Below are 242,944 nucleotides of genomic sequence, written 5' to 3'. Positions count from 1 at the left end.
AAGGCAATGGCACCCCACTCCAGTACTCTTGCCTGGAAAAATCCCATGGATGGAGGAGCCTGGTATGGCAACCCACTCCAGTGTTCTTGCCTGGAGAATCCCAGGGATGGGGGAGCCTGGTGGGCTGCCGTCTATGGGGTCGCACAGAGTCGGACACGACTGAAGCGACTTAGCAGCAGCAGCAGCAGCAGCAGCAGCAGCAGCAGCATATCTTTAAGGTTTCAGGTTACCAAAAAGATTTGGGGAAACTATTTTAAAATTTCACCTAGAAACTTTTTGTCTCACTGACAACCATTTAGTTCATCTGTTTAGATTATCTATGTAAATATTGTCATACCAAGTTATTTTTCTTGCTGACAAATTTTGTTAGAGAAACATGAACTTTTTTGATTAATAAACCCAGTTGGAATAAAAGTTGTATGTCTACGTGATACATGTTGATCATTGTTGATCACTCTACAGACATGCTTGTTTTAATTTAACCAAAAACCATAAACTAGCTTTTGTTTATTCAAGATTAATCCCAGATCGTGTAAACTTGAAAGTCATTTGGGCAAGTTTCCGTTAAATTTAAACTCATTTTAGTGCTTGTTTGTTTTTAAGCCAGTTAAATAGAGCTCTTTTACAAATTAATTTTAGTAATACCAACTGCAGGCGAAAAATAGCACATATCTACAACACATATACATAGATACTTATGAATACACAGACATGCAAAAAGAGACCTTGCAGTTTCAGTTTAATATTTTAGTCATGAAACAGGCATAAGAATATAAAGTGTACTAGTTATAAAAGAAGTTAGATCTAAGTCATTTTTCTATCAGATAGAGTAAGTTAAGATTACCAGCTCAGATAGCTAAAGCCTTTCACTAGTATCTGTGGAGAAACACTTAAAAGATTTTTTTTTATTGCCTCTCTTTCATTCTGTTCTCTTTCTGATAAGAAGTTTCTCCCCAGTTTTCATTTCAAAGAATTGGCTATCTGGTCCTAGAGAAAATGGGGCCAAAAATTTATATTACAAAGGCATAGAAAAAACGTCCAAGTTTTCTTCAAGAAATTTTGGGATTTATTTCCCTGTTGTCAAAGTCCTAGAGTAATCATTATTTAAACTTTCCTTCTTTTCTTAGTGTAGGACACATTCTGTCTCCAGTGTCCCAATCTTTTACAGTATTTGTAAGCATTTAAAGATGACAGACTTCTCTGATGGTCCAGTGATTAAGACTCCACACTTCCACTGCAGGGGGTGCACGTTCAGTCCCTGGCCCGGGAATTAAAATCCCATGGACCACTCAGTACTGCTAAAAGGTTTAAAAAGTTTTAAATAAATAAATAAAAATGAAAAAGAAGACTTTGAGGGATGGTAAAGTTTTCTAGAGTTGTATTCACAGTTTTATAAAGATGTGTAAGATAAAGACAACTTCTTTCACCTTATCAAGGATTTAGCTCAGGCGGTAAAGAGTCTGCCTGCAATGCAGGAGACCAGGGTTCGATGCCTGGGTTGGGAAGATCCCTTGGAGAAGGAAATGGTAACCCACTCCAGTATTCTTGGCTGGAGAATTCCATGCACAGAGGAGCCTGGTGGGCTACAGTCCATGGGGTCGCAAAGAGTCAGATACGACTGAGTGACAAACACTTAACTTCACTTAAATGACATATCATAGCTTGATAAGCCCACCCAACTTGCTCTACTCCCTCTGGGTATATAGCTGTATTTTAGTTTAGGGGAGAAAGCCTAAAAAAAATTCCTATGAGCCTCTGAATATCAGCTTCCAATCTCCGGCAATTTTAAAAACATATTACTTTTAATTTTAGTTCCCACTTGGCTGTTTTAGAGAATAATGTAGCAGTTTACCAGAAAATCTCTCAGGGTCTCATCAACTCTGGATGGGAGCCTTCCTTCAACACCACTAGCTTGGTGGATTTTTGTTTACAGCCTTGTAGTCTCTTCAGAATGGAAAGACAATTCAGATAGAGGATTAGAATGAGATAACAAATTAAAGGAGGAAAGGGACTCCCCTGGATGGTCCAGTGCTTAAGACGCCATGCTTCCACTGCAGGGGGCATGGGTTAGATCACTGGTCAGGGAACTAAGATCCCACATGCCACTTGGCCAAAAAAAAATTAAAAAATTAAAGGAGGGGAAAGGGGAGCAGTAGGATCCATCTCATCATCTTTTAAGTACATCTCATTTCTTCAATATTTTATTAGTTTCTCGCAATGAAACTTTCAAGGAAGCTATTTGAGGATTTCAAAGTATTCTGGGAGCATCTGTATACCAATTAAAATAGGTATTATATTCTGTTTGATTTAAGAACTATTACTTTTTTTTAAACACAATTTTTAAAGGTTGCACTCCATTTACAGCTATTACAAAATATTTACTCTATTCCCTGCTGTTGTAAAATACACTTTTGCAGCCTTATAGCTAGTAGTTTATCCCTCCCACTCTGCCACCCTTGTGTTGCCACGTCCCCCAAACTGGTAACCATTAGTTTGTTCTCTGTATCTGGAGTTTTACCTTCATTTTCAGCTAGTCTTGCTTGAGCAGAAGGCTAATGTGGTCGGCTGACTTGTGTGGTCAGTTGCTCAGTCATGTCTGATTCTTTGCAATCCCATGGACTGTAGCCCACCAGGCTCCTCTGTCCATGGGATTGTCCAGGCAAGAATACAGGAGTGCTGTTGCTGTTTTCTCCTTCAGGGGATCTTTCCCACCCAGGGATCGAACTCACGTCTCTTGAGTCCCCTGCATTGGCAGGCAGATTCTTTACCACTGAGCCACCATCTCATTACATAGACATGATGGATTAAATCATTAGCCATTGGTGATTGAACTCAATCTCCAGCTCTTATCCCCTCTTGAAGCTGAGGGATGGGGCTGGAAGTTCCAAACCCATAATCACGTGGTTGGGCCAGTGACTACCAGCCCCCATATTTAGTTGCTTTCCAAAAGTTGCCTCATTAACATAACTATCTTTATCTCTCACTATCTTGGCACCCACAATATCAGGCTTGGCAGAAAGTACTTCCATGGCAACGTGTGGGTGGCAACTCAAACAAATATTTGAGTATCTTTTTGCCAGTTGCCCTAATTGTTGTTTAAAAATGAGTGAAAAATAAGACTTCTGCTGATACAAGTGAGAATACAGTTGAAGCAAAATTGGAAATTTTACAGTTGCTGGAACAGTCAATTAACCTCAAGCCTTGCTCGTGAAGACAAGTCTGAAATTAAAGGTGACATTTAAAATGTGATACATTCAAGAGTGTTTCTAAAACATGAGGTGTGGTGAAGATGGAGGAAATGAAGAGAACTTTAGATTTTTGGATTGAGGAGAATTGTCAAAAAATCATCTTTGGATTTCCTTGGTGGTGCAGTGGTTAGGAATCTGCCTGCCCATGCAGAGGACGCAGGTTCGATCCTTGGTTCCAGAAGACTTCACATGCTGCGCAGGGCAACTAAACTACAGCGCCTGCACATGCTCTGCAGCAAGAAAAGTCACTGTAATGAAAAGCCTGCCCATGGCAACTAGAGAAACCCTCGAGCAGCAATGAAGACTCAGCACAGGCAAAAGTAAATAAATAAATTCATGTGAAAAAGTTAAAAAAAATTAAATTATTTCTGTGGTTCCAAACACAGAGAGAAGTTCCCAGGTCCACAGAAGTGATGACGGGGAGCTGTTTGTTACTGACCCCTCAGCACAAGAGGGAGAAAGCTATTGCTCAACTTGGCTTTGACCATCTTTGTAGGAAGTAAGTAAGTCAAGCCTCAAAGTCAGCACTCATGATCTTCAGCCCCATTCCCTACAAGGGCATCACCAATGCCCTTCTCAGCATCTAATTAATTTCTTCTGACTGTTAAATGTCAGCTCAAGTAAATAAAGCTAATATTTTTGTTTTGAAAACTATTTGATATTGTCTCTACAGGATTCCTCATATCCCTGGGGGTTCTGTTCCAAGAACCCCATGGTTGCCTGCAAACTTGTAGAGTTCTGAGCTCCCTGTATGGTATGTTTTTCCTACACTTACATACTTGTTGGGCTTCCCTGGTAGTTCAGATGGTAAAGAATCCGCCTGCAATGTGGGAGACCTGGGTTCTGTCCCTGGGTTGGGAAGATTCCCTGGAGAAGGGAATGACTACCCACTCCAGTATTCTTGCCTGGAGAATCCAATGGACAGAGGAGCCTGGCAGACTACAGTCCATGGGGTCGCAAAGAGTCAGACACTGAGAGACTTTCGCTTTCACTTTACATACCTGTGATAGAGTTTAATTTATAAATTAGGCCCAGTAAGAGATTAACAATATTTCCCCCACTATATGGACAGGACCTCATCAATCTTGTGCCCCAGTGTTCATGGGGGTCTGTCCAAACATCAGATTTTTAATCTTTGATAGTATGATATTACAAAGAAATTGCTTTTCTTCTGTTATTGTTCGGCTCAGGCATCTTCACACATGCTTAAACCTCACTAGTCATTTGTGTTATTTCATTTTCTTCTGTTTTTTTTTTTTTTAATTTTTCTTGGAATAGCAATGTCTTTGTTACTGGTTTCTAAGAACTCATTTATTTATTTATTTTTAGGGTTTTTTTTTTAATTAATTTTGCCGCCGCCGGTCGCCGCCGGTGAATGGGGACAGGTGAGGCCGCCAAACCCCTGGTAGCTCCGGCCCCGCCCTATTTTTAGGGTCTTTTTTTATGTGGATCATTTTTTAAGTCTTTAGTGAATTTGTTACAATATTATTTCTGTTTCATACTTTGATTTTTTGGCAGCGAGGCATGTGGGATCTTAGCTCCCTGACTAGGGATCGAACCCTCACCCCCTTCATTGGCAGGCAGAGTCTTAACCGCTGGACCGCCAGAGAAGTCCCATAAGTACCATCTATGACTGAGGATGTTAATCATTTGTCATGCGATGCAAATGAAATACTATATTTAATTGCCATCCAAACAGAGATTAACAACAGTAACTAATAATAAAAAAGAACAATTTTAACAGTTATAATAAAAGCTATGTGAATATGGTCTCCCTCGATCTCTCAAAATACCTTATTATCAAGATTTAATGCCTTATATCCCCTGTGATAATGTTTACTGCAATGTCATTTATCCTGCAAAAGTGAGTGTAATTTCTTTATTGTGGCTTATACTTTTCATCTTCATGCTTACTTTTGTCCCATGTTAATGCTTTGTCTTAGAACTTCCCTGCAGCTCACAAGACAAAGAATCTGCTTGCAATGCAGGAGACCTGGGTTCGATCTCTGGGTCAGGAAGATCCTCTGGAGAAGGGAATGGCAACCCACTCCAGTATTCTTGCCTGGAGAATGCCATGGACAGAGAAGCCTGTTGGGCTACAGTCCACGGGCTCAAAAAGAGTTGGACACGACTGAGGGACTAAGCACACGATGCTTTCTCTTAGGGTAACAGAACTTATATTTTTGTTTGTTTGCACTTTCCAATTTCTTTCCTATAAGTCTTTTGGAGTCATTTTATTTGAAACATAGCTTTTATAAAGAAAACACAATGGTAAAGCAATTTTTAAAATTATTTTTACTTATTTAATTAATTTATTTGGCTGCACCAGGTCTTTAGTTGTAGCATGTGGGATCTAGTTCTCTGACCAGGGATTAAACCCGGGCCACCTGCATTGGGAGCATTGGAGTCTTAGCCACCAGACCACCAGGGAAGTCCCTAATTGCAGAGATTTTCCAAAAGCCTTTTCCATCCTAACTAGGGACTTACCATGCACCATGGGCGTAATTTTTGCAGCTGGAGGTGCGACAGCAAAACTAGCACAAATATTTTTTTCGTTTTTCACAATTTCACAGGTAGAAGAGGTGTACTTGTTGTAGGTTTTAGCAGCCTCAGCATATGATTTTTTTTCTTCCTTTACTTCGTCAAGAATGTTCACCTTTTCACTTAAAAAAGAACTTTACAGCTTCTCTTCGGCACATCTGAATCGCCAGTATCACTCCTCTTGCACAATGGGGCCATTTTTAGTAAAAAAGGTCACGTGAACCCAAGCACTGGGATACCTCATCAATCTGATAACCAAGGTGGCTACTATTAATAAGTGACTAATGGGCTAGATACGCTGGACCACTGATGATTCACGTCCTTTGCGGGTTGCAGTAGATGGTAGGAGATCCCGTCACATAACTCAGAAAAGGGTGCAATTTCAAACATATGAATTATTTCTGAAATTTCTTATTTCATATTTTCTTGGAAATCGAACCAAGGGTGAGGGGTGAACTACTGTACTCAACATTTAGTCTACATTTTAAGTGCTTCAAATGACTGTCACATATATACATGAGATAGTATACCCCAGTTAGGGATTTTTGTCACATATTTTAACCTTCTAGGTCTCCTCCTGGGCTTTTATACATTGTACCTTTTGAGAGATATTCATTTATTGTGGAATATTAAAGACACACACAGGGAGTTCCCTGGTGACCGAGTGGTTAGGATTTGGTGCTTTCACTGCAGAGGCATGAGTTCAGTTCCCGGAGAACACAGCCTGGCCAAAATACAAACACACACACGCAGATTTGGTTACCAAAGGGGAAAGGAGGGGAAGCAATAAAATTAAGACTTCAGGATTAACATAAACACCCTACTATATATAAAATAGATAACCAGCCAACAAGGACCTACTGTATAGCACTATAGGGAACTATAGTCAATATTTCATAATAACTTATAAGGGAAAAGAACCTGAAAAAAAATTGATGTCTATGTATGTATAACTGAATCATTTTGCTATACCTGAAAGTAACACAGCATTGTAGATCAACTATACTTCAATGAAAACACACCAGAGAGAGAGAGAAACCTACAGAGAAAGTAACAACCACCCATGTATTTACCCCTCCCCAGTGTAACAGATGTTAAAATATTGTGTGTTGAATGTTAAATTTAACACGTTAGACATCCCCACCCCTTGAGAGGTCATCACTCTTCTGATTTCCAGCTTCCTAGATTAATTTCACCTGTTCCTACAAAAGGATTCATATTATACAGTTCTGGTGTCTGTCTTCTTCTGCTTATGACAAAGTTGAAATCCATCCATGTTGTTACCCATATCTTTGGTCTGCTCTCTTTTATTGCTGACTAGTAAGTGCTCTGTAGGAATTTACCAGTTTGGTTGTCCATTCTCCTCTTGCTGGGCTCTTCTTCTTTATTCTTTAAAAAAAAAATTTTTTTTTTAAATATTTTTTAGCCGTGCCGCCTAGCATGTGGGATCTTGGTTCATCAACCAGGGATCGAATCCTCATTCCCTGCATTTGAAGTGTGAAGTCTTAACCACTGGACCACAGGGAACTCCCTGGGCTCTGATTCTTTAAACAACACCCTCAGCCATGCTCCAGCCCCAACAAGTACCCAGGCAGTGGTCTGCTCTTCTCCAGGCTCATGTCCATGCAGAGGGTCTTCTGCAGCCCTCTGTCCTGCCTCTTCCACTCATGCAGCCTGATTCCTGAGGCCCCAGAGAGTTCCCAGGACCCTGGGCATCAAGCGGGTCTCAAGGGCAGGGGAGGGTGGTCTGGGACAGCCAAGGAAGCCAACTCCCTGGATATAAAATGGGAAGGAATATGGGGGCTTTTCCCCAAGGTGTCTTTGGCCCCCGCCTTCCTATAAGTAACCAAGTACTTCCTCACTGAGCCTTCCTCCTGCCACGTCAAGCCCTGACTCGTTATTTTAACTCCCCCGGAGACACTGAGCACCCTCCAGTGCTCTGCTGCCGGCCCTCCCTCCTCTTTTTCTCTGATGAGCTGCTTGGGGATGGCCTTTGCAGTTGTGCTGTTCCTGACTGGTGAGTGGGGCTCCTCGGGGCTGTGAGAAGCTTTCTTGTGGGTTGGGCGAGCAGTGGTCTCTGCCTGGTAGGCCAGGTAGGAGGAGCTGAAGTAAAAGGAGAGGACTCCTGTCCAGTCTGGTGTGGTGGGAGGAATGGCCTGGAATCTGGGGAGGGGCAGGAGCTGGGCAAAGCTGAGGGAAGTGGGCTCATGGGTTATGCTTGGGTGGAAGGTGAGCTGCTCTCCAGGTTGCCCATGGCTTCTCTCTCCCTTCCTCTCCTGGGGGCCCTGGAGTGGGTGCTGGGAGTGAGGGGCATCTGCCCCAGGGCCCCTGGGAGGGGAGGCCACACCATCCACAAGAGACGGGAAGACTTTAGTTTAGACAGTACCTCCTCGGTCCTGCACATCTCCTGAGTCTTTCTAGCTTCTCTTGAGAAATGGGAAGGTCTGGCTGCTCTGGGTACCAGAGTCTAGGAATGGATGCCCCCTTTATCCCCTGGGGCTCAGACCCGCCCACTTCATTCTTTACTGTCACCTGCCTGGCTCCTGAGGCATCTGGGTCTGAGTCTCTTGGTATCCTCTACCTGTCAGATCACAGGGGCTGCTTCCAGACTAGAAATAGAATCACCCTTTGTGAGGAAGATGTCAGACGTGAGGCTCCCTTGCGTGTGGCCCCAGTAAGGACCAGCACCCTAAACATCTGGCCTCTGCCCAGAGCCCCAGGGTTCAGGTGTCTGGACCCTCCTTGTCACTGCCTGGCCTGATGCCTGGTCTCCTTAAAGCTTCCCTACTCTTGGGGTTGGAGTCAGCTCCTCCATCCAGAGAACCAGGCTTCTAGGACGAATGGAGAGGAAAGGTGATTGATTGGGAGAGAAGGGGTTGGGAAGAGCTCTTGAAATGTAAAGTGTCTTCCCCTGGGGCTTTCTAGCTTAGCCACTGGGATGAGTCAAGAATCCCAAGGCAGAGCGAGTTGGAATCCTGGCTGTGCCAGTGACATGCTGTGTGGTTCAGAGTCAGTCAGTAAATGCTAAAGTCACCTGCTTAGGGCTGGGCACTGTTCCAGGCACCAAGACAAGGCAGGTGGGGCTGTCCTTGTCCTCCTAGAGCCTGGCACCAGGAACGAGGACATGGAGAATACAAAATGACAAATAATAAATCACAGAATTCTAAGTCTGTTCCCCAAGCCTAATGGGAAGATGGAGCAGGACGGTTTTTAAGTGGAATGACCATACGCCCTAGTTTGCCTGGAGGCAGTACCAATGTCCCTGGTGTAATTATTAAAGGTGCCCCCTCCCCTCTTGGGAGGTCCCAGTTTAGACAATAAATTGTACTGTTCGCTTTATATTTAAGGGATATTCCTGCTCTGTCTAACCTACCAGGAGGTGACTGGCCTAATTTCAGACTGTGGGTGAGGGGCATTTCTCTAGATGGTTGCCCTCTGTATTGTGATTAGACTATTTTTAAGGGAGGAGGAGACATGGGAACCACATGGGTGGCAATGATAAGAATGCCTTTCTCCCGGGCAGATGGGGAATCAGGGCTGAGCGTGGTGGGTGTCAAGACCCCGAGAAGTCAGGGATCCAAAGGAGAAGGAGCTTCTCTGACTGTTCTCCCCACCCCCACCTCCACGTATTCCTCAGGCCTGGCTTCTTATCATGGATTCAACTTGGATGTGGAGGAGCCCCTGGTCTTCCGAGAGGACGGAGCCGGCTTTGGCCAGAGCGTGGTCCAGTTTGACAGATCTAGGTAGGCTCCGCCCACTTTCCCCAACTCCGCCCCCTTGGCCTGCAGGCTGGCATTCTGATTCCTACCACCTGGAGGAAGGGCAGCGTGGGCTACAAACCTGTCTACAACACCTGCATGAGGCGGGCAAGGTTAGGGTCTGCTGTACCTGGCTTGCCCAGCCTCTAAGGATCTGTGCTGTATTCCTGGTGTATGAAGGAGTGTGACACTAAATAGCAAATAGGAAACACCAGGACAGCAGAGAGGGCCTGTAGAAGAAAGGGAGATAAAATCTTTTTTTCCAAGAACAGGAGGGAGGCCTCATCATTTTATTTTGCATTGGGATCAGCAAATTATGTACCCATGCTGCCTCCAGAAGGGCACATTCTTGGGTCCCAGAGACAGGGACCCAAGGAATTGCAGTCACAATGTGATGCAAGCATAACCAAAGTCTGGGAGCCACAGGAAGGGAGATATCAAACCCAGGAGGGAACTCCAGGAGGACTTCACAGAGGTGGTGGCACTGGCAATGACCCTGAGAGCACAGGAAGTTTCAGTTAGCCAAGAAGGTCAAGAAGCACACAGAGGTCACTGAGTCCTAAATGTACATCCCTCCTCCTTCTCCCTCGACTGGCAGGCTGAGGACACGGAAGCAGATGTCAGGCCCTAGAGTTTTATTTTCTTTGTTTTGAAATATAACACAGAGATTGATATGCACGAATCTAGAAGGTCCAACTCAATAAATTTTTCACATATGTGTATCCAGGTAACAACCACTTAGAACAAGATGTAGAATCTCTCCAGCACTTCCCCCCACTGGCTTCCCTTGAGCCCCACATGACCACACAACACCCAACAAATCCAGACAGCTTCTGTCCCACTTACCATCAATTTGTGTTCAGGCCCTATTTTTTTCAAAAATGAAACTCTTGATTGTCTGCCATTTACCAGTACTTTAATCCATGGGGTCGCAAAGAGTCGGACAAAACTGAGTGACTTTCCAACCAAGTATATAATATATATTGGATGACATTCTGATTGCTACAAAGCTACTGTTTTTCCTGGTTTCTGCTGAGTGATAATGAAAAGGTTGAGCTGACATGTAAGGAATGGGTTGGGGTAAAAAAACAACCCTGTAGGTCAATAGTTTAAGACTAAAAGTTTATTTACCCGATTGTGCCAGAAGAAACCAAATGGCTACATCTCCAACCACCTGATTCAGTGTAATCCTCAAGTCTTAGACAAACAAAGATTTCAGGTTTCCATAAGGGAATGGTCCTCTAGAATGAATCTTTAAATGCCAATTCAACAAGTCTTGCATGGCTAATCAGTTAGAATATATTAGTATTTGTCTAGTTCCCTCATCTGAATAGTGAGCTTCTTGGTAATGAGAACATTTTTCCAAATTAAAAAATTCTCTCCTCTCAAGGTGTTTTGCAAATAAACAGTTGCATTTATAAATGAATATAAACGATATGAAGCAGTTTCTGATACAGCTGCTTTAAATTAAATTGTTTATCATATTTAAATTATCCAGTTTGGGAATTTCCTTGTGGTCCAGTGGCTAAGACTTCCATGCTCCCAATGCAGGGGACCCAGGTTCAATCCCTGATCAAGGAACTAGATCCCACATTGCTGCAACTAAGACCCGGAGCAGCCAAATAAATAAACAAAATTGTAAATAAATAAATAGTCCAATTAATTACAGAATCATCTATTGGCTTCAGAACATTTTTCCATTTAACTTGAGGTGACCTATTTCTTGGAATAATGGCTCTCTCAGAATGATGGCTCCTAGGAGACAAACTGCACTGACTTGTGGTTGGGAAATGCTATTTTTTGTTCTGAATAGTTTTATTCTGGGCGAATGTCAAAACACATACATACAAACTCCAGAACTATTTGCATACACAAATACACGTATATTTATATACATGCACATGTACCCAAACAGGCAAACAGAAAGCCCAACATGGCCTTTCGGCCTCTGTGGGTTAGTCTCAGGTCCTGATTTTGAGTAGCCTCACACAGTCCCAGGCCAAGAGCTCCCCTCGGGGAATCTCACTTCCCCATGATACTTCTTCACCCAAAGCGCCTCATGCCCCCACCCCTCCTGCGACTGTCTGTCCTGGTTGTACCTCCAGACTCGTGGTGGGAGCCCCCTTGGAGGTGGTCACAGTCAACAAAACAGGACGTTTGTACGACTGCACGCCTGCCACCCGTCGGTGTCGGCCCATCTCGCTGAACAGTGAGTGACTCACCCCAGGGATTGGGTCCTTCAACCCTCCTACACAGGACTGCCCCCTCCTCAGCCTCCAGCCCGGACTGTCCCCCCAAGCGAGGGTGTACCCATGGGTGTGACCCTGTGTGTCTGCCCTCTCAGCCCCTTCAGAGGCTGTGGACATGTCCCTGGGCCTGTCCCTGGCGGCCTCCACCCATCTCTCCCAGCTGTTGGTGAGTGTTTCTGGGTCCCTGGAGGGTCTTGAGGGAGAAATAGGTTGACAGGGGGTGGGGGGTGGAGAGGAGGCTGGGGCTGAGGGAAAAGGCGGGGGAGTGTTCTGGGGGCCCCCTCACCCACACAGGCCTCTGCCCCCAGGCCTGCGGCCCGACCGTGCACAAAGCCTGTGGGGAGAACATGTACCTAAAAGGCACTTGCCTCCTGCTGAGCTCCCACCTGCAGATCATCCGGACGGTCCCTGCCACCCTGCCAGGTAGGTCCCCCAGAGATGCCAGTTCTGGGTGGAGCATGTACTGGAACCACTCATGCGACCAGAGCATGAAACTTGGGTCTCCACCTTCTAGGTCTTTGTTTTCCTGGGCCTCTTGTGCCCCGGGCGCCCTCCCAGGGGGCTCGGCAAGCTCAACAGGGGCTGGGGGCACAGTCTGGCCCAACAGGAAGTGTAGTCACAGTGGGACCCCCTAAGCTGGGTGAGCCATGATGACTCAGACGGGGCAGGAAGGAGCCTCAGGGTGCTGCTGCAGGAGGCATGAAGGTCCCACAGCAGGTGCTGGGGTACCTCCTGGTTTCCAGAGGAAGGGTTTTGGGTGGTGAAAACGTGAGGTGAGGACCATAGATCCAAGAATCCAAGAGGGAGGCAGTCTGGGGCATTCTGCTAGTTTGCCAAGACACTCCCAGACTCACTCTTCCCCTTACAAGGGCAGAAAAGGACCTGATCACAGGGAGTGTGAGGCAGTTTTGCCAGCACTGATGTCTCCCACAGAGAATGGTGCCTAGGCCAGCCCTGCAGCAGTCTCTCTCTCTGAGAGTCAGTCTTTTTTTTTTTTTCCTTTCTTTCTTTCCTTTTTAAAAAAATTATGGCTGTGCTGAGTCTTCATTGCTGCACACAGACTTTCTGTAGTTGTGGTGAGCAGGGGCTACTCTCTAGCTGCAGTGAGAGGGCTTCTCATTGTGCTGGCTTCTCTTGTTTCAGAGCACATGCTCTAGAGCACATACAGGTCTCCGTAGTTACAGCACAGGGGCTCAGTAGTTGCAACTCCCAGGCTCTAGAGCATATGGGCTTCAGTAGTTGTGGTGTATGGGCTTAGTTGCTCCGAGGCATGTGGAATCTTCCCAGACCAGGGGTGAAACCCAAGTATCCTATATTTCAAGGCAGATTCATAACCATTGGGCCAACAGTGAAGTCCTCTGAAGGTCAGTCCTTACAAGTTCATCTTCTGTGTCCTTGGGCAAGTGGCTTCATTCCCTGGGCCTCAGTTTCCTCACTGGTAAAATGGAGCTTAATAATTGAGGTGGTTATTAGGATTTAAAGATTTAATATACATGTCTAAGTGCTTAGACTCCAGCCTGGCATGTGTATGTGATTGCCTTTATGACTGATTTTCTAACTGAAGACCATCTGTTTGGACCAGGAGGAAGGCACAGATAAACAACCCCGTGCGTGGCATCAAAGGAAACAATGGGCCCCCAGTGAGAGCCAGGGACCGCACAAGGCACATGTTTTGTTACTGTTGTTTACTTATCTATTTATGGCTGCACTGGGTCTTCATTGCTACGCAAGCCTTCTCTAGCTGCAGTGAGTAAGGGTCACTCTCTAGTTGTGGTGTGTGGGCTTCTCCCTGCAGTGACTTCTCTTTCTGTGGGGCACGGGCCGTAGAGCTTGGGCTCAGGAGCTGTGGCACACAGGCTTAGTTGCCCCACAGCATGTGGGTCTTACCACCCCGACCAGGGATCAAACCCATGTTCCCTGCATTGGCAGGCAGATTCTTAACCATTGGACCACCAGGAGAGTCCCAAGGCATATGTTTTGGCCCAGAGAAAACACAAACCCAGACTTCGTGGGCGTTTAGCCAAAAGTGAAGCAGCAGCAGAAATAGCCCCCAGACAAAGTTGTGAGAGCAGAGTCTACAGAGGGGACAGAGAGAGTGGCAAAGACTCTTATGGGTCCCAGGCCCCACTGGGGATGTCTGTGCAGCAGGGCAGGAGAAGCGGATTTGAACACTAAGTGGTAAATGTCTTCTCTTAGTTGTTTCTGGGGCTTATGAGATGTGATGTCTGATGAAAATGGGACATACCTGTGTAAAACTGGTGCAGAGAAGGCAGGTTTGAATAGATGTGGAAGGACTGTGCGCCAGGCAGTGCTGGATACTGGGTGCTGGGTGTGCATCCCCTTCTAGGTCCTCATAAGATCCTCGTGGAGGCCAGGATGATCCCCATTTTATAGATGAGAAGACTGAGGCTCAGAGAGATGAGTTTCCACTTTAGGAAGTGGCAGAGCCCAGAGCTTGAACCAACCTTGCCTGACTGGCTTGGTTCTTTTTCCAGAAGGCAATCAGCTACAGCCAGGTGCCTGCTGTGGGATACAATAAAAAGAGCAAGAAACAGAAGTGACATTGCAAGGGCACTGGCCACAGGCCTTGTCTGAGAGAGCATGTGGAGGGGGAGGGGGATTTTGTCATGCAGCTAAAAAAAGTGGGTATGAGTACAAGATATGGTTACAGAGAACACCAGCTACCCAGCTTGGGAGCACCTGAGCACACACTCAGCCTGCCCTGTGGGTGGCTGGATTTCCTAGTCTCCAAGGAAGCAGGGAGGAAAGTGACCTTCCATTCTTCCACTTCTTCTCAGCACTGGTGATACTGGTTGAGCAGGCAGGGTGGGGGAGGAGTGAGGAGCTAGGAGAAGGCATTTTTGCTTCAGTGACCTGAGGCCGGCTGCCACAGCTCTGCCTCACACCTCAAGGTTGTGGTGGCCTGATCTCTTAGCACCCCGAGACCAACACAGGATGTGGGGTGCTGGTAGAGGCATCAGCTGGGTTTTGCACGGAGACCACCACCCCCTACGTAAGTCTGGGGACAGCCTGAAACGTCTTATTTCTTCATGTACATATGCTGTGTCTCTCTACTACTGTGTGGACTCCACAAGGGCAGGAACGAGATTTTTTATAAAACTCTGGCCTTCAATCAGATTTCCCTAGAGACGGACTCTGAGGCTCCGTTGAGAATATTGTCAGGAGCAACCCCCATGAGAGTATGAGGGAAGCAGGACTGAGTAGTAGATGGAGAGGGTAGACTGTGAGAGGCCTCAGTTGCCCCACCGGGAGCTTGGAGCATGGCTGGGTACTGGTTGCCCCCTGGAGCACAAAGTGTAACCTTGGGCAAGACACCTCCCTTTTGAGTAGGGTGACACTAGGGAGGAACTCCATCGGGAGCCATTGACAGCCAACTCCCTACAGCTGGGAATGAGCACGTCCATCCTGATGGGGGACAGGTCTCGGGAGCACACCTTAGCATGTGTTCCAGGTGTGTCCTTGGGCACAGAAAAATGCCTGGTATATGGTGATGATGGTGATAACACCTACCCCGTATGGGGCGCCAAGCCCTGTCCTAAGTACTTCAGGTACATATTCATTCCTTTTTAAAATTGGAGCAGGACTCCTTTACATTGTTGTGTTAGTTTCTGCTGTACCACAAAGTGAGTCAGCTGTATGTAATCATATATCCCCTCCCTCCTGAGCCTCCCTCCCGCTCCCCCATCCCACCCCTCTAGGAGCTCCCTGTGCTGTATAGGACACAGCACGGGAAGGAGAGGGTGGGACGAATGGAGAGAGCAGCGCTGACATATCTATTCTTTTTATCTTTTCAATAATCCTGTGTGGGTGCCCAGGTGGCTACATGGTAAAGAATCCGTCTGCCAAGCAGGAGACAGGGGTTCAATCCTTGAGTCAGGAATGTCGCCTGGAGGAGGAAATGGCAATGTTTAAGTATCTTGCCTGGGAAATACCATGGACAGAGGAGCCTGGTGGGCTAAATTCAGTCCATAAGATTGCAAAGAGTTGGACACAACTGAAGCGACTTAGCACACGTGTGTGCCCCCCCACCACACACACACACGCACGCATGCCACAGTATCTCTGACATGTGTAATCAATAAATATTTATTGACTAACAGAATGAGGAGCCCACCCTGCCCCCATGCTCTACTTCTTTCTCCCCTTTTGTAAGCCTTGTGGGAGGAGGGGAGAAACAGGGACTCTGCTAAAGGGAGAAGGGGCTGAGACAATAAATTTGGACCTCCTCCGTGGATAGTGTGGGGATTGGTCCCTGTGCCAAGAATGGCTCCTTGACTCTGTGGAGCAGAAAGGGTTTCTGGGCCCCAGGAAGTGGCTAGGACCCACACATGAGTTTCTTGTTTTTTAGTTTATTTATTTACTTTTGACTGAGCTGGGTCTTTGTTGCTGCGTGCAGGCTCTCTCTAGTTGCAGCAAGCAGGGGCTACTCTCCAGTTGTGGTGTGCAGCCTTCTCACTGCAGTGGCTTTTTTTGTTGCAGAGCACAGGCCCTAGAGTGCATGGGCTTAGTAGCTGTGGTGCACAGCTTAGTTGCCCCGAGGCATATGGAATCTCCCCGGATCGGGGATCAAACTCATGTCCCCTGCATTGGCAGGCAGGATTCTTAACCACCGGACCACCAAGGAAGTGCCCTCAAACATGCGTTTCTGATTCCTCTCTCCCTCTCTGCAGAGTGTACAAATCAAGAGATTGACATCGCCTTCTTGATTGATGGCTCTGGCAGCATTGACCAAACCGACTTTACACGGATGAAGAACTTTGTCAGAGCTGTGATGGACCGTTCCAAGGGCACCAACACGCAGGTGAAGACTAGGCCCTCTGAGGCCTGGGGAGTAGGATGGGGGAGGGTCTGCCTCTGGGAAGGTCAACCTGGGAGGCTGCCTGGCGTCCCTGGGGGCAGGATCGATAGGCCTGTGCCTTGAGGAAGCTACGGTCCAAGGTCAAGGCATGGTCCCCATGCAGGGCCAGTTGGAGACCTGACCTGAGACGAGGTTCCCCCATCACATTTACTATGTCCCCATGTGCCACAGGAAATAGGTTTTTGCTATTTAAATACATTGAAAGGAATATCAAATAATTTTGCTGTGAAATTTGACTGAAGGTAACTTGGCCAAATAATTGATGATTTCTTTATCATGTTTTCCATATAACTCATGATTTATCTTATTATTTTATTTCCCAGTAACCAGTGTGTGTGTGTATATGTATGTGTGTGTGTGTGTGTGTGTAAATTCTTGTTGCCCCTCTGTCCATGGGATTTCCCAGGCAAGAATACTGGAGTGGGTTACCATTTCCTTCTCCAGGGGATCTTCCCGACCTAGGGATCAAACCAGCGTCTCCTGAGTCTCCTGCATTGGCAGGTGGATTCTTTACCATTGAGCCACCTAGGAAGTCCATTAATTCTTGAGAAACAAGGAAATATAGACTTCAAATTGATTTTGCATATTATAAAAATTTTTTTAATCTAAATTTAACAAATACAGTAGTCGGCAAGGTTATTCTTTGTAAACCATGAAAGAAGCAATATTTAGCTTTGATTTTCCAGTTTTCTTTTTCTGGGTTTCAGTATATACTTGTCAGGCCTCAAAATCATGTGGAACATGGTTTGTAAGTGCAAAATTATTCCAAAATTTAAAATTTACTAAAAAAAACACACACACAAAAAAACAACTCCTGAGCTCCAGGGCCCTTTTCTTCGCCTTCACAGTTCTCACTGATGCAATATTCAAACCTTATGAAGACCCATTTCACCTTCAATCAATTTTGGACCAGCCGGAGCTCTCAGAGCCTGGTGGATCCCATTGCCCAGCTGAATGGTCTGACGTTCACAGCCACCGGTATCCGGAGAGTGGTGTAAGCTCCGACCCCCACTACCTGCGGATAAAATGCTTCCCCCGCCGCTGTCTGGCGCTTTCTAGTGTTTGAAGGAGGATCTGGAGAAAGGGCTCACAGGGAAGCGCAGGCAGAGTCTCCCTGGAGTGTTTCTGGTCCCCTCGCTGGTTGCAATCCCCTGAGCCAGGGCGAAGGCCCAACTTCTTTGCGGTGTGTTTCCCCTTTGCCTGGCTTTGGATTGGCTGGACTCTGAGCCCACTTGGGTTTGCTTCTCGGTTCCCATGCTTGCTACCTGGGTCACCGTTGGAGTAATAGGCTTTTTCTAAGTCTTGGAAAATGGTCAAATGAGGATAAATTCACAACTTGGTTGGAAGGATTAAATGAGATAACACGAGCGCAGTGCTTCTGCCCAAGAAGTCCGAGATAAACGGCTGTGGATTTTATTTAAAAAAAAAAAATGCAGCTGCTCTTTACCTCCCTGGACTCAGGAATTATTGCCAAGTGTCTTCTTTGGGCCTTTCTCCCCACTCAGCTCCTTTCTCTTCCTCATCCCTCATCCATTCTTGCTCTCTACGTACTACCACGTGCCTGCCCAATACTGGGGGTCAGGTGGCCCAGAAAGAAAATGGCTTAGATGCTGGGGCCAGTAATTTTTGTCAGTATCGATGACTTAACATGCCTGAGTCTCAGGGTACCAGGCCTCCGCGGTCTCTCCAGAGGAGCTTCTGGTGCTGCAAATGATTGCTTCCCAGAATCTCAGTAGAGTTACCCCCGCTTTCTTCCTTGACAGGAGAGAACTATTTCACAGTAAGAATGGGGCCCGTAAGAGTGCCAGGAAAATCATCATTGTCATCACAGATGGGGAGAAATATAAAGACCCCCTGGAATACAAAGACGTCATCCCCGAGGCAGAGAAAGCCAACATCATCCGTTACGCTATTGGGGTGCGCACCTTCCTCCTGGCTCCCCCAGACTCAGCCTTCACCTCCCCCAGGTAGAAGGGCTGGCGGGCCCCTCCTCCTCATGTGCCTCTCTGCCACAGGTGGGAGATGCTTTCCAGGCACACGCTGCCAGGGAGGAGTTGAAAATCATTGGCTCCATGCCTTCAAAGGACCACGTGTTCAAGGTGGACAGCTTTGCAGCACTCAGCAGCATCCAAAAGCAGCTTCAGGAGAAGATCTTTGCAGTTGAGGGTAAATGGGGAGTGAGTTTGGGTGTTGGAACCGAAAGAGCCGAGATCCAGTTGTCCCCCACAGTCCGGAGGATCTGTCCCTACCCGTGTTGTTGTTGTTCAGTGGCTCCCTCATGTCTGACTCTTTGCGACCCCGTGGACTGCAGCACTCCAGGCTTGCCTGTCCTTCACTATCTCCTGGAGCTTGCTCAAACTCATGTCCAGTGAGTCAGTGATGCCATGCAACCATCTCATCCTCTGTTGCCCCCTTCTCCACCCGCCCTCAATTTTTCCCAGCATCAAGGTCTTTTCCAATGAGTCAGCTCTTCACATAGGTGGACAAAGTATTGGAGCTTCAGCATCAGTCCTTCCAGTGCACATTCAGGGCTGATTTCCTTTAGGATTGACTGGTTCGACCTCCTTGCAGTCCAAGAGTCCTCTTTCTGGATCCCTACTCTAGCTCGCCCCAAATCGTTACCCAGAACCCAAGCCCCAAACCGCATTCTCCTCTCTCTGCTCTGAATTCTCACCGTCTCTAGGTCTCTGGGAGCCTGAGTGACCCATTTCCCCCACAGGAACACAGTCGGGGACAAGTAGCTCCTTCCAGCATGAGATGTCTCAAGAAGGCTTCAGTTCCATCCTCACAATGGTGGGTGGAGCGTGTGCTTGATTAAGAGTCTCAGGCACCAGCCTGGGGCTGGGAGCCGGGACTCAGAATAAACAAGAAAGTGGACTCAATCCTCAAGCTCACTGTCTAGTCTGGGAGAGACACACAGGCGGTGTATATAGGTGCTAGAAGCACAGCAGAGAATGGGATAGCTGAGGTCCCTGCTTTCCTGGAATGCATAACTAGTGGGAGGAGATGATAAAAAAACAAAGAAATGAGACTTTCAGATGGTGCTAAGCACTGCAATAGAAGAAGAGAGGTGATCAGAGGAGGGCTAAGGAATAACCACTGAGGCTGAATGATGAGAAAGGGTGAGGCCTGGAAATATCTAGGGAGAAATTGCTCCAGGTAGAGGAAACAGCAGGTGCAAAGGTCCTGAGGCAGGAATGGGGTTACTACACTAGAATGAGAGAAGGGCCAGCGCAGCCGGAGCAGAGGGAGCTAGGGGCAGCATGGAGAGAGGGCTGAAAAGTTGAGAAAGACCAGACCACGAAGACCAGAGAAGTGACGATCAGTTCAGTTCAAAATAATGATAGAGACAGACAGTTGTCTGAAAGGAGGTATGTGTTCAAAATATCCAGAAGGATATTATCCAGAAGAATGTTTATTGGTGTATTTATTCGGCTGCACCAGGTTGTAGTTGTGGCATGTAGGATCTAGTTCCCTGACCAGGGAATGAACCCTGGCTCCCTGCGTTTGGAGTGCAGAGTCTTAGCTCCTGGACCACCAGGGAAGCCCCTTACCCAGAATAATTCTGAGGGCAATTGAGGGGGCAGAGAAATGGAACAAGGTTTGTCATGAGTTAATCAGTGATGCTAGGTCATGGGTACTAATGGGTTCATTACACGTTCCTTTTGACTTTTGTATATGTCCTAAATTAGCCATAATCAAGAGTTTGAAAAGGCAATAAACAAAGTATTCAGAAGAGGAAATGCCTAGCACTTTCTGAGGGAGCCAGGAACATCTCACAGATGTAACTTTGTTACATCTCCTCCAGAGAGAGGAGCTGAGTCCCAGAAAAAGGAGAGAGGAGTGTCCAGGTCAGAGGGTTGGTGTGTTCTGGAACACAGGGTAACTCCATAGACTTGATTGCAAAGGATGCTAAATGCCACCCCCGGGGGTTTGATGACAGGGAATCACTTTGGTTTGCCAGCAGGGTAGTGGCTGCACATTTGGGTTTAAAAAGCCCAACTCTGGGACAGTAGATGAAGCAGAGGAGAACAAGCGAGGAGGCAGAAAGGACAGTGGGTGAGAGGCGCTGGGGTGACGCTGACAGTGGCAGTGGGGATGCCTGAGAGATGTAGGAGTCAGGGACACGAGGCTGCTGATGAGAGCAAGAAATGACAAGAGAGAATTCCAGATGAGTGGGCGGAGTCAGCGGCAGGCATTTCTTCAGAATAGGCTGTCTTCTTCCCACCTGCTCACCCTGGAATCCTTTCTTTTCTCCCAGGATGGACCAGTTCTGGGGGCTGTGGGGAGCTTCAGCTGGTCTGGAGGTGCCTTCCTGTACCCCCCAAATAAGAACCCCACCTTCATTAACATGTCCCAGGAGCACGTGGACATGAGGGACTCGTATCTGGGTGAGACAAGGCTGCGGTTGGGGGCTGGGCAGGAGATGGGCTGCCTGGGAAGGACAGGGGCCCAGGGGTGGGGGAAGAGGGGACGGGGGTGGTGACGCCTCTGTACTGATCCTGGCCCCTTCAGGTTACTCCACAGAGCTGGCCCTTTGGAGGGGGGCACAGAGCCTGATCCTGGGGGCGCCCCGCCATCAGCACACCGGGAAGGTGGTCCTCTTCACCCAGGTGTCCAGGCAATGGAGGCCGCAGGCTGAAGTCACAGGGACCCAGGTTGAGTGTGGAGGGGGTCTTCAGGGGCAGAGAAGGAGGAGAGGAAGCGGGTGCAGGGCCTCTGGGGGAGGTGTTGGTGTCTGGGGAGAGGTGGGACTTGGCCCAGGGCGTGCCCCTGGCAGAGGGCAGACAGGATGACTCCCAACTCTGCCTTCCAGATCGGCTCCTACTTCGGGGCCTCCCTCTGCTCCGTGGATGTGAATGGAGATAGTAGCTCTGACCTGGTCCTCATCGGGGCCCCTCATTTCTACGAGCAGACCCAGGGGGGCCAGGTGTCCGTGTGCCCCTTTCCCCGGGGGGTGAGTAGTGATGAGACCCGGGCTGGGTGGGGTCTGGGTGTGGGTGAGCCCTGACACCATTTTCGTTCTGCAGGGGACTAAGTGGCAGTGTGATGCTGTTCTGCGAGGGGAGCCTGGCCACCCCTGGAGCCGCTTTGGGGCAGCCCTGACAGTGCTGGGAGATGTGAATGGGGACAGGCTGGCGGATGTGGCCATTGGGGCCCCCGGAGAGCAGGAGAACCAGGGTGCTGTCTACCTGTTTCACGGAACCTCGGAACTGGGCATTGGCCCCACACACAGCCAGGTGAGGCCCCCCAGCCTTCAACCTCTTCTGTTCACCTCCTCTCCCGTGTCTTAGGTTCACCTGATGCCACTTCCTGTCCCAGTCTTGGCAGTGACCATTCCCCTGCTCCTTTTAGTGGTTTATTTCCCTGAATTGCCCCTGGCCCAGCTAAGCACAAAGGCTCTTTCTTCTCTCCTTTGACTTCAAACAGACTTCAAACTGTGTGGGCAGCTCAGTGGTTAAGAGATCGCAGGCCCCAGGTCAAATGCCTGACCAGCCCTGTGGGCTGTGTGGCTTTAGGCAAGTGACTGACTTAACCTCTGTGAACCTTGATTTCCTTCTGTGAAACGTAAAAGGATCAGCAAATTCCATTGACTTCTTGTAAGGATAACTCGAGGACAGCACTAAGCTGTCCATTCCTCCAGTATTTATGAATGAACGTACAGAGGACAAGTAAAAGAATCTGTTATGCTGTCTTCATTATGCTTTAATTTTGTCATTAACTTGCATCCTCAAGGTCCTCATTGGACCAAAAGTGCTCTGATCTCTGTCTGGGGACCCTGGGGACCTCATTTTGTTTGCTCTGCACTCCTCTCCTCCATTTTTTTTAATTTTATTTTTTATTATTTTATTTTTGGGCTGTGCCCTGTGACATGTGGGATCTTAGTTCCCCACCCAAAGATCAAACCTGTGCACCCTTCACTGGAAGCTTGGAATCTTAACCACTGGACCACCAGGGATGTCCCTTCCCCTCTCTTCAACTACTCTATTCAGTGTCCTTTCCAAATTTTCCTTCTCAAACCTTTCCCATCCCCTTCCCCTGACTTGCACTTCTTTTTTCTCTCTCCGGCCAGCGGATCGCAGGCTCCCAGCTCTCCCTGGGGCTCCAGTATTTCGGGCGTTCGCTGAGCGGGGGTCAGGACCTCACGCAGGATGGGCTGGTGGACCTTGCTGTGGGGGCCCAGGGACATGCACTACTGCTCAGGTGACAACTCCCCCCTCCCCACTCGCCTGCCGCTTGCGTCTGATTCACCAAGCTGCCCCCTCCCTCGTTTTCCCCGACGGAGGCCAGAGGCCGGTCCTCAGCCCCTCATGCACCCTCAGGAGCCTGCCGGTGCTGAAGGTGAACGTGACTATGAAATTCACACCCCCGGAGGTGACAAAGGCTGTGTATCAGTGCTGGGATGAGCTGACCACCACCATGGAAGCTGGGCAAGCCACAGTCTGTCTCACCATCCACAAAAGCTCACAGGATCGCCTAGGTGAGCTTCCTCCTGGTAGACCAGACCCTTACCTCCCAGAGGCGCCCCTACCCAGCCCTATCCTCAGGGCAGAATGGAGCCAGGAACCCTGATCTCACCTCCACATCCACCCAACTGCTCTTCTCCCTCCCTCTTCCCACACCCAGGCCTTTAGGTTCCTTCTCCAGGATACATCAGAGGTCTGCCCTCTTTTCCACCTTGCCAGAGGACAAGGCTTCTCCATCCAGCCCACTCTGAGCTGTGTCCACGGCTATTCTTGCTGCACCCCCCCCCACCCACTCTGCCCTGGGTGTAGTTACCTTGATTGGTCCTGAACACAGTTCACCACTCCTCACCTGCTCCCATGTTGCATTTATAAAGACTAAAATTCTTGCCCACTGTGACCCCGCTGATTTGGCCCCTCTGCCTCTCCAGCCTCCCTTACTCCAAGCACTCCCCCCACCTTTTTTTCTGGCCACACCAAGGGTCTTGCTAGATCTTAGTTCTCTGATCAGGGGTCAAACTCCTGGCCCCTAGCAGTGAAAGCATGGAGTCCTAGCCACTGGTCTGCAGGGGAATTCCATCCATACACTTAAAATTTTTTTATTTATATTTGGCTGTGCTGGGTCTTCCTTGCTGCATGGACTTTTCTCTAGTTGCAGTGCAGAGGCTTCTCTTGGTGTGGAGCACAGGCTTTAGGGCGCTAGGGCTTCCGAAGTTGTGGCGAATGAGCTCAGTTGCTCCACAGCATGTGGGATCTTCCAAGATCAGGGATCAAACCTGTGTGTCCTGCATTGACAGGCAGATTCTTCACCACTAAACTACCCAGGAAGCCCTCCTCAGTATAATTTTTAATTAATGTACCAGCCTCCCTCTCCCTTCTGGTCTTAGCCACTGTTCCCCAAATATGGCATTTTCCCCTCCCCACTTTTCACCTGACCCCTGCTCATCCTCTAGGTTAGAGCTCAGACAAGGTCCATCCAGGAAGGCATCTCTGATCGCCAGATCTGAGTTAGCAAGCCCTCTCTGGTGCCACTGATAATCTGGCCCTTGCAGGGATCACGCTGTGATGTTACATCCTTCGTGCTGATCTCCATTTCTAGGCTGCGAGCTCAGGAGGGCAGGGACCATATTTCTTCATCTTCTCCACCTGTATCCCAGCACCTGGTACAGTTCATGGCCCACAGAAACTGCTCAGCGAATCTCCATTGCATGAAAAAATGAAAACAGAACCTTTGCGTTTCTCTCACTTTTCGTCTTCCGTCCCTTCTGCTTCAGGTGACATCCGAAGTTCTGTCACATACGATCTGGCGTTGGATCCAGGTCGGCTGATTTCTCGTGCTGTTTTTGGTGAGACCAGGAACTGGACTTTGACTCGAAGAAAAACCCTGGAGCTGGGAGAGCACTGTGACTCCATGAAGCTGCTTATACCAGTGAGGACTGTGGGTTCTGGGAGAGGGAGGAAGGAGCCCAGGGCCAGCCTCTGACACCTCCACTCCCTCTTGAATGAGGCAGGAAAGGCGGGGAGCCTGGGGCGGGAGAGGAGAAAGTTGGGGCTAGGGAACCGGGTTTCCACGGCGTGGATGTGGTGGAGGACAGACCTCACCGGGGTAGCCAGTAAGGAGGAGGAAAGCAGGTTCTTTAAAGCCCCTTCTTCTCCAGGACTGTGTGGAGGACATGGTGAACCCCATTATCCTGCGACTCAACTTCTCCCTGGTTGGGGAGCCCATTGCCTCATCTCAGAACCTCCGCCCCGTGCTGGCTGTGGGCTCCCAGGACCTCTTCACGGCCTCTGTGAGTCTTCCTAGGAAGTCCCAGGGACGTGCTGACTCTTGCTGTGTCTCTGTGTGCTGAAGAACCTAGGGTGGCTCCCAGGTGCCCACGAAACCACATCACATCAAACATGCTTCCTCCCTGTTCCCACAGCCCGGCCCAGCGTGTAGCCTTACCCACATCTAGGCTGATTATCCACTTTGACCCAACATAAACTCTCTGATTCTCATTTTGCAGACCCTTCGAACTTTTTCTTTTATTTTTTTAAACCCAAATTTTAATTTATTTATCAATTTTTTTTTTTATTTTGACTGTGTCACTTGGCCCATGGGATCTTGGTTCCCTGACCAGGGATCAAACCTGCACCCCCTGCAGTAGAGTATGGAATCTTTTTTTTTTTTTTTTTTTTAGAGGTATAGTTGAATTGGGCTTCCCAAGTGGCTCTAGTGGTAAAGAACCTGCCTGCCAGTGCAGGAGATGTAGAAGACGAGGGTTAGATCCCTGGGTTGAGAAGATCCCTTGGAGGAGGGCAAGGCAACCCACTCCAATATTCTTGCCTGGAGAATCCCTTGGACAGAGGAGCCTGGAGGCCCACAGTCCGTGGGGTCACAAAGGGTAGGACATGACTGAAGTGACTTAGCACACACACACACACACACACACACAGTAGAATTACAATGTTGTGTTAATTTCTGCTGTACAGCAAAGCGACTCAGTTATACATACATATACATGTTTTTCATATTCTTTTCCATTATGGTTTATCACGGGATATTGAGTATAGTTCCCTGTGCTCTACAGTAGGACTTTGGTGTTTATCCATTCTGTATATACCAATTTGCATCTGTTAATCCCAAACTCCCAATGCAACCCTCTCCATTCAATCCCCCTTGGCAACTACCAGTCTGTTCTCTATATTCTTGATTCTGTTTCTGTCTCGTAGATTTCTGTTTCTGTCACTTGGGTCATATTTCAAACTCCACATATAAGTGATATCAGGTGGTGTCTGTCTTTTTCTGAGTGACTTCACGATCATCTCTGCTGCTGCTGCTGCTAAGTTGCTTCAGTCGTGTCTGACTCTGTGCGACCCCATAGACAGCAGCCCACCAGGCTCCTCTGTCCCTGGGATTCTCCAGGCAAGAATACTGGAGTGGGTTGCCATTTCCTTCTCCAATGCATGAGAGTGAAAAGTGAAAGTGAAGTCGCTTAGTCATGCCCGACTCAGCCACCCCATGGACTGCAGCCTACCAGGCTCCTCCATCCATGGGATTTTCCAGGCAAGAGTACTGGAGTGGGGTGCCATCGCCTTCTCCGCACGATCATCTCTAGTCAGATGCAATTTTTTAAATTGGAGGATAATTGCTTTCCAGTGTTGTGTTGATTTCTGCTGTACAACATGAATCAGCTATAAATATACATAGATCCCCTCTCTCTTGAGCCTTCCTCCAGCCCTCCCATCCCACCCCTCTAGGTCATCACAGAGCACCAAGCTGAGCCCCCTGTGTCATATAACAGGAGGCATGGAGTCTTGACCATTAGACTGCTGGGGAAGTCCCCCAACTTTTCTCCTTTCTGCCTCTCTGTCTTTGTCCATGTTGTCTGTCTTTCTTTTTCATGTTACAGTTCCTTTCTGTTTTCAAGAGGAGGCCCTGTCAAGTGACTACAGGTACCTGTAATTGCTTATAGTGTTCCTATAAGAGCATAATAAACAGATGAAGACATGGTTTGGCAATTGATTTCTATGTCCTTCATGCATGTCATATTTCTTATTTGGAAAAACATCTTCTCTGTACCTCAAAGATCTCGTCATCCCCAGAGCCCCAGTCTTATCTGCTTCTCTTTTGAAAACCACTGCTCAGCACATCACTTCTTCTCTGGCCTCCTACTGTGTCATGGTGATACCAGGCCAAATACCATGTGACTGGACTGATAGCCATCTGCCTCTACTTCTGTGAATCCCTCGGGATTGTAGGTTCCTTGAATGTAAGAACCACCATGTCTAATTCACCTGCAGTTGCCACCTTTCCGAGTGCAGAACCTGTCTCATTATCGACTGTTAATAATGTTTGCTGAACGCTTGTTCCAGTTGAATTTGACTCCTCAACTAAACGTTACGTTCTCTGAAGCCAAGGACCTTGTCTTCTCTTTCTCTTATATCCTAACTGCCCCTCTCACATTGTCTGCCCCACCTCCTTGCCAGAGTCTAGGACAGTGAGTGCCAGGACAGAGTCTAGCACAGGGTGGGCACTCAGTAATGCTCAGTGTTGACGGGTGTTCCTAGTGAGACTGGGGATGGATTGAGACACGGATGGGAAGAGAATGTACTGTTTTGCTGCAGCTCCCCTTTGAGAAGAACTGTGGGCAAGATCACCTTTGTGAAGGGGACCTCAGTGTCAACCTGAGCTTCTTAGGGTGAGTGAGCTCTGTCTCCTTTCATAGCCATACACTAAAGCTTTGGGGGCTCCCATCCTCATAGGATGGGAAGTCCCTGTGTTTCCCTTTGCCTCTCCTTCTAACAAAGAAGTGCTTTTGACTGGAAGGTCATCAGCAAGTAGCTCATGCGTTCCCACAGCCCTGCCCCCACTCCTGATTCAATTCCAACCTGTTTCCTCGGAGTCTCTCTTTCAATCTTGTCCTTCCTTGTTCAGGCTGGAGACCCTGGTGGTGGGGAGCTCCCTGGAGCTCAATGTTGCAGTGATGGTGTCCAATGAGGGCGAGGATTCCTATGGAACTGTGATCAGCTTCTACTATCCAGCAGGGCTGTCCTATCGACGCACGTTAGCAATCCAGGTAAACAGCTCCCTTGGGCTTCAGTGGCTGGGACCTCTCTCCTGCTCTGAGTTATAATAGGTTCCTTTAATTTTTTCTATGATGAAATATACAACACACACAAAGAGAGAAGTGCACAGGGCATATGTATAGTTTAATAACTAAACATTAAGCAAAAATCTATGCAATTAACATCTAGATGAAGAAATAAAGCACTCCAAAGGATTTTTTAAAACAATAATACATTTAAAAGATGGGGAGGATTTTCCTGGTGGTCCAGTGGTTAAGACTCTGTGCTGCCAATGCAGCGGGCAGGGGATCAATCCCCGGTTGGGGAACTAAGATCCTACATGCTGCGTGGCAAAGTCCAAAGATTAATAAAAAGAAAAAGAAAGAAAAGAAATAAAGCACTTCTAGCACCTCCAGAAGCCCTTTATATAACTTTCCTCATCCTAACCTCATACTCTCTGCAGAGGTAATCACTATTCTGCCTTGTAATACTCAATTCCTTGTATTTCTTTACCACCCATAAATATATCCCTAGATTATACTGTTGAGTTTTGTCAATATTTGAACTTTATATAAATGGAAACGTGTTCAGTTCAGTTCAGTTCAGTCACTCAGTCGTATCCGACTCTTTGCAACCCCATGGACTGCAGCACACCAGGCTTCCCTGTCTATTACCAACTCCTAGAGCTTGCTCAAACTCATGTCCATTGAGTCGGCAATGCCATCCAACCATCTCATCCTCTGTCATCCCCTTCTCCTGCCTTCAGTCTTTCCCAGCATCAGGGTTTTTCCAATGAGTCAGTTCTTCACATCAGATGGCTAAAGTACTGGAGCTTCAGCATCAGTCCTTCCAATGAATATTCAGGACTGATTTCCTTTAAGATTAACTGGTTTGATCTCCTCGCAGTACAAGGGACTCTCAAGAGTCTTCTCTAACACCACAGTTTAAAAGCATCAATACTTCGGCACTCAGCTTTCTTTTTGGTCCAACTCTTAACATCCATACATGACTACTGGAAAAAGAATAGCTTTGACTATATGGACCTTTGTCAGAAAAATAATGTCTCTGCTTTTTAATGTGCTGTGTAGGTTGGTCATAGCTTTTCTTCCAAGGAACAAGTGTCTTTTAATTTCATGGCTGCATCACCATCTGCACTGATTTTGGAGCCCAAGAAAATAAAGTCTGTCACTGTTTCCATTGTTTCCCCTTCTATTTGCCATGAAGTAATGGGACCAAATGCCATGATCTTTGTTTTTTGAATGTTGAGTTTTAAGCCAGCCTTTTCATTCTCCTCTTTCATTTTCATCAAGAGCCTCCTCGCTTTCTGCCATGCTGCTGCTGCTACTGCTGCTAAGTCGCTTCAGTCGTGTCCGACTCTGTGCGACCCCATAGATGGCAGCCCACCAGGCTCCTCCTCCAGGCAAGAACACTGGAGTGGGTTGCCATTTCCTTCTCCAGTGCATAAAAGTGAGAAGTGAAAGTGAAGTCGCTCAGTCGTGTCCGACTCTTAGCGACCCCATGGACTGCAGCCTACGAGGCTCCACCGTCCATGGGATTTTCCAGGCAAGAGTACTGGAGTGGGATGCCATCGATAAGGAAACATATTGTATGTTCCTTTTTTCTGAAACTTTTAAAGTACTGTTGATTTACAATCTTATATTAATTTCTGGTGTACAAGATAACAATTCAGTATTTTATAGATTACATTCAATTTAAAATTATTATAAAACACTGGTTATATTCCCTGTGCTGCATAATATATCCTTGCATCTTATTTATTTTATAAACGGTAGTCTGCACCTCTGACACCTGATCTGTATGCTCCTCCCTCCATTCTTCTCCCTACTGGGGACCATGTTTGTTCTCTAGATCTCAGTCACTACAGCGTGTCTGACTCTGCAACCCCATGGACTGCAGCACACCAGGCTTCTCTGTCCTCCACTATCTCTGGGAGTTTGCTCAGATTCTGTCTGTTGAGTTGGTGATGCTATCTAACCATCTCATCCTCTTCTACCCCCTTCTGCTTTCCCAGCATCAGGGTCTTTCCCAAATGAGTCAGCTTGTCATATCAGGTGCCCCAAGTATTGGAGCTTCAGCATCAGTCCTTCCGATGAATATTCAGGGTTGATTTCCTCTAGGATTAACTGGCTTTCCTTCCCTAGATGGTCTTAATTTGATTGTGGTTGATTTTTATCAAACTTTTCCTTTGTATTTAGTATTTTATGTGTGTATCATGTTTAAGAAGTACTTCCCTACTCTATGGTTATAAAGACCTTCCCCTCTATTATCTTCTAAGAGATTTATGATTTTGCCTTTTACATTTAAGTCTTTAATTCAGTTTGGATTTATTCTAATGTATGGAGTGAGGTAGGGATCCAGTGTTTATTCGTTCATTTGTTTGCTTGTTTTGTATGGGCCAATTTTCCCAGAACCGTTTACTGAGAGCTTCCCCTATGGCTTTGCAATGCCACCACTGTTTTGCATTCAGCCTGTATATGCATGTGGCTAAGTTTTTAAAAATTCCTTCTCCTCTGAAGCAACCTGGTCAGCGTCCCCTGCGCCTGGCATGTGAGGCAGTTCCCACCGGAAACGAGGGCCTGAAGAGCAGCGGCTGTAGCATTAACCACCCCATCTTCCGTGAGGGCATTAAGGTCAGAGCTTCCTCCAACTCTCATTGCTCTTCTCCCTCTTCCTGACCCCATTTCCTTCCCTCTCTCCACCATGGCCTTCCCCATCCTCAACCCTTCTTTCTTTTCCCTCAGGGCACCTTCATAATCACATTTGATGTCTCCTACAAGGCCACCTTAGGAGATAAGTTTCATCTCAGTGCCAACATAAGCAGGTGAGCTCAGGCCAGGTAGGGTGTGTCCCTCTCTCTCCTGTTCCATGCTCCAGCCAGAGACTCTTCCTGGATTCCTTCCCAACCAGGCACCCTTCTCTCCCTCCAGTGAAAATAATAAACCTACATCCAACAAGACCACCTCCCAGCTGGAGCTCCCAGTGAAATATGCTGTCTACACAGTGATCAGCAGGTACTTAATCCCTGTCCTCCCCTTGGACCTTCTTCCAAACCTAGTACCTCCTCCTGCAGGGCAGCCTGCTCTTTTGAGGATGAGTAACTAAGCTAGCCCCTCTGATTTCTCACATGAGAATTCTTGTTGATCAGCCATACACTTACAGCATAGCACCATAGCTTCCCTGGTGGGTCAGATGGTAAAGAATCTACCTGCAATGCACGAGACCTGGATTTGATCCCTGCGTTGGGAAGATCCCCTGGAGAAGGGAACAGCTACCCATTCCAGTATTCTGGCCTGGAGAATCTCATGGACAGAGGAGCCTGGTGGGATACAGTCCACAGGGTCGAAAAGAGTCCAACACAGCTGAGCAATTAAGCACACCATGTCCCATAATTCTTTTTTTTTTTTTTTACTGCTATATTTATTTGCTATTTGTTTATTTATTTTTGGCTGCACTTGGTCTTCACTGCTGCCTGTAGGCTTTCTCTAGTTTTGGACATCAGGGGTTACACTCTAGTTGCTGTGGCTTCTCTTGTTGCAGAGCATAGGCTCCAGACAAATGGGCTTTAGTAGCTGACACACAGGGGCTCACAGGCCCTAGAGCATGCAGGCTTCAGTCATTGTGCCTCACAAGCTCGAGAGGGCATGCCCAGTAATTGTGGTGCTCCGGCTTAGTTGCCCCAAAGCATGTGGGATCATCCCAGACCAGAGATGGAACCTGTGTCCCCTGCGTGGGAGGCAGATTCTTATCCACTGCACCACCATATCCCATAATTCTTGGTTCTCCTCTGATGAATTGATCTGCTGGTGGGACACACACACACCTTGCCACCCCTATGCATCCTCTCTTCCCTCTCCAAGGTACAGACCTCCTTTAACATGAAGCCAACTCTAGCCTTTGTGCCAAACACAAATATGCTGAACTGGATCTACTAGATTAAGAACTGAGGCTTTTCTGAATACTCTGAAGTGGGGAGCTTGTCTCTAACAGGATATGGTCTGTGACCACACAGAGCAAAGAAAGGTCAGGGTTTCACAAAACTCAGGGGAGAACAGAGATGTGCGAAACTATAGGGATGGTTTGTAAGAGCACAAGCCTCAGCAGGCCACAGGAAAGGCAGGTGAAGGGCTGCTGCTCTGGGCTCTGAAAGTGGCGGAGGGAGCAGGGACAGGCCAGGCCAGAAGCAAGACAGCCTCACCTACCTGGCTAAACTCCAGAGACTTTAGAGTTGGTCATAAGCTTATAATATTGCCATGGGACAGAGTTTGCTGCTGATGCACCAATTTTTAGGGGAACTAGAGAAGGGGGGTCAAGCAGTGTCATTGCCCTTCCAAACTCTATGTGTGGATTTCCCCTTCTATCCATGGGAAAACACTAAAACTCACAATAACTTACATTTATTAAGCTTACATTTATATACTTTATTATTATTTATTAAGCTTACATTTATATACTTATGACGTGCCAGGCCTTGTTTTAAGTACTTTACCTGTATTTACATAACTTAACCCTTCTATTAGTAGCAGTGTTAGTCCCTCAGTTATGTCCAACTCTTTGTGACCCCCAAGGACTGTAGCCCACCAGGCTCCTCTGTCCATGGAATTCTCCAGGCAAAAATACTGGAGTGGGTAGCCATTCCCTTCTCCAGGGGATCTGCCCAACCCAGGGGTCGAACCTGAGTCTTCTGCATTGCTGGCAGGTTCTTTACCATCTGAGCTACCAGGGAAGCCCAATCCTCCTATTAGGTCTATGATATGGTTAATGTTATACCCCCTCTTTAAATATTTATTTATTTGCTGCACAGGGTCTTAGTTGTGGCATGCAGGATCTTTCAGTTGCACGTGTGAGATCTAGCTCCCTGACCGAGGCTAAAGTTGAAGCTGCACAGGCACGTGGGGGCCATCACCGATCCCCTGGGTCACCTGCTGGGCCCCTTCCCCAGCAGGTGCAACCAAGGATGGTCCCCAGGCTGTTTTTCACCCATAAGCCCTCTCTCTCTCCAGGCAAGAAGAATCCACCAAGTACTTCAATTTTTCAGCTTCTGACCAGAAGAGCAGAAGAGAAGCTGAGCATCGATATCGTGTGAGAGGCCAGGGAGTATCCACCTCTGTCCCTACCGTGGGGATGTGGGGAGCTGGTGCGGGAAGGATGGGGAAGAGCTGGAAGCTGGAGCCAGGAAAGGGGAGGGACTTGGGATGCTCCAGGGACCACAGTCATGTTTTGTCTCTGTTTTCTGCAGGTGAATAACCTGAGTCAGCGTGAACTGGCCATCAGCGTGCATTTCTGGGTCCCCATCCTGCTGAACGGTGTGGTCGTGTGGGATGTGGCATTGGTGGCCCCTTCACAGGTGCCCACCTGCCTTCCGTCACTCCCTAGAGTCTAATCCCACAATGCCCATACCCTCCAACCAGCGGATCATCCTGTAGCTATTTCTCTCTTTCCCTAGAGTCTCCCCTGTGTGTCAGAGAGGGAACCTCCCCAGCAGCCGGACTTCCAGACCCAGATGCCAAGCAGTCTTGTGCTGGTGAGAAAGGTCCCACTGCAGGACTACTGAAGGCTCCCGGGAAATGGACTGCTAAGCTTCAAAGCCATGTTTATGTCCTCTGATGGTTTATCTATTCCCCATCCCCAAATCAGCTAGATTTCATTCTCTCTTGTGGTTCCTGCTTAAGTGAAGATCCTCTTCAACTTCACTCTTCTCCTGTTCCCAGGACTGCTCCATCGCTGACTGCCTGAGGTTCCGCTGTGACATCCCCTCCTTCGGCGTCCAAGAGGAACTTGACTTCATCCTGAAGGGCAACCTCAGCTTCGGCTGGGCCAGCCAGGTACATCCTTCCTCGACTCAGATGGGGCTTGAAGTGTCTGTGCCCCCTTAGGCCAGGGTGTTTCTCTATCCCTGAGCTGCCTTCATGCTCCCCTGCCCCCTATAGAGCTAGTTCCCAGCTCTCTCCTTCTCTTTTGCAGTTGCTGCAGAAGAAGACATTGGTCGTGAGTATGGCTGAAGTCACATTCAACAGATCTGTGTACACCCAGATTTCAGGACAGGAGGCATTTTTGAGAGCCCAGGTAATGACCATGTGGTAGGCAGTGGCTGGGCTGGTCAGGGGGCTCCTGATGCTAAATCTGTGATGCTGAGTGGTTGGGGGGCGGGGCAGGGCTTGCAAGTTTGGAGAGAGGAAGAAGGGATGGAGGCCCCTGGATGGGACAATCGTCCCTAAGCCCATGAGGGCTTCTGTATGTCACCTCTTGAGGCAGAGCCTGATGAAGGAAGGAAGGGAGTTAAGGACTGGGAAACTGAGGGACTTCCCTGGTGGTCCAGTGGTTAAAACTCCACACGTCCAATGCAAGGATGCAGCGGGAGAGGGTTCAATCCCTGGTCGGGGAGCTAAGATCCCACATGCTGTGTGATGCAGTCCAAAAAAAAAAAAAAAGGGAATGTGGGAGGCCTGATACTTTCTGATCCCCAAATCAGGTAGAGATGGTGCTAGAAGAGTATGAGGTCTACAGCCCCATGTCCCTCCTTGTGAGCAGCTCCATGGGAGGACTGCTGCTCCTGGCCCTCATCACAGCCTTACTGTACAAGGTGAGTGTTTTCATCCCACTCCTGAGACCGCCAGCGTCTGGCCCTGCCCTCCCACAGACAGGATCGTATAGAGGGAAGAACTCAGGCAATGGAGTCAGGCTGGTCTAGGTACACATTTTGGCTCTTACTCATTTAATGTCAGGCAAGTTGCCTAACCTCTCTGAGCCTGTTTCCTCATTTTTGAAATGATAACAATGCCTATATCACAGAATGGCTGAAACAAGACAGGACAAGAGGCCAGCGTATGCAGAATCTATGAATGATGTGTACAGATCAGAGCTCGGCACACAGCAAACACTCAGTCAGTGGTAGCTGTTGTTCACATAAGTATCCTAACACACAAGTACAAGGCCACTTAGTTCCCTTCTGTCTCAGCTTCCTCCTACTCCCAACTTCCCATTCTGCCCTCTTATCCAGATTTTCTGATTTATTTCCCTTCATAGTGTGGCTTCTTCAAACGTCAATACAAAGAAATGATGGATAACAAGCCTGAAAACACTGCACTCAACGGGGAAGATATCCACCATGAGACCCCAGATCTACCTTTGTCCGAATAATCCACTTTCTCATTTATGTCTATTCCCATTGGCTGACCTTGGCTTCACCTACCAATCCACTTCCCGGGAAATAACTTCTGTGGGGACAGGCCCGAGCAACTTACCAGGTGCCAAGTCATCTTCCCAAGGGGTCAAAAGATTTTTATATTTTCCCATACCCACCAGACTTCTTCAGTGATGACCCACTTTTCACAGAAGCGGGCATGATGCCAACGTGAATTCTCTTATGTATAAGAACTGTCACATTAAATGAGGATGCTTATAAGATAACTATGCTGTAAGGAAGAGCGCAAGTCCAGGAACCTCAGCGCTGTTCTAGGAGGGTGGGGCTGCTCGTGGGTAGAGATGTTTCTTACTCTCTCAGTTGACTGGGACCTGTGAGCATAAGTGCACTGTAAGCAGTGTTAGGAGAGGAGGCCAAAAGTAGTTCTGTGTGTGTGTGTGTGTTGGTCATGGGTTTCCGCTCAGGCTCCCTGGTAATGACAAGTGAGCTGACTGTCCTAGAAGGTGAATGAAATATCCAGAGCTTGAACTCTTGAACGGGGTCCCCGGAAGCTAGGAGAATCAGACTTCCAGAAAAGAAGCATCTCACTTCCCCCAAATAATACAGAAGACCCGTGAACGATGGTGTAGAGCATGACTGAAATATTCCAAATCCAGAATTAGCTCAAGAAGCCTCTCACATGGGTCTGTAGATCTGTTTGAAATCACTGTTGTCTCCACACAGCCGGAACTCAGAGAGGCCCTCAGGGCGTGTCAGGCAACGCGTGGTACTTCAGGGCCTGCAGCCCTGAGTTCCCACCGGGCCTCTGTGAGCTCCCTGAATTTCAGTCATTTAATCTCTGAGCATCTCAAATTCCTCCTCTGGAGAAAAGAGAACCGAAATTATACCTTGCTCTCAGGGTTATCATGAGAAATTAGTGTATGTGAAAGCCTTTTACAACCTAGAGCCTTAATCATGAATAGGTGAACGGGGAGGGGCTATCTCCTACCTGTCCATCAAGGATGCTCCCTGGAGTCCCTGGGGAGTCAGGATCTCCGGAAGAGCACGTGGAGCACCCACTGCACTGTGCGCATGCGCCCAGCTCGAACCAGCCCCTCCCCGTGGTCCCCAAGGAGCCTCGGACACACAGCTTCCACAATTTTATTGTGTCTGGGGGCATCAGCCAAGCCTCAAGGCTTTTCGTAGCCCGTGGGCAGAGGGTTGACCCGGGGATTGTGGAAAAAAGTGTGGTTGCCGTCTCCCCATGAGAAGGGCTGTGGAGAGAGAGGGAAGGGGAGCGAGATGTCAGTATGGGGGGTCCCCCATCCCCTGGCTCACCCGCCTGCTCGCGTCCGCAAGAGGTCGGTGTACCTTGGTGCGGATCCGGAGGTGATGGTAAGGGATGAACGCCGGGCGCTCGCGGTGGCCCGAGTGGAGCCAGGAGTTGAGGGTGCAGAGGGCCACGCTCGGGAGCGCCAGCCCGAAAGTCAGGAAGCGCCAGGTGCGGGCTGCAGCAGAGGGTGGGGGAGGAAGCCAGAGGTGAGAGAGAGATAGGAGGGTCGCCAGGACGCTGGAAGGCCCCAGGGGCAGGGGGTGAGGGGGAACCGAGGGACAAGGTCAGGAAGCCACAGGGTCAGGCCCCAGCTGCACTCACCTCCTGTCCCACCATGGTCTCCCTTGGCCGCACTGGCCAAGCCCCGACTCAAGGACTTCAGAGGCAAAGCCATGTCGATGGCAGAAGCTGGGGACAAGGGCACTGTCCTTTCCTTCTCCTTCAGTGAGGCCTCGGTTCCCCTCCCCTCTGTTCCTGCCAATCACCTGTTGAGTCCCTTGAATGGGTGGCTATTTTTAGGGGGTTTCTATATTTGAAATGAGGCCTGACTGGCAAGAGGTCTTTCTCTCCAGGCAGCTTGCTTTACTGTGCCTCTTATTTTGGTAAGGGGACATTTAAAGTACAATACGCCTTTCTTTTTATAGTTGGAGGGAATTATTTTGCTCAATACTCTAGACCCAGTGATTGGCACAGAGTAGGCCTTTAATAAATATTTGTAGAATGAATAAAGTGTCCTTTTGAATCTCAGGTTTTTTTCAGGTGTATACTGTATAATAATTTGTACCTTAAATGATCTCAGTGAAGTTTAAGTAAAGTAACAGAGGAAGTTTTAGTAACTTGTTGAACAGTTAAATGTTATATATAGTATTGCTAAATTATTCTGGGGCCCTCACTGAACTATAATGGAATTCTTCCTACAGTCGCTTTTTCCCAGTTGGACTTTGGAATTGCTCCTGAGAAGACGGGGACCCTGTTACAGTTACTTGATTTCTTTGTCCACACTCAGTCCAACTCTTAAACCCCCTCCCTACTCAAGATTATGGCTCTTGGTAAAAACAAAAATGAAGAGTATTTTTACCCGAAAAGGTCCTAGGTGCCTCTCTCTCCCCTCAGAGTTTTGCTGGTCATCACCAAACAATTCCCTGGGGATTCCCATCCCTTAGTCTCACCCTGGAAGATCCCACTAAGAGCTTTTCTGTCTGGTGCTGGGCCAATGGCCCAAGGGCTGCTAGCATCCTCTGCTGTTGTCGCCCTCTTGTGGCGCACATGCTCAAGTACACCTATTGCAGAAACTGATGAGACCATCCTGGCAATTTGTGATAATCTCATTACTACAGATGCTGGGCTTCCTGGATGGCCCAATGAGTAAAGAACTTGCCTGCAGTGCAGAAGACACAGGAGACGTGGGTTTGATCCCTGGGTTGGGAATATCTCCTGGAGGAGAAAATGGCAATCCACTCCAGTATTCTTGCCTGAAAAATTCCATGGACAGTGGAGCCTGGTGGGCAACAGTCCAAAGCGTCACTAAGAGTCAGATACGACTGAGCAACTAAACACAGATGTGTGGGGAAAAGGCACTGGGCCCAAATAAGAGGCACTTTTTAGTTGCTTTTCTATGTTATTGCTATAGAAATAACCACGATCTCATTGACTGGCAGGCAAAGTGACTGGGAAGATTTAATTAGTTGTGGTCACTTCCTTGGTCACTTTGGTTAACTTTCCAAGTGTGTCCACATTGGAAAGAAAACAAGGATAGAAGAATCTGAGTTTGGGGACTTCCCTGGTGGTCCAGTGGCTAAGATTGTGAGCTCTCAATGCAGAGGGCTTGAGTTTGAGCCCCGATTGGGGAGCTAGATTCCACATGCCACAGCTGAGAATTCATATGCCACAGCTAAACAGATCCTGCCTGCCGCAACTAAGACCCAGTGCAGCCAATTAAAAAGAAAGAACCTGAGTCCTGGCATAAGTGATTCCTTGATTCAGTTAATATTTATTGAGCGCCTACGGTGCCACACACTAGGCCAGAGACTCTGGGGAAGTCAGACAAGTGACCTGATGTCGTGATGATTCCTAATGCCGCTGAAGCAGACACCACATTGAGTGTGATAGGAGAGTTTGGGAAAACTTTCAGTGGAGCTGGGGCTCATATAATTAGGACTTTAGGTGACAGAAAAGGGGGAAGGGCATTCTGGGAAGTCAGAAATAAAATAAGTACAAAAGCATGGAGGTGTGAAAGGCCAGTAAAGCTGCAGAGGTGGGGCAAAGCTAGGGTGAGGATCTATGATGTCCGTGCTGGAGCATCTGACTCTTGTGCAGGCCCACGCTGGGGGTGGGGCTTAGGCACAGATGCTTTGAAGCAGGGGAGTGACATCAGATTTGATGTTGGAGCCTGGGGTTTAAGGGAGCGCTGTCATTGGTGGATTATACAGATGATGAACCAGAACACAGGACTAGATGCAGGGAAGGCTGATGAGGAGTCTTTTGCAATAATCCAGGCAGGTGATGACAGCAATAGGCATGTAAGGTAGTAGTACTGGCAACAGCAAGGAAAGGATGGACTTGAGAAATCTTCCCTGAGTAGAACAAAAAGGATGGGGACTTCCCTGGTGGTCCAGTGGTCAAGAATCTGCCTTCCAATGCAGGGGACATGGGTTCGATCCCTGGTTGGAGAACTAAGATCCCACATGCTGTGGGGCAACTAAGCCTGCACCTCACAACTAGAGAAGCCCCTGAGCACTGCAACTAGGGAAAGCCCGAGCACTGCTCTGAAGACCCAGCACAGCCAAAAAAATAAATCAATAAAATAAAAAGGATGTGGTGCCTGAAGGCACTTGAGTTGGAGCTGCAGAGCTATGGGAGAAAGAAGAATCAAGGACTCGGGTAGTAAGCCTGGAAATGCGATGGGCAATGCTGTGAGGCATCTCTGTGCAGTCTGAATTCTCACTAGCTAACTGGACTTTTTTTTATGCTAACAACACATTGTTAGGAAAACCAACAAATAATTTTTATAAAACACAAGGGAAGTCATTTATCACTGATGTTGAGACATCATTTAATATTATGCTTGTCCATACCAAGAAGATATGGTTTTCAGTAACTTACTTTTGCCTACCGCCTCTCTAAATCCTTTTGTAAACTGTGAAGTCTGAGGGACCAGAGAGAAGTTGTTCCTTTTCAATCTCAAAGTGGTCCAATGGCTAAGACTTCACGTTTCCCCATGCAGGGGGCAGGGGCTCGATGCAGAGTGAGAGATCTAGATCCCACATGCCACAATTAAGAGTTCGCGTGCTGCAAATAAGGATTACACATGCCACAGCTAAAAAAATAAAATATACCACACATACCACAAGTGCAACAAAGATCAAAGATCCCACGTCCTGCAACTAAGACTCGGCTCAGCCAAATAAATATGTATTTTTTTAAATAATAAAATAGTTAGCACTTACAGAGTACTTACTATGGACCAGGGGCTGTTCTGACAATTAACCGAGAGAGAGGCTTACCCACTTTACAGATGACTAAACTGAGGCACTGAAAGGTCTTAACCTTGCTCGTGGATCATTCATATGATAAATGGCAGAACCAGGACCCAAAGGTTCTGGCTCAAAGAGAGTTTCCTCCTAATTCCTCTGCTACAAATGCCTGTCTCATTAGGACAATTTTGAAATAGAAACTCCCTTTTGTCCATAATTCCACCAATTCTAACACTAATACCTTCACATTTTCTTCAGCACGTTTAGCACTAATTCCTTCAGCATGTTTATTCAGGCTTTGCCAACACACCTTCATATTTAGACTCTACAATCAGTTTAGCTACTGAACAAGAGAAAACTACCCCAAGCAAAAGATGAGTCTAAGTTTGCTTTCCAAAAAGAATATGTGCACTCCTTTTAATTTTAATTCTGTTGTACCAGGTCTTAGTAGCGGCCCCAGGAATCTTTAATCTTCCTTGCTGCATGCGGGATCTTTAGCTGTGGCCTGTGGGATCTAGTTTTCTGACCAGGGATCACACCTGAGTCCTCTGTATTGGGAGCACAAAATCTTCCCCACCAGGGAAGTCCTTGTGCACTCTTTTTTTTAACTCATGAACATTTTCTGGCTCATTCATATTCTTTTATCATGATATTTTAATGACTATATACAATTCTTTCATTTAAAAGACCACATTTTATTCATCCCTTTTATTATTGGAATATGTCACTACTATAGAAAATGCTGGAATGAGCATCTTCACACCATGCACAGAGCTTATTTTTTTAATCTCACATAGGAATCATCATCAGGAGCATAGCTGATGCCCCATGTAGGCAAGGGCCTTTGATCTTCATAAGGGAGAAGTTCTTATAAAAACATGAACGGCTGCAGTTCAATTTGCTCATGTCTGAGCCTGAGCCAAGCTTGATGACTCTAGCCTGTTCATGGTCTTGGGAGCCCTAGGTAAAGCTCAGCAGCGCTGGGAATGCTCCTGAGTCAGCAGGGACATAGCCAGTGTAGTCAGCTCTTCTGACAATTAAAAGTGTCACAGGTTTGCAAGAACTTTGATCTAGTTAGCCACCTTAATCCATTACTCTGTGACTATCACAGCTGTCTCCTCCTATTGGGTTGGCCAAAAGATCATCAGGATTTTTCCGTACCATCTTACAGAAAAACCTGATCGAACTTTTTGACAAACTCATTACATTCCCCATCTAGCCCAGGCTTTCCTTCCCCCTTGCTGGGATTAGTTTGTTTCCTACTTGGCCTTTCTCCCAATTGCCTTACATAAGGCTGTCAAATATATTTCTTATTACAGGGCAGAGCTTCCTTTTCGCACAGCCTGGGACACATACAAAATGTGAACAGTGATTTGTGAACCACATTGGGATAAAGGGTGGAGGCTGCTCCCAGCTGGAGGTGCCTGGCCCAGTGCTTCTGGCCATCCCAGGCCCCACCCATCTGCCCTAGGAGATAAAGCAGTGATCTCAACCCTGGCTGCACAATAGAATTACCCAGAAGTTTTGCAAAATTCTTTTGCGTACATTGCACCCGGGGATTACAATGACATACAGGTGGCTCAGACTGTAAAGAATCTGCCCACAGTGCAGGAGACCCATGTTCGATCCCTGGGTCAGGAAGATCCCATGGAGAAGGAAATGGTAACCCACTCCAGTATTATTGCCTGGGAAATCCCATGGACAGAGGAGGCTGACGGGAGACCATGGGGTCGCAAAGAACTGGACACAACTGAGCAACTAACACACACATAAGGTTGAGAACCTTTGAACTAAAGGAGTATCTGTTGGTCCTCACTGCAGTGCTTCCCTTCTGAGCCACGGGTCCAGGGTATTAAGAAACTAAGATCATGGTCCTGAACTCGGGTGCGCACAGCTCTCAGTAGCTGGATTCAATGCCACATGATGATAAAATTTAACTTCACCAAACCATCTAAGTCTAAATAGCTGTCTCCCGGCTGGGGGTACCCAGTGGCCTTGTGGAAAGTTGAGAGAGAGAGGGTCCTGACGGAAGGCGGGTGTTTAGGTCGGTGTGAGGGGTGTGGTGGGTGAAGGCAGTACTCGGCTGGAGACCTTAGGAACAGTAGCTCAGTTCAGTTCAGTTCAGTTGCTCAGTGGTGGCAGACTCTGTGACCCCATGAACACCAGCACTCCAGGCCTCCCTGTCCATCACCAACTCCTGGAGTCCACCCAAACCCATGTCCATCGAGTCGATGATGCCATCCAACCATCTCATCCTCTGTCGTCCCCTTTTCCTCCTGCCCTCAATCTTTCCCAGCATTAGGGTGTTTTCCAATGAGTCAACTCTTTGCATGAGGTGGCCAAATTATTGGAGTTTCAGCCTCAACATCAGTCTTTCCAATGAACACCCAGGACTGATCTCCTTTAGGATGGACTGGTTGGATTTCCTTGCAGTCCAAGGGACTCTCAAGAGTCTTCTCCAACACCACACTTCAAAAGCATCAATTCTTCGGTGCTCAGCTTTCTTTATAGTCCAACTCTCACATGCATACATGACTACTGGAAAAACCATAGCCTTGACTAGACGGACCTTTGCTAGCAAAGTAACGTCTCTGCTTTTTAATATGCTATCTAGGTTGGTCATAACTTTCCTTCCAAGGAGTAAGCGTCTTTTAATTTCATGGCTGCAATCACCATCTGCAGTGATTTTGGAGCCCAAAAAAATAAAGTCAGCCACTGTTTCCCCATCTATCTGTCATGAAGTGATGGGACCAGATGCCATGATCTTCGTTTTCTGAATGTTGAGCTTTAACCCAACTTTTTCACTCTCCTCTTTCACTTTCATCAAGAGGCTCTTTAGTTCTTCTTCACTTTCTGCCATAAGGGTGGTGTCATCTGCATATCTGAGGTTATTGATATTTCTCCCGGCACTCTTGACTCCAGCTTGTGCTTCCTCCAGCCCAGCGTTTCTCATGATGTATTCTGCATATGAGTTAAATAAGCAGGGTGACAATATACAGCCTTGACGTACTCCTTTTCCTAGTTGGAACCAGTCTGTTGTTCCATGTCCAGTTCTAACTGTTGCTTCCTGACCGAGGCAGGTCAGGTGGTCTGGTATTCCCATCTCTTTCAGAATTTTCCACAGTTTATTGTGATCCACACAGTCAAAGGTTTTGGCATAGTCAATAAAGCAGAAATAGATGTTTTTCTGGAACCCTCTTGCTTTTTCGATGATCCATGGGATGTTGGCAACTCGATCTCTGGTTCCTCTGCCTTTTCTAAAACCAGCTTGAACATCTGGAACGGTAGAAAGATGCCCGGATTATAAAGTGGGTGGAGCTGGAGTTGCTTAAGGGACTACTGGGAGATGAGCTAATGGAATAACTAGACTCCCGGAAGAGAATGGAGGGTGGGAAGCTGAAAAGGGCCATGGAGGTGCTCATCCCGCCCCTGATAATACCCATGTGCTGTCGGCTCAAGGCGCGCCTCATCAATGGGGCTCGGCGGAGGCGAGTGTTCAGAATCGCCCCCCTGCTCCGGGAAAAGGCGGCTGCCCGGGCGGCTGATCGTCGCCAGCTCTTATCTACGGAGACCCCGCACCCACGTGTCTCTTGCATGACACCCGAGGGTGCAATAAGCTAAGGTTGTTCGTCCCCAGCTCAAGGAAAGCCACCCGCTGCGTGGCAAGGGGCCCTACTCCACATGGGAGAACCCAGAGGGAACCGCCGCCAACTCTCCAGGGCCGGCAGCCTCCGCCGGGCCTGCTGGGAAATGTAGTCCGCAAGGTGACCTGGGAAAAGGAGGTGCGTTGACCCCCTCGCCCCAAAGACCCCGAGACCCGGATGCGGAAGGTCCCGGGCATCCTTACTCAGTCTCCGGCAGGGGGCGCTGCAGCCACGGCCGCCCTGCTTGCTTAGCACCTCCCCACAAATCGCCCACCTGTCCCACAACCTTCCCAAGATGGGCTGAAACGGTCAGAGCAATGAACGCACCACAGAGAACCGCGGAGAAACGGCATCCCAGTCCCTAATTAGAATGTGAGAGGAAACGGCTAGGAGCGGTCTTCCCTCAAGCGAGAGATTTTTAGATGTCACCGCACCACGTTAAGCCATATCACCTTGGCCGGGGCTCGCTCCCCTGGGCGTCCCAGTCACACGCTTTTGTTTCATTTGCTATACAGTCTATTACTGGGGTCACTGGTGTAATAAGGTCCGTTCATTAGATGATAGTACTAGAGCATCGATAATTTCCTGACTTTGATAATGTCCTTGTTTTTAGAAAACACACATTATTTAGGAATACAGAGCGATGTTAGCATTTTGAACTGGGAGGAAATAAGAGAAAGGGCCAGGGTATCCTGAATCCTACGGAAGAGAATCGGCAAATCACCCGGGCAGTGATCAGCCCTTCCTAAAGTTGATCTGCCCCTGTCTCATGTGGGATGCAGGGACTCAGCAGACATAGAGTTTCTGTTCTCCCGCAATGTGACTAGCGAAGGGAGGGAGGGAGGAGTTGTGGCTTGGGGCTGCGGTGCTGTTCCCATCCCCAGTGCACATCCAAAGCACTTGCCAGCCACTGTTGAGCTTCTAGGTGGGCGGGACTCCAGCTGCCAGCCTATGGCACACCCAATACACAGCACCAGCCTCTGTATCGCCCACCAGGCTCAGACGTGGAACCTGGATCCCAGGAGTGGATGAGATCAGAGACAGAACTGGATGGAGTCCGAGCTCATGTCCAGAACTAAGCAGAAGCAGAGCCAGTCCAGGGGAAATGGTATTACTGACTCCCCCTCCCTCTGAGCCCACTGGGTGTCTCCACACTTTCTTGCTTCCCAAAAGAGCCCTTCCAGGGATGTCTGCCAGGGGTGATTTCCCCCACGAGGCTCACAGGGTCCCATACTCACCCTCTGACCAAGGCACATGGGTTTGCCTTGCCTTGCTGAATCTGTAAGCTCTGTCCCTATTCCCTCGCAGATATGGAAAGGAGTTTCAATATTGGAGGGTGATATCTCAGATACGGAGACAGAGGATTCAGGGGAGAAGGGAAGAGGAGAAAAAATGATTGGGGGAGGGGGCAGGAACGGGTGACGAAAAAGAGAAACTGCCTCCACTGCATGAAGAGTCTTGGTCACCCATGAAAGTGTAAGGTGGGGATGGTCACCCCCAAACGCCTTTCTGTAGCAGTTAGGCAAGTAATACAAATGAAACACACTGATTCAGGGATACAGCATGGAGCAGTGTGGACTGTCCATGTCCCAGGCAGACATTACTCGGCCCTGTCAAGAGCTGTTGCTGGAGAGAACCAGTGTTGCTGAATTTTCTGATCCTCTCCCCTTTCCCCAAACCCCAATCCAGAAATTTAAATCGGGAGATTTCACATCACAATCTAGAAATGTTGGCTCATGGGGATTCCCTGGAGGTCCAATGATTAGGACTTCCTCCTTTCCCTGCTGAGGGCATGGGTTCGATCCCTGGTCAGGGAACTAAGATCCCTCAAGCTGCACAAGTGCACACATGTGTGTACACACACACACACACACACACACACACACACACAAAGCTGGCTCAATAGTTTACACACACACACACCGTGAAGGCCAAAACTAACGTGTTTACCGTCTCTGCCCTGAACACTGGTCACCTGCCTGGGCAGTGACACTGCCTCCCTCCCAGCTCAGGGCACAGTAAAGGCTGAATAAACCCCAGTTCCTGTTTCCAAGGTCCGGTCTGCCTCCCTGCTCCAGGAAGAACCTGTTTCTACAACTGAGAGGATGGAACGCAGGGCTACTTACATTAAGGTGAGAACCAGCTTCAGTTGATGGAAAGAGATTTTGCGAACAGATCCCCCTCCCATGCCCATCTCCACCATGAACCTCACGACCATCTGCACCTACAATTTTGCAGAGAACAGAATCCAGCTTTGAGGAAGCTGAGGCCCCAAGGCCACGAGTAAGAGTATAAACAGGAGCTGATCATAACATCCATTTATTGAGTGCTTACTACGGATGTGCCCAGCTCAGGCCTCCCGCTCAAACCCTGGTTTGTGCTCTTTGAAATGGTGTCAACAACGGGGAACATTCCAGAACCCTTCCCTTCATCACAGACCCAGATTGAGGAGACAAGTGGCATCCATTAGATGCACCTTCACGAAGCCTCTTAAGACTCGCTGCAAGTGATGCCCTTTCTCCAGCGCCGGAACTGGGTTCGGGTCCATCTCCTTCATGACACCATGCTACCCCAGGACTGGGGCTATCTCACTCATTTCTGTAACCTTCAGGAGGAGGCAAAAAGTGCACTGGTGCGATGCCTGCAGACTGACACCCCCAGTGACAGGGTTGGCAAGCAGAGTTGGCAGACGAGTTTTGCTGAGTTACTTCCTCCACCCAGGTGTTTCAAGTCAGTGATCCCATGGGAGCTTACTACCATCCTGGGAGGCAACATCACCCTCAGTTTTACAGATGAAGAAACTGAAGCTCAGAAGAGGCAGACCTGTCCAAGGTCATGCAGTTAGGAAGAGATACTCTGTGCTAGAAGCTCACATCCCTTCCCTTCGGCCCTTATTCTCTGCGGTGCAGTTCTAGATGCACCGAGCTGCTAAGAGGCAAGCTTTTGGGACAAGGCACCAGAGGTGTGGGTCTCATGATTCCTTGGGGCAGGCACCAGGCCTCCCCCAACCTCAAAAGGGCTACGTTCCGTGCCCCTCCCAGGAACAGAGCCGGCTACAGGGAGGACAGCAGAGCCTCACAGCTTAGCCTCTGCTCTGGGCGAACATTGTGCTGTGCTTCGAGAAGCCTCCCTCTGGCTCCCATAGACTGTTTTACCAACAGAAACACGTTTGTTTACATAGGCAGCCCACCCCAATGGTCAAACTACAGTGCTATGTCCAGTCCCCAGTGTCTGGGCACACTAGATTGTCACCATTTTCTCCTCTTTGAGGGATCAGAGAAAAAACCTGGGAAACCTTCGAGGAAAGAGGCTAAAGGAAAGGAAGGGGCAGATGACCAACGTCTGGTCTTTTGCCCCTGCCTAGAAATGCCACCAGGCTTCCTGGTCTGTTGCTTTGGTCCTGGGCCCCACCAGTTTCACTTTGTAGACAGTTGTCTTTCAAAGAGATCATACACCCCTGAGCTCACCTAATGGTCCCCAAGTTCAACCTCTCTGAGCCCTGTGCTAGGACACACCCTTCCTTATGGTCCCCTCTGGAGGTGAGGCCCTCCCCGACCTCCTTCTTCTCCACTGTCTTCCTCATGGGGGTTTGCCTGGCATCTGGCCCCATTCTTCTGGGCGGAGGGGGCCACAGCTCCTGCGTAATTTGCCCCCTCACTCCGTGGACCTGTGAAGGGATCTGATCAGCAGCTGCCAAAGGTGCTTTGCATCTTAAAGCAACCTGGCCAGTTCAGTCCATCCCCAAACTCTCCCTCCAGCCGGAGTCCCATCTCCAGGGCCTCAGAGAACATGCCCAACTTTTCTGTCCCAATTCCTCCAGCCTGGGCTTCCCTGATTCAGCCCACAAATCAGCAGCCCCGGAGGAGCAGAAGAGGCCTGCTGAGAAATTCTAGTCCCCTCAGTCTCCTGAAGGACTGCATCAAAGTCAGAGCTGCAGTTTGGGCTGCAACTTAAGCCAGGGGTGTTGGCAGGGGCTGCCACCCTGGTGCGTCCGCTGGTGCTGGCCCAGATAGGGAGCTGGGAGCAAAGGCCTTGTCACTCTGCCGGCAGACGGAGGGCTTCTCTCCGCGGTGCGCCACCCGGTGGATGAGCAGGGGAGAGCTCTGGCAGAAGCTTCTGTCATACTGGCTCAAAGCCTAAGGTTTCTGGCCCGCGGGAGTGTTGGTGCGGCAGCAGATTTGAACTGTCTACAAAACTCTTGCTGCAGCTGAGTTTGGTGCACTTATTTCTTGCCTGTGTGTGAGCACTGTGTTTAAAAAGCTTGGAGCTGTGGAAGAAGGTTTTGCCACATTCTGGGCCGGCGTGGGGTCGTTCGCCCATGTGGACTTGCTGGTGCTTGGTGAACTGGGTGAGCTCCTTAAAGCCACGGCCACACTCAGGACACCTGAAGGGTCACTCTCCACTGTGGGTGAGTTGGTGCCTTAGGCAGCCGGAGCTGTGGGTGAAGTTCTTGCTCCTCCTCCGCGTGCGATCGCTGGTGCTTGAGCAGATAAGAGCTGCACCCAAAACGGTCACCACACCAGATACAGAGGTAGGGCTTCTCACCGGTGTGGCAGCGCTGGTGCTGCGCCAGGTTGGAGCTGAGGCTGAAGCGCTTGCCGCAGTCCCCCGCAGCTGTATGGCTTCACCCCCGTGCGCGTGCGCTGGTGCTGGATCAGGTTGAAGCTAACACAGAAGTCTTGCCACATTCGGCACAAGTATCAGGCTTCTCGCCCATGTGCCCCCGCCGGTGTCCGAGCTGCGGCCAATAATAGGCTCCTCGCACTCTAGACACTTATGAGGCCGGAGGCCTGAGTGAGAGCGACGGTGTCGCATGAGGTTAGAGCTCAGGCTGAAGCAACGGTCACACTGGGGACAGAGGGACGGTTTCTCGCCGGTGTGTACCCCGTGCTGCTTAGCCAGATGTGAGCACCGTCGGAAGCTTTTGCTACACTGGGGACAGCAGTAGGGTTTATCACCGCCGCTGCTTTGGTGATGATTGAGATCGGGGAGGTAGGCTGCAGTCAGTCCACACTGCTGGCACTCGAAGGCTCCAGGGACCGCAGGAGAGTTGGTCTTGGCAGGAGTTTCTCTCTCCCCAGGGCCAGAGACTGACCTACGTAGGTACCGCAGGCCCAGCATCATTTCCCAGGCGGCCGGCTGCCCCGGCGACACCAAGGGCCGCTTGTGTGAAACAACTCCGCAAACAAAGGAGGACCTTGGGATTTCCTGGGATCCAGACAACCGGTTCCCCCGCTGCTCGGCGCCGTCGGAGTCCTCCCTTGCAGTTTCTGGAGCCCGCGACTCCATAGCCGGAAGAGCGTCCCGTTTCCTAGATACCAACCACTCAACTCACAAGCACAACCAGAGCTGAAGACTCTCGGGACCCAGGAATCCAGCACCGGAAACGGAAATGTCCACTAGCTCGTGCCATTCTAGGAAGTGGCAGCGAACGGTCTCTGTGGGTTTAACCCTCTCGTTCACCTGGCGGAGCAAGTGCTCCCATCTGCAGCCGCTATCAGGAACTTGACACTTTACTCTTGGCTGGAGGTTCTGAGCCCATCGGCGCAAACTTCAGTGCCCCGGCCACCGCTGGGGGGCGGCAAAACGAGCTGTCGTTGCCAAGGACACGCTGGGGGCGGAGTAGACACGTCACCTGGAGTAGCACCTTACTGAGACGCCAAGGTCGGAGGTACTGGTCCACCTCAGGCCCTTTAGAGTTTCCCATCCATCCTAAGCTAGGCGTGTTAAACTCGGCGCAGACTACATATCCCAGCATGCACCGCAGGCGCCTCTAGGGCACTCACAACGATCAGATAGGTAACCACTACTCTCAACATTTTTTCTGCGACTGTGCAAGTCAGAGCACCAGGATCGAGAACTACAACTTCCGACCTGCAGAACAGCTGCGGCGCTATTTAAAAAGCGTCAGAGAGGCGGTGCCTGGCCACGCCCCTCTTTTCCAGTTCCGCTCCCTTGGACGAGCTGCGAGGAGAGGGGCGGAGCCTTAGGCCTGAGCCAAGATGGCGGCTGCGAAGTCAACCCCCACGGACTCGCTCTCGTTCTGCCTCGCGCAGCTCACGGCGGCGGCCGGGGAGGGTCTAGGTGGGCGAAAGGACACAGCTACCAGCGAGACACCCTTGGGCCGTGCGCTCTTAGCCCTCCGTACGCGCCACGTCAAGGCAGCCGGGGGAATAGAGCGCTTCCGGGCACGCGGCGGGCTCCGCCCCCTTCTCGCGCTGCTACGGCGAGCGGCTGCAGCGGGTCCCGCCCCTTCCCAGGCTGGCGCAGGCTCCGCCCCCTCGTCGGTCGAGTCAGCGGCTTCTTCTGGCCCCGCCCCTTCGCCGGGCTCCGCCCCCTCTGCTGCGTCACCAGCGACACCCTCGCCACCAGCGCGCCTGCGCAAGACGCTGGACTTGGCGCTCAGCATCCTGGCCAACTGCTGTACTGAAGGGGCGTGCCGGGCTGAAGTGCGCAGACTCGGAGGCATTCTCCCATTGGGTAAGTGCCCCGCCCTCACTTCCTAAAAGGTTTCCACCCATACCTCTGTCTGGGCCTGGGCGGAGTCTCGAGTTCTTTGTGCTGCAACCTGGAGGGTTGTGTTTTAGGAAGGCGCAGCGCCCTCTGTTTTCTTGTCGTCGAGATACGTGACGTCACTTCTCTTTCTAGAAATTATATGCTAGCCCTGCTAGATCCGATAATTAAAGCTAATTACCTGGGTATTGATTAAGGATCACCTCTGTCGCATCTGGGCTAATGGAGGCCAAAAGGTTATTTGGTGACTTTGAAATGATTCTTAGTCTTCATTTATGTTCATAGTAGGCACTCAGTGCCTGCTATGTCTAGCCTTGTGCAGAGCTCTGAAATCCCATTTGATGAGCTAGACTTCAGGTGTAGTGCTTCAGAAAGTGGGCTCTGCAGTCAGCTAGACCCATCAGAGACTAGGATTGTAAAGTGGGGTAATAATAACTACCTGAAAAAATTGGAATAGGGAGAAAATAAAATACAAAGATGGAGCACAGATACTCAAAGTATCTGTGACTGGGTACTCCCAGTTATTGAAAACTAGCACGTTAAGAACAAATCCTGGAAATCCCTGGTGGTCTAATGGTTAGGACTTGGTGCTTTCACTGCTGGGATCCAGGTTCCATACCTGGTCAGGGAACCGCAAGCCTCCAGGCACAGCCAAAAAAACTAGAACAAATCCTAAGCCAGTGTTATAACTATAAATGGAATGTAACCTTGAAAATTTGGGATGAAAGTGAAAGTGGAGAGTGGAAAAGTTGGCTTAAAGCTCAACATTCAGAAAATGAAGATCATGGCATCTGGTCCCATCACTTCATGGGAAATAGATGGGGAAACAGTGGAAACAGTGTCAGACTTTATTTTTCTGGGCTCCAAAATCACTGCAGATGGTGACTGCAGCCATGAAATTAAAAGACGCTTACTCCTTGGAAGGAAAGTTATGACCAACCTAGATAGCATATTGAAAAACAGAGACATTACTTTGCCAACAAAGGTCCGTCTAGTCAAGGCTATGGTTTTTCCTGTGGTCATGTATGGATGTGAGAGTTGGACTGTGAAGAAGGCTGAGCGCCGAAGAATTGATGCTTTTGAACTGGGGTGTTGGAGAAGACTCTTTGAGAGTCCCTTGGACTGCAAGGAGATCCAACCAGTCCATTCTGAAGGAGATCAGCCCTGGGATTTCTTTGGAAGGAATGATGCTAAAGCTGAGACTCCAGTACTTTGGCCACCTCATGCGAAGAGTTGACTCATTGGAAAAGACTGTGATGCTGGGAGGGATTGGGGGCAGGAGGAGAAGGGGACGACAGAGGATGAGATGGTATCACTGACTCGATGGACATGAGTCTGGGTGAACTCCGGGAGTTGGTGATGGACAGGGAGGCCTGGCGGGCTGCAATTCATGGGGTTGCAAAGAGTCGGACACGACTGGGCGACTGATCTGATCTGATACTGAACTGAACTGATATTGTACATGTGTAATTTATATAGTGTACATTTTTAACTTATACAATAGTGCTTCTTAGGTGGCTCAGTGGTAAAGAATCTGCCTGCCAATGGAGGAGATGTGTGTTCAATCCCTAGGCCCAGAAGATCCCCTGGAGGAGGAAATAGCAACCCACTCCAGTATTCTTGCCTGGAAAATCCCATGCACAGAGGAGCCTGGCAGGCTGCAGTCCCTGGGGTCACAAGGAGTCAGACATGACTGAGCAACAGAGCACGCAACTTATATAATATTGTGCATTATCTACATTTTAGTTTTTCAAATGAGAACAAACCCAGAAGATAGCAAGCTTTTCTGTTTACCAGCTAACTTGGCGCCTTCTAGTGGCAACATTGTGAACACAGCGTTCTTCTTCATTGCCTGCCAGCTATAAACTTAGGCCTATTTTTATGAAATCTTTATTGTTTTGATAAAATAAAACATTATTTTCAGTTTTCATAAAATGTATCTGGACCATAATGTATTTGACAAGAGGCCTGGCACATTAAGTCCTCAATAAATATAAGTTTTGTTGTTAGTGTATAACCCCCATCATTCATTCACTGTTCTGTACTTTAAATATCTCCTGAATCCATCCCACTGCTTTGCCTTCTTCCATCACGTGCCCAGAGACTGTGCTGGGCTGTGCTGGTATCTGGGTCAACCCATCTTCTGCTCACTCTGCCTTACTGTTTTCCCCTGTAATCCATTCTCCTCATGACTGCCGGTTTAGATCATGGCCTGTCCATTCTTAGAACCCTGTATGGCTCCCGGTGCCCTCACATTCAAGTCCTCATCTCTTGACCTGATAAGGCCCTTTGTGAAGTCATAACATAGACACTAGATCTCACTTTGGGGCCTTTGCAAAGGGTGCTACCAAACCCAAAATGTCCCTTAACACTCCCATCCACCGTCCACCTAGCAAACACCTACCTATCGAACTTTCCAGATCCCGCAAGTTTTAGGCCTATTCTGGAGGCCTTCCCTGACTCTCTGAGGCCACATTCTTTTTTTTTTAATTTATTTATTTATTTTAATTGGAGGCTAATTACAATATTGTAGTGGTTTTTGCCATACATTGACATGAATCAGCCATGGATGTACATGTGTCCCCCATCCTGAACCCCCCCTCCTGCCTCCCTCCCCATCCCATCCCTCAGGGTCATCCCAGTGCACCGGCCCTGAGCGCCCTGTCCTGAGGCCACGTTCTTGAGGTGATTAACGAGAGAGACAAGAAGGACTAGAACCCTCAAGAAGCCAAACTCTCTTGCAGTGACTATTCTTCAGTGTGTGAAGACAGACAGCATCCAGAACCGAACCGCCCGTGCTCTGGGGAACTTAGCCATGGAACCTGAGAGCTGTGGGGACATCCACTGTGCTGGTGAGCGGGCTTTGAGGGTGGAGCCAGCTAGGGCTTGGGAATTAAAGAAGGGATGGGTGGGCGGGGGTCTGTCCTCACTCGCCCTCCATCTCCTCCCCCACCCCCAGGTGCTGTTCCCCTGCTCGTGGAGAGCCTGACAGCCTGCCAGGACTCCCAGTGCCGCCAGAGTGTGGTCCGCGCCCTCCGCAACCTGGCGGACTCACCCCAGCACCGCCTGGCCCTGGCCCAGCAGGGAGCGGTGCGCCCACTGGCTGAACTTCTGGCTGCAGCACCAGATCCCGCGCTGACCTTGGCCTTGGTCCGTGCCCTCCTAGAGCTGAGTCGAGGCTGCTCCCGGGCCTGTGCTGAGCAGCTCAGTCTGGGTGGGGGACTCGGCCCACTGGTCGGCCTGGCCTCCCATCCCAAAAGAGCCGTGCGTGAGGCCACCATCTTGATCCTCGCCAACCTGTGCGCCCAGGGCCTGGTGCGGCCTGCCCTGGGCAATGCTGGGGGCGTGGAGGTGCTGTTGGGTGAACTCCGTCGGCGCCGGGGCCTCAACGGGGCAAGCCCAGCCTCCCAGCAGCCCCTGGTGCGGGCCGTGTGTCTGCTGTGCCGGGAGGCTATCAACCGGGCCCGGCTGCGAGATGCCGGGGGCTTGGAGCTGTTGATGGGCTTGCTGCGGGATCCCCGTGCCAGCGCCTGGCACCCTCGTGTGGTGGCTGCCCTCGTGGGCTTCCTATATGATACAGGGGCCCTGGGCCGGCTTCAGGCTCTGGGATTGGTACCTCTCCTGGCTGGGCAGCTGTGTGGTGAGGCTGGCGATGAGGAAGAAGAAGGAAGAGAAGCTGCCTCCTGGGACTTCCCTGAGGAGAGGACCCCAGAGCGGGCGGAGGCGGGAAGCTTCCGAAGCCTCCAGTGAGTTCCCACCTGATGCTGTGGGGTGGGGCCTCTTTACTACCCTCACTCACCCCGCCCCCACCCATTCTGTATTTGTAAGACTTTGATTCTGACCCCTAATACCTTGTTCTCACTGAACATGACTGCCTTCCAGACCCCAAATATACCTCTTCTCTCTTGGAGCCACCTTTTGTTTGACCTTGGCTTTCCGCAGGTGGCACAGTGGTAAACAATCCACCTGCCAATGCAAGAGATGCAAGAGACCTGGGTTCAATCCCTGGGTCAGGAAGATCCCCTGGAGGAGGGTATGGCCACCCACTCCACTATTCTCACCTGTAGAATCCCATGGACAGAGGAACCTGGCAGGCTATGGCCCATAGTGTCCCAAAGAGTCAGACACGACTGAAGGGACTTAGCATGCATGCGTGCATGCATGCGTGCATGCACGAGTGCTGGGCCTCTTTGTTTACTGTTCCCTGTGCCCAGGGCACTCCTCCTCTGAGATGCCGTGATTAGAACTTAGGTTCATGGGGACTTGATTTAAAACGTCAGCTCTTTCCTTACCACCCCCCTACCCTGTGTTTCTGTTCCCTTTTATTTTTTCTCCACACATATCACTTCACACCACGCTGAACAGAAACTCTAGAGGGTCATGATCTTTTTTTGCTTTTGCTTCTCTGTAGTACCTGAAACGCACTTAGCATACACTAGGCAATAGGCAGTCAGGAATTGCTGAACGGGGTTGCGGGGGGGGGGTGGGGGGGGGGTGGTGTTGGGATTCCCTTTTTCCCCTGTCCTCCTCAGGCTGCCTTCTCTTCTGGCCTCAGTCACCTCTTGGAGGACCGCTCTTTTGACCTGCTCCCTCCCCTCGGCCCCGGGTTCCAAATCCTTTGTCCCCCCTGCAGGTCCTGGCTGATCTCCGAGGGTTATGCTGCAGGCCCGGGAGACATCTCTCCCGACTGGTCCCCAGAGTGCTGTCCGCCTCCGCCAGAACCGGCCGATCTGACCAGCCCCACCTCGCTGCGGACGCCCCGCGCCCTGCGCCCGCCCGGCCGCAGCCCCACCGCCTCTGCCACCGAGGAGCCCTGGGGCCGCGAGGGGCCGGCACTGCTGTTGCTGTCGCGCTTCTCCCAGGCTCCCGACCCCAGCGGGGCGCTGGTGACCGGCCCGGCCCTGTGCGGCCTGCTGGCCTACGTGACGGGCGCGCCGGGCCCGCCGAGCCCCCGCGCTCTGCGCATCCTGGCGCGGCTCACCTGCAACCCCGCCTGCCTCGAGGCCTTCGTGCGCAGCTACGGGGCGGCGCTACTGCGCGCCTGGCTGGTGCTCGGCGTTGCCCCCGACGACTGGCCGGCGCTGCGCACCCGGCAGGCCCGCCGCAGCCAGCACCAGCACCGGGAGTTGGGTGGGTCCTGCGCGCTTCTCACCCTTCCCCTCCCATTGCGCCTCAGCTGCTCTCTCACCGCCATCCCTGGGAACAACAGCCACCAAATGGTGGCCGGGAAGGACTCCCTTCTCCATTGCCCCCACACATAGTTCTTCAACCTCTGACTATCTTGGGGCCCAGGGACCCCAGCACCAGGCTTGGCCTGAACAGCTTAGAATCTGCCTCTCCTTCCCCAGTCTCTATTCATTTCCCCGTATGCCTAACTTCTGCACTCTCCTTGACTCCACTGGGCACACTGATGTGAACTGCGGCTCAGGCACCACGTCTTCCCAGGCTCATGTCCTCCGAAAGTCCCCTTCCAACCCTGCCAGGGACTGCCCAGTCTTCTGTGCCCTGTTTTGGCCCTCGAGGGCCCAGAGTCATTCCCTGACCATCCCGGGGTGGGGCTGTTCTGGCCCTTAACCTTCCAGTTCCTAGGGTTGGGTTGCCATCCCTCCAGGGCCTGCGGTCATCACCCTCTGCCTTGCCCTGAGGTCACCCCCTCCTTCCTCTCGGGGACCCAGGGGCCTCTCTTGCCCACCCCTACCCCCACCCCAGCTGCCAACCTGACCTGCTCCGCCCGCCCCTGCAGGTGAGATGCTGCTGCAGAACCTGACTGTGCAAGCCGAGTCGCCCTTCGGAGTGGGGGCCCTCACCCACCTGCTGCTCTCTGGGAGCCCGGAGGACCGTGTGGCCTGCGCCCTGACCCTGCCCTTCATCTGTCGGTGAGGGAGACATGGGTACCTCGCGGGGGCAGGGGGCGCAAGATTGCTGTTCTCCAGCGCTGCCCTTTTCCAGCTTCTGAAAGATTCTCTTTTCCCCTCAAAGGAAGCCCTCTCTGTGGCGCCGGCTACTTCTGGACCAGGGCGGCCTCCGGCTCCTCCTCTCGGCGCTTACCCGGCCCGCTCCGCACCCGCTCTTTCTCTTTTTCGCCGCAGATTCCCTTTCCTGCCTCCAAGGCCTGGTGTCTCCCACGGGGAGCCCAGCCATCCTACCTGCAATCCCCTTGGACCTAGACCCACCCTCCCCTTGCCTCTATGAACCTCTGCTGGGCCCAGCCCCCATGCCAGCCCCCGACCTCCACTTCCTGCTGGACTCAGGCCTCCGGCTCCCTGCCCAGCGAGCCGCCTCAGCCACTGCCTCCCCTTTCTTCCGGGCCCTGCTGGCTGGCAGCTTTGCCGAAGCCCAAATGGACCTAGTGCCCCTCCGAGGCCTGTCACCCAGCGCGGCCTGGCCCATCCTGCATCACCTGCATGGCTGCCGGGGCTGTGGGGCCGCCCTGGGGCCTGTCCCTCCGCCAGGCCAGCCCCTGCTGGGCTCCGAAGCTGAGGAGGCTCTGGAGGCCGCTGGCCGTTTCCTGCTGCCAGGGCTGGAGGAGGAGCTGGAAGAAGCTGTGGGCCGCATCCACCTGGGACCCCAGGGTGGCCCAGAGTCAGTGGGGGAGGTGTTCCGCCTGGGCCGGCCGCGGCTGGCTGCCCACTGCGCACGCTGGACCCTTGGGCCGGGGCAGTGCCCCCGGAAGCGGGCCCTGGCTCTGGTGGGGCTTGTGGAAGCGGCCGGCGAGGAGGCTGGGCCCCTGACCGAGGCCTTACTGGCTGTGGTGATGGGGGTGGAGTCAGGGGGCAAGGGTCCCAGCCTAGACTGTTGATGTACCCTGGGGGGAGACCCAGGGATGAGTTAGCTAGGAGGAGGTCTCTCTCAATGGGAGGAGGCTGAGCAGAAGGAGTCACCGTTGATGGCCCATGAGAGGATGGACCTGGACCCCGGGGTGTCTGAAGACTCAGGAGTGAGAAGCCAAGGCCAGGGTCTGGGCATGGGGCCCTCGAGGTGGAGAACAGCCCAGGGCCCCAGGCACCTGGCCTGGCCCAGCTTTATGGATTTGGAATTAAAAGCTTTGGAGTCGGCTCCCCCTGTTGTGTGGCGTCTCTGTTTCCTTTCCTGTGGGAGTACCTGTACACCTTAACCCATCCAGCAGCGTTGTGTCCAGGTGTCTGTGTCTCAGTGGGCCTCCCTGGTGGCTCAGCGGTAAAGAACCTGCCTACTCATGCAGGAGACGCAGGTTCATTCCTGGGGTCTGGAAGATCCCCTGGAGAAGGAAATGAGAACCCACTCCAGTATTCTTGCCTGGGAAATCCCATGGACGGAGGATCCTGATGGGGCTCATAGAGAGTCGGACATGACTTAGCAGTTCAACAACTGTGTCTCAGTACAGGCCACCCTTGGCGTGCAGGAGTTTAATAAGTAACAATGTGCAGGTTCCTGGAGCCCCGGGATATGCTGCAGTTGCCAGGCTGCTCCTGAGGATGTGGTTTTGGGCCCCAGGGGAAGCCTGCTTCCTGTTCAGGCTACTTCATTGTTTAGCCACCCACCCAGCTGGACACAGACCTGGATTGAGGCTGAGGGGATGTGTGGGTGGGGATGGATGTCCAAGACCTTGGCACTATGGTTTCATCACCCATCACGCATTGTGGACCTTCTGTCTCTGGGTCCATTTTCATCTTTTGGTCAAGTGTCCTGCTGTTTTTCTGAGGGAAGACCTATTGTGTTCTTCAAGTCCCTAAGGCCACTATTCATGCCCAGAGGGAGCTGGAGCCCTAGGCTGGCATTGCTTTGTTTGCCCAGGCAGGGTGTCCAAAAACCTGGCTCCCAGATCATTGACGACTTAGGTGGCAGCCTGACTTTGAGGACAGGGCCTGGACTGGGGCTGTCCACTAACTTCTGGGAAGCCAAGGGGGCCCCTTGCTGCCTCTGAGAGTATCCAGGTCTTTGTTCTCATGATGTCCTTTACAACCACCCAGAGAGCTTTTTTTTTTAAATGGAATATATAAATATTTATGTAAGGACTTACTCATTTCTCTCTCCAGCTTTTTTTTTCTTTCTTTTTGGCTGCATGGACGGCTCATGGGATCTCAGTTCCCTGACGAGGGGTCCAATCTGTGCCCCCTGCAGCCGAAGCTTGGAGTCCTAACCACTAGACCACCAGGGAATTCCCCAGAAAACTTTTTTAACAGTGCTGATGCCCTGCCCTTTCTAACTGAATTGGACTGAGGGGAGAGTGCCTTGGGCATCAGTATTTTTTAAATTTACTTTTAATTAGTGGATAATTGCTTTACAATGCTGTGTTGGTTTCTGCCATACAACAGTGCGTATATGTATGTCCTCTCCTTCCCAGCGGAGCCCCCTCCCCCCGCATCAGTATTTTTTAAAAAGCCCCCGAGTTGCCATTCCAGTGCTCAGTTCTCGACCTGTGTCTGAGTTGAGACCCACGGTCTGTCTGCAGCACTGCTGTATCCGTCCACACCTATCTCTAGTTTCTCATTTCCAACTTGATTTCTCAGTCCAGGGGAAGCCTCTTGTTCCTTTGTGGCCGGAGTCTGTGTCTTGCTTGCTTCTCTGTATTCATCAGTATCTTGGGAAAGGGCTCTTGGGGGACAGGTCTGGGTCATCTCGATGCAGGGGACAGTTGGCTGAGGTCTGGCTGCCTGGCAGCATTTCTCCTGAGTCTGCGTGGGACTTGGGCCTCCGGTTCTGTTTACCTGTGTCTGTATGTCTGTTTCCAACTCTATGGCTTAGAGTCTGTGGATGGGTTCATCATCTCTGTCTCTTGGAGATTTCTTTGTATCCAGTTTGTATGCCTTTTGGGATCTCTGTTATATCATTGTCACAGTCTCTTAGGGAAGATCTCTGAACCTGGGACCTGATAGATCCTTAGAACATCACCACCGCCTCCAACTCCAAAATTCTGTCTAGAGCAATCTTCTGGGAATAGGGGGGTGGGAGAGGAGCTCTGTCTAGGACTCAAGGTACTAACTTTGGGTATGGGGGGAGGTGGGCTTGGGGGCCTCAGTCTGTGTCTAAGAGTCTCACTGAGCAAAGGATCCCGGGCTTTTTCTGGAGGAGCCACTTCTCTTACTCCGACTCTGGCCGCCTGGGGCTCCCTGCAGCTGAGGCCAAGGCTGGGGTGTGGCCGTCTGCGCAGCAGGCAGGCGGGCTGGGCCTGGGTGGGCCGGGGCCCTCCCTCCCTTACAGGCCCCCACCCCGGGTTCTCCTGTTCTCCCCCCCACTCCTCCCCCCTCCGTCCCCCCTCCAGCCTTATCCCAGCGGGTCCCGGCTTCCTTACATGGTCAAGGCTGGGCCTCCAGCTCCCGGACGTCCCCCGCCCCCCGCCCCCACCGGACACGGCCCCCGCCCTGCTCGCCCCGCGCGGTCTGCCCGCGCCCCGTCATGGAGGACCTGGGTGAGTGGGGTCCGGGTCCCCTTGTCCCCAAGCCCCTCACCACTGCCTGGACCCGCTTCCCCATCCTGGGGCCCCCTCGCACTCCCGGCATCTCTCCATCCCTGCCTCCCGGTCTTCTCGCTTCTGGTCTCTGCCGGCGCCTCCTTTCCGACTCCACGTCCCCCTTCCTGCCGCTCCCTTCCTGCCTTTGCCAGACTGGTCGCTCCCTCCCTTCTTCCTTCACTTCGCTTCCCCGTCGCGGGCTGCATACGGATGGGCAGGGAGGTGCAGAGCCTGCGGGCGCCTGGGCTCGGGAGCTCTGGGAAGGGAGGAGTTAAAAGGACCCTGGGTCCAGGGACTGGGAAAGTAGTCGGGAAAGGAGATTATGACAGTAAGTTTTGGAGAAGAAAATGGGCTTGCCCTAGGGTTTGGGAAACGAAAGAGTTAAGGGCCCTTAAGTATGGTAGGGTCAGGTCCTTGGGGCAGAAAGTAAATATAATAGATGAGTGCCGAGATGCCAGGGAGAGGTTAAGGGTTCCATCAAGGCGCTCAGAGATGCAGAGTAAAGGGGCAGGGACTTCTAAATTCTGAAAGGTAAAGAGTTCAGATTCTGGATCTGGGGATGGAGACGGGGAGAGTTGGGTTGTGTGTGTTGAGGGAGGGGGGTGTGCTGTCTGTCCCTCCGACTTGGGGCAGAAAGGAGGACCCACGCATCTCATCCTCCCTGTCGTTTGGAACCGGGGCAGGAAGGCTGTGCGCTCCGTGGAGAGAAGGAGTTCCAGCACCCTGAGGTAGGGGGTGCTGCTCAGAATGAGTAACGAGCACTGGTACTGAAGAAAAAACCAATCAGAAAGCAGGTCCCAGCAGACTCACCAATTAGTTGCATAGGGTGGAGCCCAGTGGCATCTGGAGGTGGGCCAGGGCTGGGAGGGGCCTGTTTAGGTGTAGGGGGTGTGTCAGAAAGAGCATCCAATCAGAAAGCAGGTGTCAGGCATACAGCCAATTGAGCAATTTGGGGTGGAGCCATATTTGCCTCCAGTAAAGAGCCAATTTTGACTGTATTACCGAAGATTCAGAGAATTAGAGTCAGGTAGATGAGTTAGTAAATGACTCTCAGGATAAGCCACGTGGGATATTGTGACCGTAAATAGTCCTTGCTGCCCTTCCACATCTCTGCCATGGTCTGCCTTGTATTTCTTCTGATTCTTGACCTCTACTCTTAATACTCGCTTCTGTCCTCCTCAAATACTGCCCACTTAGAACACTTATTCTCTGATCTCTTAAGGCCCTGTCTCTGCCTTAGCCTTGACCTCTCAACCTCTCACCTTGACGGCCTCTCCCTGCAGATGCCCTTCTCTCTGACCTGGAGACCACAACCTCACACATGCCAAGGTCAGGAGCTCTAAAAGAGCGGCCCCCAGAGCCCCTCACGTCTCCTCTGACACAGGTGAGCTCAGATGCTGGGGAGAGGGACAACCACTCAGGCCAGGTTTGGTGAGAGGAAAGGAAACCCGGGCCTGAGTAGGGCAGAGTACGGGCGTATCATCCACATACATGTCCTTCTCTATAGATGGGGCCTGGGGAATCTTCAGGAGCCTCTGGGGACAAAGACCATCTGTACAGGTGAGAAGACTGGGTATGGGGGGATGGGGTGGCCAATTGAGACTCAGGCTTGTATTCCCCACCCCTGAACCCAAGCTCCCACCCTCTTTCCCAGCACGGTATGCAAGCCTCGGTCCCCGAAGCCTGCAGCCCCTGCCACCCCTCCATTCTCCTCTTCCTGCGGTGTCTTGGGCACGGGGCTCTGTGAGCTAGACAGGTTGCTTCAGGAACTTAACGCTACTCAGTTCAACATAACAGGTACCAGGGTTACTGGGACAAGCCTTGATGGGATGGGGGGCAGGGCAGGGCTGGGCAGAGACTAAGGGGGGTAGCCATTCCCTTCTCCAGGGGATATTCCTGACCCAAGGATTGAACCAGGGTCTCCTGCCTTGCAGATGGATTCTTTACTGTCCAAGTCACTAAGGAAGCCCATAGACTTCCCAGGGTAGCAGCTAAAGGGATGCGAGCCTTAACTGGGAAGGAGGCTAGCACATGGCCCCATGCCCAGTGCCCTTCTCTCTTCTCTGCAGATGAAATAATGTCTCAGTTCCCATCTAGCAAGGAGACAGCAGGGGAGCAGAAGGAGGACCAGTCTGAGGACAAGAAAAGGCCCAGCCCGTGAGTCTGGCATAGCTGGCAGGGTTGGGAAAGAGGTGGTCAGTTCTGGATGCTGGAGTTACTGGAGGAAGCGTTACCCTGAGACTCTGAGCTGACACAAGTTGTGTTCTTCACAGCCCTCCCAGCCCCTCCCCTGTTCTCCCAAAGCCTTCAGCCACCTCAGCCACCCTGGAGCTAGACAGACTGATGGCCTCACTCTCTGACTTCCGTGTCCAGAACCATGTGAGTCACTCAGGGAGTGCGGGGTAGACCACTGTGGATTTATGGCTCTCGACCCATCTGAGACCTTCTCACACATGCTGCCCTGCTGACTCAACTCTCCTGTCCTCACTACTGCAGCTTCCAGCCTCAGGGCCCACCCCACCACCAGTGCCAAGCTCCATGAGTGAGGACACCCCTTCCCCACCAGGGCCCACCAGCAAAGGCAGCCTGGACACCATGCTGGGGCTGCTTCAGTCTGACCTCAGCCGCCGTGGCGTTCCCACCCAGGCCAAGGGCCTCTGTGGCTCCTGCAATAAACCCATTGCTGGGCAAGTAAGTGTAGCTCTGTGAGTAAGGGGGTAGAGACCCATGTGTGCCAAGTCACTTCAGTCATGTCCAACTCTTTGCAATCCTATGGACTGTAGCCCACTAGGCTCCTCTGTCCATGGGATTCTCCAAGCAAGTGTACTGGCGTGGGTTGCCATGCCCTCCTCCAGGGGATCTTCCCCATCCAGGAATCGAACCTGCATCTCTTATATCTCCTGCTTTGGCAGACAAGTTCTTTACCACTAGCACCACCTGGGAAGCCCAGAGACCTATAGACTCATTTCACTGAGAGCCAGTGGGTATTATTGTTATTCATATTTTGCAGATGAGGAAATTGAAGCTGTGAGTCAGAGAGCAAGTGAGTGGCAGAGTAAGAATTCCAACCCAGGTTTTATTTATTCTAGTCCTACTGTGTGCCAGACATTATGCTAGCTCCTTTACAAACTCCCATGTAATTTTTTTAATTAATCAATTTATTTCATTTCTGGTTGCACTGGGTCTTCATTGCTGTGCGTGGGCTTTCTCTCCTTGCAGAGATTCGGGCTACTGCCTTGTAGTTTGCAGGCTTCTTATTGAGGTGGCTTCTCTTGTTGCAGCGCACAGGCTCTAGGCACAAGAACTGCAGTAGTTGCAGCCCATGGGCTCAGTAGTTGAGGCTCATAGGCTTTACAGCACGTGCTCAGTCGTTGTGGTGCTCAGGCTTAGTTGCTCAGAGGTATGTGGGATCTTCCTGGAGCAGGGATCAAACCTGTGTCCCCTACACTGGCAGGCAGATTCTTATCCACTGCACCACCGGGGAAGTCCCCCCTCCCATTTAATCTTCACAAAAGCCTCATTGGCTCCACCCACCATCTCTTCGGGACCCACAAAGACTGTTTCTCCTCCACCAGTCTGATTTGGGAGCTCCATTTCTTGGCTTATTGACTGAGCAGATGTTATGGGCAACTGTGCCCAGTGGTTGATCTAGATCCTCCTGCTAGATAAAGTGCCCTACCACCATCCATTTTGGTGAGAATTTCCAATCTCAGCAGAGCAGGGTGACATTATGAATTTTCTAAGCACTTTCACCTTCATGGGCCCCTTCCTCCATTAAAAAATATATAAATTGCATTTTATAACAGTTGGAGTGAAGATGAATACATTAATATTATATATTTAGTCATTTTCTTCTAGCTAATTTTTTTCTTCTAATTTTAAAAGAAATTACAACATTTTTGTGGCCTACAAAAAGTATGGTGGGCCCTAGGTACTGTGCTGGAAGCCGGCTTAAATGTCCATCGCTTTGGGTTTGAGTTACTTGGACATTCAATACTTCATCCTGACTTCTTTTTTTTCTTTTTTTTTTCATCCTGACTTCTCAGAGATGAGATGTTAAAAGTGCCACGTAAACCTTGGCTCACTGGGCATCTGGCAGCCCCAGGCCCACTCTGACCTCCGCCTCAACCCCCAACTCGCAGGTGGTGACGGCGCTTGGCCGTGCTTGGCACCCTGAGCACTTCGTTTGCGGTGGCTGTTCCACCGCCCTGGGAGGCAGCAGCTTCTTCGAGAAGGATGGAGCTCCCTTCTGTCCTGAGTGCTACTTCGAGCGCTTCTCTCCGCGATGTGGCCTCTGCAATCAACCCATCCGACACGTGAGCCCCGCCTGGACCAGAAGCCCCGCCTCTGTTTCACCCAAGGAGCCTGTGGGATGAGCCTCATCCACTTGCCCGATTCCCATCCGCACCCCAGGCGCTCCCAGGGTTCTCTTCCGCAGCTCTTTCGATTCCGCGCCTCTTTCGATTCCGCGCTCTTTCATTCCCAAGTTCCTGCTTAGGTCTCCCGCAGCTTCAACTCATACTTCAAGCCACTCATTTAGGTTCAGGGTGGAAGAGGGAGGGGAGAGGAAATGGCAGGGGGTTGGGGCGGCACGCTGAGTGTTCCCTTTCATTTCCCGCAGAAGATGGTTACTGCCTTGGGCACCCACTGGCACCCGGAGCATTTCTGCTGCGTTAGTTGCGGGGAGCCCTTCGGAGATGAGGGTGAGAGCTTTACTCCCATCTTGAAAGCCGCGGGTCCGCTCGTCATCCCGCCCGGCTCCCTTTGGGCCCGCCCACTAGGACTTCCGAAATCCTCGCGGGCCCGAATTTTCTCCTGCTCTCTCCTGGACCCGGCCTATCCCACCTGCGGATTCCCATCCCACTCGCTCCCGCTCTGCCCCCCACCCAGACCCTGTCCCTCTCCACCGACTGCGTCCTCTCACTGCGCTGCTTCCGGCCCCCCCGTCTCAGATCTTTGTGGGCTCCCGGGGCCACCTCGCACCCTTTTCCTTCCTCCTTACTCTGTTCCCGCTCCTAGGTTTCCACGAGCGGGAGGGCCGCCCCTACTGCCGCCGGGACTTCCTACAGCTGTTCGCGCCGCGCTGCCAGGGTTGCCAAGGCCCCATTCTGGACAACTACATCTCGGCGCTCAGTGCACTCTGGCATCCGGACTGTTTCGTCTGCAGGGTACTCGACTGTGGGGGGCGGGACCTTGGAGGGAGGGGCCAGTAGGGGCGGGACTAGGAGTCGGGGCGGGGTTAATAGTCGGAGCGGGGTCCCGGGAGGCGGGGCTTCACGCTCGCTGGAGGTGCGAGGAGCTGCGGGAGTCTCTGGGGGTTATTCAGCTCCAAAAGGGGGTTATTTGGTCTGGAGGTTGGCCCTGACCCATCATTTCGTGGTTGCCCTTCCTCAGGAATGTTTCGCGCCCTTCTCGGGAGGCAGCTTTTTCGAGCACGAGGGCCGCCCGCTGTGCGAGAACCATTTCCACGCGCGGCGCGGGTCTCTGTGCGCCACGTGTGGCCTCCCGGTGACCGGCCGATGCGTGTCGGCCCTGGGCCGCCGCTTCCACCCGGACCACTTCACCTGCACCTTCTGCCTGCGCCCGCTCACCAAGGGCTCCTTCCAGGAGCGCGCGGGCAAGCCCTACTGCCAGCCCTGCTTCCTCAAGCTCTTCGGCTGACCGCCTGCCGGGCTCGCCCCTCCGGGAGAGCGGAGCCGCAAAGACCTCGCCTTTCCCCCCACCCCCTCAAAAGATCGGGCTCTCTAGACCCCAAGGCCTTGCTGTTGGAGCTTCGGGCTCCACCAGCCCGGCTTCTTGAGGCCTCACCCCACTGCAGGGACTGGCCCTGAAGATACTGTACGTTCTCCGTGGGCGAGTTCAGAAAAGGCTCCGTGAACCCTTAAGGCCACACGCCTCCCGAAGTGGGTCCGTACACTGACCGATCCCACGTGAGCCCTTCACTTTGTTCCCAGCCTTGCGGGAGCCCCCCGACTGGAGGAGGGCCCTTGCAATTCTCACGAATCCAAGGCCAGGCCAAGACGTCCCTCTCCCCTCGCCCCTCACTGTTCTGTGCACTTTTTTCTACCTACATAAACACACATTCCACGTCACATCGGTGCTGTGTCTCTGCGCGGGAGTGGCTCGCGTCGCGACGCCCAGCCCCTTGTACTACTCTGGCCGCCGCGGGCTCTAGGCCGCCGCGTTGCGGCGAGAGCCGGACCTGCAGCCTCAGCCCTTCAGATGAGCCTGAGGCTGGAAAGGTCGGCCACGTGCGCAGGATTGTATAGATGGCTGCCCGCCAGCCGGGATGGGAATTCAAGCGGAGCCCCATCAAACCTTCCTGTCCCCGATCCCCCACCCTTCAGTTCCTTATATTTTTGAAATAAGCACTTAATCTGTACCCACTCCCTCCACCCTTGCCACCTTGTCTGGTCTCCAGATTTCCCCCCTCCTCTAATAATTTAAATTTTTTTTTTTACTTTTTGGCCACACTGCGCGGCATGTGGGATCTTAGCTCCCCCACCAGGGATCGAACTTGCACCCTCTGCATTGGAAGTGCCGTTTTAACCACTTGGCCATCAAGGCAGTCCCACCCCCTTCCTTAAAAGACCCTCAGAGATGGGGCTCCATTTGAAAGTGCCAATTTATTCCCACCCTTTGGATTTGACCATTAAATTTCAGCTTCTCTCATATTAGTATTGACTTATAACATCTGCTTTAGACAGAAGATGGCACTTAGGGTGGTCAGGAGACTGAGGGAAACTGGGAGCTGTACGAACTAGAAAGAGGCTTCTAACTCAGCTTGGAAGTCAAGGAGGGCTTCCTGGAGGAGGTGACACACGAGCCAAGCCCCTGCAGAGAAGGGTGAGACCAGGGGTTCTTAGGTGTGGAGAGGTTCAGGCTGCATCTGAATCCCCAAACCCCAGGGGTCTTTCTAAGCCCAATATCTTAGACCCTCCTGCAGTTCCCTAAGAAGGGGGCCTAGATTCCTGCTCTAACTACAGGGATCTTTGAGGCTGGAAACAATGGCTCCCCAAAGGCCCTTCCAGCTCAAAGAGGGGGTAACAGCCAAGGAGAACAGCTGTGGTGTGGGCAAGAGCCAAAGGTGAGGTTCTCTGCCTTGGCTTTGGGCAAACCACCTTCCCCAGATTCTTGCCTCTCTGAAGCTCCCCTCCTGGATCTTCCTAAGCCTCCGACTCTTCCTCTTTCACAAATCCTCCCTGGAGAGTGCTGTCCATCCCTTGACTTGTAACTGCCTCCTAGTCTTGAGCCGTTTATTTCCCAAGAGTTCATTGACCACATATTGTGCTAGGGTCCATGCTGGGTGCTGAGAAACATGTTCCTTCGATTCCTGGTCTCGTAGGAGAGACAGATGGGGAAAAAAAAAATAAAACCACAATGACAAGTGTAATAAAGTACAGAAACTCCCCTGATGTCTAGATAAAGCTGGTTCTTTTCCCTAGTTTCCACCCATAGCACCTCCCTAGTCCCTCACTTATCACTAATGCAAACAGGTATTTGTTGCTTGTTCATTTATTTATTTTTTTTTACTGGCCTCTGTAGTTGCAGCAAGTGGGCTTAGGTGCTCCTAGGCATGTGGGTTCTTAGTTACCCGACCAGGGATGGAATCCTTGTCCCCTGCCTTGGAAGGTGGATTCTCAAGCACTGAGCCACTAGGGAAGTCCCATGCTTGTTTATTTCTGAAATGAAGGCAAGGTCCTGGAAGCTTGTCTGTCAAATGACACATCTGTTTTGCTGTTATCTGTCCAGTGTCCAAATTGCTGTCTAGCAGGTGGTAAGTGCTCCAAAAATGTTTGCTAATGGAAGAAGGAATGAAAAAGGAAGGGAAGGAGGAAAGGTGAGAAGGAAAAAAATAGACAACTGAGAAAAGGTGGGAAAGGAGGTATGACATGAACCAGAGCATCAGAGAAGGCTCTGTGAATATGTAATATCTACATTGAGACTGAAGGTTGAACAAAGAGCCTGAGGAGAGCACCCCAGGCAGAGGAAAGAGCAAGTGCAAAGGCCAGGAGGTAGTAACGAGCCTGGTGTATTTGAAGAAAGGAAAGAAGGCCAATGTGGTTGATTAGAGCCAGCAGGGGAGAGTCATAGGAGATGTGGTCAAAGAGGAACAAGGTGCCACATCACGCAGCACTCTGCAGGCTCTGATGAGGGCAGGTGTGTTCGTGCTAAGTCACTTCAGTTGTGTGTGACTCTCTGCGACCCCATGGACTGTAGCCTTCCAGGCTCCTCTGTCCATGGGATTCTCCTGGCAAGAATACTGGCGTGGGTTGCCATGCCCTCCTCCACGAGATCCTCCCTACCCAGGGACTGAACTCACGTCTCCAGCGGCTCCTGCATTGCCGGTGGACTCTTTACCGCTGCGCCACCAGGGAGGCCACAGAGATCTGATTTTAAGTGCCTACAACTCCAATGTGTCCCCTGATACTTGCCCCCAGATTGCTTCCTGACCCTTCACTTTTAAAAATTATTTTATTTGGCTGTGTTGGGTCTTAGTTGCGGCACATGAGCTTCTCTCTAGTTGTGGTGCTCGGGCTTTGTTGTCCCATGGCATGTGGGATCTTATGCCACCCGACCAGGTGGGATCTTGACCAGGAATGGAACCTGAGTCCTCTGCATTGTAAGGTGGATTCTTAACCACTGGACCACTCGGCCAGACACTTCAAATTCATCACCTGCTGAAGCAGATGCTGTGGGTGTCCTGCCTGTATTCACCTGGCCCATCTGGGAAGTCATATGCAGACACTTCCCAGACCCTCAGTGTCCCTAGATGCTCCCTGAGTTTCTGTCTGGAGGAGGGCCTGGGTGGGTGGGATTCTGTAGCCTCAGAACCTCCAGCCAGTTAGAGATAGGGATTGGTGAATAACTATCCCAGCTCTGTGGTTTCTGGGGGTCAATTCTGAGGTCAGTTCCTCACAGTGTCTCAGAGGGTCCCCACTGGGATTGTCAAAGGGGTAACTTCTTTAAAAAATATTTTATTTATTAATTATTTATTTATTTGGCTGCACTGGGTCTTAGTTGTGGCATGCAGAATCTAGTTCCCTGACCAGGAATCGAACCCCAGGTCCTCTGCATTGGCAGCTCAGAGTCTTGGCCACTGGACCACCGGGGAAGTCCCACAGTGGTAACCTTTTCATCAACACACCCTTTACTGGCTTTTCTCCTTTCTTTGTCTCTCTTCCTCATTCCTTCACAGCCCTGACTGTGATCAGCTCCCCAATACAGTTCTTGCACCCCAATTCTCATTTTAGAGTCTGTTTTTGAAGGGACCATAATGAAGGCATTCCTTAAACAACTCATCACCTTCCCCTAAAATATTATTCCCTGTTCTCATTTCCACCATGAACCCTACTACCATAATCAGACACCCAAGTCTGGTCAGTTCTTCTAGAAAGATAGAGCAGCGGATATCTATTTATCAAGCCATTCCCTTCTCGCGTCCAGCCCTGTGCTGAGCAATGGGACTCCAGGGATGAATCTGATCATCTCCTGCTCTTGAGGGAGTCGCTGGTCTATTGGGGAGACAGATCTGGATCCAGGCAAGGTCCACACAACGTGCTCAGAACTGTGTCAGGAAAGTCAGAGAAGTCTTTCCCGAAGAGATGCCATAGGCTGAGCACTGAAGGCTGAGTAGGGGCTGGCCATTTGGGAGGCAGGGGGGCGTTCCAGGCAGAAGGCATAGCTTATAGAAAAGTTCAGAGGGTATGAGAATCCAGGGGCTGGGGAGGGCAAGGGCATGGGAAGGAAATGTGATTTCATTCTGGGTTTGGTGTGGAGGAACGAGGAGAAGTGTGGGCAGGGGTCGGGGCATGGCAGGCCTTAAACCTCTGGATGAGAGGCTCCTGCCTCCTCCCAGGTTTGATGGAGAGCTCTGGAGGTTTCCTGAGCAGGGGAGTGTCACTGTCAGATTTGAGTCCGAAAATAATTCCTTGGGACTTCCCTCGCAGTCCAGTGGGGCAGGACTCAGGGCTCGGGTTTGATCCCTGGTCAAGGAACTAGATCCCGAATGCTGTAACTGAAGATCCTCCATGCCGCAAGGAAGATCGAAGATCCCATGACACAACCAAATAAATAAATATTTCAAAAAGAAAGAAAAAGGCTCAGTGGTAAAGAATCTGCCTGCCAATGCAGGAGACACAGGTTCGATCCCTGGTCCAGGAAGATCCTACATGCCATGGAGCAACTAAGCCTGTGCGCCAACATTACTAAGCCTTCACTCTAGAGCCTGGGAGCTGCAATTAGTGAGCCCACACACTGCAATTACCAAAGCTCAAGTACCCTGGAGTCCATGCTCGGCAACAAGAGAAGCCGTCGCAAGAAGCCTGAGCACCACAAAAAAGAATAGCCCTTGCTCGCTGCAACTAGGGAAAAGCCTGCACAGCAACAAAGACCCAGCACAGCTAAAAATAAATAAATAAAATTATTTGTAATCAATTTTTTAAAAAAGAAAATGATTCCTCTGAATTAGTTTGAACTGGGGGGCTAGCTCAGCCAGATTCCCTAGGTCAAAGCTGAAGGATAGGCATTTTTAGCCAGTGAAAGAAGTCATTTTGAGCCCAAGTCTCTGGAGAATAGGCAGGGGCTAAGGCCCAGGAAGGGGAATACCCTTGAATTTGAAAGTGTCCAGCTCCCCAGGACCACAGCCTTCAGCCTCTGTGAGGCCTGATTCAGCTAAACAAAGCTGGGGAGCGGGGGAACTTGTCGGCTCACTGCCCCCAAGGTAACCATTAATCCTTCCCAGGGGGGAATCCAGGGGCTAGTGCCCTGAGGGGCAGATCGTGGGCAGAATGGAGGAGCACACAGAGGCAGGCTCAGCACCAGTGCTGGGGGAACAGAAGGCTCTAATTGACAATCCTGCTGACATCCTAGTCATCGCTGCTTATTTCCTGCTGGTCATTGGTGTCGGCTTGTGGGTGAGAAGCTGGGAGATGCTGCTAGGGCCTCGCTTCTGGAGCCCGGGGGGAAGTCTCAGGGAGCCCTGTGTGTGGCAGGGGAAGGACGCCTGGATCTTTGAGAGAGAAACCTGGTGTGGGACAAGTAATTCTTCTTTTGATATTTTCAGGGCGGCCCAGTCCACACTCATTCATGCCTTGTCTGCCCACTTTGGGGCTGGACTAGTTTTAAGGGGTCAGTGGCTTTTCATCGGGACCGCATTCTAAATGAGGTCTCTGTTCCCCTGTCTACATAACAAGTGGGTGAGCTGAAACCTGTATCCAGGGCCCACAGGAAAGTCAGGCCCCATCTAGCCACACTCGGGCTTGGGGAGCTGGATGCTGGGTTAGGGCCCGGGTGGATTTGTGTCTTGGGAGGAAGCTGGGGGTGGGGTCGGGTGGGAATCATCAGGTGAGCTGCACGCTGGTTAATATTCAGCCTGGAACAAGGCTGAGGAATGTGTTGAGGAGGCTAATGAGGTCCAAAGATGTCCCCCGAACCCAGGCCTCTCCCCACTCCCAACCCCCAGTCCATGTGCAGAACCAACAGAGGCACCGTCGGCGGCTACTTCCTGGCGGGACGGAACATGGTGTGGTGGCCGGTGAGAGAGGCGGGGCTGTGGAGCGGGAGGAGGCCTGTAGAAACAGCCTGGCTCACCCCCACCTCTGGCCACCCAGGTCGGGGCCTCTCTCTTTGCCAGCAACATCGGCAGTGGCCACTTCGTGGGCCTGGCAGGGACCGGTGCGGCGAGCGGCCTGGCGGTGGCTGGATTTGAGTGGAATGTGAGTCCCTCCTTTTGGCCAATGAACCCCCCACCCCGGGAACACCTGGAAGGGTCACAGCTGGAGAGGCTCCAGGTGGAGGTGTGAGACAAGAGTTGGGACTTCCCAACTGTGCCATGAGGCTAGGCTTCAAGTGATGCTCAGGCAGCCAGCTTGGAGGCAGAAGCAGGTGGGAGATCCAGAATCAGGGCAAGGGTAGGTCTAGAGGAGGTATATTAGCTGATCATATCAGCACTGGGGGTAAGATGGTTGAATTCATAGGAACGAGTCTGTTAGTAAGCAGTGTTTTAATAACAAAGTTGATCATAGTATGGCTGTAAATAAAACCGATCACACGATTAATAGTGTTCAATACTGGGATACGGCAGGTGGTTTGATTCGCTATTGCTATGTGAGCCTAAACCAGCCACACCCTCATTGGCCTCGATTTACTCCTCTCTGAAATGGGGTGAACAGTCTCAAAGTTGGTACAGTGCTTCTTCTGACTCTCTCCAAAGCGGTGGCCTGTGAGCATCTTTAAGCCAAATGAAAGCCCCTCGCAGAAAAGGGCAGGAGAGGAAGCTCTGGGACTGAGGCTTGCCTCGGAGACTTGGAAAGATCAGGCCTTTGAGCTCAGGGCTTCCTGGAGGAGGAGGCCTCTGAGCTGAGCCTTGAAGGACAGAAAGTTTGGGTGGGTGGAAAGGAGAGGGGAGGCAGAGGCTGGGGTTAAGCTGAAGGGTCTGTACTTGGATTCAGGTGCTGGGGGTGGGAGGAGGAGGAGTCTAGGGGTCATCTTGGGAGAGATGGCCAGGGGTCATGGCCTGGGAAGGCAAGAAGGGCTGTAGTTAAGGGCCCAACGAAGTATCAAGAGCTTGTCCAGAAGGCCCAGAGCCCAAGGTCATTGTCTGCATTTGTGTCCTCTGGGGCCCTGGTGTGACCTTGCCTTGGAGTAGCATATTCCCCAAGAGAGGAAGGTTCTTCAGAACCCTTGGGGGCGGGGACGGGCTCAGAGCAAGATCTCGGGCGGGGAGTCACCCTCCGATGTCGCGCTGTGCCCACAGGCACTGTTCGTGGTCCTGCTACTTGGGTGGCTCTTCGTGCCAGTGTACCTGACCGCGGGCGTCATCACCATGCCGCAGTACCTGCGCAAGCGCTTCGGCGGCCATCGTATCCGCCTCTACTTGTCCGTGCTCTCGCTTTTTCTGTACATCTTCACCAAGATTTCGGTAAACATGCTTGGTGGGTGGAATGGGCCCCTGGAAGGGTGGGACCACCCAGTGGAGGTCTCTAGAAAGCCCCCGAGGGGGCACAGCTGAGGAACAATTGCTGTAACAACCGTAATGGAGGCAGGGCCTGGAAGGAATCGGTTTCTGGGGCTACAGCCATAGTTCACTTCAGTCGCTCAGTCGTGTCTGACTCTTTGCGACCCCATGAATTGCAGCATGCCAGGCCTCCCCGTCCATCACCAACTCCCAGAGTTCACTCAGACTCACGTCCATCGAGTCAGTGATGCCATCCAGCCATCTCATCCTCTGTCGTCCCCTTCTCCTCCTGCCCCCAATCCCTCCCAGCATCACAGTCTTTTCCAATGAGTCAACTCTTCGCATGAGGTGGCCAAAGTACTGGAGTTTCAGCTTTAGCATCATTCCTTCCAAAGAAATCCCAGGGCTGATCTCCTTCAGCCTGGAGACTGGTTGGATCTCCTTGCAGTCCAAGGGACTCTCAAGAGTCTTCTCCAACACCACAGTTCAAAAGCATCAATTCTTCGGCACTCAGCCTTCTTCACAGTCCAACTCTAACATCCATACATGACCACAGGAAAAACCATAGCCTTGACTAGACGAACCTTTGTTGGCAAATAATGGCCCTGCTTTTCAATATGCTATCTAGGTTGGTCATAACTTTCCTTCCAAGGAGTAAGCATCTTTTAATTTCATGGCTGCAATCACCATCTGCAGTGATTTTGGAGTCCAAAAAAATAAAGTCTGACACTGTGTCCACTGTTTCCCCATCTATTTCCCATGAAGTGATGGGACCAGATGCCATGATCTTTGTTTTCTGAATGTTGAGCTTTAAGCCAACTTTTTCACTCTCCACTTTCACTTTCAACAAGAGGCTTTTGGGGTGGTGTCATCTGCATATCTGAGGTTATTGATATTTCTCCCAGCAATCTTAATTCCAGCTTGTGCTTCTTCTAGCCCAGCATTTCTCATGATGTACTCTGCATAGAAGTTAAATATGGTGACAATATACAGCCTTGACGTACTCCTTCCTATTTGGAACCAGTCTGTTGTTTCACGTCCAGTTCTAACTGTTGCTTCCTGACCTGCATATAGGTTTCTCAAGAGGCAGGTCAGGTGGTCTGGTATTCCCATCTCTTTCAGAATTTTCCACAGTTGATTGTGATCCACACAAAGGCTTTGACATAATCAATAAAGCAGAAATAGATGTTTTTCTGGAACTCTCTTGCTTTTTCCATGATCCAGCAGATGTTGGCAATTTGATCTCTGGTTCCTCTGCCTTTTCTAAAACCAGCTTGAACATCTGGAAGTTCACGGTTCACGTATTGCTGAAGCCTGGCTTGGAGAATTTTGAACATTACTTTACTAGCGTGTGAGATGAGTGCAATTGTGCGGTAGTTTGAGCATTCTTTGGCATTGCCTTTCTTTGGGATTGGAATGAAAACTGACCTTTTCCAGTCCTGTGGCCACTGCTGAGTTTTCCAAATTTGCTGGCATATTGAGTGCAGCACTTTCACAGCATCATCTTTCAGGATTTGAAATAGCTCAACTGGAATTCCATCACCTCCACTAGCTTTTTTTGTAGTGATGCTTTCTAAGGCCCACTTGACTTCACATTCCAGAATGTCTGGCTCTAGGTGAGTGATCACACCATCGTGATTATCTTGGTCGTGAAGATCTTTTTTGTACAGTTCTTCTGTGTATTCCTGCCACCTCTTCTTAATATCTTCTGCTTCTATTAGGTCCATACCATTTCTGTCCTATATCGAGACCATCTTTGCATGAAATGTTCCCTTGGTATCTCTGATTTTCTTGAAGAGATCTCTAGTCTTTCCCATTCTGTTGTTTTCCTCTATTTCTTTGCATTGGTCCGATGCTGTAAAGAGCAATATTACATAGGAACCTGGAATGTCAGGTCCATGAATCAAGGCAAATTGGAAGTGGTCAAACAGAAGATGGCAAGAGTGAGCGTCGACGTTCTAGGAATCAGCGAACTAAAATGGACTGGAATGGGTGAATTTAACTCAGATGACCATTATATCTACTACTGTGGGCAGGAATTCCTTTAGAAGAATGGAGTAGCCATCATCGTCAACAAAAGAGTCTGAAATGCAGTACTTGGATGCAATCTCAAAAATGACAGAATGATCTCTGTTCGTTTCCAAGGCAAACCATTCAATATCACAGTAATCCAAGTCTATGCCCCAACCAGTAATGCTGAAGAAGCTGAAGTTGAACAGTTCTATGAAGACCTGCAAGACCTTTTAGAACTAACACCCAAAAAAGATGTCCTTTTCATTATAGGGGACTGGAATGCAAAAGTAGGAAGTCAAGAAACACCTGGAGTAACAGGCAAATTTGGCCTTGGAATACGGAATGAAGCAGGGCAAAGACTAGTAGAGTTTTGCCAAGAGAACGCCCTGGTCTTAGCAAATACCCTCTTCCAACAACACAAGAGAAGACTCTACACATGGACATCACCAGATGGTCAACACCAAAATCAGATTGATTATATTCTTTGCAGCCAAAGATGGAGAAGCTCTATACAGTCAACCAAAACAAGACCAGGAGCTGACTGTGGCTCAGATCATGAACTCCTTATTGCCAAATCCAGACTTAAATTGAAGAAAGTAGGGAAAACCACTAGACCATTCAGGTATGACCTAAATCAAATCCCTTATGATTATACAGTGGAAGTGAGAAATAGATTTAAGGGACTAGATCTGATAGATAGAGTGCCTGATGAACTATGGACGGAGGCTCGTGACATTGTACAGGAGACAGGGATCAAGACCATCCCCATGGAAAAGAAATGCAAAAAAGCAAAATGGCTGTCTGAGGAGGCCTTACAAATAGCTGTGAAAAGAAGAGAAGCGAAAAGCAAAGGAGAAAAGGAAAGATATAAGCATCTGAATGTAGAGTTCCAAAGAAGAGCAAGAAGAGATAGGAAAGCCTTCCTCAGCGACCAATGCAAAGAAATAGAGGAAAACAGCCATAGTGGGAGGTATCAAAAAATAAGGGCACTTTTGAGGTGTGGCCAAAAGTTTGGCCCAAAAGTGACCCAAAAGTTTTGGGTCGTGATTCTGGGCAGGAGGTGGACCTGGGTCCCCACACTGGCCCCTGGATCCTGACCTGCACGCTCGCTCCTTCCCCCAAGGTGGACATGTTCTCCGGGGCAGTATTCATTCAACAGGCTCTGGGCTGGAACATCTATGCCTCCGTCATCGCGCTCCTGGGCATCACCATGATCTACACTGTGACAGGTGGCGGGGGCGGGGTCTTAGGGAAGGGAGCCGTGCTAGGAGCGTGGACTGTAGGCGGGGCTTAGGGAAGAGAACCGTGCTAGGGATGTGGGTGTGGGCGGGGCTTAGAGGAGACACGAAAGATAGAGGGCTGGAGAAGTTAAGTGTGATGTGAGCAGAAGGATCTAAGTCTTTGGAAAGCAAACTACACCTCCCCCACCCCACCCTCTACCCTCTCCCCCTCCCTCCCTCTCCTTCCGCCCCCACGTTCCTTGGATTGGTCCGGAAGTTCATAGCTCCGAGCCCCTCTTGGGCTTGGACAACAAGGAAGACTTAAGTTTTTATTAACTTCTGGCGGGGGGAGAGTGGACTTGGCCAGACTCCAGGATAGCTCACCAATCCCAGTGTAGGCCCAGGGATCCCGGGGTGGGGCCTGAGGCCTGACGCTGGCCCAGAGTGGGCGGGGCCTGGTGCCAAGGCCGGCTGTACGGCCCGGCCCCTCGGAGTGGGATGGAACTGAGAATTGGACCTTACAGGATCACCTCCTTCTGTTACACACACGAGAAAACCTGGACTTAGAGGAGGGCCTGTAGTGGAGGTCCTACACGGGGGGCACCTGGCATCCGTGAAGCCCCAAACTCAGCCCCACTGTGCTCACCCAGCCCTGCCTCCTGACGCCGGAGTGCAGGAGCTCGGAGAATGGGCCATCATTTTGAAATCTGCCCTCCAGGAAAATTAATTGGAAAGGGGGAATCCTTTTCCAATTCCCCGCAAAGACAGTCTATGTACTAGAGGCAGCCTGTCTGGGCTGTGCCCCCTGACCCAGGCCGGTTGCAGGAGGGCTGGCGGCACTGATGTACACGGACACGGTGCAGACCTTCGTCATTCTCGCCGGGGCCTTCGTCCTCATGGGTTACGGTACGGGCTCAGCCCATGGGGGAGGGGCGCGGAGGGCGCAGCTCGCAGAGCTCTCCACTCGGGAGCAGGGACATCGCGCGTCTTAGGCGGGGTGGTCCGAAGGAGGGCCTTGTCGCGGGCGCCGGGTCCCCTGACGGCCGTGCCCTCACAGCCTTCCACGAGGTGGGCGGGTATTCGGGGCTTTTCGACAAATACTTGCGGGCAGTGACGTCCCTGACGGTATCCGAGGATCCGGCCGTGGGCAACATCTCCAGCTCCTGCTATCGACCCCGGCCGGACTCCTACCACCTGCTCCGGGACCCTGTGACGGGGGACCTGCCATGGCCCGCGCTGCTTCTGGGGCTTACTATCGTGTCCAGCTGGTACTGGTGCAGCGACCAGGTGAGGGGTCGGGGCTGCGGCGGGATGGGAGGCCGGGATAGAACCTGCGGGGGTGCCGAGCTGAGATGGGAGGAGCCTGAACCCACCTGGGAAGCCAGGTGGAAGGCGTGGTCCGAGGTGGGGGGCGGGGGGGAGGCCTGCCAAATAGACCTACCCAGATGCAGGCGGATCCAAGGGGCAAGGTCCGTTCTTGGAACTGAATTGTCCGCCTCGAGGGGCCAGCGGCGGGGCCCGGATTAGAGAGGCGTCTTGGGGCAAGGCCAGAGAGATGGCGACTTACCCGGGACTGGACGCAGGTAGTTTGAAAGCTCCTCGTCGCAGGTTATAGTGCAGCGCTGCCTGGCTGGGAAAAACCTCACCCACATCAAGGCGGGCTGCATCCTGTGCGGCTACTTGAAGCTGATGCCCATGTTCCTCATGGTCATGCCTGGAATGATCAGCCGCGTTCTTTACCCGGGTAACGTCTGCAACCCCGCCTCGCCCCCGAATCCTGAGCCCCATCCAGCCCCTTTCTCAGTGGAGTCTCCCATTTCCGTTCCCGTCCGAAGATTTGGGCCACCCAGTCCCGCCTCCCACCTGGGGATCCCATCTCTCCACTGGGATTCCCGGTCCCCACTTGGGCGATCCGAAGTTTCAGACCCGGCCCCGCCCTAGCCGCGTGGCGCCCTCCTTCCCGCAGACGAAGTGGCGTGCGTGGTGCCCGAGGTGTGTAAGCGCGTGTGCGGCACCGAGGTGGGCTGCTCCAATATCGCCTACCCGCGGCTCGTCGTGAAGCTCATGCCCAATGGTAAGGGCGGTCCCCGGGTTGCCCTCCATGTCCACAGGCGCCAGTGCGAGGCGTCACCCCTCGCCCGGCCCGCAACTTCCGGGCGCCCCCTCGCGACCGCAGGCTCACGGCTCCAGTCCGCCCGCAGGTCTGCGCGGACTCATGCTGGCGGTCATGCTGGCGGCGCTCATGTCCTCGCTGGCCTCCATCTTCAACAGCAGCAGCACACTCTTCACCATGGACATCTACACGCGCCTGCGGCCCCGCGCGGGCGACCGCGAGCTGCTGCTAGTAGGACGGTGGGCCTGGGTTTTGCATCTCCGGCCCCACGACTCGGCCCCGGGGGAGGGGCAGTAGGGACAGGGGGAGACCGGGTCCTGGGTGAAACCTCCCGATGGCCGCCCACCGCAGGCTCTGGGTGGTGTTCATCGTGGCCGTGTCGGTGGCCTGGCTGCCCGTGGTGCAGGCGGCGCAGGGCGGGCAGCTCTTCGATTACATCCAGTCGGTCTCCAGCTACCTGGCGCCGCCGGTGTCGGCCGTCTTCGTGTTGGCGCTCTTCGTGCCCCGCGTCAACGAGAAGGTGAGCGTGTGTGCACAGCGGGCGCTGGGGCCGGACTTGGACGCCCGTGGAGGCTGACCCGCTCTCCGGCCCCGCAGGGCGCCTTCTGGGGACTGATCGGGGGCCTGCTGATGGGCCTGGCACGCCTGGTTCCCGAGTTCTCCTTCGGTTCCGGCAGCTGCGTGCGCCCCTCGGGGTGCCCGGCTCTCCTCTGCCGCGTCCACTACCTCTACTTCGCCATCCTGCTCTTCGTCTGCTCCGGCCTCCTCACCCTCGTGGTCTCACTGTGCACACCGCCCATTCCGCGCAAGCACGTAAGTGCAGGCCTCCCGTGGGGGCACTAAACGCGGGTGGGTGTGGCCCCTCTCCAGCCCGAGGCTGCAGTCTGCTTCCCACGACTCCCAGTGGGGAGGACCTGATGTCTGTAAGGAGGTTTGGTGAGGACAGACCAAGGAGTTCAGTTTGAAGCTTTAGTTGCAAAGCAAGCACAATGTTTTGATTCAAATCAAGTTTATTTGAGGTGGTTTGGAGGTGGCCTGAAGATCATGGGGGAGGTGAAAGCCCCCCAGAGTTTTGGCCTGAGTGGTGGCCGGGAGGGACCGAGTACTACCCCAAAAGCCCCCAAAGGGCTTGGTCTTGTGCTGCAGGAAGGTGGGTGCCCCAGGGCAGAGCTGATTGGGGAACGGGACAAAAGAGCCGGGGCCCAGAAGGAGGGGCAGGACTCCACAGGTGCAGAAGGGGCAAAGGCAGCAAGAGGAAGCCCTGGTAGCAAACACCCGCAGGGAGGAACACGGCATTGGCAGGACTGGAAGACTAAAGTACTAGAATTGAATTGTGAGTGTAGATGGGGGACATGCGGGTAATGAAGCCGAGGGCAGAGCAGGGCCAAGAGTTTTTAAACACTTAGTTGAGCAGCTTGGGTTTAGCCTGAGGGCAGCCATGGAAGGTGGTCCCGAGCTGCTGTGCAGGCTGGACAGAGCGACGTGAGAGAGTGCTGGTGTGGACGGGAGACCTGCTCTGCTCCCACTCGGCCCCTGCTCCCTCCTTCCCCAGCTCTACCGCCTGGTTTTCAGTCTCCGGCACAGCAAGGAAGAGAGGGAGGACCTGGATGCTGAGGAGCTAGAAGGTCCAACCGCAGCCCCCGTGCAGAACGGGCGCCCTGAGCACGCAGTGGAGATGGAGGGTAAGGCACTGCCCCCGGGAGTTGGGGCGGGGGAGCTGCAGGAGCAGAGTGTCCTCAGACTTACTGTCAGGCCTCAACTTCTCCCAGCGCCCCCGCCCCCAAGGCGAGGCCTGTTGCGGCAGTGCCTGCTCTGGTTCTGTGGCGTGAGCAGGGGTGGGGCGGGCAGCCCCCCACGCCCTACCCAGGAGGAGACGGCTGCTGCAGCCAGGCGGCTGGAGGACATCAGTGAGGACCCATGCTGGGCCCGCGTGGTCAACCTCAACGCCCTGCTCATGATGGCCGTGGCCACATTCCTCTGGGGCTTTTATGCCTGAGGCCCACTGCATTGGACACCCTGAGCCACAGCCTTAGATGAGTGGGGGTGGGGAGCCAGCTGCGGTGAGAAGGGCCTGGGGCCAGAGAGTAGTGGGGAGGCCCCGGGACCCCTACTCTCTGCCTTGTTTCTGCCTGGGACCCAGTCCATAGCCACACCCTGTGAGGCCTTGGCCAGCTGGCCACTGTAGTTCCCCTAAGAACAAATAAAGCTGCCTTGCCTAGTCCTGCTGCAGCCAGAGTGTCCTTGTTCCAAGCCCCTGTCCTGAGACCTGGGCCTTTGGCAGGGATGCTCACAAGACCTTCTTCTCTGGGCACAGGAGCCACGTGGCCCTCCACTCATCCACCTCTAGCTGGTGCTTCTCAGTGCTCCAGCCCGCATCCTGTAGACCTGGGGAGAGGGCAGAGGGGTGGTGCTGTGGGGGAGACTCTGGGCTAACCCTGGGGAGAGGGGTAAGGTGCAGCACGGGCTGGGTGTACTGCTCAGGCTCCCCTTGCCTCTGCGGGGTGATCTCTGGTGTAAAATGAGGCTAAAACCTCATCTGGTTGCCGTATGAATTCATTAAGCAGCATAGGGGAAAGGGCTAGAATGGAGTAGAGGCTAAATGAAAGATCATCATCAGTAATTTGTGAGCCTTCCCCCTCCCCCGAACCCACCACCCCACTCCTCTCTCCAGTGCCAACTGGGCTTCCATAGTCTATCAACACTGAGTGCCTCACCTCAGTGTTGGTTAGACCGTCCTAACCTCCCCATCCTGCAGACAGGGAAACTGAGACCTGGACTTGAGATCACAGAGAGGAGTCCAGGTCTTCCACCTCCCAGACAGAGGGGTCGGGATGGGGCTAGGCAGGGCCTCTGGGGAGAAGGTCCAGGAGCCGTGGAGCAGAAGGATGTTACCTTTCAAGAACTTTGGGAAGAGCTTGTCCAGCACTTGGTGTGTCTCCCTGACAACGACCCAGCTCTCTTTCTCAGGACCTGGACAGGGGCGAAGAACCAGAAGCTCCCAGGTGTCCCAAGCCGAACAGGGTCCTTCCCCTCTCCACCCGGCTTTGGTCAGAAGAAGCCTGGACTGCGAGGCATTTACCTGCCCGTGCTTGGTTCCTCAGTTCCTCCAGCTCTTCTGGGAGGGGTCCATCTCCCCGCAGGGCTCCAAGCACCAGCCCGTGAGTGGCAGCCCTTAGAATGGCTTCAGGTCCTGCCATCTGACTCAGGACAACCTGTACCTGGTCTGGAGAGACCCAGGGACAGACTGGTACCAGGGAGGGGCCAACTCCGAAACTCTCTCAGGCCTACCAGCCTGCTTCATCCCTGTCTGGCCCAAGGGCCTTGGCCTGGCATGAAAGGCCAACTCCCACCCTTTCCTTTCCAACTTCATCTCCTGTCACTCCCCAGTGCTCTGGCCAAGCTAAAATGCCCAATTTCCAAGATACAACTTCAAAGCAGCTCCCTGAGGTGGGCTTATTTTGCATGTCTTTAATAGTTAGTGAGAATAAGCATCTTTTAACACACAACCAGCAGACCATTAAACTTTAGTGCCTGCTTCCTCAAGAGGTGACCTGAATAGGAGACGAAAGAGGTTCCTCAGAGAGAACCAAAGGTCACAATCTCATTAGTATGTGCTGCAATGTAAAAGTGCTTTTATATAATTGCCTTTTCTGATCCTCATAAAAACCCTGCAGATAATAAGACAGGTATTATTAGCTCCACTTTACAGAGTGGTCAAGGGAACTTTACAGGGGCATGCAGCTATGCAATTTGAATGGATTCAATCTCAGCTTCAAGCTCCCTTGAGGACAGCAGGCAGACTCCAAACTGTCCAGCGTGTGTCCAGAGCTTGGGGCCCAGGGGCTGAAGGAATGAGAGGCTGAGCCCAGGAGGGTGAGTCTGAAGCTGGGAGAACACGGCACACTTACTTCGTGACTGGTCCCAGCGAAGGAGGTAGGGTTCTTGGTGCCCCTCAACCAGCTGCTGCAGCTCAGAGACACTGAAGGAAACAACAGTGTACAGTCAGTGGCGGGGGAGAAGACAAAGCAGGCATGACCATCCAGTCACTGCACAGCCACATAACTGTTAACCTGAACTGTCCCGCACCTCTTTCCCATCCGCCCCTCAGCTGTTACCCTCCCCGGCATCAGCTCTTCCTTTCTTCCTGCATCCAACAAACACATCAACAAACATGTCTTCTTTGTCTTACAAGAGTCACTTGAGTAGCCCTACACTCAGGCAAGTAAATATCCACAGAGTAGAACTACTTTATTTGGTGGTTCAGAAAGGCCAATCTGGGATTTCTCTAGTGCTCCTACTACAAGGAGCATGGGTTCAATCCCTGGTCAGGGAACTAAGATCCCACATATTCATGTTATACACCGCCTGCCCTCAAGCACCCACAGTGACACCACCCCTCACCCCCGCCTACCACCAATGGAAATGAAGAACCCGAGAGGTAGGGCTTGGTCAGGGGAGGCAAGTGATAATCAGAACAAGGAGCACAGGCTTCCCTGGTGGCTCAGTGGTAAAGAATCCGCCTGCCAATGCAGGAGACATGGCTTCGATCCCTGATCCAGAAGAGCCCACATGTCACGGGGCAGCTAAGCCTGTGCGCCACAACTACTGAGCCTGTGCTCTACAACCTGGGAGCAGCAAGCTGAGCCCAAGTACCGCAACTACGATGCCCTCGAACCCTAAAGTCCATCTCTGCAACAAGAGAAGCCACCACAATGAGAAGCCCCCACACTGCAACTAGAGAGTAGCCCCTGCTCTCTGCAACTAGGGAAAAGCCCAGGCAGCAACGACCAAAAGACCCAACCAAAAATAAGTAAATACACTTATTAAAAAAAAAAAAAAGGATAGGGAGCACATGGGGGGAAGGGTGACAGCGGTGATGGTTGGGAGATGTTGGGACACTCACCTGGACGTCACGTGGTGTAGGGGGGCCCCCAAGGATAGAGACACAGATGACCAGAAACCTGTGGGAAGCTGGAGTCAGGATGCCCAGGCAGAGGAAGAAGCTAGGAGACATAAGACTTGAGCCCAAGGGGTTGGGTCACCTGTCCACAGTGGTTCCATCTGATTGGCTGATGTGGGGCCAAGTACCTCTCCCCGCTGAAGGAAGTGCCTCAGGACCAGCCAGAGCCGCTGTTCATTCAAGGTCTCTATGACAAGGGCCCGGACCGCTCGGTAGTTGGCGTAGATGTGCAGGGCAGTGAGGAAGAAGAAACAGCTGAGGCTTAAGCTGGGGCAAGAGAGTGAGCTGGTCCGTGGGAGCAGAGGCCCAGCTGGGCGCCTCCTCCCTGCCTTAGATCCCGGCTTACCTGGGGCTATCGGACACCATGGGCAGCATCAAAAGGCTAACCAGGAGCCCTGCCAGGTTTACCAGCGTCTCCTGGAAAATGGCAGAGGGGTTGGGAGCTGGAGGGCTCCCCTCCAGGCTAGATTGAACATCTCTGAGTGCCTTTCACCATAGTCCTCCCTGCCCCAGATGCTCCCTACACCGATATGGGTGCCTAGGAAATTTTTAACATTTTTGATGAGTGAGCCATCCTTTGAGATACCATCTGCTTCTCTGTCCAGCTAGACGCAATGCCCGTGGAACATTTCTTTGTTTTGCAAACATCACTTGTGTAGCCCTACACTCAGGCAAGTAAGTGTCCACAGAGTAGAATGACTTTATTTGGTGGTTTAAAAAGGCCGATCTGGGACTTCCCTGGTCGTCCAGTGGTTAGGACTCCATGCTTACACTGCAGGAGCCATGGGTTCAATGCCTGGTCAGGGAACTAAGAATCTACATGCTGCATGGTGTGGCCAACAAAAAAAGAGGCCGATCCCCCCCAACCCTTGGTATGCAATAACAGGCAGACACTTCTGCAAAGAGGTCAACGAACCTAGGAAGAAATGCACAAAATCCCAACTTCCCTGGAGAATCAATGTTATCAGACCCCACTGATGGCCCAAGATGGCCTGACTGAGCCTACCTTAGGGGAAAAGACCCATGGCCACAACCCCCGACGCATCAGGAGGGAGGAGAAGTCTGAACTGGGGTCCCTGACTATGGGGGTCCCTGGGATAGGTGGTCCTGGTGCAGAGGGGTGGGCTGTGGGTGTAAACTGGGGATCAGGGGCCTTGGGAGCTCGGGAACAGAGGGCCCTCCCCAGGGTGGGAACAGTCATCTCCAGCAGCCACACGGAGTGGGCAGCAAAGCAACAGCTTCAGAAAGCAGGGGCCTGGTCCCGGGCTGAGCACCAGTCTTGGGTACCCCAGGGACTTTACCGCCTCTGTGAACTGAGGAAGCCCCGGGGCCCTGGAAAATAGGCCTGGGGGTGGAAGGGGCTCGAGGTTAGAAAGAGAGCAGGCGAGACAGCAAGCACGGGGCTGGGAGATCCTAAAGACTTGGGCCTGGTGTACTCACTCCCTAACAACTTTGGAAAAGACAATAGGGAAGAACTCGTTCAACCATTTCTTGAGAGAAGGGACAAGCCCAGGGGGACCCAGGGAGAATCAACCTTTCTGGGTCTTTTTTGCCTCAGCTGTGGAGTGGTGACAATGACACCCTGCGTGAATCCATTGTAAGGATTTCATGAGTTCAGACAAACGAAATACTTGGCACATGGTTTATGCTTAAAAAATATTAAATTGTGTTGGGACTTCCCTGGTAGTCCAGTGGTTAAGACTCTGCTCCCAGTGTAGGGGGCACAGGTTCAATTCCTGGTCAGGGAACTAAGATCCCAAATGCTGCACAGCATGGCAAAAAAAAAAAAAAGAACCTGTGCTAATATTATTGAAAACAGTTAGTTTTATTTTTTTTTTTAAATGAAGTTCTATTTCACAGAATCATATAAGAGAAGGCCAGAAAGTAGGATTGGAGAGAACAGAGGTGTTTTTTTTTTTTTTGGCCATGCCCCCTACCCTCACCCCAGCATGTGGGAGCTGAGTTCCCTGATCAGGGATAGAACCCACGCCCTCTGTACTGGTACGGAGTCTTAACCACTGGACCACCAGGGAAGTCTCAAGAATAAATGTTTCTAAATTGCTTCAATGTCAAAGAAAACCGTGTCACACTTGTTACCTTCCTGGGCCTCACTTTCCACATCTGTAAAATGGAGATAATAATAGTATCTATCTTAGAGGCTTGGTGTGAGTTAAACAATTCACATAAGCACTTGGCACAGGGGCGGGGGGTACAGAGGGATCCCATTCCTTAAGGGTTTGGCCCTAGGAATGTCCCCATCCCCACTCCAGGCTCCTTTGGTCAGGCGAGGGGCTGGGCAGGAAGGGCCTGCTACGTTGCCAGGGGGAAGCCTCAGGCCAGTGACTCTAGGCACCTCACTTTCTAACTTGCCAGGAGCTTTAACATGTAGGGCCCCACGTGGTCAGAACACGTACCTCACAGGGTGAGGCTCCGCTTAAAGAGGACGAGGTCCAGGGCAGGGGTCACTCCTGGCCACAGGGGCAGCGGGCAGGGCCTGGACTTGTTGCCACAGAGTCCGAGCCCTCACAGCTGATGACTTCTCCAAAGACTCACCGACGCCTCCTCCCACCTGTCTCCCAGCGCTCCCCCGGAGCCCTCAGCTGCGTCACTTCCTATTCCCACACTGTGCCCCGCCCCTTGCCTCCGTGCGCCCCGCCCCTTCCCTCCGACTCGGCTGCTCACCTGGCTGCCATCCTTGGCTGACACGTCGGCCATGTTGTTTCTCCGGGCCTGATGCATGGTCAATGCGGCCCGAGTGGCCCCACCAGCCACACCCACGAGGCACTGGGGGGAAAGAGAGAGTAAAAGTCAGAGGGGCTGTGAGCTGCGGCAACACAAGCGTTTCTGGGGGTGAGCAAACAAATGGCTCAAACCAGTTTGAAAAAAATAGGCCTCAGGCCACCCCACAGTGAAACCCTGAATGCTGTCCATTCTCACCCCGCATTTCCACTAGGCCCACTTCCCTTGTCTTGTTCCAGGAGAAAACTAAAGGTGTGCCTGCCATGCCACCCTGTGGAGAAGAAACTCACTTTCTTCCCCCAAGGTGGAGACCCGAAGGCCATTCTTAATCCAGAACTTCCCCAGCCTCCAATGTCTGCTTTAGCTGCCTCCTCCCCTGGGGGAGCTCCCAGGCCCAGTCTGGCTTGCAACTTGGCGCTTATGTTCTCCCTGCCTGGAACTAACTCCACTTTCTTCCTGCCCCAGTCGAGGCCTAGCCAAGCCTTCCAGGCCAGTTCAAAACCCACACCAGTGGCCCTGAGCGCCTAGGGCTCTCCCTCTGAGATGGGAGAGCTCATCGACTAGGACTACTTAAGGCTTTCACTCATTTGTCACATCTCTTAGATGTCAGATACACATTTCGGTGCTGTGGTAGACTTCAGATACAACTGCTGCCCTCCTGAAACTTAGAAATCATCAGATAGTAAACAAATAAACCAGTGATGACATGGTCAGCATTTGTTCAAAGGTAAGAGGAATGAGGTATGAAAGGAGGCTGCGGTGATGGGTGGGGATCTGATCACACAGAACCACAAAAGCCTCATTAAGGTCTTTATACCAAGAGCAACAGGCAGGGTGTTGACCTGATTTGATTTCCACTCTAATAAGGACTATGGGGTTGCTCTGAGGACTGAAAAGAGGTGATAACAGATTCAGGGAGATGACCTCGGAAAATTACTGTGCTTTTTTTTAAGCAACAAGGACCCACCAGGTGACATGGGGATGCAGTCATAAAAGGACTGGAGAGATTTAAGAGGGGAAAATACAGTCTTGAATGGAGGCTTAGGTGAGGGTGACAGGTGACAGGGGGAAGAGGCGAAGGCATGGATGATAGCCAGGCTTCTGGTTGTTGCATCTGGGGGATGGAGGTGCTGGTTACTGGAGACTAGAACTCTGGAGAGGGGTGGGAAGGGCGGAGGGGGAAGCTCACAGCCGTGTTGGAGTCCCTTCTTTAACAGATGAAGAGACTGAGGCCCTCAGAGCAGAGCTCAATGCAGTATTTCGGCAGAGGTCACAATCTTTTTTTCCTCTGAAGTTTCCTGTCCTCGAGGGGGCAGGGTGCTCACAGCATTCAGTCCTGGGCCAGTGAGCTCAGCAGCCTCCACCTTGAAGAGCTGTCGGCTCCTAAATGTCAGTCATGCCACGTGGAATAACACACATGATTTTGAAGGGATGGTTGGGCCTTTGTGATAGGTCTTAGGTCTTTTTTTTTTTTTTTTTGCCACACCACAAGGCATGTAGAACTTCCCTAACCAGGGATCGAACACCAACCCTCCTGTGGTGGAAGTGTGGTATCTTAACCACTGGATTGCCAGGGAGATCAATTACATGTCTTCCTGACTCTTTACTCTGCGCCTGGTACTTAACTCTGTGGGGAAGACAGGCTGGGCCTCAGGTTCCGTCTTCAGATGAGGCCAACCTGAAGGAACCACCAGGGTGAGCAGCCTGGCAGAGAGGAGGAGCCCAGATTCACCCCACTTGCCCCTCCAGCCCCGCTGTCTGGTCTGCACTCTGTCTTGCCACTGACTTTGACCTGCAATGCTCTTTCTGCCCACAACGCCCACCCTGCAGCTCACACTCATTCTTCAGGGCCCACTCTCAGGGAAGACCTTCCTACATCCCCCGAGCAGGCCAGAGTCCCTGCTGAACCCTCCTGCAGCCCCTATACTTCTCATCTGGAATACCTATAGCTATCATTCAATAAATATTTAATTACGTGTAGCTTTCTTTCAAAGATGGGAGGGCCTGTGTTCTGTGCCAAACATGCAGCAGACACTCTAAATATTTTATGGAAAGAATGAAAGGTGGCCAGAGGGCTGGTCCCACGGTGTTGACAATGGATCACCTGTTCTATCTCTTGCTCAGAGGTCCTTCACCCACCCCCGGCTCCAGACACCACCTTAGACCATCTCAGACTCTAGAGGGCGTCTGGCTGGAGAGGAGGATCAGAATACACCACAGGGTCTGAGAAGAAACATCTGAACTTTTTCACTCTTTTAGAAGTGCCTTGAACACAGGGCCCAGGCTGGGCTGCCCTTGGGGCTCCAAGTGAGCCCCCACAAAGCACCAGCAGGGCAGGAATCTTGGGTATAGGGGTGCCCCAAGATGGGTACCTTGGCCAGGTTGCTGATGCAGACAGTTATGGTGAAACAGAAGGGCAAGATGGGAGCCATTATCTCGAGGAACATGGCGATGTCGTTGAGGATGTCAGCAAAAAGCCTGGGGAAGGGATATGGGGTCAGAGGTCAGAGACCTTCATGCTAGAAGACTCCCCTCTCCTCAGTTCCAGCCCCTTCTCACCTCCACTGCTTGGCATTACAGTCCATTTTGCTCCTGTGGGGGAGAAGACATTGGTCAACAATTTGGATTTAAGGGGAAAACACATCCTGTGGGCAGTGCGGGCCATCCTCAGGACTTGGGAAGGTCCAAAGGGCTGAGAAGAAGAAACCACAGCCCAGCCAGACTTCTGTCCCCACACTGTCACTGCTGCCTGAAATGCCACCATCAGCAGAAAGGACCTTCAGGGGTCACTCACATTTCCCCCTTACTAACCCATGAGGCACCGAAGGAAAAAACTGATTGTCCCATTATCCCCTGACCCTCCTGGGAGAGAGGCCATCCCTGGGTTCCTCTGCCATCTGCCCTCCTCTCTTCCTCCTGCTTCAGAGGGTACCCAGCAAGAAACCCGCATATTCTGTAAGCACTACATTTAGCGTAAACGCTACCCTGCGTGTTACAGACAACCAGCCTGGAGAGAGATAGGACTTCCCTCAGATCACGTGGAGAATGGGGGTAGAATGGCCAAGAGAAAGCCAGGCTCTGACACCCAGCCTAGAACATCTCTATTTCGTGACACCATGGACAGTTCCCTCCTCTGCAGGTCGAGTGACTCCTGGACCCTTGTACAAACCCCCAGGGACCCCTTCTCCAAGATCCCAGTGGCAGGAGACATTATAGCCCTTGGGCGAGCTCAGACTTTACAGCATTAACACTGACCCTGAATTTGAAATCTAGACAGAAAGAGAGCATTCCTGGGTAAGGCATGGGGTGCACATGGAGAACTCCTGAGGGAACTAATACATGACAAAGGCAGGACTAGAACACGGGGGCTCCAATGCCTCAGAAAGAGTATAGGCTTTAGGTTCAAATCCCATCTCACCAGTTACAAGCTCTGTGACCTGGTGTATTTTACATCTGGACAAGGTACACATTCGATCCTACTCTACACAGTTATTAGAAGGATTAGAGAGGATACACAGAGAGCTGGTGAGGCCCAGTTTGGGTTGGTAATCGTGGCTGGCGTTTGCTGAGCACTGATTACGTGCTAAGCATTTTAGATACATTAGCTCACTGCACCTCACAACCACGATTGATGGCAGATATTAAATCATTCCTGAGGTCCTTCCAGTACTGACCAGAAGAGGAAGCAGGCAGCAAAAGGCCCTCAGTCCCTTCTGGATAGATGGTGACATGTATCCCATGTAGGACAGGGATTCCGATGACCTCCCCAAGCCCACTCTCTACAATTCAACCACGTATCTAAGCCACCACACTGCAGGAGGGTCATTCCTTTTGAGCTGAGCACTGTCCCACCCAGGCATCTCATTTAACAAACCAGCAAAGGATGCTCAGAGCATCCTGGCTCCCTCTGTTTTTCCCATGATGGGCAGCAGAGGGGCCAATCAGTGCTCTTAAAGGCAGATCTCATCCCGGCAGAGGCTCTGTGGCTTCACTGCTTGGTGACCCCAGGAAGGCACCTGTACTGGGTACTCATTGAAGACTCCTTAGCTCTGATGTACCTGATAAATTTCCCCTCCCTTGGAGATGGGTAGGAAAGAGGCGGAACTGAAAACACAGCCAGGGCTGAGACAGACATGACTCTGCGCATCAGGAAGAAAAACTCACCCCATCCACCAGGCAAAGACGATGCGGCCCAGCATGCCAGTTGAATCTGGGGGAAAGAAGCATTGGTAAGGAACAAGCAAGAGCCTTGGGTGCTGTGGGGCCTGGCACCAAGATGGCTTTCCATCTTGGGTCACTGCCTTTGGGAGCTTAGTCCAGTTTAATAAGTTCTAGCTGCATGATGGGGTCAGAAGTGCCTAGACTTAGTAGTCCCTCAGCACGTACCCCAGAGAACTAGGTACCCACACACATCAAGAGACATGGACCAGAAGGATTCTTTGCAGCACTTTATAATAGCAAAAAACTATTAGGTTGGACACCAAATGCTCACCAACAGGAGAACGCATAAATGAATTCTGGCTCATTTACTCAGGGGCATATTAGACAGCTATGAAAATCCAACTACTCACATCAGCATGGATGGATCCTAGTATCATCATCCTACATGAAAAAGTAAGTCACGAAGACTACATACAGCACAATATGCTGTTTGTAAAAGAAAAAAATCCCTGATACTTTCATAAAAGAAAAGACCCTGATGCTGGGAAAGATTGAAGACAGGAGTAGAAGGGGGCAACAGAGGAAGAGATGGTTGGATGGCATGACTGACTCAATGGGCACGAGTCTGAGCAAACTCTGGGAGATGGTGAAGGACAGGGAGGCCTGGCGTGCTGCAGTCTACGGGATGGCAAAGATTCAAACACGACTTAGTGACTGAATAAATGCTCTTCATAAAGCTTGAAGACAGCTGGAACTATAGTGTTGAGGTATATATTGATATGGTAAAACTATTTTTTTTTATAAAAGCAGGCAATGCTCTGGAAAGTTCAGAGGTTATGTTGATATTCTAGCTATTACATTGGGCAGTGGGTTCACAGACGGTCATTAGAGTATAAATAAATGAAAAGGATTTGAACTGCAGGTTAGTGACAAGAGAGCTGGGAGTATATGCTTCCTCAGGCTGGGGTAAGTCAGAGAAATTTCTGGAATCCACTAGACTTTCATTTGCACAAGGGCTTATTGGCTCCCCACTGTGTGCCAGGCACTACGTGAGGGTCTGGCTGGGAGGTGTATGTGTGGCGGGGTATAGCGGACTACAGTGAACCAGAGTCATGGTTCCAGGCTCAAAAGCAGACAGCAGCCATGATGAAGGACACACACCTGAGAAGGGGACTACTGTTGGAGGCCATCTGCAAAGCCCTCGTCAGCTGTGGAGGCTGGCACTAGGGTACAATACTGACACACAGCCTCGCTGTCTTTCAAAGTCTACACTGTACACCACTCTAGGAAACTTAATTCCCACCTGGTCCTCTTTGCCTCACTTACAATTGGCTGAGCTGCAAGATCTAAAAACTTCTGAATCCTAGTAAGGGATCAGCTGTCCACAAATTGTACTTGGCTCCCTCTGAAAACTCTAACTGGCAAAAGGGTGTGGCGGTTAAGAGTGGGACACAGGGGCTTCCCTGGTGGCTCAGTGGCAAAGAAACCACCTCCCAGTGCAGGAGACATAGGTTTGATCCCTGGTCTGGAAAGATCCTATTACTGAGCCTGGGTGCCTAGGGTCCATGCTCCGCAACAAGAGAAGTCCGTGCACCAGAACTAGAGAGTAGCCCCCGCTTGCCGCAACTAGAGAAAACTCTGCCAACAGCGAAGACCTAGCACAGCCAAAAATAAATGATTTTTAAAAAAACAGCCGCTAAAAAAAAAAGTAGGAGGGGACATATGTATACCTATGGCTGACTCATGTTGATATTCAACAGAAGACAACAAAATTCCATAAAACAATTATCCTTCAATTTTTTAAAAATGTAGGACACAGAAGTCAGTCAGTGTGGGTCCAAATCTTGGCCCTGTGACCGTAGGCAAATTGCTAAACGTCTCTGTGCCCCAGCTTCCCCCTCTGGAAAAGGAATTCATAACAGCATCTACCCAGTATGGCTGTTGCAGAGATTAAGCTATGTATTACATGTCAGTGTGCAAAATGCCTGGCACACAGCAGGCTGTCAAAATACTGGCTGCTCGTAGAATTAATATCACTAGTTATAACAGTTAACATCATGTTCCATAAAGAGACCTGTAACTAAAAATGACCGTATCAAAAAATTCCAAGGGAGTTTTTTATGTAAAGCTCTGCATGCAAATTTCTCATGTTTGATTGAAACAAGTATGTAACATCCTTTCTAATGAATGGGGCTTCTTTTAATGTCAACAGGCTTTATAGTAAGTGGCTATTTTTTCATCTTAAAATGGTCTTGTTTTTTTCTTAATAACCTGCCTGAGCTGAAGACATATATAAATATGTTGGTGATTAGACTAGAGTGCTTAGAAATGACATGAAACTACTGACCCCAGCACCCACTGCATTCCAAACACTTAAGCCACAGGAGTGCAATAGAAAAGATCCAAATTAAACAGTGTGGAGGTATGAAAATGTACCCTACAACTAAAACTGCTGGGTTCCAATCCAAGCCCCACCTCTTACTGGCTGTGACCCTGGGCAAGTTACTGTTCTATGTCTCAGTTTCCCCGTCTACAAATTGGACACAAGGACAACACCCATCTCAGAGCTATTGTGAATGCTGAATCAATACATTTAAAGACTGGTATACTGAGACTTCCCTGGTGGTCCAGCAGTTAAGATTCTGCCTTCAAATGCAGGGGACACAAATTTGATTCCTGGTCAGGGAACTGCTATCCCACATATCGAAGCCTGTGAGCTGCAACTACTGAGCCCTCAAGCTCTGGAGCCTGTGCTCAGCAACTAGAGAAAGCCTTCACGCTCAATGAAGAGCCAGCACAGCCAAAATTAAAAAAAAAAAAACAAAGACTGATACATAATGAGTACTATGCAGGAACTATTATTAACATTATTAACAGAAGAGACAACTCAAACAAGAGCCCCAGATCACCACCAACTTTCCACTGACATGTACTCTCAGATAATGAGCTTCTTTCCAGAGGTGACTCACATTTGGACAGTTTGGTTAATGCTAAGGGTACAAGCAGGAGCCTCCAGATTCTTCAAAAGATCCAGGGAGGCTCACCAGAGCTGTGGCCAGGCTGACGCTAGGAGCAATGCGCCTTGGGTCTGATTGAAATCCCCACTGGGAACAACAGTGAAAGACAAAGGATGGAAGAGACAACCAAGGGCCCTCCTGATGGAAAACAGTTCCCCCCTTCTTTTCTGCTTCACTCTCTAGAGGGCATGGCACCAAACTGTACCTCTGTGCACTCCCCACCCCCGCTAATGGTTTTTCAAAAAGCAGTATACATTCAACGGATGGTTACTATAGTTATTATTTATAGATCATCTACTTTCCCAGAGGATCCAAAACACCTTTCATTCTTAGCCAAACTTCCTCTCTGCCACTCAGGACCTATTACAAAATTGTTTTTTCCTAGAATTAACTAATTTCCCACACCCCAGGCAGTTGGCAGTTTTATTCAATAATTGAACTTGTAGGCAGTCCTCCACAGATGAGGAGTAAAGGGAAGGGGAACGTTTTGCTTAGGGATCTGGGCTCCAGATGATTAAGGGACACTGAACAGCATGTATGGGGAACAAAGTGCAGCTTCAAGGCTGGTGGGCGGGATAAGGGTATTCCTGCCCTGTGTTATTCATCAGTTGTCAATAAAGACAACACAAATGTTTTACTCAGTTGAATTTTGCTTTTTAACGGTACAAGGCACTCTTCGAGGAACCGGGGAGACTTGGCTCCTGGATTTAATCAGACAGGAATGCATAAACATACTCATCACAGCTCAGAGTTAGACGTCAAAACACTGGGAGAAGGGAAAGGAGGGGTTGGGCTTCCCCGTCGAAGGAAAAAGAGGACAGAGATGATGGCAGGGCTGAGACGAGCGATGGGTGAGACTTCAGGGGCCCAGCTCACCTTTCACGAGCCAGGTGGCTGTGGCAGCTGAAACAGAGGCTTTTGCGTCCCCTACCCCTATGCCCAGCAAGACTGCGTGGGTGGCCAGGGAGCCCGAGAGGCTGGAAGCAAAGGCCTGGAGAAGAAAATAAGTGGGGTGAGGACTAAACGTAGGTTCATGGAGGTCTGAGATCTATCATCAGCCCCACATCACCGGGGTGTGTGGCCTGGGACGTGTCACAGCTCGTCTCTGGATCTCAGTGTCCAGTCTGTAAGTGGGAAGGGACAGGTGGCGCTCTGTCTCCCCGGCCCCGGCTACGTGTCTCTCCCTTTCCCGGTCGGCCAGGCTGACCTGCACGGAATCCCACAGCTGGTAGGGCAGGTAGTCCGGGCTGACGCTATCGGGGAAGCCCTGAGGCAGGAACACGGCCAACAGCCGGGAGAAAGGTGGGGAGGCAGTCCCGGGAGCCACCCCTCCGCCCCCATCTCGTCCTCCGGGTTTCGCTGTGAAGGCTCCGGAGAACCCCCACCAGCGGCGCCCCCAGGCCTCCCACTGCAGGCCCCCGTCGGGGGCGGCACGGCACCCCCGGGCCGCCCCGGAGCCGAACTGCTCGGAGCACAACACATCAGCCATCCCGAGACCCTCCCTCAACCCTGCACGATGGGAAACGTGGCCACAGGGCACTTCCGGCTCCACTACGGCGGCTGCAGAGGGACAATCTTCCTCCGCGAAAAGGGCCTCCTGTTTCTGTGTCTGATTTCAACCAGAGACATGGTCCCTTTCCAGCCTCCCGGCCCTGCCTCGACCTCCCGGGGCTGGTCGTTCCTCGTCCTGGTTCTTTGTAGCATCTTGTCTGGGGCCGCGGGAGCCCTTTGACTCGCCAGACGCTGGAGGTACTGGCTTTGCTGTGACCCGCGACTTCCGGTTATGGGGACAAGGGAAGAGGGCGTCCCTAGGGAATTGCGTTTTGACCCAGTGCAGCGACAGAATTTTTAGCTGTGTGGCCTTGGGCAAGTCAGTGTCCCCTCTGGGCCTCAGGTTCCTTCTCTGCTGTGAGGCCAGAGACTATATTTTACTCCTGTTCCTAGTACCCAACACGTAGTAGGTGCCTGAACGATATTTATGAATCAGTGAATGCATGCGTGTTGAGAACTTGAACCAAATGATCGCTGAGGCCCCGTTAAGCTTCCCTTTTGGTTGGTTTGTGGGTTTTTTGTTTGTTTTCCTTCTGGTGGGTCTGACCCTCCACTGGAAATTTTTTGCCCTTCAGCCTTCCAAATAAATGAATAAAATAAAATATGAACTTCTTGTCATGACCCACAGAGCTCTGTAGATGAGGCCCTGCTCCATTGTTCAGACTTTACTGATTCATCCTCTCACTGCCCCCACTAGAACATAAACTCCCAGGGGAGAAGAACTTTGTCTTTGGCACTGAACTTTGTCTTTGTCCCAGGGCCTGACACAGATCAGGCGCCAACTACCTTTTTGTGAAATGAATGAATTTATTTTCTCAGTAGCCCTTGTAGGTATTCTCATTTGAACAAGGAAACTGGAGTTTGCATACCCAAACTGGAGTTTGATGGGACTTCATCAAACGGATGAAGACAGAGCTGAAAAGCGTCAAGTGTTCACCTAGTCATTCAACAGTTATTTAGTAAGAACTTGCTCCTCTTCTGGGCTCTGAGGCACGAGTCCAACTGGAGGCTAATGGTTTAAGAACTACATCATCTTTTTTTCTTTTTTGGCTGGCCCTGTGGCTTATGGGATCTTAGTTCCCTAACCAGGGATGGAACCCAGGCTGTTTGCAGTGAAAGTGCAGAGTCCTAACCACTGGACCGTGAAGGAATTCCCTATTTTGTATTCTTTTTAAGTATTATAAAAATAATGAAAGGATACATTCTTATTGTAAAATAATTCAAATGATAATGTAGATGGAGAAGGTCAAATTCTCCCTTGACATTTATCCCTCTTTCCATTTTCAACAGATACCAGTCAATGCCCAGAGGTAAACACTGTTTGCCATTTGAGAGAGAGAGAGAAATATAGTTTAATGTTTAATGCCCACTGCCATACTTTCAGCCTGAGGTAGCCTCCTCTAACTGTAGTTCATTGAACATCTTTGATACCTTTTCCTATCAGCACATGTGTAGCTATTTCATTATTTTAATAGTTGGAAGTCATGCCTTGGTATGAATGTGCCAGTTTCTATAAAGATTCCCCATAATTACTTTACAATGTTGTGTTAGTTTCTGCTGTGCAACAATGTGAATCAGCTATAGGTATACGTATATCCCCTCCCTCTTGAGTCTCCCTCCCACCCCATCCCACTCCTCTAGGTCATCAGAGAGCATTCAGCTGGGCACCCTGTGCTATACTGCAGCTTCCCACTAGCTATCTATTTTACAAATGGTAGTGTGTATATGTCAATGATACTCTTTCAATTCATCTCACTCTCCCCTCCCTGCCCTATGTATTTTTAAATTTGAACAAGTATTGTTAAATTATCCCTCTAAAAAATCATACTGGAGCTTCCCTGGTGGCTCAGTGGTAAAGAATCTGCTGCCAATGCGGGAGACATTTTGATCCCTGATTCAGGAAGATCCCACATGTCTTGGAGCTACTAAGCCCATGTGCCTAAACAAAAAGAAAAAGAAAAAAACCTTACCAACTTACACTCCTACTAACAGTGTATGAGAATGCTCATCATAGTGAAGATATGTATTTCTATCTAAAAAAGTTCCCCTTGGCACATTTGCATTTTAAGCTCCACTCTTGTATTCTGGCCACAGATAACCACTGACAATGCTTTCTGCCACTATAGATTACTTTTGCTTATTCTAGAATTTCGTAGAAATGGAATTCCACTGTATATGTCTTCTATGCTTGGCTTCTTTTGCCCAGCCTAATGATTTTGAGATTCATCCATGTTGTCATGAGTACAGCATGTTTCTTTTTATTGCTGAGTCATCTGTTGATTAGTCTGTTTCTTTTTCTTGCTGAGTAGTATTCCATTGTATGAATATGCCACAGTTTGTATATGTACTCACTGGTTATTAGATATTTTGGGTTGTCTCCAGTTTTGAGTTATTGTGATAAAGCTGCTATGAACATTTGCACTTGCATGCAAGTACTTTTGTAGACTTGTATGGTCATTTCTTATTAACTCCATTTGGAGTGGGATTGCTGGGTTATGTGGTCAATGTATGCTGAACTTTATAAGACAGTGCCAAATTATCTTCCAGACTTTTCATTTTACACACCCACTTGCAATGTATGAGAATTCTAGTTCTCTCAGATCCTTACCAACACTTAATCAGTCTTTTAAACTTTTAGTCCTTGTAGTTGGTATGTAGTGGTATCACATTGTAGCTTTCATTTGCATTTCCCTGGTGAGTAATAGTGTTGAATATCTCTTTATGTGCTTATTGGCTATTTGCATATCTTCTTTGTGAAGTGCCTGTTCCAATCTTTTGGCCATTTAAAAAGCTGCATTATCTTATTATTGAACTATCAGAGTTAATTTTAAATTCTGTATACATGTTCTTTGTCAGGTTGCATTGCGATTATTCCTCTCTGTGGCAACAAATCCTTTCTACCCTAAATAAATAAAAACAAGTTCACACAAAAACCTGTACACAAATATTTATAGCTATTCTATTGATGCTTACCAATAATTGCAAACAATACAAATATCCTCCAGTGGGTCAATGAATAAACAAGATCTAGTACATCCTTGTCGGAGAAGGCGATGGCACCCCACTCCAGTACTCTTGCCTGGAAAATCCCATGGACGGAGGAGCCTGGTGGACTGCAGTCCACGGGGTCTCGAAGAGTCGGAGATGACTGAGCGACTTCACTTTCATTTTTCACTTCCATGTATTGGAGAAGGAAATGGCAACCCACTCCGGTGTTCTTGCCTGGTGAATCCCAGGGACAAGGGAGCCTGGTGGGCTGCGGTCTATGGGGTCACACAGAGTCAGACACGACTGAAGCGACTTAGCAGCAGCAGTGCATCCTTGCAGTACACACTTAGCAATGGAATGGAACAACTCACTCACTGTTACTCGCAAACACTTGGATGGAGCTTGAGGGCATTATTCTGAGTGAAAGAAGACAGTCTCAAAGGTTATATGCTGTATGATTCCATCATAGTGTGTGTTAGTCGCTCAGTCATGTCCAGCTCTGCAACTCTATGGACTGTAGCCCTCCAGGCTCCTCTGTCCATGGGGATTCTCCAGGCAAGACTCCTGGAGTGGGTAGCCATTCCCTTCTCCAGTGGATCTTCCCAACTCAGGGATCAAATCTGGGTCTCCTGCATTGACGTCCTCAAAAACACTGAACTGTAGTGATGGCAAACAGATCAGTGGTTGGCAGGGTTTAGGGATAAGAGGGGACTACCACATAGTTCAGTCAGTACAGAATCTGCTTGCAGTGCAGGAGACCTGGGTTTGATGCCTGGGTTGGGCAGATCCCCTGGAGAAGGAAATGGCAACCAGTCCAGTATTCTTGCCTGAAAAATCCCATGGACAGAGGAGCCTGGTGGGTTACAGTCCATGGGGTTGCAAGAGTCGGACACAACCTAGCGACTAAACCACCAGGGGTCAGAGTGGGGAGCACAAAGGAATTTGGGGGGTGATGGAAATGTTCTGTGTCCTGATTGTGGTAGTAGTTACATGAATCTACATATTGAAATCCATACATTGTATACCAAAAGGAAGTTAATTTTGCTGTATGTTAATTAAGATAATGGAATAAACAAAAAGCATATCAACAAACTGAGTGTACAGGTGCCTGTGAACACTGGTTTTTGTTTTTAAGATTTTTTTATGTGGACCATTTTTAAAATCTCTATTGAATTTGTTATTGTTTTTGAATTGCTTTTGTTTTCATTTTTTGGCCTCCAGACATATGGGATGTTAGCTCCGCAACCAAAGATTGAACCAGGGATGAAGTCCACAACCCCTGCACTGGAAGGCAAAGTCTTAACCACTGGACCACCAGGGAAGTCCCTGAACATTGGTTTTTGAATGGAGAAAGATGTGACAGAAAATACGTATCTCTTTACTGTTGGCTACTTTGTTGGGGGAAGGAGCAAAAATGATCCGTTTTTTCAGTGTGTATTTTTATAATGTTTCATTTATTTCAAATAGTATATGGTGATTTAGAAATTTGAAAAAAATCTATTAAAATGGAAAACATTAGGAAAATATTTTTAAAGATGAAAAAGGGTATTTTTGCTTTGTCAAGTACCTGATGATAAGAAATGTGTGTCCATTCCAGTGGAATTCAGCCTGGTAGCATCCAGTCCTCCCATCTTACAAATGGCTCATCTGCAAAATTATGACTATTATTGGAACTGGCCTAATGGAAGCTTTTATAAGAATACATACTTTGTGAGGTTGTTTTTTGTTTTTTTTTTTTAATGCCATGCTGTGTGGCTTGCAGGATCTCAGTTCCTTGACGAGGGATTGAATCTAGGCCACAGCACTGAAAGCCCTGAATCCTAACCACTAGGCCTCCAGGGAACTCCCAAGAATAAATACCTTAATACTTGCTTGAAACAATGCCTCACACAAATCATCACTGTAATGTTAGCTGCTATGAATATATCATCTATGAATTGGAAGAATAATTGCCATCAGTTGTAGGGGGATGATTTTTAAAGTTCTTGTCTTGCAATGGGGGATCAGTCACTGTTAATTTTGTTAGCCTTTGGAACCTGGCTTCTGGGATGTGGCAGGGAGGGCAAGGCTGTCCCTGATGTGGTTTTCTGGGTGTCCCCACTTATCTGTTCTCTTGGCTTTGCTATCTTCCTAATTTCAGGGGAACCTCTCCCTCCTTCCCCTCCCCTGGTTAACATATCACCCTCCCTCAGGACCGAAATGCAGGGCGTTTCCCTCTTTGGCTGACCCTGGACCCCTTGTCTACATCTAGCTTGGCACAGAGGGAAAGCCAGAGCCTGAAAAGTGTGGCTGAGACCTACACAGCACCGTTGGACTTGAAGGTGAGCCAGCCGGGGAGAAATGTGATCTCAGGGCAGTTCAGGGTCAGAAAGGTGGTGCAGGGCAAGTGACCTTGCAGGGCACCAGGGATCCTCGGGTGGGAGTGAGGAGATTGGGAGAAAAGGATATTTAAATTTCATCTCTTTCTCTAACCATGCAGATGGCCCTTATTCAGACCAATAAGGATCTCATTTCCAAAGGAATAAAGGAATTCAACATCCTGCTAAATCAGCAGGTAAGCCTGGTGCTCTGGTTCAGAGGACAGGCCTAAAGTGTTGGGAGGTGGGCAAGGACAGAGAAAGGAGAATAACTTGGAGCAGGGAGGGTAATGGACTTGATGGAAACCATGAGAGACAGGGAATACAAATCAGAGCAAAAAGGAGGTCAGAGTTCGTAGTTATTCCTGAATCACATGTCTGAGCCGGGTCTCCTTTGCCAAATTCTGATCGCCCCCCACCCCTACCCCCTACCCCACCCTACGTCCCCTCCAGGTCTTCAGTGATCCTGCCATCTCTGAAGAAGCCATGGTGACTGTGGTGAATGACTGGGTGAGCTTTTACATCAACTATTACAAGAAGCAGCTGTCGGGAGAGCAAGACGAGCAGGACAAGGCTCTGCAGGAGTTTCGGCAAGAGCTCAATACCCTGTCTGCCTCTTTCCTGGACAAATATAGGAACTTCCTAAAGTCCTCGTGAGCAGCCCCTCATAAGCAGCCCCTCATACGCTGCCTTTCTCCTAGCCCAGAGACCCAGGCTGCAAGTCTAAGAAACCCTCAAACGCTGCCTCTGTGTTCTAGTCCTCCGGCTCCGCTCCTTCATGGTGTTGCTGCACCCTGACACCTCAATAAAGACCAGTTCTGGTTGTGGTGGTCTTCCTGGCTTGTTGGCTCTTCTTTGGTTCCGATCCCTGAATCGTGGAGACAGTTGGTCCCTTTTCCCTCAGCCCTGCTTCCTAAATATGGTCTTGAAGATCAAACTTCTTAGTGCAGAGGTTTGCAGCCTTAAGTAACCACTGGGAAGTACTAAAATAGCCTGAAGGAGGGGCCAGCTGACAGAGCCTAAACAGTAAGTGCTGAGGGACAGGGAAGGGGACAAAAAGGAGATAGAGGCTCACCAGAAAGCATGGTCCTGTGACATGCTGTTTAGCAGAAAGTTTTTGGAATCTCCCAGTCTTGTTTATCTCACACTGCAGCATGTGACAAGAGAATCAAACTATGACAAAAGTACGAGACAACCTCACTGTAGGGGGTTGGGGAATGAAATATACTAACATATCAGACTGTGGAAATGACGGAATCTATAAGACTAAGGCACAAATAACTGCATGCAAGCACTGTGCCCTAGTGCTGGTTAATAATTCTGATACTGTTGCACATGCTCATTGGAATTGAACAATAGGCATAAATACATGGTGGATAATGGGAGTTAAGTTTCTCAATGTCGGAGTGGGAATTTAGGGATAAGCAAGGTGGGGGGTAGCTAGAATAATCTACGTGGTAATGGATTGGAGTTAGAAATATCAGCACGGACAGATGGTGTGATGATGGCATATAGCCGGTGGGTTAAGTTGCTCCTCTTTTCCCTCCCTGTCCCCTTCCTCCTTTTGTAAAAAAGGTTTATTCATTTGGCTGCGCCAGGTCTAAGTTGCAGCATGCAAACTCTTAGTTGTGGCATGTAGGATCTACTTCCCTGACCAGAGATCAAACCCAGTCCACCTGCATTGGGAGCTCGGAGTCTCAGCCACTGGACCACCAGGGAAGTCCCCCCTCTCCCTTTTACACAACTAAGTAAACAGCCATCAGGGAACAGAAGTGCCTCTGCACACTCCACCAAGGAGCCCAGGAGGTTTCTAACCCACCTGTGTATCTGAAAATTAACAAATAGGACCTCAGTAAGGGCTGCAGATCCAAGGGAGATACAAATCTCCTCTGTCTCCACTGGTCACAAGGGAGCAGAGGATGGAGGGGTGAAGCCTGGAGATGGCAAACTGGGAAGAGACCAAGAGACCCTTCTGGAGAGAGAGACTTTGTGGAAGTCCAGACTGCCTGCAGGGGACGTCAGCATGTCCTTAGAGCAAGGTAAGGATGAGTCTGGAGGCGAGAGGAAGGAACTTGCCAAGGTGGCCTGTCTCCCCAGGGCGACTCCACCAATGTTGAGCTTTTCACAGCAGCAGGGGTGCCCCCCTCGGGCAAAGGAGGTGGAAAGCCGTGACGCCTCTCACAGAGTGGGTGGGAAGCGCGAGGGGTGAGTGACTGCCTCCCATTCCTAGCTGCACACATTCCAACTGGAGAAGCCCATTTCTCTCTAGCAGTACCCAGATTTCTGAGGAGGGATCTCCATAACTGAGGGGAGAGAGGAAAACATGGAAGGAAACATAAGAACCTTGGCTTTAATGGTTTGGTTCCTGCTGTCCGTTCCAGTACTTCCGCAAGAAGTCTGCCCATGAACCAGCTGGATAACCTCAACCAAGGAAATCCCTACAAACTGTGGGCACCCCAAGAACCCCAAGGGCTAAACCCATACCTCCTTGTACTCTGCTGCCAGGCACCTCCGCCAGAGTGAGCCCAGGCACTTCTGCCAGAGTGAGCCCTAGTAGACACAGGGCACTCAGGCCAAGGGAGAAAATACAAACGGGCTGTAGTGCCACCTTCTGGAAAACAAAAGAAAGGATTCTAAATAGCCTGCCTGTTGAATTGTTAAGAACAGAAGACTTCAAAGCTTAGTTAAGGAGGTTTCTGCTATTTGTAACCTGAATTCTAACCTGAAAGCAAGAGGCACATACCTACAAACGCTATTTAAAAATCAAGGAAATGTGATGGACCTAGAAATTATCACACTAACTGAAGACACTACATATAACATGTCAGATGGTGAGCGCTGCCAGGATGAAGAAATCAGTTATAAAGGAGACAGTAGACAAGGAGTGTGATTTTTTTTTTTTTTTTTCTTTTACTGAGTGTTTAGGTAACACCAGCAAACAAGGTGACTTTTTTTTTGTTTTTTGGCCACACTGCGAGGCATGCGGAATCTTAGTTCCCAGACCAGGGATGGAACTAGCGCCCCCTGCAGTGGCATTGCTGAGTCTCAACCACCAGACCCCCAGGGAAGTCCCACATTTGAACACAGATCTCAAAGAAGATAGGGTTGGATCCAGGAAGTTATCTGAAGTGTATGCCTCAATGCAGGAATGGCCAGCACAACAGCTCCAAGAAAGGTGCTTGTTTCAGAAAAATCAAGGCTCCAAAGGAACGAGGTATGTCAGAGAGGTGTGAGCAAGAAGGTGCATGATGAGAGATGGTGGTAGAAAAATTTGAGGAACCAGGTGGCTTCCCTACTGCTGCTAAAAGGAAGTCAGAGGGAATCCCTCATCCACACTATGGTCCTCTTCCATACTCTTAATTTTGTTGCAAGGGCCTCCCCTGAATTGATTGGCTCTTTAGTACAACCTCAGAGAAGGCAATGGCACCCCACTCCAGTACTTTTGCCTAGAAAATCCCATGGACGGAGGAGCCTGGTAGGCTGCAGTCCATGGGGTCGCTAGAGTCAGACACGACTGAGCGACTTCACTTTCACTTTTCATTTTCATGCACTGTAGAAGGAAATGGCAACCCACTCCAGTGTTTTTGCCTGGAGAATCCCAGAGACGGGGAAGCCTGGTGGGCTGCCATCTATGGGGTCGAACAGAGTCGGACACGACCAAAGTGACTTAGCAGCAGCAGCAGCAGTAGCAGCAGTTAGTACAACCTATTGGTTTATTTATGGTGCCTATAATGTTAGAGTCATCTTGGAATTATGAGGCCATATACAGGAGACCCGAGTTCAATCCCTAATCCGGGAAGATCCCCTGGAGAAAGACATGGCAACCCACTCCAGTATTCTTGCCTGCAAAATCCCATGGACAGATCAGCCTGGTGGGCTACAGTCCAGGGGTCTCAAAGAGTCTGACACAACTTAGCCACTTAACAACAACTCTGCCTTCTCATCCCCCAAGGTACACAAACACCCAAACACACGCACACATCTAACCATGGTCTTCTGGGCTGTTACTACCATGTCTTTTCCATTCCCAGGCTTACTGATTAGGTGAGGAGTAAATACAACTCCAGAAGTTCAGAAATCAGAAGACAATTGCTTCTTGGCAGGAAAGCTATGACAAACCTAGACAGTGTGTTGAAAAGCAGAGACATTACTCTGAGACAAGACATTACTCTGAGACATTACTCAGAGACAAAGGTCCATATAATCAAGGCTATATGGTCTTCCCAGTGGTCATGTACGGTTGTGAGATCTGGACCATAAAGAAGGCAGAATGCCAAAGAATTGATGCTTTAGAAGTGTGGTGCTGGATAAGACTTCTAAAGTCTCTTGGACAGCAAGGAGATCACAGAAGTAAATTTTAAGGCAAATCAACCCTGAATATTCATTGGAAAGGCTGATGCTAAAGCCGAAGCTTCAGTGTTTTGGTCATCAGATGTGAACAGCTGACTCATTGGAAAAGTCCCTGATGCTGGGAAAGATTGAGGGCAGAAAGATGAGGGTATCAGAGGATGAGATGACTGGATGGCATCACTGATGCAATGGACATGAACTTGGGCAAACTTGGGAGGTGGTGAGGGACCAGGAGGCCTGGCGTGCTGCAGTCCATGGGGTCGCAAAGAGTCAGACACAACTGGGAGACTTAACAACAGCAACAAATACAACTCACACCAGCCAGATGTATTATTTTGTCTCTAAGAATGTAGAAATGGTACCCAGAATTCCCAATTCAGTAGCCTCTCATACTAAGTGGAGTAAGCCAGACAGAGAAAGACAAATCATATAATATTGCCTATATTTGGAATCTAAGAAAATGATAAAAATGAACTTCCATACAGAACAGAAATAGACTCACAGACATAGAAAACAAACTTATAGTTACCAAAGGGGAAAAGGGGGGATAAATTAGAAGTTTGAGATTAACATACACACACTGCTGCTGCTACTGCTGCTAAGTCGCTTCAGTCGTGTCTGACTCTGTGCGACCCCATAGACGGCAGCCCACCAGGCTCCCCCGTCCCTGGGATTCTCCAGGCAAGAACACTGGAGTGGGTTGCCATTTCCTTCCCCAATGCATGACAGTGAAAAGTGAAAGTGAAGTTGCTCAGTCGTGTCCGACTCCTAGTGACCTCATGGACTGCAGCCTACCAGGCTCCTCCATCCATGGGATTCTCCAGGCAAGAGTACTGGAGTGGGGTGCCATTGCCTTCTCCGATACACACACTACTATATATTAAATAGATGACCAACGAAGACCTACTGTTTAGCACAGGGAACTATACTCAATATTTTGTAATAACCTATAATAGAAAATAATCTTAAATAAAATATATATATACACATATATGTATAACTGAATCACTTTTCTGTACACTTGAAATTAACACAACATTGTAAATCAACTTTTTTAAGCCTTTAATGATAGATAAATCTGGGCCTCCATATTGGTATGGCCATTTTCTTTCATGTACTAAAATTATATAAATACATATATACAGTAGTTATAATTATGGATATCATTATCTTAATTATATCATTATCAATTTGCTGTTTCTGGGTGGGGACAGATGGTAGAAAGTTCCTTACTGTTGTTGACATCATTCTAAGAAAGTCCTCTACTTCTTCTATTGCCTGTATATTTTCAATATTTGCAGTTTATTTTATGTCATTATGGAGACCTGGGTTTGATCCCTGGGTTGGGAAGATCCCCTGGAGGAGGGCATGGCAGCCTACCCCAGTATTCTTGCCTGGAGAATCCCCATGGACAGAGGAGCCTGGCGGGCTACAGTCCATGGGGTTGCAAAGAGTCGGACATGACTGAGCAACTAAGCACAGAATACTCTAGTAAATTAATTAAAAAGAAGAAATGATGCATGACTCATCTAGGATCTTCTTTTTATTGTTGTATAGTTGCTTCACAGTGTTGTGCTAGTTTCTGCAGTACAGTGAAGTGAATCAGCCATGTGTATGCATATATCCCCGCCCCTCTGGATTTCCTTCCCATCACCACAAAGCATCGAGTAGAGTTCCCCACAATATATAACAGGCTCTTATTAATTATCTATTCTGTGCATAGCACTGTATACTTGTCATTCCTAATCTCCCAATTCTTCCCACCCCCCTCAGTATCCATACATTTATTCTCTACATCTGTGTCTCTATTTCTGCTTTGTAAATAGGGTCATCTGTACCACTTTTCTAGGTTCCACACATATGTGTTAATATACGGTATTTGTTTTTCTCTTTCTGACTTATTTCACTCTTTATGACAGTCTCTAGGTCCATCTATGTCTCTGCAAATGACCCAGTTTTGTTTCTTTTGATAGCTTGCTGCCCAAAATCTTGTCTACCTGTCTATTGAGGCCAAATAGAAATATGTAGATAGAGTCTGGAGGAAATAGAAGAGAGTAGCTTTATTTTGCCTGGCAAAAGAGAAATGCTATAGGCTAGCACCTCAAGAACTGTGTCCCCCTTCCTGGGGAATTACATGGGGTTTTATAGGTGGGAACTTGTAGTCCAGGGTATGTGATAAGGAACAAGGTGGTGAAGGTTTTGCATTCTTCTGTGGGCATTATTATGAAACAGTCATTTTTGGCATCATGTGGCCTGGTACTTGGGTCCAACAGCCCTGTAATTGGGTCCATTCATCTCTGGCTTATTGGCCTGCAACCTTCTTTCTGAAATGCAAACAGCTATAAGTGGTAACCTGCTAGAGAGTGAGGGAGAGGAAATACCAGGTGCAGGAGGTAATTTATATAATATTAGGGATGATAGGAGGTAAGCTTTGAGATGGACAAATCTAGTTATACGCACTACAGATTAGTAACAGTTAAAATAAAACTAAGATTGGTTAGCTCTTTCAGGCCATTTTATGTTTCTTCTCTAGCCTCTTCACTGTTCTCTTTATTTTCCTTGTTTTTCAGGAGGGAAAAAAAAAACTCATTTCTATTTTTGTTGTAGCAGGCTGAGTAATATTCCTTTGTATATATGTACCACATCTTCTTTACCCATTCCTCTGTTGATAGGCATTAAGGTTGCTTGCATGTCCTGGCTATTGTAAATAGTGCTTCAGTGAACACTGGGGTGCATGTGCCTTTTTGAATTATGGTTTTCTCAAGGTATAGCAGCAGCAGCAGCAGCAAGGTATATGCCCAGTAGTGGGATTGCTGGGTCATATCATAGTTCTAGTCTTGGTTTTTTAAGGAACCTCTGTAGTATTCTCCATAGTGGCTGTTACATTCCCATCAACAGTGCAAGAGGGTTCCCTTTTCTCTACACGCTCTCCAGCATTTGTTGTTTGTAGATTTTTTGATGATGGCCATTCTGACAGTGTGAGGAGATATCTCACTGTAGTTTTGATTTGCATTTCTATAACAATAATTAGTGATGGTAAGCATCTTTTAATGTGCCTTTTGGCCATCTGTATATTTTCCTTGGAGAAATGTCTGTTTAGGTTTTTAGCCCATTTTTTTATTAGGTTGCTTATTTTTTGATATTGAGCTGCATGAACTATCTGTATATTTTGAAGATTACTTCCTTGTCAGTTGCTTTGTTTGCAAATATCCCCCATTCTGAAGATTCTCTTTTCATCTTATGTATGGTTTGCTTTGGTGTGCAAAAGCCTTTAAGTTTAATCAAGTTCCATTTGTTTCTTTTTGTTTTTATTTTCATTACTCTAGGAGGCTGGGTCAAAAAAGCTCTGGCTCTGATTTATGTCAAACAGTATTCTTCCTATGTTTTCCTTTAAGAGTCTTACAGTGTCCTGTCTTACACTTAGGTCTTTAATCCATTTTTAGTTTACTTTTGTGTATGGTATTAGGGAGTGTTCTAATTTCATTCTTTTACATGGAGCTGTCCAGTTTTCCCAGCACCGTGTATTGAAGAGACTGTCTTTTCTCTGTTGTATATTCTTGCCTCCTTTGTCATAGATTAGGTGACCACAGGTGCATGGGTTTATCTCTGGACTTTCTATCTTGTTCCATTGTTCTTTATTTCTGTTTTTGTGCCAGTACCATACTGTCTGATCTTGATCACAGGTAGCTGAGTCACATTGAATAGGTATATGATATATGTCCTCTAACTGGGAAAAAAGAAAGTGCTATTTATGGCTATATGTACAATGGAATTAAATTAAGGCAATTCACATTTTAAAAACTCATTTTCTTGTAGACAAAATTAACCCCAATATAAAAATGAATGGACTGACTGTAACTGGGTCTGAGACAGAAGAGCACTACAGCAATGCACAGATTCATAAATGAGCCTAGAAATACAATGAAGACCCTGGCAGCTAATTGCAAACTCATGAAGCATCTTAGAGCTCAAAACGCCTCCCCACCATCACCTCATTCAATATGAAACACATTGTGTTAAACCATTTTATTTTTGTATGGCTAGCTATGCAGCAATAGCGAAAGATACAACAATCCAAGTGAACTTAGTTAAGGGTAATTGTAATAACCTGCTGTTTCTTCTTTTTTTAAAAAAGTTTTATTTATTTTTGGCTGCTCTGAGTCTTCGTTGCTGTGCACGGGCTTTCTCTAGGTGCAGAGAGCAGTGGCTACCCTCTAGTTGTGGTGTGCCGGCTTCTCATTGCAGTGGCTTCTCTTGTTGCAGAGCCTAGGCTCTAGAGGACTGGCTCAGTAGTTGTGGCACACAGGCTTAGCTGCTCCATGGCATGTGGGATCTACCCCACCCAGGATTGAACCCCTACCCCCTGCATTGGCAGGTGGATTCTTAACCACTAGACCACCAGGGGCAGAGAAGGCGATGGCACCCCACTCCAGTACTCTTGCCTGGAAAATCCATGGACGGAGGAGCCTAGTAGGCTGCAGTCCATGGGGTCGTGAAGAGTCGGACACGACTGAGTGACTTTACTTTCATTTTTCACTTTCATGCATTGGAGAAGGAAATGGCAACCCACTCCAATATTCTTGCCTGGAGAATTCCAGGGATGGGGGAGCCTGGTAGGCTGCAGTCCATGGGGTCTCACAGAGTTGGACACGACTGAAATGACTTAGCAGCAGCAGCAGACCACCAGGGGAGCCCTATTGCTTCTTATTTTTGTCTTTCGTTTTGACATTTGAAGACAACATTTCTGACCACTTTATTATTCAAGTTTTTATCAGATAACTACATTAAAAATGACTACCTTGGTATTTCTTTCCAGGTTCCCAGAAGAGTTTGCAAGAATATGCATGCCTGTGAAGAAAAACTGCTGACCCTGAGTCATATGACTAAGCAGTATTCATGTTCTCTTACAAGTTAGTCTTGATCACACAAATAGAAGAAATTCCTTTCTATATAAGAAATATATAATAGATGATATTGTTCGTTCACTGTCTGTTTGTGTTTATGACAAAGTTTGGAAATGAATGAGATACTTTATTTAGAACAATGAAAGAAGTCATATTTGTAGCATCACTGTAAGTTTTCGAGCAGAAACAGTGAGGAAATTGAATGAGAAAACATAAAATCTGCTAACATTCTTCATCTCAATGAATAAATCCCCTTACACATTGACGTGGGTATTCCATAGTTCAGTGAGTAGATGTACAGCTTGAAAAGAAACTTAATGCATGAAATACAGAGTATAATTTAAAATATGCTTCATCATAATGTTATGTCTGACTCTAAGGCCACGTTACTCAACTTTCTGTCTCAGTGTAGATGCCATTAGAATAAATGTATTTGATGTTCAGTTATTTCAGTGACAATAGTAGGCACTGTGGACTAGAGCCTGGAAAAGAGTACAGTATCTTAATAAAGAGAATAAAAACCAATGACCAAAAAACAAACAAAAAAACCAATGACAAAAAAACCTAGTAGGTTAAGTCTACATTATGAAGAAGACCAGGTAAGATAGTTTTATATAGAGAGGGCTTCCCTGGTGGCTCAGACAGTATAGGGTCTGCCTGCAATACAGGAGACACAGGGTTTGATCCCTGGGTCAGGAAGATCCCCTGGAGAAGGAAATGGCAACTCACTCCAGTATTCTTGCCTGGAGAATCCCATGGACAGAGGAGCCTGTCAAGCTACAGCCACAGGGTTGCAAGGAGTCAGACATGGCTGAGCAAATAGAGAGAGAGAGGAATGAAGGACCCAAAAGTGAAAAACTGGTCTCAGATTTTCCTCTCCTATAAAATTACAGAAAGAGCAAAGTTGCCACGTTTGGTTGTTCCCATTGGAATGGCAAAACTCATGACTCTTATTCTACTAAAAGTAAAGACATATTACATGGGGTACTATTTGTCATTTGAGAAGAAATTATTCTTAAGAAATCCAAGCAATTCCATGAGATAAATGAAAATTTCTCATTTTTTTTAAATCAATGGTTGGGAATGAATTAGGGAAAACAGAAAGAAAATGAAGAGAAATATGTTAGATATCAGAGACAGAAGAACGTCTAATCAAGTAAATGACTAAACTGTACACAGAAGTTGAAAAAATAAAAATTCCAGGTACTTTCCTGGTGGACCAGTGGTTAAGACTTCACATTCCCAGGGCAAGGGTTCGATCCTTGGTCAGGGAACTGGATCCCACAAGCCGCAACGAAGATCTTGCATGACTCAATGAAAAATTGGTAGTTAAAAATTTTTCGGGAAATAAATAGAAAGAGTAAGTTTTACTTGCGCAGGCTGATTGAAGAATTATAACTTCTGACTCTGAGACTTTAAGCCCCGAAATCATAGGCAACTCTTCAGCCCTGTGACCACTGTCCCTTTTATAACTGCCATCCCCAAGAATCTTTTCAGAGCCCCCTTTATGTCTTTATTCCTCAGACTGTAGATGAAGGGGTTTAGCATGGGCGTGACCACGGCATACATCACTGAAGCTTTTGCACTTGAGTGTGATCTGTGGGTAGCAGCTGAGCTAAGGTACACTCCTAGGCTTGTACAAAAAAATAAAGAGACAACCGAGAGGTGAGACATGCAGGTGGAAAACGCTGCTTGCTTCCCCTGAGCTGATGAGATTCCACATATGGAGGAAACGATCTTCGAGTATGAGAAACGGATAGCAGCCAGGGGACCGCTAGCCAGCAGCACAGCTGCAAAATACATCACCATGTTGTTAAGAAAGGTGTCACAGCAGGCAAGTTGGACCATCTGATTGAGTTCACAGAAAAAGTGGGGGATTTCCACATCTGTGCAGGACAGTCGCAACACCATTAGGCTTTGTAACAGTGAATGCAAGACACTTATAATCCAGGTCACCAGAAGCAGCAGTCCACAGAGTCGGGGGTTCATGATAACCATGTAATGCAAGGGATGACAGATGGCCACAAACCTGTCATAGGCCATCACAGTCAAAAGATAGATGTCCAACTCTGAAAAGAATAGGAAAAAGTACATCTGGGTGATGCAACCTGCATAGGTTATGACTTTGCTCTGTGTCTGGATGTTCACCAGCATCTTGGGGACAGTAGTGGTGGTAAAACAGATGTCTGCGAAGGACAGGTTGGAAAGGAAGAAGTACATGGGCGTGTGGAGGTGGGAGTCATAGACGGTGGCCAGGATGATGAGCAGATTTCCAAACACAGTGATCAGGTACATGGAGAGGAAAATCACAAATATGAGTGTCTGTAATTCTTCTTCCTTTGAAAACCCCAGAAGAACAAATTCTGAAACTCCTGTAAGATTCCATGGTTCCATGTGGTGAAGGGGACTATCAGAGAAGAGGACAATAACATGACTCATTTTCACATAACTAACAGTAGTTGCTGGGTTGCAAGGTCACAATATATATTTGCTTTCAAGAAATTAATTTTGATGTTTTGTGTATGGGTTTGTCTTCTTTAGAGCATCTCCTATTTCACCTCTGATTAGGAATTTTGGTCACATCTCAACATTTTCCCCAAGAAGTCATGCATTCTACTGCTTTACTGAGAATATCTTTCACGCACTTGAGGAGTACCTGAGTGCCTACCACAATGCAGGCGCTATCTAGGCAATAAGTACAAGGTGCTGAAAAAAACAAAGCCCTTACAATCCAACAATAATGAAAGAATAGAAGCAAATAAAATAGTTTATCAGGACTTCCCTAGTGGTTAAGACTCCACACTCCCAATGGAGGGGACCCAGCTTTGATCCCTGGTCAGGTAACTAGATACCACATGCCGCATCTGAGTTCACATGTGTGCATGCTCAATCGTGCCTGACTCTTTTGTGACCCCATGGAGTGTAGCCCTCCAGGCTCCCTGTCTATGGAGTTTTCCAGGCAAGAATACTGGAGTAGGTTGCCATTTCCTACTGTAGGGTTTACAAGCTGAAACTAAAAAACCCCACACAGCACAGGGAAGACTGGGCTCCCATGTGCAGCAACTAAGCCCAGCATAGTCAAATAGATCTATTTTAGAAAAGAAAGTAAATGGATTCTTTTCTGGAGGCTCTAGAAGGAACCCAGTCCTGCAGACATCTGGATTTTAGCCCACTGAGACCCATTTCAGGCTTCTGAACTGCAGAACTTTAGGAGCATAAATTGGTTTCTTTTCAGCCAATAAGTGTTCTTTTGTGACAGTGGCAATAGGAATATCATAGAGACATTGATTCAGTAAAATTTTTTTTAGGGAAATGAGTTTAAGCCTATCAAGTCATGCATTTAGCTTCCCTTGAGTAAGGGCAATCTATGTTGAAAATTCATGTTAAGTAAAAAAAAAAATTAAATCAGTTTGGATATATTCCACTCTGTCTAGCTGCACAGTAAATTTCTCATTGCATAAATGTAACTGTTGTTCTCACTGTGGGACTTTACTGGCACTGAAATATGAAAAGCAACATATTGTCAAAATTAAGATTACCCATCTTACTTTAAATCTATTTCAGCTTTCTTTTATTTCATATTAATTCAAATGTTCATTCTTTTTATTTCTATCATTTTCAATTTTCATATTACTCTTTAACATATAAGATGGACTAGAAGATACATCTCTGTGTGGGTATATATGGGTATATTTTTATATACACACAAGTGCACAGATATAACCTTTGCCCTTGAATATTTTATTTATACTAAAAATAAATTATTACATATTTCATCATTCTTCACAGCATCTATATGAAGTTATATTTAGTATCCCACATTATCTTCAGAAATAAGGAAACTCAATGAAACTAAGCCATGTCCGTGGGGCAACCCAAGACGGGCAGGTTATGGGGGGAGAGATTTGACAGAATGTGGTCCACTGGAGAAGGGAATGGCAAACCACTTCAGTATTCTTGGCTTGAGAACCCCATGAACAGTATGAAAAGGCAAAATGATAGGATACTGAAAGAGAAACTCCCCAGGTCAGTAGGTGCCCAATATGCTACTGGAGATCAGTGGAGAAATAACTCCAGAAAGAATGAAGGGATGGAGCCAAAACAAAAACAATACTCAGCTGTGGATGTGACTGGTGATAGAAGCAAGGTCCGATGCTGTAAAGAGCAATATTGCATAGGAACCTGGAATGTCAGGTCCATGAATCAAGGCAAATTGGAAGTGGTCAAACAAGAGATGGCAAGAGTGAATGTCGACATTCTAGGAATCAGCAAACTGAAATGGACTGGAATGGGTGAATTTAACTCAGATGACCATTATATCTACTACTGCGGGCAGGAATCCCTCAGAAGAAATGGAGTAGCCATCATGGTCAACAAAAGAGTCTGAAATGCAGTACTTGGATGCAATCTCAAAAATGACAGAATGATCTCTGTTCGTTTCCAAGGCAAACCATTCAATATCACAGTAATCCAAGTCTATGCCCCAACCAGTAATTCTGAAGAAGCTGAAGTTGAATGGTTCTATGAAGACCTACAAGACCTTTTAGAACTAACACCCAAAAAAGATGTCCTTTTCATTATAGGGGACTGGAATGCAAAAGTAGGAAGTCAAGAAACACCTGGAGTAACAGGCAAATTTGGCCATGGAATACGGAATGAAGCAGGGCAAAGACTAGTAGAGTTTTGCCAAGAAAATGCACTGGTCATAACAAACACCCTTTTCCAACAACATAAGAGAAGACTCTATACACGGACATCACCAGATGGTCAACACCGAAATCAGATTGATTATATTCTTTGCAGCCAAAGATGGAGAAGCTCTATACAGTCAGCAAAAACAAGACCAGGAGCTGACTGTGGCTCAGACCATGAACTCCTTACTGCCAAATTCAGACTTAAATTGAAGAAAGTAGGGAAAACCACCAGACCATTCAGGTATGACCTAAATCAAATCCCTTATGATTATACAGTGGAAGTGAGAAATAGATTTAAGGGCCTAGATCTGATAGATAGAGTGCCTGATGAACTATGGACGGAGGCTTGTGACATTGTACAGGAGACAGGGATCAAGACCATTCCCATGGAAAAGAAATGCAAAAAAGCAAAATGGCTGTCTGGGGAGGCCTTACAAATAGCTGTGAAAAGAAGAGAAGCGAAAAGCAAAGGAGAAAAAGAAAGATATAAACATCTGAATGCAGAGTTCCAAAGAATAGCAAGAAGAGATAAGAAAGCCTTCTTCAGCGATCAATGCAAAGAAATAGAGGAAAACAACAGAATGGGAAAGACTAGGGATCTCTTCAAGAAAATCAGAGATACCAAAGGAACATTTCATGCAAAGATGAGCTCGATAAAGGACAGAAGTGGTATGGACCTAACAGAAGCAGAAGATATTAAGAAGAGATGGCAAGAATACACAGAAGAACTGTACAAAAAAGATCTTCATGACCCAGATAATCACGATGGTGTGATCACTGACCTAGAGCCAGACATCCTGGAATGTGAAGTCAAGTGGGCCTTAGAAAGCATCACTACGAACAAAGCTAGTGGAGGTGATGGAATTCCAGTTGAGCTATTTCAAATCCTGAAAGATGATGCTGTGAAAGTGCTGCACTCAATATGCCAGCAAATTTGGAAAACTCAGCAGTGGCCACAGGACTGGAAAAGATCAGTTTTCATTCCAATCCCAAAGAAAGGCAATGCCAAAGAATGCTCAAACTACTGCACAATTGCACTCATCTCACACGATAGTAAAGTAATGCTCAAACTTCTCCAAGCCAGGCTTCAGCAATATGTAAACCGTGAACTTCCTGATGTTCAAGCTGGTTTTAGAAAGGGCAAAGGAATCAGAGATCAAATTGCCAACATCCGCTGGATCATGGAAAAAGCAAGAGAGTTCCAGAAAAACATCTATTTCTGCTTTATTGATTATGCCAAAGCCTTTGACTGTGTGGATCACAATAAACTGTAGAAAATTCTGAAAGAGATGGGAATACCAGGCCACCTGATCTGCCTCTTGAGAAATTTGTATGCAGGTCAGGAAGCAACAGTTAGAACTGGATATGGAACAACAGACTGGTTCCAAATAGGAAAAGGAGTTCGTCAAGGCTGTGTATTGTGACCCTGTTTATTTAACTTATATGCAGAGTACATCATGAGAAACGCTGGACTGGAAGAAACACAAGCTGGAATCAAGATTGCTGGGAGAAATATCAATAACCTCAGATGTGCAGATGACACCACCCTTACGGCAGAAAGTGAAGAGGAACTAAAAAGCCTCTTGATGAAAGTGAAAGTGGAGAGTGAAAAAGTTGGCTTAAAGCTCAACATTCAGAAAACAAAGATCATGGCATCCGGTCCCACCACTTCATGGGAAATAGATGGGGAAACAGTGTCAGACTTTATTTTTCTGGGCTTCAAAATCACTACAGATGATGACTGCAGCCATGAAATTAAAAGACGCTTACTCCTTGGAAGGAAAGTTATGTCCAACCTAGATAGCATATTCAAAAGCAGAGACATTACTTTGCCAACAAAGGTTCGTCTAGTCAAGGCTATGGTTTTTCCAGTGGTCATGTATGGATGTGAGAGTTGGACTGTGAAGAAGGCTGAGCGCTGAAGAATTGATGCTTTTGAACTGTGGTGTTGGAGAAGACTCTTGAGAGTCCCTTGGACTGCAAGGAGATCCAACCAGTCTCCAGGCTGAAGGAGATCAGCCCTGGGTATTCTTTGGAAGGAATGATGCTGAAGCTGAAACTTCAGTACTTTGGCCACCTCATGCGAAGAGTTGACTCATTGGAAAAGACTGTGATGCTGGGAGGGATTGGGGGCAGGAGGAGAAGGGGACGACAGAGGATGAGATGGCTGGATGGCATCATTGACTCGATGAATGTGATCTGAGTGAACTCTGGGAGTTGGTGATGGACAGGGAGACCTGGCGTGCTGCGATTCATGGGGTCGCAAAGAGTCAGACACGCCTGAGCGACTGATCTGATCTGAGGCTCAGAGAGACTAAATTTTTTAAATTTAACAATTATTTTTAAATTTGTTGACAATTACATAATAAAGTAGTTAAAATTCATGTGCACTGTCTTAAGTTAAACACAAATGGAAGCAAGCAATATGTACCTTGATTTTTGTATAGCTTCTTTAATTCATCAAATGCACACTTTAAATATGCAGCTTATTTTGTGCAATTACATACATAGTTATATGTAATTTTTAATATATAAAATTCATAATATATTATTATTTATGTAATTATACTCCAATAATTTAGATAAAAAGGAAAACTGCATGGCACATAGCTAAGGGTAGTATATGGAGCACATGTAGCTGATTTTCACTTTATAGGGTGGAAAATATCTCTTTTAGCTAGATCAAAAGTCAAGTGCTGTATATAGACAGAAGCAATGAAATTAATTTTAATTAATTCACATAATAAACTCATTTTGCTGCAAATAGAAGATTAACCTAAATATAAGAATGTAGTAGACACGTGTACCCCAATGTTCATCGCAGCACTGTTTATAATAGCCAGGACATGGAAGCAACCTAGATGTCCATCAGCAGATGAATGGATAAGAAAGCTGTGGTACATATACACAATGGAGTATTACTCAGTCATTAAAAAGAATTCATTTGAATCAGTTCTAATGAGGTGGATGAAACTGGAGCCTATTATACAGAGTGAAGTAAGCCAGAAGGAAAAACACCAATACAGTATACTAATGCATATATATGGAATTTAGAAAGATGGTAACAATAACCCTGTGTACGAGACAGCAAAAGAGACACTGATGTATAGAACAGTCTTATGGACTCTATGGGAGAGGGAGAGGGTGGGAAGATTTGGGAGAATGGCATTGAAACATGTAAAATATCATGTATGAAACGAGATGCCAGTCCAGGTTCGATGCACGATACTAGATGCTTGGGGCTAGAGCACTGGGACGACCCAGAGGGATGGTATGGGGAGGGAGGAGGGAGGAGGGTTCAGGATGGGGAACACATGTATACTGGTGGCGGATTCATTTTGATATTTGGCAAAACTAATACAATTACGTAAAGTTTAAAAAAAAAAAAAAAGAATGTAGTAAACTGATAATAAATTGGAAGAGCATTCAGCCACACACAGCATGGATGAGCCTTAGAAACAGTGTAGAGACTGACTGCTGACTACAGACTCAGAGCACAGAAGAGACTATAGCATATAATTTCATTTGATAATAAAGGTATTGTGATATCCTATTTGATATAAGATGACTTGTACATGATGATCACTTAGTGCAGGGAGTGGCTGATGACCAAGTGGTCATAGATCATCATGGTCAGAGAAACTACAAAGCATATGTAAAAATACATATGGCTGATGTAACTTTCATAGGTTATAACTTTTCTCTACATATTCACTAGCATCTTTGGAATTGTGGTGGTGACGAAACAGATGGCCACGAGGGGCAGATTAGAGAGGCAGAACTATGTGGGTGTGTGGAGGTGGGAGTCTGAACTAATGGCTGGGATGTTAAGCAAATTTCCAAACACACTGATTATGTACATGGAGGGAAAAAACTCAAATGTGAGGGACTGCAGTTCTGGTTCTTTTGATAGCCTCAGAAGAAAACTTGAAAATTGTGTAACATTGCCTGGTACCATATGGTGGTGGTGACTACCAAGAAACAAAAAATAATGACCACTAATACATTGCTAATACATTTGAATCGCTACTATTTATATTAGGCAGTGAAGAAATCAACATATATATTTATACGGATCTCATCCTCTTTTAAGGGCTTCCCGGATGGCTCAGCAGGTAAAGAGTCTGCCTGCAATGCAGGAGACAGGAGACACGAGTTCAGTCCCTGGATTGGGAAGATTCCCTGGAGGAGGAAATGCCAACCTACTCCAATATACTTGCCTGGAGAATCTCCATGGACAGAGAAGCCGGGCGGGCTACAGTCCACAGGGTTGCAAAGAGTCGGACATGACTGAACAACTAAGCAAGCATGCATAAATACTCTTCAAGGGATCTCCCATGACTTCTCTGACAAGGGATTTCTACCTCATACTCCGATTTTCCCCAAAGAGATCATATACTGCAAAGTTTAATAAGAAATGCTTTCATGAATTTGAGAAATAAATGCTGAGTACAGACCATCTTCTAGGCAAAAGGTAAAAGGCACTAAGAGAAAAATTCCCTAGAATATGATGATGGCAAAAAATATAAGTAAATATTATATATCATGTCAGATGGTGACAGGTACTATCATCTGTCCAGAAGAAAAAAAGAGTAGATATAAAAATACTGGAAAGGGTATTATTTTTTATTAGGAACTCAAAAAGCCCTGCAAATAAAAATAGGGAACTCAAGGAAGACTGAATACAAGACATGAGGTTCTCTGGGTTGCTCTACAAGGACAAGGGGGCTTCCCTGGTGGCTCAGATGTTAAAGACCCTGCCTGCAATGCGGGAGAGCTGGGGTTCAGTCCTGGGGTTCCCTCTGGGGGAAGAAATGGCAACCTGCTCCAGTATTCTTGCCTGGAGAATCCCAGGGACAGAGGACTACAGTCCATGGGGTTAAAGAGTCAGACACGACTGAGCTACTAATGCTTTCACAAGGGAAAGAGACTTAGCAAAGACTCTGACAAAGGGGCTTGTGTGCTGAGAGGAAATACGAGGGAATGTGATGAAAGACATTGTCAGAGGATGTGGAGAAACCAGGTGACTTTTCTGCTGCAGTGAAACTTCAAGACACAGGGAGTCCTCATTCACATGCCATCCCTCATACTTCATCAATTTTGTTTCCAAGGAATCCTGTGGGTAATAATGATGCTCTTATTTCCTTCTGTTGGTTAACATTTTGGCATCTGTACTAAAGGTCAGATTTTGGAGCTTATGGGCTGGGTACCACTGCCCTGAGAACTGCTTATGCCCCACAAAATACAAAGGAACACACTCAACCAACATACAACACATATACACACCAAGCACGTTACCACTTTATGATTTCCTGGGGTCATGTTATTACCAGGATCTTCTCACCCTGCCGCAATGATTAAGAAACAAACGATACAAGGGAAGCTGTGGACATCTGATTATTTTTACCCTAAAGAATATAGAAACAGTAACCCAATTCCAGTTGGAAAGCTACCATGGCCATGGGGTTCCATATTTATATGACCAGTTTGGGTCTCATATTTAAGGAAACAAAAGAAGCATTTCAAAAACAGAGAGAGGGAAAAGACAAAGACATATGAAAGGAAAGAGATCCAAAATGCTCAGATTTCTGAGAGATTGTGACAGGGAGAAAGCTCTTTTGGTTCTGGCAGCATTCCAATCCCATTATAGCCCCTTGACACGCAGAATAACTACTAAAGCAGCAAAAAAAAAAAAAAAAAAAAATTATCCTCAAGGGAAAGGAATGATACCTCACAACGTTAAGACACCTTATCGATTGAACATGCCACTAGAAAAATGAGCAAAGGGAATCAACCCTCAATTTACAACAGAAAATTACAACCTACAATATTAGAGACTGTAAAAGATGAAATAGCAAAAGACTTTCTAAATGGTATTAAATGCAAAACTTTCAGAATCAGGAAACCATCTTTAGAATATTGAATCTACCATGTATTAGCTGTTGGTCTATGGAGAGGCAAACCAATCATTTAAAATGTGAATGAAAGTGAAGTGAAAGTCACTCAGTCACGTACGACTCTTTGTGACCCAATGGACTATATAGTCCATGGAATTCTCCAGGACTCCAGAATACGGGAGTGGGAAGCCTTTCCCTTCTCCAGGGGATCTTCCCAACCCAGGGATCGAAACCAGGTCGCCCGCATTGCAGGCGGATTCTTTACCAGCTGAGCCACAAGGGAAGCCCAAAATACTGGAGTGGGTAGCCTTTCCCTTCTCCAGGGGATCTTCTTGACACAGGAATCTTTACTCAAATAATGGGTATAGCAGTATCTATATATCCTGAGGTGGTCAACTGATTTAGTCAACATACGTAAAAAGTTTAGTGTAATTCCTTCCTGTGGATGAAGATGATGATGAAATGAGGTCAAATTTTTTATTTTACATCTCAAATGTGTCCATCACTTTCACAAATAGGTAATAAAATGATTGTAAAATAAGGCTCTTTAGCATACTCCTTTTTCACATTAAATACAACGTTTTTTCATGTGAATATTCAGTATGCTACCAATGCAAAATGTTTATCTTAAGAACTGTTGTTGCAAAATTATATTGTGTTCTGGGATTTCTAATATATATAGAACATGCTCAAATACACCCCATGGTAAATATTTTTAAATGTTTTCAGTTCACTGCACAGGCCTCCACACCTAATACTCTATTTTGCTATTCCTCTTCAATGCAAAATGCTTCACATATAATTTTATTGGAACCTCTTTACACCTTTGTTCCCTTCTTCTCCTCTGAAAGGACTTGCATTCCCATCATTTAAATGTTGCAATGATTCTTGTATTTCTGAGTCCAAAGGACACTTCTTCTAACATACTAAATAAATTAATGATCCATTAATCAGTCTAACTAGCAAATAATCTCTAGGCTCTGGGCTAGTTTGGTTTTTCTCTCAGGTGACCTCGGGTGGAAATTCTCCACTTCCCTCCTCTTTGAATCTTTCCTGAAGTACCTGCCGAGCTCTTAGACTCACCTGAATGGGGTCTCTGAGAGGAAGGGCTCTGTGTGGAAGTCTGAATTCTTCTCTGGATGGTTAGTGATGGAGACCGAGGCTCTGTTGCCACAGAGGACAGCAGAAAGGAGTGAAACATCAGTTTCCGAGCCAGACAGGAATCTAAGTCAACAACCATGCCCTCTCCAGCTTAAGGGTGCCTGTGCTCAAGAACAGTAGCAGAGAGGATATTTACAGTTCCTGGGGTCTGCTCATTAGGCACTGCTTTTTATTATTACCTGTACTTCTGAGCATACCAATTTCCTGTGGGACACTGGTCTAGACACAAGGGGAAAATCCCCCGCTGATTGTCTATTCCTAATAGATCTGATTGGCCCTCAGGTGACTCCAGTTTTTGTTACTCTTTTTCCATGAATTCTCCTGCCTTCTAAAGGTCTCACATCCTTGTACTGTCTCTCAATCTTGAGTTCATATTTTCTCCAAATCTAAGACTGAGGATTCTGTGTTACATAGGTCTCACAGACCTCCAAAGTATTGACTGTGTCAGGGCACATCTTCTGAAATCCCTAGAAAATTGCTATTCACCCCCTCCACAAAGGTGAGAGGTGTTTTCCTTTGAGATAAAACCATAAGTACTAGCCATTAGCTTCGTGATGCCTTTGATAAGTCAATTAGGAGTTTTATGCTTTTAACACAGATTAAGAACTGGCATTTGGCCCTTCATTTAGAAAACATTCAGTTCAGTTCAGTTCAGTCGCTCAGTCATGTCCTACTCTTTGCAGCCCCATGGACTGCAGCATGCCAAGCTTCCCTATCCATCACCAACTCCCAGAGTTTACTCAAACTCATGTCCATTGAGTCGGTGATGCCATCCAACCATCTCATCCTCTGTCGTCCCCTTCTCCTCCCACCTTCAATCTTTCCCAGCATCAGGGTCTTTTCCAATGAGTCAGTTCTTCACATCAGGTGGCCAGAGTATTGGAGTTTCAGCTTCAGCATCAGTCCTTCCAACTCAGGACTGATTTCCTTTAGGATGGACTGGTTGGATCTCATTGCAGTCTAAAGGATTCTCAAGAGTCTTCTCCAACACCACAGTTCAAAAGCATCAATTCTTCAGCACTCAGCTTTCTTTATAGTCCAACTCTCACATCCATACATGACCACTGGAAAAACCATAGCTTTGACTAGACGTACCTTTGTTGGCAAAGTAATGTCTCTGCTTTTTAATATGCTGTCCAGGTTGGTCATAGCTTTCCTTCCAAGGAGCAAGTGTCTTTTAATTTCATGGCTGCAGTCACCATCTGCAGTGATTTTGGAGCCCAAGAAAATAAAGTCTGACACTGTTTCCATTGTTTCCCCAACCATTTGCCATGAAGTGATGGGACCGGATGCCATGATCTTAGTTTTCTGAATGTTGAGTTTTAAGGCAACTTTTTCACTCTCCTCTTTCACTTTCATCAAGAGGCTCTTTAGTTCTTCTTCGCTTTCTGCCATAAGGCTGGTGTCATCTGCATATCTGAGGTTATTGATATTTCTCCTATCAATCTTGATTCCAGCTTGTGCTTCATCCAGCCCAGCGTTTCTCATGCATATAAGTTAAATAAGCAGGGTGACTATATACAGCCTTGATGTACTCTTCCCAATTTGGAACCAGTCTGTCGTTCCATGTCCAGTTCTAACTGTTGCTTATTGACCTGCATACAGATTTCTCAGGAGGTAGGTCAGGTGGTCTGGTACTCCCATCTCTTAAAGAATTTTCCACAGTTTGTCATGATCCACACAGTCAAAGGCTTTGGCATAGTCAATAAAGCAGAAGTAGATGTTTTTCTGTAATCCTCTTGCTTTTTCTATGATCCAATGGATGTTGGCAATTTGATCTCTGGTTCCTCTGCTTTTCCCAAATCCAGCTTGAACATCTGGAATTTCACAGCTCACGTACTGTTGAAGCCTAGCTTGGAGAATTTTGAGCATTGCTTTGCTAACATGTGAGATGAGTGCAATTGTGTGGTAGTTTTAACATTTTTTGGCACTGACTTTCTTTGGGATTGGAATGAAAACTGATCTTTTCCAGTCCTGTGGCCACTGCTGAGTTTTCCAAATTTGCTGGCATATTGAGTGCAGCATTTTCACAGCACCATCTTTTAGGATTTGAAATAGCTCCACTGGAATTCCATCACCTCCACTAGCTTTGTTCGTAGTGATGCTTCCTAAGGCCCACTTGACTTCACATTCCAGGATATCTGGCTCTAGGTGAGTGATCACACCATTGTGTTTATCTGGATCATGAAGATCTTTTTTGCAGAGTTCTTCTGTGTATTCTTGCCACCTCTTCTTAATATCATCTGCCTCTGTTAGGTCCATACCATTTCTGTCTTGTATTGTGCCCATCTTTGCATGAAATTTTCCCTTGGTGTCTCTAATTTTCTTGAAAAGATATGTAGTCTTGAAGAGATCTCTAGTCCATTCTATTATTTTCCTCTGTTTCTTTGCATTGATCACTGAGGAAGGCTTTCTTATCTCTTCTTGCTATTCTTTGGAACTCTGCATTCAAATGAGTATATCTTTCCTTTTCTCCTTTGCCTTTAGCTTCTCTTCTTTTCTCAGCAATTTGTAAGGCCTCCTCAGACAACCATTTTGCCTTTTTGCATTTCTTTTTCTTTGGGATGGTCTTGATCACTGCCTCCATACAATGTCATGAACCTCTGTCCATAGTTTTTCAGGCACTCTGTCTATCAGATCAAATCCCTTGAATCTATTTGTCACTTCCACTGTATGATCATAAGGGATTTGATTTAGGTCATACCTGAATGGTGTAGTGGTTTTCCCTACTTTCTTCAATTTCAGTCTGAATTTGGCAATAAGGAGTTCATGATCTGAGCCACACTCAGCTCCTGGTCTTGTTTTTGCTGACTGTATAGAGCTTCTCCATCTTTGGCTGCAAAGAATATAATCAATCTGATTTTGGTGTTGACCATCTGCTGATGTCCATGTGTAGAGTCTTCCCTTGTGTTTTTGGACGAGGGTGTTTGCTATGACCAGGGCGTTCTCTTGGCAAAACTCTATTAACCTTTGACCTGCTTCATTTTGTACTCCAAGGCCAAATTTGCCTGTTACTCCAGGTGTTTCTTGACTTCCTACTTTTTCATTCCAGTCCCCTATAATGAAAAGAACATCTTTTTGGGGTATTAGTTCCAGAAGGTCTTGTAGGTCTTCATAGAACCTTTCAACTTCAGCTTCTTCAGCATTACTTGTCAGGGCATAGACTTGGATTACTGTGATATTGCATGGTTTGCCTTGGAAACAGAGATCATTCTGTCGTTTTTGAGATTGCATCCAAGTACTGCATTTTGGACTCTTGTTGACTATGTGGCTACTTTATTTCTTCTAAGGGATTCTTGCCCACATTAGTAGATATAATGGTCATCTGAGTTAAATTCACCCATTCAGAAAAAATTAGTTTATATATATATATATATTTGGATCTTTTTATGCACCAGGAACTGAACTTAAGATTCTCATACAAATTGTCTCATTTAATTTTTACTAAAAGCCACTCTCTGAGGTCCATACTGTTTGAATATCATTCTATATTTTCAGAAATTGGCCTAGATGGGTGAAGTAATCTGCCCTAAGTTACTAAAGGATGAGGTTTGACTGGGGCCCCATTATGTTATTTCTAGTTCTCATGCTCAAAGCCAGTGGCCCTCAACTCGGGTATTTTTGCCCGCAGGCACACTTGGCACTTTGGGGAGAAATCTTATTTGTCACAAGTGGGAAAGTACTACTGCCATTCGTTGGATTAAGGCAAGGAGTGCTGCTCAACATCCTGTACTGCACAAGGCGTTCCCATCACAGAGAATTTTCCAGGGACTTCCATGGTGGTCCAGCAGTTAAGAATCTGCCGGCTAAAGTAGGAGACAGGGGTTCAATCCGTGGCCGGGGCACTAAGATCCCACATGCTGCAGAGCAGTAAGCCCATGCACTACAATGACCGAGCCTGCACTCTAGAGCCACTCCACAACAAGAGAAGCTATTTCAATAAGCCGGTGCACAGCAACAAAGATCCAGCACAGCCCCAAAATAAAACAATTAACTAATTTAAAATAAGAATTATCCAACACAAAAGGCAACATTTTGAGAAATAGTATTTTAGACCAAAAGGTCTCTAGCAGTGTATATGAATCACTTGGGAATCTTGTTCAAATGCAGATTCTGCTTAAGCAAGCCCAGAGATTCTACATTTGGAATTAGTTCTGAGTTGATCTTGGTGCTGCTGGTCCTGTTCCATTTACCACTTTTAATATCATGATTGTGGTCTACTCTTAGAGTCAGATGGAGGTATTTTGAGACCTTCTCTACCAAGGACCGTTCCACACCTCAGGTCTGACATTAGGTGGTCAAATGTGGGACTTGGTAATTAGTCTCTGCGTACTCAAGTTTACACCTCCCTGTTGAAGATTTCCTTAATGACAGGAAGTAAAACATTTTGGTCTTTGGTTCTTTATTGATAAACTCAGAAAATTCCACCTACATTATGAATTGATGTTCAGTTCAGTTCAGTTCAGTCGCTCAGTCGTGTCCGATTCTTAGCGACCCCATGAATCGCAGCACACCAGGCCTCCCTGTCCATCACCAACTCCCGGAGTTCACTCAAACTCACGTCCATCGAGTTGGTGATGCCATCCAGCCATCTCATCCTCTGTCGTCCCCTTTTCCTCCTGCCCCCAATCCCTCCCAGCATCAGAGTCTTTTCCAATGAGTCAACTCTTCTCATGAGGTGGCCAAAGTACTGGAGTTTCAGCTTCAGCATCATTCCTTCCAAAGAATACCCAGGGCTGATCTCCTTTAGAATGGACTGGTTGGATCTCCTTGCAGTCCAAGGGACTCTCAAGAGTCTTCTCCAACACCACAGTTCAAAAGCATCAATTCTTCGGCACTCAGCTTTCTTCACAGTCCAACTCTCGCATCCATACATGACCACTGGAAAAACCATAGCCTTGACTAGACGGACCTTTGTTGGCAAAGTAATGTCTCTGCTTTTGAATATGCTATCTAGGTTGGACATAACTTTTCTTCCAAGGAGTCAGCATCTTTTAATTTCATGGCTGCAGTCACCATCTGCAGTGATTTTGGAGCCCAGAAAAATAAAGTCTGACACTGTTTCCACTGTTTCCCCATCTATTTCCCATGAACTGATGGGACCAGATTCCATGATCTTCATTTTCTGAATGTTGAGCTTTAAGCCAACTTTTTCACTCTCCTCTTTCACTTTCATCAAGAGGCTTTTTAGTTCCTCTTCACTTTCTGCCATAAGGGCGGTGTCATCTGCATATCTGAGGTTATTGATATTTCTCCCAGCAATCTTGATTCCAGCTTGCGCTTCATCCAGCCCAGCGTTTCTCATGATGTACTCTGCATAGAAGTTAAATAAGCAGGGTGACAATATACAGCCTTGATGTACTCCTTTCCTGATTTGGAAACAGTCTGTAGTTCCATGTCCAGTTCTAACTGTTACTTCCTGACCTGCATATAGGTTTCCCAAGAGGCAGATCAGGTGGTCTGGTATTCCCATCTCTTTCAGAATTTTCCACAGTTTATTGTGATCCACACAGTCAAAGGCTTTCTCATAGTCAATAAAGCAGAAGTAGATGTTTTTCTGGAACTCTCTTGCTTTTTCCATGATCCAGTGGATGTTGGCAATTTGATCTCTGGTTCCTCTGCCCTTTCTAAAACCAGCTTGAACATCAGAAGTTCATGGTTCATGTATTGCTGAAGCCTGGCTTGGAGAATTTTGAGCATTACTTTACTAGCGTGAGAGATGAGCGCAATTGTGCAGTAGTTTGAGCATTCTTTGGCATTGCCTTTGAGATTGGAATGAAAACTGACCTTTTCCAGTCCTGTGGCCACTGCTGAGTTTTTCAAATTTGCTGGCATATTGAGTGCAGTACTTTCACAGCATCATCTTTCAGGATTTGAAATAGCTCAACTGGAATTCCATCACCTCCACTAGCTTTGTAGAATGTGGTCCACTGGAGAATTGATGTTAGAAGTAAGTAATATTTTAGAGTTCATGGGAGATGGCATGATACAGAGCAAGTCTGCCTAAACTGCTCTGTGGCTGCTGTAAAATCCAAATTAAAATTTGTTAGGACTGCTTAATAGAATTGACCATTATGTAATATTTATATAGCAACGCAAAGAACCTACAATAGCCAAAAGAATTTTGAAAGAAAACAAGAAAAGGTCTCATACTACTTGACTCCAAAACTTACTTTAAAGGTGCAGAAATCAAGACATTGTAGTTTAGTGTGAAGATAGACATAGAAATCAATGGAGAACAGATTCCACTTTCAGTCTGTGTGTGTCTTTGGATCCGAAGTGAGTCTTTTGTTGACAGCATATATTTGAGTATTGTTTCTGTATCCATTTGGTCACTGTATGTCTTTTGATTGATGCAATTAATCCATTTAATTTTAAAGTAATTATTTATAGGTATGTACTTGTTGCCATTTTAAAAACATATTTTTTTCTAGTTGTTTTTGTGGTTCTTTTTCATTCCCTTCTTTTTCTTTGTTCTCTTCCCTGTGATTTGACAGCTATCTTTGTTACTATGTTTGGTTTCTTTTCTCTTTTTGTGTGTGTATCTAATACATCTATTATAGTTTGTGTTTATTATAAGGTTTATATGTAGCAATCTACATCTATATATAAGCAACTTATAAAAATCATTGTGTTAAATTGCTAATTGCTTAACTTCAAATGCATTTTAAAACATTACATTTTTAGTCCTTTTTCTGCCTGTGTTTACTGTTTGTGACATCATATTTTACATCCTTTTGTTTTGCGTATCCCTTAATATCTACCTACTGTGGATATAGATGACTTTACTAGGTTTGCCTTTTAACCTTCCTACTTGATTTATAAGTGGTTGATCTACTATCTTTACTGTATATTTGCCTTTACCAATGAGATTTTTTCCTTTCATACTTTTCCCATGTCTAGCTGTGACTTTTCTTTTCTGCTTAGGGTTGTTTGTAAAGCTGATTTCATAGTGTTGGAACTCTTTTAGGCTTTTCTTGTCTGTAAAATTTTTATCTCACTTTCAAATCTGAATGAAAGCCTTGCTGAGTAGAGTGTTCTTAGTTGTAGGTTTTCCTCTTTTTTACCACTTTAAATATATCACATCACTCCTTTCTGGCTTGCAGACTTTCTGCCAAAAAGTCAGCTGACAGCCTTATAGGAGTTTCCTTTATGCAACTTGTTGCTTTTCCTTTGCTGCTTTTAATATTTTGTCTTTATATTTAATTTTTGCTATTTTAATTACAAGGTGTCTTGGTGTGGCCCTCTTTGTGGTGATTCTGTCTGGGACTCTTTGTACTTCCTGGACCTAGACATCTGTTTCCTTTCCCAGGTTAATGTTCAGTTCAGTTCAGTCCAGTCACTCAGTCATGTCTGACTCTTTGCCACCCCATGAATCGCAGCACGCCAGGCCTCCCTGTCCATCACCAACTCCCGGAGTTCACTCAAACTCACGTCCATTGAGTCGGTGATGCCATCCAGCCATCTCATCCTCTCTCGTCCCCTTCTCCCCCTGCCCCCAATCCCTCCCAGCATCAGAGTCTTTTCCAATGAGTCAACTCTTCTCATGAGGTGGCCAAAGTACTGGAGTTCCAGCTTTAGCATCATTCCTTCCAAAGAACACGTAGGGCTGATCTCCTTCAGAATGGACTGGTTGGATCTCCTTGCAGTCCATGGGACTCTCAAGAGTCTTCTCCCAGGTTAGTGTAGTTTACTGCTCTTATGTCTTCAAATAAGTCCTCTGCCTTTTCTCTCCTCTTCTTCTGGAATCCCTGTGATAAGAATGTGTTAGTACACTTCCTGTTATTTCAGAGGTCTCTTAAACTCTTCTCATTAAATTTCTTTTTCTGTTTAGCTATAGTGATTTCCACTATTCTGTCTTCTAGTTTGCATGTCTGTTCTTCATATCATCTAATCTACTGTTGATTCCTTCTAGTGTATTTTTATTTCAGTTATTGTATTCTTCAGTTCTCCTTGTTTCTTTATATTTTCTAACTCTTCATTAAAAACTTCTAATTTCTCACTCTATTCATCTCTTCATCAAGTTCTTTGAGTATCTTTATGATCATTACCTTAAATTCTTTATTGGGTAGATCACTTGTTTCCACTTCAATTAGTTTAGTTCTTCTGGGGTTTAATCTTGTTTCTTCATTTGGAGCATATGTCTCCATTACCTCATTTTGCATAATTTGTTGTTTTTATTCCTATGTATTTGGTAGGTTAGTTACATTTCCTGATCTTGGAGAAGTGGCCTTATGTAGGAAATACCCTGCAGGGTGCAATAGTGCACTCCCCTCAGGTCACTAGAGCTGTATGGTTTAGAGATGCCCTCTGTGTGGGCTGCATGAGTCCTTCTGTTGGGGTGAGCTGTCTATTATGGGCATGGCAGGTCCAGTTGGTTGTCAGGCTGTGTTGTGCCAAAGCTGCCAGCCACTGGTTGGTGGGGCTATGCCTCAGGGGAGTCTCATTCCTGGCCTGCTAATGGGTAAGTGAAGTCTTGACATGATGGCTGTAGGGCCACTCTGGTCCCAGAACTACTGTCAGCCTGCTGGTAGGTGTGGCTGGTCCTGGGTTTTTGGTGAGTGGGGCCAGGTCTTGGGGTGGCCAGGGCTCAGGAGGGTCCTACAGCAGCTGGCCTCTGGTGGGTGGGGCTCCATCTCTGCTCTGCCTACCTGACTCACTGTGGTTCCTTCTTTATATCTTTAGCTGTAGAAGATCTTTTCTACTAGTCTAAAGGGATATTGTTGTTCTTATTATCATGGAGATTGTTCTCATAGATAGTTGCTTTGTAAATAGTTGCAGTTTTGGCATACCCATGGAAGGAGATGAAGTCAGGGTCTTTAAACATCACCATCTTCAATTTGCCATCAAGAATTCCCAACTCCTGCCATAAATTTTCACAGTGCACTGAAATGTCAAATCAATGCAGTAAGACCTAAAAGTGAAATAGGTCTTATAAAACTCTGGTAGTTCAGACGGTAAAGAATCTGCGTGCAATGTGGGAGGCCCAGGTTTGATCTCTGGGTTGGAACGATCCCCTGGGGAAGGAAATGGCAACCTACTTCAGTATTCTTGCTTGGAGAATTCCATGAGCAGAGGAGTCTGGCAAGCTACAGTCCATGGGACTGCAAAGAGGCAGACAAGACTGAACTACTAACACACATTATTAGGATAAAGTTAAATTTTGGAAATACTCTTAAAATTAAGAAAAAAAGTCCCGAAAACTAACATGATACTTTAAAAATACAGAAATATCAGAAGTTTTCCTAATATATCAGATAATAGGGAAAATATCTTAATGGAAGTAAACCTAAAATATATTAAAATACTATTATCAGTAAATTAGCATAATCTACAAACTGCAGGAAAGCTTATCCTAAAAGAGGCTGAAATACCTAAAGGCAAATTCTTGTTATTGGAATGGAATTCTGAATGCAACAAATATGTCAATTGTTTGCAAATTAAATTTGAAGTTTAATGGAGTATTGAATAAATCTATAGTATTTTTCTTGCAACAAGGCTAGATGATTCTGAAGTCTATTTGAAAGAGTAACCTGGCACCTGACATAAAAGTATTGTAGACAGAAATAACATTTTTTCTACTCATTATTTAAGCATTTTATGCAGATAGATAAATAAAGATATGGCACAAAAAATAAAAATTTGACAGCATAAAAATTTTGAGCTTTTGAACAGTGGTGTTGGAGAAGACTCTTGAGAGTCACTTGGACTGCAAGGAGATCCAACCAGTCAATCCTAAAGGAAATCAGTCCTGAATATTCATTGGAAGGACTGATGCTGAAGCTGAAACTCCAATATTTTGGCCACCTGATGTGAAGAACTGACTCATTGGAAAAGACCCTGATGCTGGGAAAGATTGAACGTGGGAGGAGAAGGGGACTACAGAGGATGAGATGGTTGGATGGCATCACTGACTCAATGGACACGAGTTTGTGTAAACTCTGGGAGTTGGTGATGGATAGGGAGGCCTGGTGTGCTGCAGTCCATGGGTTGCAAAGAGTCGGACAAGACTGAGTGACTGAACTGAACTAAATGGAACTGAATATCGTGGAATAGATGATCGTTTATAATATGATCAAGGAAATACCTTTAAAAACTAAGCAAAATATAGCTCTAAAGATACAGTTTACATAGTTCTAAAATGACATACATAAAATCAATCAATATTGTCATAAAGAAAACTTGGAAAGCAAATAAATGTCCAAAAATGGGCAAGTATTTAAAGACCCATTTCCATTTGGTGGACTATTTTGATTTGCTGAGAATGATTGATGTTGGAAAATGTATTAATACATTAGACATTTACATGAAAAATGTACATTAGACACTGAAGAGTCTATATTTAGACTCTGTAATAAGAAATTCCATTTTTATTAAATTTATGTAAGTAAAATAATAAGATAAATGAAGTATAAACAATGATTACTGATAACAATGGTTATAAAATCTTTTAGTTGAAGGAGCAGCAAAGGTCCAGATAACTAATGTTTAGAAATAACAATAATAATGTTTTGTGCAGAGAAACAATGAAGCTTTGTAATTTTTACACTTTTTGATCATTTTCAAATTTCTTGGTCAAAGCCTAGGGAGCTCAGCAGACTTTCTCTAACCCTTTACTTTAGGTCTATAATGAGTTAACTACACTTAGATATAAAGGGGACCATCCTTACACCCTGCTCCCTACAGATCACATCTAAGGGAATAATCCTAACCTTGATTAGAAGACATACATTGAGATCCATAGCTACTCCCAAGAGGCATGACTGCCAAAACAAAATCAACTTTTATTTAGCTCCTTAGCTTCTAGAGAATTCTAGTCCGCAGAGAACAGAGTAACAATGTAACAATTTATTTAATGAGGCACAACGAGACTTTGATCCTGGAAACTTCTGAAGCTGTAATGGCTTTCTTTTTTTGTACATATTTGGCAATTTGGCTTAATCAGTAATAGAGGAAGCACCATTGTATCCTCCAGAGATCTCATGAGTGATTTTGTTTCCCTGCCCTTCCTGGGGGCAGAGCTCCCATTTTTAACAATTGTTCACAGGAGAAACGGAAAAGGAGTCAGTGTAAGTTGACTCTAGTGATACAACTTGGAAAGCCAGAGAATCCTTGTAAGTGCAGAAAAAAGTGAGATAAATGAGCTATGGAGGGAGGATCCCTATGAATGGTATCAACTTTCAAGGTTCCTAACAGAGATAAAGAAATAAAAGTTCAGCTAAACCAAGACTTCCCAGTTTTAAGAACTTGGAAAGTTTTAGCATCAACTGTGGCCTATTGTTTCTTAATATGGTTTATCTGCTTTGGCTTTCCGTTCAGTTGCATGGGCTGCCCCTTCCCTCCTCTCCCGCATTTTCTCCTGTTTATCTTCCATATCCACTTCAGCTTTTCCTTTTGTTTCTGTTTCTCTTACCTTCCACTATCAACAATTTCTAGTCAAACTCTTTCATTCAGGAAATAATTAGCAAGGATTACTCTAAATTCAACATTTAACTGTGTTCTGGAATAAAGGAAGGGATGAGATGTTATTCCTTCCATCAAAGAGGGGAATAAGACCAAAAAACTAAAAGTAATATCCCATGATAAGGACTTTCCTACCAAATTGGGGTAAGGTTCATATACAGTCTAGATTTATGGTTTCTCTTGACGGTTTGAAAGATTAGACACCTTGAGGACCATATTCCCACTGGGCAAAAAGTAGCTGGAGCCAGACAGCTACTATCCCTTTAAAAGGGGCATCTGGGGACTTCCCTGGTGGTCCAGTGGTTAAGACTCCACGCTCCTAATGCAGGGGGCCTGGGTTCAATCCCTGGTCAGGAAACTAGATCCCACATGTCACCACTAAGAGTTCACATGCTGCAACTAAAAAAAAAAAAAAGAAAAGATCCTGCATGTCACCCCTAATACCCGGTACAGCCAGATAAATAAATATTTTTTAAAAAATCTCACAGTAGGCAAAACAGTGTCGACAGAGTGCAATAAAAACTGTTCAGCTGTGTCAGGGAGCAGGAGGGCAATAAGGACCTAGGGTAAAATAGAGTATGCACCCTGAGAAAAATGTTGGAATGAGTCTTGATGGAGGAATTGGAATTTTCAAGGTACAAGCTATCCTGGCAGAAGAAATTGGGGTGTAAAAATGTGGAGTGATAATAAGCGAAAGAAGCCAGACACAGATATGTAAAAGGTTACGTATTGTGTGGTTTTATTTACATGAAATATCCAGGACAGACAAATATGTAGAGACAGAAGGTAGATTAGTGGTTGCCAGAGATTAGAGGAAAGGTAAATGGTGAATGACTGTTTGATGGGTACGAGGTTTTCTTTTAGGATAGCAAAAAATTTCTGGAACTAAATATTGGCGATGTTCATACAACACTGTGACTATACCAAGTGCCATGAAATTGTATACTTTCAAATGATCACAGTTGTGAGTTTTATGTTATATGAGTTTTATTACAATTTTTAAGAAGTGCATTGCATACTTATGATATGAAAAATAATCCTAAATGCCTGGAGAACAATGTGGGGTAGATGAAGAACAGTAAAAGATGAAACTGGCTTGGCAAGACAAAAATCAGTAAGTGCCCTGTTATACAATTAGTGTATTTCTAAATTTAATACAAAACTGGTCCAATATCTGAAGAAAGGAAACTATGATACATGAGTAGGTTTACATTGTAGAAAGATCTCTCTGGGGCCAATGCAATAATTGTGCTGGAGACATTCTAGTCTCCTGTCATTTCAGAGGAAGAGATGATGAGGGACCACAGAGATGGGACAGAAGTAGTGGGGAAATAATTGAAATATCTGAGAGACACAGTGCTTAAGAATAAGCCAGTACTTACTGAATATTTGTTCATGGTGGGGAAAACCAGAATTCAGAACCAGGGATGTTTCCATGTCTTGGCTGTTTCATTGCAGCACTATTTACAATAGTCAGGACACAGAAAGAACCTAAATGTCCATCGACAGATGAATGGATAAAGAAGATGTGGGGCATATATACAATGGAATATTACTCAGCCCCTAAAGGAATGAAATAGGATCATCTGTAGAGATGTGGATGGACCTAGAGTCTCATACAGAGTGAAGTAAGTGAGAAAGAGAGAAACAAACATAGTGTATCAACGCATATATGTGGAATCTGGAAAAATGGCACAGATGAATTTATTTCCAAGGCAGGAATAGAGACACAGATGTCCAGAACAGACATGTAGACACAGGGGCAGAAGGGGAGGGTGGGACGAACTGGGAGATTAGGATTGACATATATATGCTGCCATGTGTAAAATAGATAGCTAGTGGGAACCTGGTATAAAGCACAGGAAGCTCGGCTGGCTTCTCTGTGATGATCTAGAGGAGTGGGATAAGGGAAGTGCGAGGGAGGTCCAAGAGGGAGGGTTAGGGTTAGGCTTCTCTGGGTGGGCTTATTTTAATCATAGCATTCCTTATAAAGGAGGCAGAAGATCAAAGAGACAGAAGACCATGAGATGATGGAAACGAGAGGTTGGAGTAATGTGAACAAAGGGACCAAAGAATACAGACAGCATCCAGAAACTGGAAAAGACAGATTCCACTACAGAGCCTCCAGAAAGAGCCAACCATGCCAACACCTTGACTTTAGCTCAGTGAAACTGATTTCAAATGTATAGACTCTGGAACTGTAAGAAAATACGCTGGTGTTGCTTTGTGTTAGGCACCTCAGTCATGTCTGACTCTTTGAGACCCCATGGACTGTAGCCCACCAGGCTCCTCTGTCCATCGGATTCTCCAAGTAAGAATACTGGAGAGGGTTGCCATGCCCTCCTCCGGGGGCTCTGCCCAACCCAGGGGTTGAACCCGGGTCTCTGGCTTTGCAGGCAGATTCTGTACGGCTGAGCCACTGTTGCTTTAAGCAGCCAGTAAGTGGCAATTTGCCTACCTCATAGCACTATGAGGATCAAATGAATTGACGAACAAGCTGGTTAGAACCATGGCTGCATTCTTATTAGCCATGAGCTTCATAAAAGTTTTCTGTTTTTAAAAAAAGAAATTTGTTTATTTGGCTGTGCCAGGTCTTAGTTGCGGCATGTGGAATCTAGTTGCTTGACTAGGGATCAAACCTGGGCTTCCTGCACTGGGAGCACAGGATTTTAGCCACTGGTCCATCAGGGAAATCCCTAAGTTTTCTTATATAATTCTGCATTTCTAACAAGCTTTCCAGATGACGCTAATGCTGTGAGTCCATGAGTGACAATGAAGGGCAAGGAGCTACTACATAATTCTATCTCAGAGAAATGGTAGAAATAACGCTGGCTTTGAGGAATAAGATATGACGAATGGCTAGTTTGCATACTGAAGTGGGTACAGTGGCAGAAAGAGATTGGCTACATTTTTAATCCTCTGAACTGGGCTATACGGACCCTGATGCATTAACATGGAGAAGGCAATGGCACCCCACTCCACTACTCTTGCCTGGAAAATCCCATGGACGGAGGAGCCTGGTAGGCTGTAGTCCATGGGGTCGCTAAGAGTCGGACACAACTGAGCGACTTCACTTTGACTTTTCACTTTCATGCATTGGAGAAGGAAATGGCAACCCACTCCAGTGTTCTTGCCTGGAGAATCCCAGGGACGGGGGAGCCTGGTGGGCTGCCATCTATGGGGTCGCACAGAGTCGGACACGACTGAAGCGACTTAGCAGCAGCAGCAAATCCATTAACAAAATATAGGGATGTATTTATATTACGTGTAAACCGTAATATTAACTATATTTATATGATATGAGAAATATAATCAGTAGTAGTTCAGTTGGTTGATAATGCTTATTTGTTTGTATTTTTTTATTGCCCCTTTCAAGACAGTCACACCACCTATATGGAACAGGAAAATCACACACAGTTTTCAGGATTTCTTCTCCTTGGACTATCAGATGAGGCAGAGTTGCAGCCTCTCCTCTTTTGGCTTTTCCTCTCCATGTACCTGATAACTATTGCTGGAAACCTGCTCATCATTCTGACCACCATCTATGACTCCCACCTCCACACACCCATGTACTTCTTCCTCTCCAATTTGTCTTTTTCAGACATCTGTTTCACCTCTACCACCATCCCAAAGATGCTGCTGAACCTCTACATCCAGAATAAAGGCATCACCTATGAAGGCTGCCTCACTCAGCTGTATTTTTTCATCCTTTTTGCGGAACTGGACATTTTCCTCCTCTCTGCGATGGCCTATGACTGGTTCGTAGCCATATGCCATCCACTGCACTACACAACCAAGATGACCCCCCAGCTCTGTGGCTTGCTGGTGCTGGCATCTTGGATATTGAGTGTCCTGGACTCTTTGCTACGCAGTTTGCTGGTGTTGCGGCTGTCCTTTTGTACTGACTTGGAGATCCCCCATTTCTTCTGTGAAATCAATCAGGTTATCCAACTTGCCTGTTCTGACAATCTTCTCAGTATCATAGAGATGTATTTTGCCACTGTGCTCATGGGCATTATTCCCCTCTCTGGCATTGTTGTTTCTTATTCTCGGATTGTCTCCTCCATACTGAGGATTACATCAGCAAGGGGGAAGTACAAGGCATTTTCCACCTGTGGGTCTCATCTTTCAGTTGTTTGCTTGTTTTATGGCACAGGTCTTGGGGTGTACCTCAGTTCTGCCACTACCCAAAATTCCAGAACCAGCGCAATAGCCTCTGTGATGTACACTGAGGTCACGCCAATGCTGAATCCATTTATTTACTCTCTGAGGAACAAGGACATAAAGGGGGCTCTGAAAAGTCTTGTCACCACTCTCGCTTTCAGTGAGTGACAGGAGTGTTTACCTTGGGGCTGGAGAAGTTTTCATAAGTAGCCAAGAACAAGATTGGCATCTAAAGCCTGATATTTTTGCTGTCTTCAGATGCCTTTTTTTTCCTTTTTCTTTACCCCATGTCCCTTAAATCAATGATACCACATGTTTTATTTTCTAACATTGCTTTTTTTTTTTTAACGTGGCTTTGATGTATTGATATTTCTTTCTTCATTGTTTCTCAACTTTTTCAATATTTCAGGTTTTCCCTTTCCAACCTAAATCACAATATCCTGATGCCCTGAAAAAAAATGCTGCCTTTGAAATGAAAGCAGCAAAAACAATTACAACAGAAAAATTTTTTATTCTTTCAGGAACATGAGAAAAATTTCAGAGTAAATATACACAGACACTCAAGGGTAGTAGTTTTGCTGAATAAGTCATGGTAAAGTTCAGCCACACAAACAGGTGAACTGACATTGTAAATGCAGAAAATTCAGGATATATAGTCAGAAGGAAACTTTGGAAATAGTTTTAAAAATCTACTTTATTTTCTAAAACATTGATAACTTTAATTTGAAGTAAATGTTCATATGTAAGGCATAATATTATCATCCAAATGTTACTCATGGTTTCCCATTATTCTCTGACTCTCTTTCACTTCTGAAGTTTTATTCCAATATTTGTTTTACAAGGTCTAATATAAAAGTATAAGAGTTATAATCAGAAACAGCATTTTATTTAATAAAAACTATCAAGAAAGTATTATCAGTAGAATTTTATAAGGAATATGAGCATAAGGATTAGCTTTTTGTAACACTGCATGCCAAAAAATCCCCCACTTTTATTTAGATATGAAATAATACATATACTTGGTCACCAGAGTCACAGGTAGGGCTATGGGAAAAGAATTTCCACAGCTAATCAACACCTTTACACTGTGCTACATAAATCTTTGATCTTCTTTCATTTTAGCAAATATTTATTGAACGCCAGTTCTGTGCTACTCTTGTTCTAAACCCTGATGATAGAGCATCTAACAAGATGATCGAGGTATGTGCTCTCAAGGAGCTCACCTTCTAGGGAGAGGAAATACACAGCAAGTAAACAAGTTTTCAAACTTAGCGTAATTTCAATCAGAAATTAAGTGCTATGAGGAAAATCTCACAGGAAGAAGAGAGAGAGTGAAAGGGCTCCACAACACAGAGTGGTAAAGGATTATTTCTTACGCTCTTTGTCCTTCTTCACACTGGTGCACACCTGACTCTGCAAGGTTCCAGAGGAGGCCTTCATTTTATAAAATTCTAGGATTTCTTCTTCCAGTTGTCTCCTCTCCTCCTCAAGTCTCGTTGTCTCCTCTTGTCGGACCTTCTTAAGATGTTCAAACTTGTCCTGTAGCTGTAAAACAAACCCGCAGCTGTGACTCAAAGCACCCTATGGGGGCACATCCCCAGGAACCTGTTTCTTTCCTTCTGATTATCAAACCTACCCTAATCATTAGAATAGCACTTGATCTTAATAGTAGTCTCAAAAGTATCTCTGCTGGAGTCATATCGCTGGTAAATACATTTTCAGACTTGAGGGCAAATGAGCATCTACATACAAGGGCAAGAAGAATGACTGGAAAGACTGGGGATGTGAGATTGTGGTATTTATAAATGATAGCAAAATCACTGAGAAAACTTTTTACTTAAAGATGTGCTATATGTATACATATACAACATACAATGGAACATTACCCGTTAAAAAAAAGAGAGAGACCTTGCCTTTTGAGACAACATGAAAGGACCTGGAGGGTATTATGCTAAGTAAATAAGTCAGACGTAGATAATAGATAAGAAAGAGAAAGATAAATACCATATGATTTCACTTATACAGGGAATCTAAAGAAAATAATTCAAATGAATAAACATAATGAAACAGAAACACACTCATAGATACAGAGAAAAAAACTGGTGGTTGCCAGAGGAGAGGGATGAATGAAATAGGTGAAGAAGATTAAAGGATACAAACGTCCAGTTATAAAATAATTAGTCATGGGGATGTAATGTACAGCATACAGAATATAGTGAATAATATTTTAATAACTTTCTATGCTGACAAATGGTGCATGCGTGCATGCTAAGTCGCTTCAGTCGTGTCTGACTCTGTGTAACCCTCTGAACTGTAGCCTACCAGGCTCCTCTGTCCGTGGGATTCTCCAGGCAAGAATACTGAGTGGGATGCCATGCCCTCTTCATTGACAGGTGGTATTTAATATATAAAAATATTGACTCACTGTTGTACACCCAAAACTGATATAATATTGTAAGTCAATTTATACTTCAGTTTACAAAAATTCAAAAAAGCTGATTCTCCAAAAGCTCTAGGAAAAATAAGATTACAGGCAATCATTTTTTTAAAGGCTGCACCCAAAACTTACATGGTAAATAGCTACTTTTTGAAGAATAGAAAGTATCCTTCAACAAAATCATCTAAACTCTTGAGATAAAAACCCCTAATTTAATAGGACCCCTAAACTTGAATATGGATTATATCAAACTAGCAGGACTTGCCTCTTTTTCAGCTTCTTTAAATGCTGTTTCTTTCTCCTTTACTCGCTGCATAAACTTGTGTTTCAACTCTTCTTCTTCCCTCTGACATTGCTCCAAGAGCTCCTGCCTTTTGGCTTCATAGATCTCTTGAAAACTAAAAAGAAATGTGTGTGTTCTTATATTAAAATGTTAATATAAATAAACATATAAAAATATATATATTATATTAAAATATATGTAATATTGTATGGAAAAACCCAAATGAACTTTTTGGCCAACCCAATATAAACAAATGCATATAACTTGAAAACAAAATACCAAACAACCCAAATGAAAAACAAGCAGAAGACCTAAATAAACATTTCTCCAAAAAAGATATACAGATGGCTATCAGGCACATGAAAAGATGCTCAGGATTCCTAATTATTAGAGAAATACAAATCAAAACTATAATGGGGTGCCGCCTCGTACCAGTCAGAAAGGCCATTATGAAAAAATCTACAAATAACAAATGCTGGAGAGGGTGTGAGAAAAAAAACAAACCAAAACTTCACTGCTGGTGGAAATGTAAAGTGGAAAAGCCACTATGGAAAACAGCATAGACATTCCCCCCAAAACTGAAAATAGTGTTGCTATACGATCCAGCAATCCCACTCTTGGGCATATGCCAGAACAAAACTACAATTCAAAAAGATACCTGGACCCCTGTGCTCATAACAGCACTATTCACAACAGCCAAGACACAGAAACAGATCTCTGAGTTCTACAGGAACCAAGGCTCCTACCCAGGTGGAGGATGATAATTTCAGGCTGAGCACAAGCATAGGGACCCCAGACTGGCTGCAACCAGAAGGCTGATGATTGAACACCATCTTGTTACCTCACCACCAACCAATAAGGGGAGGGTTACACAGCCTACAGCCCTCCCTCCCAAATTTTGCCTATAAAAACTTCTTTTCTCTTTGGGATTGATACGGAGTGTTTCAGCACAAGTACATATTGTGTGTGCTCAGTCGCTCAGTCGTGTCCGACTCTTTGCAATCCCATGGACTGTAGTCTGCCGGGTTCCTCAGTCCATGGGACTCTCCAGGCAAGAACTGGAGTGGGTTGCCATGCCCTCCTCCAGGGACATGTACATATTGGAGGCACATAAATTAGCCCTTGCATTATGTTGCTCCTACTAACCCTCCATCGAGGTCTGAAGATAATGAAAACCCACAAGATTCAGATGGCCCAGAATACGAGAAGCAGAGCTATTCTCATTCCAAAATAATCACATCTCACCGTTATAGAGGATTTCCAAGTCACCTATCATCTTGTTCGAGCGAGATCTCCACTCACCTAACTGGCTGGTTATTTGGACCCATATCAGTAAATCCCATCATGTGAAGTCTGTTGCGCCTGTAACGTTCATAGTGCCGAGTGTGAGTCTGTTCTTTCAAGTCTTCCATATTTGTACAAAGAAGCATATCCCGGAGCTTAACAAAGTCACAGTGGTTTTCATTTTCCACTAGGCAGAAAAATAATAAAGCCACAAAGCTTATTATCAATCTCTATCACTCAGTAAGCATTCTTGAATGAGCTTAGAGTGTTCTGAATAATAGCTATAAATCTTTTAACCATTTAACTATGCTTACATGGTACATGTCAATTATAGGTATAGTTTATTTATAGACCAGGAAATTTGCTTTAAATTTATTAGCCAGAGACTAAATAGGAAACAGTGAAATAATATGTTACATTATATTATTATAGAGCTTCAGTTCAGTTCAGTCGCTCAGTTGTGTCTGACTCTTTGGGATCCCATGGATTGCAGCATACCAGGCCCCTCTGTCCTTCACCATCTCCCGGAACTTGCTCAAACTCTCATGTCCATTGAATTGGTGACGCCATACAACCATCTCATCCTCTGTTGTCCCCTGTCCTCCTGCTTTCAATCTTTCCCAACATCAGGGTCTTTTCCAATGAGGAAAAGACTCTTCTCAATCAGGTAGCTAAAATATTGGAGCTTCAGCTTCAGCATTAGTCCTTCCAACGAATACTCAGGACTGATTTCCTTTAGAATTGACTGATTTGATCTCCTTGTAGTCCAAGGAACTCTCAAGAGTCCTCTCCAACACCACAATTTGAAAGCATCAATTCTTGGGCACTCAGCCTTCTTTATGGCCCAACTCTCACATCCATACATGACTAATGGAAAAACCATAGCTTTGACTATATGGACTTCTGTCGCCAAAATGATGTCTCTGCTTTTTAATATGCTGTTTAGGTTGGTCATAGCTTTTCTTCCAAGGAGCAAGAGTCTTTTAATTTTGTGGTTTTGAAACTTATATAGCATAAGTTTTCTTTAATAATTTAGTATTTTTCAAATGAATATTCTCAAGGTATTTTACAGAGCAGTAAACTGATGAACTGATGCTATATACTAATATAATGTAACATATTATTTCACTGTTTCCTATTTAGTCTCTGGTTAATAAATTTAAAGCAAATTTCCTGGTCTATAAATGAACTATAATTATCTTCTTTTAAAGAAGATAATTTCACTAAACTAAGTAATTTAATTAAAGCCTGCTAATGTAAAGGCCTTAACAATTGTACATGATGTAGTTATTAAATTATATTTGTATACCATATGTATGAGAATGAATTAGTCACTTTTCAAAATCACTCAGTAAATTCACATGGCTCTCTCTTGTGCCTGTCATATCCAAAAGACTGATCACAATATTTTGGGTATTGGGTATGATATTGTAACCAAATATAATATTCATTAAAATATGTTGTCTTTAAGTACATTTAATAAAATTAAAATTTATAATACATTAATTGAAAATAACATTTGGAACATTATCTCTACAGATAGAGATAATCCAGTCTCCAATAATTAGTATCACAAGTATATGAATCAGATAATAAATGACTGTTATGACAATATTCTAATTCATCATGATGTTAGATAACTAATATAAATGTCTAGGTATAATTTATCCAAAAATAAATTATATTACTTTATTTTTGAAATAGTTTACCACCCCTTTTACTAGTAACCACTTAAAAGTGCTTTATAAATTGAGTAGCAATTAACTTATATAACATGTATCAAGAACCAATATTTATGCTTCCATGCTGTTCAAAGTTCTTTTGTTCAAAGAACTTTTCAACATTCTGAATATGATAGCTTAGCACCACAGAGATAATCTGCATATCGCAGACTTGGGTAGATGAGAAGGTTCTGCTCAGTTTCTGAATTTTTGCCTAAAGTACAAAAAAATTCCAGAAAATTCCCATGAGAATAAATTATAGTCAAAATAATCACTATCTCAAATGAAACAGAATCTGTGCTCCTTATCAGTAACTGTTAATTTGCTGTTTAATGAGAGTTACCAATATTGACTCAAGTTAAGATATTTTGTTTTATATATTTTTAGTTATATTTTACATTATTTTATAATTATCTGTATTTGAGCATAATCACTCCAGAGTAAGCCTTCTCATGGAGGTTTGTTATGCTTACCTTGTAAAATTCCCCAGGGGTACTGACGTCCTCTGACTGTCCTTTTTCCAACTTTCACTTCCTCCGTACTTCCTACTACAGCAAAAGGTAAGAGGCCCTAGAAAGTAAGAACAAATTTCATCATATTTTCTTATACCAATATGACTTACTCTGTTACTGTTATTTCTGTTATGGAAATAACAGAGACAAGAATACATAATAAGTTTACTCAAACAAGTGATTTATCCTGCCTCAGATTTTATGACTTAGCATTAAATATGTGCAGATTAATTTCTGTAAGCATTTGTGTGAGATCCCACTTCTATTTAACATAATATTAGAAGTCTTAGCCACAGCAATCAGACAACAAAAATAAATAAAAGGTATCCAAGTTGGAAGGGAAAAAGTAAAACTGTCAGTATTTGCAGACGATATGATACTATACACAGAAAACTTTAAGTCTACCAAAAAATCACTAGAAATAACAAATGAATTCAATAAAGTTGAAGAATAAAGGTTATCATACAAATTTCTACATGTTGCTTTTCTATTTACTAATAATGAACTGTCAAAAAGAGAAATCAAGGAAACAATCCATTTAAAATTGCATCAAAATGAATAAAATACCTAGATGGCTTAAAAGAGGAGGTGAAAGACCAATATTCTGAAAAATATCAGACACTGATGAAGGAATATGAAGATGACACAAATTAGTGAAAAAATATACCATGTTCATGGATTGGAAGAATTAATAATGTTAAAATGTTCATACTATTAAAATGTTCATACTATTCAGAGTAATCTACAGATTTAATGTAATCCCTATCAAAATAGACATGGCATTTTCCACAAAACTAATGGAATTAGTTACATAATACATAATAAAATTGTATGGTACTGCAAAAGAGCTCAGATAGCCAAAGCAATCTTGAGGAAAAAAGAACAAAACTGTAAGTATCACACTCTTTGATTTCACACTATATTATAAAACTACAGTATCAAAATAGTGTGGTACTAGCACAAACAGTGGAGAAGGCAATGGCACCCCACTCCAGTACTGTTGCCTGGAAAATCCCATGGATGGAGGAGCCTGGTAGCCTGCAGTCCATGGGGTCGATAAGAGTCAGGCACGACTGAGCGACTTCACTTTCACTTCTCACTTTCATGTATTGGAGAAGGAAATGGCAACCCACTCCAGTATTCTTGTCTGGAGAACCCCAGGGACAGAGAAGCCTAGTGGGCTGCCATCTATGGGGTCGCACAGAGTCGGACACGACTGAAGCGACTTAGCAGCAGCAGCAGCAGCAGCACAGACACACAGATCAGTGGAACAGAACAGAGAACCCAGAAATAAAATTACACACATATGGCCAATTAACCTACGACAAAGGAGGGAAAAATATACGATGGGAAAAGACAGTCTCTTCAATAAGTGGTGCTGGGATAACTACATGATAACAACACAATTAATATGTAAAGGAATGAAATTTGAACTTTTCTCATAATACATACAAAGATAAACACAAAATGAATTAAAGACCTAAATGTAAGACCAGAAACCATGAAACTCCTAAAAGAAAACTCTAGGCAGAACACTGACATAAACGCTCACAATATTTTTTAGATCTTTCTTCTCAGGCAAACGATACAAAAGCAAAACTAAAAAAATGGGACCTAATTTAACTCAAAACCTTTTGCACAGCAAAAGAAACTGTCAAAAAATGAAAAGACAGCCTACGGAATGGGAGAAAATATTTGGAAATGACATATCTAATATGGAGTTAATACCTAAAATATATGAACAGCTCATACAATTCAATATCAAAGCAAACAACCCATTTTTTAAAAAGGGCAGGTCTTCCCTGGTGGTTCAGTGGTAAAGAATCTTCCTGCCAATGCAAAGGATAGGGTTGATTCCTGGTCAAGGAAGTTCCCACATGCCACGGAGCAACAAAGCCCCTTGTGCCACAAACTACTGAAGCACCTAGAGCTCATGTGCTGCAACATGAAGATCCAGCACGGCCAACAGATAAGTAGATAAATAAATTTTTACAAAATCACAATGCAGCTTTTCAGCAAAGGCTATTGCTTTGCGCTTTGACACTAGCATTTCATATGGGATTTCAAATAAGTTGATTTGAGGAGAGAAGAGCCTCACCTGACTTCTTTGAGATTAACACAACGCTTTGGGGTCCTTTCCTAACTGTACAAATATTTCTTTGAGTCTCTGCTTTCAATTTCCTTGGGCCAGTTCTTGTCTGTGCCAAGAAGTGGACTTGCTGGCTTGTATGATAATTGTAGGTTTAATTTCTTGAGGAACCACCATACTTTTTTCCATAGTGGCTTCACTATTTTTGCATTCCCACAAAAAGTGCACAGGGTTTCCAGTTTATCCACATTCACACCAACGCTTGTTATTTTCTGTTTTTTTTTTTAATGATAGCTTATCTTAATGCATATGAGTTGCTATTGCACTGTGGTTTGTGTGTGTGTATAGTCATCTTTATTATAGTTCATGAGTACATTAGAAACTGACATGGATTTCTTTATTAAGAAAGTAGATTGTTATGGACAGCTGCTTTCCACTTTTACTTGAGAATGGTAAAGAAGCCAATATTAGTGTCATTACATCAAGTTTTCACCTGATAGGAAACCTGAACAGGTCTCTTGGGTTTTCTAGGTCACTGTTATACTGTCCCCAGACCTCCCTGCACCCAAGTGTCTCTGGAATTCCCTGTACATTTCAAAAGGCACTTGGGCAACAGAACACTATTACTCTGCTTGCTTTTAAGGTGCAATTCCTGGGTTAAATATTGTGCATATACATCTCTTAATTGCCCAGGCTTATCTTCTAAATAATGCATTACTCATAAAACCATAACAAATTCAGTAAAGACTTTTTAAATGGTCCACATCAAAAATATTTAAAAAATTTTTTTAATTAAAAAAATTAAAAGTTTAAGATGGTAAACTTCATTCGATGTATATTTTACCACAATTTTAAAACCTCTTAGAAGGAAACATAAGAAAATCTTTAGTACCTTGGATTTGACAAAACAGTCTTAGATATGACATCAAAAGCACAAGTAACAACTAAAATATATAAATTGGACTTCATCAATATTTTTAAAAAGCTTATGTTTCAAAGGACACCAGAAATAAAATGAAAAAATGACTAATAGATTAGGGGAAAATAATTGCAAATCAAGTAAGACAGTAGGTGTTGCAAGAGGGCATCAGAGGGCAGACACACTGAAACCATACTCACAGAAAACTAGTCAATCTAATCACACTAGGACCACAGCCTTGTCTAACTCAATGAAACTAAGCCATGCCCGTGGGGCAACCCAAGATGGGCGGGTCATGGTGGAGAGATCTGACAGAAGGTGGTCCACTGGAGAAGGGAATGGCAAACCACTTCAGTATTCTTGCCTTGAGAACCCCATGAACAGTACGAAAAGAATACATAAAGAACTCTAACAACTCAATTTAAAAAAAAAAAAAAAAAGAGCTCATTTGAAAATGCACAAAGGATCTGAGTAAATTTTTCCCCTGGGAAGACATACTAATAGCCAATTAAAGCATGAAAAGACCAAATACTATATAATTCCATTCATATGATATCCAGAACAATGGAATCTGAGGAGAAAGATGTTGATTAGCGGTTTCCTAGGGCTGGTGGAGAGGAAGGTTGACAGGCGGTAGGGGAGAAAAGCTAAAGAGTATGGGGTTTCTTTTTGAGATAATATTTCCATTTCAATTATATAATAAAAATGTTCTCAGTTTGGTTGTGGAGGTGGTTGCACACATTGTGAACAGACTAAAAATCATTAAATTGTATACTTTCATGGGTGAGTCATATGGTATGTGAACTATATCTTTCTAAAAGGATTTTTAAAAGAATAAAATGCTTCTTAAAATAATTAATTCTCAGCAAATATTTTTCAAAATCAAGAAAAAGAAACATTTTCCCACACTGGATTTTGGGGGAAAATACCTTATTTATAGTCTCTTTGTTAGATACAAGTGACACTATATTACCAACATTGCTGTTCAGCTGCTAAGTCATGTCCGACTCTTTGGGACCCCATGGACTGCGGCACGCTAGGCTTCCCTTCACCATCTCCTGGAGTTTGCTCAAACTCATGTCCATTGAGTCAGTGATGCCATCTAATCGTCTCATCCTCTGTCGCCCCCTTCTCCTCTTGCCCTCAATCTTTCCCACCATCAGGGTGTTTTCCAGTTTTTTCTGTATTGCTAATAAGGTTACTTATAAATTATATTTTCATTCCCCCTGTCAAATAGAATTGAGATTCAATAGTTAGAAGCTTACATTCATCGAGGAGTTCATGTGAGTGCTAGTTTCATTATCTGTTGGGAACTGATACATCTGGATGCCATTACTAATCAATTCATTCATTATCGCACACTTAAATGTCTGTAAATCACTTTTAGAAATTGCATCTGCTTTGGCAATCACTGGTATAATGTTCACCTATTAAGAAAGAAGCAAAGAAAAACTCACCATTGAGAATTAATTATTAAATGCTATTGTTACAGTGAAAACCTCACAATATCTGACAACACATTTTTGTAACCAAATAATCCCTAGCTTTCATGACTTCATAAAATTGCTTTCCAAAATCATCAGTATTTTTGAAGATCAAACTTTAATCAGAAATCAGGTTTAGAAGGCTCAGTTTTTTCTCTTCTCAAATTTTCTTACACTTCCAATGCATCTGGGTTTGGTAAAATGTAAATAGCAAAATGAAGTATGATCAATTTGATTTCTTATTTGATTGAGTATTAAAATGTCAGAAGAGACTTTTCATCAACACTGTAGAACAGATCAACTTTTTCCTTCTAATCATTTATTTGCACCATCTAAGGCCATTAAAATAGCGTTAACCCAGTTCCACCAGTGTCCTCATAAAAATGAGAAACTTGGACACGCGGAGACATCACATGTGTGTACAAACAAAAGATCGTGTGAGGTGACAGTGAGAAAGTGGCCATCTACTTCCTGAACTGAGAGGTTTCAGAAAAAACAAAACTTGGTGACACTTTCTGGAACTGTAAGAAAATAAATGTCTATTTTTAAATCACTTTCTATTGTTAAATCACTAAGTGACATTTTGTAATGGTATCTCTAGAAAATGCTTTAAAGGTTAACAGAAAAAATGATATATATTTGAAGTCACTCAGTTGTGTCCGACTCTTTGTGACCCCATGGACTGTAGCCTGCTAGGCTCCTCCGTCCATGGAATTTTCCAGGCAAGGTTACTGGAGTGGGTTGTCATTTCCTTCTCCAGGGGATCTTCCCAACCCAGGAATCGAACCCGGTCTTCCGCACTGAAGGCAGACTCTTTACCATCTGAGCCACTGGGGAAGTCAAGTTCTTGTGTGCAAATGCTTTCAAGATTTGCACTGTTTCTTAGGTTCAGTAGTTGTGGCGCATGGGCTTAGTTGCCCCACGGCACATGGGATCTTCCCGGACTAGAAATCGAACCCATGTCCTCTGCACCCACAGATGGATTCTGAATTACTGGACCACTAGGGAAGTTCAAGATTTGTATTGTTTAAAAATAAGTATCAAATCTTGCTGATGGATTTACCAAACGCACCTTGCTGTCAATGTTCTTCATGGTTAATATATCAAGAGACTTCAGAGAATGTCCTGTCGGTGAAATGAAATAAAGGCACACATGGACGCGGGAATCACGGTAGTCACCTAAGGAACGTTTAATTTTCAATTCTTCTTGAAGATAGGACTCAAATTGAGCATCTAGGTAGTCAACAATTGGCTGGTAGCTGGAAAAAAAAAGATTATTCAAACATTTAACATAACAGATTAATATCATCTGATGCCTGTGATTTTATCATTTACTATATAGTGAATATGTGCACTCACTAATTGCCCCAGCAATTAAAATGTTCATAACATGTCCTTACAAAGATAACAATTATAAACCAATAAAAAGGCCCATTATTGGACTTGACTGGTGGTACAGTGGTTAAGAATCTGCTTACCAATGCAGGAGACATGGGTTAGAACCCTGGTCAAGGAAGATTCCACACGCTGAGGGTCAGCTAACCTTGTGCAGCGTAACTGCTGAGCCCACGCTCTAGGGCCAGTGTTCTGCAACGACTGAGTCTGAGTGCTGTGACTACTGAGCCCACACGCCTAGAGCCCATGCTCCACAACGAGAGAAGCCACCACCACCAGCAGCCTGTGACCACAGGAAGAGTACCCCCACCTGCCACAACTAGTGAAAGCCCACGGGCAGCAAGGAAGATACTCCACAGTCACAATGAATAATTTTTTTTAAGGACCCATTGTTTAGAGAAAAGGCAAAATGCTCTCTCAGTTCAATGCAGTCCCAATTAGAATCCAAGTTTTTGCATGTATACATATATATAAGTGCAAAGAACCAAGAATGCTCAAGACATACTGAAAAAAAAATGAAGAAGATATATTCTTCCTATATTAGAACTTACTGTGAAGCTAAAATCATTAATACAGCATGGTATCAGCATAAGGATAAACTGACTAAAGCACAAGATAATTTTTCGATGTGATACAACTGTTCTAGGTTCCAGATGAGGTGGTGGGTATACAGCTCAATGCATTCTTAAATGTAAGTCAGACACTATAAAACTCTCAGAGGAAAACAGGCAGAACACTCTGACAGAAATTGCAGCAAGATCTTTTTAGACCCACCAACTAAAGTAATGAAAATAAACACAAAAATAAACAAAGAGGACCCAATTAAACTTAAAAACTTTTGCACAGCCAAGGAAACCATAAACAAGACAAAAAAAGACAACTCAGAATGGGAGAAAATATTTGCAAATGAAGCAACTGACAAGGGATCAATCTCCAAAATATGCAAACAGCTCATGTAGCTCAATATCAAAACAACAAACAACCCAATCAAAAAATGGGTAGAAGAACTAAGTAAACATTTCTCCAAAGAATACGTGCTGCTGCTGCTGCTGCTAAGTCGCGTCAGTCGTGTCCGACTTTGTGCGACCCCATAGACAGCAGCCCACCAGGCTCCGCTGTCCCTGGGATTCTCCAGGCAAGAACACTGGAGTGGGTTGCCATTTCCTTCTCCAATGCTTGAAAGTGAAAAGTGAAAAGTGAAAGTGAAGTTGCTCAGTCGTGTCTGACTCTTCGCAACCCCATGGACTGTAGCCCACCAGGCTCCTCTGTCCATGGGATTTTCCAGGCAAGAGTACTGGAGTGGGGTCCATTGCCTTCTCTGAAAGAATACATACAGATGACCAAAAACATACAGATGACCAAAAACACATGAAAAGATGCTCAACATCATTAATTATTAGAGAAACGCTAATCAATGAGGTATCACCTTACACTGGTTCAGAATGGCCATCATTAAAAAATCTACAAGCAATGAATTCTGGATAGGGTGTGGAATAAAGGGAATCTTCTTACATCATTGGAGGGAATGTAAATTGATACAGCCAGTATGGAGAAGTATGGAGGTTCCTTTAAAAATCTAAAAATAGAACTACCATATGACCCAATAATCCCGCTCCTGGGCATATACCCAGAGAAAACCATAATTCCAAAAGATACATGCACCCCAGTGTTCACTGCAGCACTATATACAATAGCCAAGACATGGAAGCAACCTAAATGTTCATCAACAGAGGAATGGATAAAGATGTGGCATATATATATAATGGAATATTACTCAGCCATAAAAAGAAACTGTGCCATTTGCAGAGGTGTGGATGGACCTAGAGACTGTCATACAGTGAAGTAAGTCAGAAAGAGAAAAACAAATATTGTATATTAATACATATATGTGGAATCTAGAAAAATGATACAGATGAATTTATTTGCAAATCAGAAATAGAGACACAGATATAGAGAACAAATATATGGACACCAATGGGAGAAATGGAGGGGTGGGGTGAACTGGAAGATTGAGATAGACATATATACACTTTGGAAGGAATGATGCTAAAGCTGAAACTCCAGTACTTTGGCCATCTCATGCGAAGAGTTGACTCATTGGAAAAGACTCTGATGCTGGGAGGGATTGGGGGCAAGAGGAAAAGGGGACGACAGAGGATGAGATGGCTGGATGGCATCACTGACTCGATGGATGTGAGTCTGAGTGAACTCTGGGAGTTGGTGATGGACAGGGAGGCCTGGCGTGCTGGGATTCATGGGGTCGCAAAGAGTTGGACACGACTGAGCGACTGATCTGATCTGATGTATAAAATGGATAACTAATGAGAATCTACTGTATAGCACAGGGAACCCTACTCAGTGCTCTGTGGTGACCTAAATAGGAAGGAAATCAAAAAAAGAGGGGTTGTATATATGTGTTGGAGTAGGAAATGGCAACCCACTCCAGTATTCTTGCCTGGAAAATTCCATGAACAGAGGAACCTGGTGGGCTGCAGTCCATGGGTCGGAAAGAGTCAGACATGACTGAGCAAATGAGCACACAGCACATGTATGTGTATGGCTGATTCACTTTGCTGCACAATAGACACAAGTGCATCATTGTAAAACAACTATACGCCAATAACATTTCTTTTTAAAAAGTTAAGGACAAAAAGTAAATTTTGCAAGCAGCAACAGAAAAGCAACTCATCACATATAAGGGAGCCCCCATAAGACCATGAGCCAATTTCTCAGCATAAAATTTGCAGGCTAGAAAAGAATGGGATAATACAGACAAAGTGATAAAAAGAAAAAACCTACCAACTGCCTTTTAGAAATGAAAGAAAAAAAATACTTCCCAGACAAATAAATACTGAGGAAGTTCATCACCACTAAATTTGCCTTAAAAGAAATGCCACTAGATCTACTTGAAAAGAAATGCTAAAGGGAGTTATTCAAATAAACAAGTGGACTCATTACAGTAACACAAAAGCACACAGGAGTATAAAACTCAATGGTAAAAGTCAATAAAGGTAAATATAGACAAACAGAAAATATTGTAACACTATAATGAAAAAGGCATGTTAATCACTTTTACCTGTAACATAGAAATAAAAAGAAAAAAGTATAAATAACTATAAATACAAAAATCTTTGAATGGATGAACAACATAAAAATATGAAGCTTGATATCAAAAGTAAAGAACAGGTAAAACTGTAAAATTGTGCATGTGATTGAAGTTGTTGTAAGCTTAAAATAAACTGTTATAAAATGCTTTATATAAGCCTCATGATAATCACAAATAAAATACCTATAGAAGATACATAAAAGAAAAAGAGAAAAAAAGAAAACACATCACTACAAAAATCAACAAAATACAAAGAAACTAAAAAGAGGAAGTGAGGAACAAGGGGACTACAAGACAGAAAACATAGCAAAATAATAATAGTAAGTCATTCCTTGTGAATAATTACTCATATACTAGAGTATATACTATATATAATTATTTGAAAAGAGTGAAAAATGAAAGTCACATCTGACTCTTTGAGACCCTGAATTCTCCAGGCCAGAATACTGAAGTGGGTTGCCTTTCCCTTCTCCAGGGGATCTTCCCAACCCAGGAATCAAACCGAGGTATCCTGTATTGTAGGCAGATTCTTTAACAGCTGAGCTACCAGGGAAGCCCATTTGAAAGGAGTAAATTTCCCAATCAAAAGACAAAGAGTGGCTGAATGGATTTAAAAAAAAAATCCAACTACATGCCATCTACAATAGACCCACTTTATTATTTTTTAATTGAAGTATAGTTGATTTATAATGTGCTAATTTCTTCTGTACAGCAGTGATTAAATTATATATATATAAATATATATATTTATATATATATATAAAGTAAAAAGAACATTACTTTTTAATATATGGAGAAAGAAAGCAAATTCCTTGAAATAACAACAACTTTTAAAATTAAAATAAGAAAACACTCACCTGGCTTCCTTGTTTATTTGATCACCATAGCCCACTGTTTTCACAACAGTTAATTTCAACTGAACATTGTTTTCCTGGAGTTCATATGTCTGAATTTTAAGTCCAACACTTGCGTAAAAATGTGAAGATTTTTTGTCTTTCAAATTAGTATTGAACAGTGTGTCAATCAAGGTTGATTTTCCAATTCCAGTTTCCCCTGTACGGAAACAGATACGTCATAGGGGCATAAGATATCTGCAAAGTGACACCCTGTCCCCTCCCTAGAATGGTCCCAAATACTTCAAAGACTAGAATGTCCTTGAAATATATATGATACTTCTGACTCCATCCATCATTAACATAATATGGAAAGATAAAATACATAAAGGTGTATCAGATTTTGAAGAGCACTGAAACACTTGGAGAAAAAATGTCTAAGGTGTTAGAGAAGACTCTTGAGAGTCCCTTGGACTGCAAGGAGATCCAACCAGTCCATTCTGAAGGAGATCAGCCCTGGGATTTCTTTGGAAAGAATGATGCTAAAGCTGAAACTCCAGTACTTTGGCCACCTCATGCAAAGAGTTGACTCATTGGAAAAGACTGTGATGCTGGGAGGGATTGGGGGCAGGAGGAGAAGGGGACGACAGAGGATGAGATGGCTGGATGGCATCACTGACTCGATGGACGTGAGTCTGAGTGAACTCTGGGAGTTGGTGATGGACAGGGGGGCCTGGCGTGCTGGGATTCATGGGGTCACAAAGAGTCGGACATGACTGAGTGACTGAACTGAACTGAACTGAACATGGCTAAGAAGATGCAAACCAATACAAACACAAAGACATAGTCCTAAAGAAACAGCACCAGTGTTATGCTGCTTAAAATAAGTTGAAATGAACAATTAAGAAATAATTCACGGGAGGGGTTTGGCACTTACCCACACAAAGAATATTAAAAAAGAATCCTTGTTGAACAGATTTGTCCACCAACTGATGAGCCAAACAATCAAAACCAAAATGGCCAAGCATATTTAAGCAACGTATATTATCTTCTTTTTGCTTAAAGAAAAAAACAATATTTTGATTAGATAGAAGATATCACTTGACAATGACTATATTAATATGTCAAAGAAATGGAATGATTATTATTTGAGAAATGATATCATTTCATATGATCATTCAAATGATCAAATATCATTTGATTATCATACTTCAGACAAGATGCAAATGAAGTAAATTTGTAAGAAGAGAGACCACAAACAGAAATATAGATTTTTGTCATTTTTATAAATAGTAACATTATCTCTGTTTACACTCAAATAGACTATATTTCTAAGTTTAAAAGTAGGAAATTAAAGACATACCACAAGAAAGCCCAGTATATTACTCCATAATAATAAATTATTTTTGTGGAAAAAAGAAAACAACATTGTTTCATTCCATTCCAGTTTGGTAATATATTCAGGAGATCCAGTATATGTTAATATATGCAAGGAAATCAAACTTTATTTGAATTTTTAAAAAATAACTAAAAACCTTGACTTCATATTTGTGATATGCCTGAGAACTTATGTTGTATCAAGTTGTTAAAGGAATCCACCGCTAATAACACAAACCTAGAAACCCAGAAATCCATTAATAATGTATTTACTATATTTATTATTTATATTTTATTTATTTATTATAATTTATTTTACATAAATTTACCAATTTACCAAAAGTTGATTATTTTTAAAAGTGAAAATAATTCAAAGAAGGCTTATTAATCTAACTAGTCTCAGCCCTGGATATCTCTCCCAAACAGCTAGAAATTTTCACAAATGCTTTATGCAGAAAAGTGTTTGCTGTAGCTCTCTAACATCCAAATATATGACTCCTTGTAATAGAATATCCAAGTAAATGATAATATATTTATTCACATACACACTGGGGCATTCTTCAGTCATTAGAGGTATTTATAAAAATGCTTTAATAAATTGAAAAATACATGAAACTCTTTAAAGAGTAAGATATAAAATTGTGTGTACATGCCTAACTTTTGGTGTTAGCAGAGTAACTTAACAGCATTTTACCTTTCCTTGCATTAACAACGAGAACAACTGTTTGAAGGCATTGGAACAGAAAGAAAAGGAGGCAGAAACAAGAATAAATCAAATTGTGGAAACAAGTTAGCATAATAGGTGAAATTAGATTTATCCACATACTCCTGTGAAGTGACTCCCCAGTAAATAAGAAACTTGAAACGTAGAGCTCAAGCAGACAGCAACAATCTTGAGCTGGGAAAGCTAAGGTTAGAATTTGGGGCTGCCAAAATACCAGGATACAGAGAAAGAAATCTTGGAAGAGCAAGCCACAGCATGGGGAGACCCAAATTTGCAGACTTTAGAACACTTGGCTGAGTCTCACTCCGTACGTGCAGGCGTGACTGTAAAGAGCCCAGTGGAAACTGAGAGAAGAATTGGCATTCTAAAAACGCTGAGCTCATATCTTAGCAGTGGTATTGGGAAGACCCAAGGGGACAGAGTCTGAAGTTTAAGCTTCTTCCCAGTTAGACAAGTTTGATCAACACTTTAGATAAATACTTTGAACTTTTAATTTAAATTTATAAAAGGACTTGCTATAGGATCAAGGATTATGTTCTAAGTCAAAGAGTTACTCCCAAGTCGAAGGGTACAATGAAGGTAAATCCACCTTTACAAAGAATATCGTGACTCAACAGGGTCCAAATGACTTGCCAGTAATCTAACGCTAAAACAAATTCACTACTCTTTAGAGAAATATAATAATAGAATTTAGACTTTCTACAATGTATAATCAAAATTACTAGATATGAAGAAACAGAAAAGAATCTCTCTCACAGCCAAGGACAAACACAATCAATAGAAACACCCACACAATGAGGAATTGGCAGATAAACACTGTAACTATTATGAACATGTTTAAGAATCTACAGAAAAAGATGGGTACAATGGATTAAGTGATAGGTTATTTTATTTTATTTTATTTTTGGCCACATCACTTGGCATGTGGGATCTCGTTTCCTGACCAGGGATTGAACCCATACCCCTTGCATTGGAAGTGTGGAGTCTTAACTACTGGACCACCAGGGAATTCCCAATAGGTAATTTTAGATACACAAAAGATGATGATACACGAAAGTTGTTAGTTGAATTCAGTTCAGTTCAGTCGCTCAATCATGTCCGCCTCTTTGTGACCCCATGGACTGCAGCACACCAGGCTTCCCTATCCAAACCCAACTCCCGGAGCCTACTCAAACTCATGTTCATCGCATCAGTGATGCCATCCAACCATCTCATCCTCTGTCATCCCCTTCTCCTCCTGCTTTCAATCTTTCCCAGCACCAGGGTCTTTTCCAATGAGTTAGTTCTTCACATCAGGTAGCCAAAATATTGGAGTTTCAGCTTCAGCATCAGTCCTTCCAATGAATATTTAGGACTGATTTCATTTACAATGGACTGGTTGGGTCTCCTTTCAGTCCAAGGGACTCTCAAGAGTCTTCTCCAACACCACAGTTCAAAAGCAACAATACTTCAGCGCTCAGCTTTAGTTGAATTAGTACATGCTAAACGAACAATTGGCACCCTGCTCTAATACTCTTGCCTGGAAAATCCCAGGGACGGAGGAGCCTGTTGGGCTGCAGTTCATGGGGTCACTAGGAGTCGGACACGACTGAGCTACTTAGCTTTCACTTTTCACTTTCATGCATTGGAGAAGGAAATGGCAACCCACTCTAGTGTTCTTGCCTGGAGAATCCCAGGGACAGGGAAGCCTGGTGGGCTGCTGTCTATGGGGTCGCACAGAGTCGGACACAACTGAAGCGACTTAGCAGCAGCAGCAGCAGCAGCAAATGAACAATGAAGGGTAGGGATAGGACCCTACCAGGGTCCTATTTGGTCCCAATCAGGGATCCAGGCATCAACCAAGGATTAATTAATAAAAATTCCATGGGGATTTTTATATTTAAAGAGAGCATATTGAGCAATACTAAACTGAAAATACAATCAAATGAGAAAAAATTTTAATTTGTTACTATTTGTGGGGTTTAATATATGTGGCAAATTCTGAGTTCTCTATTCAAAGAGAACATTCTGACCCATAGAATCTGAAGGTGATATGAAACAATAACAGATTTGGATGCTCTATTGTCCTCTCTGTCCTAGACTCCCTTGTGATAGGCTTCACTCATTTTAAAAACTGCAACTCAGGGAGGTACCAGATCAAAGTGTCCATAGAACAAAATATAGCCCATTTTCTTATCAGAAAAAGACCAGAGACCGTGGCCTCATTAGCACTGAGTTTTTACCCACAGAACAAGCAAAGTTCTGAATCATCACAATTACTTAACAAATGTCTTCTGTTAGGCTGAAAGTTCTTTTTTTATAATATATATTTTTATAAAATTCTGATATAATTTATATAGAAATTTTCAATATTTCAGTTTCTATTAATTTGGCATTTATGATCATGCAAATCTCTTTCTTGATTTCACCTTTGCATCATCTACAGTAAAGCAAATTAAGAAGGTATATAAAGTATACATAAGGTAAGTATATAAAAATATAAGGTTTAACCTACCATGAAAAGGATTATTTCATATGCATTCAAGTGAAGCTGAAATGCTAACCATGCATTATTTTAATTTCTCATGATAGCAAGGACATACAGACTACATCTAGAAAATGGGATACTGCATGCAAAGTCTGTAAATTACAAAGGACTCTACAAGCGCTGAGAAGCCCTGATGTTTACCCTGTAATGAATGAGCTTTTGCCCCAGTCATATGGGGAAAGGTAGCTGAATAAGAAAAGTCATTAGTCATTGTGAGCCTTTGGGACAGTCACTGATGCCTGTTTTCTCTTCTATAAAATGAGAACATTTGACCAGTTGAGCTTAAAATTCTTTCACACTTTAATGTTCTATAAGTCAGAGAGTTTTATTTATGAAGAGCAGATAATTTCAAGGAGAATAAAAGCCATGCAGAAAAAATTAAAATATTTATTAATATCATAATAAGTACCAAAATTTTAGAAAAGTCAATTAAAAAATATAGGAATTTGGAAGAAGGATAGATGACTGTTAATGTGGAGTAGGTAAAAATGATTTTAAAAGATGACGGACTGGCTCTTGAAAATAGGATAAGATTTGTATGGAGGAAGTAGATGTTATGAGCAAGAGAGAAATATGGCAAATGAACAATGTACTATTTGTCCTTGTGTTGTAAAGAACTTGCCTACCTTAAGGAAAAGACTTCAATTGGGAAAACTGAAGAAAAAGACTTAAATTGGGAAGACTTAAAAGATAAAAAGGGCCCTAACAATAGGGAGTTTTTGGATATGAGGCTAAGGAATATGGATTTTATCGAATTAGTAATGGGCAGTGGCTGGAGATTTGAGTCAAAGAATAATAAAAGGAAGAAACATTTCAAAAAGATGAATGAGGCACTAGCATGCAAAGTAAACTGGAGAGGAAACTAGAGCCATGAGTTGGGAAGACCTTCCCTTATAAAAGTGAGTGGTAGGGCTTCCCTTGTGGTCTAGAGATTAAGAATCCACCTACCAATGCAGGGGACACAGGATCGATCCCTGGTCAAGGAATACCCCACATGCCTCGGGGCAACTAAGCCCGTATGCCACTTGCTTCTTTCTCTTTACGCTTTTAAACTATTTCTTCCTCTTTATGCTTTTAAACTACTGAGCCTGTGTGCTGCAACTACCGAAGCCCTTGTGCCTAGAGCCGTGCTCCACAACAAGAGAAACCACCACAATGAGAAGCCCATGCACCACAATTAGAGCGCAGCCCCAGCTCCCCGCAGCTAGAGACAGCCCACGTGTAGCAGTGAAGACAGCAATGCATCCAGAAGTAAATACAATTTTCTAAAATGAATGGTAATAAAATTACTAGTGTGAATGAAAAATATAGAGAATGAGGAGGCTTTCTGGGGGAAAAAAAAATCAAAAGAACTTGACCACTAATCAGGTATAGATACTATGACCAGTAATAGGAAAATCAGAAAACGAAGTTAGTACATTTTTGTGTGAGAACAAGATAAGTTTGAATTTTGAAATTTTAATTCTAAAGAAAGTATAGAAATATCCTGAAGGCGATTATATATATTTGAGCACAGTGGAGGCTTGAAGAAAGATAAAAAAGAACAAGAATGAGACATGGGAAAATGCCCACTCTCAGAAGGTAAAAAGAGAAGCCTAAAAAGAAGATGAAGAATGACCGGAGAGGAAGACAGAAAAAAGAATCAATATAGTGTTAACTATAAAAATATTGTGCTGCTGCTGCTGCTGCTAAGTCGCTTCAATCGTGTCCGACTCTGTGCGACCCCATAGATGGCAGCCCATCAGGCTCCCCCGTCCCTGGGATTCTCCAGGCAAGAACACTGGAGTGGGTTGCCATTTCCTTCTCCAATCCATGAAAGCGAAAAGTGAAAGTGAAGTTGCTCAGTCGTGTCGGACCCTCAGCGACCCCATGGACTGCAGCCTACCAGGCTCCTCCGTCCATGGGATTTTCCAGGCAAGAGTACTGGAGTGGGGTGCCATTGCCTTCTCAAAAAATATTGTGACAGATGAGAAAACTATGGAAAAATCTGAAAGAATTAAACACATCATGTTGCATTTACAATTCATGGTTTAATGGCAAGTGAAGCTTGATAAAAGCATAAGGAGGAAAAAGAAGCAAGAAACTCAGATGATTATAAATGTAAAAATTTAACATTGTAATATAACTGTAGAGAAAAAAACCCTAGGGTGGTCAGTGTATCCAGATAAAGGATGGGCCGTGAACTTATCTCTGTGGGAACTTTCCTTGGAAATTCATCTTCTACTCCAAGAAGGACACTAGAACACTGTACATCATCTCATATTTTGCAGTTTCTGGTACATTGTTGGTGCTCATTGTAAATAGCCTGGAAGGACACGGGAGAGAAGAGAGAAGGAAAAGAGGAACGGAGAATGAGAGGAAGAAAAGGGAAAAGAGAGGAGAGAGGGAGAGATGAAGATAGGAATCCAAAGGAGACTGACTAGGCAAATAACGGAATTTAAAACATTACGTGAGAAGAGAATAGATGGAACAGCATGTGGTAATGGATGCTAACTAACCTATTATGGTGGTTGTCTTGCAATAAGGATTTCCCTGTAGTTCAAAGGGTTAAGAATCTGCCTGCAATGAAGGAGATCTGGGTTCGATCCCTGGGTCAGAAAGATCCTCTGGAGAAGGGAATGGCAATCCACTCTAGTATTCTTGCCTGGAGAATCCCGGAGCCTAGTGGGCTACAGTCCATGAGGTGACAAAGAGACAGACACGACTGAGCGACTAACATATATAACATATACAGCATCAAATCATTATGTTGCACACTCAAAACTAATCCAATATTATATGTCAATGATACCTCAATTTCTAAAAAACTATGTAATAAACTGAATATTTGAAGGTGAGCAAAAGAAGCATTTTAGAGGGACAGATCTGAAAACACATGAAGACTGTCCTATGGAAAAAGGATTACATTATTTTGTGGCATTCAGTTCAGTTCAGTTCAGTCGCTCAGTCGTGTCCAACTCTTTGCAACCCCATAAATCGCAGCACGCCAGGCCTTCCTGTCCATCACCAACTCTAGGAGTTCACTCAGACTCACGTCCATCGAGTCAGTGATGCCATCCAGCCATCTCATCCTCTGTCGTCCCCTTCTCCTCCTGCCTCCAATTCCTCCCAGCATCAGTCTTTTCCAATGAGCCAACTCTTCACATGAGGTGGCCAAAGTACTGGAGTTTCAGCTTTAGCATCATCCCTTCCAAAGAAATCCCAGGGCTGATCTCCTTCAGAATGGACTGGTTGGGTCTCCTTGCAGTCCAAGGGACTCTCAAGAGTCTTCTCCAACACCACAGTTCAAAAGCATCAACTTTATAGAGCGTTTTGATAATTACTATCAATTTAAGTGGCATATACTATCTGACCCAACAATTTCATTTCTAGGAAAATATTTCATCATGTACATAAAAAGGTATGTAGAAGCATATTCAAAGCAATATTGTATAGAATAACAGAAAACAAAAATAAAACCAGAAATTAGCTTATAGCTACCAACAGGGGACTGGTTATTGAATAAAAGTATTTACAACAGTACAAGAATAGAGCTATTAAAAAGAATAAGATTGATCTGTACGTGCTGACATAAAAAGTTGTCCGAAGATTAGACTAGTTATTGCCTGTAAAAAACTAGATTGAGAAGAGAATTTTCTCTTTCCTACTGTTTGAATTTTTCTTTTAATAATGTGAGAATGGTATTTTTAATTTCAAAAGGGAGAATAAACTAAGTTGCCAATTGTAAGGGATTCAAAAAAAGGTTGAAAGGTTACTTGTTGAAGTGTTTGTAGCAGACATTTATAAATCAGATTAAAGTTTGACTAATGGACTTTGGGGATCTGCCTATTCTAAAATGTTATCGTTTTAATGACATGTAAACAAAGGAGCACTCACCATGATTTAATGCATCAGAGAGGCCAAAGATAAAATGGAATGGGCATAAGCCAGTGGTTTAGTCACTGAGGTAGGACTCTGACAGTAGTTTTGACACCAGCAGAGCCCACTAGGGTCCCCAGGAAAAGTGAGATGGAATCTAGGTAATCAAACAAGATATAACCTCTTCTTTTGTGCTTAGTCTAGTTTTGCTTGCCTAAGGGGGCCAGATGCAGAGGATTAGAGTTCCTGGTTCAGACCACTGCACCCAACACCCCAGTCTGGTACACCATATGGAGAAGCACTGTGCACCATATCTCAATCCAAGATGACGACAGTGTAAAAAAATATGATAGTTTGATTTAAACTAAGATCTAGGAAAAACATGCATGTTTGGAGGAAAACATCAAGAGAACCATAATTAAGACATAAGCAACCGCTACTTAACATAGCTCAGTACTCATGGATCTATTAGATGTTTTGACCAAGTTCAGTTCAGTCACTCAGTTGTGTCTGACTCTTTGCGACCCCATGAACCCCAGCATGCCAGGCCTCCCTGTCCATCACCAATTCCCAGAATCCACCCAAACCCATGTCCATTGAGTCGGTGATGCCATCCAACCATCTCATCCTCTCTCATCCCCTTCTCCTCCTGCCAAAGACAGTTCTAAAAGCCAGTTTTCACTCATTCAGACATGCTACTCTCTTTTAGTGCAAAATTTTATGTGAGGTACTGTGTTTTCCCTAGTAGAGAGGCTCATCTTAAAATTGAACTTGGTTCAATTTCCCACTCAGTAATTAAAAAGCAGCCACCCTGCCATTTTCTAAAATAACTTCATTTAAAAATTATTTATTATCAGTACCTAACTGGTTCCAAATAGGAAAAGGAGTACGTCAAGGCTGTATTTTGTCACCCTGCTTATTTAACTTCTATGCAGAGTACATCATGAGAAATGCTGGGCTGGAAGAAGCACAAGCTGGAATCAAGATTGCTGGGAGAAATATCAATAACCTCAGATATGCAGATGACACCACCCTTATGGCAGAAAGTGAAGAGGAACTCAAAAGCCTCTTGATGAAAGTGAAAGTGGAGAGTGAAAAAGTTGGCTTAAAGCTCAACATTCAGGAAACTAAGATCATGGCATCCAGTCCCATCACTTCATGGGAAATAGATGGGGAAACAGTGCAAACAGTGTCAGACTTTATTTTTGGGGGCTCCAAAATCACTGCAGATGGTGACTGCAGCCATGAAATTAAAAGACACTTACTCCTTGGAAGGAAAGTTATGTCCAACCTAGATAGCATATTCAAAAGCAGAGACATTACTTTGCCAACAAAGGTCTGTCTAGTCAAGCTATGGTTTTTCCAGTGGTCATGTATGGATGTGAGAGTTGGACTGTGAAGAAAGCTGAGCACCAAAGAATTGATGCTTTTGAACTGTGGTGTTGGAGAAGACTTGAGAGTCCCTTGGACTGCAAGGAGACCCAACCAGTCCATTCTAAAGGAGATCAGTCCTGGATGTTCATTGGAAGGACTGATACTAAAGCTGAAACTCCAATACTTTGGCCACCTCATGTGAAGAGTTGACTCATTTGAAAAGACCCTGATGCTGGGAGGGATTGGGGGCAGGAGGAGAAGGGGATGACAGAGGATGAGATGGCTGGATGGCATCACTGACTCGATGGACGTGAGTTTGAGTGAACTCCGGGAGTTGGTGATGGACAGCGAGGCCTGGCATGCTGCGATTCATGGGGTCGCAAAGAGTTGGACACGACTGAGCGACTGAACTGAACTGAAAGTTTCACAAGCATATGCATCAAAGTAGTACTGTTGTTCGCACCTACTAGGAGGCTCTGGAGTTTTCATTTTTTATTTGTTGGAGTTAAATTAGAATAGTCTTGATGAAGGGGATATGTGTATACTTATGGCTGATTCATGCTGTCGTACAGCAGAAACCAACACATTGTAAAGCAATTAACCTCCAATTAAAAATAAATTTAAAAAAAGATCCCTCCCCCTCAAAAAAACTGGAATAGTCTTTTGCACTACTAAAAATGTCTGCAAGACTTTCCTGAGTGTCTGGTGGCTAAGAATACATGCTCCCAATGCAGGGGGTCTGGATTTAATCCCTGGTTGGGGAACTAGATCCCACATGCTGCAACTAAAGATCCTGCATGCTGCAGCTAAGACCCAGTGCAGCCAAATAAATAAATAAAATAAATACATTAAAATGTCTGCAGATGCAAGAGATATACAACAATTATTTAAACCATCATTGATATTTAACTCCAATCAGAACCCAGAAATAAACCCATGCACCGGGTCATAGATTAATGGTCAATTAATCTGTGACAAGGCTTCCCTGACAGCTCAGCTGGTTAAGAATCCACCTGCAATGCAGGAGACTGTGGTTTGGTTCCTGGGTTGGGAAGATCCTCTGGAGAAGGGATAGGCTACCCACTCCAATATTCTTGGGCTTTCCTTGTGGCTCAGCTGATAAGGAATCCTCCTGCAACGTGGGAGACCTGGATTAAATCCTTGGGTAGGGGAGATCCCCTGGAGAAGGGAAAGACTACCCACTTCAGTATTCTGGCCTGGAGAATTCCTGGGTTGCAAAGAGTCGGACACAGTTCAGCGACTTTCACAGCTTCACAATCTATGACAAAAGAGGCAAGACTACACAATGTAGGAAAGACAGTCTCTTCAATAAATGTGCTGGGAAAACTGGACAGCTACATGTAAAAAAATGAATTTTTATCATTCTGTAACACCATACACAAAAGTAAGCTCAAAATGGGTTAAAGACTTTAAATGTGAGACTGGACACTGTAAAACTCCTAGAGGAAAACATAGGCAGAACATTCTCTGACATAAATCACAGCAATATCTTTTTTGATTGCTCTCCCAGAATAATGGAAATAAAAGCAAGAATAAATGGGACCTACCTAAACTCAAGGACTTTTGCAAAGCAAAGGAAACAACAAAACAAAAAGACAACTCGCAGATTGGGAGAAAATATTTGCAAATGATGTGACTGACAATGGATTAGTCTCCAAAATTTACAAAGAGTTTGTGATGTTTAACAGAATCAAAACAAACAACCCAATCCAAAAACAGGCAGATCTAAAAAGACATTTCTCCAAGGAAGACATACAGATGGCCAAGAGGTACACGAAAAGATGTTCAACAGCGCTATTAGAGAAATGCAAATCAAAAATACAATGAGATATCACCTCATGCCAGCCAGAATGACTATCATCAAAAAATCCACAAACGATAAATGCTGGAGAGGGTGTGGAAAGAAGGGAACCTTCCAACACTGCTGGTGGGAATGTACATCAGTATGGCTACTATGGAGAACCATATGGAAACTCCTTAAAAACTAAAAATAGAACACCATATGACCTGGCAATCCCACTCCTGGGCCTATATCCAGAGAAAAATATGATCTGAAAGGATATATGCACCCCAGTGTTCATTGCTCTATTTATAGCAGCCAGGACATGGAAGCAACCTGAATGTCCATTGACAGAGGAATGATTAAGTCCAATCAGCATAAAAGCTAATTCATGCCCCAAAATAATAAAGATAAGCCTTTATCAGCTAGGTCTATATCAGTTTACTGAATCAATATTTTGAAAAAACACAATCTTGTTGAAGTACACAACGAACAGTTCTCTTTGAAAGATATACTCAACTGTATCTTCATCATCGGGTATTTGTGTGGAGGGACACATTGGTTTTTCTGCCATGTCAGACTGAAGGAGCTGAAAACAAAGGAGCAAAAACCTTAAAAAGATGAAAAGACTACATTCCTACAATATAATTTACATCAATAAGAGAATCCAATATAGACATCATCCCAGATTTTGGCTTTCAGTCCATACTATTGACCTGTTTTAAATTATGGGTATTTTTCTAGTTAGGCTTCTATATAATAAAGAATATTATATATAACATTCAACATAACATACAGTAATATATTTAATCATAAACACACAAAAAGCATCTAAAGAAAGGTAAACTCCATTTTGAAATCAAAAGGACACAGTTCACTCTTCTTTAAATGACTCTCTGGTCATGAGAACCAGAAATAGGAAATTTTGCTTTTCTTTCTCCCCCTTTTTTTTTTTTCAGTGTAGTTACCATGGACTGTAAACCCGCCAGCCTCCTTGGCCCATGGGATTCTCCAGGCAAGAATACAGGAGTGGGTAGCCATTCTCTTCTCCAGGGGATCTTCCCAACTCAGAGATTGAACCTAGGTCTCCTAGTTCAGATTCTTTACCATCTGAACTATCAGGGAAGCCCATAGTTAATTTACAATATTATATAATTTCAAGTGTACAATAGTGATTCGATATTTTTATAGACTCTACTACATTTAAACTTATTGCAAAATAATGGCTATATTTCCCTGTGCTGTACAATGTATCCTTGTTGCTCATTTATTTTATACATACTGTGTTGGGAAGATCCCCTGGAGAAGGGAAAGGCTACCCACTCCAATATTCTGGCCTAGAGAATTCCATGGACTGTATAGTTCATGGGGTCACAAAGACTCGGACATGACTGAGCAACTTATACATACTACGTTGTGTCTCTGAAGCCTATATCCCTATCTCACCCACCCTCCCATTGCTCTTAAAAAGTGCTAAAAGAATCAGAAAGATGCTCATAATTACTTAACTTTCCATAGTATCTTATCAGCAGAGGCTGAGGTGTTAAGAGTGTACTTATTGAAGGAAAACTGGGAAAGCAGAGCTTCTAAAAATCTAAATGACTCCCATAGACAGGGAACTAAATTAATGATAGCTCTCATTTATGAAGCACTTATTATGCACCTAGCATTGTGCTGCGTGCTTATGCGCTTTTATTTTAATCCCCAGAGTAAATATGAGATATACATATTTTCATCGCCATATGCCAAAAGAGAAAATTCAGAATCAGAAAAATTAAGGGACTTACTTGCTCAAGATTTCAGCTCTGTCACAGACACAGGTCTGAACTGATTCCGAAGCTGGTGTTCTTTCCACTGTCCCCACTTGTGGACTTAATATTCTCTGTCTTTGCAACAATTTGGAATGAGGGAGGAGAGGTACAGGAGAGCACACTGTGCTGATTTCTAAGCACCATTGCCTGAGAAGGACATGCTACCCTACTTTTGAGCACAGCATGAAGATACTGAGACTATGAGGCATGTTTTAAAAGGAAATATTATATATGGGTATAGCAAAGAGAAAAGCAAACAGAATTAAAGAATGATTCTGTACCATGGTCTTTTCACTTGACATATCCTGAGGATTATTCCACTTTAATACATAAATTTACCTCCTTTTTCCTCCTAATGGTAAATAGTGGTTTCTATTACAGATAGTATTGTGTTCTGTGATTTGATTTACTCTGTGCATGTATTCTCAGTCGTGTAAAACTCTGCAAACCTATGGACTGTAGCCCGCCAGGCTCCTCTGTCCATGGGATTCTCCAGGCAAGAATATTGGCATGGGTTGCCATGCCCTTCTCCAGGGGATCTTCCTGACCCAGGGATCAAACCTGCATCTCCTGTAGCTTCTGCATTGCAGGCTGATTCTTTACCACTGAGCCACTGGGGAAGCCCATGGTTTACTCTAGTCTAGTATATATAATGGCACCCTACTCCAGTACTCTTGCCTGGAAAATCCTATGGATGGAGGAGCCTGGTAGGCTGCAGTCCATGGGGTCGCTAAGAGTCGGACATGACCGAGCGACTTCACTTTCACTTTTCACTTTCATGCATTGGAGAAGGAAATGGCAACCCACTCCAGTGTTCTTGCCTGGAGAATCCCAGGGACGGGGAAGCCTGGTGGGCTGCTGTCTATGGGGTCGCACAGAGTCGGACACGACTGAAGCAACTTAGCAGCAGCAGCAGCAGTATAAATTTAAGATTCTCATGTTTCAGTCAGTAAAGAATCCACCTGCAATGTGGGATACCATCTGGAATGCATGAGACCCGGGTTCAATCCCTGGGTCAGGAAGATCCCCGGGAGAAGGAAATGGCAAAAAAAGGAAGGAAAAAATTCTAGAGATCTAATGTAAAGCATGGTGAGTGTAATTAATAATACTGTATTGTATACTTGAAATTTGCTCAAAGAATAGATCTTAAGTGTTCTTCTCCCCCCAAGACACACACACACACACACACAAAATGGTAACTACGTGAGGTGATGGGTATTTTAGCTTCATTGTGGTTATCATTTCACATTGTGTGTGTATATATCAAAACACCACATTATACACCTTAAATATATACAATTTCTATCTATATTTTCAATTTTATCTATATTTAAAGTTTTATAATTTTCAATTATATCTCAATAACTCTGGAAAAAAAGAGAGGATTTTTTAAAAATAAGAGTATCTCTGTGTTACTGCCGACTCTTTGGCAAGTCTGAAGTAGAAAATTTGAAAACTAGAAGTACACATTAACTTGTTTTTTAAAACCTAATTAACGGTACCTTAAACAAGCAGGGGTTTACTTCTCTCACATAAATCTAGAGCAGAAGTTTACAAGGTATAGTCCCTGGGCCCCTGAGGATCCCTGACTCTTTTTCAGGGAGCCCATAAGGTCAACTTTTTTCTAATAATACTAAGGTTAATTTGCTTTTTCCACTGGGTTAGCATTTGCATTGACGGTTCTAAAGCAGTGGTAGATAAATCTGCTTTAGATTTTTTTACTTTACTTTAATCAAGGTAGTAGTGGTGATGGTTTAGTCACTCAGTTATGTCCAATTCTTGCTACCCCTTGGACTGTAATCCACCTGGCTCCTTTGTCCATGGGATTTTCCAGGCAATAATACTCGAGTGGGTTGCCATTTCCTTCTCCAGGGGATCTTCCTGACCCAGGGACCGAGCTCTGGTCTCATGCATTGCAGGGAGATTCTTTAATGACTGAGCCACCAGGGAAGCTCAATCAAGGGAGTGAGTATCCATAAAATATTTATACCATGTGTGATAGCACTCTTGAGTAAAACAAGTTATGTGGCTATGAGAAATAGTAACTCCTTATTTTATGGAATGTCAATTTCAACTGTAAAAACAACTGACAAACACTAGTTTTTTAGGCTTGGTTATTTCTAAGACAGGTTCTTGAAAGTGAATGAAGTGTTCTTTGTAACACGAAGGAAATGAACTGAAAATACATGTTGTAAATGGTAAAATTTGAGCTTTAAGTTTTCGGAGAACTTGTATCTACCATCTTGACAGCTTCCAAATACTTAACAAATTTTCTCAAAAAGATTAGTGATGACATTAACAAATATACATTTTTATATTTTATAGTGAAATATGTCAGCCCTAAATAAACTAAGGTTTTCCAATCTCAGCACTGTAGACTTTTGGAGCTCTATAATCCTTTGCTGTGCACTGTAAAATGTTTCACGGTATCTCTAGCTTCTATCCAGTAGATGTCAGTAGCAGCCCCAAAGTTTGACAATCGAATCTCTAAACATTGCCAAATATTTCCTGGAGGATAAAATCATACCCAGCTAGGATCTACTGAGTTAGGTAACTCAGTAAATAGTTATTTTCCAAATGGCCAATGTGTGACATTACAAAGTCATACATGAGTTCAAGATCCATTGGGGGAATAAGACAGACAAATAGATTTTGGTGGCTCAGACCGTAAAGAATCTGCCTGCGATTAATCAGACCTGGGTTTGATCCCTGGGTTGAAATGATCCCCTGGAGAAGGGAATGGCCTTTGGTAGAGTATCAAAGAAAAATAGTCACAATTATGTGAGAAGACTTATTAAAGGATTCTTTTTTCCAACTAAGTATCTATATGAAGCCAGATTTTCTTCAGAAACATCAACCAAAACAACATATTTCAGAAGATTCAATGTAGAAACAGATATAAGGATCCAGCTGTCTTTTTTCTCATCTTATGGTATTAAAAATACATAATATAAAATTTACCATTTTAAGTGCAGAGGCATTCAGTAATTCACATTTCTGTGCAACCATCAGCTTCCTCCATCTCCAGAACTCTTTTCATATTCTCAAATTGATAGTCTGTACTCATTAAACAGTAACCAGCCATCTTCATCCCACTTCCTGCCCCTGGCTACAACTGTAATTTCTGTCAGTGTCTGTGTTTAACTACTCTGCTGCTGCTGCTGCTAAGTCACTTCAGTCGTGTCCGACTCTGTGCGACCCCATAGACAGCAGCCCACGAGGCTCCCCCGTCCCTGGGATTCTCCAGGCAAGAACACTGGAGTGGGTTGCCATTTCCTTCTCCAATGCATGAAAGTGAAAAGTGAAAGTGAAGTCGCTCAGTCATATCCGACTCTTAGGGACCCCATGGACTGCAGCCCACCAGGCTCTTCCGTCCTCTAGGTATCGCTTATAAGTGGAATCAAACAGTATTTGTCCTTTTGTGACTGAATTATCTCACTTTGAATAATGTCTTCAAGGTTAATCCATGTTGTAGTATGTTTCAGAATTTTCTCCCTTTTTAAGGTTGAATGATATTCCACAGTACACATATAAACACCACGTTTTGCTTCTTCATTCATCTGTGAATGAATACTGGATTTCTTTCACTTCTTGGCTATTGTGAAAATACTGCAACAAACATGGAGATGCAAATATCTCTTTTGAGATCCTGCTGTCAATTCTTTTGGTTATGTATCCCAAAATGGAATTGCTGGATCATATTTTAAGGCTACATTTCAGTTCAGTTCAGTCGCTCAGTCGTGTCCGACTTTTTGTGACCCCGTGAACTGCAGCACGCCAGGCCTCCCTGTCCATCACCAACTCCCAGAGTTCACCCAAACCCATGTCCATTGAGTCGGTGATGCCATCCAACTATCTTATTCTCTGTTGTCCCCTTCTCCTCCTGCCCTCACTCTTTCCCAGCATCAGGGTCTTTTCAAATAAGTCAGCTCTTCGCATGAGGTGGCCAAAGTATTGGAGTTTCAGCTTCAGCATCAGTCCTTCCAATGAATATTCAGGACTGATTTCCTTTAGGATGGACTGTTGGATCTCCTTGCAGTCCAAGGGACTCTCAAGAGTCTTCTCCAACACCATAGTTCAAAAGCATCAATTCTTCAGCATTCAGCTTTCTTTATAGTCCAACTCTCACATCCATACACGACCACTGGAAAAACCATAGCCTTGACTAGATGGACCTTTGTTGACAAAGTAACGTCTCTGCTTTTTAATATGCTGTCTAGGTTGGTCATAACTTTCCTTCCAAGGAGCAAGTGTCTTTTAATGTCATGGCTGCAATCACCATCTACAGTGATTTTGGATGTTTAAAAAAATCGCCAAACTGTTTTCCACAGCAACTGTATCATTTTATATTTCCATCAGTAACACATAGGAGTTCCGATTACTCCACATCATTGCCAACACCTGTACTGTTTTTTGAATAGTAGTCATGCTAGTGTCCGTGACTTGGTACCTCATTGCAGTTTAACTTGCATTTCCCTAATGATGAGTGACACATCTTTTAGTGTGCAGATTGGTTATTTGTATACCTCGCTTGAAGAAATGCCAGTTGAATTCCTTTGCCTATTTTTTTTTAAATGTTCATTTTTATTTATTAATTTGGCTGTGTCAGATCTCAGTTGGGGCATGGTGAATCTTTAGCTGTCGCATGTGGGATCTAGTTCCCCAGACCACCGGTGGAACCCAGGCTGCCTGCAACGGGAGCATGGAATCTTAACCACTGGACCACCAGGGAAGTACCCCTTTGCTCATTTTAAAATCTGAATGGCAGTCTGTTGTTGACTTACAGGAATTTTTTATTCCTTCTGGACCTTAATCCCTTATCAGATAAATGATTTGCAAATATTTTGTGGATTGTTTTTTCACTCTATTATTACTGTTCTTTGATGGACGGAAGTGTTAAATACTGAAGTCCAATTTATCCATTTTTTTCTCTTTTGTTGCCTGTGCTTTCGATGCCATCTAAAGGAAATATTAATAACTGCCAAAAGAACATCATGAAGCTTCACTCCTATGTTTTCTTCTAAGAGTTTTATAATTTTACCTCTCACATTTAGGTTTTTTGATCCGTTTTGAATTAATTTATGTACGTGCTGTTAAGTCTAAGGTCCAATTTTATTCTTTTGCATGTGCCCATCCAGTTTTCCCAGCACTGTTGAAAAGTCTCTCCCTTCCCCGTTGAATGCCTGCATTAACAGATAAGCATTTACAATCGATTTTGGCGAATTCCAATTTTATCTCCGTTAAAAGAATTCCATTCTTCTCATCAGTATACTTGTATTATATATTCAATCGTTATTACTATCTTTAGTTTCGTCAATATAAAATTGGGGAAGGGGCGGTATTTCAGGACTGAGGAGAGCGACGACTTGTGTGGTCACCTAGGGGACCGCGCGGCGCCCCTCGCTGGAGCGTCTGATCGTCAAGGGCTCTCTGGGAGGGTCCTGGGTCCTCTCTGAAGGCGCAGTTCTGCGAGGCCGGGAGCGGGGGCCGGGGACCGGGTAGTCAGCGCGGCCCTGGTGAGAAGCCTACCGGGGGGAGCGGGTGGGAGTTCCCAGCCGGGTCTGTGGGAAGAGGTCGGGTCCCGGCACCGCCGGCGCATGCGTATCGCCGAGCCGGAGCCAGCGCGGCGCGGCCGCCATTGCGGGGAGGCTTTCGTCAGAGCCTGGCTGGCCCCGGCGGCTGGTCCAGCCCCAGGGGCCCCGTCACTGGGCGTCATTGGCTCAGGCATCAGGGCCCTCATCACCTTCTCCCGCCTCGGTCGGGACGGGCGGCGGCGGCTGCGGCGTCAGGGGGCGGAGCCGCCCGGGGCGCCCTTTGTCTGTGCAGGCGGGTGAGTGCGGCGCCAGCGGGCGGGTGGCTGGCGAGGGGGCAGGGCGGGCGGGGGTCACGGGGCGGGGAGCCCTCGACTCCGAGCCCCCCAGACGGCGCCCTCCGGCTTCTCGGACCCCCTGTTCCCCTTTCATGGGAAGGCCTTCCCATTCCCAAGATTACAAACCTATTTTCCTCTAATATTTTCTGCAATTTATTTTTGTATAGGCGTGGGTGGGTATCATTTTTGGAAAGTTTTTCCCATTTCAAGAGTATTAAAAGATTCACCTTTATTTTCGTCTAATACTTTTAAAGGATTAAAAAAAAATTTTTTTTTTACATTTTAACCTATTGGATATTAAATTTGTGATAACCTGTAAGATAGAAAAATGCCTTTTCCCCCGTCATCTTGCCATCATCTCTTTCCCACTGAATTGAAATGACACTTATCTATTCTACAGACGTTTGTATACTCACATCTGTTTCTAGCCTGTTACACTGCTCTCACAGTTTCTGCACTGATACCATTTTCTTTTAATATAAAATGTTTTAATATGTGGCAGAGCAGATCCCCGTAATTGTGTCTTTTGATTTAATGAACTTTGTTTCTTTTACTTACTTTGAATTGTGGGAAATATTAAAGGTACAAAAATTACCATTTTCCAAGAGACAGAATTGATCATGGCACTTAGTAGGTGCTCTTATTAAATGGAGAATATTGAAAGTCACTCTGTTGCTGAAAACTTTTGTATACTTCCCTGATGCCATCAGGATAATGTTTTAGTTTCTTAGCAGTGACCTCAAAGCCCTTTTCTTCCAAGGGGCAAGCATATTTTAAATTCATGGCCGCAGTCACCATCTGCAGTGATTTTGCTTGCTCCTTGGAAGAAAAACTATGACAAACCTATACAGCATATTAAAGAGCAGAGACATTACTTTGCCAACAAAGGTCGGTGTAGTCAAAGCTGTAGTTTTCCAGTAGTCATGTATGAACGTGAGAGGTGGACTATAAAGAAAGCTGAGCACTGAAGATTTGATGCTTTTGAACTGTGATGTTGAAGACTCTTGAGAGTCCCTTGGATTGCAAGGAGATCAAATTAGTCAGTGCTAAAGGAAATCAACCCTGAATATTCATTGGAAGGACTGATGCTGAAGCTGAAGCTCCAGTACTTTGGCCACCTCATGCGAAGAGTTGACTCATTGGAAAAGACTGATGCTGGGAGGGATTGGGGGCAGGAGGAGAAGGGGACGACAGAGGATGAGATGGCTGGATGGCATCACTGACTCGATGGACAGGAGTCTGAGTGAACTCCGGGAGTTGGTGATGGACAGGGAGGCCTGGTGTGCTGCGATTCATGGGGTCTCGAAGAGTCGGACACGACTGAGTGACTGAACTGAACTGAACTGATGCAAAGAGCCAACTCATTGGAAAATACCCTGATACTGGGAAAGATTGAAGGCAGGAGGAGAAGAAGACTATAGAGGACAGAATGGTTAGATGGCATCCCCAATTTGATGGACTTGAGTTTGAGCAAACTCTGAGAATTGGTGAAGAACAGGGAAACCTGGCATGCTACAGTCCATGGGGTTGCAGAGTTGGCCATGACTGAGCGACTGAACAACAACAAAGCCCTTTATGACCTTAATATTGCATACTGCTTTGCCTTCCGTCCTTGCACTTTATGTTGTAGGCATACCAAAGTGCCAGGACAGGACCCAAAACCCTTTGGGGAAAATGTGTTAATTAAATTATATCAAAATTATATCAGAAAAGCCCATGTGCCAAGTATTTTGAAAAATATTTGCTATATTTGAAAAGAGCAAAGGGCTTAAAATTAGAGACATAAAATACTTGCAACATGTGTTAGAGAAAGTACCGTAATATGTAAAGAGACTTGTTGAAAAAAAAAAAGTGTGGGACTTCTCTGGTGATCCAGTGGCTGAGTCTGCTCTCCCAATGCAGGGGGCCCTAGTTCAACCCCTGATCAGGGAATTAGATCCCACATGCCACAACTAAGACCCAGCACAGCCAAATAAATAATAAAGGTGAAAATCTTAACTTAAAAAAAAAGTGGACAAAGGATATGCACAGGCAATTTATAGACGAATTACAGCAAATTACAGGAAACCAATAAACAAAAAAAGTGCTTAACCTCATAAGTAATTATAGAATGCAAATGAAGACAAAGATACTTTTCACCGTTTAGAGTGGGAAAATATATCAATATTGGTGCTAACAAAGTGTCAAGGCAAATGCAGAGGGGCAGGGCCCTGGTTGTACAATTTAGGAAGTGTTTTGAGTGGCAGTATGACTACACCTAGTAAAATGTGAAGTGAGTTCACTCTGTGGCTCAGAAATTCTATTCTAAGATCTGTCCTGCTGAAATACTTGCACCGGTGCACAGGGATGTGTGTACAAAGATGTTCATTACAATATTGTTTGTGGTTTGAGAAAGGGATACCACTTAAATGCTAACTATGAGTGTGGTTAAACATATTGTGGTAGATCTGTACAGTGTAATATTGTGCTATTATAAAAGTAGAGTAAGGTAGTTTGTTATGAAGTTAATAAAAGGAAAGATCTCTAAGATCAGCATTTCCAAAAGTGTGTTTTATGGAACCCTATTCCCATCAGAAGAGAAGGCAATGTACTCTTGCCTGGAAAATGCAGTACTCTTGGAAAATCCAGTACTCCACTCCAGTACTCTTGCCTGGAAAATCCCATGGACGGAGGAGCCTGGTAGGCTGCAGTCCATGAGGTCACTAAGAGTCGGACACGACTGAGTGACTTCACTTTCACTTTTCACTTTCATGGATTGGAGAAGGAAATGGCAACCCACTCCAGTATTCTTGCCTGGAGAATCCCAGGGACGGGGGAGCCTGGTGGGCTGCCGTCTATGGGGTCGCACAGAGTCAGACTGAAGCGACTGAGCAGCATCAGCAGCAGCATTCCCATCAGATGCCATAAAAAGTACTCTCAAACTAGCTATGTTTGTATATAATGTATAATATACTTGAAATATTCCTCATTCCCTTGGGTTCATAGGAGGAGAAACCTGTCTTCCTAACATGGTTAGTGCAGTTTTTGTTGTGAATATATGGTTTTCAGGTGATTGGGTTTGAAACCCCAAGACATTCTTGTAAATTCAACCTGGCTCTTCAGACCATGGGACCTTTTTAGAGTTTTTGCTTGATAAAATAAGGACCTGATCTTAAAGTGCTTTTAAATTATTTTTGAAAGATCTTCCTATTAGTGAAAACTGGTTGTAAAATGTTAGATTCTTGGCATGTCTTGGCTTGAATGGCTTCTTTGTCTAACAGGGCCATTCCATTGGAACCATGGTTTCCTTTCTTTCTTCCTATTACTTCTCAGAAATGGTTTTATTCTTTGTTTCTATCAGTAGTTTTTGAGAGGAGTTTTTCAGGTCAACTTTTGTGAACAGAGAACAAATGTATTCTCATGATTATTAACAAATCAATACATTTCATTCTGTTATTGGTACTGGTGAAATGCCTGTTTTTTTCTTTCTGGGGAGAAAGCCACTCTATTTGAAAGTCTTTCTGTGGGAAAGGACCACATGTTTTCTGTTCCAAGAAGAGGGTGGGAGAGGACTAAGGCTAAATTTGTTGTAGTTGCTGCCTCTGTATCTCTCTGCTCGTTGAGAAATTCTAAAACTGCTTTTTTGATTGTTTTAATGAATTCCACCTCCTGTGGTGCTCTGTCTTTATTAATGAACAGTGTGTGTGTCTCTTTTTAGACTCCATAGGTCTCTAGGGGACCAACACTGCTGGAGTCCTTCTGCTGACTCTGATGCATCTCATTACAGGTGCTCAGCCTGAAATTGTATCTTTCAAGATCTCTGCCGGGAGGCAGATTCAAATATCACAGTGACGTATGTACATGTAGGATTGATGCCTTTAGTGAAAAAAAACAAGAGCAGTGTAATAGCCAACTTCAGGAACCTCCACATCTCAACTCTACATGAACAAGGCAAGATCCTGAGAGTGGCTGCCCTGGGAAGCATAAATCACTGTCATGGATATCCACTGGCTCCTGACCCTCTCATGAGATCAGGCACCTTTAATACCTGCGACTGGCTGCTGCCTTTAAGGCACTGGAAAATCAGCCTTCGGGGACTGACAGGGCTACTGAAGCTGTTAGAACTGGTATGTCTCCTGACTGTCGTGCCCGAAGAGAATAAGGCTTTGGTGACATTACAACTGAAGGACTGCCAAGAGGTGTAGTCATCCTCGTGGAGGACTGAATCCAGGTACTCAAAAAGGAAGGTGAACATTCTGAGAAATGAAAAGCGTGAAATCTCCTTTCTGTATTGGAAGGGTCATCTTTTTAATAACTTTTAATGTTTATTTTTATTTATTTATTTATTTTTGGCTGTGCTGGGTCTTCCTTTGCTGTGCGCAGGCTTTCTCTAGTTGCAGCGAGCAGGGGCTACTCTCTAGTTGTGGTGTGTGGGCTTCTCATTGTGGTGGCTTCTGTTGTTGCAGAGCAGAGGCTCTACAGTGCACAGGCTTCAGTAGTTGCAGCATGTGGGCTCAGTAGTTGCAGTTCATGGGCTCTAGAGCACAGGCTCAGTAATTGTGGTGCATAGGCTTAGCTGCCCCACAGCATGTGGGATCTTCCTGGATCGAGGATTGAACCTGTGTCTCTTGCATTAACAGGGGCATTCTTTACAAATAAGCCAGTAGGGAAGGCGTAGAAGGATCATCTTTTTTTTTTTTTTTAATCATTTTTTAAAATTAATTTATTTTTTAATTGAAGAATAATTGCTTTACAGAATTTTGTTGTTTTCTGTCAGACATCAACATGAATCAGCCATAGATGTACATATGTCCCTTCCCTCTTGGACCTCCCTCCCATCTCCCTCCCCATCCCACCCCTCTAGGTGATACAGAGCCAATGTTTGAGTTCCCTGAGACTTACAGCAAGTTCCCACTGCCTATCTATTTTACATATGGTAATGTAAGTTTCCATGGTACTCTCTCCATACATCTCACCCTCTCCTTCCCTCTCCCCATGTCCATAAGTCTATTCTCTATGTCTGTTTCTCCACTGCTGCCTTGCAAATAAATTCATCAGTACCATCTTTCTAGATTCCATATATATGTGTTAGTATATGATATTTATCTTTCTGTTTCTGACTTACTTCCCTCTGTATAATAGGCTCTAGGTTCATCCACCTCATTAGAACTGACTCAAATGCATTTCTTTTTATGGCTGAGTAATATGCCATTTGTATATGCACCACATATACTTCTTTATCCATTCATCTGTCAATGGACATGTTCTAGCTATTGTAAACAGTGCTGCAGTGAACATTGGGGTACATGTTCATTGTACATGTACATGTCTTTTTCAATATTTGTTTCCTCATGGAATATGCCTAGGAGTGGAATAGAAGGATCATCTTAAAGAGAGTAGAGGAGATGCCTGGACTTTGAGTTTAGGGGTGAGTTTATGCTCTTAAAGAGTAAGAATAACTCCTCAACATAAATTCTCTGGATCACATCATCTCAGTGGTTCTCATCTGCCACTTGGAATCATTTGGAGACTTCAGAATTTAAAAATGCTGTTGCCCAGGTTCACCTGAGATTGTTAAATCCAAATCTCAGGGAAGAGGGGCTGAGCACTGGCATCTTTTTAAAATCCCCCCCAAGTGAGTAGCTAGTGCTAAAAACCAATGAGCACCCCTGAGCTTCCCATATGTCGCAACAAGTGGAGTTGTACCACAGAGGAGAGACAGCCATACTTTAAATTCCTCAGTGTAATAGAGGAACAAGAGTGTCAGAGTTACGTCACCCAGCCTTTAGACTTATGTCTTAGAGGGCTTCTGTCTAAACCATCTGCCATCCTGATACAAGATAAAAGGTGCAAGATTTAGGTGAAGCTTTAATATCATTCCTTGACAAGATTCTTCTCTTCTTTTCTCAGGAATGCCCTCTCAGGATGCTGTACTTTCCCAAGAAGGAAACACAGAGAAGGAAATGAATGTTGGATCACAGACAGTCATGTCTCAGGTAAGTTCAGTTTTGTTTGTTTTTTTAATAACTTTATTTTTTGTTTTTGTTTTTTTTTTTGGGGTGTGTTAGGTCTTTGTTCCTGTGGTGGCTCTTCTCCAGTTGTGGCAAGTGGGACCTACTCTCTAGTTGCGGTGTGCAGGCTGCTCATTGCGATGGCTTCTCTTGTCACAGAGCATGGGCTCTAGGGAACATGGGCTCCGTAGTTGCAGCTCCCAGGCTCTAGAGCACAGGCTCAATAGTTGCGGTGCACAGACTTAGTTGCTCCAAGGCATGTGGGATCTTCCCAGATCAGGAATCAAACCCATGTCTCCAGCATTGGCAGGCTGGTTCTTTACCACGGAGCCACCAGAGAAGCCCCAGGTAAGTTGTTTTCCTCTCCTCTGAAGTGACATGGTGGTTCGCAGAATGTAGGTACTTTTATTTTTCAATTCTCAGAAGAACTAAGCTCCCCAAGTCCAGAGCCCTTGAGATTCTTGTGACAGATGTGACATATCTGTATGTGGTGTTTCCCACTCACCTTCCATACCTCTTTATAGCTCTTCTCTCCTTCAGCATTTTTATCAGCTTGTAGATTCATGTCTGTCCTGAATGTTGTAAAGGCAACACGAGAAGCCATAGACTATCTTTTAATAGTGCATGTGTGCGTGCTCAGTTGTGTCTGACTCTTTGTGACCCCATGGACTGTAGCCCACCACACTCCTCTGTCCATGGAATTTTCCAGGCAAGAATACTGGAGTGGGTTGCCATTGCCTACTCCAGGGGATCTTCCCAACCCAGAGAGCAAACCCACATCTCCTGCATTTTTTGTATTGGCAGGTGGATTCTTTAAATCACCCTTCCCTTAAACAGCTCACTAGAATTTAAACACTTGCCATTCAGTCTTCAAACAATGAATGATGCCCATGTCACTGACCACTTGGAGGTAATAGAATTATTAATATACCTGAGGACCTCTGCTGCCACAAATTAATGTGGCAAATTAATGCCATAAATTAAGCCAGCTACAGCATCAGTCCTTCCAGTGAATATTCAGGACTGATTTCTTTTAGGATTGACTGATTTGATCCCCTTGCTGTCCAAGGGACTCTCAGGAAAGTCTTCTCAAGCACCACAGTTAGAAGACATCAATTCTTCAGCATTTGACATCCTTTATGGTCCAACTCTCACATCTGTACATGACTATTGGAAAAACCATAGCTTTGACTCTGTGCAGCTTAGTCAGTGAAGTGATGTCTTTGCTTTTTAATACAGTGTCTAGGTTTGTCATAGCTTTTCTTCCAAAGAACAAGTGTTGTTTAATAGCATACTCTATAATTTACCCAGTCATCATTTATTGTCTACTTTCCCCTGCTGAAGTTTCATAAAGGAAGAGAATTTTAGTCTCTCGTTCACTAGTATATCTCAAGCCCTATAGGTGACCCATAGGAAGCACTGAATAAATATTTGTTGAACAAATAGGAATTTTGCATATGATAAACCATATCTCAACCCAGTGGTGGAAAGATGGTTTATTCAATAATCAATGATATTTCTGTGGAGCCATGTGGAAAAAGGTAAAGTTGAATCCATACCTCATACTTTATATCAGAACAGTCTTCAAACTGATCAAATATTTAAATATGAAAAACTAAGCCACAAAAGTTACACAAGAAAATAATTTGGGAATTCCTTTATAACTTACAACTGAGAATCCAGAATCCGTAAAAGAAAAGACTAATGAGAAAGAGAGAGGGACAGGAGAGAGAGAGAGAGAGAGAGCTGAGCAAAGGGCAGAAGACAGAAAGGAGAAGATTATTTTTGGAATCATAAAGGACCTCCAGGAGAGTTAGTGGGGCCCTAAAGGACCTTTCACAGGACTTAAAGGATAATAAGGAAAATCTTGTCATGAGCTGAAGAAAAGGGACACTTGAAGAAGGAATTTTGGTCAACATTGTCACCTTCAGTAACAAGAAAAATAGGAACTATACTTAATGGACTCAATGATATATTTAAGGAGATTTTCAGGTAGAAGACTGAAAGTGCCAGGTGTCAGCTTCTGGGTGGTTAAAGTAAAATGTGAGAGGAAAAGATAAACTAGATAAAGAACTGTTACGTATAAAGGAAGCAGACAAGAAAATATGCTCAACCTAGCTAATCATCAGGGAAATGCAAATCAAAACCACAGTGTGCTGTCTCCTCACACCTGTCAGAATGGCTGTCATCAGAAAGAACAGAAATAACAAATTTTGGCGAGGATGTAGAGGAAAGAGAACCTTCATACACTGTTGGTGGCGATGTAAATTGGTGCAGCCACTATGGTAAACAGTATGGAGGTTTCTCAAAAAACTAAGAATAGAACTGTCACATGACCCAGCAGTTCTACTCTTGGGTATATACCCCCCAAAAAACTAAAACACAAATTCAGAAAGATACATGAACCCCAGTGTTCAAAGAGGCATTATTTACAATTGCCAAGACATGGAAGCAACCTCAGTGTCCGTGAAGAGATGAATGGATAAGGATGTGGTGTATGTATACAATGAAATTACTCCTAAGTCATAAAAAAGAATGAAGTTTTGCTATTTGCAGCAACATGGATGAACTTGGAGGGCATTATGCTAAGTGACATAAGTCAGAGAAAGACAAATACTGTATGATATCACTTTTATGTGAAATCTGAAAAATACAACAAATTAGTGAATAAAACAGAAAAGAAGCTGACTTGCATATATAGAGACCAAACTAGTGAGAACCACTGGGGAGAGAGAATGGGGAAGGGGCAATGCAAGAAGTAGGAGATTAAGAGGTACAAACTATTATGTATAAAATAAGCTACAAGAATCTACAACACAGGGAATATAGCCAATATTTTATAATAACTATAAATGGAGTATAACCTTTAAAATTCATGAATCACTATATTGAACACCTGTAACTTAAATAATATTGTACATCAACAGTATTTCAATTTTTTTAAAACATCAAAAATATGTATATAAAGGAGCCAGAAATTACTGAGTTTGAAAATAAAACTGTTTCTCATTCATACCTCTCAACACGTGCCCAGCTCAGCTACATTATAGAATTGCTGTGAATTGCTGTTTACTTGAATGGGAGTGTGTGTGGCAGTTATTTCTATGAGTTTCCCACCACTTTGAGTTTGTGAAGGATAAAGGGTGGGGCCAAATACCTATATCTTCAGCTCACAGAAAGAAAAATAGAAAGCTTTCAGGGAACCATACCTGAGGAACTATGTTCCAAGAGCCTCATCTGCCTGTGGACCTGGTGTAGATGATAAGATCCCAGACTTCAAATTGATACATCACACGTAGGGGTCTTGAGGAAGATGAGTAAAATTTGCATAAGGAAGGAATGTGAATATTAACCTTCAGAGGGTAAACAGTAGCAGGTTGTATTTTCTGAAAATGGCACAATTTCTCCCATTCCATAGGTTCCTCTTATACTGATTTAACTACTCTTATCAGGAGAGGTGTGATTGTGTTCCTTCCCCTTGGATCTGGCTTGTGACTGTGGTGGAACTGAAGCCCCGTGACTCTTGAGGCTGGATGAAGAAAGGTGGTTCTCTTGGGAATTTTGCATTTGGCATCCAGCTACCATGCCATGAGGAAGCCCAGGTAGCCTGTGGACAGGCTTGTATGGAGAGGACCAAAGGCACCTGACTGAGCTCCCAACTTTCAGCCAGCACCAACTTGCCAGCCACACGAATGAGCCTCTTAAAAAGTGAATCTTACAGCCCTAAGTTGGGCCTCCTAGCTGAAACAAAATGGAACAAAGATGAGCTACTCCTGCTTAATCCTGCCCATGTTACAGATTCTGTGAATAAAATAAATGATTGTTACTGGTTTTGAGCTACTAAATATGGAGGTGATTTGTTATACAGCAATAGATAATGACACAATTGATACCACCCCTACAGAAGTCAGCTTGACAATATGTATCAAAATTGCAGATTCATATACTCTTTTGCCAGGCATACATACATATGCCATACATACATATTCTAGAGTTAGACTAATATACATAGAAAAATAGTATACTTTCAAGATAATTCATTGCAGCATGATTTATAGTAACAAGAGAGTAGAAAATAGCTAAAATGTCTGTTAGTAGACTAGTTACATAAGTTGTGGGATAGTCACACAATACCACACAGCTGTAAAAAAAAAAAGGAGGAAGAAATTATGAACTGATGTGGAGGGATTTCCAATATAAAGTGTTCAGTGAAAAAAATCAGAAGCAAAAGATTACCTATAATATGCTACTTTGTACAAGAAAGAAGAGGAAACAAAAATATATAAATGTATCAAATGCTTGTTTGAGGGAAAAGAGAAATTGAAAGGATAAACTTGCATCTAATGAGGTTGGTTACTTGTAGGACTTAGATGGAAAATGGGTGACAAAGAGGGAATGGAGGTGTACAGTATGCAAGGAGGGCTTAAAATTGAAAATAAACAGAAATAAGTGAGCCAAACTGTATTTCAAATTACTGATATAACCACACTGAAAAGGAGTTAACTTTTGAAACGAAATCATTTCTTGTACTCTGTGTCCTCAGACTAAAAGCAAAATAATTCTCAATACTGAACTCTCATTTGTAGGCTTGTTCTGTGCAGAGACATGTTCCCTGGTAGCTCCGCCGGTGAAGAATCCGCCAGCAATGCAGGAGATGCCAGTTCAGTTCTTGGGTCAGGAAAATCCCCTGGAGAAAGGATAGGCTTCCACTCCAATATTCTTGGGCTTCCCTGGTGGCTCAGACTGTGAAGAATCTGCCTGCAATGCTGGAGACCTGGATTCAGTCTCTGGGTTGGGAAGATCCCCTGGAGGAGGGCAAGGCAAACCACTCCAGTATTCTTGCCTGGAGAATCCCCATGAACAGAGTAGCCTGCTGGGCTACAGTCCTTGGGGTTGCAAAAAGTTGACACGACTGAGCAACTAAGCACAGCACATGTGTTAGCAATACCAAAACCACTTTCTTTAAAATCTAGGATTGAGCAAATAAGTAAACACATTGTCCATAATTTTGTTGTTATTGTTTACTCACTCAGTTCAGTTCAATTGTATCTGACTCTTTGCGACCCCATGGACTGCAGCACGCCAGACTTCCCTGTCCATCACCAACTGTCAGAGCTTGCTCAAATTCATGTCCATCAAGTCAGTGATGCCATCCAACTGTCTCATCCTCTGTCATCCCCTTCTCCTCCCACCTTCGATCCCTCCCAGCATCAGGGTCTTTTCCAATGAGTCAGTTCTTCGCATCAGGTGGCCAAAGTATTGGAGTTTCAGCTTCAACATCAGTCCTTCCAATGAATATTCAGGACTGATTTTCTTTAGGATTGACTGGTTGGATCTCCTTGCAGTCCAAGGGACTCTCAAGAGTCTTCTCCAACACCACAGTTCAAAAGCATCAGTTCTTCAGTGCTCAGCTTTCTTTATGGTCCAGCTCTCACATCCATACATGACTATTGGAAAAACCATAGCTTTGACTAGATGGGGCCTTCCCTGATAGCTCAGTTGGTAAAGAATCTGCCTGCAATGCAGGAAACCCCAGTTCAACTCCTGCGTTGGAAAGATCTGCTGAAGGGAATGGCCACTCACTCCAGTATTCTTGTCTGGAGAATTCCATGGACTGTATAGTTCATGGGGTTGCAAAGAGTCAGACACGACTGAGTGACTTTCGCTTTTCACTTTGACTAGATGGACCTTTGTCAGCAAAGTAATGTGTCTTGTCATAGCTTTTCTTCCAAGGAGCAAGCATCTTTTAATTTCATGGCTGCATTCACCATCTGCAATGATTTTGGAGCCCAAGAAAATAAAGTCTCTCACTGTCTCCATTATTTCCCCATCTATTTGCCATCAAATGATGAGACTGGATGCCATGATCTTAGTTTTTTAAATGTTAAGTTTTAAGCCAGCTTTTTCACTCTCCTCTTTCACTTTCAAGAGGCTCTTTAGTTCCTGTTCGCTTTCTGCCATTATGGTGGTGTCATCTGCATATCTGAGATTATTGATATTTTCCCAGCAGTCTTGATTCTAGCTTGTGGTTCATCCAGCCTGGCATTTCACATGATGTGCTCTGCATATAAGTTGAATAAACAGGGTGACCATACACAGCCTTGACATACTCCTTTCCCAATTTGGAAGCAGTCCATTGTTCCATGTCCAGTTCTCACTGTTGCTTCTTGACTTGCATACAGATTTCTCAGGGGGCAAGTAAGGTGGTCTGGTATTCCCATCTCTTGAAGAATTTTCCACAGTTTATTGTGATCCACAGAGTCAAAGGCATTTGCATAGTCAATGAAGCAAAAGTAGATGTTTTTTCTGGAATTCTCTTGAAGGGAATTATAAGATAAGAGAGATATGGGTCAGAGAAGGGAATTACAGATATGAGAAGAGAGGGTAGAATGAACCTTGCTATGTTGGATTAGATTTAGAGGTATCAGTATGGACCCATGTTTGTTTTTTTTCTAACCAGTTGATCTCTTGACCCATGGGTTTTAATACATATCACTAAACACAGGGTTGTATATAGAGTTGTGTGTGTTTACAGGGTTGGATATGGAGTTGTGTGTTGATGAATTCCAGATGTTTTTCTGGAATTCTCTTGCTTTTTCTACGATCCAATGGATGTTGGCAATTTGATGTTTAGTCGCTCAGTTGTATCCAACTCTTTTATGACCCCATGGACTTCAGCCCACCAGGCTTCACTGTCCATAGGATTTCCCAGGCAAGAATAATGGAGTGAAATGCTTTGCCCTCCTCCAGGGGATCTTCCCTACCCAGGGATTGAACCCACATCTCCTGCATTACAGGCAGATTCTTTACTGCTGAGCTACCTGGGTAAGACAAGCCAGGAGTCTCATGGTCAGAGAAGGGAATTACAGATATGAGAAGAGAGGATAGAATGAACCCTGCTATGTTGGATTAGATTTAGAGATATCAGTATAGACCCATGGTGTTTTGTTTTTTCTTAACCAGTCACTCTCTTGACCTATGGGTTTTAATAAATATCAGTAAATACAGGGTTGGATATGGAGTAGAGTTGTGTGTGTATACGTACATCATTGTATATATTCCCCTCTCTCCTAGATACGACCCCTGAGAGGGCCTAGATGACATGGTACTCCAGTAGCACTGGATGCAGCTAGTGCCCAGATCTTGGGGTCTAAGTGCCATTTTTCATTAAAGGAAACAAGGCATAGCACTTAAGGATTTGACCAACAGAGCAGAACACGACAGACTGCCTCCCTGTATCAGCTGGGGAAGCAGAGCAGCTCAGTATTTTACCACTAGAAGGAATCAGGGATCCTTTGTCTACTGCACCACCTTTGACTCTTCCCTTAAGGGCCCCTGTAAAGGAAAAACAAAAAGGTTTCTGGCTGAGCAGGGATATACTTGATGTTTCAGGAATCACTGACATTCCAGGACGTGGCTGTGGACTTCACCAGAGAAGAGTGGGACCAGCTGTACCCTGCTCAGAAGAACCTCTACCGAGATGTGATGCTGGAAAACTATAGGAATCTGGTTGCACTGGGTAAGGAGGGCATCTCTGTAAGTCATGTCTGATTCTTTGGGACCCCGTGGACTTTGGCATGCCAGGCTCCCCTGTCCTTTACTATCTCCCAGAGTTTTCTCAAATTCATGTCCATTGAGTCGTTGATGCTGTCTAACTATCTCATCCTCTGTCGCCCCCTTCTCCCTTTCTTTTCAGTCTTTCCCAACATCAGGGTCTTTTCCAGTGAATCAGCTCTTCTCATCAGGTTCCTATAGTATTGGAGCTTCAGCTTCAGCAGTAGCAGTCCTTCCAGTGAATATTCTGGGTTGATTTCCTTTAGGATTGACTGGTTTGATCTCCTTGCAGTCCAAGAGATTCTCAAGAGTCTTCTTCAGCACCACAGTTAGAAAGCATGAGGCCAGGATGGAAGAAAGGCAGTCATTTGTGGAGACAAGAGACCTCTGTTTCCTGCTTTGTCCTCTGGTGAAGTGTGTTGACTTTGAGATGGGTAGCTTTATTTTGCTGCCTCAGAAGCCTCCCCTTTCCAAGTCCAAAGACCCTAAAGATAAAAAAAGTTTGGAAATGAGTTCTGAGATGTTCGTTCCCTGTGTAAAATTCTAAGATACACATTTTCCTCTTGAACAGGGCATCAACTGTATAAGCCAGAGGTGATCACTCAGTTGGAGCAGGAGGAGCAGTGGATGATGGGAAGAGTCAGCCCACTAGACACTCATCCAGGTGAGAAGAGAGCATCTGAGTATTTGTGACTCAGTGAAGGAAAATAGTCACTTTTGAAATACTTAATGGAGTGTGCTCTGAACATCTCCCTCTGGGATTTAAAGGATATCAAGGCATTTTTAATGGGTTTGGTCCTTGGGTTGGGATGATCCCCTGGAGAAGGAAATGGAAACCCACTCCAGTATTCTTGCCTGGGAAGTCTCATGGACAGAGGAGCCTGGCGGGCTACAGTCCATGGGGTCCGAAAGAGTTGGACATGACTTAGCAACTAAACAGCAGCCGCAGCAGAGGCCTTTTAAAAACTTCAGTTCATATTTGACATTTTTCCAAAGTAGAAATGACTATTTTTTTCCTGATTAAACAGATTTTATATATATATATATATATATATACTTACTATTTAAAAAATTTGCACAACACAAAAACTATTTTGAAAGTTTTAGTTTGTTCATAAATACCTTGATATTGCAAATCTCCACAAAGCACTTTCTATTTTTTTGTTTATACATCATTTCAGGATTCTTTAAATCTTTTTCTTTTCCATACCAAAACCCTCTAACATTTTTACCTATTTTTCATTATTTTTTTTATTTTTATTATCAAACATGTTAAAGTTGTCTAAAATCCGTAGCCTTGGTTCTCAGTCTCTTGTTCACCTTTGTGATAGGATCCCTGTCATACTTATGTTACTAAAATTGTTTTCTTGGAGATTACCACTAACTTCCTTCCAGTCAAGTCCAGTGGCTAAAATAAACCACCATTATCATGTTCTATGATCATGTTGCATTTGACTGTGTTGACTTCACTCTTGAAATTGTCTCGCACCTTGGCTTTCACACCATTCTTGCCTCTTGTAGCCTCTCTCCTGTCTCCCAACCTGTTCTTTTTTTTAATTAATTTATTTTTAATAAATTAGCAAGGGTAAAGCAAGGGTAATTGCTTTAATAAAGCAAGGGTAATTTAATACAACATTGTGTTTCTGCCATTCATCAACATGAATCTATCATAGCTATCCTACCTGCTCTTTTAAATACCTTCTCTTGCTCTTTATTCTTCTAAAGGCATGTCTTTCTTATGGACTTGGTGTTCATTCTTCAGTACTGTGCTTTTAAGTAGCTTCTCTATGTCATTTTTCCATTTCTACATTTCTAGCCTCAGTATTTCATGTACATTCTTTTCCCAGAGTTTAGATTATATTTTTGTTTATGAATGTCATACTGTCATTTTAATCAAGTATTTCAAATCCTGGACCTATTGATTCTCTACTCCTTTAAACCATCCTACTAAATGAGACTTCTTGACCAAAAAAAAAAAAAACCAAAACCCCAAAATCTTAGCTCCTTTTTGTGGGCATACTGCCTGGTTATATTAGGAAACAGTGGACTGATGGCTACGTGCCAGATACTGAGTCATTAAGCCAGGTTAATGTACCCCATCTTGATTCTTTGCTCAGACACCTTGTTTCATCATTTGGGCTTGGTTTTCTGTCATTCAAACTTGAGCTTTGTGAAGCTGACTCTGACTCAGTTGTCTTTCTTGCTTATAGTGCTCTTGGTTATCTTAGGTAGGAAAACTTACTCCTTTTTCAGCCTCATTGGACCTAAAATTTTAGCCTGACAGGTGGTGCACCCCAGTGCTCTAAACCCTGTTTAGAGGCTGATAATTAAAACACTTTGTCAAGAACCCCTGAGCACTTTTCCTGACAATGATGAGTAACATTATTTTCACAAACCTTCCTATCCTGGAACCTGGAGAATAGGAAACTAAAGAAGGAAAATGAAAAACTCCCTTTTCAGGCAAATTGCCAGTGTAGGTGCCCACACAGAAACCTGAGCTGTTCTTTCCCGCAGGTACATATGCTGCCATGTGAAGGAGCCATACTGTCTCCCATTATGTCCCTGCCCAAAGACTCCCAACTTGAGAAAATAATTACTACACTCAAGAAAATTTCCAGGTAATTCCCTGGCAGTTCAGTGGTTAGGACTCAGTGCTTTCACTGACAGGGCCCAGGTTCAGTCCCTGGTTTGGAATTTAAGATCCTGCAAGGTGTGCAGCATGGCCAGAATAGAAAAGAAATTTCTAGACTTCATTATCAACTGTACCTGTGTGGTCAAGGCTTTTGGTCCACAGATGAGGTTGAATAAGTGGTTTCTTTGTATCCTCCTTGTCAGGGCAGGCAGCCTAGCAGTGCCCTCCAAGGAGACTGCTTACATTTTTGCATTTTCCTGTGAGACACAATCAATTGTTTCTCTTATAAGGATGTGGTAAAATGTTTCTGTTGATAGAGGAACTGAGATAGAATGATCTGGCTTGTGCAGCCTCATTCTGATTTGCCCTCTCGGGTATTGCTTGTCTCATTGTCTTCTACATTAGCTGATGTCTATTTAATATCTAGAAATTCTCTTCCTAGCTAAGGTGAGACATGTAAAATGTCTGATGGATCTAGCAATGAAAAGGTTAGGAATGATATTAATGAGAGAAGTGACAGGGAAGTAATTAGCAAAACAGTCAGTTTATACATTGCTGAGTAAACAGGAGATTAAAAAAAAAAAAAAAGTAGAGCTAGTAGTTGGACTTGCCTAACAGTCCAGTGGTTAAGATTCCACACTTCCACTCCAGAGGGTGTGGGTTTGATCCCTGGTCAGGGAACTAAGGTCCCACATGCTGCTGGTACAGCCAAAAACTAAAAAACAGTATAGCCAGTACATATACGGTACTTCTTACAAGAAGCTCAAATGAGAAGGTGAAGCAAAAAAAGAAGGTGACTGCTAGACTAGAAAGAAAGTGAAAGTGAAAGTGGCTCAGTTGTATCCAACTCTTTGCGACCCCATGGACTATACAGTCCATGAAATTCGCCAAGCCTGAATACTGGAGTGGGTAGCCATTCCCTTCTCCAGGCGATCTTCCCACCCCAGGGATTGAACCCAGGTCTCCCACATTGCAGGCAGATTATTTACCAGATGAACCAGGTAGCTAGACTAGAAGGCAGTGTCAAAACAGGATCATTCTAAGCAGGAGTGATTCCAGCTTGTTTAAAGTGCTGAATGGAAGGGGTCAGGGAGAGTGTAAGTAGAAAATAGAAAAGATGGGGCAAGGTTCTAAAAAAATGGGAGTAGGATTAAAGACAAGGAAATTAGAGTAACCTCCACTTGCTGCTTGGGCTACAGTTTGTGGGGTTGAAAGGAGTTGGACACAACTCAGCAACTAATACAATACTTGCCACAGCTAAAAAAGCCCACATGCAGCAATGAAGACCCAGCACAGCCAACAATTTAGTATTAGTTCTATCATTTTAAACAAAAGTTTAAAATAGGAAGAAATACTTTTGAAATAAACAGATAGTGGGCACTGCAATAGAATAATCCACAGGTAAGATTGAGAAGGTTCTGGACTTGGCCCTGTGTTCTCTAAGCAGTCTTTTCTGTCTCCCACCTCTGAGCACAGACTTTGTTCTGATATTTCTTATTCTCCTTTCCATTTTCTCCCAATTATGTATATTCCTGATGGATCTCTTCTTTTTATGATTACCACTCATATTTTAAAATTTCTCCCTGCTCACTGCTTCTTGTCATCCTCTTATAGTCTTTCTCCTTGTTACATGGCTTTATTTCAAAATTTTCAATGCCACATTTTCATTGTCTGCACGGCTGTCAGTTTCATTTGGTGATATACTGTGCAACAATTTCTTTTTCAGAGAATACTGAAGTGTTTATATGTTCTGAATTTCTTTTAGATGGGGAGAATAGACCAGAAATTAAAAAATCAAACCATAATATGTCTGATGAAAATCAAACCCATGACATGATAATGGAGAGACTAACAGGAGACAGTTTCTGGTACTCCATCTTAGGTGGACTCTGGGATTTTGATTACCAGTTAGAATTCAACCAAGAAAACCAGCAGAGATACTTACGACAAGTATCTTTTACCCACAAAAAGATCACACAGGAGAGAGGCCTTGAATGTAGTAGATTTGGGGAAAACTATAATCTGAACTCAAACCTTCTTATGCAACAGAGAATTCCTTCAATGAAAATACCCCTTAATTCTGACACACAAGGAAATAGCATCAAACATAATTCAGATCTGATTTACTATCAGGGAAACTATGTAAGAGAGAATCCTTATGAATATAATGAGTGTGGAAAAATCTTCAATCAACATCTTCTTCTTACCAGTCATATTCATACTGAAGGGAAACACGGTGAATGCAGGAAGGCCTTCAGCCAGAACTCATCTCTTACTCAACCTCAGATGGTCCTCACAGGAGAGAAACCCTATAAGTGTGATGAATGTGGGAAAAGATTCAGCCAGAGAATACACCTTATTCAACATCAGAGAATTCACACGGGAGAAAAACCTTTTATATGCAATGAATGTGGGAAAGCCTTCCGTCAACATTCATCCTTTACTCAGCATCTGAGAATTCATACTGGAGAGAAGCCCTATAAATGTAATCAGTGTGGTAAAGCCTTTAGCCGGATCACATCCCTTACTGAACATCATAGACTTCACACTGGAGAAAAACCTTATGAATGTAGTTTTTGTGGGAAAGCCTTCAGCCAGAGGACACATCTTAATCAGCATGAGAGAACTCACACAGGAGAGAAACCTTATAAATGTAATGAATGTGAAAAAGCCTTCAGCCAGAGTGCACACCTTAATCAACATAGGAAAATCCACACTCGGGAGAAATTGTGTGAGTATAATAAATGTGAGAAAACCTTAAGCCACAGTCCTTCCCTTACTCCACAGCACATAACTCAGAATTTTTAGCTTTGTCCTGATGGGGGTAATGGGGGTGGTAAGGAAATCATATGAATATATAAATACAGGAAAATTTGGGCTAGACCTTTTCATCCTGTTCAATATCAGATTATTCATAATGGGGAGAAAGCTTATAAAAAACTTTTAATGCATAGAAACCAAATAAATTTAGACCTTAAATTTAGCATATTCCCAGGAGAAGTTATACATAGTGAAAATAATTTATTTTATAAACAAGATTATATTAGGAGTCATATTCTAAACTTTTTTTAATGACCAGAAATCCTGTAGGCAATGACCTATCGTTATTCCCTTTGATTTTTATAGCATACAGTTTTTAAATTATATAAACATTAATTAATTGAGGCTATTGTGTAGTATAACCAGTCACATTAACTTGAAATAAACAGAAAAGAGCAATATTTCTCAAACTTAAGTCATTTGTGTATATCCTTTACCAATTTTATCATACTTAATGTTTACTTAATATTTTTCTTTAATAGGACTCAGGGTTTTTAGCCTTGTCCTAGGAAATATTATTTATGGAGATTGTGAGTTTTGTATGCTAATTATATTCTAATTTCCATCAAAATAAATATATAATTTTGAAGTTGAAAATATTCATTGGTATACCATCTAAGTCTTCTGTACCATCATTTGAGAAGCCATGTGGTAGGATATGGCAATAATATTGTTTTTTAGGAATCCTTGCATTATTTTCATCAAACAGGTCCTGGGATCTCTAAGATGAGTCTTGGAGGAGACTAAGGGTCATATTGGTGACCTTTGAAAAGTGATACAGAGAAATCTACTTTTTTATCCTGTTACTGTAGTTTTAAATTTCCCTATGGCAAATGTATATTTTTGAATCAAAATTGTTATTTCTGTTACATTTGCAGGTTCAAATAGAGAGGAGGTTTCATTTTATACTGACAGGGACTTTATAAGAATCCCTTCACCTGTCTGCATCACTGTGGAAGTCAGAAGTAGGGGCTGTACCAGAGGGTAAGCAGTGGTGCCACGCTGAGGCAAAGAACCAGGAAAGAGCCTTATTGGTTTATATAAACAACTAAGGAAGCGTAGGGCCTTCCCAGGTGGCTCAGTGGAAAAGAATCCACCTGCCAATACAAGAGCTGTGGGTTTGATCCCTGGGTTGGGAAGATCCTCTGGAGAAGGAAACCCACTCCAGTATTCTTGCCTGGAGAATTCCATGGAGAGAGGAGCCTGGTGGGCTACATTTCATAGGGTTGCAAAGAGTCAGAGATGATTGAGCACACATGCAAGTAAGTGTTACTAGTTTGTTTAATAATTCACTTTATTTATTGAAGTATATTTATGTACCACCTTTTTCCAAAAGGAATTTAAGGTGGGTTAAATTTTATGATCACTGCCTTGTTTGACAGAAATCGCAGTTTGATGTTACAAAGCATTGTAAATATAAACCGTCATAAACCATGAATAGCTACATCTAGTGAGCTGCTTTTTTCTGGGCTTTCTGTTTTTCTTTTGGTCTTCTCAGTCTTGGCTGAAGAAGCCATGAGACCAAGTTGGAACCCAGTCCCCTTGCTTTCTTTTTTTTTCCTTCCCCTGTCCCCTTGCTTTCTCACCTTTCTTCTAACATATCTCCTAGCTAAAGACTTCCCCATTTCTTTATTCCTATGAAGGACTAGATATCATAGGCCTTAAGTCAAAGCTGGAATGATGTAAATTAAAAAAAAAAATTAAAACTCTAAAAAACAAGAAAGTAATGAAATTATTTCATTTCATTGTGGAAGTTAAACTTTTCAAGTACATTTTTGTCCCACATACCAGTGGATGAAATAGTTAATAAAACCCTGAGATACTGGAGTGAGGGAGGATTTCCAGTAATATCATGTTTAAATACCTTTGTAATGGAGATCAATTTTCAAGACAGATAAGTTCTGAAAATGTCTCTTCACCAAAGGGAGTAACATATAAGATTTATCTGCCCTAAAGAGGCAGAGTATAGAGCTCTCAGGTTTCAGGAAGAGAGAGTGAGGCAAGATGAAGTCTCAGACAGCAGAGGTATAGGTTAAAAGAAGTAATGATTAATTATAGTTGGTGAAGCCTGTGATCAAAGTATGCAATCAAGAAAAAAAAAACCCGAATAATCCACAAAGAGTGCTAAAGGCTTCAACAGAAGGCAGTGTACCTCACACAGGGAAAGGAGAGCAGTACAGGATTTTCAGAAGAAGATAAGCAGAATTTGGACAATTTCAGAAAAGAGGAGTCAGAACTGAAGGAGACCAGTCAGCCATGGATTTCCACCAATTCTTCATAAAATTAGAATCTATTGCCTATCCTTAGGGTCATAAATGATTATGCTTATATTAACCATACAGTAAACGATGTCATTCTGGTGTGAATTCATTCTCATGTCCTTTGTTATCTTCAACATGTTCTAATTTAAGTGAATCCTAAAAGTATTACATCGAAATTCTAGGGAGTCATAGGAGTGGTTTACTCACTCAGAAACCTAACGTTATGACTTATTTCTGTCTAGGAGGGCAAGATATTACCCTTTTACATATGTTAATTCATTTGGTCCCTCCAACCAAGTGATGTTGCCTTTCTTTTATGAAAAAAGATACTGAAGCTTAGACATGATAATAAGCGATAATTATTCAGAGTTTCTCAGACTGGAATGTCACTAGAACATGGATCATCTTACTCCTAATCCAGTGGATAAAAACAGTGCCTGGAACAGTGTTTTATAGCACTCTGAAAACATTTGATAAATGTATTAAATTTAATAAAATGAATTGCTGCTCAACACCAAAATTTGTATGACTCTCTTTCTCAGAATCTCAGAGTAAAAAGGATTATTGTGTTGATAGATTCTCTTATGTCCAAAGGGCTTAAGGGCTGGGAGAAAAATACTCATTTGGATTTTGATTAATTTTCAGTTTATTAATTTAAGAAACCAAACAACATTCCTTAAGTAGCCGACATTCCTCTAATTATTCATAGATGTGCAAATAATAAATACTTAAGAATTTCTAAAATGAGATATCCTTACTCTTGTAAACACTGATCAGATTTAAATACATCTAAACATTTCATTAAAGTCTCAGACCTAAAATTTCAAATGTTATTAAGTGCCTTAAACACATTAAGAAACAGGTAAGAGGTACCCAGAATATAAAAAATGATTATACCAAAACTAGTTATAAAAATGTCGGACTTCTGCCGGGAGCCGGCGAGAGACATTCCACTCATGACAAAGGTCATGAGGAAGGAGGCTCGGCATACTCAAAGGCGGGATCGAGCCTCAGGAGTCCCCCCGGATATTCTCGAGTATCTACCCCACAACAACCAGAGTCTGCCTACTTTATTGCTTTGTGCTCTCACCTCTGACTTTACTGGGGGCTGTCCCCCACCACCATCTCGCTCTCTCTGTCAAAGAGTTAACTTACAGCTCCAATTAGTAAAGTTCCTGGGCAATTAGGAGTGTTTAAATCCAGACCCCTCAGATGGCTCTCTAACTCGCCTAACAAGTTTACCCGGACTCCCACAGCTATGCATACGATTGTTTACAGTCTCCCAGCCTCGAGAGGCACGGGAAGCTTAAGATATTCAAATAGCTTAGAACCTCTCAGAGAGTTAGAAATTGTCAGAATAAAACTAGTAAAAGATTTCATTGATGAGCCAATGCTTGTTGCCAAGTTTTCACATCCCCTGAATTGTATCCTTGAATGTGTATTAATTAATATAGTTGGTATGTAGAAAAAATAAGTAGTGGCCTTGGTGTTAGTAACTTTAGACCCTTAAGGTAATAAATTCTTTCCTTTGTTGTAAACCCATTACACATCCGCCCTATAGGAATGCAATTTTATCTTCGGAAGATGGTGCCAAACCTTAAAATAATTACTCTTAGAGGAAATAAGTCTTTGTTGATAAGTCTTTGTCAAGAGTCATAAAATGTTAATAGGCCTTCTGGGCAGAAGATGATGTAAATCACCTAAACCATTTGTATACGATAAATTTGCAGGAAAGAAACCCTGTTTTTGATAAGGATCAAAGACTGCTGACTTTGCATCCCCTATTATCCTCTATGTGTAACTTAGGGTATATAAGCCCCGGTTGAAAATAAAGCTACGGGCCTTGCTCACCAAAGCTTGGTCTGCCCATGTCATTCTTCCCTTTAATTTCCAGCTGAGTCTCCATCTGGAGCGCGGATATCCTCTGTGACCATTTATTTGCCTGGGCTTCTAAGACCCACTTGAGAAGGTGTCTAAGGTGGGGCACCTTCCGCTATTCGAGAGGGCGCCTGCGGCCTCCGTGGTCAGAGCTAACCTGGTGTCACGGGTTATATTGATTTTCCGCATAAACCAAGCTACTCAGCTTCTTTTCTCCACTGAATTTTCCTACTGAGCTATCCTCATTCTATTACTCTTTATATCTTTGATGAATAAATAAATAAATAGTCGCTGAAGCCGTCTCTCCTTCGAATACCCTGGAGCAGCCGGGGCTGGACCTCGGCAGACTTCCCTGACAGTTCAGTGGTTAAGACTCTGAGCTCCTAATCCAGGGGACCTGGGTTCCATCCCTGGTCAGGGAACTAGATCCCATATGCTACAACTAAAGAGTTCACATGCCACAGCTAAGACCCAGCAATGCTAAATAATATTTTAAAAAATCATAAAAATTTTTAAAAAGGGAAACAACCTTAGTAGTATCTGATGAATGGAAAAAGAAATGTCATATATATATACACAAAATACTATATATATATATATATTACATTACAGATGTATGTATGTGTAAATACAAATTCCATCGCTTTATATATACAAAATGAGGCTTCCCTGGTGGTTCAGTGGTAAAGAATCTGCCTGCCAACACAGGAGACACGGGTTTGATCCCTGATCTGGGAAGATAACCTGGAGAAGGAAATGGCAAGCCACTCCAGTATTCTTGCCTGGGAAATCCCATGTACAGAGGAGCCTGGTGGTCTACAGTCCATGGGGTCGCAAAGAGCGGGATACAACTTAGCAACTAAACAACATCAACAACATATACAAAATACCATAGACTGCTAAGTGTCCGACTCCTTGTGGCCCCATGGACTGTAGCCTACCAGCCTCCTCTGTCCATGGGATTCTTCAGGCGAGACTACTGGAGTGGGTTGCCATGCCCTTTTCCAAGGGATCTTCCTGACCCAGGGATCAAACCGTGTCTCTTTTGTCACCTGCATTGGCAGGTGGGTTATTTACCACTGAGCGACTTCACTTTCACTTTTCACTTTCATGCATTGGAGAAGGAAATGGCAACCCACTCCAGTGTTCTTGCCTGGAGAATCCCAGGGATGGGGAAGCCTGGTGGGCTGCCGTCTATGGGGTCACACAGAGTTGGACACAACTGAAGCGACTTAGCAGCAGCAGCAGCAGTGCTGCCTGGGACCATAGACTGAGTGATTTATAAAAGCAGAAATTAATTGCATACAATTCTGGAGGCTGGGAAATCCAAGATCAAGGTGCCAAAAGATCTGTGTTAGTAGGGACCCATTTCCTGGTGCCCTCACACAGTAGAAAGAAGTTTTCTTGGAGTCCTTTTATAAAAGAGATTGAATCCCATTCATGAGGGCAAAACCTAATCACTTCCTCAAAGCCCCATCTCCTAATATCTTCACCATGGGGGTCAGGATCCAAAATAAGAATCCTGGAAGGATACAAACATAACAGTGACCATGAAGAGAAATAGACGAGAAGAATGGGTTGGGGAATAGCAGAAGGAAGAGAGAGGAAGATTGAATATGAGAATGAATGTTGGGTTGGGGGCTGATGGCTGAGAAAGATGTTTATCAAATATGGGTACCTTTTAGTCTTTTCGAAAAAGCATCTAATTTGTGTGTTACCCCATGAATGATTGCATGTTGTTTTTAATTTTCCTAGTGCCAACTTCTTTATAGGTTAATTTTCTGTTGGTGCAAGCAGCAGAATTGACTCTTCAGAACACCTCCACCAGGATCCATTATCCCCAGTCACCTCCCATTCTCCCATCAGAGCACTCAAGATTCATATTCCTGGAAGGTAATCTGATTAGTCCAGCTTGGGCCTTGTGCTAAATGAAGACAGAGCATATTGATTGGCAGACCCACCGAGAGTGCTGTAAGGCGAGCAGAGAAAAAGAGAGTGAGCCAGGCATTCAGGCAGAGAAAGATTTATTATAGGAAGAAAGAAGGAAAGTGACTGGCTTTAGAGAGAAACCAGTGCCCTCCCTTTACAGCCAACCCTTCTTATACCCTATCAATGGGAAATTGTGCCCCGCAGGGAAGGGGCCTCAGTTTATCTTTAGCCCGCAGCTGGGGTCTTGTGGTCATGTAGTGAAGGGATCTCATGGTCAGATGGTCATGTAGTCGAAGGGGTCTCATGGTCAGGTGGTCACGTAGTCTTGAGAAACTGGCACCAGCAGGGAAAAACAGGGTATCACCTTAAGGAAAAAACGGGATGCCCACCAGGGCAATGTGGCCACTGTGACTTCATCGCTTGTTTGTCAGGTCACCACGATGGGCCATATTTTAACTATACGCTATGAGCCCCTTGTGAACCCTAACATTCCAGCCTTTTTGATATAGGATATGGGCCGAAGTCCCTTCAAGAAAATTAGAGATATCAAGGGAACATTTCATGCAAAGACCGGCTCAATAAAGGACAGAAATGGTATGGACCTAACAGTAGCAGAAGATATTAAGAAGAGGTGGCAAGAATACACAGAAGATGTATTCTTTCTGTACGAAAGAAGATCTTCACGACCAAGATAATAACGATAGTGTGATCACTCACCTAGAGCCAGACATCCTGGAATGTGAAGTCAAGTGGGCATTAGAAAGCATCACTATGAACAAAGTGCAGGTGATGAAATTCCAGTTGAGCTCTTTCAAATCCTGAAAGATGGTGCTGTGAAAGTGCTGCACTCAATATGCCAGCAAATTTGGAAAACTCAGCAGTGGCCACAGGACTGGAAAAGGTCAGTTTTCATTCCAATCCCAAAGAAAGACAATGCCAAAGAATGCCCAAACTACCGCACAATTGATTCATTTCACATGCTAGTAAAGTAATGTTCAAAATTCTCCAAGCCAGGCTTCAGCAATACATGAACCGTGAACTTCCAGATGTTCAAGCTGGTTTTAGAAAAGGCAGAGGAACCAGAGATCAAATTGCCAACATCCGCTGGATCATGGAAAAAGCAAGAGAGTTCCAGAAAAACATCTATTTCTGCTTTATTGACTATGCCAAAGCCTTTGACTGTGTGGATCACAATCAACTGTGGAAAATTCTGAAAGAGATGGGAATACCAGACCACCTGACCTGCCTCTTGAGAAACCTATATGCAGGTCAGGAAGCAACAGTTAGAACTGGATATGGAACAACAGACTGGTTCCAAATAGGAAAAGGAGTACGTCAAGGCTGTATATTGTCATCCTGTTTATTTAACTTATATGCAGAGTACATCATGAGAAATGCTGGGCTTGAAGGAACACAAGCTGGAATCAAGATTGTTGGGAGAAATATCAATAACCTCAGATATGCACATGACACCACCCTTATGGCAGAAAGTGAAGAGGAACTAAAAAGCCTCTAGTGAAAGTGAAAGAGGAGAGTGAAAACGTTGACTTAAAGCTCAACATTCAGAAAGCTAAGATCATGGCATCTGGTCCCATCTCTTCATGGCAAATAGATGGGGAAACAGTGGAAACAGTGGCAAACTTTATCTTTTTGGGCTCCAAAATCACTGTAGATGGTGACTGCAGCCATGAAATTAAAAGATGCTTACTCCTTGGAAGGAAAGTTATGACCAACCTAGATGGCATATTGAAAAGCAGAGACATTACTTTGCCAACAAAGGTCCGTCTAGTCAAGGCTATGGTTTTTCCAGTGGTCATGTATGGATGCAAGAGTTGGACTGTGGAGAAAGCTGAGTGCCGAAGAATTGATGCTTTTGAACTGTGGTTTTGGAGAAGACTCTTGAGAGTCCCTTGGACTGCAAGGAGATCCAACCAGTCCATTCTAAAGGAGATCAGTCCTGGGTGTTCTTTGGATGGACTGATGCTAAAGCTGAAACTCCAATACTTTGGCCACCTGATGCGAAGAGTTGACTCATTGGAAAAGACTCTGATGCTGGGAGGGATTGGGGGCAGGAGGAAAGGGGACAACAGAGGATGAGATGGCTGGATGCATCACTGACTCGATGGACATGAGTTTGAGTGAACTCTTGGAGTTGGTGATGGACAGGGAGGCCTGGCGTGCTGCAATTCCTGGGGTCGCAAGGAGTCGGACACGACTAGTGACTGAACTGAACTGAACTAATGGGCCAAAGTCAGTCTTCTGTATCTGCTTTGCGCTGGTTTGGGGCAACATCATGGGGTAAGATTAGAAAAGGCTGGAATGTGGGTTAAGGGAAGTCTGAGTGGGCTTGAAGGTTTTGATAATTGGAGAGAGTTAGAAATAGTTCATTGGAGAAGGCATTGGCAACCCACTCCAGTACTCTTGCCTGGAAACTCCCATGGATGGAGGAGACTGGTAGGCTGCAGTCCATGGGGTCGCTAAGAGTCGGACCCGACTGAGCGACTTCACTTTCACTTTCCACTTTCATGCATTGGAGAAGGAAATGGCAACCCACTCCAGTATTCTTGCCTGGAGAATCCCAGGGATAGTGGAGCCTGATGGGCTGCTGTCTATGGGGTCACACAGAGTCGGACACGACAGAAGTGACTTAGCAGCAGCAGCAGCAGCAGAAATAGTTCATGAACAGTCTGGTTGGTGAGGGCTCGTAGGCAATCCTGGAGAAGCTTTGAAAAAAAAAAAAACACAAAAACCTCATTAAACAGGGGCCGAAAGTCAGAATGAGAGTTAATATGAGAAGGGGGCCCAGTAAAAGTAGAACCCATGGCATCCAATCCCAACTGCTTAACCAGTTTTCCCATGAATTACTGAGATGTTGACATATTCTTAAGGCCCTATTTTTCAGATTCCTTGCTGCCTCCTTTACAATACCCGATTTATTGGCGTAGAAACAGCAGGCTTAGTCTAGAAAAAAACATAGGCCTCCTTTTTCTGCTGTGAGAAGATCTAACCCTCTTCTGTTTTGAAGGACCACAGCTGCCAGGGAATCTAGATGGCCCTGGAGACTGATAAGGCTGGCCGCTACTTCTTCTAGGCTTTCAGTGAGATCCTTAGAGAGACTGATAGTAGTTTAAAGAGGTCATGAGCCCTGCAGTTCCTGTTCCAATCCCTGCTGCTATTCCTAAGCTTATCAACAAGGGAATGAATTGAATTGCTTCTTTGGGTCGGTTGTGGATTAGTGGGATAGGAGGGTTTGGTTGTTTAGGAGCAATAGAGATATAGCAAGTAAGATCAGGGTTATTTAAAGGGGCTGAGGAGATATGGGAGAAGTAAGGTATCAAGTCTTCTAATGTCTCATTCGAAGAAGGCAATGGCACCCCACTCCAGTACTCTTGCCTGGAAAATCCCATGGACAGAGGAGCCTGGTGGGCTGCAGTCCATGGGGTCGCTAAGAGTCGGACAGGACTTAGCGACTTCACTTTCACTTTTCACTTTGATGGATTGGAGAAGGAAATGGCAACCCACTCCAGTATTCTTGCCTGGTGAATCCCAGGGACAGGGGAGCCTAGTAGGCTGCCGTCTATGGGGTCGCACAGAGTCGGACACGACTGACATCTCATTGCAAGTGTGAATTGGAGGCTCAGAAGAATTAGGGATGAGGGTGGCGGGGTTAAGAGTAGGGCAGCGTTCAAAAGAGAACTCGGGAGATTCTAGGAGGGTGACGTGAATTAGTTGGATACGAGAAGGTGATAGAAGAGCCATGGCCTTGTGTGAGAGTAAGTCCTTAAGGTCATGTGTTGAGCAAATGACCATGGGTGTCCCAAAAGTAAGTTTTTTGCTTTCTTGAGCGAGAAGTGTAGCTGCAGGCAGAACACGCAGGCAGGCTGGCCATCCCTATATAGTGGTATCCAGTTGTTTTGACAGAGAAGCAATGAGGACAAAGTAAGGGCCCTGCATCTGTCCTAAGACTCTTAGGACAGTTTTATGTCTTTCAGTGTGTAGAGTATAAAAGGGCGAGAAAGATCAGGCAGTGTTAAAGCTGAGGCCAAGAGAATAGCTTGTTTTAGAGCATTAAAGCCCGAACAGACATTTGACTTAAAAGTATTCGGCTCAAGAGGCTCCAAAAGATCGCGCCGCCCCTCCCCCCCACCCCCAGTAGCTGGGTATAGAGGTTATGCTAGGAGGGCAAAATTGGGGATCCAGAGGCGTAGATACCCAGCCACGCCCAAAAAGGACAGAATTTCTGTTTTTGATGTAGGAAGTGGTAGGACAGATATAAGCGACTTTCTATCAGTAGTTATATGTCTCTTTGCTGATGTCAGGAGAGCTCCAAAATAGGTGACCTCAGGAAGGGAAAGTTGAGCCTTAATAGGAGATACTCGATAGCCCCCAATCAGCTAGGAAGTCGAGGCGTTGTATGGTATGTCGCTGAGAGTGTATGAGTGAGGGGCTACAAAGGAGAAGAAGAGCATCTATGTATTGGAGGATAGAGCTTGGGGCCTGGGGCCCTGGGCACCTTCAGTCTCCAGAGGTGAGTCCAAGGAGTCTGGGCACAGATGGGTCCGAGACTCCTGCTCAGGACTGGGAGGAAATGTCCGGATCCCTAGAGGGAGGTTAGGGCAGTCTACCTTCCAATGTTCCTTTATGCCACAATTACTACATGGACCGGGAGGGGGCTTGGGTTTTAGGCATGAGCCGGCCCAGTGCCCTTCTTTACTGAACTTGTAACAGGGCCTAGATGATTTATTTTCTCTGTCAGAGGATTGAGGTTTGGAGTCATGTAGGGCAGTGGCTAAGAAATGATATTTAGCATGATCTCTCTGGGCCTTTTCTGGTTTTGCCTGTTCTTCCTGGTTATTGAAAAATTTTAAAGCCAAGTTTAAAAGATCTCGTTGAGAGGTTTGAGGGCCTTCCTCTGCCTTTTTTAGCTTCTTTTGAATGTCTGAGGACTATTGGGAAATAAAATGGGTATTAAGGACAATAATACCTTCTATTGAAGTTGGATCTAATTTTGTATATTTTTGTAGGGCTTCTGTTAATCTAGCCAGAAATTGTGCTGGATTTTCATCTGGTCTTTGAGTTATTTCTTTGAGTTTATCAAAGTTAACAGCTTTATGTCCTGTTTCTTGGAGGCCTGCAATAAGGCAAGTCACCATGTGATTACGAGCTGTTCGCTCAGGACTCCCTGCCTGGTAGTCACAATTAGGGTCGTCCCTGGGATTGGCAGCTGAGCCTACAAGCTTAGTGTCATCAATTTGACGTATTTCATTGGCAGGAGCCTGACTGGCTTGCCAGACTTGTTCTTTTTCTTCTGGGAGGAGGGTTCAGTTCAGTTCAGTCACTCAGTCATGTCTAACTCTGAGACCCCATGAATCGCAGCATGCCAGGCCTCCCTGCCCATCACCAACTCCCGGAGTTTACTCAAACTCATGTCCATGGAGTCGGTGAAGCCATCCAGCCATCCCATCCTCTGTTGTCCCCTTTCCTCCTGCCCCCAATCCCTCCCAGCATCAGAGTCTTTTCCAGTGAGTCAACTCTTCGCATCAGGTGGCCAAAGTATTGGAATTTCAGGTTTAGCATCAGTCCTTCCAAAGAACACCCAGGACTGATCTTTAGAATGGACTGGTTGGATCTCCTTGCAGTCCAAGGGACTCTCAAGAGTCTTCTCCAACACCACAGCTTAAAAGCATCAATTCTTCGGCGCTCAGCTTTCTTCACAGTCCAACTCTCACATCCATACATGACCACTGGAAAAACCATAGCCTTGACTAGACGGACCTTTGTTGGCAAAGTAACGTCTCTGCTTTTGGTAGAGGAGCTGCTACTGCTAAGTCACTTCAGTTGTGTTCAACTCTGTGGGACCCCATAGACGGCAGCCCACCAGGCTCCCCCATCCTGGGATTCTCCAGGCAAGAACACTGGAGTGGGTTGCCATTTCCTTCTCCAGTGCATGAAAGTGAAAAGTGAAAGTGAAGTCGCTCAGTCTCTTAGCGACCCCATGGACTGCAGCCTACCAGGCTCCTCCATCCATGGAATTTTCCAGGCAAGAGTACTGGAGTGGGGTGCCATTGCCTTCTCCGTGGTAGAGGAGAGTATAATGTAAATATCATGCCAGGTCAAGTCATAAGACTGGGTGAGGTAGATGGACATGAGTTTGGGTGAACTCTGGGAGTTGGTGATAGACAGGGAGGCCTGGCGTGCTGCAATTCATGGGGTCGCAAAGAGTCGGACACGACTGAGCGACTGAACTGAAATAAGTGTCAGGGTCAGAGGAAAAAGAGCCAAGACGTTTTTCGATTTGAGATAAATCAGAGAGGGAGAATGGGATGTGCACCCAAACAACGCCTTCTGTACCACCCACCTCTAATAAGGGAAGGAAGGGAGTGGGAAGGGATTCAGGGTCCTGTCTCTTTAAGGCCGTTCGCAGCTGGGTAAAAGGAGGGGATTTAGGGAGGTCGGGATAGGGACTTGAGTCACTGGTAGTAGCGGGTGGAGCCGAAGCCCAAGAGCCCCTTTCCGAAATAGGCCTGGGGGGAGGGTCGGAAGCAGTGGCGGCCTGCACCTGAGAGGGGAGAGGAGCCAGGGGAATGTAAGGTGGAGGTTGGGGGACCGGGTCTGCTATGATAGGATTAGAGGCGATTGGAGGTGCACTATGGTCAGAAGGGTCAAAAGAAGAGGAAAAATCCAAACAGGGATCAGGAGATGTAGTATTGGGGGGATGTGGCCCAGAATGGGCTAAAAGTATTTGAGAAGTAGAAGAGGAAGTACAGAGAGAGGGCCAAGAGTGGAGAACAAAGAAAGCCTGAACATAAGGGATCTCTGACCACTTGCCATTGCCGCCGCAGACGTTATCGAGGTCCCCTAAAGTAATGTAATCGAGAGTTCTGTTTTCTGGCCACTGGGCCCTATTATCCAGTCGCCACACAGTGTGAGAGTAATAAGTGAATCGCTTTGGCCTTCTTTCTCCTTGAAAACCCAAGGGTTTTTAGGTTTTGGAGAAGGCAGGCTAAAAGGGGTAGGTTTGGACTGAGAATTTCCCATTATAGTCGAATAGGGAGGTAGGGCAAACAAGGGCAAGTGAAAAAAAGGAGGAGAAAGGTCCGAAAGAAAAGGCATCCCCGTTCTCACGGCCTTCTCAGACAACGACAGGGTCTCTCATGAAATGGGTGTCCCCTATTTCAAAGTGAGACCAGGGCCCAAGGGCCGTGGGATCCTCTGCCTAGCGCTGCTGCTGCTAAGTTGTGTCTGACTTCACTTCAGTTGTGTCTGACTCTGTGCAACCCCATAGACAGCAGCCCACCAGGCTCCCCCGTGTCCCTGGGATTCTCCAGGCAAGAACACTGGAGTGGGTTGCCATTTCCTTCTCCAATGCATGAAAGTGAAAAGTGAATGTGAAGTCACTCAGTTGTTTTCGTCGCTCAGTTGTTTCTGACGCTCAGCGAACCCATGGACTGCAGCCTACCAGGCTCCTTCGTCCATGGGGTTTTCCAGGCAAGAGTACTGGAGTGGGGTGCCATTGTCTTCTCCCCTGCCTAGCACTAGGGCTTCAAAAACCAGACGAGAGACAGAGGATCTAAGAGAGCAGGAATTCACTCACCCCTGCAGGCGATGAAATGAGAGCCGGTGTGTGGATGTCAGTCCAGCAAGGTAAGTGGAGAGTCCCATCTTGGGGGCTCATCCCAGTTTCTCTGGGAGGTCCAAGGGAGGGAACCACAAAGGTGGGCTCAGGAGGGGAACCAACCTAGCCGTGGTGGGTCTTCCCTCCCAGGTTTTGGCACCAGAAATGTAAGGCGAGCATGGAGAAAAAGATAGCAAGCTGGGCATTCAGGCAGAGGAAGATTTATTATAGGAAGAAAGAAACTGGCTTTAGAGAGAAACCAGTACCCTCCCTTTACAGCCAACCCTTCTTATACCCTATGATGGGAAATTGTGCCCTGCAGGAAGGGGGCCTCAGTTTATCTTTAGCCCACAGCTGGGGTCTTGTGCTCATGTAGTGAACAGGGTCTCATGGTTGGGTGGTTACGTAGTCTTAAGAAACTGGCACCAGCAGGGAAAAACAGGGTATCTCCTTAAGGAAAAAACAGGATGCCCAGCAGGGCAATGTGGCCACTGTGACTTCATCCCTTGTTTGTCAGGTCACCACAATGGGCCATATTTTAACTATACGCTACGAGCCACTTGTGAATCCTAACAGGTGCAGATAGATACAGGAATTCACGACGTGCTCTCACCCCAGAAGACAGGACACTAAGGGGTGATGGCACCGTACCAAATCCACCAAAATGGCACAAAGATTCTCTTAAACTGAGGACATTGAAGATACTGCAGATGCAGGGAAATAAAAAACAAAAAACCTTTTCAGAGTGTTCCTTATCTGACTACAGGCAGAGCTTTCTCAGAGTGAAAGTGAAAGTGAAATCACTCAGTCGTGTCTGACTCTTTGCAACCCCATGGACTGTATAGTCCACCAGGCTCCTCTGTCCATGGGATTTTCCAGGCAAGAATACTGGAGTGGGTTGCCATTTCCTTCTCCAGGAGATCTTCCTGACCCAGGGATTGAACCCGGGTCTCCCATATTGTAGGCAGCCGCTTTACCGTCTGAGCCACCAGGGAAGATTTCAAGCTGTTGTTAATTCCCTCTCAGGGGAGATTCCAGCTAGAAAGGAGATCAACCAACCACTGACACCAGAATGAGAAATTGCATAAACAAATACTATCACAAAGTGTTGAACTTTCTGTGGTTCTCATAAAAGCCCATTTGCCTTGTGTAAAAGTCCATTTGTTTTCCCAGAGGCCCTTTCTCCCTCCTTCCTTTCCCCTGTTAAGTTAGTATATGTTGTTCAGTGGCTAAGCTGTGTCCAACTCTTTGCGACCCCATGGACTGCAGCATGCCAAACTTTGTGTCTTTCACTGCCTCCCAGAGTTTGCTTGCTCAAACTCATGTCCATTGAATTGGTGATGCCATCCAACCATCTCTTCCTCTGTCGCCCCCTTCTCCTCCTGATGTCAATCTCCTGCTTCTAGTTTTGGTATATATCCCCTACATCTAGTTTTTCAAGAGTCTCTTCATCTGCTCTTGAGTGCATTTGTGAATAAACCTTGTCTTTTTGCCTGGTGAGCTATTGGCAGTTCATTCACAGTCCCCCACCAACACAAACTTAAATTATTAGAGGGAAAGTTTTCCTCCCAACGATGGTTGGAAAAAAATCAACACATGTTTACTACCTTTGATGTGAAATGATTTGATTTACATTTTAAAAAATCACTTTGGGTATGTTATTGGTGTTGTTAGCAAGAGAGGTTTTAAGCTTGCTTGTAAAAGAAAGGGATTTAAGTTCATAGCTAGAGGGAAATATATTATCTTGGGAAAGTTTTTGTTTATATGAAATAATGTACATAAAGTTATAGGGTTTCCCTGATGGTTCAGTGGGTAAAGAATCCTCCTGCAATGCTGCATATAAAATAATTACCACTTCTATAGAAAATCAGCTTCCATTTCTGAAATTTCAAACATCTTACACTATCCTCATCACTAAGTGTGCCCTTGCCCTTAATTCTTTATCTGAAAACACACTTCAATCTAAGGATACGATCGCTGTTGCTGTTGTTGTTTTTACATCCATTAGGTCTCCCCTAGTCTAGCAATTTCCTAACAAGAGCCTCGTATATTCCCAGACTTTCTTCTATCTGAGAAGGCATCAGCAGCAGCCTGCTCATGGCCCATCTAAGATCTTCCTAACTGGCACACATATATATGTACCCACATCAGTCTTCTCTCCATCTCACAATATTGAGAATTAACACCTAAAATCATACCAGACATAAAGATCTACAGAAGTTTATCTTAAATGCAACTACTGGGGGTGGAAATGCTTAAGCATTTCAGTCTCAGCGTTTGGCAGCCTCCAATGTTTCAGTGTTTGATGAATGAAGCTCCTTTTATTTGGAAGGCCTTGTCCAATGTCTGGGAGCTCAACAAAAGCAGAGAGAAACTAAGTGGAATAGGTAAAGGCCAACTCCCCAACGCATCGAACTAGGTACGGGTGCAGAAAGCAGAGATTAAAGTGTTCAGCAGAGCTACAGCCCGCGGCTGCGATTAAGGGGGAGTGGGTGGAGCCCTGTCTTTAACCCCGCCCACGACTGAGAGGACTCGGAGCCAATGAGTGGGCGGCCTGGGGCGGAGCGACCTGCGTACGACGTGACGCCATCACGCTCCGGTCGGCCCTCTGCCGGGCGTACGCCGAAAACTCTGGAGTTCTGAGGTGGGTTGTTTGCCAGTCCCGGAGCGCCGCAGCGTGGGAGCCCTCAAGGCGAGGCGAGTCGAGTTACATGACCTCGGGTTTCAGGGACGAAGGGAGCAATCACCCCCCAAACCTTCCCCAGGCTGGGCGACATGAACTCAGTATTAATTGATCTCGAAAGGAATGCCAAGTCAAGGTCTCCGGTGGGGTGGACTCCCGGGCCGCCTCGCCTCAGCCTCGCACGCCCCAAGTAGCCGGGCTCTGAGCCTTTAGGGAGAGGCAGCCCAGCGGGATGGAAAGAAATAGGGACGCAAGGGAAGGCCAGCGTTTATTCGCGCTGTTGAGCGCCTTACGGGTTAAATCCTCGAAGCACTTCTGTGAGTAAGCCCAGTTGTTATTCCCATTTGGTAGAAGGGAACACTGAGGCTTGAGGTTAAAATTACAATAGTGAAACGTGTAAACACCTCTATAAAGTGGTGATTCCAGAAGGCCAACAAAGCTGTTTCTGCACTTGGGCGGTTCTAGTGACAAAATTCTTTTGGTGAGTCACAATCGTCAGGCTAAACTTTGGAATTTATTTTCAGGTGACCAAAGCCACATCATGTCCGTAGTTCGTTCATCCGTCCATGCCAAATGGATCGTGGGTAAGGTGATTGGGACAGCAATGCAAAAAACTGCTAAAGTGAGAGTGACCAGACTTGTTCTGGATCCCTATTTATTAAAGGTAAGGAACATCGCTGTTTGCAGATGGCATTGATGAATCACCAACATGTTCAGGGTTCTGAGCAGAAACACACCGTCAGGGAAGATGGGCTGAGCCAGTGCTGCACATCAGGCGTTGCGCTGGTTGGTGGATGTAACACAACGCATGATTCCTGGTTCACCTCGCATTTTAGAGACTGCACAGAGTTCATTTCAATTCAATCTGATGACACTGTTATAGACATTCTATGTGTAGAGTACTGCAGAAGGTAAGACTCATTCTTCCTTCCCTGGTTGTTAAAGGGGAGCATTTTTTTTTCCGGCCATTCCAGGCCACGTGTGGGGACTTCATTCCCCAACTAGGGACTGAACACATGCCCCCTGCATTGGAAGCACAGAGTCCTCACCACTAGACCACCAGGGAAGTCCCAAGAGCATTCTTGATTATATAAGATCAAGCTGAATCTCCAAAAGGACTTTATCCAGGAACTTCTTCGGAGGTCCAGTGTCAAGTCTCTGCCTTCCCGATAGGGGTTCGATCAGGAATTAGGACCCTACATGCCATGCAGTGCAGCCAAAAAAAAGATTTTATCCAGAAGACCAGGTTGGGGGCAGGAGGAGTGAGGGAAGTCATTCCAGCCATGGTGAATAGTTTGTGGAAGTTCCTTTAGCCATGTATTCACCTAAAACAAATACACTGCCAGTTACTTATACAGCAAAAACAGATTTACTTGGGATCAGCAGAGAATTGCAGATCGGGGTCTGCAACCATGATAAGCCACGTGTCGGTCTCCCACAAAAGCGGAGGTGACCAGAGAGGAGCGTGCTTTTACAGAGGGGACAGTAAACAAAGAGTCTGTGGCGTTTTGTTGGCTGAATTGTTGCTGGGAAAGAAGAGAAGGAGATCTTTCTTCCTGTTGAGCTCTCATGACAGGGTATGAGAGCTTCCCCTTCTGGTCTCCCAATTCTGAGTTTTTTGTTTTTGTGTTTTAGTAACTTATTTATTTTTGACCGTGCTGGGTCTTCATTGCTGTACGTGGGCTCATTAGTTGTGATGCACCGGCTTAGCTGCCCTGAGGCATGTGAAATCTTAGTTCCACAACCAGGGATTGAGCCCATCTCCCCTGCCCTGGCAGGTGGATTCTTAACCTCAAGATCACCAGGGAAGTCCCTTGACTCTGTTTAATTGAAGTTTCTGTTTATTAATTTCTTACACATGAAAAGGCATGACACTGTATTGGAGCAGCCAGTGCTTTGGCGAGGTTGAGCTCAGAGCTTGGCACTAAGTAGGCCTTGGCTTTGAATGAACGCGAGAATGATTGGAATCGGAGTGGGAAGAGTCTCCTGTGTCATAGTTTTGATTTCAGCCTATGAGAAAAGGAGATAGGAGGTAAGGAAATGGGTGAGAAGGCTATTGCAAATGTCTAGGATGGAAATGGTAAAGGACCAAACAGTCCATGGAACAATGAGGATGGCGTGGAAAAGGTGGGTTTCGGGCAGGAAGGTACAGAGTCCTTAATTACGTAGATGTGCTAGGGAGGGAGGGGCAAGGGCCAGGGGTGTTTCTGCATGCGAGGTTAGGCACCCTGGTAGGCACAAGTGCTGTTTGTTATCTAGGATCAAACATACAGGGGCCTTTTCAGGGTCTTGTGAAGCTGGATAGATCCCAGCCAGAAGAACAGCCAGTCTCATCATCCTCCCAGCCCTTTGACTGCCTTGAAGCTGCTCCGTAAAATGGCTTGATCCCAAAGCAAAAACAAAAATAAAACCACAGAAGCAAGCTGAAGAGTGACAGCATGGTCATTGGTGTTAGAATCATTGGTGTGTACTGGCTGTCTTTTGTTATTTTTTAATGTTTATTTATTTATTTTTGGCTACATCGAGTCTTACTAATAGTTGCATTACCTGGGCTTCTCTGTAGTTGCGGCACTCAGGCTCCAGACCAGGTCGGCTCTGGAGTTGGGGCATGCGGGCTTAGTTGCCCCATGGCATATGGGATCTTAGTTTCCTCGACCAGGAATCAAACCCATGCCCTCTGCGTTGGAAGGCGGATTCTTCACTACTGGACCACCAGGGAAGTCCCCTGGCTATTGTTTGCTAGCTGTGCACCTTACTTAACCTCCCTGAGCTTGTTTTTCATATCTGTTAAATGGAACTACCTGCTGTGGCGGGGTTGTCTGGAGAAGAGATGGTTCTGGTTCTCATCTGTGGCTTGTTTGCAATACTTTGAGGGAGGCATGGAGCTAAGTGCTTTACATACATTATAACGTTTTGTTCTGTTGATAACTTCGGATGTTTTTTGGCTGGAGAGAAGACTCTACCAGGAAGGAAGAGTTTATTTATTTTTATGTTGGGTCTTTGTTGAGGCTCTCCAGCTTCTCTTGTTGCACCGCTGGAGCTCAGTGGTTGTGGCGCTCAGGCATAGTTGCCCTGAGGCACTATGTGGAATCCTAGTTCCCTGACCAGGGAATGAACCCCCATCCCCTACATTGGAAGGTGGATTCTTAATCACTGGATCACCAGGGAAGTCCCAGGAGGTTTAAATAGTGTAGAAAAGGATGATAATTTAGAGCAAGGATACTGCAGGCAGTGGACTTGGAGAACCCTGGGACAAGATCAGCTCTGGAAAAGTCATTGTTGTTTTCCAGAAACTAAGTGGCTAATTTTTGCGTTGGAAGCCTTCATAAATATATTGTTGTTCATTTGCTAAGTCATGTCCAACTTTTTGTGATCCCATGGACTGCGGCCCACCAGTCTTCCCTGTCCTCCACTATCTCTCGAAGTTTGCTCAAATTCAGTCTATTGAGTCAGTGATGCTATTTCCGTCTAACCGTCTCTTCATCTGCCGCCCTCTTCTCCTTTTGCCTTCAATCTTTCCCAGCCATCAGGGTGGATTTGGAAGGTGGATTCCATAAGTATATTACCTGTTTCTTTTCCCCAAGTCCCAGCTTGTTTTCTGGACATTCTTTTTTCAGACTGTCTACTACCTTGCCAGGTCATCAGTGGGAAGTACTGATGTGTTTCCTCCTTCTCTCAACAGTATTTTAATAAGCGAAAAACCTACTTTGCCCACGATGCTCTCCAGCAGTGCACCGTTGGGGATATTGTGCTTCTCAAGGCGCTCCCTGTCCCAAGAACAAAGCATGTGAAGCACGAACTGGCTGAGATCGTTTTCAAAGTTGGACAAGTCGTAGATCCAGTGACTGGAAAGCGCTGTGCAGGAACCACTTACCTGGAGAGCCCAGTTGATCTAGAGACCACCCCGCTAGCCAAAAACCTGGAAGAACTCAGTCTCTCCACAACACAGTGAAGGAGGATCGGAAAACAGAGCCAAAAGGGAATTTCTAAGTTTACTCTATGGAAAAATTTTTCTCAGTTTCCTCACAAACCGTCCAGTTTCTCGTCTGGTATTTATGAAATCGCTAAAAGTAAATGAAGTAAAGTCTTTGTTATAATTTTTCATAAAAGTTTATGGTCATGTTTCAGATTTTCTTCTTGGTGGACGTACTTTTCTGTTGCACAGAGTATACCTAGCAATCTACTACACTGTTCTGTAGGCTCACTGTTTTAGAAGGTATATATATTTTTCTCATTCAAAGGAATCTTGAATGTATCTTAAAACTTTTATTTTGGGAGAAGAAAACCTTTTGAGATCATAAACAGATAAGACCACATTAAGTGAATATTTCAGTTCAGTTCAGTTGCTCAGTCGTTTCCTACTCTTTGCGACCCCATGAACTGCAGCACACCAGGCTTCCCTGTCCATCACCAACTCCCAGAGCTCACTCAACTCATGTCCATAGAGTCAGTGATGCCATCCAACCGTCTCATCCTCTGTCGTCCCCTTCTCCCCCCACCTTCAATCCCTCCCAGCTTCAGGGTCTTTTCCAGTGAGTCAGTTCTTCGCATCAGGTGGCCAAAGCATTGGAGTTTCAGCTTCAGCATCAGTCCTTCCAATGAACATTCAGGACTGATTTCCTGAATATTTAGTTTTGATCATATATATTCAAAATTCAAGTTTTTCTCTGATTTAACCACAGAAACAATATGCTTGGGTCAGACTTTATCTGATTAAAGTCTGTATTAATTAGAATGTTGGCACGTAGAAAGTAAAACTAAAATTCTATCATTTTTCTTTTATCCTGTATCCTAGGGTAGATTAAATAGGACTGAGTTCTTAAAATCCATACATTGGTGAAGTAGAGGAATTTCTCATCCATGCATCTTTTTCTTTTTCCCTCAGCTGCATCTTGCAGCACTGGGATCTTATTTCCCCGACCAGTGATTGAACCCGTGCCTGCTGCACTGGGAGCTCAGAGTCTTTTTTTTAAAACCTTTCCTTTTGTATTGGTGTATACAGCTATACAAATGAACAGTTAACCACGTTGTGACAGTTTCAGGTGAACCGTGAAAGGACTCAGCTGTACATATACACGTATCCATTCTCCCCCTAATTCCCGGGAGCCTGGAGTCTTTTTTTTTTAACTTTTCCTTTTGTATTGATGTATAGCTGATTAACCATGTTGTGACAGTTTCAGGTGAACAGTGAAGGAACTCAGCCATACATATGCACATATCCATTCTCCCCCAAATTCCCGGAGCATGGAGTCTTAACCACTGGACTGCCAGGGAAGTCCTTCACACAAGCATTGAAGTTGGAGAGTTTCAGAGTTTTACTGCCATTCATTGATAAACCATGATAACTTAGATTTTGACCTGATGAAACACTGAGCTACACATTTCAGTGTTCTGGCTCCCACAAGGGACTTGGAGCATATTTCAACTTCAGCTAATAAGTGTATTGTGCAAGCACTGGCTTCCAGTAATAACCACAGGCCCTGCCCTCCCCCAACCCCCTCCCTCTCCCACCCTGCCCCAGGCTTATAATCTCCTGGACAGGTATGCACAGGTGCCTTCATGGCAAACACAGAAGCACATGGGTGTGGGAGAAGTTAGGTAACTTTCCAGAAAAAGTGAGAGAATGCTAGAATTGAGTCTTGAAGAGTCAATGTGTGTGAGGCATGCGGAAAGAACATTCCAGGCAGGGGAAGGGAGTATAAAGTCCTCAAAGGATGAGAGAAGAGTGTAACCATGGGGTTCTGGAAGTGGTGAGCACTTTGGGTAGAGAAGTAGGCAGGAGTTAGACATGGCTCAGACAGTGAAGAATCTGCCCAGATTGCAGGTGACCCGAGTTCGATCCTTACGTTGGGAAGATCCCCTGAAGAAGGGAATAGCAACCCACGCTAGTATTCTTGCCTGAAGAAATCCATGGACAGAGGAGCCTGGTGGGCTACAGTCCATGGGGTTGCAAAGAGTCAGACATGACTGAGAACTCACATTTTCACTTTTATAGTATAAGTGGTAGTGGGTTATTTAGCATTTGGGGGTGGTGCATACCCCCCCACAGCATGCAGACGTGTGGGGTCTTGGTTCCTTGACCAGGAATCAAACCCACACCCCCTGAAGTGGAAGTGGAGAGTCAACTACTGGACTACCAGGGAAGTCCAGGTTATGTAACTTTTAAAAAAAATCTATTTATTTGACTGCCAGGTCTTAGTTGCAGCTTTCGGGATCTTCCATCTTCCTTGTAGCATGAGGGATCCTTAGTTGGATCTTGTGAACTCTTAGTTGGGGCATGTGGGAATCTAGTTCCCTGATGAGGGATCGAACGTGGGCCCCCTGCATTGCTAGTGCAGAGTCCTAGCTACTGGACCACCAGGGAAGTCCCATGAAACATTTTTAAAGAGTAAATAGGAGTCAGAAAGAATAACAGCATCAGTGTCAGGAATGAGAAAGATGAGAGGGAGGCAGTGACCTGGTCCTGAGACCTGAACTAAGTTGGGCAGGGAAGTGAATAGAGATTGGGTGGATGATGTGCCAGGCTCCCAGGACTTGGCACCAGGGAGGGTGAGCCGAAGGGAGGCGCCACAGTGTTTTATCTAAGTGGGGCTCTGTGGTACCAGTTACCACGGAGGGATCAGAACACCTGTCCAAGTTATCTCAAAAAACTCAAATATTTTAAATGTTTACATGTACACACATGTCATTTTTATCTTAACACAGATATTTTTCCTGACAATCTCATAAAATTCTGCTCCAGGAAGATGCACTCTATTGATCGCATGATATTTTAACCTAAGCCACACCCTAACCTGTGAAATAAGAGTACCTCCCTCCCCTCAGGAGAAAGCATCGGGTTAATGCAACTTCAGAGCAAAATGATGGTGGGAAGAAAGGTGCAGAAAGAGGGACCTAACACTAACACAAAAGCCAGGTCAGCAAAGACATGCCTACCAAGTTTACACGTCAGGAAAATAGATTTGAAAGATGTTGTCTCCAGAAATAGCACTGAGAAATCAGGGGAAGGTGTGAGAAAGTCACATGGACACCACTGGCTTGAAGAGGCCCTGCCTCCCACAGTGCTGACAGGACGTGTCCTTTCCGCCCTGGGGAGAGCTCACCCCAGCCTCCCTGTTGGGTCTCTGCATCCTCCACACTCTCATAAAGTGTAAGCCAAATGAAGAACTCAGCCTCCAGCCTCCTGTCCCTGAGTGCCTGGGCCTCCTTCCCACCTTTGCCTCTCCCTGGTGTGGTCACTTCTCTGTCCACAGGACCCATTTCTGTCCCTGGTGGCTCCTTGCCTTAATATATTAGAACATTGCCCCAGTCAGAGCCTCCTCCTGCCTTCACCTCCCAACCCCAGTCCCACAAGCCCAGTTATTGCCCCCATCACTCCTACGCAGGGACCAGAAGGTAGCAGAGATCTCCCAGCCCCACCCAGTCCTGAGGGCACTTTCCTCTTTTGGGACTCCAGCTGGCCTCCAAATGCTCCCCTTGGCGGCTGGGGAGCACCTCCCAGTTTCTCCCCGCTTTCTGTCTAGCTCCCCTCCTTTACATATTTACATATTTATTTGGCTGCATGCATCTTCAGTGCAGCAGGTGGGAATCTAGTCCCCTGACCAGGGATGGAATCTGGGCCCCCTACATTGGGAGTCTTAGCCACTGGACCACCAGAGAAGAGCCATCTAGCTCGCTCTCTGCCCACCTTGTCTTGGCTGCAGTTGCATGAGTATACCTGTGGCTCTTATCTTTCTGCAGGATCCATTTTCCTCATACAGTGCCATCCTGGACCATGCCTTTAAGTTGTGTCCTTGGCCAGGCGGAGTTGTCCTGCCTCCTTGCACAGGTCACCTCCTTCCCTTGGGACTGAGCTATCCTGCCAGCACACCAGGGTCTATGTTCCCCTTCCCAGGCACCAGAGCAGGTTACATGCTTTCCCGTCCCAGTTCCCTTCTCTCCCTCTCGACACTTGACACTCCATCATTTCACACCCTGCCTCACTCGACTGGGACTGCTTGCGGGCGAGGACGCGGCCACCGGTGCTGAGATCAACAGGAACATCGGAGTTCTGAGACCACAAAAGAAGGTCATTATGCTTCCACCCAGGATGCTTCGATTAAAGCGTAATTTATTTTTGAAAGTCAATATATTTACACGGTGCGAAGTCCAAAACAAGGTATATGGTGAGAAGCCCGCCTCCCATCTTCGCCCCCCAGGCCCTGGATTCCTCTAGGAACCGTGTGGATTACTCTCCTTGTGGATCTCTCCACATACGTACAAGCCTGGCCCTTGTTCCTTTGGCGCACCCTGTGCTGCGCAGCGAACTCCTTTCGCTGGCGCTTTAAGTCTCAAAATCGGTTCCTCTCCGGTTTCCCGCTCCTTTCTCGCAGCCGCGGGACCTCGGCGCTGTGACCCACTGCGGCCGCACAGCGCCCCCTGGCGGCCGCGCCCCCACACGGCAGCGGTCGCGCGCCCCGCCCCGCCCTGCCCCGCCCCCGCCTCGGCGGGCCCTGCCGGGGGAGGGGTCGCGGCGGCCGTGGCGGCGGCAGCGGCGGCGGCGTCAGCGGCGGCCCGGGCGGTGGGAGCCGAGGCGCCGGAGCAAGATGGCGGCGCGAGTGCTGCGCGCTGGCGGAGCGGCCTCAGCCAGCGGCTTCCTGCGGCGGGCCAGCCCCGGGAGCCTCCTGCCCGGGCTCCGGTGAGCAGCGCCGCCCTTTCCGGGAGCGGCCGGGGAGGGGCCGCTGCGGGGCGGAGGGCGCGGGGTCCCCGGCGCGGGTCTCCGCCCCGGCCGCGTTCCCCACGGGGCCGGGCCGCCCGGGTTGCGGGGCGGCGGGACCGGGGCCGCGGTCGGTGCGGCGGGGCGAGCTGGAGCCTCGGCGGGGTCCGAGCGCCTGTCCGGCCGGACGGGCTCAAGGTCATGGCGAGAACGACGCTCGGCGCCGAAGCCACGTCCGCGCCCCGAGCCGGCCCGGCCTGCGGAACCTTGACCCGGCGCGACCCGGAGCGGTGGCCGAGCTGCGGGCGCGTGGCTGAGGCCGCAGGCCTTGAACTTGGCCCATGAGGCTCCGGCCGGACCGCCCGAGAAGGCTTCTCGCCCGCGCGAAGCCTCAGTGTCAGCATCCGCACATGGCAGTAGAGACACCCTCACGTCCTGGGTTGTTGGGAGGAAGAAAATAAAATAACGCATCGTCCCGGGTGAGCTCTCAGTGGAGGTCAGGGGAGTGGTAGTGAAGAAGTGTATTTAAAAGTAGGTAGCGGACCAAAAAGTATGGACAGTTATCAGCACTGAGTCGGCGTAGGGTTCATATTTAAACTTTTTTTTCTAACCTCATTGGATTCAATGTTCCGTTTTCTGAATCCATCCCTGGCATCGCCAGTCCCCTTTTCCCCAAACTGAAAAAGCAAAGCCCATACTGAGCTGCACGTCAGTTTGCTGAATCGGTGTCTGCTAGGTACTTTGAAGGTTTATGTTTTTGTTTGTTGATTAAACAGTGAGCCCGTAGAAAATACAATTGACACTTACAAAGGAAAGAGGGAAGGAACTACCTGCTTGTTAAATGTTAATGCGGGCCAGCTTGATTCTGATATGGTTTATTTAACGTAATCCTGTAACAATCTTAAGAAGTAATAGGATCTGTATTTTAGAGAGAAGGCACCTCAGAGAACTTGAGACACATGGCTGGAAAAGGCATTTGAACCCGTTTGGCAGGCTTCAGGCCTAGTACCCTTCCTGGGACTCATGCTTAAGTTATGTTTCACAATTTGATATTGTTTCCAAGTTGATCACCAAGTCAGTCTCCTTTTATCTTTATTCTGTTACTTAGTATCTCCTGTTGCTTTTTTCACACAAGTGATAAAAGCCCATGAAATTGATATTTTATTCTTGACAAAAAAGACAGCTGACACTGATAGTGATCACCTAAAGTGCCGAGAGCACTTGAAGCTTGTAAACTGGAGAACTGGACCCGGTGTGCCTGGTACCCCCATTTCCTGGTGGGACCAGTGCTCTTGACACTGCTCTGTCTTTATCCAGGGTCCCCAGTACCTTCTGACTCTTTCTTGGGCTCTAGTCTGCCTTAACTGTAGGTGTTCTTTAGGACTCAGTCTTGTCGTTCAGTCCCATCCAGCTCTGCAGCGCCATGGACTGCAGCACACCACGCACCCCTCCTTCACTGTCTCCTGGGGTTTGCTCAGATTCATGTCCATTGAGTTGGTGATGCTATATAACCATCTCATCCTCTGCTGCCCCTTCTCCTTTTGCCTTTAGTCTTTCCCAACATCAGGACTTTTTCCTTCATTGGAAAGGACTCAGCCTAGACCTAGTAAATTCATTTATTCTCTCAAATACTGAATGGATACAATGTCATTGAGGCTCTGTTGACTTGAGCATAATAGCGCAGGTTGCTTTCCCCAGGAAGCCATAGTGAAAACCCTTGTAGACTTACAGAATGAGGTAGGTGCCATGGGGGAAACTCAGGGAACCTCCCACCCAAGATCATGGAAGGCCTTTTTGAGAAGGTGACATTAGGCTGAGACCTGAAGGATCAGTGGCCATGAAGGCCCCAAATGGAAATAGTCAGGCATGCTAGGAAACCCCAGAAAAATCTAGAAGCAGAAGTGAAGACAGAGAACAGGTGGCCAGGAGCGGAGCTGGATAATTAAAGGCCTTACAAGCCATTTTGAAAGCTTGGATTTTATCCTGAAAGCCATGGAAAACATTTAAAGGTGTACACTCGAGTGTGACTTCATCTGATCTACGTTTTTAAAAGATCAGTCTGACTTTGAAAAGGGGACCACATCAGGATGGTCAACTGGGTAGATCTTGGTGCCATTCGCCGAGAGTCAGCTGTTCCAAAGGTGAGCATGCCCACTGCATGCCACGGAGACATCAGTGAATAAGGCACATGGGTACTTGCCATCTGGGAGACTGCTGGTCATTCAGAGGAGGAGGAACAGGTACAGGGAGGGGAGAGGGTGGATCCAGGGCAGTTCTGAACCTGGTGAAGCTAGAGATGGCTGTGAGCTATTCAGACAGAAAGGCCCAATAGGCAGTTGGCCTTCTGGAGCTGTATGACTCCTCCACGAGATGTCTGAACCGCATTTGAGAGTTGTGAGCATATAGGAATCCAAAATGTTAATAGATCCATGGGTTTCAGTGTACTCTATTTGATTGACATTTTTCATAATAAAGTGGTTTTTTAAACTATGGGAATGGGTGCGATTGCTTGAGGAGTGTGAACAGAAAAGAGCTGAGAAACAGACCCTGGGACATCTGGTCATTTACAGGCCGGACACAGGAAGGAGAGGCAGCGAGGGAGCCAGAAGGGGCAGCTGTGAGGTCATTGTTATGGGTCAGTGCCCGGGCAGGAGGTATTTCAAAGAGAGTGGGTCAGCTGTGCCAGATGCTGGTAAAAGGTTAAGATGACAGAAGAAAATCGCTTACCAGCAGGGGTGTTGCGGCTGACCTTGCAAGAGTGGTTTCAGGGGGAAGGCGGAAGTGTTCCTGGGAGGCCTGTTTGCCACACACATCTTAGCTCTGCCCAGTGCCAGGTCCCCCTGCTCAGCTGCTTACTGAACTTTCCCCCCAGGCCCTGGAAATGACCATGTATGGAAACTTAACTCATCTTCCTCATGCTAAGCCTGCTTGCTCCTCCTGGGCTCGCTCTCCCCACTAAGGGAACATCTTCCACAGAGTGCCCCAGGCCAGGAACCAGAATATCTTCCCCATGCCCTTCCCCCGCTGCTCCTGCCCATCTGGTCAGGTGCTAGACATGTTAATTCTGCCTCCGGCATGTCTTGACGCTGCCTCTGCAGGAACACTCCCCTAGCTCAGCTCTGGGCAGCTCTTGGCTAGGTTCCTGTGAAGAGTGTGGACTTGAAGCCATTGGTGAGGGGGCAACTGGAGAACTCTGAGCAGGACCATCTCTTGCTAGAAAGATCTCTATGACGTGAACCTTGACCAGATCGTCATCCCTCTTCCCTTCCACCCCACCTCCACCAAGAAAAGCTGTACACAACATTTTAGGAACCATTGGGGATATTTTAATATGAAGTAGGTATTAGATATTATAGGATTACTGTTTTCCTTAGATGTGATATTGTTAGAGATTCAGTTTGTCCTTGATCTCAGGAGCTGTGTGCCGAAGTATTGAAGGATGGAGTAGCATAATGTCTGCACTCTGGTTTCGTATGGTTTGGTAAAAATAAACAAAATACATATAAAGACTCAGGATAAAATAGTCATCATTTTTCCATCTAGATGCAGGGCATAGAGGTCTTTATTGTACTGTTCTTTCATTTCTGTGTTTGAAGTTTTTCAAAATGAAATGTTGGGGACAGCTCTCTCTAGCAGCCACGGTGAAGACAGATTCACTGGGATTCCGGGGGTGTTGGGTGGTGGGCAGGGGAGTCCGATAGTTCCTGCTTTAAGGCAGGTCTGGATCCAGTCCTTCGGCCTCCCCTCTGCCTTTCATCCCTGCCATATTGACACACTCCTGGCTTTGCTAGCAGGTAGAGTTCTGCTTCTGAGAATGTCCTTCCTCCCACTGGCAGCAACCTGACAGACTGCCCCCATCTTTCAAGTCTGAAGCTCAACAAGCGTCTCCCCGGAGAGTTGGCCCATGTCTCCATGAGGCCAGCCCTCCACGTCCTCTGCCCCACCCCCGCCACACCCACCACCTCCATGTCCGGTAGGGGCTCCTTCCTACTGCTTTGCACTGTGATTACTTCTGTCTGCCTGCTTCCACAGCACAGCGAGCTCTGTGAAGTCAGGGCCGGGTTTATTCCTCAGTCTGGCATGTGCAATGCACAATCAGTAGATACCTGGTGATGAGGCCCTTTGCACTACTACTGCCTCATCCCATGGTCTCCACGTTAAATATATTTCCCTTCTGTAATTTGTTCCAACTGAACCTAAAACCATCTTCCGTACCTAATCAGGACCCGAGTCTCCTCCTCTTCACTTCAGGAGTTTTTCCTTTTGTTTTGTTGGGTTTTTGTTTGGTTGGGTTTTTTAAAAAAATTTTTTGCCTTGCCATGCAGCCTGTGGGATCTTAGTTCCTGAACAGGCATTGAACCCAGGCCCTTAGAGGTGAACGGAGTCCAAACCATCGGCCCGCCAGGGAATTCCCAGGAGTATCTTTTGAATGTATTCTTTCCCCTTCATCCCTCCTGTCATTGTCTGAACCCAGGATCATCCCTCGGTCTGTCCAGTGAGTATCGAATGCCTCGGCTGTGCCTGGTACTGCGGGGCTGCGTACCCAGCCAGGAGCCATGCCCCGTGCCTTTCTTACTGCTGTCCACCTGCCTCACCACTGCCAGGCTGCTTTTTACACCTAGATCTTTTCTGAAAACTTGCTGGCATTGCCCCATGTATAGGAATAGAGTGCAGCCCTCCCTGCCCACCCATGTTGCCCTCCCATTGCCCAGCTCCATGTCCTCCCACGCCGTGTTCTCTTGCCTTCCTGAACACTTTGCTGTTCCAGAAATATGCCACATAGCTTCACAACTCCATACCCCTGGACACGTTGTTCCTGTGACTGGAATTATCGCCGGCTTCGTGCACCTGTCTTGCCTGTCCTCCAAGACGAAGCTGGAGTCTCTGCCCTGAAGTTCCTCCGGCTCCTGGCCGGCCAAGGCCAAGACGGTTCACTCCCTTGAGTTCCCACAGTGCCTGCGAGTCCACAGCGTCCATGACCCCTCTGGCTGTTTACTGATAGGTTTTTCCCCTGAGACCAGGCAGACTCAGCATCTGGTCATCTTTGTATCCACTGAACCAGGCACTCAGTGCTTGTTCTGTTTAAAATCTAGTGTTTGGGGGAATTACCTGGCAATCCGGTGGTTAGGATTCTGATCTCTCACTGCCAAGGGCCCAGGTTCCAATCTCTGGTCTGGGGTCTAAAAATATCCCACAAGCCCTGTGACTTAGCCGAAAGAAATAATAATGGTAAATTAACAAAAGAAGAGTGTTTTGTTGGATATGCTGCCCCCTACGCGGCACTCCATAAAGTACCACCTGACGTGCATATGATGGTGTAAAAACAGCTGATCCCTGTGTGTGTTGCTCTCAGTAAAGAGCCAGCCCAACCCAGGCCTTAGAATCCTGGTGGCTGTTGGCATGGCTACTTCAGCCCACTGCCATGGTTCAGTGAGGTGGACTGGGCACAGGGGGCAGCTCCAGTCACCTGCCACTCGGAAGATTTCAGAGGTCAAGAGTCATTTGGCGCTGATGCTGAGTCACACTGCCTTTCATTTGTCAAGACAATTGCTACCCAGCTTTGACAAGTAAACAGCACGTGGGTTCTTACGTGTGTCCCGAGATGTTGGCTGTTTCGTACGTTAACCCTAGTTTACAAAGTGTTGTCGTAACCCTTACTTCATCTTACCCATCCTAAAGTAAACCCCTTTGGTGTTAAAAATCTGGAACAAATGCTTACTTGGGGAGATCCGTGTGGGTGAGGTGTCCCTTATCAGTGAAAATATTTTGAACTTTATAGTTAGATCTGGGTTCATATTATCTTGCCACTTCTTACCTCAGGTTGGACTTCTGGGGTCCAGTCCTTAAAATGCAATAGTAACCTACCTTGCTAGATTGTTCTGGGGATTAAATGAGAAGACATATACAAATTGTCCAGAGCTTGACAGGAAGTATGTGCTTATTAACTTGTAATCCCCTTAAATTCTAAAGAAGGGAAGAATTACTTCAGAATTTTTTTCCCTCCAGATTTAGCCTGTCAATAATTCTTTATTATGCTCTTATTTTACAAAGCATTAAATACACTGAGTTAAATAGCAATATGTGTGTGCATGGCATATGCTTGTCTGTGTACTTCTGGAAGGATTCATTAAGAACTGTGAGTAGTGCTTACCTTTGTGAATTACTTCTTAATGAAGTTCCTTAGTACTGATATTTTTAGAAACTTCCATTGTATCTCTTTCCTAGTTGTTCGTAATTGTTATTCCTAAAGTCTTAAAATTCATTTAACCAAAACATATTTTTAAACACAATTTCTGTTTAGTAAATTTGAAATCTAAAAACTCAAGGAACTATACAAAGTCCTGTTCACAAATCTTAAAACTTTCTGCTTTGCATATCACTAATTTTATATGCTTGCCATTTTGCTTCATGATATTATTTAACCCAGTATCCAAAAATGTGGTGTATTTAAAATACTTTAAACACGGGACTTCCCTGGTAGAACAGTGGTTAGGACTCGGTGCTTTCACTGCAGAGGACCTGGATTCAGTCCCTGGTTGGGGAACTAAGATCCCACAAGCCACTGGGTAGGACGAAAAAAAAAAAAGGAAAATACTTGAAACAAATTGACAAAATATTTTTATTGAAATGAATTTTACCATGATTCATTTGGAGAACTGCCATCTTCAGAATTAGTTTATATAATTAACGAGTGAATTGAAAACAGAGATAAATACCATATGATTTTGATTTTTACTAAAGGGCTGATACTTAAGGGCTTCCCTGATAGCTCAATTGGTAAAGAATCCGCAATGTGGGAGACCTGGGTTCAGTTCCTAGGTTGGGAAGATCTGCTGGAGAAGGGACAGGCTACCCACTCCAGTATTCTTGGGCTTCCCTTGTGGCTCAGCTGGTAAAGAATCCATCTGCAATGCGGGAGACCTGAGTTCGATCCCTAGGTGGGGAAGATCCTCTGGAGAAGGGAAAGGCTACCCACTCCAGTATTCTGGCCTGGAGAATTCCACAGACTGTAGTCCCTTGGGTTGCAAGGAGTCACACGACTGAGAGACTTTCAAAGATCTAATAGTTTTTATATATAACTTTTTTTTTTAGTTTTTTAAAGTAGTTTTAAAAATAATTTTTAAATCTCTCACCATTAATCAGGTGCTGTCCTACATGTTTTAAGTGTGTTTACTAGGGGTTAAACGTGTACTTAAAAATATACGAGAGGTACTTCCCTGGCTCAGTGGTTGAGACTTCCCCTTCCAGCACAGGGGGTGTGGGTTCAATTCCTGGTGAGGGAACTAAGATCCTACATGCATTATTTTATTTAAAATACTTGCCCTTTTAACTTAAAAATTGTTACTGAAGTATAGCATACATTCAAGAAAGTACACAAATTCTAGATTTATAGCTTGATGAATTTTCCCAATATAAATACAACTGTGTAAGCAGCACCCACATCAAGATACAGGACATTACAAGCCCTCAAAGCCCTTCTTGTGTCCCTTTCAGTGAGCTCCGTCAAGGGTAACACTACCCTGACTTCTAACACCTTAGGTTAATTTTGTCTGGTTTTGAACTTGTGTGTCTGGCTCTTCCACTCAATGTTTGTGAGAATCATCTATGTGGTGTGTGAATTGTAATTCATTCATTCTTTTTTTTTTGCCATGCCATGCAACGTGGCGGAAAAGGCAGTGGCACCCCACTCCAGTACTTTTACCTAGAAAATCCCATGGATGGAGGAGCCTGGTAGGCTGCAGTCCGTGGAGTCGCTAGAGTCGGACATGACTGAGTGACTTGACTTTAACTTTTCACTTTCATGCATTGGAGAAGGAAATGGCAACCCACTCCAGTGTTCTTGCCTGGAGAATCCCAGGGACGGGGAAGCCTGGTAGGCTGCAGTCTATGGGGTTGCACAGAGTTGGACACGACTGAAGCGACTTAGCAGCAGCAGCAGCAGCAGCAACACGTGGGGTCTTAGTTCCCTGACCAGGGATTGAACCTGCAGCCCCTGCATTTGAGGTGCAACAGAGTCTTAACCACTGGACCACAAAGGAAGTCCTTACCAGGGTTTAATTTTTAAAGTCTTTTCTCAGGTTATATATACATATCTAGCTTACCAGTAAAGGAGTTTTTAAACATGCACTTTTAGATATTTTAGCTAATGTTAAGTATAAAAATAATAAATGTATATGGAAAATTCACGAGTGCAGAAGGGTATACAGGGAAAAGGAAAACTCACTCCTCACACCCCAAGCCCAGTCACAGCCCGGATGTCCTCACTGTGAGCATTTCACTTTGTGTGTGTATTTAGGGCACTGTTCTGGGCCTTTCCCCACAGAACTCATCTCAGATACCAACATGGCAGTGCGTGTAGGTCTACTCATTCTTTTTAATGACTGCATTCTGTCCTGATTTTGGATCTGCCTTGTTTGATCTGCCCAGTCCCCATTAATGGACTCCAGATTGCCTTTACCAGGAACAAACTGGAAGGCAGTAAGGAATGCTCGCCTGCATTCAACTGTGTGCGCCTGTCTAAATATAGCTGCCCTTGGACATAACTGCAAGTGCAGCCCTTAGGGCGGAAGGCCCACACAGTTTGCATTTTGCTGTAGATAAATGCCACACTGCCCTCTAGGGAAGTCACACAAATTTGTGATCCCACTAGCAAGCATATGGGAGTTAAAACACTCCGCTAAAATTCTACTGGTAAAGTGTTGCTTGTTAGTTCAGTCAGATTTATCATCACTCGGACAGTGTGTACAGTAGAAGTTCAGTTATAAGATGAAAATTAGCAGGTCATTTATATGTTAATGAGGTTTATATTCTTAGGTTTTTGTGAGTTAAAAATCTTGACTCTAGGGGTAAGATAATTTTTTTAAGGAAGGAATTCATGTCACTTTCTCCGTATATTCCTTTTCACATTTTTTATTGTGGTAAAGTACATAAAACATTTGCCATTCTTAAGGGTACAGTTCAGTGGCATTAAGTATATTCACATTGTTGTGTAATCGTCACCACTGTCTACCTGCAGAACCTTGTCATCTTCCTCACCCATTAATAATATCTCCCCATTCTCTCCTCTGCCCCTGGAACGTACTGGTCTACTTTCTTTCTCTGTGAATTTGACTGTTCTCAGTTTCCGTGTGTGTTTTTTCTATGTTGAAATTTTTCCTCAGAGAAGGGAAGAACACAGCGGGACTCATGGAGATGCACGTGAGGACTCTCCGAGGATTGCCGAAGTTCCTTCTCTCACACTTTGCTCCTGCATTCCGAGTGCACACTGTTGGCACGGAAGGTGGACACATGATATCTCAAGTTCTAGAACAGTGCTTCGAATGTGTGCCCGAGGAGTGCTTGCTGAACGGATTGATGAGTTTATGAAAACAGTGGGCCACGCACTACCACCCAAAGACCCTGACATCTTTGTACCTCTGATTAAACTCAGATTTTTGCATTTGTGATCCCATAGGAAATTGACATCTTCTGATAACAGACCTCGAGAGGACAGCTGGTTAAAATCCTTGTTTGTTCGGAAAGTTGACCCAAGGAAAGATGCTCACTCTAACCTCCTAGCCAAAAAGGAAACCAGCAGTCTGTACAAATTACAGTGTGAGTCCTGGGTTTGCTGTCTTCATAGTTAACGTTTTTCCCTTGGTTCATAAGTTTATCGTTGAATTTTCTTTTGTTTCAGTTCACAATGTTAAACCGGAATGCCTAGAAGCATACAACAAAATTTGGTGTGTATACCAAACTATCCTTTACTTGGGGAAAAGTAATGATTTTAATATTTGTTGGTTGTGCTAACCCTTGATAGCAGAACGAGATCTTTCATGCCTCTTCTTAAAGCCAAACATTGAGAGGCTGTTAAGTTGAGCTCTGTGGGGTTACCAAGGGCATTCTGATTTTAAGCACTTATTCACCGAAGTCTGCATAGACTGTCAGACTTTGGAATGTTACTAGACTTTCAGGTTGGAAGGAACCTTGCCAGTCTGTCCAGTCCAGCTACTCATCCAGTGCTTGAGTCCTTTCTGGAGCCCTTCCTGACACTGTTCTTAAGTACATTCATATGCTCCATCTCTGGGCAGCTCTGAACGTTAAGAGTTAGATTGCACGTCCCTGGGACTGCCCCTATTTCCAGTATTATGCCTAAGTACCCCTGCAATATAAGAGCCCTGTATAATTTCAGTAGAGCTGCCATTTCTTTCAAAGTCTTCCATCTGCCTGGGTTCAAATCCATTCAGCAGATTCTTAGAGTGATGTGAAATCCATATACTCTTACAGAATTTGTAAACTTTAAGACCAAAGAGAATTACATGCACCAGTTCTTAAGTTAATAGAAATAGCAGTTCAGTGATCAGTTGTCTGCAAACATGATTTAAAAGCACTTTTTAAAAACTGTTCATATCTACTGCTTTCATGAGAAAGCAAATGATTTTGTTACCAGAATCAGCCTAACTTTCAGAAGCAAAAAAATCTTTTGTTTTATTTTTGGAGGTGGGTTGCAAAAGGTAACATTAGCGTAGTTTCATGCTCACCTCAGCACTGTCCTCTTTATTTAAAAAATGACCTAAAACAAAGCAGATGGTTTTTCTCTAAATCTCTTTTCATAAGATGAAAATTTTCTATATGCTTATATTTCCCTGGATTATCTTCCCTGTCCTATTTTTTTATTAGTTCATCTCCTGTCTCAGATTCCTGGCCATCTACTCATGTTTCTATTTGAAAGTCTTGTTCTCACTTCACACTCAAAATGTAGAATTGCTCTGCTCCTCCCGCTTCCCCATGTGTGACACTGACCGTGGTTTTATTTGACTCTCGCCTTAGTTTTCTGTGACCAGTCCGTCACTAAGGGCTGGGCATCTTCATTTGACATGCATTTTGCTTCTCTTTGCTTGTTTCCCTCTCCAGGCCGGTTGAGGCCCATTTCCAAGTAGCCCTTCTGACTGCCTTCCTGGGCTTGAAGCTGCCCCAGTACCTCAAGCCCCACCCCCTCCCCACTGCAATCCGTTACCCAGAAGTTTGTCAAGTTGGTCTGCTTGAGTTCTGTTTTCTCCTTCATCCTGTTTCTTTTCCTTTTCTCTGGAACTTTCAGCAGCAACCTATTTCCAGTACATAAAGGCTTAACACCTGCCTGGTTTTTAGGGGCTCCAGTAATGAGGTTCTGCCCAACCCATCCAGTTCTGGGTACTAGGGTCACCTACCTCACAGCCCCGATTCACCTCGGTCATCTGTGCAGGCTTCCATCAGCCGCACTTGCTCCAGCGCTGGGTTCTTTACTTTCTGCTCATGTCATGTGGCAAACAGAAAACCCATTTCCCTAACATAATCCATCTTTCCCAATTTCTATCAACCCCATGTTACTTCTGAGCATTCATGTGTCATATATCAAATAGATTTAATATCTGATCTTAATTTTAAAAGTAAATGCTACCCTTCAAAAAATAATATGTGGTTTGGTCAACGTACTTGGTCAGAAAGACATTTGAGTTTTCAGTTAGTTAGACATAAGACCATTCAGAGCTTTTCTCCATTAACTAGTCAAATCCACCCTGTCTTAGGGCTCCAACATTGGGTGATGATCACTAGCTTAATATCACCTGATGTCAGCAAATAATCTGAACAGGTTCCGTTTCTGACCCTTGATACCTTTTTGCACCCATTGTTGGATCTGTATTGTACTTTTTTGTCATAATTTTTCTACTCAAAAAGCGTGCAGGTTTGAGCTTTCCTCTTGGTGCGATTCAGCTATGCCTCTTCCCTTTGTCTTTCCCTGTCCATTAGAATCTGTACTGTGGGAGGGTTTCCATGGAATGAGGCCCTGCCACCTCTGCTAACGTGACACCCTGGCATGACCACGTGTGATGGACAGCAACAACCTGGGCGCTGTGTCCAGTGTGGGACTCTGCGATACCTTTCACATCCCCTTAGCTGGTTGAATATACTTCATGTTGTGTCTTTCATTTGCATTCTCCTGCACTGTGGATGCTCTTTGGGATTGGTGGGGTGGAGGTTTCTTCCAGACTCTGTTGTGTTTCAGCTTCGTCTTCTTCCTTAAAGCCCACCCTCTCTGCCCCTGCTTCCTCTGCCTCTCGGGCCGCTTCTGTCATCTCCCCCATCCTCAACATTACTTTCTTCTCTTTCTCTCTTCTCGCACGTTCTTTTCCCATTACTCTCATCCATCCTATCTTTGGAACCACCAGAACTTAGCTTTTATACATATCACCGTTCCTAAGTGCTTTTTTCCCCCTGAAATGGTGAATAATGGACTCATAGTTGTGGAATTTGGGGACCTTTGACTCTTCTTTATCATTTTTATCAATATACTTGAGTTACTTACCACTGTTCTAGATAGCTGGGTTATCAGTCACCTAAGCATTTGATAACTGGGCCATTAGAGTTTTACAACAGAATTCAGCTAAAAGGCTAATTCTGTAGTTTGTTTCATCATAAACGTATTCTGAGGTCAGTTGTCAGAAGACAGAGTAGATGACCTTTTCCTATTATTGATCATGTGTTATCCACCTGATGTAATTTTGTTGCTTGTTTAATTAGTGTTGCTCTTTCTTCTCTTTAAGTCAAGAGGTGTTGCCAAGGATTCATGAAGATAAACATTACCCTTGTACTTTGGTGGGGACTTGGAACACGTGGTATGGCGAGCAGGATCAAGCTGGTAGGAAGCAGAAGTCTTTGGAATAAACACTTGTTCCTTAAGCCTTTACTGTCATCACTTAAATGATTTTCAACTTAGTGCTTGTTTTTATAATCAAAGCTTTCCAAATCTTGATCTAGTGTTATGGTTGAAGTAGTTTCTCAGTAAATCACTGCAAAAACTCCTTCTTGATCATTTTTCACATTTGAATCTATTATTGAAACTTTACGGTATAACTCAGGCCAACACACATTACAGTTTTGTACTGTGTTAACACTAAGCATATCTGGAATATTTTCAAGGTCAGAATATCATAAAGGCCTAAATATATGTTATCTTTTAAAATATGTTTCAGTTCACCTTTGGAGGTATGAAGGAGGCTATCCAGCCCTCACAGAAGTGATGAGTAAACTCAAAGAAAATCAGGTAATGATTTTGAAAAATGTTTGCTTATTCAAACTATTGATATAGTAGATGTTGCTGCTGCTACTGCTGCTAAGTCGCTTTAGTCGTGTCCGACTCTGTGCGACCCCATAGACGGCAGCCCACCAGGCTCCCCCATCCCTGGGATTCTCCAGGCAAGAACACTGGAGTGGGTTGCCATTTCCTTCTCCAGTGCATGAAAGTGAGAAGTGAAAGTGAAGCTTCTTAGTCCTGTCTGCCTCCTAGCGACCCCATGGACAGCAGCCTACCAGGCTTCTCCGTCCATGGAATTTTCCAGGCAAGAGTACTGGAGTGGGGTGCCATTGCCTTCTCTGTAATAGTAGATGTTAGTACAGAATTAAATGACTCTTTTCTAGCATCAGTTTTTGTAAGGAAACTGTTAGTTTTCGGTAGTAAAGATTTTATTATTTGGTTTCTTGAGGTTGTATTTGAACAGAGTCATCAGTAATACTGTTAAAATAACAGTTCTTATTGTAAAAGTCAGTTGTACTTTGAAACTGATAAGCTGGTACGTTTGAAGCCAGTGAGTCAACCTAGTCACCACAGTCAGCCTGAGTTACCTAACACATACCTGCTTTAGGAACTGCCAACCACACATTCTTCACCTTGGGCTGACTTTGCTGTCCTCCCCTCCCTTCACTAATAGAAAAGTGTTTATGGAAAAATTCTACCAGCTTAACATTATTAGAGAAGAAAATGTTTTGTGTAGATTCTCTGTCCCTATATAAATGGCTTTTGGATTATCTGATATTTTGAGGTGTCCATGTCATCTGTCTTATAATACTGTCAAACACTGTCAGGAGGACCTAAAAGCATAGGAAATTAAATTTGTTTCCATTGTCATTTAAATAATCAAGATAACGGTGAAGTTTATTATCTAAACCTGGACACTTCTGAAAGTGAAAGGGAATGCTAATAGCCATTATGCTGACTCAACAAAATGTGAGCTGGGACTGTCTCAGGCCAAGGGACCCTGTTTATAATAGTATTCTACTAGAGGGGGAACGTACATGTTACTCAAGTGGGTTTATATTGTATGTAAATACTAGCAAGTCTCATGAGCACCTTTTTCACTCAAAGGAATTTTCGGAATTCCGTAAGGCAAGAAGCAACATGCTTCTCTCGAGAAAGAATCAGCTGCTGCTGGAGTTCAGTTTCTGGAATGAACCCATCCCACGATCAGGACCGAACATATATGAACTCAGATCCTACCAGCTCCGAGTAAGTCCTGGAACAGGAGTTGGCCATGTCCCCTCGTTCTCTGTGCAGCAGGACGCACACCCCTGGTGTCAAGAGCAGTCGCTGGGCATATGTTCTGTGATGTGTGCTTGGCTCATTTTCTCCCCTGTCCAGTTCTTCTCATTTCCTTTTTTGGCTTGTTTGTTTTTGTCTTTTTTTTTTTTTTTTGCTGTGCAGTATGTGGGATCTTAGTTCCCTGACCAGGGATCGAACCCATGCCCCTCTTCATTGGAAGCAGAGAGTCTTAACCACTGGACCACCATGGAAGTCCCTTCTTTTTTTTTTTTTTTAATCTTTCTTTCTCATTTTTTCTCTTCTTTTAAGGATATTTGTTTTTTATAGCCTTAGACATAAGAGAAAAGACCTAAAATGCAGGACCAAGTACATTATATAGCATCTATTGTCATTGAACTAGAGCAACTAATAAGCGTGTGATATCTGAATACATTATACAGCACTGTAAGAGAAAAGGGGAATAATATTTCTATGACTTTCTAGATGTTTCCCTGCTAGGACACGACTAAAAAAAAAAAGCCCAGATAACAGCATAGTTAAAGTGAAAACATATCAGTAGATCTCAGTGGTCTAACATTCAGTATTATACTGGGGGGAGAAAAATCAAGGAATGTCTGTTAGGTTTACTTAAATTGAATTATTTTAAAATTTCAAAGTAGGGACTTCCCTGGTTAGGACTCTGTGTTTCCACTACACAGGGCATGGGTTCCATGCCTGGTGGGGGAGGCAAGATCCCACATGCTGCACAGCAAAAAAATTAATAAATAAAAAACTAAAATTTCTCAATAAAGTCTGAATAGGTACCAACAATTTAATCGTGAATGGCCTGTGATTTTCATAGCTGTAACTGGATGACCTTAACTCTTACCCTTGAGTATATGTTGTCTCCTTAGATGGAGCCATAGAATTATTACTCCCACCACAAGATAGGTATGAACAGAGTGCATAATGTTGTTCTGTTACATTTTTTTACTTGTTAGATCTCACATTATTAAAAGTTAATTTCTTAGTTAGTCTTGTCATTTGGTATTTTTCATGCTGCTGTTTCCATATTTCTTCACAGAAGGACTAACAAACCAAATCCAAATCTCTTTTCAGCCAGGAACTATGATTGAATGGGGCAATTACTGGTGAGTATATGACCAAATGATGAGTTTGTAAGTCTTAGACTTAGATTCGTAAGTCTTAGAGTCTTTTACACCATAGTGTTAATTCTAGAAATAAAATCTGGGGTTCATGCCACAATTTAATATTAGACTGTTGTTTTGTTTGACATATTTGTATTATGAGATTTTTCAAACAAGCACACAACTAGAGAGAAAAATACCACCAGCGCCCCTCCCTGCCTTGCTTAGCTTCAGCAATTATCAACACATGGCCGGCCTTGCTTAAGTCCAAATGCCCCTACCCAGAGTATTTGAAAGTAAATCCCAAACAACGTAACACTGCATCTCTGGGAATTTGAGTGTGCATATATCTCCCAAAAGATAAGGATTTTTTATAAAAACAGAACCCCAGTGGTACATGAGGTTATTTCCTATTCTTCTTGGATATTATCTTTTCTGAAATGTTGCTTTTGTCACATAAACAGAACACCACAATGATATAACTGCTTCCATTTCTTATTCTTTGTTTAATTAGTGAAATACCAGTTTTTCTATCTTGTATATATACAGATTCAACAGAATCCCAGTCAAAATCTCAGCAGACTCTAAAAATGCAGAGGACCCCAAAATAGCTAAAACAGTCTTGAAAAATAGGAACAAAGTTGGGGGACTCACTGCTCAACTTCAAAACTGACTACAAAGCTAGAGTAATCAAGACAGTATGGTGCTGACATACAGACAGGCATTTAGATCAATGGAATAGAATTGAAGGACAAGAAACAAATTTTCACGTATGTGAACAATTAGTTTTTGACAAATGTACAAAGGCAATTCAATGGGGACAGATAGACTTTTCATCAAAGGGTTCTGAAACTTTGGATATCCTTGCAAAAAGATGAACTTAGATCCCTACCTCATATTATATACAAAAATTAACTGAAAATGAATTGTATACCTAGATGTAAGAGCTAAAATATAACATTTTCAGAAGAAAAATAAGGGAAAATCTTTGTAACGTAAGGTTAGGCAAAGAGTTCTTAGATAAACACCAAAATCACAATCTACAAAAGAAAAAAATTGATTATTATTCACCAAAATTAAAAACTTTTGTGTAATTCAAAGGATACAGTTTTAAAAATTAAAAGACAGGTCACAGACTGAGAGAAAATTTTGCAAATCACATACCTGATAAAGGGCTTATATCCCAAATATATAAGGAAATCATACAACTCAATAATGAGAAGATGACCCAATTAAAAAATGGGCAAAAGACTTGTAAAAACAGTTCTCCCAAGATATACAAATAGCCGAAAAGGAGATGAAAAGATGGTTAGTGTCACTGATCATAAGAGAAACTCAAATCAAAACCACAAATATATGCCAACCATCTCGTACCCTTTAGAAGGGCCATTATCAAAAGAACAGAAAATATCAAGTGTTAGCAAAGATACAGAGAAGTTGGGACCCTTGCATAATGTAGGTAGGAATATAAAATGGGGCAGCCATTATGGAAAATGTTTTTTCATACAGCGCTTCTTAAAAACATTAAAAATAGCATTATATCTGATGCAACAGTCCTACTTCAAAAGAATTCAAAGCAGCATCTCAGAGAGAGATTTGCACAGCACTGTTCATCACAGCATTCACAGAGGTAAGAGGGTGGAAGGAAGGTAAATTTCCGTCGACAGATGAGTGGATGCATATGTGGCATGTACATAGAGTGGAATTTTATACAGCCTTTAAAAAGAAGGAAATCCTGCCACATGCACTGTTAACCTTGAGAACATTGTGTTAAGCCAAGTAAGCCCATTATAAAATGACAAGTACTAATGCAAAGTCTCTAAAGTGGTCAACGCCAGAGAGACAGAAAACAAAATGGTGGCTGCCAGGGCCTGGGCGGGCGGAGGGGAGTTGGTGCTTAGTGGGTAGTTTCAGTTTTGCAAGATGAAATGTTGGAGAGATGTGTTACACAGCAGTGTGTGAATAGACTTGGCCCCACTGGCCTGTACAGTAGGAGATGTTGAGGTAAATTTAATGTCAGGTGCTTTCTACCGCAATAAAAAATAAAATTGTAAAATAAATTTGAAAAAAAAGTTAATAGGCAAAGCATTTAAATAGACATTTCCTCAAAGGAGCTCTGTGAATGCCTGATAAACATGTGAAAAGCTGCTCGGTGTCCTTAGTCATTGTGGAAATGCAAAGTACACCACATTGAGATAGTGGTTCATACCCCCTAGGATGGCTATAATTAAAAAGAATAACAAGTGTTGATGAGGTTGTTAATGAATTGATGCCTTTATACATTGTTGGTGGGAATGTAAAATAGCACAGCCACTTTGGAACGGGAGAGCTATGACTTTTTATTTTCAGTTTATATATGTTCTCTTTTCTTCAGTTATGAAATTTATTGCTTTGGGCTTGATAATCTCTAAGATCTTTTTACCTCCAAAAACAGTTCTTGGACCTTTCTTTCTAATGAGTCTTTTCTTCTTAGATCATCAAGGCTAACTAATACAAGATAGAATTCCCTTTCATTTGAAAACTAAGAAAAACATATTTGATTTATGCTATTGTTGGGGGAGTGTGTAATTTCCTCGGTTTTGTCTTGCCGCAGCAAAGATTTGAAATGGTGGACCAGTGTTACCGCTTGGTTACACCTCAGTTTTATTTGGCAAGCAAAGGCTAGTACACCCTCAAGGTGTGAGGGCAGGCCAGCCCAAAGGAGAGGCCCTCCTCCTTTGGCTTCCTCGTGGCTTCCTCCTTGTGTGTTTTGTCTCCTCCCCGCTGAGCCGGCCCTATGCAAATTGGGCTAGCCAAGAAGGGGGCGTGTTTGTTTCACCTGATGTTCTCATTCCCATCTGTAGATTTTCTTTTGTTCTGTTTTTGTGGGCTTTTCCTTTCTTTGTCATTTAGCCACTGCTATTTTAGACTCCTTTTTCCTATTCTAACTGCCTAACATTCCCCCCTCAAGAGATGGGAGACCCAATTCTTTGGGAATAGGGGTATTGCGGTTTCTCTGGCTACTTCCTTCTGAGCTGGGATGGTGAGGGGCATTGGGTCTCCTCCTCTTGGTAATCTAAGCCTCAGAGTCCTGATAGCGGTGTCCATCTAAGGGTGAGTGATATTTTTCATGGTCGGGTGTAGTTTGATATGTCTTTGTTGAACTGGCACTGCATGTTGTAGCTTGTTGACCTGGGCAGAGAGAAAACAGGTTAGACAATTGATAATACATGGAGCAATCATGTGCAGCATCAATATGGTGATAACAGGGATTAGTAGGGGCATTAGCCAACCAAATTCCCCCTCTCCAGGAGAAGGCTCCCCCAAAGAGAGATTGTAGCCACCCTGAGAACTCTCCAGCTCATTCTTTGAGATCCTATAGGATCTGAATATTTTTCTTGAGGATTGTGAAACTTTGTTCAGCTTAGCTGGAGGTATTTCCCAGAAACAACACTCCTCATTCATGATGGCTCAAGTCCCTCCTTGTTCAGGGATCAGGTGATCTGTCTCCTATCTATTTGGAGTACAATTCCGGACAAGCTGTGTTGGCTCTTCAGAGCTATCCTGAGAAATCTTATCCCCAGAAACTTAATTTGGGGAGTGTTCATTAGAATGGCACTCATTTGTAATCCTGAATAGGTATTTGCCCACCCCAAAGGAGAGGCCCCAATCTGCGTTGGCTTCCTCCTTTTATACGTTTTGTCTATCCACCCCCGCCCCCCCCAGCCTGCCCTATGCAAATTGGGCTAGCCATGAAGGCTGTTTGTTTGACCTGACGTTCTCACTCCAGTCTTTGGATTGTCTTTTGTTCCATTTTCATGGGCTTTCCCTTTCTTTGTCCTTCAGCCACCGCCATTTTGGATTCCTTTTTCCTGTTCTAACTACCTAACACTTTGATTATAGACATCATTTTATTAAGGAATTGGTGAGTGATCTCCCGAAGTGTAGTAATTTAGTTGCCCACAGGATAAAATCACTCATTTCTATTTTTCCATGTTACTAATTGAGACATGTCCAATGTGGAATCCACAGAGAAGTACTGAGTGTATTCTTCAGTTATTTTAACAAATTATTTACAAAGCCCAGTTCAGCATGCAATTTATATTTTGGCACATAGGTAACTATTTAAGATGGTGATCTCCTCTTCAGTACATGCTTCTGATTATTTCCAGGCTGAGGCAAGTATGTTTTCTTTCCCTACTGAGAAAGCGGATGAGAAAAATTCCAAATGAAGTGAACAATCCTGAACATTTATCACTATTGATGAATATGGAGGGTTTTCCCCTCTTTGGGTTAAAATGCACACTATAGTGATTTGCCTAATTTTAATAATTAACTAATCAGGTTTGTAATTTTGGGTGATAATTATGATCATGTAACACTAAATGCAAGGTTAAAGAAATTAGCATCAGGGACTTCCCTGGTCATCCATGATTAAAGACTCCAAGCTTCCAAGGCACGGGGTGCAGGTTCGACCCCTGGTCAGGGAACTAAGATCCAACATACCACGCAAAATAAAGACATCTCCATTTTTTAAAAAAATCAGGACTGCAGCCACATATCTCATGCTGTTTTTATTTTAATAGTTACGAATTACTCTACACATTTTACAAAACTGACTAATGTTGCTTCAGAAAGGTAGATTGACATCTAATGTACATTAAAATAGCTTTCAAATACATTCAATAAAAGTATTCTTTGTTCTGAACAACTTGCGCTGGGAATGGAGGAAACTCACTTTTTTAACATACCTGATGCGGTATCTGAACGTTGTTTTTTTCTCGTAGGGCTCGTGCCATTCGCTTCAGACAGGACGGTAATGAAGCAGTTGGAGGGTTCTTCTCCCAGATTGGGCAGCTCTATATGGTGCACCATCTCTGGGGTATGTTTTTTTCCCTTTCATTTTTACGTTCCTGGGATTTCAGAATTCATTACTAAATAAGTTGTCCTAGCCTGTAAATCATACCTCAGGTCAGGAACCTGGAACACTGCAGCTGACCCAGATGCCCCAGATGGAAGGTAGGTGTTCGGCCCCCAGCACAAGAGGTCCACAGTGAAGGGTCCCCAGATGCGCAGCTCATCGTGAGCTGGTGAGATGAGAGCAGGGCTGAGAGGTGCTGCGGCCTTTCACAAGGCAGTCCCAGCCTCCCTCTCTGAACATCCCCCAGCTCCCTCAGGGACAGTGCCACGCTCCGCACAGAAAGATGTCCTCGAAGAGGGCCCACTGCCTGCCTCGGGTCTGGATCCGCTGTCCTCTGAGGCATCTTCTCTCGCCTTTGCTGTCCCCACCTACTTTGGCTTGACGCCTCCTTTGGTTTGCAAGAAATACTGGAGTGGGTAGCCATTCCCTTCTCCAGGCGACCTTCCCGTTCCAGGGATCAAACCCAGGTCTCTGGCATTGGAGGCGGATCCTTTACCATCTGAGCTACCAGGGAACACTTGTAAATGGTTATTAACGTTAAAAAGATGAAAAGCCTGACATTTCCAAACCCTAAACCGTATTCATTCACTGAGGTGTGGGTGTCCCGCCGAGTGCTGCAGGGGCGTGCGCCTGCTGGGGCAGCTGGAGGCTCAGGGACAGGGTGATGTCTGGCAAGCAGACCTATTAAGTATAACTTAACCTTTACAGGCTTGAGGTAGGGATAAGGTCGTTTTTATTGTGAATTTTTAGTGTATGATCTGTCCAGAGGATTTAAACTGAAAACACAGACCCCTCCCCTTCCTCAGCCTGGAGGGCCCTCTGAGAGCGGCTACTATGGTGAGCGAGCGTTGGGACCGGAGGGTCCGGACCCCGTACTCTGGCACAGGCCAAGGTCAGACATGTGTCTACTGTCAGGCAGTGCCCATCTCCACCTTCCTTTGTGTCTCCAGCCAGTGTCCCAAATGTCTACTGCCCACTTCCTACCTCATAGGGAAAAAGTATTGAGATGTGCAGAGATGCATTCTCAGTTGGCCACAACTTACCCTCGCTTATCCATCTTTTTTAGAGAAAGAACCAACACTTACCAAGCACCTCCGTGTGTTGGTTATTTATGCACCATTCCCTTTAGCCCTGACAGCCACACACCACCAATGAGATACCATGACCCACACGTGGTAAAGAAATCACCCCAGCCACAGCTGTGCAGGAGCTGGGCCAGCCTCAGACATCAGCCTGTCTGGCTTCAAAGCAGGTCTTCCCCGAGCAGAGCTCCCCTTCCTGTTACCCTCGCACGTGATGCGGTCCTTCCACCCTCCTCCACCAACACCCCTCCTCCTCCGAGGCCTTGCGGCCGCAGCTGCTCCACCACCCCACCTGTGGGCTCCTTCCCTCGGTATGTGAACAGTCTCAGTGCCTCCCGTCTTTAAAAGCCTCCCCAAACCCAGAAGTCCATTAACAGATGAACAAAATGTGGTTTGTGCAAATTCACAAAAACTGAACATAGAATGGAGGGTACCAGGGGTTGAGGGGAGAGGGGAATTGGGAAGAGATGGTTTATAATGGATAAAGTTTTAACTGGGGCTGATAAAAAAGTGGCACAATGTAATGTACTTATTGCCTCTGAATTATACATTTAAAAATAGTTACAGTAGGGACTTCCCTGGTGGTCTAGTGGTTAAGACTCACGCTTCCACTGCAAAGGGAATGGGTTTGATCCCTGGTCAGGGAACTAATATCCTACATGCCACGTAATGTGGCCAAAAAAGAAAAAAAAAAAAGAAAATAGTAAATTTTGTTATGTATATTTTACTCCAAAAAGTTTGTTTTAATTAAGAAAACTTTTTAAGGAACACAGGCCTCTCCCCGCTGTGTTCCCTGCAAGGGGGGTCCCCACACAGTGCACGAGGGGTGCGCCTGGCCCTGGGAAGAAAACTGCTGCTTGTCATGTGGATGTTAGCCATTTTCACCCAGGTCATGAGAGGTAGAGGATTTCCTTTTCCTTCTATTCTTCAGTACCTTCAAAATTTTATGTAATCAATTTACACTCCTAGTGGGGAACTTGTGGTCAAATTACTCGGCCTGCATGGTTAGGTCTTCTCATAGGGAGAAGGAAGCCCTAAACAGAGACTAGAACTGAGTGGGGAGCCCTCCCGGGTCAGTGGTTAGAAGGATCTTGCCGGGTTGGGAAGCAGAAACCAAAGCACCCAGTGAGGTATCTGAATTGTATCCCCAGGACCTGACCCTTGGCCCATGCCCTTCCCTCCACTGGAGGGCTTTTCTCTCCGGTTCCTGCATGTGGACAATGAAATGTCGGTTTCAACCTTGAAACCCCACTTGGTCACATCATACCTTCCAGGGAGCTTTCCCTGGTCAGCTGTGTTCTCCCTGTGGAGTCTCCTTGTTCTCCACTGTCGTGAACACAGTCTCTCACTCAGATTGTTGCACGGCCTTATAAATACTGAGTAAAATTGAATCTCCTATTGCTTATCTGTGGCCTGACAGTTTCTGGTTATGGATTTAACACATTAATGAGGAAGTTCACTTGGTTGCTAAAGGCACATCTTGAATCCACTAGACTGTAAACCTTGAGAGCAGATTGTTTTGCCTCTCCCACATGGCCTGACAATTCTACTCAGAATAACCCGCTCACAGTTAGCCCAGCTTAGTACTAAGTTCACGAAATATAGATGGTCCCTGACTTAGGATGGTTCAACTTACAATTGTTCAACTTTATGACAGTGCAAAAGTGATCCCTGTTCAGTAGAAACTTTGAAGTGTGAATTGTGCTCTTCCCCCAGGCTTTTGGTACAGTCTCTCATGATGCTGGGCTGTGGCAGTGGTCAGCTGCGCAGTCACAAGGGTGAACAGCCAGTACGCTCACAACTATTGTGGTTTTCACTTTCTGTGCAGTATTCAGTTACATGAGACACTAAACTCTTGATATGAATAAGCTTGGCATCAGATGATTTTGCCCAGCTGTAGGGTAACATGAGCGTTCTGAGCACGTTTAAGGTAGGAAAGGACTTCCCTGTAGCTCAAATGGTAAAGAATCTGCCTGCAATGCAAGAGATCAGGGTTTGATCCCTTGGTCGGGAACATCCTCTAGAAAAGGGAATGGCAATCACTCCAGTATTCTTGCCTGGAGAATCCCATGGACAAAGAAGCCTGGCGGGCTACAGTCCATGGGGTCACAAAGAGTTGGACATGACTGAACGACTAATACACATAACACACACGAGGTAAGGAAGACTCAGCTGGGATGTTCTTGTGGATTAGATGTATTGAATGCATTTTTGATTTACAATATTTTCAGCTTATGATGGGTTTATTGGGACGTAACCCCATCGTAAGTCAAGGAAGATAACGTAGGCTATTTGAGAAAACAAGATGAGCAGCTGAGTCAGCACTTACTGGACATCTAGTTGACCCTTGAACAACACAGGTTTGAACCGCATGGATCTTTTTCAGTTGATACACACAGTACGATGCAGCCAACCCACAGCTGGTTGAATCCGAGGGTGCAGATCAATGGGTACATAGGGCCAGCAGTGGGACTTGAGCACCTGCAGGTTTTGGTGTTCATGGCAGGTCCTGGAGTCATTCCCCCCTGTACTAGTGGAATGTAGGGCGTTATGTTTGGCTAATTCTTCTGTGTGGCTATTTTTAAGCTTACAAGGATCTTCAGACCAGGGAGGATATACGGAACGCAGCATGGCATAAACATGGTTGGGAAGAACTAGTGTATTATACAGGTAATATCTTAATAGGCATAAAGTGCTTTATTCTTCTCGTCTCATTGTTTTAATGTTCTTTCACCCTGAAGCTCATGGTGTATTTGAACAAAAAAATAATGTGTTGCTGTCAGATGGTGAATTGTAAGGTTGAGGGAATAGAGAAATCGTCATATTTTTCTTTGATAGTTACATGACTTTTTCAATAGAGAATATTCATTGTTTCAAGTATACATGTTGTCTAGTACAGTTTTCAGATCTTTGTGTGTTGTAAATTTTACATCATTACATTTTTTTGTACATTTCTGTATTCTCTGAAAATTTATCATACAAATAAATTTTTTTCCTAAGCTTTCTCATCAGAATTGTTTATTCCCTAAAGCATTACAATTTAATACAGCAATTAAAATAATTTTGGGAATTACTTCAATATTTAAACTTTCCACATGTACGTGTGTATGCCTGTGTACATACATGTAAGCCTATACATCTGTGTATACTCATATGTGGAGAAGGCAATGGCACCCCACTCCAGTACTCTTGCCTGGAAAATCCATGGACGGAGGAGCCTGGTAGGCTGCAGTCCATGGGGTCACTAAGAGTCGGACACGACTGAGCGACTTGACTTTCACTTTTCATTTTCATGCATTGGAGAAGGCAATGGCAACCCACTCCAGTGTTCTTGCCTGGAGAATCCCAGGGACAGGGGAGCCTGGTGGGCTGCCGTCTCTGGGGTCGCACAGAGTCGGACATGACTGAAGCGACTTAGCAGCAGCAGCAGCATACTCATATGTGTATATATAATACATACACTATGAAATCCTAGTTGCTTGATTTTTAGAAGAAAACAGCCAGACTGAATACCACCCAGTGACACCAGTGCAGGTAATAAGCACCACCCATGTTGCACGTCAGGCACACTTAAGCCTCTACCCTACCAGGAAGATCGAAGAGTAATTTGTTCTGGAAAATAACTATTATCTTGTCTGTTAGTTCATGTATCATAAATCCTATAACTGTATGTGGCTTTGCTGCTTATTCTTACACTTTCATCAGGTCCCAAAGACATATTTCCTCAGCACTGACAGTGTTACAGGTACAGTGTATTGTACCTGTAACAATCTTAACAGGTTTTTTGCTGTATATAGGATACGGTCTTTTTGCTGTATATAGGATACCGTCAGATTATTTGATTCTATATACATTTTAATTCAGTTCAAAGGACCTTTTAAGAAAGCACCATTTTTCTCACAATATAGACTTTGCTGGTTTCCAGCACATGAAATACATCTCCTGACAGAATATTTTAATGACACATGATAGGGTGTCAGCTGATCTGTCATTAGCTTGTATATTTCTGCCCGAGACCAGTCCTTAGTATTCCAGTACTGATTTCAGGCAGCATGTCTTCTGAATGAATATCCTCAGCAGCCTACTTGTTAGCATGTATTTATTGCCATCTGTTTAGAAAACAGTGAGCCCCAGTGATTACGGCCCTTGTTTTCAGTCCCACTTATTCAGGAAATGGAATCCAGAATCATGATCCCACAGAAGACCTCGCCCCTCCAGTGAAGTGACGGAATGGAGATGTGCCTACAGAAGTTTATGTGACAAGTGCTTGTCATCAATCAACTTGAACTGTGTTACAAGTGAGAGAAAAACACTGAAGTGTAAACTGCTGTATATAGCTTGTAAGAGACCTCTTTTCTTTAAAATTTACATAATCACAAGACAGGAAACTATTACAGCTTGGCTGATTGTAGTCCTCGGAAACATCCCTAAGTTTGTTGAATGTACCGTATAATATTAACACCAAGCCACCTCTCCCTACCCCCCAGGAAAAGAGAGCCCAGTTGAAAATTGGAGTCATCTCCAAGTAAGACTCTAACCATGGGAAAAAAAAAAAAAAGTTAGCTATTTCTTTATAAAGAGCAAATCTGTTTTATAATTACAGATTTTTAAGACAAATTTCTTGTATCAGGAAGAAATATAAATTTCATCATGTTTCTGTAGCATTTTTTTCTGAGTTTCAGACTAGGAACAAATTATAAGTGTACTCAATACCTGGAAATGTTTTGCTTCACTTTCATTTTTAATGTCAGCATAGTAAACTGTGTCGTTACTGAGGGGGAAGTGGTTGATCAGTAATTCAGTCTCCACTTTGTGTATTGTGTTGTCTTTATACGCGAGGAAAAGATGGCTTGAACCTGTGTATCATATGTGACTTTGAAATGAACACCTTGAATAGCACTAATTTTTATTTGTAATATTTTTCTACAACAAAACGAGTAGCACTAGGAAAAGAGGTTTTATTTTGTAAACAGTCATCTGTGACCTGCATTTTAGTAAGCTCACAGCAGATTCTTCCAAGATCATGAATGGGGGGAGGGGGGTGTGCATGTTGAGATTTAAATTGACATAAAACTGCATACTTTGTCTAGCTCTGATTTCATTTTTTAATAGTGCCAATTTTGTGACTGTAATCATGTGAAAGTCCTGTTGAAGTGAAAAATTATGTCTGACCCCCAGATCAAAGAATTTATGTTAAAGTGTGAATAAATCTCATATCAAATGTCAAGCTTTTACATGTGAATGGTTTTCTCCAAGAACATATAAAAGTTAATAAAAATCCTCTTAATTTTCACATATTACATGTATGCGATCTTTTTTAATGAACTGATGCTGAGAGTGAGCCCATCACTCTTGAAAGATGGCTTGTCCCAGTTCAGTGGGCGTGTGTGAGTCTACAGGGTAAAATAAGCTCATCAGCTGCTGCTTATGGCCACGTGGTAGGTGTTATGGGGAGTGGGTGTCTGTATACCAGTGCATAATGGTCTGGTGCTGGGGAGTTGGGGCGCTGATGGAAGAACAGGCTCTGCTCCTTGAAGGGGTACTTGCCTTCTTTGGTTGGGTCCTTAGCCTATGAAATGTGGAGGTGGAATTCAATAGCGTCTAAGGTCCCTTCAGCTCTGAATTTCTGTAACTGGCCCTTCTTGCTGGCACAGGAAGCAGTGGGGGAGAGCGGGTGTAGTGAACTCTGCCATAGCAGACCTGAAGTTCAGCAGCTACTCTGCTGATTAGATGCTCAGAGCATGTTTGCAGGATGTGAATGAATCACTGAGGTGGAACTGCTTTCTAAATTACTTAATGAAAACTGGTAGAATGACTATTACTAGTAAAGGTAATCTAGCTGTTCAGAACTGAACAAAATGCTCTGGACAGAGGGAATTTTCACTTACAAAATTATGTGGGCTTGTAAATGAAACAAACCCTGTAGAAGTTAAGAATCTTCTGTTATTCACTGGTGTATTAGAGTTCTCCAGAGAAATAGAACCAATAGGCTATCTAGATATATATGTATTTGGGGGAGAGAAGGATGGGGAGTTTGGGATTAGTAAAGGCAAACTATTATGTATAGGACGGACAAATATCAAGGTCCTACTGATAGGACTATAGTCAGTG

General features: G+C 45.3%; 13 protein-coding genes, 3 long non-coding RNA genes and 1 pseudogene across 43 annotated transcripts; 10 read left to right on the top strand and 7 right to left on the bottom strand.

Annotated features, from left to right (window-relative positions):
• Positions 1-7,162: 7,162 nt before the first annotated feature.
• On the top strand, positions 7,163-36,908 carry LOC147345079 (integrin alpha-D-like). 3 transcript variants are annotated; one of them, XR_015154522.1, is made up of 30 exons: positions 7,163-7,806; positions 9,427-9,532; positions 11,653-11,756; positions 11,892-11,962; positions 12,105-12,219; positions 16,488-16,618; positions 17,524-17,669; positions 18,439-18,592; positions 18,691-18,841; positions 19,395-19,468; positions 20,937-21,066; positions 21,191-21,333; positions 21,492-21,632; positions 21,706-21,915; positions 22,749-22,879; positions 22,999-23,156; positions 24,414-24,568; positions 24,798-24,929; positions 27,247-27,320; positions 27,557-27,698; positions 30,225-30,338; positions 30,450-30,529; positions 30,636-30,719; positions 32,709-32,787; positions 32,945-33,052; positions 33,132-33,229; positions 33,417-33,530; positions 33,670-33,771; positions 34,178-34,288; positions 34,732-36,908. XR_015154522.1 is itself a non-coding variant. In XM_086374788.1 (30 exons), the coding sequence occupies exons 1-30, from the start codon at positions 7,761-7,763 to the stop codon at positions 34,843-34,845; spliced, it is 3,498 nt and encodes a 1,165-aa protein (XP_086230914.1). In that variant the 5' UTR covers positions 7,163-7,760; the 3' UTR covers positions 34,846-36,908. The 3 variants fall into 3 exon arrangements, 2 of the variants coding, with proteins under 2 accessions (XP_086230914.1, XP_086230915.1); XM_086374788.1 differs by having other exon boundaries at positions 33,152-33,229; XM_086374789.1 differs by lacking the exons at positions 7,163-7,806; positions 9,427-9,532; positions 11,653-11,756; ... (3 more) ...; positions 17,524-17,669; positions 18,439-18,592 and having other exon boundaries at positions 18,714-18,841; positions 19,359-19,468; positions 33,152-33,229.
• On the bottom strand, positions 35,974-36,607 carry COX6A2 (cytochrome c oxidase subunit 6A2). Its single transcript, XM_086374809.1, has 3 exons — positions 36,483-36,607; positions 36,200-36,336; positions 35,974-36,102 (listed from the first exon to the last, which is right to left on the bottom strand). Exons 1-3 carry the CDS (start codon positions 36,553-36,555, stop codon positions 36,019-36,021), a joined length of 294 nt encoding a protein of 97 aa, XP_086230935.1. The 5' UTR covers positions 36,556-36,607; the 3' UTR covers positions 35,974-36,018.
• A 3,353-nt stretch (positions 36,909-40,261) lies between the features above and the next one.
• LOC147345078 (uncharacterized) lies at positions 40,262-43,389 on the bottom strand. The gene is made up of 2 exons (XR_015154527.1): positions 43,074-43,389; positions 40,262-42,910 (listed from the first exon to the last, which is right to left on the bottom strand). It is a non-coding gene; the product is annotated as an uncharacterized LOC147345078 (long non-coding RNA).
• A 3,905-nt stretch (positions 43,390-47,294) lies between these two features.
• On the bottom strand, positions 47,295-48,611 carry LOC147345077 (uncharacterized; annotated as a pseudogene).
• A 655-nt stretch (positions 48,612-49,266) lies between these two features.
• ARMC5 (armadillo repeat containing 5) lies at positions 49,267-56,847 on the top strand. The gene is made up of 6 exons (XM_086374790.1): positions 49,267-49,758; positions 52,536-52,643; positions 52,751-53,537; positions 54,425-54,921; positions 55,535-55,667; positions 55,771-56,847. The coding sequence occupies exons 1-6, from the start codon at positions 49,281-49,283 to the stop codon at positions 56,588-56,590; spliced, it is 2,823 nt and encodes a 940-aa protein (XP_086230916.1). The 5' UTR covers positions 49,267-49,280; the 3' UTR covers positions 56,591-56,847.
• Positions 56,848-59,138: 2,291 nt separating this feature from the next.
• Positions 59,139-65,313, top strand: TGFB1I1 (transforming growth factor beta 1 induced transcript 1). Of its 8 annotated transcripts, none has more exons than XM_086374799.1 (12): positions 59,394-59,549; positions 59,905-59,949; positions 60,505-60,605; positions 60,729-60,781; positions 60,876-61,018; positions 61,291-61,378; positions 61,495-61,600; positions 61,718-61,912; positions 63,364-63,537; positions 63,843-63,924; positions 64,241-64,389; positions 64,616-65,313. In XM_086374799.1, exons 3-12 carry the CDS (start codon positions 60,543-60,545, stop codon positions 64,880-64,882), a joined length of 1,320 nt encoding a protein of 439 aa, XP_086230925.1. In that variant the 5' UTR covers positions 59,394-59,549; positions 59,905-59,949; positions 60,505-60,542; the 3' UTR covers positions 64,883-65,313. The 8 variants fall into 8 exon arrangements, with proteins under 8 accessions (XP_086230923.1, XP_086230928.1, XP_086230924.1 ...); XM_086374801.1 differs by having other exon boundaries at positions 59,425-59,752; positions 60,444-60,605; XM_086374800.1 differs by lacking the exon at positions 59,394-59,549 and adding an exon at positions 59,688-59,752.
• Positions 65,314-69,997: 4,684 nt separating this feature from the next.
• On the top strand, positions 69,998-79,746 carry SLC5A2 (solute carrier family 5 member 2). Of its 5 annotated transcripts, none has more exons than XR_015154524.1 (14): positions 69,998-70,137; positions 70,686-70,757; positions 70,834-70,938; positions 71,979-72,143; positions 75,316-75,421; positions 76,238-76,318; positions 76,470-76,699; positions 77,021-77,156; positions 77,248-77,486; positions 77,614-77,764; positions 77,877-78,045; positions 78,123-78,338; positions 79,078-79,207; positions 79,295-79,746. XR_015154524.1 is itself a non-coding variant. In XM_086374793.1 (14 exons), exons 1-14 carry the CDS (start codon positions 70,012-70,014, stop codon positions 79,519-79,521), a joined length of 2,022 nt encoding a protein of 673 aa, XP_086230919.1. In that variant the 5' UTR covers positions 69,998-70,011; the 3' UTR covers positions 79,522-79,746. The 5 variants fall into 5 exon arrangements, 4 of the variants coding, with proteins under 4 accessions (XP_086230919.1, XP_086230920.1, XP_086230917.1 ...); XM_086374793.1 differs by having other exon boundaries at positions 77,379-77,486; XM_086374794.1 differs by lacking the exon at positions 70,686-70,757 and having other exon boundaries at positions 77,379-77,486.
• On the bottom strand, positions 71,211-77,126 carry LOC147345074 (uncharacterized). Its single transcript, XR_015154528.1, has 2 exons — positions 76,980-77,126; positions 71,211-74,034 (listed from the first exon to the last, which is right to left on the bottom strand). It is a non-coding gene; the product is annotated as an uncharacterized LOC147345074 (long non-coding RNA).
• RUSF1 (RUS family member 1) lies at positions 78,518-93,917 on the bottom strand. 3 transcript variants are annotated; one of them, XR_015154525.1, is made up of 13 exons: positions 93,610-93,917; positions 93,279-93,393; positions 89,389-89,434; positions 87,784-87,816; positions 87,597-87,702; positions 85,168-85,269; positions 82,832-82,902; positions 82,614-82,752; positions 82,429-82,528; positions 81,434-81,504; positions 80,605-80,748; positions 80,418-80,495; positions 78,518-79,910 (listed from the first exon to the last, which is right to left on the bottom strand). XR_015154525.1 is itself a non-coding variant. In XM_086374804.1 (13 exons), exons 1-13 carry the CDS (start codon positions 93,889-93,891, stop codon positions 79,813-79,815), a joined length of 1,389 nt encoding a protein of 462 aa, XP_086230930.1. In that variant the 5' UTR covers positions 93,892-93,917; the 3' UTR covers positions 78,518-79,812. The 3 variants fall into 3 exon arrangements, 1 of the variants encoding a protein (XP_086230930.1); XR_015154526.1 differs by having other exon boundaries at positions 82,429-82,486; XM_086374804.1 differs by having other exon boundaries at positions 82,429-82,486; positions 82,568-82,752.
• Positions 93,918-93,937: 20 nt separating this feature from the next.
• Positions 93,938-100,131, top strand: AHSP (alpha hemoglobin stabilizing protein). 3 transcript variants are annotated; one of them, XM_086374808.1, is made up of 6 exons: positions 93,938-94,151; positions 94,773-94,912; positions 98,163-98,371; positions 99,134-99,262; positions 99,421-99,495; positions 99,752-100,131. In XM_086374808.1, the coding sequence occupies exons 5-6, from the start codon at positions 99,421-99,423 to the stop codon at positions 99,953-99,955; spliced, it is 279 nt and encodes a 92-aa protein (XP_086230934.1). In that variant the 5' UTR covers positions 93,938-94,151; positions 94,773-94,912; positions 98,163-98,371; positions 99,134-99,262; the 3' UTR covers positions 99,956-100,131. The 3 variants fall into 3 exon arrangements, with proteins under 3 accessions (XP_086230934.1, XP_086230931.1, XP_086230932.1); XM_086374805.1 differs by lacking the exon at positions 94,773-94,912 and having other exon boundaries at positions 93,970-94,151; positions 99,193-99,262; XM_086374806.1 differs by lacking the exon at positions 94,773-94,912 and having other exon boundaries at positions 93,970-94,151.
• A 9,849-nt stretch (positions 100,132-109,980) lies between these two features.
• On the bottom strand, positions 109,981-110,946 carry LOC147345070 (olfactory receptor 7A17-like). Its single transcript, XM_086375595.1, has one exon. It carries the CDS (start codon positions 110,944-110,946, stop codon positions 109,981-109,983), a length of 966 nt encoding a protein of 321 aa, XP_086231721.1.
• Positions 110,947-135,095: 24,149 nt separating this feature from the next.
• LOC147345069 (olfactory receptor 7A10-like) lies at positions 135,096-136,099 on the top strand. Its single transcript, XM_086374787.1, has one exon. It carries the CDS (start codon positions 135,161-135,163, stop codon positions 136,097-136,099), a length of 939 nt encoding a protein of 312 aa, XP_086230913.1. The 5' UTR covers positions 135,096-135,160.
• A 323-nt stretch (positions 136,100-136,422) lies between these two features.
• On the bottom strand, positions 136,423-170,070 carry SEPTIN14 (septin 14). Of its 3 annotated transcripts, XM_086374780.1 has the most exons (11): positions 168,428-168,749; positions 165,443-165,541; positions 164,176-164,244; positions 152,932-153,052; positions 152,019-152,214; positions 147,733-147,919; positions 146,442-146,603; positions 142,130-142,226; positions 139,954-140,122; positions 138,634-138,766; positions 136,423-137,476 (listed from the first exon to the last, which is right to left on the bottom strand). In XM_086374780.1, the coding sequence occupies exons 3-11, from the start codon at positions 164,227-164,229 to the stop codon at positions 137,297-137,299; spliced, it is 1,299 nt and encodes a 432-aa protein (XP_086230906.1). In that variant the 5' UTR covers positions 164,230-164,244; positions 165,443-165,541; positions 168,428-168,749; the 3' UTR covers positions 136,423-137,296. The 3 variants fall into 3 exon arrangements, with proteins under 3 accessions (XP_086230906.1, XP_086230904.1, XP_086230905.1); XM_086374778.1 differs by lacking the exon at positions 165,443-165,541 and having other exon boundaries at positions 168,428-170,070; XM_086374779.1 differs by lacking the exon at positions 168,428-168,749 and having other exon boundaries at positions 165,443-166,278.
• A 189-nt stretch (positions 170,071-170,259) lies between these two features.
• On the top strand, positions 170,260-193,112 carry ZNF713 (zinc finger protein 713). Of its 6 annotated transcripts, none has more exons than XM_086374782.1 (6): positions 171,062-171,296; positions 175,102-175,545; positions 177,225-177,310; positions 184,718-184,844; positions 185,451-185,543; positions 189,277-193,112. In XM_086374782.1, exons 3-6 carry the CDS (start codon positions 177,227-177,229, stop codon positions 190,317-190,319), a joined length of 1,347 nt encoding a protein of 448 aa, XP_086230908.1. In that variant the 5' UTR covers positions 171,062-171,296; positions 175,102-175,545; positions 177,225-177,226; the 3' UTR covers positions 190,320-193,112. The 6 variants fall into 6 exon arrangements, with proteins under 6 accessions (XP_086230910.1, XP_086230907.1, XP_086230908.1 ...); XM_086374783.1 differs by having other exon boundaries at positions 171,076-171,296; positions 175,033-175,545; XM_086374785.1 differs by lacking the exon at positions 189,277-193,112 and adding an exon at positions 187,394-187,497 and having other exon boundaries at positions 171,081-171,296.
• Positions 193,113-206,616: 13,504 nt separating this feature from the next.
• On the top strand, positions 206,617-210,806 carry MRPS17 (mitochondrial ribosomal protein S17). Of its 2 annotated transcripts, none has more exons than XM_086374776.1 (3): positions 206,617-206,658; positions 207,222-207,361; positions 210,380-210,806. In XM_086374776.1, exons 2-3 carry the CDS (start codon positions 207,239-207,241, stop codon positions 210,647-210,649), a joined length of 393 nt encoding a protein of 130 aa, XP_086230902.1. In that variant the 5' UTR covers positions 206,617-206,658; positions 207,222-207,238; the 3' UTR covers positions 210,650-210,806. The 2 variants fall into 2 exon arrangements, with proteins under 2 accessions (XP_086230902.1, XP_086230901.1); XM_086374775.1 differs by having other exon boundaries at positions 206,628-206,711.
• A 4,400-nt stretch (positions 210,807-215,206) lies between these two features.
• Positions 215,207-242,130, top strand: NIPSNAP2 (nipsnap homolog 2). 3 transcript variants are annotated; one of them, XM_086374772.1, is made up of 10 exons: positions 215,207-215,374; positions 224,847-224,986; positions 225,069-225,114; positions 227,953-228,047; positions 228,382-228,452; positions 229,551-229,691; positions 230,823-230,854; positions 235,618-235,712; positions 239,420-239,503; positions 240,990-242,130. In XM_086374772.1, exons 1-10 carry the CDS (start codon positions 215,283-215,285, stop codon positions 241,052-241,054), a joined length of 861 nt encoding a protein of 286 aa, XP_086230898.1. In that variant the 5' UTR covers positions 215,207-215,282; the 3' UTR covers positions 241,055-242,130. The 3 variants fall into 3 exon arrangements, with proteins under 3 accessions (XP_086230898.1, XP_086230899.1, XP_086230900.1); XM_086374773.1 differs by lacking the exon at positions 225,069-225,114; XM_086374774.1 differs by lacking the exons at positions 225,069-225,114; positions 228,382-228,452.
• On the top strand, positions 219,307-220,613 carry LOC147345065 (uncharacterized). Its single transcript, XR_015154520.1, has 2 exons — positions 219,307-219,810; positions 220,161-220,613. It is a non-coding gene; the product is annotated as an uncharacterized LOC147345065 (long non-coding RNA).
• Positions 242,131-242,944: the final 814 nt, after the last annotated feature.

The sequence above is a fragment of the Bos grunniens genome, chromosome 25 (assembly GCF_055505025.1).
Source record: "Bos grunniens cultivar Pamir isolate PY7600 chromosome 25, Bosgru_T2T1.0, whole genome shotgun sequence".
Taxonomy (NCBI): Eukaryota; Metazoa; Chordata; class Mammalia; order Artiodactyla; family Bovidae; genus Bos; species Bos grunniens.
Note: the sequence above shows the minus strand (reverse complement) of the source record. Positions and strands in the feature narration are given on the sequence as shown.

Bases quoted from the DNA above. Each gene is read 5' to 3' on its own strand.
- COX6A2 (XM_086374809.1), bottom strand. From the start codon at position 36,555: ATGGCTTTGCCTCTGAAGTCCTTGAGTCGGGGCTTGGCCAGTGCGGCC. The intron at 36,337-36,482 runs GTGAGTGCAGCT...CCTCTGCTGCAG, and splicing joins AGACCATGGTGGGACAGGAG to CCCGCACCTGGCGCTTCCTG. The intron at 36,103-36,199 runs GTACACCGACCT...CTCTCTCCACAG, and splicing joins ACCTCCGGATCCGCACCAAG to CCCTTCTCATGGGGAGACGG.
- AHSP (XM_086374805.1), top strand. From the start codon at position 98,286: ATGGAGAAAGATGTGACAGAAAATACGTATCTCTTTACTGTTGGCTAC. The intron at 98,372-99,192 runs GTGTGTATTTTT...GTCTACATCTAG, and splicing joins AAAAATGATCCGTTTTTTCA to CTTGGCACAGAGGGAAAGCC. The intron at 99,263-99,420 runs GTGAGCCAGCCG...CTAACCATGCAG, and splicing joins CAGCACCGTTGGACTTGAAG to ATGGCCCTTATTCAGACCAA.
- SLC5A2 (XM_086374791.1), top strand. From the start codon at position 70,012: ATGGAGGAGCACACAGAGGCAGGCTCAGCACCAGTGCTGGGGGAACAG. The intron at 70,939-71,978 runs GTGAGTCCCTCC...CTGTGCCCACAG, and splicing joins TGGCTGGATTTGAGTGGAAT to GCACTGTTCGTGGTCCTGCT. The intron at 77,157-77,378 runs GTAACGTCTGCA...TCCTTCCCGCAG, and splicing joins CAGCCGCGTTCTTTACCCGG to ACGAAGTGGCGTGCGTGGTG.
- LOC147345069 (XM_086374787.1), top strand. From the start codon at position 135,161: ATGGAACAGGAAAATCACACACAGTTTTCAGGATTTCTTCTCCTTGGA.
- MRPS17 (XM_086374776.1), top strand. From the start codon at position 207,239: ATGTCCGTAGTTCGTTCATCCGTCCATGCCAAATGGATCGTGGGTAAG. The intron at 207,362-210,379 runs GTAAGGAACATC...TTCTCTCAACAG, and splicing joins TGGATCCCTATTTATTAAAG to TATTTTAATAAGCGAAAAAC.
- NIPSNAP2 (XM_086374772.1), top strand. From the start codon at position 215,283: ATGGCGGCGCGAGTGCTGCGCGCTGGCGGAGCGGCCTCAGCCAGCGGC. The intron at 229,692-230,822 runs GTAAGTCCTGGA...ATCTCTTTTCAG, and splicing joins TCAGATCCTACCAGCTCCGA to CCAGGAACTATGATTGAATG. The intron at 239,504-240,989 runs GTAATATCTTAA...CCTTGTTTTCAG, and splicing joins AGAACTAGTGTATTATACAG to TCCCACTTATTCAGGAAATG.
- LOC147345079 (XM_086374788.1), top strand. From the start codon at position 7,761: ATGAGCTGCTTGGGGATGGCCTTTGCAGTTGTGCTGTTCCTGACTG. The intron at 21,067-21,190 runs GTGAGACAAGGC...TGGCCCCTTCAG, and splicing joins CATGAGGGACTCGTATCTGG to GTTACTCCACAGAGCTGGCC. The intron at 33,053-33,151 runs GTGCCCACCTGC...CTCTTTCCCTAG, and splicing joins CATTGGTGGCCCCTTCACAG to AGTCTCCCCTGTGTGTCAGA.
- RUSF1 (XM_086374804.1), bottom strand. From the start codon at position 93,891: ATGGCTGATGTGTTGTGCTCCGAGCAGTTCGGCTCCGGGGCGGCCCGG. The intron at 93,394-93,609 runs GTCAGCCTGGCC...TTTCTTCTCCAG, and splicing joins AGCTGTGGGATTCCGTGCAG to GCCTTTGCTTCCAGCCTCTC. The intron at 82,487-82,567 runs GTGACCCAACCC...AGCTTCCCACAG, and splicing joins GATGGAACCACTGTGGACAG to GTTTCTGGTCATCTGTGTCT.
- TGFB1I1 (XM_086374796.1), top strand. From the start codon at position 59,432: ATGGGCAGGGAGGTGCAGAGCCTGCGGGCGCCTGGGCTCGGGAGCTCT. The intron at 60,606-60,728 runs GTGAGCTCAGAT...CCTTCTCTATAG, and splicing joins TCACGTCTCCTCTGACACAG to ATGGGGCCTGGGGAATCTTC. The intron at 61,379-61,494 runs GTGAGTCTGGCA...TGTTCTTCACAG, and splicing joins GACAAGAAAAGGCCCAGCCC to CCCTCCCAGCCCCTCCCCTG.
- LOC147345070 (XM_086375595.1), bottom strand. From the start codon at position 110,946: ATGGAACCATGGAATCTTACAGGAGTTTCAGAATTTGTTCTTCTGGGG.
- ARMC5 (XM_086374790.1), top strand. From the start codon at position 49,281: ATGGCGGCTGCGAAGTCAACCCCCACGGACTCGCTCTCGTTCTGCCTC. The intron at 49,759-52,535 runs GTAAGTGCCCCG...ACTCTCTTGCAG, and splicing joins CGGAGGCATTCTCCCATTGG to TGACTATTCTTCAGTGTGTG. The intron at 52,644-52,750 runs GTGAGCGGGCTT...CCCCACCCCCAG, and splicing joins TGGGGACATCCACTGTGCTG to GTGCTGTTCCCCTGCTCGTG.
- ZNF713 (XM_086374781.1), top strand. From the start codon at position 177,227: ATGCCCTCTCAGGATGCTGTACTTTCCCAAGAAGGAAACACAGAGAAG. The intron at 184,845-185,450 runs GTAAGGAGGGCA...CCTCTTGAACAG, and splicing joins TAGGAATCTGGTTGCACTGG to GGCATCAACTGTATAAGCCA. The intron at 185,544-189,276 runs GTGAGAAGAGAG...AATTTCTTTTAG, and splicing joins CCCACTAGACACTCATCCAG to ATGGGGAGAATAGACCAGAA.
- SEPTIN14 (XM_086374778.1), bottom strand. From the start codon at position 168,475: ATGGTTGCACAGAAATGTGAATTACTGAATGCCTCTGCACTTAAAATG. The intron at 152,215-152,931 runs GTAAGTGCCAAA...GTTTCCGTACAG, and splicing joins TTTTAATATTCTTTGTGTGG to GGGAAACTGGAATTGGAAAA. The intron at 137,477-138,633 runs GCAAGTCCTGCT...TTTGTTTTACAG, and splicing joins TTAAAGAAGCTGAAAAAGAG to CTACAGGACAAGTTTGAACA.